The sequence below is a fragment of the Aquila chrysaetos genome, chromosome 4, assembly GCF_900496995.4.
Source record: "Aquila chrysaetos chrysaetos chromosome 4, bAquChr1.4, whole genome shotgun sequence".
Lineage (NCBI taxonomy): Eukaryota > Metazoa > Chordata > Aves > Accipitriformes > Accipitridae > Aquila > Aquila chrysaetos.
Window position 1 is genome coordinate 15256011 of NC_044007.1, and position 252977 is coordinate 15508987.

General features: G+C 44.5%; 1 protein-coding gene across 1 annotated transcript; it reads left to right on the forward strand.

The window, feature by feature from the left end:
• Nucleotides 1-4214: 4214 nt before the first annotated feature.
• On the forward strand, nt 4215-190946 carry EXT1 (exostosin glycosyltransferase 1). The gene is made up of 11 exons (XM_030011813.2): nt 4215-5469; nt 159674-159767; nt 162522-162629; nt 166389-166508; nt 172627-172759; nt 174099-174217; nt 174954-175049; nt 177668-177757; nt 181466-181626; nt 182629-182800; nt 185341-190946. Exons 1-11 carry the CDS (start codon nt 4508-4510, stop codon nt 185524-185526), a joined length of 2241 nt encoding a protein of 746 aa, XP_029867673.1. The 5' UTR covers nt 4215-4507; the 3' UTR covers nt 185527-190946.
• Nucleotides 190947-252977: the final 62031 nt, after the last annotated feature.

The window sequence follows — 252977 nt, forward strand, 5'->3', positions numbered from 1 at the left end:
AAACATCTTAGCTGCGCTGCATTTTTATGCTGCTTTTCTCCCTAGGATCATGACACACTTGACAATGGTGATAAATCAGCTCTCGTGCTGTCCTGTTAGCCAGGGAAGCACTATCAACCCCATTTAGCTGGAAATCTGAGGCCCACAGGCAACGTAATAGAGTGATTACCCCAGGTAGTTACCTGTAACAAGCCAGTCTCAGGAGGGGAGTCCCACTCCACCCACTTTGGGAGGATGCTCTCCTGGAAGGCACGAGGGCGATTCTAGGTCTCCTACTTGGGCAAACACTTTAAGCACAGAGCTACCGGATTAAAAACAAGGGGGTTAAGGACAGGTTAGAGTGTGACAACATTTTCTCTTATGTTTTGTTTGGATTTCAATCCAAGAAGCACGTTTTGAGGTCCAGGCTTGAACCCTGTAGGCAAAGTAGATGGAGGAACATCTAACACCCAGTGGGTCAGTCAAGGACATTACTCAACAGCATCAAAACTAAGGTGCATCCAAGTGTGCAAAGCAGTAGGAGATATTTCACGTAAAAAAACTGGAAGGTACCGTGGACTTCATGCTCCTCCAGAGTTAGGTGGCAGTTGAGCAGGGAACTCTGAGGAATTAAATTTTGGAGGCATCTAAAGCTACAGCTGGACACCAAGAGAAAGACTGAAAATGAGGAGTCCACATGAAGCCACCTCTTTAAGAATCTGGCCCCAAGTGACTCGCCACAGATTGGGCAGGTGTTAAGTTGCAAAGCCAGAAATAGAAAACTGATTCCCTCTCCTAGCCTTTCATTTGAGGGCTTGGACAGATTCCCAGACAACTGCCAGCCATATGAAGATATAAATTATTTGGCAGAGTGCAAAGGGTAATGGACCAGGGTCAAAAGCCACCTGCAAGCTTGCAGACCCTTAGCAGGCACCAGTGGCCAGAGCAAACCTGGGGGTTGCGACTTGCGTATCGGCCACGTGGATATGTTGAAATACCCTTTCACCACAGACTCTTCCTTTTCTCCAGGCAGGATTTCTATTATACACCTGCCTGGTAGCAGATGCAGGCAGATTTATTACCGCAGGGAAAGGTAGGCTTCCATTTGTGGAGCGCTCTGCCTCCAGTGCCTGCCCGGGCTGCGGATAACTCTCCGGCCGAAGAGCCAAAGGCAGGCTGCGTGATTCCTGTCGGCTGCCACGTTGCCCACAGGGCCTGAGCAGCAGCAATGACATGGGCTGGAGGCGGGCTGATTTCATTCCATTACGCAGGAAAATTACAAACAGTGGGTGATAGCTGGATTAGAAAGGCGGTCTTCAAAAAGGCAACTCATCACCATAGCCCCTCTCCCCACAGTTAGGGACACGCACACGTCTCCCTAAGTTAGACTTGCCCAGCACAACGGGATCCAGATCTGTCCGGAGCAATCGTACCGCAACTCAGGAATCCTATGGATAAAGGCTGGTAGCAGTGATATGCAGAGGTTTCTCTCTCTGTGCTCTAAAATGACACCCTAACTGCCTTTGTCCAGATCCAAATATTTTAAAACTTAAGTATTCACTACTGCTATGAAGCGGGCAACACCGTGGGTACCTCAAGCACAGGGCAGTTCAGCTGGAAACCCAACAGCTTTCATTTCCCTCCTACACTTCTCTATTGCGGTGAGCAGCACTTTCATGCCATGGGCTCAGCAGCACCCCATCCTCAAAATCTACTTGCAACAGTTACTGTCCTTGGCACTGGCAGCAAAGCTCGCAGCCTTCCTTTTCTGTTTGAAACCAGTCCCCAGAGGCTTAATTTGCAGACAGTAATGGGATTCCACCTTCCTGCGCCTGACAGAAGGTGCCTCTGTGAGCAGCCTTGGTTCACCTTTCAAGAAGCTGACCTCTTTTTTCTTGAACAGCATCCCAGTTTTGGTATGTGGGCTGTGACAAATGTTTCGGGGAAGGATTACAGGGTTAATTAACACATTAATATTTAATCCCGCTTCTCCGCTACCAGGTCGTTGGCCAAAATTTCTGCCCCCTGGACCCAAATCTACACCGGCCATAAATATGACTTTCTTCTCAGAATCTGACTTATTGTTATTCCCATCTCCTTTCTTCTGCCTGAAACCCTGGCCTCCTTCCTTCAACAGTCCTCCCTACAAATCAAATTATTTTGGAAGGGAATTGTCTTCTCTTGGCTCCAGCTACAAGATCGAACCTCATTTACTGTCAGTAATGTGCCCTTCCATGGCAGGCTCTCACCTCTTGCGCTGAGGAGGCACACCGTCTTCACACACGTTATCCTTACTTTTCTCCTCCTCAGCTCCGCAGAAGCGGAGGGAGAGGAGGAGAGGACACGACAAGAGCCCCAGCTCACTCGTGGGATGGGCACGGAACAGCACGGGGATGGGGAGGCTTTTGGCCAAGACAGGGTTTCTGTCCCTCAGCTGGTGCGAGACACCTCTGGATCTGGCAGCAGGAGAGTGGGAGGTGGGATCGCAGCCCGGGGAAGGCGAATCCGTTACAGCTTTAACGCTGGATACGAGCGGCAGGGAAACCACGCTGGCACAGGCTTTACCACAGGACAGTTTCTTGACTTTCAGGGTCTTCTGCAACCAGCTTGAAGCCTGTCCCATCCAATTTCCCCGCTATTATTTGCTGAGCTAGCAGGACTGGATCACGTACACCCGTCCGCGGTGCAATCGCCCCTTCCAGCGCCGTGTGCGCCGGAGCAAGCCGGGGCTCTCGGCTCCGTGCCCGCCAGCCGGGCCCTGCCCTGGGTTTGCCACACAGACCAGCCTGCCCCACGGACGAGGGCTCTCCCCAGTAACCCGGGCTGCCGGTGATGGAATTCAACGCCGAGGAGCGGATGAGACGAAGCACAAACGTGTAGCTGCAGGGATGGTTAGGTGCTTGGGCAGCTCCCCGCAGCCTACTCGTTTGATCAGCATTTTTTCGGTGTCTGCCAGCCCCGAGCATCCACCCCGGCGGCGCGCAGGGCCTGCTCCCGAGAGATGCCAACCCTGTCACGCCCTGGCCGGAGCCGGTGATGGTGGGGAGCGTTGGGTGCCCCCGGATTTAAGAGCAGCCCCACTCGGGCAGCAGAGCCACGTCCTTCCCTCTCTTCCGCCTTCCCCACCGGCGAGGCAGGAGGGCAGCCAGGGCGGCCACGGCCGCGGTTCCCGGCCCTGCCCGCGCCACGAAGGACGCTTGTTCCCGGGCGCCTCGTAACGGGGTTTTCCTGGGTCTCGCCCCCGTATTTGGGCAGTTGGGTCCGTTCCCCCCCGGGACGCTCCCAGCCCAGCCGTACCCCGGGGCGGCTCCAGCGGGGCGGCGCCGCGCTCGGCAGGGGGCAGCAGCACCGGCGGCACCGCTGCCAGAAACCGGGCGGAACCGGGCTGCCCCCGGCCGGGCACTGCACCGGCGGCGGGGGGCGGCGGGCCGGACAGGGCCGGGCCGGGGGCGGCGAAGGACCCCAGGCGCTGGGCCGGGCCTCGCTGGACCTCAGCGCTGCGGGGCGTGCCGGGGCCGGCCGGGCGGGCGGCAGGCAGGACCCCCCCGGTACCACCGCACCGCTCTCCCCGCCCGTCCCGCCGGCGGCGGCGGCAGCGGCGCCCCCCGCCCGTCAGGTTATGAATGGGTGCAGCGGAAGCCCCGCCCCCCCGGACGTGACGCCCCGCCAATGGGGGTGCGGGGCTGCGTGGCTGGATGAGGTCAGCGCGGCGGTGCCGGGGCGGGGGCGGCGCGCGGGGGGCCGGGTGAGGCGGGGGTCGCAGCCCGCGGGCGGGCAGGGCAGGGCGGGCAGCGCGGGGCTCTGCGGCTCGCCGCCCGCTGCTGCCGCGGCCCGGGGGAGGCGGGGAAGGGGGGAGGGGCGAGGAGGAGGAGGAGGAGAGGGAGGAGGAGGAGGAGGAGGAGGAGGAGGAGGAGGAGGAGAGGGAGGAGGGTCTTCGCCGCCGCCGCTCCGTCCCGGGGGCCATTCAGCGGCAGCGCGGCGAGGAGCGAGCGGCGCCGGGGCCGGGCGGGGGGCCGCCGGGCGATGCAGGGCTTCGTCAGGCTGCGGCGCGGCGGCCGCGGGCTGTGAGCCGGCGGGGCCGGGCCGAGCCGAGCCGGGCTGGGCTGGGCTGGGGTGGGCCGGGCTGGGCTGGGCTGGGCTGGCGGCGCGGGGAGGGGCGGGCGGGAGGGAGCGTGGCGGAGGAGAGGGCAGGCAGCGGCGGGAAGGCGGGAGCGGGGCTGCCCCGGTGCCCGCCCCGCGCGGGGGGGCCGGCCCCTGAGTGCATGCGGGGCGCCCCGCCGGGCCGCCGCCGGCCCGCCGCCGCCGCCGCCCGCCGCCCCTGAGAGACCGGCGGGGAGAAAGTTGCGGCGGTCGCCCACATGCGCGGCCGCGGCCGGCGGCTTGGGGAACGGCGCCGAGCGGAGGTGGGCGAAGAGAGTTTGAAGCGCTCGCCGGCGGGAAGATGGCGGAGCGGAGCTGAGAGCGGCGCCCGGCGAGCTCGGGCCGCCCCCGCCCTTCCTCCGCAGCCCCCCGGACCCCCGCCGGACACATGCAGGCCAAAAAACGCTACCTGACGCTGCTCTCCGCCGGCACCTGTCTCGCCCTGCTGCTCTACCTGGGAGGCGTGCGGCTGCGGGCGGCCCGGCACCCGCCGCCCGGTAGCCGGCATGGCCCGCCCCCGCGCCCCGGCGCCGAGCGGCCCTGGCCCCGCTTCCCCGACGCCCTGCGGCCCTTCGCGCCCGCCGAGCGGCCGGGCCCCGAGGGCGGCGGCGGCGGCGGCGGGCGCGTCTCCCCCCGGCAGCGGCGGGACGCCAGCGCCGGCCTCTACCGCGGGCGCCGCTGCCGCATGGAGTCCTGCTTCGACTTCGGCCAGTGCCGGAAAAACGGCTTCAAGGTCTACGTGTACCCGCAGCAGAAGGGGGAGAAGATCGCCGAGAGCTACCAGAACGTCCTGGCCGCCATCGAGGGCTCCCGCTTCTACACCTCCGACCCCGGGCAGGCCTGCCTCTTCGTCCTCAGCCTGGACACGCTGGACCGGGACCAGCTCTCCCCCCAGTACGTGCACAACCTCCGCTCCAAGGTGCAGAGCCTCCACCTGTGGAACAACGGCAGAAACCACCTGATTTTTAACTTGTACTCCGGCACCTGGCCCGACTACACCGAGGATGTGGGGTTCGACATCGGCCAGGCCATGCTGGCCAAAGCCAGCATCAGTACTGAAAACTTCAGACCCAACTTTGACGTTTCTATCCCGCTCTTTTCTAAGGATCATCCTAGGACAGGAGGGGAGAAGGGATTTTTGAGGTTTAACACCATCCCTCCTCTCAGGAAGTACATGTTGGTATTCAAGGGGAAAAGGTACCTGACGGGGATAGGGTCAGACACCAGGAATGCCTTATATCATGTCCATAACGGAGAGGATGTTGTCCTCCTGACCACCTGCAAGCATGGCAAAGACTGGCAAAAGCACAAGGATTCGCGCTGCGATCGAGACAACGCCGAATACGAAAAGTAAGTGAGCGGCATGCCCCTTCCCCGTGCGCGCGTCCCCGGGGCCGTGCCGGTGTGCCCAGCTCCGCAGGCGGCCCCGGCCGCCGGGCAGATGTGGGCAGATGTGCGACGGGGCGCCGGCGGCTGCTCGCGGGCCGGAGGAAAGTCGCGATCTCTCCTTCGGACGGGTCGCTCGCTCCTCCTGTCCCCTGCGAGGCTGCCGGCTGGCTCCCAGGCGCTGCCTCGGCCCGGGGAAGCCGGCGGGGAGGCGTCCGGCGGCGGCTGTGGCGTGGCTCGCCCCGGGGAGCGATGACCTGCAGCCGCAGCCCTTTGGCTTCGCAAACACGGCCGGCAGCAAAGATGTTGCTGGAGGATGCTCTGGCATCTAGCGCTGCCCTTCGTGTCGTCGTCACCCCCCCCCCCCCCCCCGGTGCCTCTTAGGGTCGATGCCCTGTGCTTTCCCTGGCCCGGGACAAAGTTTGTGCGAGTCCTCAGCCCTCTTCAACGCGCCCGTGAGCCTGGCCCCCACGGTGGGTTAGTTGCTGAGGGTGCTTGCCGGGATGCTCTCTCCAAAAAGCGGTGTGTGTCTGGCCGGCGTCTGTGTATCTCCACGGACGAGGCAGTAACTTGCCCTGCCGTCTTTTTCCTCTCTGTTCAAACCAGCGCAACATCGGTAAAGAAAGGAGGAAAAAAACGCTGACTGCGTTCGTGTCCTGTGCCTGAGTTTCTGATTTTTACGTGCGAGAGGATACGCCGGTGGCGCGAGCACGGCATGTGTTTTCTGTGAATGCTTGGTTTCTTGGCTTTCCCCGATTTTTATTTTTATTTGTTGGTAATGTCACTGTGTAGGCAAATTTTCTGTCGCTGTGGTGCTGCCCTTGTCTTCCAGTCTGCTTTTCAGGTTTGTATACATCGCTGCCGGGAAAATCGCTTCCTGGGAATTGCCTCCAGGACTGCGATGCTGACTAAGCCGTTTGCAACTGATTAGTTCATTTAAATGCCGATCACCGCTACGTTTGCTGCAGAGCAGGTGTCTATATATGAAGTTTTTCGCATGAGAATGTTTCCCGTGTAGCAGGAGTTAGACGCTGAATTAAAACAGACCAGCCGTATAGCACTGAGTAGCGTGCAGTGGAGCTGCACCGATAGCTGCCAACGGCTAGAGGGGTTTGCGATGCACAGAGGAACGTGGGTGGAAAAATACTCTTGGAGAGCAGTTGGGAAGAAACTACAGTGGCATTAATGGTGATCAAAATTTCCAGCTGGCTGCCTGTTTCTCCACCGAAACTATCCACAGGGGATTGGGAGAGACCGGGAAGGTCAGCACCGCAACGCTGGGAAGCCAGTGTGTGCCTGGGCGAACTCTGCTCGCCCTCTGGTTACTGTAAATCTGCTGCAGAGCGGGGGGGAATAGTAGTGCAAATACTTGGTGGACTTTTAATCCCATTCACTTTCAGAAAACTGATGGGTGAGCGGTGAAATGATGCACATGTGGAAGCAATACAGTGGTGGTACCAAGAGATCGGTAGAGATACTAAGCTAAGCTCGTGTTATTCGTGACCTGGGAGTCCCTTTGGCTTGTGATCTCCTTTAGGGAATATTTTTTGAGGGGGAAGAAGGGAGACCTGACAATTGTAGCCTTGCAGACTGTGCTGGTTTCTGGCATAGATAGATCTCAGCGACTGGAGCTAACTTACAGATAGGAAAAGTCCTGGTTATGTGCTGTGTTCTACAGCATGTGTGCTATCGACTTGTCATAAAACCGAACATACCTGCCTGTGGTTTGACCTGAGTAGGGGCGTATTAATTTTTTTTTTTTGTACAGCTATGCCATTTGTTCCAATAAAAAGATAGATTTCTCCCCACAAGTGTCCTAAAAAGTGTCTTTGCTGCTTATTTTGTATGTGTCAACCCTCAGGGGATATGGAAGCGTGAACCCAACTGGTACACTGTGCTGTGCGTACAAAGGACATACCTGCCACTAAGGTGTGGCCATGTCTGAGGTGGTGTATGGGGACTTCAACATTTGTTGCAATGCTGCTGTTAAAGGCAGGAAGTAAAAAAAGATTGCAAGGAAATAAGTTTACTCCAAGAATCGAGGCAGGCTGAATCTGTGGTCGGGCCACTGAGTTGAACGGGCTCGCTCTGGCGAACAACTGCAAATGCTGAAGCTCTTTAACCCGGCATCTTATCTGAGTGAGCGCACCTGCCAGAGCGTGCTGCTGCCCCTTCGCACGCCTGCTTCGGCGCCGATTCGCAGCAAAGTATGCCATCTGCTGATCTCCCAGCACCGCGTCCTGTGGTGGCCTGCGTTCTCTGTCTCTCCTGTGCGAATGCGGACCGTGCCTGGCGCTCCGCTCCCTTTATGAAATCCAGCAAGATCCCATCCCCAAGGTAGAGTAAGGGCGGTCAGCCAGTTGAAATGCTTCTGTGCCTATGTGTAACCCAGGTGTGGAAGCTGTAGGAGGGACTCCGCTATTCGCCCCACCTGAAGCAGCATCCGATCGTGAACAAAGCTGCAGTGCTTGGGAGAGAAATGTCTCTAAATACAACCGAGCCTTGAAAACTGCACACAGAGCTGCTCTCTTGGGGCTTTTCGGGCTTGGATTTAACAATGCATCCTCAAGGTTTTAATCTAAAAGAAGAAAAATGCATTCTCTAAGAGATGAGTCTTTGCATATCCATATAGAGTTGGGAAAGTTGCATATTGCGCTCTTCCGTGCCTGTTTTTCCCATCCTCTGCGTGACACTTACGCTGTTTCACTTTGTGTGGAAGGCAGGAACGTGGGTGCCCTGGCCATGGAGAGCTGGCCCCGAGATACCGGTCTTTGCCAGGGCGAAATATGAATGATTGGCTCCAGGTAGAGGCCTTACCGAGCCTTGTAAATTAGGTGACCAGATTTTAAAACATGGTAATCTTGTGTCAACAGGGTGGTAGTGTTATACTGTGTTACGCTTGGTGCCAGTGCACACTGTAAGATAGTTGTGATGGGGTTTCATCTATTCTGCAATGTCTGGTGTTGGGTTTGAACGACGTCCACCTGTCTGCAGGATGAGTTGTTTCCTCTCTAGGAGATTGAAAAAGCCAAGAAAGGTGACTTCTTGACCTATGGAAAATGGATAGAGTCTTATTTCATTTGGAAGAAGGAGGGAAGGGCATGTGTGTATTTGACTGTCTTCCTGAATTGTATTGAAAGATCCATCTGTATGTTACAGCTAATTAATTTGTATCCCAGTTATGCATCTCAGCAGATAAAGCTGATGCAGACTAAAATGAATTGCATTATCATGATTAAACTACTAGCAAACAGGATATAAAGGAAAACAAAGAAAAACTCTCGTTTCTTTACGGTGTCCTTGACTGTCAAAGTTGGCCTTTGTCACCCAGCGCTAGGGCAGCTGGGCTTTTTGAATTCCTCCACGGTAGGATTTCAGTGTCAAGCTTTTTGTTTCACAAAGGGTTAAGCAAATAAACAGTGCTGCTGCTGAAGTTTGAAGACAGCCTCTTAAATATTTAATGACAGTCTAAATATATACATATGTACAATGTGTTTTAAACAAAGGCAGAATTCATGTACAGGCTTAACTGGTTCCAAATAATTACTTTTTGGAAGGTAATATAAATGACTATGGATACCGAAAGAAATGGAGGAATGCGATGTTTTAGTAGAGCCAGATGCAGAGAAGAGATTTGCACCAAAATGGGGATCTTTCTAGGAACGTAAATGATGTTGTCTGTGGTGCATCCTCTGATTGGCAACAACCCTGCCCTTGGAAGACTGAGAGTGATGGTATCCAAAAACATAAAGTCTCGTCAAAAGCTCATTCGAGGAGGCTTTTTGCTCATATCTGCGCAGGATAGCTTAAGTTAATGCTGGTAGTGAAACAAAGGGGTAAAACAAATGATGAACAGGGTTGAAGAGAGTAGGATGGAGAAGGGGAAGCGAGGAAAAATGTGGTTTTGGAGAAACGTGAACTTAGGTGGAGGACAACTAGTGTAGCGAGGTGTTTTTCAGAGACTTAATAAGTTTTTCAACTCGTCAATTCTCAGAAAGCCTGCGTGATCAAGACTCAACTGAGAAAGGCAGGCAAAACACGCAGGACCTCACGAGGTGAGACTGGTTCTGCGAGAGGAGGTTGGAGGCGTGCGGTTGAGGAGGAGCCTATGGGAAGGACCTACCTGGAGCTGCTGGGCGCTGGCAGAAGAGGGAGAGAGCAACAGCACACCGCGTGCTTATGCCTGTGAGACATCTCTGCAGGGCACGTGACAGCACTGAGCAGGGTTGTGTATGTACTTTTACAGGTGAAAATATCCAGCCGAACGTTTTCATTGATCTCTGGTACCTGGTAGGTTTACCTGGTGTGCACTCTACTGGTGGAACGTGTGTCAATCACGGCTGAACCTCCTACCCATGTAAATGCTGTCCTGAGCAAAGGTTACAGTTGTGCAGTAAGCACAGAACGAGAACAAAAGCAACTTTTAGTTTCGCTTCCTTCCCACCAGGAATAAAATACACATATGAAAAAAGAAGTGGTAGATTTAGACGCTAGGGATGACTTTGCCACTCACAAGACTGGCATAAAAACGTGAAGTAAGGCTTAGGCATGCCCGTCCAACATGTGATGATAATCTAGACGCTGCATACGCATGTATGTGCATGTTTTGAGCAAAGGCAAAATTCTTGTATTTTCAACATACTGAGCTTCAGTGCATTGTATTAAAATATAAATGAAATGCCAAACTTAATCACTTACTGAATTCTTTTTGGAATTATTTAAAAGTCTTCACAAGTCAGCTCCTTTGCAGCTGTTTAGGACAGGGCCGAGAAATCACCCAGGTTGAGGGTGGCTGTTGTCTGGGACATCTGAACTGAGGTGGAAACCAGTCCATGCATCTTGTGTGTCACCAGGCTGCTTCAGGAGCTTGGATGAAACTCAAGAACTACTGAGAGATCTTGGGCATTTTCCCAGAGTATCTTGGCTCCTGCAGAGACCTATCCCCACCAGACTGCTTTTTTATTTTAATATCAATTTTTGAGAAACTGGAAATTTGCCTGTTTTACAGTGTGTTTATTCCAAAATGCAGTAAGCAAGTAAATAACAAACCCTTAACGTACGTCTGAGAAATATGGGATTTGTTCTATCATGTTCTTCCTCCTGCTCTCTGTATGTATTGCAAAGTGTCCTTATGTGCCTGTTGATGCTGATTTAATGCAAGTAGTGCCGGGGGGGGGGGGGGCTAGGAGCTTCCACCTGGGAGGCTCTGGGCTGATGGCCTGGCAGGAGCTGGGAGCAGGGGCAACAGGAGCATCCTTGAGCTCGTGACCAGCGGTGCAATCCTCAGCCTGGCCGTTTGCACCAGGCTCTTCCCTCTCGGAAAAGGGGTGGAAGAGGGTGGACACGTGTGTGTGAGTGTGTTTCCCTGTGCAAGCGGCGCCGAGCGCCGCAGCGTGTGTGGCCGGGTGTGTAGGGTCAGGTACCGGCAGAGGAGCCCACCCTGCCCGCGGGCCTTAAACCAGGCACCCTCCTAACCTCAAGTAATTAAGTTTTCGTGTGGGGCGAGTTATTATTATAATTGCTTGCCCCAGGCTTTTCTGCGTCTTTCTGTGAAGCATCTCATACGAGGCTCTGTGGTGACAAAGCATTACAGGAGATGGTTGATCTGGTCCAGAGCAGGCGTTTTCTGTATGCAGAAACGTACGTGAATGCTGCTTTCAAGGCCGGAGGGGCTCTGCTTTTATTTTTCCTGCCTAGCAAAATTGTTCTAGGATAATTTATTGGTAAATAATTATCACTGAAGAGACGCTTGGCGATAGAACAGAACTCAGACCAAACCATGATCTGAGTCGTCATTTTAATTTTAAGCAGAATTAATCCTGAAATGGGTAGTTTGAAGGGTTTATTGAACTCAGATCAGAACTGAGCTAAAATTAATGTTTCCAGCTACCTGTTTGGGCAAGATGAAGCCCTGCCGTGCCCCCAGCGAGGTGCCCTCAGCAAGAAGGTGCTGCAGAGCATCCCGCGGTGCCCCTGCCTTCTTGCCCTCCCTGGCCGGGTGTTTCACTTTGTGCAGGACTTTTTGTACCAGCCTAAGGGGAGCTTCACTGAAACTGTTCCTAAGGGAGAGGGGTGGCCGATTTGGGGTTCTCGGGGGGGGCTTGCGTGCTGCTGCCTGCCGCTCTCTGCTGCATTGAGGCTGTTCCCAGCCATAGACCTCTTTGCATCTGTGCAGCTCTGACGTGGTGTGTCTCTCTGGGAGGATGGGACTGAACAAGAGGAGTTTCAGCTCAAGACAGAGACTGGTTTGACTCTGCTGGAAATAATCCTTTTGCCCCACATACAGCCCTGGAACAGCCCACTGGAAAGTAAACCAGCAGCTGCTTGCGGGAGAGGGAGGTAAATGAAACTGGTTGGCATGAAGCACTTATTTACTCAACAGATGTGAGTGAAGAGCGTGTGCTATAATCTGATGATTTCTGCAGTATTATCTGTGATTGTTTTCCCTTTCTCTCTGCAGGGTTTCTTTCAGAAAATCCACAGAGTTTTGTGGTCTTGGGTAAACAAACCGTTTTGCTAACCAGAGAAAAATAATTGCTAGGTACGTAGATAACTGTCTGGCCTGTGAAGGGAGTTAAATGTCGTGTTCCGTGCTGCTAAGGTGACTGACTTCTCAAGGACTTGGCTATGCCTAGATGATGATGCAAGATATATACTCCTGTCCCATGCTGTATGGAGATTAGTTCAGCATGTGGGAATGTGTGAGTATAACTTCAGGTTATATTTAAGGTTCTGCAGCTTTCCGTGTTGCCAAGTATTTTGGGATGTATAGGTTTCAAAGCCTTCTCGTGGTTTACACTGAGCAGTGGATTTGTTCCTCCTTCTGTTCATCTGGCTATGCTGTGCTTTTACATAGAGTTTTCTGTGGCTCTTTTTTTAATCCAAATTTCAGGAGGAAACAGGATATCATCACTGTCTTGCCCTTAATTTAGGAGCCTCCTCAGTCAACTGGAGGAAACATCAATGCCACGTAATGCTGATGCAACTCATCCCCACATCTCCGGAGCAGGCAGGGAGGGAGCTGGCGCAGGAGGGGCCTGCGGCACCGGGCACGCACAGGGGCGATTAAAGATCCAGGCCAGAGGATGGTGGGAGTCATTATTTCTTCCACTTACGGACAAAATTATAACAGTTGACACCCGTGCATTGGAAGAAACAGAAGAGGGTTCTTGGAGCAGTCCCTGTGCTGGTATTGCAGCGTGGGCACCGCGGGGCCTGGGGGGTGGTTTGGAAGCAGAGATGGAGGTCAGCACGATGCGGTGGTGTGGGAGAAGCTAGTTTAAGGAATGAATTCCAAATGAGAACAAAAGAGAGGAGATTTGTTTCACATGAGAAGAGGGAAGTAATGCTTTAAGAAATAAAGGCCCTATCTCAGCAAAATGTTGTGCCTAAACTGCTTTGCTGGGAGAGAACTGGTGTGAGTGCTGCCAGGCTGATGGCTTTCCAAATGCAATCTGACTTCCTAAAACGTTACCGTTTCTTAGAATAAGAAAACAACTTGAAGCCGGTCAGGAGTGTTAGGCCTCCTCAATAATGAGAGAAAGAAGATGCCATTTTCTTTAACTATCTTGTGTTTTCCCCTCTCATCTCTCCTATCGCCTGTCACTGAGATTTAACCTCAGTTTTTCGGGTGGTGTAGTGCTGTCTTCTCGGCAGGGATGCAGATGGGGTGCTAAGCGGGTGTTCCCTGAAAGGTGGTAGAGTTGGGGCGTTTGCGTTGGCTAAATCGGGCTCCCATTTCATATTCCAGTAAGACGGAGTTCTCCTCGCTCCTGCAGTCCCTGGGTGCGGTGTGGTGCTGGCAGGGCTGTCGCAGGAGTTCCTGCCGACTTCTGCCTGTAGCATACATGGTCTCGGGACTGCAGTCCGACGGATGGGATTGCCACTGGCCACCGTGGTTACGTTTCCTTATGTCTTTAAAATGGGGAAGAACGCTTTGCTTTCCCTAAGCATTTTTGGGGGTTACTTTAGTGCTTCATAACGTTTTAGAGAAAGTGCGATGTAAAACTGAAATATTATTCATTAATGTTTTCAGTATCTGCTTCTCAGGAAGCAACAGTGAGTGTAGGTCTAAATTGTGACCTTTTCTGATAAAATGTGATAGTTGTCAGAAGCAGCATAAAGCAGCTGTTCGCTGCGTGTATCAGTGTGGAAATGCCCACAAAAGCTTTTTTGGGGTTTGACATTTGTCCGAGGTCAGGATACGTGGTCACGTTTGGTATATGAGCCTTTTAACTCTCATTGCTTCCCTCAGATGCTACCAAAGTCCACCACTTTTCCGGGTGCCGAAGCACTGCCATTTCTGATGACTCCTCCAAGGGTTCTTGTGGTGCAGTTAGCAAATTCAGTAAAGCTCTTCTGCCTTAAGTTGACTTTTTTCCCCATGATGGTTTCTAGTCCAGAAATACATGAAAACGAAATAATTCCTGGGTTCCTAAGTGAATTTCCCGTTTGTTCACTTTTTTCCCTCTAATATACTCTTTGTGTTTGTGAATGAAACAGAATTAGGGCTAATTTAGTTGATTGGCTGCAAAACAAAAGTATTCAATGCTAAGAATGGGAAATGAGAAGGCCTTTCTGAAATGTTACTTCTTTGCATAATTGTAATAGATTATAATTATGCAGTTGGGTGTTTAGCAGTGGATTTGCTGTAAACACAGTGATGGAAAATGTCTTGTTGCTCGCGTCGGTTCGAATCCCAGTGCAGTCCCATCGATGGCTGCACCAGCATCTCTAACGACATTTTCTCTTCAGGCAGGATGGCGTGTTACAGAAAATGCTATCTCCAGTTCCCCTTCCAGCTCCTCCCACAAAATTACCGCCGGTCGATATGGCCATGTCAGACCGTTGACACAAATCAATAAGATCAATCATTCTTCAGCTCCTAAACAAAATTGAGAGTGCGAGGCTGACGGGCTGCGCGTAGCAATACTGGCAGCGATTCCTAAATGGAAAATGCATACCATAATGTTTGCAAAGTGTACGTGGGGGACCCTGTCCTGTTAATAATTAGTTCTCCGAGGCTGTAAAAGGAGGGAGCACGGTATAAATCGTTTCCTACAACTGCAGTATGCGTTATGGCCCCTACAGCCGTCAGGCTGATGGAGAACATCACCTGCCCAACAGCGGTGCTGGAGAGGGGTGACTGTGGCAGAGTTTGGTTAGGAATCCTGATTTTCTTCATTCTCCTAGAAGATCTTGACTTCTGATACTGTGTTTTGCCCCACGAATAATTTCAGACATTTTATTGCAATCCTGGAATTAATTCCTGGTGCAGTCAGGTAGTTCAGTGTGTAACTGCCAGAAAGCCCATCAAAACTGTAGTTGCTGTAGTCTGCAAGAATAAAATCACAGGCTGCTTCTAAAAATCAGAACCTTTATCTGAAAGGAAGGACAAATCTTTGTTTATAACGTCTGAGTTTATATCTCTGAAGGCTTGTTTGGGTGTGTCTGCTCATAGACTCAATCAGCTGCCTCAGGAAGATAAACACATAAATGTTTCATCTCCTCGATTTGCCACCAACCATTGTGCTGGGTGCTAGCAGATTTTTCTTTTAATTAAATATAATTTATCTAATCCTAATGGGAAACATAATTATAGGATTTATTTTTTAATACTGTGATTTCAGAATTACTTTATAAAGAAGAGTAACATTTCCCCCGTAAGGCCTGTTTTAAAACGAGCAAACAAAATAAAAAACCAAAGTACACTTTGCTAAAAGTAATAAATCTCAGACAAGAAGAAGGAAAAAAAAAAAAGCATCTAATATGTTGGAGCTGCAATAAAGCTGAAAATTAATGATCAGTAAGTTAGTGCTGCAAGAGAGTGAATGCATTATGGATTTGAGGAGTTGCCTATAGCTTATTAAATGTCAGCAAATTTTAGCATAACCAGTAGAAAACCCTGATCAGAAAATGTAAAACAGTGCAACCTGCTGTTGGACTATCCAGTGCCACAAAGGATGTGGGAACCATGTGTATGGTTGAAACGTAAGAAAGTGCTTTGCAAGATCAGGGTCTGAAATTACACGCTAAACTCCTTTAGTTTCTGATCAGAGGGATTTTAACTTTTCGGTAAGGCACAACTGTAGTCTCAGGGAAGGATTTATTGTACTGTAAAACCTTTGCATGAGAAGGTATGTATGACTGTTTAAAATAATTTAAAACAAATAACATCCCCACACCCTCCCACTCTCTCTCACGCTTTTTTCCCTAAAACCAAAAGGTAAGGTTACTACTTGAATTGTAATGGAATAATATATCAAGTGAGTGATCACATCAGGCATGGACACTTACCAAATCACAGCGAGATAACTGTGAATAACTCTCTAGTTTCAACAATTTGCATGGCCATTAACAATTGATGGGTTTCCCTTAGAACCGCATTATCTATGGCAGCGGGATCTATTCCCATGCACCGCTCCTGCATACTAAGTGCCAGCGAAATTCTCAAAAGTGAGGGTAGTAAAAAATCTGATAGCAGCAAGGTGAATGAAGCAGGTAGGAATTTCAAGGCGACACTTTTTGAAGGTGGGGAGATATTTCAGGTGATCACACATTTTCATAACTGCTCTCCCCCCCCTTCCCTGCCTTCTTTTTTAACTACAGTTCTGCAAGTTTTTTTAATTCAAGCTGGCATTAGGTTTCCCTTCACTACTTGGCATCATCTCAGGCTTGATGGTTGGTCTGGCATGTGGATCAGTTTAAGCAAGATTTTAAAATAAGTTTTGTTTTAGTTTTGGATTCGACACGTGTCTTGAGGAGCTTTTATACATATTTGACAAAAGATAAAAACGGTGCTAAATTTAGCAGTCCTATATTGCTGGGTGGCTCTTTCATGGGAGTGATTTCGAGCAGGTATCAAAGATGTGCTTTCCTTATGAGAATCATGCCACCATTTTAATAAACACGCAACACATCCCATATTTCTAGCGCTTTCATCTCCGGCTGACGGCATGTCAGATCTTTCCAGATTCCTCCATCAAGTTGACTTTTCCAGCCCGGAATCTCATCTCTTCTCTCTCTTTTTATTTCTCTTTCTCGCCCTCTTCCCTCTCCCCCTTTCTCTTTCACGGTGCTGCTGTTGTGGCAAGATTAAAGCAACTGAGTGAAGCGGTGGCGGGGAAAGCTGGGATAATCAAAGTGTGCAAGCGGCTGGAGCTGTGTGAAGGCAGGTGGGTGACACATCAAAGCTGGTGGGTACCGGCTCTTGCTGCTCTCGCCTCGCCGGGTAAATGACCCCCCTGCCATAAACAGGGTTCCTGGGGTTGGTTTGTGAGCTCACACGTACACAAATGCGATTGCTTTTCTACGCCCTTCCCAAAATTTAATTGCAGAGAATGGTAATAAAGTCTTAGCTTTGTTCCTTGGAAGATGGCTTCTGTAGACGTGGCGCGTTGGGAAGCAGTACCGGAGTTGTTGATAGCGGGCGGTCGTTCGCTTTCAGCTGAGAACAACCCGGCACCTCATTGTCCCCTCTCCCCTTAAATGCCGTTTCTGGGTTGCTGGAGGTGGGCTGAGGAGAACTGGAAGATCGACCAGCGCCTGGTTGCCCCCGGCTGGGCCTCGCGTGGGCAGAGACCCAGCGTGTCCTGTCTTGGCCAGAGCACCCGTGGCCGGGGGGCCGGCCGCAGGCGGGTGCTGCTCCCTGAGCTCCGCATCCAGCGCGAGGGCTTCGGGGGAAGCCCGCGTCCCCGCTCGTCTCTAAACTCTCTGCGCGTGTCTCTCGGTGTGGAGCTGACCGCGGGGCTGGCGCTTTTCTCAGCTGCCGCCTCTGCCCGCGTTGCCTCTCCCCAAACCCTGCTCTGTCTTTGCTGTGGAGCTGGGAGGTTGAGCACCCCGTGGTCTGCACGGGCTCTTGCTCTGTGCTCCTGCACGGGGATCCTCGTCTCCGTCTTAACCGTTTGCTCTGAAGGTGTCAAAAAATCGTTGCACTTGTCCTGCGAAAGATGGCAGGTGCAGTCTTCACTGCCCCCAGCCTGCTGGGGTCCATTTCGGTTACTGCTGCTGAGAACCAAAATAACCAGCGGAGCCATCCGGACATGCGTCTCTGGGCTTTGTGCATTGAAACGTCAGTGAACTGCAGTGAAAACAGGTTTTCGGCTTTTGTTCCATTAGCTGTGTTTCTGGCGGCCTCTAATAACAGTCCTTTCTAGCAAAAAGGTTTTTTACTCTTCTTTAATTTTTAATGAAAAATCTTTCTGACACAGGTCATCATAAAATAATTAACAGTGATATCGTCTGTGTTGTTTGGGTATAAAACTGGAGATCTAAGGATTTAGAGATATTGGTGTGATCCCAGGTTGCCCTGTTGGTGTGGTTACTGGTTATAGCAATAGTTCTTATTTACTTTAACTTTAGTCTCAGGGTAACCGTGTTTCACAATAATCAATGCACTGATTACTATAATTGCATTTTGTGGTAACGTGGTCTTATAATTAACTGACTGAGCTAATAAAGCATGGAATCTAATGAATATTTGTAAACAAACTTCATTAGGAAGTAGGTTGAGAATATGCACTGGTGGAGGATAATAGAGGAGACCCATCCTCAATTTCAATAATTACAACAGATGGAAACCTGGAAATGAACAGCAAAGTGTGGAAACCATCCCACTGCTAGTTACCTTGTGTTTACTGCTGCACTATGTCTTTAAAAATCTCTCTTTTAAAAAAAATCTTTCTAGAAAAAGGCTCCCCACTGCAATGAGATCCTGCGTACACAATTTCAGTCTCTTGCAGAACATTAAAGCATTATCAGGCATGATGTTGAAAACAGGATTTACAATGTAGGGCTGGTATCGGCCTTGAGTAAGAAGTGTCTATTGTCAACCCGTGATTGAATCTTAATGCAATTAAAATGAAAAAGGAAACCACCATTGAAAATGGGAAATAGATTTCCTAGTGGTGCCTCTGGGGGGGTGGATGGCTGACATCTGGCTGTTGCTGGAAAGTTGGCTGTGTTTTACTGTCCTTGAGGAACTGCGTCCCATTTTTGCTGTTGTATTGGGCATGCTTTGCCTCCCTCTGGTTGTGTCCCCGTGTTTCAGATGCGTGTTCCTCATCTCAGGCGTGGGGTCCAGTCCTGTACACTCTGTGAGGCCATTTGGGAGCATGTTGTATGAGTCTGGCCAGTTAACAGTTGAAGGCTCTGGCCCATTTTGGATGGTTGCTTTATTTTAAAGTCACCAGAAATCCCTTTACACCTCCTTGCCTCCTCTCACGTCTTCCCCCATCTTTAAGCTACTTGACTCTTAAATACATGGTTTTCCTGGCTGAGTCTGTGTGTCGCTTTGACAGAAGTAGCATTAAATCCTGCTGTCCCCCCACACCCCCCAGCTTTTTTTAAGCTTTTAGTTATCTGCAAAGTTTGGTATTCTTTTTTCAGGAAACACATACGTAAGGAGCCTTGCTCAGAGAGCACCAGCCCTGAGCAATAGGCATGAGTGGCTGCTCTTGCAGCAGGAGCTCGGAGGGGAGAGGGTCTTTCAGCAGCTACAGTTCATGCATTTGCTTCCTACCTGCTGGTTTCAAACAGTATTAATTTTTATGCATTTATTGTGTTTAATTAAAAGCAGGGCTGGTTACAGCAGTGTTCGCAGAGATTCCTCCTCCCCCCCCCCCCCCCCCCCCAATGCAACAAATAGGCATCTGGTATTTGTTTTGTGTAACACAATCATCATAAAATGAAGAGTAATAAAACATAATTATCTGTAAAGGTTTGTTTTATAAGGCTAAGAAAGAGCTTGTTTCTGCCTTGTTTTGGTCTACTTGTAAGATAAAGGATGTCTTTGTATGGTTTTAGCCCCTCTCCAAATTAGTAGAGAATCAGTTATTACAGTGTTTTAAACCCTGGTGCGTAAGGGTGTAAGGTAGTGTGAGTGCATGCATGGGACTGCACCGGTGGATCTCTAGGGGTGGGGAAGAGGCCTTTTCTGTTCCTTTTGGAAAATTTTCCCATCCGAACAATGGGTTTTATTTGAAAGCTTTGGTAAAGTAAGAGGGAGGAAAATCTGTGGGCTACACGAACAAGGTCAGCGTCTCTGAGCTGTGGGCCTTAAAGTTGGGTTTGAGCCCTTTCTGCACACTCCTTATCCTTGGCAGTGTGAAGGACAGCGACGTATGTCCACGTTTGTGCTTGGGTATGTGTGAGGACTCTTTGATTTGGCCCTTGTTGCTTTTCGGACAGACCTTAACTTCTGCCATATCTATCATCTCTTCGGAGCATTGCTGGCTTGATCCACCTCTAGTCTGGTCATCAGGACTCCTAGAACAGGATTCAGCAGTTTTGAAGACCTAATTATACTCATTTCACCTTAGATTTACTGTTTGCTATTTGTTTGTAGGTAGTAGGCCTTTTTGTTTCCCTTCAGCTTGCTGTAACCCTGCAAAAGCCCTTCCTGCCACAACATGGTAGTATTTTTTTTTCCTGGGAAAAAGTGAAACTAGATAATTTAAAGCAAGTAGATATTAAAGTGAGACATGCGATTGGCTTATGGCTGTTGCAAAGGTAAAGTGTGAAAACCAAATCCTTTTAGAAGACTCACAGTCTAAGCCTATTGCTTGTTTGTTTTTCTTTAAGATAGTAATAAGCAAAAATCTACTTTTTCATAATGAAAACTAAAAGCTGTGGGGCTGCAAGGCACCTTCAACTCCAGCATGCTTTGGAATACGTTTGCTTCGACCCTGTTCTTTGCACAATTAATTAAAGTGATAGAAGAGAAAATACAGCTTCGCTCAGCTTTTATGTGAATTGTAGCCTTCTCAAAAGCAGATATGACTTAGGTATTGCTTTCTCTCTGCAAGGCAAGCCTTGTAATTTTGAATCTTGATTAGCAGCTGCTTTTGTTCTTCCACGAGTCTCAGAAACTGTGGGGTTGGGAGCACGTAACAAATTGCTAAATGATACCCTTGCTGAGAGAGAAATCTCCCCCTCTTGAAGCGTCTCCCTGCATCTTTCATTCTGCAAAGAGGCTGCGGTGAAGCAGCCCCGGGTGCAGCGACCCGCTGCTGGGGGGGGTTAGGAGATGCTCCCCCAGCAAGCTCTGCTTCCTGGGCCACAGTGGTGCCTGGCACAGCCATGTGCTGAGCTGCAGCTGCCCTGTGTTGGAGTCATTTCCTCGAAATACATTTTCCTTGAAATATGCTTTTCTTGTTGTCTTATCTGGGGGTGCTAGTGTAATCTGCACGTTGCTGGCTTTAGGTGTTTAAAAGCGCTGTTGTGGCTGCTCTGGGTGTTCAGCCAGCGGATGGCCAGCAGCAGCAGGTAGGGTGTTAGGAGGCACCCAGCTGCCTTATGCGAGCTTATGTTATTTTCCATGGCCAGAAGTCTTTGATCTATTCAAATAGAAGCCTGCCCTCCTCCAGAGAAGCAGAGGATGGGTGCGCGATTGCAGGCTGATGTGTAAATGTGTCCTTTTGCTGCAAAGTCTCATGTCACACGTGAGCTAATGTGCCACGTATGTCAGAGGCTGCAGAGTCGAGCTGGAAGTCAAATGGTCCAAGGTGTTTGACACCTCCCCACACTGTACAGTATTCCACTTACTTTTTTCATGCAAGGTCCAGAATGCATCTTTCTTTGTTATTAATTTTTTTTTTCTGGGATACTGCTTCTCTCGTGTAGAGTTGGGAGACATCTCCCTGGAAAGTCTACTGGTCCTTAATTAATTAAAGTCTGCAAAATGTTCTGAGACCAGAGCTGCTTTGCATTCACAATTACAGAATTGTATTTAAAAGTTTGGGTAGCTTCTGATTCAGACTCCTCTTTTCTCCGGAATAAGTGGATTTCACTTTACTGGTGTAAATGTGTGTGGGGGAAGCAACCCCCCCCCCCCCCCCCCCCAAGCCATTAGGTTCAGTCGTGCTACCAGTGTGACGTGGACTCATTATTTGTTCTCTTTCCCATTGTGTGCAGAGTGGTAGCATTGGGTGCATTTTCTTTTAAATGTGACATAAAGTGAAATCCTGTTATTTGCACACATTCTGTGGCACTCGTCTTCAAAGTATCTAGGCAGCCTTTATGTAGATGACACTTTTAACTCAAAATCTTCCATCATTATGAGTGTGGTCCTGTGAAGAGAAGTAAGGTAAAAAAGGGAGGGAAGAAAGAGCTGGCTTGAACTCACTTTGGGCAGCTTGAGTTGCTTGTGAGAGACTGACTCTTCGTAGGAAGTACAATACACTGAAGATGTCTGCTCCCATACACTTAAACCCTCTACTTAACTGTTCCATGTTTTTCCTTTCAGTTTGGGCAGGTAGGGGGACCTCCTGGCTCTGCTGGAGCTGGCAGTAGACCTGCCAGGAAGGGGGGACTTCAGGGCTTCTACAGTCCGGTGCCAAGTGGTGGACTTCTTGTGTGGTTCTTCTGCACTCCAGGCTCAGGAGGATGAGTGCTCCAGAATGCCTGCAGCTGCAGCCCTGCGTGGTGCCCCTGGTGCAGGGGGGACAGTTGCTGCCCGTCTTGCGTTGGTGCTGACACTACTCTGATCCCACTGCTGGGATCTTGTGCCCGCTCCACAGGCTCAGCTGGCTCCCTGGCATGGGACGATGTGTCTGGATGAACACCACCGAGTGCAAAGAAGAAGGTGGGAATGCTTGGATGGGGCAGTTGTGGAGGACAGGGGGCATCACCTGGGTATCTCCAATAGAGACCAGTTCAGGCTGTTGTGGGTCTGTCATCCAGGTGTAGTGGAGCTGGACCTTGGTCTCCAGCAGTAGAGGGAAAGTTTTAGGAATCTTTAGTGTTGATGAGCAGGTGCAGCCAGGATCAATTGCCTGCGTACCTTATGATCAATTAATTGCAATTCATTTAGCTTCACTTATAGCTTTTTACTTTAAATCTTTGGGCCAAACCCATTGCAAGGGAAAGAAAAGCTTCCCCCCCGCCCCGTCCCGTCCCGTCCCTCATTGCTTTTATACAGTAAAGCTTCTGCCTGTTACTGGAGTTCTCTCATAATGGCAGAGTTCAACATATGACCAGACATTCCCTGCTGCCTCGAAACACCCCACCTTGGTTGTGTGGTCTACGTGGACAGTGACTGATGTTTGTGTAACTCAGAACATCAAGTCCTGCATTTTGTTTAATAAGCCCATGGCTGTTTTAGGAAGACACAACAAAACAACCTCCCTGGCCCCTCAACACGCAGCATACACGAATCTCACTTTGGTCCCCTTCCCTGGCCCGGTGCTTTTCACTACATGATGTGTTCCCCATCCAACTCTAAAAGGATGGGACGTTTGGAGGACCGATGCCAGAAGACTGGGACTGTGGTTTGGGGAGATAAAACATTGGGTGTCTGTGACTTACGTTTGCTGGGAGGTGATTCCCTTGGGCTTTTGTTGCATTCATGGTGTCAGTCCAAATGTCCGTGACTGCGACAGCGTCTTCCCACATGCAGCTGGGCTGGCCCAAATGAGGATGCTGAGCTGGCGGCGGGAGGGACAGCAGGCACCATGCACCGTTGTCCACCAAGCACTGGGGTTTTTGAGATGGCAGCTGCAGGCAGCTCACTGAGGTTGCCTGGGGGGCCGGTGCAGAACAGAAAACGAAGCTCAGGTTTCTCAGACTCCTCTTGCCAGATCCCCTTCCCCATCCCCATGTCGCTCCTCTGGTCTTTATCAATAGCTGAGCCTGAGTGTCTAGCAATAGCCGGACAGGGAATGTGGCTGCTTCTTAGGGAATACTGAAAGGGAAAAGTTGGGAATGGCCAGGACAAATATTTAAAGTGCATGGAGGAAGAAAACGTATTTCTGTGTTTGAATGCTTTGGGCAGTAAATGAAAGCTTCCTGTTGCAAGGCAAGACAGCTATGTACCCAGAGATTGGTTTTTTTGGGTTTGGGTTTTTTTTTCCCTGCTGTTTGAAACAGTGTGATTCCTTATGCGACTTGTCGGGGTAGCAGGGAGGAATCACATGCACTGAACTGAAAATCATACTGTAATGGGATACAGTGCATGGTGTTGCTAGTAATGTATACATAAATAGAGACTCCAGCACTCAGATCTTTGGTAGAGGACAGGTCTTCTGTATTTATCAGGTTTTACTATTTTAGTAACATGCCATGTTACACTGTTGTTAAAAAAAAAATCCATGTTGGTTCCTAAGTATTATTGTTTCCTTATTCTGCAGTCAATTTTATCAGACCTTTCTCATTGACTCAGCTCATCGCGTTTAAATAGCTGGAAATGACAAGTATTTCTTGTCTACAGGAGCATAGAAACAGTGACATCTGAGTTTCTGTACATGGTCTCCTTTTCTGTAGGATAGCTTTCCTCTGCTTGGAGGAGGTTCTTCATTTCCTACCGAAGCCCAGGAGCAGCTGCCACTATGGATTCCCTATAGGACCAGGATGAGAGTCTGCAAGGAGGACTTGCTAGCAGAGGCAGCAGGCAGCTCCTCAGCTTGCCGTGCAGCTTGACTGATTGTGGTGAAGCTGGCATGGTCAATTAGCAGAATAATAAGTCTTTGGAGCATAAAGAAATAGGATTTATACTTTCAAAAATGCACTCTTTTAAAATAGTACCTACCTCGTAAAAGGGTGAAAATAGTTTTTACTATCTTAGACATAGCACCAAAGTAAAAAAAGAAAAACCAGTCTGCTGTGCCATGTAGTAAGCAGAGCTGAGGGTTTTATTTTCTCCAGCTCCGTTTCAGTTGAGCAATTTTGCTGTACATTAACTTCTTTGTCTGCAAGATGGGATTACTGAATTTTTAGAAGTGCTTCATGATCCTCAGATTAAAGGTATCACATAAAGCTACTTCTGTTCCTAAATGGGGGGTTTGGGTTAGCTTTTAGTAATACTCTACGTGTATATAAAGCTGTGCTCCTGGGTGCGGAAAAAATAGCACGGGATATTTCCGATTTCTTTTTTCAGATGAGGTTTTGTCTTTCTAAGGCTGTGTCCAGAGCCGTTCACAAGTAGCCTTCGTGGTTACTTAGCAAATGGTGAAAGTCTTGATTTTTTTCTATGGGTGTTACGCTTCCAGGCACACTGGTTACTTCAAGTTAAGGGACTTAATTAACAGTAAGACAGGGTTGATGAGACAGGAAGGGAGTGCTTGGTGAGTCTTACTATTGATAGGCCAGCTGTATATATAATCTTGACTTCATTTCTCTACTACAAAAAGCTAAAACCACCATCTTGGACCTCATGATTAATGAGGATGCTGCTGGTAAGTATCCCAGTACAGTGATATTTCTTTATTTGACCTCATGTCTGTGGGTTGGTCCTGAAAGCTGAGATGGATATTGACTACTCTAATCTTGACTATATGCTTAATTACAGGGCAGTAAGAGTCAAGTGGATAGCATTTCGGGTAGTTGGTGTGCAGAATAAAGTGACATGGTAAACTGAGCCCTGGTAGTTCACTTGGGACAGTGCGGTGGGTTGTTATTACATTATGGTGGGAGAAGCTGCCAAGCAAATACTACTGTACAATTAAGTGGGGCTGTTAACAGCATGACTGAGCCAATTCATTAATGACAGTAGTGTATTCTTGTATCTGCTTTCCCTTACAACTGCTGGGTGAAGATACTCAGGGGAAACAAGACCAGTGGGAGGACGTGAGGAGGAAAGGAGATTCAGAAGATCTGGTGCAGATGCAGTGACTTTCTGTAAGCCTTTGTTCCCTGAGTCATCTGAAATGCAGCCGTTTCCCGGATGGGTTTTATGGAAACCTGGCAGTTCGCTGTCAGAGCAATGTATTCCTGATGAAACACGTTCATGTAGATGTTGTTTCTGTGTATGTGCTTGTCCGGTGGGTTGGAAAGAAGTGGAGGGAAGGACAGAGTTACTTCTGTCAGGTGAAGGCTTCTGTGCAAAGGGACTGAATCAAGGCAACGGGTGTCCTTTGGCAGAGGGTATCCTCAGTTACTGGTGTTTTCACAGGCAAATAGCAGTAAACTGCAGGGGTGTGTGAGATAGAAAAATACATAGACAAAGGTGCCATCTCTGGGGTTTCAAAGGAAAGACAAAGTGAAGAGCTGGAGGCTGCAAGCAGTGCAATATTTCCTTAAGTATAGACGAAGCTGTTGTCTGCCCCATTTCTGTTTATGATTAGCAGCATCTTTGTTAGGAATTAGTCTGTTGCTGGACCTTGTAATTTTTGGAAGATAATAAAGAAGACCCTAAAACAACCTGCTGTTAGAAAGTAGTAGCAGGAGTGGCTTAGAAAAAAAAACAATGCACATTTTGGTTTAAACAGTAAAATACACCCCTGTAGTAGGGGGTATGTTAATGATCAAGGGCGTCAAGGTCTATGCTTCCTATTGTAAAAAAAAAAAAAAAAAAAAAAAAAAAAGGGGGGGGGGGGTCTCTGGTTGAGCTGTGCTGGTCTGTGTGGGATGGCCTCTGCTCTGGCAGGGTGGCTCAGCTCCAGGGCTGGATGTGTACTGGGTGGGACATCTGCTGGGCCTTGAGAGAAGCAGGGTGAGCTTCAAGGAGATATCAAGAAGATAAATGTGTGTGAAAGCCCAAGGTTGGAAGGAGGGGGAGAATTAAGAATTTGCAAAGCAGCACTGCATCTTCCAGTGCAACAGCGTTTTCTTCCCTCTCAGCTCTGTTTGTTTCTGTATTTTCTGAAAGTAGGGTTACACTGTTTTGGTTTGGGGAGCGAGAAGGTGAGAAGGTTACTCTCAATTTTTAATGTGAGATATAAACCGTAAACCACATGGGCAACCACATAGTTGAAACAAACACACCTGCAGCAGAGATGCTCACCATGGCTTGAAACACATCCACGTTGACCTGGAGGGCTTCTGATGTAAGGGCATTTGTGTCTGGCACCTCGATTCAAAAACAAACCAAATCTGAGAGCTGCCAGTGCCGGATGGTGCACCACAAGCATGTGATTTCAAAGCACAAACCTGATGTGAATTCACTCCACTGATCCAAATTTCCTTAGAAACCAAAACAAAACACCAAAGTGTGATGATTTGAGGCAGATCTGGCAGGGTTTGTGCTGAGCTAGCTATCCACTGGGGCATCCTAACTCAGATCAGGTGCTGTCTCACCTGAAATAGGTGTGAAACCAGGATGGAGGCAGAGGGCCGCAGCCGGTGGGGAGATGTCTTCCCCACCGCAGGCTCCCCAGGTGTTGCAGCTGGGCCTTGGGGAAAGCCCAGGGCTGACGGGGCCCTAAACTTTAGCAAATTACTCTGGTTTAAAGAGTGTGATTTTCTTTTAAACATGGTAAAAGTGGTGTGCGAGATGTGTTTTTAAGTAGAGTATGATTGTCTCGTGTCCCTTCGGCAGACAGTTTATGTCTGTGTAATCACTTAAGTTAAATTGTCTTATTTTCTGTCTCCTTCCATTATGCAAATTTTATATTATGTGCTTATGTGTTTTAAGTTTTGGTTTTTTTGTACAAAGAGTCAGGCACGGTTGCATTGGGAAGCAGGTGTTGTGGTGGTATTTGAGACGTTTTGCTGCTAAGGGGGATGGGAGACGCAGGCAGGGGGGTGGAGGCAGAGCTGGTGCAGGCAGGGAAGGGTGCCCAGGATGGGGGCTTTTGTAGCCGGTCTGGAAGAGGTCCTCAGTGCACCGCCCAACGCTGCTGCACCAAGAGTTTAACGGCGGTTGAAGGTTTGCCATAAATGATGTCTCGGAGGGAAGATGTGAAAGGTGAGGCGCCGCCTGCTTTCGGTCCCTGTGCAAGGCATCAAGTCAGGCAGCAGCCCGAGCCTCAGTCTGAAGACTGAAACATCCAAAGGATGTAATCTTCTGTGGTATTAAAATGCAATGCTTGAAAGTGTCTCACAACACCAAGGTTTGTTAAACGCCGCAGTTGGAGGACGCTGGGAAGTGCTGAGGTGACTCTGCATGTGCCTTTGGGTAACAGAGCACAAATAGGATGCTTTGCAAATGATTCCCCCCCCCCCCTTTTTCCTTTATGGGGCCTGTGTGTGTGCATCTAAGTACTTGTTATTGAAATAAACTCTGAAGTATCTTTTGGACACCACATCTGACAAACGGTGACTTTTTTCTTCCTAATCACAAATGCTGTTTGTGTTTTTACTCCACTTTTTTTGTAATATCACATGCAGTGCACATTTTCCCTGTTAAATTATGCCCTGGAAGTTTTGACCTCTGGCATTTCATAGTAGCTTGTAAATTATGTATGGAAATGTTCTGTATTGTTACCTCATGAACTCCAAGGAAATGGGGTGTCCGAGTTGCTCAGTTTGGTACCAAGCTTGGGAATGTTTTCCTGTTCCTCCCCAAACTCGCAGCATCACGCTATTTTACACTCACTTATTGTATTGAAGATAACTTTTGTCTGTGCATGCAGAAAACCTGGAGTTGCTCTTAGCCAGATTAAAATAATGGATCGCTTGAAAGAATATTGCCTAGTATTTATTGCTGCTCACCAGAGGATAATTTCAATAAGAATTTATCATATTTATTCAGCAGCAGACTAATAAATTCAGATTTGTTTAAACAAAGACTCGAGGAAGAACCTGCTAAATGCTTATGGTTATATTCATTGCAGGCATAAGCTACTCCATTTCACTCAATGTACTTATACCTGCTTATGTCACCAATTAATTTGGCTCTTAATATCTTATTTTCAGCACTTTACTTTCTTTCCTCTGGGTACTGCAAGTCACGTTCATCCCTGATGTAAGTCTATTGTGGATAATGGCATCTCTGATGCTTTCTGGCTTTGGATGGGTTTGATTTGTTGTTGTGGCAAAGTCTAGATAAAGAAAAACACTACTGCAGGAAAGAGTGATCTAATATGCTGAACTTGAATCCTGGAAGGTCTTGAATACGAATTCTCCTGTGCTGTGTTTTTGGCTTTGAGTAGTTTACCCGGTCTCTTTTCCCCCTTATTTAAAACCAGGCTTAATGCTTACCATGTGAAAGGTTCTGCTATTTAGTATCTATACAATGTTTGTGTACAGAAAGTACAACTACATTACTAGTTTAAGATTTTTTTGGGAGATAATCTAAAAATAAAGAAACCAGGAAGGAAATCGGTGGCCAAATGATGACCGGGAGCACATATGGAATGGGTGAGGGGTACATATTGACATAATAGGAGGATAAAGCTACATGGTCTTCTAGTATGCCATGTTCTACTTGTGTTGGGCATAAAATGGATGCTCTTAAAAATAAATGCTCTTAAAAATAAAAGCTTTCACCCAAACTGAAATTTCTTGCACCAAAGTTAAATTTGCAAAGCTGTGTCTTCTGTGGGAATGGGAATACTCTGAGTCGATCGAGTATGTTATATCTGGTGGTGTCCAAATTTTTTTCTGTTACAGGGGTGTCTGTGATTTGGGTGTCTCTGTGCATGTTCAGAACTGATGTATAGACCATGTTTTTCTCTTACATGTGTGCATACACACACACACACACGTTTTTAATGGAATTGAATACACTGTGACTTTCTCTGTTTTGCTGGTTGCCATCCCACCAACTTGCCCTCCTTTCTTTGCATTTAATCATCTTTACAGTTAGGCCACTGCAAACTCTCTGAAATAACACGTGTCTCGTGTTAGCTGTGAAAACCAAGCAAACCCACACAGAATGAAGAGTTGGTCTTAGCACAGGCACCACAAACAGAAAGCTCAGCCTGTGAAACACGGTGGGTTTTGCAGGCTTTATTCACGACCATTTCATAAATCTGTTTGTTAGACCCAGCCATAGCAGTGAGAAGACCGGCACAACTCAACCCAAGAATCCTGCTTCCCTTTCCCTGCTGGGCAGGGTTTAACCAGTGCTCGTGCTCCACAGGAGAGTTCAGGGTTCACAAAAGACCATAAGAACTTGCAGAGCTCTGCCACGGTAAAAGTCTGGTGTTTGGACCTGCAGAATATGGAGGGTTAATAATGTTCAGGAGGAAAATGCGATGGTGATGGTGACCTTTTCTATGTAAAATAAAGCCAAGGAATGCCATGGGTATTAACCTAAAAAGGTCCACTAACAGTTGTTGGCCTTCTAGGAAATGTTTGCATGTTTTGGTGGTTTCTGTTCCATCACAAATGGATTTTTCTGTGTCCTGGGAGTGAATAATTTTTTTTTTCTTCCCCCACTCGTGTTTTTAATTAAAAAGTAAAAGAGAGGAAACCTTTTTATACAAGTGGTTGGAAAGCTGAGCAAGCCATAGGAGATAAATAAACTGATACAGATCAATTGAACCAAGCAATGGAATTGACAGATTCCTGTGCCTTCAAATCCTTGACAAAAATTTATTAATATGACTAATATGTTGGTTTCTTAATATGATCTACTCTTGCATTGCAAACAATTTTACGTGGGCAGTATGCTTTCCAAAATCCAGAGTAAAACAAAGCGACTGGTGTCTTGATCTTTGCCATTAGAAGTAGTATTAGAAGTGCAGTGCTGATGCAGCAGGAGCTGCGTATGGATTAAAATTATCGGCCAACAGGGAGCAAGAAAGATCTGGCCAATTTTTTTATACTTTAAAGTCTTCCAATATACATTTAAAACAGCTGGGCATGCTTGTCTGTGCGATCTTTGGGCTGCAAGCGATTATGTGCCTGGTGACCTTCTGCAGGCAGCACTTACCTGGCAGCCTCAAAGTTGCCCATGCAGTTAGTATTCCTGATGCAGATGTTAGAGGTTTTAATTGCTTTTGTGTCTGGATTGGTGGCAGGGCTCTGTGATTTATCATTCTTATTATTTGCGTGGCGTTAGCGCTGGAAGACTGGCGTCAGAACTGAAATGCTGTTGTGCTGGGGCTCGTGGATATATAGATGGTACAAGATGGGGCTCTTGGCAGAGAGCTACTGTCGCTGGCTGCATCTGCGGCTCTGCTTGAAAAAAAGAGAGGCAAGAGTCAATGTGTGGTGTTCGAAACTAGTGCTTTTTATTCCGGCTGATGTGATCCTGCAGGACCTCTCTGTTAAAAAAGCTGGAGATGGTTTTAAATGGTGCTCTCCTGCATTTTCAACAGGGAGTGAACCACAACACCCAGAGCAGTTGTCTGGAAATACCCATTCCTGTGCTGCTGCTGGAGAGACGGGTGCGTGATGGGAGAAGCTGGAGCTTGGCTGGCACTGCTGCAGCTCCTGCTCTGTCCAGGAAACCCAAATCTTCCTCTGCATGGCCTGGAGTGGGGTAGGATGGGAAGTTGAGCTTCTTTGCTGTTTGGAATTAGTGACGGAAACTGCAAAAATCGGAGTTTGCAACAATCGATTTGGGGTAACTGGTTTATTTTGAAGATGCGGGCAAGGAATAGAACTGGGTGCTTTGGCAAATTGCAATTGTGCTGATGTGGCCTTGGAGCATCAGATGTTTTGCTCTCTCTCCTAAAACCACAGGGGTATTGAGGTCTGTATATGGCTTTGTTACAAAATTGAGATAGCGAAGACGAGTGGCCTGCGTGGTGTTTCTGTAGACATGTTTTCCTCACTCACCACGTCTGATCCTCACTGTAGGGTGGAGATTACTGGAGTATGTGGATTTTGGCCCTTACCTCTTAGAATGGGACAGGAGAAGGTGGCACAGAGTGTGCACCACTGTCCTTGGGTCTGGGAGCCTCCTTTCTGCTGACGACCAAAATCTGGTGTCAGCATCATAGGGGAGGGTTTAATGGCTGTGCAGCTGAGGGGCCAGCTACCAGGAATAGTGTTAATGAGTGTTTATGACCCCTCCTGGTGCCTTCAGTGGTTTTGGTGCAATAAATGGACACCTTTTTAGTGCTGGTTTGAAAAGGGACAAACTATTTTTGTTCGATTGTTCCCGATTTGCACCAAGTGTGCCGTGACCTCTGCCGGTCTCCATGCATTAACAAACTTCTTAAAGGTTTTACAGACACTTTCCATTAGCCACGCCGTAGCTGTTGCCATGAATATTTAATATCAAGAGCAGTACTTATTATTATTCTTTTTTTGGTCGCTCTGCTTAGACGAAAGTGGATATCACCCTCAGACCAGGCAGCGGCCGGCGTGCCCTGCACACCCCACTTGCACCTTCCTCTTCACCCCCTTCCTTCTTCAGCTGTAGCTGTGAGAAAGTTTACTCTAATGCTGTAGTGTCTCTGATTATTTTTTTTTTTTTAATAATTTTTTTTTTCCTCTCCTTTTTATCTGCAGTTTGGCAAGGGCCTAAACTTCTCCTCCTCCTCCCCCCGGCCCTCCTCTGCAGCCCCCGGGGAGTGGTGCCGTTTCTGACAGGATTTGCAGTTGAACTTCACTCGAGCACAATGGCTGTCCCGTGCCTCGCCTGGGCGCCGGGGGATGAATTCCCCACACTTCATGGGTCGCTGGCCCCTCTTTATCTGCAGCAGAAACGGCGGAAAGCCTGCAAGGCAGAGCTACTTCTGAGGGCGCATGCAGATCTGCCGTGTCTGAGGCACCCCCGAAGCACTTTATTTCTTTGCTGAAGAAAACGTGTTTTTCTGATTTGTAGCCCAAGTCCTCTTTGTTGGTAATTTATTTGATGAATGTTTTTTCCCTTGTCATCTTTTGGTATCTGTGTTGTCTCCTATTCTCCACTTCTTGTGCACATCCACAGTCTGTGTTCCACCTTTTGCTCTTAAGGAAGGCTCTTACTTCTTCCAGGAGGAAGAGGAAGGCATGCCGAGGATACTCAGCTGTACCAGGCAAAGGTGGTGGTGTTTTGGCATTAAAATAAGTTTTGCTAAATAGTGCGTGATGTCTGCTTGGGTACATTTGAACATTTCCTAATCACAAATGTAGAACGGCCCTGCTGTTGCTGTAGGGTTGGGATTTACATTCCCTGCTGGCCAGATGGAGTTGCAGGATGGATGATGGAATTTGTTTGAACTGCACAGCATCTCTGTGTCAGAACCAAGGGCAGGACGTGGGGTTCCTTGGCAGCCATCTGACGTGGGTGCTTTTCCCAGGTGTTGCTTGTGCTCTGAATGAGGCTTGTGGCCACCAGCAGGATGAGCTATGGACCAGGGGTTTCTGCTGGTGGCGCCCAGTCATGCCAAAAAAGTCATCAACTGGTTTTGGGAGTTTTCCACATGTCTGTGCTGAGTGCTTCAGAAAGCCACTGCTGTGTCCTCCTCTGGAGGGAGGAGCGGTAGCAATCTGTACACGTGGGAGGAGACCTGGTTTTTATTTGATGACATTCCTACCTGAAAAACAAAACCATACCAAAACATATATAAGCCAAATGAAAGTCAACGCCTGTTGTACCCTAAGTTATGAATGTTTCCTTTGCAGTGGTGGGATCATTGATCGTCTGTTCCCCTTTTAGTTTTCCCTGAATGGATCCACTTTCAGGTTTTTAGTTGCTCCCAGTACCGCTCATGGAGATTTTCCTGGTTTTAAATTGCCATCACCCAACAGGAAGAGTGTGGCCCCAGAGTTAAAATTGTTTTAGGAGGGATTTTTAGGTGGAACCTGTAAAAATAACAAAGTGGAAACTTACCAATACTGTGGTGAATACACCTCTCAGTTCTATCTCATTGTGTTAAGAGCTTGTTTTAAGTGATTTGTAGACCCAGGTACACCCCCCCCCCCAAAATCAGATGTCCTCGTTGTTTAGCATCTGTGCTGTCTAGAGTGCAAGAAGCCTGTAACAGAGCGCCCTGGAAACACATCAAAACCAGGAACTGCTATGTATGAAGGGCAAAACTGCCACTGTTTCTTTTGCCTCCTGGTGCATGTCTCCTTTAATGCAAGTTTGGGCGTGAAGCCCTTGAGTTCATTTTACGTAAACCGTGGTTGCTGATTAATTGATTTCCATGTGTGCATGTGCTGGTATGGGTTAATGTGTAGGTGGCCAAATCTGTCTGAAAGGCCCAGCGAGCCCTTTTTTGCAGAAGCAGGTTCACACCGCTGCTGTGCTGTGTTGATGTGCTTTAGGAGCCTGTGTCACGCATTTGGGTTTCTGAGGTTTGAGAGAAGCCACACTGCATGCTGTAACCCATAAGTACGTATGTAGCTACCTCCAACCATGGTCCGTGCTGGTGAGAGTGCAGGTAGGATGCTGTGCATCGACTGTTTGGAGGAGCCTCGTGCTGGTTGAAGGCATCATCCTGCTGTGGGTTGCATCAGTAGGTCTCTTTTTCTAATTGTTGATCTAGGTGTAACTTGGCCTCTGGTCAGCCAAGTTATAAACACATGTCCCAGATTGGTTTGTATGTCAGGTCTTAGTGTTAGGGTGAGATTGAGCGATTGAAGAATATTTGTCTGGTGGTAGGAGGAAGGCTTGGAGGCAAGAGGCTTTTCCTTCACTATCATCCCTGTGACTGGAGCAGCCGCACTGCTTTGTTCTCCAAAGCCTCCTGCAAACCCTCTTCCTTTGGTCCCTGTACTTCTGAAGCTGAGCTCAACCTGATCTGTGAAGAGTTTGAAAACTCTTGCTTTGCAAATTGGTTCCTGACGCCTGTGATCGCAGCCATGACATTATGGGTGTTGTAACTGTGGGGGCCCCATCTGCCCAACGTCTCTTCTGGGCTGCTTTTCTGGGATGTGAAAATTGAAATGTTCAGTTCTGGACACAGGTGCTAAGCGGTGGTTGGGGCTGGGGATGGAGGGCTAAGGCTTGAGAGGCCAAAGCTCTATCCGTCACAGCCTCCCTGGGGTGACGGTGGATCATGACGGCGGTGAGAGTGGGCTCTGGGAAACCTACTTAAAATTTCACAATTTGCTCCACACGTAAGTAATAGCTATGAGGCAGCAGATGCATTTGTTTTAACACCCTGGGATCCAAATTAGCTCCTGCCCATGCAGACCTACCAGGCCAGCAGCTGCTCATCGCAGCAGTTGCAGATGTGCATGCATACGGGTGAAGGAAAGGGGCTGCTGGTGTGCCGCTCTGCCCGGCCCCCTGTGCCTTTTGCTGGGGAGGGAGGGAAAGACAGCATCCGCAAGACCCTTTTGGGAGGGAAGGGAAATGCCGCTGGTGTCCTGCAGGCATGGAGAAGTGCACAGAAGGCAGGAGGAGTGTAAGTCATATTGTCAGTGAATATTTAACCATGGCTTCGGGTTTTTCTTTCTAAGAATAAAAAAGAAGATATTTTTTGTGTGGAGAACTGTTAAGACGTGTAAAGCATTACTGGAAAGCAAGTGGTGGTTGTATTGTAGAGCAAAAGCTTGCTTTCTTTCCCATGCAAAAAGCCTTTGTCTCCTCGCGGGTACCCCCCATCACCCCATCGAATGCTTCTGTGCCAGATTGAACTGATGTAAGTCATCTTATTTCCTTGGGATTTAGGGAGTGAGAGCCTGCAGTTGATCTCTTTGCCTCCCACTCTGTGCTGAGGAAGGGACTGGAGCTGGGCTGTGGTTTTCCTGGAGGTGAGCCGGGCTGCCTCCTTGCCAGCATAGGGCTTTTAACCTGCAGTCTCTGAATTGGACGTGCATAACAAAAATGCACTAACAAGCTCCTTTCTTTTTAATTACCTTGATATGACATGCACTGGAAACAGTGAGGCTTCCCCACTCTTCCTTGTCCTGTCCCTGGGGGAAAAATGTCTCTGCTTAAACTTGGTTTTCCCTAAATGAGAGTTTACAAGCAATTGGGACACTTCCATCATTGCTCTAGCCTTTTATTCAAGATAATATTAAGAGACACCATAACATCACAGTGTCAGAGCAAACAAAGCGCTATGTAATTTTATCCCATATTAATGCAGAGTGTCGCAGATGGTGCTATCATTAGACAGCAATCTATAAAAATGGCCCATGAGACAAAGCCCTGGCACAATTATTTATTCTTCAATTATTTATTCAGCCCTTTAGGATTTGTAATACTGACAGACAGCACAGAATGTACTGCCTACCAATTTGCAGATCTTGACTGACTGAGCCCCTCGTCATCGATGGAATAAAACATGTATGGGGGAGGGTGATGTAGCATGGCTTTTATTTTTTGCCTGTTTTCCTGTTTACTACGTGTCTTTAAGGCTACCTCTTTTAAGCAACCTCCTCCACTCCAATGTTCATCTTTTTATTTCAGTTAATTGCAAGGAAGACTTAGTGATCTCGACCCAAGCTTTTTAATCCCTTGTGTGTTTGGAGCCAGAGGTTGGTTTACCCGCAGGGCTAACATCAGCTGGCCAGCCTTGCAGGGCAGACTAATTGGGCAGGCGCCTGCTCTACTGCCAGCCCCGTCAATCTAGGGAGCTCTGCTCTCCTCGACAATTGACGGTGCTGTGGATTCTGCACAGACCCTGGGGAAAGCAGGATGGGACCCGCTGGTTTGCGGTCGGATTAATGGGTGAAGATGCAGGCTTGTTTGGTTAAGACTCTTCAGCCCAAGACATTGCCTGCTCCTGACAGCTATTACTGTTACAGCGGCATTTTCAGAGAGGAATTTATCGCCTGCCAAATTTTTACTGTTGCTTTGCCGTCAAAATGATGTCACTGCCATCAAAAGGAGCATATCTGCCTCTGACTGTACCTTTGCCTCCCTTGTGTTAAGACAAAATGTTTCTGCGATTGCCCAGTGAACCAGAATTGGGAACTGATCTGGTTTAAAGCAAACGCCTGGTTTAGGTTTAGGCTTCAGGTGACTGTGAAACTGCTTAAGTGTCATTGTCCAAAATGGCTCACATTCATCTGGAAAAATCCTTCTAAGTAGCTGTATTATATTAATGGTAACTTTAATTCTGTAGACTTTTAGAGTCCCAATAAAATGCACATTTATCTGTCACCAGTGTCTGCTTTCACTTTCCAGCGTATGTTGGATAGGTTCATCCCTTTGGCATCCATATTGTCAAAGCTCCTGCCCCTGTACTGAAGCACACCTGAAACTACTCCCCCAAAGGTATCCTTCTGTGTTGTTGGGTTTTTCTTTATAAGATAAATCCATAATGTTCCTTTGGAAAGCCTCTCTTGCCTTCCACGTAGCACTTCTCTTCATACCCATGATAAAAATGAACAATGGCCCTTTCACTCAGAAACACAATTTCAGTTATTTATAGATTATATTAACTACGTGTCTTTAAAACTGTAAAATCCAACCCTGCCCTTTTATTTGATGTTGAGTCATTCTGGCAAGTCCTTTGTATAAAGCTGGTAAATTGTGGGCCGGTGTAAGTAACCTCCCATTTTTTTAATTTACTGGTAAATCTATAACAAGTAGCTTGTAACTGACAAGATAAAGTCTCTAATTAGATTAGTTTGTAATTTCTGAAGTGCCTGCTTAGAGAGCTAACTTAGCTAGTCTTGTTCCTGATGAGATAGGATCTGTTGGTCATTCGCTGTCATTAGGTCGTTTCTTAAATTTGCAACCAGCCTTGGTCTGGATTTTAAAAGTGGATGGAGAAAATGTGGGTGTGGGCTGTACCGTACCCCTTCCATGATCTCAGCTCTTAAGGGCAGCTGTAGCTGCTGTTGCTCGACAGGGCATTTAAATCACGTGGAAAGGAGCAGGTTTTGGTTCAGAGTTGGGGGCTGCCGTGCTGTCACCTGTTTAACCCAGGCAGCCTCCACCAGCTCCCTGCTTCCACCCGGGTCCCCTTTTCCCTTTTCCAGCTGGCACGACCGAGACTTCGCCTGCTGCAGCGTTCCCGAGACAGCAGGTCCTGACCCAAGCCGCGTGTGCGTGGTGCCGGTGTCCCGTGCGCGGGACGTTTTGTGTGTGCCGGACCCCGGGGACCCACGGGGGCTGTAAGTCTGCGGTGGGAGACGCAGCGCAGCCAGGGAGGGGAACATCCCGACTCCCTCCCATTGCCCCCAGCGGCCTGTGCCCAGGCCAGCCCTCCCGCAGGAGTGGGCTCACCCCACCCGGTTCAAGCTGCCCCTGCCACGTTCTGTGGCCGCTAGTCACGCAAGCAGAAATGGGTGAAAACCTCACCTCCTTCTTGCTCTGTGGTTTCTTTTTCCCCTGCCCTGTGGTATTTTTAGATTAGAGAAGCCCCTTGAGGAGCTGGGACAGCAGGGGAGAGGGGAGGGCCGCAGCCATGGCTGTGCCCGCCTGCAGCCAGCCCAGGCCCAGCGCTGCCGTTGGGATGGAGATTTTCCCCCTTTCTGGGAAGTCACTTGCCAATAAACTCCCCCAAAGCTTCGTATCTTCGCTCTCCTGTTTAAAGAGCGACTAAATGCATTCAGTGGGGTGGCTGAAAGAGCCGAGACTCAGTTCCCCTTGGCTCAATTTTTGGCATCTCTCCCCCTGAGGAGAGCTATGCCATGGCTAATCCCCGTGGTCCCCCTCCCACCCACCTTTCTGGGTTCGGGGGGGAGCCAAAGCCGGATCCTTGGGATGTGACGCTGCTCTGAAATACCGATTGCTACGGTTACCCAGGTCTGTTTGTCAGTCCTATTCAGTGCTGCTTAATCCTCCTTTGTGTCCACTTTGGAACGACGGCTGGGATTTTGCAAGTTGGTTCATGCTGTATTCACAGCCCTTGGGGAGAATGAAGGTGAAACCACACATGGAAAGAGGCATGGGGTGTGGGTGTGTGTGCATGTGTGCTTCATCTTCAAGAGGTGTTCATATAATGTTAAGAATATATCTGAGTGATGCTAGCAGCTTGACTTAAGCAAAGAAATTTGTGGCGAAGCCTGAAAAATCTCTGCTGACATGCAGGCTTTAACCCAGGCAGTTGTGCCAAAAGATCCAGAAAAGGCTTAATGGCAGGAGATAATGCTGCTGTGTCAGCACACATTTTCAGCCCTAGCTGTGAATTTCCTGGCTTTTGTGTACTTGAGTTAAACCCTGATGTTAGTAGCCCATCACCCCCTCCAAATAAGTACCCTCAAACAAAGAGAGAATCAAATCCCAACAGTTTGCTACTTAGTGGGGGAGACTGGTGGGTAATAACGTGTTCGGAAGCATGAACCTGATGAACACGGACAGCGATGTTACAGTCCGTGAGTGACCTATTAAACCTCCAGTAGTTTGGGTCAGTATAGACATTCATGGCCAGACATTCCCAGAAAAATATATTTAGTTTGTGGGTCAATAGTTAGAGCTAACGAGTCCTTGGGACTCAGAGGCGCAATCACTGGTAATCTTTGTGCTGTTGCAGATAGCAAAACATATGTGCGTGCTAAAAAAACCCCAGAATCTTTCTTAAACAATTGTTTGGTTGTACTTCTTTTAATGAATGCAGGCTGCAACCAAACACTTTCATATTCATGACGACTGTATAATCTAATTACTGTAGCAACTTACCTATTGCTTTTTTTTATTTCACTGTTTAGTCCTTGCACCCTGGAAGTTCCTAGGCAGGAGTGTGTGCTGCAATAATCCCTGTTATGTCCTAGGCGCTGGAAATGCCGCATGAGCTCTTGGAGCATGGTAACAGTGGCACCCGGGGCATTCGCAGGCTAAGAAACACGATCGTTCTGACAGCACCAAAACAGGAAGACAGATACTGGCAAGAATAACAAAGATGCTTAGCAACATTTCAGCAACAGTGGGATTTGGTTTTGAGACCCTGATTCTGTGTTGGAATCCATTAGGCCTGATCCCCAGGTGTCCTACTCCCTCAATCTCCTCTAACAAGAAACACTCAGGAGAAAGGAAAGGGAAGTCTCTCTCTTAAACTTGGAGCTATAGCTGGTGCGTGAGTGAATCTCTCTAATACAGCAAAGTGGGGGCAGAGGGGAGGGTTTATCTTCTGCCCCAACCAAGCCCTTCTCAGTGTTTACAGTGAGGAAATGCGCAGAAGTGTAATGTTCTTGGTAATCCATCCTGTGTGCATGCCTTGAGGTAGCCCTGGGACAGCTGTGCATCGAGTGTGGCGTATTCACGCTGCCTGCAGCCCATCTGAGCTCAGCCATCCTGCCGGCCCCTTCCCTGACCACTGGGAGGGGGGGCACAGGACTGGTGTGTCCGAGGGACTGATCCCAACCAGGGGATGATGCCAGTTGTATCCTACCAATCATACCCTAGGTAGATACTTACTGTGACCGGTGTTAAGGCTTAGGGTGGTTGGAAGTACAGCCTTGAGTATCAGTTCTGCAGGCTAAATAAGCTGGGCACATGAAATGAAATGCAGATGTGTTTTGTGCAAGGTGGGCTGTCTGGATTCGTGCAATAGTTGCTGGAGAGAAATGTGCACTCCAGGGTGCAGTTCTCCTCTTCCTGACATGGCATTAAAAAATAGGTCAGATGGCTCAGGCCCTAAAGCTTGACCATGAACTCTGCAGAGAGACTAGATGACTAGCTCAGATTGTAGTTACTTGATGAAGATATGACCTGTACCTGGATTAGGTGAAGGTGGGCTTGGGCTTGTGCGTAAAACCAGTCTAAGCAGGGGTGGTGCTTTTGTGGAAGAACAAATATTTCTATTTCCACTCCCTGTGGAAAAGCTACATACTGAGTTTGTCTGGAAAATGAACAACTTTCCCTGTTGCTTGTGTTGGATGTTGTACTGGGGCAAAGTTCAGAGGTACTGTTCTACATTCTTTTGGCATCAGAAATTTCCCCTGGTGTTTTTCCCTTTGTCCGACCCTTGCAAGGCAGGCAAGCACACCCATGGCCGTGTAGGACCCCCTGTTTGCCCTCTGCCTTGGAATTGTCATGGTGCCCTTGCTACTAAATGGTTTTGTGGCAAGTGGGGCCATCAGTCGGTTATAAGTCACAGGTTCTGTGAGCATGTTGATTTGCAGAGCTGATCTCTAAAAATTGCTGATCACCATGGGTGTGTACTGCTTACTGTTATGAGTGATGCTTGCAGTCCACAGTGAGGAACACAGTACAGGACCCATGTGATTACAGCTTATGAAATGAATCTACCTTTTTTTAGTAAGGTTTGAATGATGTGTGGAAGATCTATGCTATGGTGATTGGAGATATAAGGAGGAAATCTTTTCAAAAGCCAGTTCTTTTAAATCACCTTCCCCCCCTGTATCCAGCTTGCTGAGCAGGGCCTTTGGTCCCACTTCCTTCCATCTTCCCAAGAAGAGGAAAGAATTTCACCTTCTGCTGTTGTACATGTCTTCAGGTAACACCAAAGTGTGCACCAGAGCTAGTTAGGATAACTATAAAGCAATTGCCCTGCTTTAATACTGAAAGTGCTTATTAAAAGCCCCTTTTCTATGCAAGGCAGCACCTGTGTGCTTTTGCATCGTAGCTGACTTTGGAGGCTGGTATTTTACGGGTGTCCATGTGCTCCTCATTCAGACGCGCAGTTTGGAGAGGGACTGATGGGGCTGACCCAGCTGTTCAGAGGCTGCTGCAGCTGCGTGCAGGGTTTTGGTCTGGAAAACTTCAGCTGCGTTTCACCCGAGGAGTTCAAAAGTCCATAAACTACCAGCACTGTCAAGTGGGAAGAAGAAAATGAAACATCTTTTTTTGTGAAATTGATACAAACCCAAACCTCCTCTTTCACCTTTCAGACAGAAATGAGTTAAAATAGAAATGAATAGTTAGTGCTGTCTCTGAGTCAAACAATCACCATCTACTTATTTTTTTCCAGTGGGTCTCCAACTTCTAAGTTATATGGACAGTATAGATATTGCAGATAGCTGCCATGTAGACATACAGATCGTGTTTCCAGTAAAACCAGAATACACTAAATTTGAAAGTGGAGTTTATTCCATGTTACTTACTCTGCTTATGCCAGTTTACTCTGAAAGTAGCATTTGGCCCATTCTTTCTTTGACTTTTTGAAGAAGTGGAATATCTATTACCCTTTTACTTCACCTCTCTAGTACTTCAAATATTACAAATAGATATAACAGCTGAAATAAGGGTGAAGTTTTGTCAGTGATTGGTTGGCGTGCAAGATTTATTTTTTACAGAAAAAAAAAGCAGACAAATTGGGTGAAACTCTGGTCTTTGAAGATTTTACTACAGCGTTGTGGTTTTCACTGTTGGCTTCTGTAGTGTATGGCTCATTCTTCTTCTCAAGGTGGTGGTGGACATAGGCTTTGCTGATTGCTCCGGATAATGGCCGGTGGCCTGCCTGGGAGCCAGCTCTAAACTACGCAGAGCAGAGGTTGTTCATCTAAATATGTAAGTAAATAAAGATAATTTAAAAAAAAAAAAGCGGGACAGCAAAATAATATGAAATCTTAAAGAGGGCATGGGAGGAGGCAGGAATGAGGATGCTCATTTTTCAGTTTCTCCTCTGCGAGGTTCCTTTGGATTGTGAAACCTGATGAAAAGGATGAATACAGGAACCTTGTAGTCGTCCGTAGTGCAGCTTTTCTCATTGGGCTACAGGTTTTAGAAAGTATCTTGCTGACAGACCCAGAGAAAATTGTAGCTTCTTGTGACTGCATAGGCTGCTTGGAAAAAAGTGCCATTTAATGGATATAATACTACAGAGCCTTAAGGATGAACCATGGTGTGTTGTTTAATAGCTGAGTTTTGTCAGACAGATAGAAGTCTTCATTTTGGAGAGCAATGCTTCCAGACCATGCAGAGAAACATCTAATAAAGGTTTTAATCTGTGGGAAGCTGAATTTCCCCCGTGTTGCGTGAGACCTAGATGTCACTTAAATCCCATGTATCTGCCAAAATACTTCATAGGTGGATTGAAGTAGCATCTGGGGAGGATTTCCTCCCTGGGGACATCACAAGGAAAACCTGAGGGAGCAAGAATGTTAAGTGTCTTTGTTTCACTTGGTCAGTCACTTGCCTTTCAGTAGCATCTTTTTTTCAGGCCTCTATGCTAAATCAGGAAAAAAAAAATCCATCTTCAGCTGGTGTCTCGCGGGCTGGCCCCTTGCAGAGCCTATGTGCTATAGGAATCGTAGAATCATAGAACAGGATGCCAGGTTGGAAGGGACCTCAAGGATCATCTGGTCCAACCTTTCTTTTCAAAAGCACAGTCTAGACAAGATGGCCCAGCACCCTGTCCAGCCGAATCTTAAAAGTGTCCAATGTTGGGGAATCCACCACTTCCCTGAGGAGATTATTCCAGTGGCTGATTGTTCTCGTTGTGAAAAATTTTCTTTTGTATCCAGTCGGAATCTCCCCTGGAGTAACTTATACCCATTACCCCTCGTCTTTTCTGTGTGAGAGCAGTTGAACCCCTTGGGGCAGGATGGTCTCCAGTAGCTGGGGGGCAGCGAGGCAACACGGGGTTTGAGCAGTTAAGTGTTGAACCAGGGTTTGCTCAGCAAATGTGGCTTGGAGCCTGCAGCTTGCTGCATGCACAGACCTCTGCCGAGGACAGGATGGCTCTCCTGGGTCTTGGTGGCGTAGCTGTTGTGTGGGCACATTGCAGCAACCCCAGGCACGCACCTCCTCTTGCCTGTGTGTTGGGAAAAAGGCTCAAGTTGCCCATCCGCTTGAAAGGGGTCTGCAGAAATGATTTGAAACCAGCTGCGAGAGTTTCATTGTGGGGAAAGTCTGGGTGTGGGAGAAGAGATGGCTGTGAACAGGGGGAGTGGGGTGGGAGAGGGAAACAGGCCAGCGTGTCTGTGTAGCCCCAGTTTGGGATCGAGTGGACTGTGAGTGCTGTGATGCTTGCGGGAGGATTAGAGCAACAAGGGCTTCAGTATCTCTGAAATGAGAAGAGAAAGAGTCTGTTGTATTGTGCTCACGTTCCTGAATGAAACTATTTTACAGTGGTTCTGCTAAAAGGTTTTAGCACCAGAGAGAAAATGGGAATGTTTCAATTCTCTTTACAAGGATAGTCTATTTGCATTAATTCTTTTGTGTTACATTGAAGGGAATGTCCTGGCAAAATATCATTTGAAAGGATTATTTTAGAGTTTAACTGTGCCAATCCCTTCTTTATTTTCTTCACCTCCAAGAAGAGCAGGGAAATGTATGCTAAAATAAATTTTGGCTTCCTAGCTATTTAGGGGCATATGAGTAAAAACTAATTCAGAAGAACTTAAGGCTTACAGAATGGAAGACATTTGCTCCTGCAGTTCATTGAAGCTGGAGACATTTGTTATATTTACATCTCCACTTTTCAGTTTTGGTTTGAAGTGCTAGGACACAGGTTTACAGCCTGAAAAGGGTAGAAGCTTGGCTTGGATGGTCATGTTTATCATACAGTCTTGCCCAGGTTTCCTCCTCTCCTTGTCTACAACCCTTGTGAAGTTGTTTCTGTTGAGATTTTGATGTATGTAAATTCTGCAAAGCAGTGATGAATTGAAAGTGAATAATAATTTAGCACTTGATTTTGAGTAGTACTCTTGACACAGTGAAATTAGACTTTTATTGCATTCTATTTTTAATATATTTAAAAAAGAAAGGAAGATAATTGACTGTTTCTCACTGAATTTTATAAATGGCTTTATGACTCTTAGTGGTTCCAAAAAGAAATAAACTTGAGTGAGGCATAACAGGATCTGCTCTATGACTTTTGGCAGAAGATAAGCAATACTGCAAGATGTACTTTTCACAGATGCTGCAGTCTGAACAAAAGTTTGTCATAGGCCACTCCTAATTTCTCATCCACTTGTGACCATATTGTGTTCTTGTGTTAATTGCTTATGAAGAGATGGAACAGTCAAGGATATTAGTATTTTCTACTGTGACTTAGCAGGTAAGCTTGGTGGGGTTTGAATACCACCTAACCTGCTCTGTAAACCTAAAGCTATAGTTTGAGAGCTGTATATTCACAGTAAACTGGGTTTCCATTTTCTCCTTTTACCCCTGCTGATCTTGCAAAGTTGATTGTTGGTTTTGCCACTGCCCTCTTTTGCTATATTCAGTAATTAAGGATTCAGGGCATGCTTGTGTAGCACATTTGGTTCGTAAAAAATATTTTAAGCTTGTTTCTGTACTGATGTTCACCTCTGATAACTTTTGACCTCACAGTGGAGATGCAGCAGGGGCCAACAGCAATTCTGATGAGACAAGCAATAGCAGAGATCCCTTGCACTAGTAAGGTCACAGGGTCCTTCAAACAGAGGTGAAGCTCCTGGCCTACCAAAAAAGGTCCCCTGATAGGTAAGCGTGCTGTTCTCAGGCAAACAAAACGTATACTCTGCTCTGTGTGTCCATGTTCATAAAAGGTTTTCCTTGTGGGAAACTGCCTGAGATTTTACATCTGGTCCTGTCATTCAGGTAAGGTGTCTCATGCAGCATGGCCAGGCCTCTACATTGCCAAAATAGATGACTTTGGGACTTTAAGGCAGTTGACAGAACAGTTATTTTGGATATTTTCTTTTTAAAAAAGTGGTTTCTTCTGATGCAATATATCATAATTTCCTCCCCAAAATAAGGACCTCAGCACAAACACAAAGATGCACTTTTTACTGACACAGACATGGGTCTATTGACTAATGTCCAGGAGATAGCATGCTGTCCATTTTGCTTGTGATGTTTAGGAAATATTTCCTCAGCATGAGGAAAGAGAGTTAAAAATGTAGCTTGGAGAGCCTGAAAACCACCCTGATGTGCTGCTGCTCCAGCAGCCACCTTGCCTAAGCACAAGGCCAAGATTTCTCTGCTCCTGGGTCAGGTCTGCGCAGAGTGGTGCTGGGATCCATAAATCAAGGTTATTCAGTAACATGGTTGTTAAACTCCATTTGCCTTTCATTATGCATTTATCAGAAAGAGCCATATAGAACAGAATAAACAAAAAAAAATCCTTAATTTTAGGAGCAATTATTCTAAAAAAAAAAAAAAGGCAATGCAAAGGAAACTGTGCAAAATACATTTTTGTTTCCAAGGGAAACAGTAATGAGAAAGAGTTAGGTCATTGTGGAACAAAAACCACGTAGAAAACCTTATTTAGCAAGGACGTGGAAACAGAGCTTATCTTTTTGGGCAGCTTTGCCTAATAGATAAGGCCCTGGACTGGAAGCGGGTTCAAATCCCAGCTCTGCTGGAGAATTTTTGTCAACTTAGACCTATCAGTTTGTGCCCTTGTAATTTCTTTTTGCAAGGGGAAGATAATGCAGTTTGTCCTCTGAGAAATGTTCAGAGTAAAAATGAGGTGCTTGTGTGGCCCCCTGGTATGGTACACTGCTAGTACCCACCTATGCAGGTACTTGGAGTTTGAGGGTTGCAGTTGTATGTGACAGGTTGTCCTGCTCACTTTTATGTCCTTGATGGGATACCGCTTTATTTTTCACCCTCCCTCAAGGATACTGTTGTTACCAATCAATGGCAGCACTCTCAGAGACCCTGTACAGTATTAAATGCCTTCCCTTCTCACCCTCAACTTCAGAGAAACCAAGTGAGTGTGTTGGTCACTTCAGTACCTTTGAGCCAAGGCCCAGATGCTAATTAAGTCTTGTAGCAGACTTTTGGAGTGTCTAAGCATTATCCCACCTTTTCAAGTGGTGAATGAAGCATGGGGAGGTTGACTAGCATGCTCAGGATTATATAGCTGTGTGCACAGCTGATGACAACCCCAAACCTAGTCTCTTTGGTATTCCTTCCTCTGAGGATGAGGTTTGATTTATTTCACACTACCAAACCCAAGCTGTAAGGGTTGGGTCAGCAGTAGAATAAGGGTTATCAAAGAGCTGGAGAACTGGAAGAGACGCTGAGGCTTTACTTTCTCAATCAGGTGTCTTGAAGACCACAGAAAATGAAATCCTGTGTGCTTGGTGTTACAAAACCTAGACTTGCTAACCCAGTGCTGAGCCAAACCCAAAGTGATGACTAGCAATGCTTGCTTGTTTTTAGTTTTCAGTATAATGCTGCAGTCTTTGTTTCCTGTTTTTCTGGTATGCAGTGTTTTCTGCAAGCTGCAGAGCAGCTATGGTGTTACGGCACAGCGATGGCAGAAATCCACACGCTGACAGTGTCATGGGTACAAGTCCCTGAAGTCCATGGCAATGTTGGGAGATGTAGTGGAGAACATGTTAGAAACAGGCCAGGCACACACTGGTGAACCAAACTTGTTACCACAACTGTAAACTGTGGGAGGATAAAAACAATTGAATGAGACTGTCTAAGCTTTTGTAAAGCCAATTTAAATTCAGCACCTAATGAATTTTCACAAGGAGTGAGCCCAAAGAAGTGGAACACCTCAAAGCCTTCAGTTAAAATGAAGGTGTCTTTAGGACTCACATTTCAGTATCCCATTGGGGAAAACCAGATTTCATGTATCTTGGAGCGATAAGGTAAAAATTAACTGAGAAACCCAGCGCTGCTCCCCTACCCACCCCAGTCTTCCAGGCCTACTTTAAATCTCCTGAAGGAGCAGAGAAATATAGGCAGTCTATTGGGATGGGGGGGGGGGGGGGGAACAAAACAAACCCAAACAATTGCTAGAAAAATAAACTTCCTTTCTAGATATCTTTAAGGTGGTCATTGGGTCTACCAGTATTTGTAATGTCAAAAGCGCCCGCCACAGGGTTATCCCTGACCCTACAGCCTCACATTCACTTCATGCATTTCTGCTTAACAAGCTGGAAACCTTTAAAGGGTACCCAGGTTCCTCCTGGAGTTCTAACTATTGGTAAAGTCAAGCAGAGGCTTTGCGAGCCTTCTATTTAAGCATCTTTTAATTTTCAAGTGGTGATGCTAGATTGTTGATAGTTACTTTTTGCTGATAGATTTTTTTTTTTTAAAGTGTAATCATTGTTTAATTAGTTTCTAAATAAGAGAAGTAGTTGAAATCTTTTCTGAAGAGGGAAAATATTGTGGGTTCAGTTGTCAGTGAAAACCAACAAAAATGGATGTAGTTCCATTTAAGAGCCTGTTAACTCCTTGGTTAACCAGCACAGTTCCAAACAAAATGTGACCACAACCTATGTGTTTATATTGGCCACAGCTTTTGGTATCATCAGAGTATAGAAAAAAAATATTTCATATTGACCCTTGTGCAAAAGCCAATGGTTAAGTTGCAGGCGACTTCAAAATGCAGTTACTCCCTACATAAAAAATGTACAGCAGAAAAAAGCAGCTTAACCACGTGAAGAAATAAAGCCAGAAGAGAGAGTATATTTTCAGTAGCAATTTAGTGCATGATTGATCTTACTGATAGCAGTAGTGTAGTGTTCATAGCTGAGTAAGCCCACCAGCAACAACTTGCTTGTAATGTGTGTGTTGAAAAAATGCATAGAAAATAAATTAAGTTTTAAGTAAAATTTACATTTGTATTAGAAAATCAACATGTTAGAGTTTAGCATGTTTAACGTTTTATGAGAGCTAATTCCCTTTCCAAAATTGCTCTGTTTATGTGTCTGTTTTGCTGTTTCCTCTGACACTCTTTCTGTGTATGTTTGTCTTGATATCTCTAGTATATTGGCTTTTTTTAAGATTAACACCTTAAAGGCAAAACCAACGATTTCAGATGCAGCTAACTTTGTCCCTGTCTGTTTGTTTTCTTATTAAATTCCCTGTAATGCTTCCTCCCTTCCCACCAACCTCTCTGATAAGACAGCTGATAAAGTCATGCATGATTTTTACCTGGGAGTGTCCCAAAGCAGTTGCCCCCTGCCTGGGTTATGTGGACAAGAAACCATTTAGAGGAGCAAAGGCAAAGCATGGAGTGGCGTGAAAGACTGGTCACACCTGTGGAGACATGGTGCCGCTGCGGCAGGAACAGCTCTGAAGGGAGGTGTTGGTTTAAAGGGCTGCAGCTGCACGATGTGGGCTGGGTACCTGGGGCATGGTTTTGCTCTAGTCATGCTTTGTGGTTGAGTTCTGACTTTGGTGTTTGTGAGCACAAGCTCATTCTCCCTGATGATGTGAAGGCAAGCTTTTAAGCCAAAGTCTTTCACCCTGTGGAAATTTGAATATGAAAGTTGTCAAAACCACCTGCAGTGGGTGAGAGAGAGTTCCCTTCTCGCCCTGACCTCCCTTTTACAAAAAATGCACTTGCACATATGCTTCTGAACAGCCACAGTTATTGTAAGGATGACATTCAGAAAGGCTCTGGCAGAGGTGGGCAGCCTCCATGGATGCCTTCTCTTTTCCAGCTCTCCCTTGAGTGCTTCCCTTTGTGGTGATGGTGCTTGGAGTAACAGGCATCATTGAGCATTGTAAAATCAGCATCTTTATATTGGTTTATCCTTTTTCCAGTGCACAGCTTTTTTTTTGCCATCCAAAACAAAGCAGCGGCTCTTATCTTTCTTCCCATCATCCCCTGCAAAAAGGAGATTTGAAAACAGTTCTGGTAATAGCAGAGTCCTGCACTGAGGCAGCAATGATCCACTGTTGTGGCCAGCAGTGACCCTATCCCTCAAGCTCCTCACGCTGCTTTGGCAGTTCTGTGCTCCTTGTCTACAGACCTTCAGAAATCAGGCCACTGAGCTAGATTTCAGGTCCGAGCTGTTGGCACCTGTATTCACAAACCTTAACGTGGTCTGGCAGGCTGATGTCTGCAAAATCTGGCTTTTCTTTTGGTTTATCAGAGGTTCTGTTTGGCTGAAGGCATGCTGGCATGTTATGATTTCCTCCCTCATTGGGCTTTTGTGCACCAGTGAGACTTGGTTCATCTAGAAAAGAGGAGGCTGAGAGGAGACCTTATCACTCTCTACAACTACCTGAAGGGGGATTGTAGTGAGGTGGGTGTTGGTCTCTTCTGTCAGGTGGCTGGAGATAGGACAAGAGGAAATGGCCTCAAGTTGAGGCAAGGGAGATTTAGGTAAGATATTAGGAAAAATTTCTTCACTGAGAGGGTTGTCAAACATTGGAATGGGCTACCCAGGGAAGTGATTGAGTCACCATCCCTGGAGATATTCAAAAAGCGAGTGGACAGGGTACTTAAGGACATGGTTTAGTGGGCATGGTTAATGGTTGGACTCGATGATCTTGAAGGTCTTTTCCAACCTAAATGATTCTATGATTCTATCTTGCTGCAGCCTTTTAAGATGCTATTGCTGTCAGCTGTTTATAGCTCTGCTGGAAGATTGGCTTGTGGTAGAGTTGGTGAACCCCTTATGTGCACCTGTATGTCAGCTGGGCTTCTGGGTTATTGTCCTAAATATTAGAGTTACCTGCTAGTAAAAATGGGTTTGCCCCCAAATCCGGATGGTAGGATGGAGAGGCTAAGGTGCAGCATGCCTTCCCTTCTGCTGGGAGTGCGCACGTTTTCAGGTGTGGAGTTAGGCTCAGCTCTCAAGCTCCTAAAAAAAGAGGTCCTGCTGCCTTGTAGGTCTTCATGGGATGTGGCAGAGTAAGACTGAGCAAGCTGCAGCCTTCATGAGCAGCTCAGATGGACTGAGCTCTTCCTAAGCAATGTGATTTGTACGAACCTGATCTGCAGCTGCAGTATGGCAGGCAATAAGGACAGAAACTGTTCAGGTCACTGGATGGAAGACATGCTTGAGCCTGATCCTTATTTGTAGGTACAAAAAATTCAAAGGCTGAAATAATAATGACAATATCTTGGAGCACAGAATGGACCTGGTGTTACCTAGATCCAGACAGCCTTAACTTTGAAACAACCTTCTGTATTTTCCCCGTTTGGTTATATCCAGATACTGTTTATTTTACTAAACATTAGTTTTGATCTGGTTTATGCCAGGGCTGGGTTTTTTTGGGTTTGGGTTTTTTTTTTTGAGTGCCTACAGTAGTTGTGTTGGGATCTCTAGATTAATAACACTGCTTCAGTATTTGCATAAGGGCCTCATATATTTCAGTTCCACTTGGGAGGACGTGGATATCTAGCTTTTGAGCATGTATTAAAATATCATTGTGGGTCATAAATTGTTGTTATAGGCTGTTCACGTAGTGCCTTAAGGTTTGCATGCCTTAGACTGATAAATAAAATGAGTGATTATGTTCTGAGTAAATTCAGGCTCTCTATCTTACTGCTGTTCTTTGCAGAAGGGCAGACCTGATGTTGCATGTTAGATTTTGCAGGCATGGTGTGCGCAGCTAATCTTGTTTCATAATAACTTACTTTAGAGCCATTTATTGTGAGGTGTTACCTTGTGGCCTGGAAACAGCAGGTTGTTTCAGCTTAGTTAGCCCAGTGGCAGTAGTTCTTCAAGACAGTGTTCTCGGGTTGAAAGTCCACAGTTTGCACAATGGGCTTTAGGTTGTGTTCAGTTCTTTTTGTGTTATTTCCTCTCCCTTTTACTCATTCATGACTGCCACATCATTTTTGCTCTGTGAAGATAAAGTGAGTTATTTCCTTTGGGAGGTATCTTTCTGTGTGTAAAGAAGTGGCTTTCAGTATTTCTGTTTCCTGCTGCTACACTTCCATCACTAGATCAGCTCCTGTTTTGCTTATAGTCTCGGTTTTCAGATGTGCCAAACAGGGAAGTTTGTATTCTGAGCTGTACAGAATATTGTAGGACATGCTCATATATATGCCTGTTCTGGTGTATAAAGTAGACTTAAAGCTGCTGCATCTGGCTGACAGACCTGGGTGAGTGGTGGTTGTGTGCCATTGGCATGTCACAAAAGTAGGGTGCCCTGGGGTGTCCTACTTCCATTAGTAATTTCTTCCAGTATCTGTATACAAGACATGCCAAGATCTGTACATGAAAGTGTATAACATCTCTGAGATGTATAAAGTACCTGCTATTAAAGAGGAGTTTGTATTGCTCTGAATTAGTCTTCTGAAATGTGAACACCTTGTCCAGGGTGGGCAACCAAGCTCCTGTTCAGGCAGTGAAAAGAGAGAGCAGCTCCAGGGGCTGGTTGTGCCCCCCTCAGGTTGGTATCCACGTGGTTTACACCCAGGTTGCTGTGGCCATGGACAGATGGAATAAACTGGGTTTGGGAGGAACACATCCCTTTCCCTTGACTCAGAGGGCCTGTATAGCTGACGTACAGTGCCTGGCTTTCAGATGGCTGAAGTTAGTTGTCAGGAGACCCATCCTAAATGTCTCATTCCAGTAGTGGATCCCTAATGAAGTTCCAGAACTTTACTTAACAACTTTGCCTCTCCTAAGATTATTTTCATGTATAAGCTGTGGATTGTGGTTGTGACTGTGTTTTATTTTGAGGCAATTTTAAGTACAATTCCTATAGCCTAGCCTAGTTGCGTCTACATGCGTTTGCCCTGTTCAGCGGAGCTTTTCTTAGAGAAGCACGTCTAGAACGTGTGGAGTTTCTCAGAAAATGAACAGGAGATTCCTGAAACATCAGTTGTGAAAGGAAAGAGGAGCATTTTCTGTGAAGAATGTAGCAAAAATTAACAGACCTAAAGCAAATTACCATCTGAAATGTGCTGCTTTTGGGAGGTTTCAAAAGACCAAAGGAGATCATGGAAAACAAATCATTCTGCTAATGTAGGGCACAACTTAGTCCATGAAAGTTATTAGTTTTTGGAAACTTTTTGTAATCATGTCAAACTCCTTACTAAACCATCTGGACCCTTTTTCCTTTCTTGGCTTGGTTAGTATGTGTAGCCTCTTTTATTTGGCATGAATAGCGTGGGGGCCGAAAGAAAAGACTTACTCCAGAGAAGGCAAAGGAGACCTTTTACGAAGGTCAATTTCATTAAGAGATCATGCAAGACAGAGTTTTGCCCCACTTTGGGAAATTGCAGAATCTCAAGGAGCTGATGTGGCAAGTAGTGAAGGAGCAAGGAACAGTCATGATAAATCAGATGCAGGTGCAAGGAGATAGCTGAACTTTGCCCAGAGAGTCATTTCTATGAGTCATGTGTATGGGTCTGCCTCCTAGCAGCCCGAATGAAAGAACTTTTAAAACTCTATTATCTAATTAAGATAACAAGGCATTTGAGGAAGGATCTTTCCCATCTGGATTATTTTATTGGATCAGCTAAATTGTATGGCTTTGTTAGCTGTAGTCTGCCTCGATTGAAAGCTACAGCTGGTAGAGGAAGATGGAAGAGGTGGCCTGGAGTGAGCTCCAAATTGCAAAATTCAAATCCAGATCTCTTGCACCTCTGAAATTGCAGGAGTCTGGGCACATGTCTGATCAAGGTGTTTTGCTTATTTGAAAGTGTCTTTCTTTTTCCTCCAATGTCATTGACTCGTTTGAGATTCATCTCACTTTGAAGTGGCTGGGCTCTCTTCTGCTGTTGTCAAATGTCAGGGTAAGAATAATGGGGGGGAAGTAATTGTGTCTTGAGCTTATATGGATCAAAGACCTGTGTATATATGTGAGTGTATATGTTCTTCATTTTCTGTGGAGGAGAAGTTAGATTTCACGTCACATGGCATGGGAGTGGGGAAGAGGTACTGCTCGGGGATGAGAGGCAGCAGGTATCAATATACCCAAATATATATTGACAAATGTATTCAATGTGCCTGTCAGAATAGAGTCTTCTCCCTGAGATAGAGGGCAGCTGTCTGCTGCTGACTTGAGAGGTGTTTATGAGCAAATAAATCTTTGTCATCTTTCCATCTGCTAATGTGGATGTGCTAAATTGGTGGAAAGAAGTAGGAGGAAGGCGCAGGAGCCTACCTGCCAATGACAGTGTTTCGCCCAGATCCTTTTCTCTTCAAAAAGCTACCATCAGAACTGTTTTTCTTACCACTTCTAAAACGTTGTTAAAGTACCCGGAAGGGGAAGAGTTGTATTTCTAGATACTGGATCAAAGTATGATCTGTGTAAAATATTTTTAAAGTAATAAACCTAGTATGGTCTCAGACACCAATGGAAAGGCAAACACACTTGCCAAGGAAGCTTTTCCCTTGTTTGTCCTGTGGTTTGTGGTGTGCTAATTAGGTCAGTTGGTTTATTTGAACTATACAGAGATTTGTTAAAGTGCATACACACAAAGGAAGGCATGGCCATCTTCCTGCAACAAGATGGCAGTTCTGAGTCAAGTATTGTTCTTTCCTGATTCCCGATTGTATTTTTACAAGGTGACGTGATGCATGCTGGTTCCCTTTGTAGAAACCTGTGTTAAATTTGATAAATGCCAGAAGTCAGGTACAGAAAACTGGAAATTAAAATATTCACAAGTTTGCAACTGTTTGTGAATGGAATGCAGATCGTTGCTTTCAGTCAGAGAGAGACTGGATATTTAATTTATAAGAGATTATTCCAATTAAAATGCTTATTGTTTTGCTTTTCCTTTTATACTGGAAAATGCAGAGCCTGTTCTGTAGAAGTTCCCCACGGCTACTTCAGCACAAATATATCTATAGTTTTTCCTTCTTCATAGCTCCTCACCACTAATTATAAATCCCTGGATCACCAGTTTCTGCCTCCATCTGCAGTTAAGAATTTATCTGCGTTATTCTGGAACTTCTTTTTTTCCCCAAGGTCTAACGTGGCCATGGCTTCATCAGATTAAATGTAGTCATTAGCTAGGTCTCTTTTTAAGTTGAGGACCAGGGGCCATGGTCTGGCTATGTTCTCTCACTCCTTTTTTACCCCTACAGCTAAACCAAAAATTGGTGCATTCTTGCCAACAGGCAAATTTAATTCCTTGGCATTCCATAAGGTTCCTTCCTCCCACTGCCAGCTGTTCAGAAAGTAGCCTGCTATTAAGGATGTTCATGCTATTAAAGATGTTCACGTTATATGGTCCTTAGCTGTGTTACTAATTTCCCATGATCTCTTAAGGACCAGTATTGTCTGATTTGGGATGCATTGCTTAAAACCTTAAGTAGCCGTTCCCTCCAGGGCTGCACAGGAGGGAAAGTGCCATGCCCAGTGGTTAGGGTTTATAGGGTTTGTACTTTGCTGTCAGTGCAAAGGTTTGAAAGTTTCTTTTGTGCATTTATTGCGCTTCATATTTTACTATTTGAATCCCTCTATTATTCTTAAAAACAAATGAAGAATTTCTCTTATGCTAATTAAAAACATATTCCATGGTTTTAGACCAAGCCAACTAATGCAAGCTTTCTTAAATTGAATATTTTAAAAATTATTTTCAGCTGTTTGCAGCAAAGAAAATGGGTAAAAAGGAACTATTCTTTTTTTGTTGCTTTTTTTCCCCCCTCATAACTTTGACTACAGACTTTTAAGTTGGGTTTTTTTAAGAAAAAAAATCTAGTTTTGTCTTGTTACAAAAGATTAGTCTATTGTAGCCAGAAGTTTGTACAGTGAAGATGTTAACCCATGAGATAATCTGTTGGGAGATGCTGGAAAGGAATTTGTCTTGTTCTACATCTTCTACAAAGTAAAGGCAGTAGTGAGGGTTGTTTGGTGCCTCTTAATTTGTTTTCATGGTCATTAATTTAACTAATTCTTTATCTTCTGTTGGTACCTTTAAGATCGATTTTAATGTACCATTTTAAAAAAGCCACCAAATTTTGTAGTATTGGCAGTAGATTGCAGGCTGTTACATAGGAATGCATAATGATTTTTTTGCTTTGTGGTTGGTTTGGTTTTCTGATTACAGTGGTGCCAAATGCTGAAGTTGATTGAATTTTAAAGTTCTTGTCACTCCTTAGCCCTTGATGAATTTGAATTTATACTAAAATGTGCTGTATATCCTAGTTTCAAATGAATTTCTGGAACACAAATTTTTCAAGGCCATCCATTTGAGTCTCTTCTGGCTTTCTGAGGGTTCAGCCCTGCATGAAGTGACTGTAACAAAATCCATCCTCTGGGGTCAGGGGCGGGAAGGAGCCTGGACTCCTTGTGCAATGAAAGGGAATTCAGTGAGAGGTTCTGATTTCTCTCCAAAGAGTTCATTACATTTCCAAGCAAAGGCCAGATACTTGTTCCTAAAAACTGTTAATTGGATTGAATATGCTTGCAAATAATCATGGGGATAGTAACAAAGAACTGGTGGAGCGGATGGACAATGCCTTGTTCTGAGCTTCAGGAAAAATGACAGTCCCGTGCTCATTATGAACTGATGGGGTGTTTCTCCATAGTTAAGGTTGCAACTAGTTCCCCATTGTATTTTGTTTCATCAGGTTATTTGTTTTGTTGTATGAGAAAACTTGGGTTTGAAGATGTCTTTTGTCAGCTAACTTTGTTTTTAACAAAGCTTTTCTTGTGTGTTTTCAGTGCTAATTGAGGTCCATCAGTGGCTATACGATTTAATGGTCTTAATAGGAATCTATGAGCACAAACAAAACAGAACGCTATAAATCACAGCATGTGCAGAGAAATGTAATTCTCTTTCTGTGGAGAGGTAAAGAGCAAAATTACTGAGCTGTATTATATTGCATACCCTGCAGGTCATCCAAAGAACTGGGATTTCAGATTTATCCACTTTTGTAGAATAATGTCACATAAACAGAGTAAAGTATAAATATCAGGGACTTCTTTGTTTCCTTTGTGTGGCCATAACCAGTGCTGCTGCTGTTGGAGAATTATAGCTGCTTACCATGCTTCCACATGCTCACACACAGGTATAGTGACAGTAATTTAGTTGAGCACATTTGGTGGCAAATACTGTTGTAAAATAATTGAAGGTAAGTTGTTTTTCAAATATCTACCTGCCTGTGATTCTGGTAACCACGGTAACTTCCCCATGATATTATAAGGAGATGCCTTACTTTTATTGGGACAACCTACTTTTTATTTCATTGTCAAGTAGGTGGCAACTGTGCAGAAATTTTTACACGAAGATGGTGAGAACTGCTATGCAATTACTGGTCGTGCTGGGGCATGAGGAATATTGTTCTATAATCTGTTTTTCAACATGCTATATTTTAGTGTATGGACTGTGAAATCGACCTTTTTCTCCTTTTGCTAGCAAGACAAGTTTTAAATTAAAAAAAAAATACAGCAAACCTATTCACATACATATGCCAGTAATGATTGCAGTTGAATAGGTGTTATTTCCCATCTTTTCTCTTTTGACCTTGTTAGCTAGAAAATCTAGGATGTCATCTCAGACTAATTGTACTGCTGGAGTTGTATGCATTTTACCTGGCTGAGGGATGTCTTTTGATGTACATAGAGATTTAATTATCAATATATCTCTTGACAGCATTTCAAGAATGGTAGAGAACAAGTGTGCTATTTTTTAAGCTATCGTTGACATCTTCAAAGTCCATAGCGTGTTGACAACGCATAATATTATATAAAGTTCCATGGTGGGATACTGAGAGCTACTATCAAGTCTCAGAATAAGAAAAAAAAAAAAATTGCAGAAGGAAGGAAAGAAGCTGTGGATGGCAGGTTATTTCTTCTTGGAATACTGTGTTAAGAAATGTGTATTTTATTGCTGCTCTTTGCATCCTTCTGTTCCCTTGTATGCCAAACTACCTGCTGTATCTTGTGTGTTACCCCTTCCCGAAGGGAAACGCATGCCTTGCATGAAGACCAGTTGCTGAAGCTGGTGAGCTGCTAACCCATCGTAGTCCACGTGTTGTTTCCTGCTCTACACTCGGGATTTATGAAAAAGGAAGGCAGTTAGTTGCTCTAATGGGAAGCATGCAGAGAGTACCCAGTGTGGGGTGGATGCAACCAAATGTCTAAAGAGCAGAGCAGTTCTGGCTGCTGACTACGATCGGCTCTGAAGAACGTATGGGAGGTGAGCAGGGCTTCCTTTAAAAAAAAAAGCAAGGAACACATTATCTTCAAGTACATTGCAAGTTGTTTCCCTGGGTTTGTATTTGTAGTAGGAAGAAGTGAAATTTCATATTAATGACATTATAAATTCATATTTGGAATATTTGGGATGGGAAAGTGGCAAAGAAACAAGTTTAAAAAACAACAACAAAATAAACTAGGACATTTCTGCTTACAAATGCAAAACCAGAACCTAAGCTTTGAAAACAAAAGAATCACAATTGCACTTGCTTAAGTGGTCTTAACTTTTGAAACATTGTAATGCCATGCATACTGTCCTTGAAAAAAAAAAATGCAATAAACCTTCTGCCTTGTTTCTTTTGTTCCAATAATGTCGTAAACCATTTAGGATTAACATTTGTAATCTGGTGCTACTTCCTGGATTGAAGTGTCACCACGTAAAGTGTACATGTGTGTTTACTGTCATTCCTCATTACTTGCATGCAAGTGGCAGTCCTGAGATGCTGGCATGCAGCTCTGCCTTGCTCATGCTGCCTTGGTGTGGACAGGAAGGTCCTCTGCTTCAGTTGCAAATATTTCAGTTTTAAACCACAAAAGCATAACCCATTTTTTTCACTGAAATGCTTTGATATGGTAATGATCAAAATATGGTGTGATTCCAAATGAGGTATACAAACTTTCTTGTTCTTGGCATGGAAATATTACTCTCTGGAAACACCTTCTGTGTCAAATGATGGATATGTTCCTGTGATTTATGTAAGTGATTGTCAGGAGGTTTTGTGGCTCATCCAATTTTAGCAGTCAAGTACTCTTTCCTTGTCACTTATGACATACTTGATGAATTTTCATGATTAGTGAACGTGCTTCATAATTGTCAAAACTTTGCAATGGTATTCCTTAGAAATATTGAGAAGGGGGAAGTCAGCTCTGCCTCCCAGTTTTTCTGTTCAGCCACTCATTTTTTTCAGTTTACTTTTATTTACTCTGTCTGGTAGCCTTTTGCAAACCTCTCAGTTTGCTTTGGTTAACTCTCTCTCAGATTCATGCTTTGTTTGTCTGTTCCGTAGTGAACAACTCTGCTATGCTTGACTTGGGTGCAGTAATACCTTAGTGCAGGAATGCTCCAGTTGTATTTAACGGGACGATTTTGGTAGTAAGACACTGTGCTGCTGAGAATGCGGCACTGATATTTTCCATCCTGTGTTTTATCACTTGGGTTTTCTAGAGAAATGCTGATAAAAGTGTTTTTTTCCCCTACATACAACCTTTTCAGATGCCCTTGGCCTCCATTTTGAGTCTGCGTGCTCCTCTGTGCCTTGCTGTCCCCATCGTTAGTGCGGACGCTCCAGAGACCTGTCGAGTACGTCCTTCCTGTCACCAGAGAGATGGAGTTGTTTATGGTGCCTTTTATAAATCTTTAAATCTGCGATTCAGTAACTTCTGGCTTCGTGACTGGTGAGGCCCGTAATGGCCAACCTCTGCCCCGCGCGGCGTGGCACCAGGGAAGGACCCCACCATTACAGGCAGCGAGGCCAGCACCTCCCTGCTGCTCTCTCTTCCCCCTGTCACTTATCTGTCTGCCGTGGCCGGTAATAATTACAGTGCAGGAAAACGGGAAGGAAGGGAAAATGCAAAGGAGCCTCGCGGCCCTGCTCCGGGTCTCCCGCGCTCTGGGGAAAGGCAGAGAGGACACAGCAGGGTTCGCCTGGCCGGCTCCAGAGCCAGCGCTGGCCGAGGGGGCGGGCGGCCATGCCGGTGCGTGATGAGCGCCAGTTGTTTTACGGCTTCGGGGAGAGGAGGGCCCCAGCTCGTGCCGGTGGCGCGAGGGCTGCTCCTGCCTCTGCTCTGAGCTCTGGAAACCTCTGTACCTACTCCTTAAGCTAAGCCCCCTCTGAGAGTGCAGGATTACTCCCCAAAAGGCAGAGGGATCCAGTTTATCTGCTGTGTCCGCGGGGCTGGCCGGGCGCGCCTGCCGGGTACCCCTGGACGGACGGACGTCCCTCCGCGGCGCTGGGTGAGGGCGGACCGTCGTGCCCCTCTGCCTGGCTCTGACGGCCGCTGCGCGTTAACCAGGCTGTCGCTCAGAGCTCCTACGGGCAGATATTTAGAGATCCCTGTTTGATACACGACTCGCGTTTGAGGGGAGAATACATAAACTGCACCCTGTAAGGCTCTGGGGGTATATTTTATCAGTCGTTTTCCCTCCTACCTTCCATTTCAAACCTTTCTATGAACTTGAATCCTCCCATTAATTTGCCTGAAGGAAATGCGTCCACTCTTCTTGTATCGCATTATTGACTCCTTGTTGCAGCAGGAGCCTTTTATCTTCTGGAGGCAGCGGCTCCCGGTGCCTGGGGGAGGATGCGACGCGGCGCAGGCAGCGCAGCATCCATCAGGAGCACTGTGGAAGTGAGACCAAGCAGTCAACGCCGCCGTCGTAACGTGTTTGACCTGGGCTCTTGTATGTGCCAGGGACACCAAGAAGTTACTGATGGTAGCAATTGGCGCAGCGTTGCTTGTCACTAAAATAGTGTTACGGGGTTTTCATCTCTTTTGCTTCTTCTTTCCCTGGGTGAAGTTTTGGAATTGAAGCCTTTGTCCTTGAAAAGTCCCCACAAAAATAAAATCTCTCTGAGATGAGAAACTGGTGGATGTGCTTTCTGAATTGCTTACATAAATAACTAGAAAACTCATTTTCTTGTCTCTTCAAAGTATCGCAGCTCAGTATATCTGATGTGGTGCAGTGTTCCAGGCTTTCCCCCTGGGCCGTGCAAAGGCCGGTGTGTAATTATGCCAGTCCGTTTGCAGGAAAGCTGTGATGGTGAGACCTATTAAAACCTTCTGTGAATGAGAGAAAATATTTCTTCTACTCGGCTCTCCATTACTTCTCCCTCTCTACAAAGTATAGCCTACTTCTCTGCATCTTCTTCCCAAAAACCACTGGATGTTGGCACCTTTGAAATCTAGACCCACCAAAGCCCATGAATCTCGTGGCGAAGTTGCTTGCTTTGTGGAGAAGGGGCACTAAAATGTTTTTAAAACTTTGAAAATGAATACTCAGAATGAAATTTGAAAATGAATATTCATTGTGGAAGTTCCTTGGCACTGCTGTTACTAGATGACCGCTGATGAAAGGCTTTGACATTTTTACTGTTGGTTTAAGCAGGGATGAATTTGTGCCAGAGCTGGCTCCTTCTGAAAACCAGACTCAGTTGTAGATATGACATTAGAGGAGACATAATGTAAAAGTGAAGGGCAATGAGGAGTATTTTAAAGAATGCAAAGCAAATACCAGTGAACAAATAGTAAAAGCTTTATAAAAACCCATAAACTGAACCTTGTTTTTGATGCACCTTACTGCAAATGCCATTTAAAAAGCTGTCATTTTAGCAAAGGAAGGAGCAAAGCCCCTTCCCTGTAGGTGAGTTCAGCATCAGAAGTGGTTTGAGAAGAGCTTGAAATTAAAAAAAAAAAAAAAGTTAAAGAGATTTTTCTCATTTTTTCTGTTTAAAGGCTTGCCTGCATTAACAAAGTGGTCTGACAGCTGTGTAGCACTCAGTAAACACCCCCTGACATGTATACCCATGGACTGCATCAAAGCCTTTCTGTTTTTCCCTGCCCATGAGCCCTGCCAAGGCCAGGAGGTGAGGACAGGCTGCCTTACGCAGGCATCCGTCACCTTGACACTTAGGCAGGTCACTCGCTGCAGTGGGACTTCAGAGGGAGCTTTCTGGTTGCCTGTGCATTCCTGGATAATTCCTAAAAAGCCCACTACCCTGAGCAATTGATCACAGAGCTGCTGTCAAGCAAATTCCAGGATGACACCCAGTGTCGGGTTCCCATCTGCGTTCCCTCTTCCTGCCCCTGCATGAAGGTGTCCAGGGCTGCTCGTGTGCAGGCACGAGCTCCATTGCAGCCGGTCCCTCCTGGCTGGGGAGAACGGGTCACCCGTGGCTGTCATGTGGCTTGTTGCTAACGCAGAGCTGACAGTAATATTGATGAGCAGTGGTTGTGTCGAGCTGTAATAGCCGAGACCGGTAATATTTACGGCTGCATTAAACCCCACAACCTGAAGCAGCCTGCCTGCTTTGCACTCTGTGCTGCATTTCCACCTGCTTCAGACGTGTTTCCAGCAGTGCATTTTCGATGCGTTAGTGCGTGTACGTACATGTGTGCATGTGCACATACTAATCTCCAAAGCAGTAATTTCCAGTGGAGTCTTAATCTCCAGTTTCCTTTGTAAGGAGCTGTGTGTCTGGAGAGTAAATTTGAGCCTTTTTTCCGGCGGGTCACATGCAGGGCAGCCAGCCAGCATGGATTTTCCTAGTCCTGCTATGCAGGTGACCTAAATCTTTTTACCTGACTGGGTTTTCCTTCTCAGCGGTGACACATCTGTGATCCTTCCCTGCTCAAGCCTAGATTTCTCTCTTGAACAGACATTACCAAATTTGTCTGTGTAGCTTTTGCATTTTTATGCCGGTACCTGTTCTGTGGCCTGGACCTTATAGCTCCTCAAGGACTGAGCTGAGATCAGCAGTTCTGTGTTTATTTATTGTTGTCCCTCCAGCAAAGCACTGTGGATAGTTTTTAATCTACAGCTGTTACTCCACTTGGCTGTGCCTGTTCTCCTCCCATTCCTTACTGAGTTTGATCTTGTATTACATGAATTGCAGTGTATATTAAAATATCTAAGTGCTTTACGCTGGGAAACACTGCATTATGGGCCATGACCATACGGGAAGCTGAAAGTTTCCCTGAATGTTCATAGTGGTGAAGTTGGCCCTGGAGTGTGGTTTTGCCCGTCATGACCACCACAGCAGCTGATAAAACTCTTGTGTAAAATTTCATGCAGATGATAGCATTGTGAACAGTAGGGCTGTTACAGGATATTCCTTTTCTCAATTGCATGATACAAAGTGAGATTAAAGCTAAGTGAAATTTCTGGCCAGTACAAGAAAAATGGTGATCACAGAAAGGTCAGTGACCAGCTTTTAGGAGCAAGGTTTGTTGCTGGAAAATCTGGATAAGCAAAGCCAGTTAGTGCTTATGAAAGAAAGAAATTAGATTTTTGTAATGTAGATGGAATTAATTTGATTTTTTCGTGCTTACAAAGTCAGCTTCCTAAATGATATTAATCGACATTGCATAGGAGAATCGCGTAGTTTTCCCAGTAACTAGAGCAGCTGTGACCTGGGCCACAGCACCAACGTCTCCAGTTAAGGGACATGATAAGAGATAGAATGTGAAGAAAGGTAAGAGCAGTGCTGTGCTGTGCTCTTCTAGGTGAGATTGTGGTGTTCTTTGTTGGGAGCTGAGCTTGAAGGGGTGAGGTACCTTCTTCTGAGAATACTTGTAAATAGTATCAGGCGTTTATCGATAATTGTAGTTCCTCTCCTTCCCTCACCTTCTGTTATCTCTGAGTTACTTACCTGTGTGCAGGTGTAGAGGGCTGATGTAAAAGCTATGATGCACACAACCCATTGTCCGTATTTCGAACAACTGTTGGATTCAGAAAGTAATATTTTTCTCTCCTGTTTATTGTTCAACTGGCTTGAAGGAATCTTTTGGATTTCTTTTCCTAAAGCATTTTTTTTTCCTGGATATGTTGATAAGGTCTGTTAAAGTGACATTGTCTTATCTTCAAAGGAAGTTTTGAATTCTGTCCTTCCATGCAATTTTCAACATCTCTGTCTTTTGATTCTCACTTGCAAACTCCTCCTGGCTAACTGGGTGATGTCACCTGGATTTGGCCTGGGGTTCCTTGCATGTGAAAGGGTTCTTGCTGGGTCTCTTGCTCAGCAGTGTTAATGTGCCTTAGGACTTCGCCAGGTGGAGCAGCCAGGAAAGTGGAGGCAAATCAACGTCCCTCAGTGAAGTCAAAGCACACTTTAAAATGTGAATGGTTTCATCTGGGTGTGAAATGGCCTTTAGAAGTGCTGGCATGGAAGGAAGTGGTGGGAATTTGGTTCTGCATTTTGTAGCACTGTTAGCTTGTGCCTTTTAGAAATCCTTTAGAACTTGTTTTACATGAAGACAGTTGAAATCTTACAGACAGCTGCTAACATCCATAAGCTTAATAAATACGTATTTACATCACCAAGCTAAATGTATGATCTGAAGAACACGCACTAGAGAAAAACCTGAATAATGGCAGAAGAGATCTTGGGTCTCTCTGCTAATGGTTATTCAGTGGTTTAGCTCTTAGCCACATCATCAGGTGCTGAAATGCTGAATTTCAGGCTGGGAGGTACAGTGATGGGCTGGGTCCCCTGGGTGGTGAAGGTGGTCTGTGCTGCTGAATCAGCTGCAGAGGGCTTGAGCCAGCTGGGGGGTCTCTGGCCCATCAGTGGGATTGCCGAGGCGGTACAGCAGAGCCAGATGATTCGGGCAGTCAGCGTGCCCATCCTGCTGCAAGTTAATGACCATCTGCTACAAAAAAGGCTCAAGAGGTGGTATCCAGAGTGACAGTTTACATTCAGGAAGTTCTCACCAATTAAGGGCTTTCTTTTTAATGAAAGTTTGCTTTTGCACAGTGAATGATTTATGGCAGGGTTTAAAATGTATTGCTTTGACTATGCCTACACACTTTGAACACTCTAAATAAAATCAGAAACCTTTGAAACAAACTCATAAATATTGTCTGAGCATTCAGAATATATTGCCTTCTGGAGGATGTGTAATGTAGTTTATCACCAAGCAGTTACAGGAAGATATTTAAACTATGTAGACATTGTTGCTTAAACCCCTAGTAATATAATTATTCCATTACTTACCGAATCCTGAAATAACCTCAAGCCCCTGAGATCTGAAGTAGTTAATGCCAGGGGGCATATGTTGTATTTTAAACAAAGCAAGCTATTTTAAACAAGGATTAGTTACTTGTCTTTTGTCTAACGCTTTGCAGTTGTATATTTGAAAAAAAGATTCACATTTTCTGTCTGCTCAGATAATACAGTGAAATTTTCTTACTGGATTTTGGAACCATAATATTTCCCAGTGAAACACAGATAAGGAGAAGCTTCCCCCCAAAGTCATTTGAAGTCTTCAGCCCTTCTATCACAGAGAGATATGTCACCCTAAAACATATCTGGCATGCAGTAGAGCAATCAGCCAGTGCTCTCTGGGGTAGAAAACCAGCACTGGTCACCTAACTGGTGGACCAGTAGATTGCAAGTCGTCAGGAGTGTCCACACAAACCAGATTTATGTATGTAAAATGGATTGCTGGGTTGGAGAATATGCGCCCTGCAAAGCCGGGTTCTCGGGTTGTAGAGGTAATTGTTTTTTTTTTTAAAACAGATAGGGAAGACAGGTAAGGTTATCGGTATAGGAGTAGGTGAATACTATGTTGCTGTAACTGCCAGTGGGTGTTTATTCTTAGCTTTCACAAATGTTTCCCGTGTGTTTTGTGCAATATGGAGCAGGGATCCGTAGCTGGGGAGCCTGTGCAGGTGTGTCTGTAGCATCAGTATTGTAGCATCAGTATCACAGCACTACTAGTGAATGTGACATCCATGGACATCCACATGGGTCCCCTGTGTGGTTTTGATAACTGAGCATTTAGGTGCTTAAATCCTCATTTGTGTCCCCGGGAGAGTTTGGGCACACAGCAGCTGGCTGGCTGGAACACATCAGACCAGCTGGCGGTTGCCGACCTGCTCTGGCCCCAGGATGGTTACGTGACCCCCCCAAATGATTTTTGATCCTGTTGGACTGTGTCTGTAGATGCTGCAGAATTGGGCCCTCCTGACTTGGCTCCTTCTCCTTTGACTATGCAGGAGCGTGCAATTGGGCCAGAAAACAGCCTGGAAATAGTAACTGGGTAATTTCCTTAGTTCCCCTTTGACCTGACCCCTCCATTTCTGTGCTGGTCCTTTTTGAAATTTTTTAAGCTGTATAACAGGAGTGAGGGTATAAATATGCTAGAGGATTTGATCAAAAGCTTGGGGCTGAACTATTTTCAGGCTTGTATTTAATAGGTACTCTTTATAGTGGGTAATGACAAAACAGTATCCCACATGGGAGTCCTTACATTGTTTTGTCCTCTAGTCCAAATTAATTATCGATGTGAAAGAAGGGGCAAGAGTAAGACAGGGCTTATTTGATACAAGAGTTATCTTCTTAAATATTCTCATTGTAGACTGTAATTTTCTTTTACTTTGAGCACTGTCTAAGTAACTTTATATCAAGCATTGATCCTATTTTGTTGAAACATTTGCATGGTCCATTGCTTTTGATTTGTTAAATAGCACATTTGAAGTCCTGTGAAGCACAGGCATTCAGGAAAGCTGTGCCAGCCAGCCATAATTTTATTTGATATTAAATTGTACATGATGGCTTTGAAAAAAAGCAGCTTGTAGGACTGTGTTCTTTGTGTTTCTTTTGAGTCTCTTCCAGAACTACAGTTTAAATGTATTTCTGGTCCTACCTGAAATTTTAACTCCGTGACATTTGTATTCAAAAGCCTTTTGGTGAGGAGAGGGTCCATGTGCTACCAAACATCCTGAAACTAAAGAGTTAATAGTACACCTCTGTTTCCCTCTAAACTTAAGTATCTTTGGGTATTTGGATACATTTTTCTTAATCAGTTCTGACAAGAGATTGAAAACTTCCCAGTAGCCTAGGAGTTAGCTTCAGTAATTAAAATTTCTGTGTGAATAACTAAACTGATTTTTTTTTTTTTAAACTTTTAAAGGGAAACAATCTGATAAGCAGAGTACAAACAAGTGCCCAGGTGGAAGACAGCTATTTTCTTGTGTTCTTGCATTCTTCTTGGGGATTGAGAGCAAAATTCAGATGCCTCCAATGTCAGGTATTAGAACATGTATGTGCAAGATATTTTAGGAGGAGACAAAGCAAATCAAGACTGGAAACTGTTGCATTGCCAATTAATTCTTCCTTTGATTCTTTTTTGTCTCTCACTATGTAGGCCGAGACATCACTGAATTAAGATCTTGGAGAGAAATATTTCTTTGGCAAGTTTAGAGAAATTAATTTTAAACTTACAACTGAAACCTTATTATACAAATTTCTCTTTATTCTTATTCCACGCGGTGGTCTGTGCCTGTCTTTTGAACAGCATGATTTTTGTTTTGGGGGTATTTTTATTTTGCAGTTAATGCAGCTACTGCAGCTGTGTAATACCAGTTTTGCATACAGCCAGAATCTGGCCTTAGTTAGCAAGTGCTTCACACTCAGTGGTGGTGATTTCCTTTCTACTAGCTCAGACTTTAAATGTACAATTGCCACATTTTCTGTGCAATCGGAAACCTTTTCTAGACTAAAGTGCTTGTGGGCGGAGGTTGTTTTATCCTGGACTTCTCTGGAATTGTGGAGTTGCTAAACACTTTCGTTTCCTTTAGGTGTAGAGGACTAAACCACGACAGAACCACAGTAGTGTAGGAATTAACAGATTTTTCCCCAAAGTGCTTCTTGTCTTGGTCTCAAAATTTAGAGCCTTTTTTTTTAGTGAGAGGAGTCTTTCCTTCCTCCTCCACCCCGTTCTGGGCACTGTCCTTTTTTTTTGGTTAACCTTGGTAAACGGTAATTACAGTATACTCTCCTGTCCTTAATAATGCATTTTTTCTTTCTTTCTGTAAAATATTTCTGCCTCTTGTAACAAAGCACACAGTGGCCTGATTTATTTATTTTTTTTTTTTAAGGTGAGAGAGAAATTCTGATTTCAAGGCTCAGAGCATCTGCCTGTACAAGGGAGCGGGCACTGCACTGCCTGATTTTCCAGGGCCTAAGATTTTGTGTGTGAATAATTAAGCACTTCACCAAATTCTGCTTTTGGGATTGCTGGCTACCTGTACTGCTTTGCCTGTTGTGTTGCAATACACAGTATATAGCCATAATCCTTGGTTTGAGAGGTAGTAATTATTGAGCACATGTAGCATACAATGATAGTGAGGCTTTTAAGCAGCTTACTGATACAGCAGTTTAAAGAATCTTTACCAGCTATAGTAACATTACTTCTGGTTGCCTGTCTTAATTCATTTCAGATTAATCTGTCTTATGGTCGGAAGGAAAATGAATCGAGTCAGTAACTTCAAGAGTTATGTAAAACCTGTACAGTGCTAAATAATTGTGTGGTTTTATGTATGCTGCCGAAATTGGAATGTCAATTTGACACAAATTTGCCAAAACAGAATGCTAGATGATCTGATCTCTTCCTCAAATAAAAGCCTTGAAAGCTCTCTTTATGTACTGCCCAGGAGTTTACCAATCTCCTGGTCTTCTTTCACAGGATGTCTTGGGCATATTTGTTTTTCCATATGGCAATTAACTAAATCTACCCATATTTGTGTGCGGGAGTGTGGGGGAGTCTGTGCATGTGTGTGTTTCAGAGAATGATGGTCAGAGGTGTATGTGAATGTGCACACAAACAGCATACCCTGTTCCCAAACACTCATGTTGAACAAATATCAAACTGAATCAGATAAAGATATGACAAACCAGAAATGTATAATTGTATCAAAAGCAAACAGACTAAAAGTCACTAAATATTTTGGCAGTGAGCCGTACTGAGGGAGGAAACTAGATTAAGTCTTTCTGTTAAATTACGTGGGAAGGAAAAGAAGGTCTGGATACTCCCCTGCTCCAAAACTCTTAAGCCCAAAATATGATTCTCTTTTATCGATTTTTCAACAGCTCTAAACAGTCAAAGGCAAGCCAGAACAGGATGAAGGATGCCAGTGCCAGCTATTAGAATTTGTCATCTGGAACCCGTGGCTAGATCCTTTTGTTTGTTGAACTTTCTGTAGTTTGTGACTGACTGTTAGTTAGTTTTTCCTATTTATTTTAGAAAAGGGCCAGTGGGAAAAGTCTGGGCTCCCCGCCCTAAACAAAATAAATTGTGATTTTGTCATGTTTTGGCCTTATCTCTGTTGTTCTTTATTCATCACAGGCATTCAAATCTGTCCTGACTGTTGGTTCTGCTCTTTCACTGCATCCAACTGGAGCTTTGCAAACGTGGCTTAGGGCTTATTTCAATGTATATTATCAGCTGCTCTGTATCAAAATTCATCCAATTTCTTTAGTTGCTTAGTTCCTCTTAAACTTCTGGCTTTGTAGGTTACTCTAGGCAAGAATCTCCTTTTTTTTATTTTCTCCCCCCCCCCCCTTTGTGGTTAGTGTAAGATGCTAGGAACAATAAATACAGACAATCTGAAATCAGAGGTGTGGTAATCTTTTGGGTCCACTACAGACATAGGGTTTTGTGTCCAGCACCTCACTGTAGAGAGTGGCTTCAGCATGGACAAAGGTTTGTGCCCGATTGCTGAATGCAAGACGAGTTACTTGATAAATTAATTTAGGTTTTGGTATGCACAGAATTGTGTTGCATATAATTATGACCCTTTTTTTTTTTAACATCAGTTTCTTAGATTCTTTTTTAGGAGAGCATGCATTTGAAGTCTATGTATCTATTAGTCTTCACTGCCATTTAGATAAAACTAAAAGGCGAGCTTTGGTGCAGTGCGTATAACCCAGTGTGTTATGTAGTATCATCAACGAAGAGTAAATGACCGTTTTGTCATTAATCTATTACCAGTGACAGTTCACGAGAAACATTCCTTTACCTCAAAGGCCAAATGTGTGACTTTATTCTGTGTGCCTTGGGACAACATTTTTCTGTGGTAACTGGATACACAGACACTATTTCAGTCTTAAGAGCTGCATAATTTTGGTGAATTATTGTTTTTCTCCATTGTCTGGTGTGTAGCTTACTGCCTTGACCGTAGTTTGTAAAATGAGATGAATGTGACAAAACGTGTTGTTACCTCAGTCTCTAGATGAGAGTCCTGCATCCACTGACATGAGCCCTGAGCTGCTTTCTGTGTGGCAGTGCAGAGCAAACAGGTGTGGAAGACCCAGCCATCAGGTTTAGGGGTACTCTGAGAGTAAGGGGGGGTGAAGTGGGGAGAGGAAGGAGCTGTCTGATTTTAATAGCAATCTTGGGATAGAGGAGATCAGAGAGCACGAAGAGGAAACCCGCTCCTTTGGGAACCCCAGCTCAGTGCAAATGGCTGTTTCAGCGTGAACCTGACTCTGTTCCCTCCTTGGTTTCTGATGAAACTTGCTGCTTCCACAGCTTCTTCTTCCGTGACCTTGACCTCTGCAAAGATCTTTGCAGAATGAAAAGAAATAACCATCATGCTGATTCTTGCCAAAGCTGGTTGTTTGCTTGCTTGCAAAAGAAAAAGTGTTGAATAACATGTGCCACCTGGAAAAGAACAGATAGGTTTTTCTCTCTCTAAGTATGTGCTTGTGAACACAAATAACACATTATGATAATAATACATCACCCAGAAAGCAACACTTCAGTGCTTCTCTGTATCTGCTAGGACATGAATTAAAGCGAAGCAACAAAGATTGGGGGGAGCATCCTGTGGGAGGAAAATACAGTGCTTTCTGCCTTTTCACAGGAGAATTGAGATTTACATTTGAAAACATTCAGTTCATCAGCTTTTGTGTCTTCATTTTGCCGTTGAAAAAGTAGGTGAAATGGGATAGGTTGGCTGTTAAAAAGCAGAACTACAGAAACGGAGCACAGCCAGCGTTTGTTTCTGGTTTGTTAAAACAGGCCATGCAGATGTCTGCGCAAGAATGCCAAAAGACTAACTCTCAGCAAAGTTAAAGATTTTCAAACTTTCTGACAAACCCTAGTACTGAGTTGATATTACCTTAAGAGGGAAAATTCACTTTAATGAAGCAGCACTGCTGTTTCCTGTAGCACTTTGTAACTTCTGTAAAAGCCTTTTCAGTCTGAAGGCTTGACCTATCCTGAACCTGTGGAGCTTGTGAGACCTAATGAGAATGGATGCACATGGGATGTTTGAACGTGGGAGTGATCAGACAAGCACGGGTAGGGAGTACGGGGGTGAGATTTGAGCTCCTCAAAGACACAGGTTTTTTGTGTTTCTCGGGGATTAGGTCATGAAGCTGCCATTAGCGCTAATGGGAACTTGTGTGGCTTAATCTTCATAAACAGCATTAACATGCACCCTGCAATACTTAATGTGTTAACGTATATGAAAACTGGCTTTCAGCTAGCACATTTGAACGAGGCAAGATGGGGTTTTGGAGGTCATTATTACCACACATTAAAATAAAATTTATGTTGCACAACTCAAAACTCTCAAACAGATGGAGCTGGAATTGCTCCCAGCATCTGGTCAGAACGCCAGAGCTTCCTCAGGAAGGGGGAGAAGCGGTGTAAGAATTCAAACCAGCCCTCCACTCCTTTTAAGTAAGCCCTAACCATGCGAAATGAGGAAGCTGTGGTACAAAAAAGCTTTCTTTGCTACCTGGCACATCCGATTTTGTCTTTCTTGGGGGATTTAAAATGAACGGGATGGGCTCCAGGCTGCTTGCTGCTGGGGTGAGGGTTTGCAGGAAAACCGGCGTGCGGTCTGCTCCTGTGGGGACGGGGAGACGAACCCTCCAGCCTTGCACTTGCTGTCTGCTGGCATCTCCCGCCTGCCGGAGGAGCAGTGCTGAAATGTAAGGAAATGCAAGGCTTGAGGTCTTTACTGAATAGCAGAAAAGCAGCGTCTTGGGCCGAGTTAAAGGTGGAGAGGCGCGAAAGGAGTGTAGCTTCAGCTGTAAATCTGAAATGGTGTCATTCCTTGCCTGACCCCGAAGGAAGAGGGCTTTGAGGCAAGGCGCTTGCACAGGTGTTCTCCAGGCTTTTTTCCATGACTTGAAAGATGTGCTGAGTACTGTAAGGGATGTGTAAACCACTGCTAACCCGGGAAGCTGTGAGTTTCTGCCATGGGTTGATACCGAAGGAGTCAGGCTGACTTTTCTTCAGACAGAGGATGGCAAGTCACCTTTCTACACAAACTCTTGCTTCTGTACTGTCTCCCTGTTGATACCTATGTATAGCTTTCATGTGGTAAACCCTCTGTGTGAAAATAAAAACACTGGGAGAATTATGCCCGTTGCATTTTTTAACATAGAGGTGAGATTACCTTAGCCTCTGCTACATGTGATTTAAAATCTTGCTTTTTATGTCGTGATGGACATTTTAATGCTGTTACATTCCCCTGCTTGTAGACAGGATCCTCACGAGGAAGGGCCGTAAACATTACCTACTAAACCAGGAATTTTCGTAGTCTGTAAACCACACCGTAAATTTTAACCTGACCATTTAAATAGAAAAAGGCCTGCTACCCATAATTAGCACTGTATTCGAAGCTTGCACTACTTGCATATTGTTTAAAGAATTTAAGAGAAATTAATTTCATCTGGGAGGCTTTCTTTGTAAGTAAAGGGTAAACCAAAAGGAATTTCCTGGGATTGTTGCATGTAGTAGATCTGAAGAGCATTTGGGGTGGTGGTGTGTTTAAAATACTGTGAAAAGTAAACCTTAGGCACAAAAATTGAGGTCATTAGGATTTCTTTGTACTGAGAAATGACTGCATATGGACTAAAGCATGGAATTTATCTGGATATCTGCCACTGCCTCCTACCTCACTCTTCATAGAAAACATTTTCTTCCAAACATAGCAGAATGGGAACTCATAGCTTGAAAGAGCTCGTGGTTTAGATGCCTTTACAATCACCATGCAGACAGGGGAAAAAAATGTTTAAAATTCTTAGTTTTTGACCAAGATCCTGTTACGTAATTCAGGGGCTCCTACATACAGAAAATGTGAAACAGAGTTTAAAAAAAAAATATCAGCTGCCAAAGACTGTGTTGTAGTTTAGTCAGGAATGGTACTCCATTCATGAGGGTGATGGCTAGGGAAGAAACTTCTGGATTAACACAGATTTAATTTGTGAAATTTTTTTTTGGTAAAGGAATTGTCTCAGACAAGTAGAAGAGAAGCCTGAACTAAGGCTGTACTCTTTCTATCATGATGCAGGACTTAATGTAACGACAGAAATGATGGCTCTTTTTGTTGAAGTGGCCCATTGCTCTTCCCACTTGTACAATTTTAATGGCATGGGAGGAACTGTGTGTACTAGTAGCCTTGGGCTCTTGTTAATTCTGATCTTTGGTGTACTATAAAATATACTTCCATGGGTTATAATTAGTGGAAGCTCTCCCCAATAATTAAATGGCATCTGCTTTTCATCAGAATCGTGGCTTAGTTAACCCCAGAGCCATCGTTTTCCACAGGCTCTCCATAGACTCCTAGGATGCTTGGACGTGACTATTTAAATTGCTTGCTGCAGCTCGTCGTTGCCCAAGAAGATTAACGGAAATAAAGAGTCCTGAGTTGTCCGGTTTGGCAGTCAAGATGTGGAAAGTGCCATCTGCATAGCAGCTGCTGTTTCTCTGGCCTCAATTAATTTATCTCATATTGCATAATAGCCAACATTTTTTTTCTTTGTGCAGTATTTGACCTTCTGGGGCCATCATTTTCCTCTGGCATGTGTGGGTGTTTTTTTTCCCTTATCTCTTCTTTAACAAGCCTCATTTCAGGCCGTGCTTTTAGGTCCTTTTGCAACATTCTGCCACCTTGATCTCATTTTGCGCAATCTGGGTGAGTGTGGGCTTGCAGGGAGAGAGGGCTCATGCAGTGCCCTCGTGCACACGCGTGTGCAGGTCCCCAGTGTCCTGCTCACCTTTTCTCACCTCTGTCGCCAGGAGCTTGTTAGACCCCAACCCTCTGATGGATTAAGAGAAGGTCTGCCAGAGGCTTCTTTTGAGACACATACTAGGGAGGGAAGTAGAAGGCAGCTGTTGATGAATTTATCTTGAAAGTGCAAGTGGTCAGTCTTGTTGCTTTCAGGCAGTCTTGCAAGTTAGTTCATCAAAACTCCTACAAATTTCACATGGCCCCAGTGGTTTTCCTCTTATCGGCTTTATTCCCTAATCAAACAAAAAAACCCAAACCAACCCATTTGGACAGAATTATAACGCAACATCTGTCTGAAAAGCAAATAGTGTTTGTGAATATTATGGTTATGAAATGGTTGCTCCGAAACAAAAAGCAAACACAGAATGAAAAAAAAAAACCCCAGCTTCTACAGTTTTGCTCCCTAAGTATAGTGTATTTTGGGGAAGAGGAGAAGGGGGTAAATCCAGAGGGAAAGGAATGCAGCTTGAAAGTAACGTACTTCTTCAGTTGAAGAGTTTTTCTCATTACTGTTGCCTAGCTGGAAATAGCTTTGAGGATTACGTTCACATGATCTACACCAGGTTCATTCGAACTACTTTTTCTAACCAGGTATTTCTTTTCCCTGGGAATGAAGTTTATCTTGCTGCTTTGTTGCAGCATGTAGCCATTTTACATAGGGAGTATTTGGCTGGAATGAGGAATGCTTTTGGCTTTCTTCCCTCCAGATATGAATGTAGGTCTGTCCCATTCCCCTGCTTCCATCTTTGGTTTTTTTTCTCTAGGTGGGGGGGAATTACTTAAATGATTTAAACTTTTATTGTACCATGGAACAGATTCTCCTTCACAGCTCACTCCCAAGACTGCTTGGAAGGCAGAGTGCCATGTGTGGAGCACTAGAAGCAGAAGGCAGATAAAAGCTTAATTTTTTGGCTTCTCCTGTATTTGGTGAAGAATTGTTGCAATTTTTGCCACAGTCGAAAACCTGGTCCAGCTCCAGAGCCCTCTGTCAGTCCTGATCTGTTGCATTAAAAAAAAGACTATATAGGTAGGGAGATTTTACTTCTGTTTCCTGGGGGTTTTTTGCATTTATAGGTTATAGGTATTTGTAGCTGGGTTTGAGATGTAAAAAAAAATATTTTTACTTTGGATCTGAAGAAAGATATACATCCTGTCATTTTAAATACACTAGGGAAATTACATTAAAGTAACATTTCCACACAGAAAAAAAAAATCCATGAGGTTATTGATGGATTCTTCAAACGTGCTGAATACTTTTACATGCTGCACTCCAGTGCTCTGCAGGTTTGGCAACTAATCCCATTTGTACTTTACCTTTAGCGCCAGTTTTGAAGTTTTTTGGCTTATTTGCATAATTTTAGCAAATAGCCCTGTTCTCCTATGAGGCACATGTGGAGGCCAAAGAAGGATGGCCCTGGAGAGCTCGGGCAGCTGAAGCTCATTTGGGCAGCTGCTTTGGGGTGCTCCTGCCCTGCAAGCAGCAAAAGGGTGTGCGGCTCCGAAAGGTGCAGAGCTTTGCAGGGCCAAGGAGTCCTGCTGGTGAGGGGGTGGGAAATACGCAGTAAAGACTTGCTCTGATTTAATGCGAAATGCCCATGTGATGCATCTCATTAGAGCAGGCTGATAGGAAACCTCCTTTTGTTAAGCCCCAGGATAAAGCATAGCACCGGTTTGCTTGCTTTGTTTCTCCTTGGAGGTTTTTGGAGGGGGTTCTGCCGTTCCAGCCACGGAGTGCAAGAGCCTTATGGCTCCCTCCCACAAGGGAGGGAGGAGAGGAGGTCAGAGTGCTTTCAGCGTTAGACAGGCTGTTCCTTTGGGGATGAAAAAATGTGATTTGGAAAGATTATTTTGTGCCGTGTGCTGCTGAAGAAGTGCAGGACAAGAGTTGGGGCCAAGCCCCACTTAAAACTCGCTCGAACCCAGCTGATGGTGATCCCTGTTCAGCTGCCTGGCCCCTGGAGGGACGAGTGGCTGGGCCATAGGGATCCCCTCTGCCCTCTGGTAGCCCTCGGAGGCCCTGGCATCTCCACACTCACTGCTTGCCTCTACCTCCAGCTGCTGCCTGACATCAGGTAAAAATGACTGAAAAAATTAGACAAAGCTCCTAGGATGCCGGCAGCAGTGTAGCAGGAGAAAAATTGGTACGTCCAGGGTGTCTGTCTCATCCCCCAGCCGGTAGCAAACAAATGGGGGGTGGTAGGATTAAACCCTAAAAAGTGAAGGTCCTCCCACCTGCAGCCTTCAGTTTAATCTCGGTATTTTAAATCCACTTTTGCTCGGTGGTTTTGAACCTAGACCTTTTGATAGGAAGGCAAGAGAATAAAAATAACTTGTGTGCAGGTTGTGTTTGCAAAATCAAACACTTCCTCTCCCACTATCTCTTAAACCAAACAGATCCCTCCCACGAGAAAACTGGCAAATCTCAGAGCTGATCCCAACCCTGTTAAAAGTGTCAGACCAAAATAAAAACTTGCAAAGCGAGTGATAGCGCGAAGAAGGGAGGGAGCAAGAAAACCCCCGACTTCCATATGAAGCTTTGCTTGCTTGGAGGGAAATAGATGTCAGCTTTCACTGGAGACCCAGTTTCTTTCCCTTGCTCTGACCGTGAATGTCTGTGCCCTTGATCAAGTGACTTAATTTTTTGCCTGCATTTTTTCTCATTTGCAGTAAAGTATTTCTTCATATGAACTCCAATGCTTTGGTATTAAACACTGGTTTTAGTGCCATGGAAAACTACAAGTAATGAAGAATTAAGTGGGGGATGGTTTTTGTTGTTGTTGTTCTATCAGCTATTCTAGGAGAAACAGGTCGAAGAGAAGGGAAGTACTACTTCATATAAACTAAGTCCAACCAGCCAATTTGTATCAGAGTCTATCTAAATTGGTGTAATCAGTGAATTATCCTGAAACTGTTATTTTCAGGTGTGGAGATCATCACCTCCTCTTTCCCTTTGATCAGTAAGGAAAATGGAGACAATTTCTTAAAGCTAATGTAAAATATAATGTAATTGCTACTGCATTACTTTTTCCCAATGTTTTGTATTTGGGGGTCAGGGGAAGATCAAATCAAAGGGGAGAGGGAGAAATGAATGATGCCAACAGGAATGAGTCAGAAATTAAGCACGATTGCTGGGAGTTTGGGCTTTCCACATTAGCAACCAATGCCTCTGTTCTGCTGGGAGAACAAGTTAGTTTTGGAGCTATCTCAGATGCTGGTTAGTCATGTTTTCCGGCAGTGGAGGAAAATTTTCCCAGTCTGCTCCCCGTGACTCTATATGCAACTGTGTGGAGCAGTTTTCCATCCTGGAAAACTTGAAATCAGTGTGGAGAGTGTGTATGTATTGAGGAAGGAGGAGGGGAGGGTGGATGGGAGACTGAGCTGCTCCATCATTTTGTAGGTGGCATTGGCACCTAGGAGGACAATGCTCCCTTCTGACCAAAGGGCTAGAAGGAAACCATGTGTTTACAAAATGTTATCCAAATGCAAAACAAATATTGGGGATTTGATCTAATGTGGGTCAGAAGGCTTAAATATGTTTCAGATGGGAACAAATTGTCGACCTTAATTATTTCTATTGGGCAGCCGTCAAAAAAACCCAACCCCAACCCTCTGTGAACTTTCAAAAAAATAAACCAGCTTTCTGAGTATTTCAGTGGATGGGGGAAAAACCTGATTTGCAAGACGAAGAGATCTTCTCTGCTGTGCTACTGGCACAGGCTTGCACTTTGTGTAGGTGCTTCTATTTATTTTTTCCTTTATTTGTCTTCTGTCATGTAGCATATTTCTAGACAGCCTCTTTTTCTCTCTGAGCCCTGCACAAAAACATCTAATTGAAAATGAATGTAGAAACATCTGATGTTCAGTGGTGTTCAAATTTTGGATTCAGCTTGTCTGCTGAGCTCTGTGTTACGCCAGTGGAAAAATGCTGGCTGTGTTTCATCACATCTGACTGTTGACTAAGTTAGATGCATTTTAGCCGTTGCCAGATGTACAAGATACAGTAAAATGAGCATTTCCTGTAGCAAATTAAGACTTTTTGGCTCTGTGACAATATTGGCTAAAACTGCTTGTTTGCACTGGGGATTTGGCCAGATTGTGCCGGTCAATACAGACAATAAACTGAGTTAGCAGAGATCTCCTGATACAGCCTGAATTTGTCGTATTCTTTTAATTACTTAAGTTTGGGAATTGCAGGCTTCTATTGTCATTGCTGTCTGTGATATGGGTTCTAGATACACCCACTGTTATGCAAAGCCAAACTCCTTGCAGCATTTCTTAGCCAGACTGAACCAGTGAAGATAAGCCTCTCTGGAAGTGGGAGATGCTGGATGAAATGACTGAATGAGCCTGTTTCCTGGGCCAAATCCCGAGCTGTCATGAACTGAGACGCTGTGGAGTCGGGAATACGTCGTATGACTTTGGCAAAGGGTCTGCCTCATCACCTGAAGGCTTGCTGGTTTGCAGATAAACTGCCCATCGGTACTGGGACGCAGGAGATCGGTGAACGACTGCCTCTCACCCCTAAACTGCTGAAGTTTGGGGTGCCTACTGGGTTGTATTTTAGGGTCATATATAATTCTTCATAGTGCTCGTTGATTCCCAGGAGTGGGAACTACGCACGTATCTGGACTGTAGGATGTTGTCCTGCAGCTGCTGCTGTTGTGCATTGGCAGACCTGGGGTCTCACAGAAAGTTGGGGTGTGCCCTTCTGCATCCCTGCAATTGCTTGCCAAAGAGATGCTACCTGTCCTAAGCAGCAGATGAGCGGCTCTGGTGGATACAAGAAGTAAACCGGGAAAATTGCTGTGTTAACATGAGGTTACTGATGGGAAGAGTAAGCAGGGATCCCAGGGAGAGCAGAGGAGCTGGGTTAAGGCAATTCTGTCTCTTGTCCTGTAGCTGACTTGGAATTTACTGCTTAAAAAGCTTTTAAGTGCTGTTACGGCAGGCAAACTACAAAAAAAGAAAAAGCTTCTGGTGTACAAGCCCTGGTTGTGGTTGAGTATCTGTATCAGAGAGGCCTTAGAAACCTGAGAGGAGCAATGACACTGTAAATACCTGACATTTGCTGAGCTTTAAAGGGGAAGGTTATCTGCCTCTGGAAAAAAAAAATACTCATGGAGCCACTGAGCTATGAGAGCTGGAGCAAAGGGAATTTTTTTGAGCTGGTGCAACATTTAGGACATTTAATAATGTTGCCAGTCTGGAAATGGTTAAAAAAAATCCCACCCATTCTGTTGAATGCAGTAGGTTGACCTCAGTGGTGTCTGAGAGTGAATAAGGCAGAAAGTACCATACTCCTGGCTGACGGAGAGGATGGGTGACAGCAAGACCAGGCTAATCTCACGTCAGTTTAGATATCCAAGAGAGAAACATCGATGTTAATATCCATGAGTCTACTACAGTCAGTGTAGAAACACAGTGGTCTTTGAGGCAACAGTTTAATGCGTGACACCTTTTTTGAGATGCAAGAGCCCTAGAGCTGTGCTGGACCTGTGAGACCTTGGGCAGTGGGAGACCCATCCAGGGATGAAAGATTTTGCCACTGAGACAGCAAGTGCACATATATATGTATGTAAGAGAAAAGCAAGGATCCAACAAGCTGTGGTTCGTGTGCCCCCCCCCAGCCAATGCAGCAGTTGCTGAAAGATGAAGCTGCTGTAGATGTGAAGGTTTGAGCTTCACAGCGTCACAGGAGAGGTGCTGAATCCCCTTTTCCCTCTCTGTCAGCACTGGTGCTGTCCTGTAACGGGGGAATTCCAGAAAGCTGAAATTCAGAAATTGGAGGTCTACAGCTGTCTCTCCTCATGTCATCTTTGGTCTTGTTGCTGTTGAAGGTAGACTACCCTGCGCTAGAGCCACCTTAGCCGCCACATGGAAGGAAGTTATCTGCCTCACACTGATTATCTTGTCATAAGACAAAGGGGCTACAAAGTAGGTGCATGCGGAGTGTCAACAGTGACTCTGCAGGGAGCTGAGAGCTTGGAAAGCCTGGGGAGAAAATGCTGCGCTAATAATGTATGAGGCATATAAACTATGCCTTGTTTAAAAAAGATGCATGGGTCCCTGAGCAGTGGAGTAAACGGGGCAAAGGGAGGGTTTGGGCCAAGTTGTAGTATTGCTTTATCTATCTCCTTCAAAAATGCAAAGTGGTCTAAAAGAACGTAGTCCCTTTGGGAATACCTTAAAAAAAAAAAAAAAATTACAGTTATCTACTATTGCCAGATCCCTTGGCTATTCAAAGCAAAGCTTAAGATTCATAATAGTAAACCAACCATGTTATTTAAAAGAAAAGAAAAAAAAAAGGTTGTATTCTGTAGGGCTGGTGGACGGAGGATCTCCCTCTATCGCATTTGGTGACTTGCATTAACACAATGTAAAAGACACTCAAAATTCATCCAGCTGGGGACTTCATCGATATCTCACCCAAAAGCCCCAAATCCTTAGGGCCAGTCTATATCCCGTTTACCCCTGTAAATAATCCCATGCAAATCAATTTACTTTCATGAGTAGACTAAACAGGATTTGTCTGTAATTAGCATGAAGTGGAACAGATTGCAGGCATGCTTATCTTCTAATATGGAGGTGCAGCCAGCGGAGGTTGGACACTGCCGCTTCATCTGCAGAGTGGGGATGGCAGGAGTGGTGGCCACTGGGAAGCTTTGGCCGAATGGAGGACCTTGGCCCCTTCTCGTCATTCTCTAATAAATGCTGTGAAAACAAGCAAACCTCAAAGTAAGTTTGCCACATCAAAACAGTGCAAGATAAAAACCTCATGTGGGATTCCATTTTATTTTTCCCCGTCACAGCGCTGAATTCAGAGATTAATGCCATCTCGGTTGTTCTTAGTTATGTTGCCTTTTTTCAGATTAAAGCCAGTGGTACTTCTGACTCAGATTGTAAAGCACGTTTCATCTTTAATTTATTAGCTCTAATACATTATTATTTAATATTTGATCTCCCAATTGGCTTTAAGTATCTTCCTTCTAATACTTGAATCCCCCAAGTGGTAACAGTTTACTTATTGGATTATTCTTCATTTGTGTTTCTCATGCTGTTAAGATGAAGACAACTTTATTTCATTTGTGCAACAGGCCCTCTTTCAAAGTTTTCTTTAGATGGGGCTATTCTTCTGCCTGTTGTGTAAGTGTTAAGCAATGATGGCCCCACATATGTATCATCACACCGAGTGGATTACTTTTAACATACTGGTGTGCGTCAGCTCCAGTTGATGGCCCCAGATGTGTTTGGATGGGTCTCTGTGCCTGTGGTGTAACTTGTTTGTGTCCATAGGATCTGAGAAGACATGTGGGCACCTTGCAGCCACAGCTCATGTGTAAATGCAGTCTTTGTCCTTAAGTTGGCTTCCTAATGTTGTGTGTTGCATCTGAAGTATATTTGGTTACACTCCCTCAAAATGAATGTTTCGTTTTCCTTTGTAGGTTAGATTAGATTGGTTCTTCTGGTTCGTTAAGCATCTCTTAGTTTCATGCTTGCTTTGGCAGGGATGATAGCTCCCATGTACAGGGCGGGATTTCCCTCTCATCTGGTACAGGTTGGAGGTGTGTTGTGACCCTTTATGCTGAAGGTAATAAAATGCTTTATTAATTATTTTTTTTTATGTTTATAATGCTTTAATCAAGCCTCTTACATGGTGGATTCCAGCACCTACTCTGATAAGGCCAATGTTTGCAAAAAGTAAATCCTGTGTGTCTGAAGATACTGTGTTCTTGTCCACACAACTCGAACATGCCTAAGCCACGTTACAATAGAAAAATAGGAGTGATGTCAGTAGAACAGCATTAAATTTACTCATGCAAAACTAACAGGAAAAGTTGGCCTTTACAAAGGTTAGTTTTTGCTAGCAAATGCACGGGGAGTAGATGGATAATGAGAGCATTTCTATGGTGCTTTTCACTTCCAATGTTTGGTGAAAGCTATAGTTTTACTATTTAACTTGGGCCATAGAAAGCCTTGGACTTTCTCTTGCCCTAAATGAAATTAGTAGCAAAATAACATTGAATTTAGCAGGAGTTAGATTTGTTCAGGGATGAGTAAACCTATTTTTTCATTTCTGATTTGGGAGCTGCTAGCTCTAAAGCTGGCAGTTTAAACAAACAAAAAAAAAATGGAATGGCAATATTATGAGATTTATTTACACAGTATATGCACTGAGCTGTTAACTGGGTTGGTTGAAGAAAATAAAATTGGATATGTTTGATATATTGATATAAATAAATAAAACCGAATCTGTTTGATAAGTTGAGCGCTGGTATTTACATTTACTGCATGCATGTAAATAGGGGTCTGGCCGTTTATAACCTGCACAGGGTTCCCTGCGGGGCAGAAGTCCACCTCATGCTAACCGATGAAATAAGCTCTTGATAACCTCTGGTACAGAAAGAAAAAAATCTAATTGATTTGATGTGATAGCAAGCATTTTGGGAAGATCTGTCACTGAGGCAGGAAATGACCCAGCACTTAATATCCGGGTTTGACCTTGGGATAGGTTGTTGGTTTTTCAGTTTTAGTAATAATTAGCACTTAATATTCACAGCTAAACCTGCAAACAACAGAAAGGAAATTACAGGCAGGTTTCAAATCCATGTGCAGAAATGAGCAAAACAGAAATTTTTCATGCCTCATACTGGATAACATAAATATTTTATTTAGCTTTAAGGAGTAACCTTTGAAGTGAAAAGTGACAGCTAGCTGAAAAATGGCCTGGAGCATGGAACTGAAAGGCTTCTACTTGCAGTAGATTTTTAGGGATTTTTTATTTTTTTGGAGTTGGGTCACTTCATATTTTCCAAATACAAACCCTCCTGGGTATATTTGTAGTCTCCCAAATAACCCGTACATCTGTATCTGTACCACGTTGGGAGTAGCGCCGGCCAACAGTGCAGCCTCCGGCTCTTTTTAATGGTTAGGAAGTACCTGAGCAACAGGGCCGGCGTTGTGTGGGCTGCGCCCTTCCCTCCCGAAACCCCAGAGCGCCCAGGAGACGCTTGTCCAGCTTGGGGCCGGCTGCCGCCTCCTGCTTCGATTATTCCCTGGGCCGCTCAGCCTGACAGAGGCAATTTGAAGAAAAGTCTGGTGCTACAATGGAGCCATCTGACACGAACGCAGGACCGTGGCCGCCGGGCGAGGGGAAGGCCAGAAGGCCCCTTGCTGCGGGCGGCGATCCCCCCCAGCCCCCGGCACCCCTCCAGCCCCGCACACTGAGCCCGGCTGCGGGAGCGGGGGAGCGGGGGAGCCTGAACCGAGGGGTGTCTCGGGCGTCCTTTGCCTAGCTCTTGGTTTTTTACAGCTTCTTGTTGACAATCGATGACACGGATCTGTCATGGAGGGCCACTGGAGTCCGCCGTTTCCAGCGTGGAGATCCTGGCCCCGCCAAGGTGAGCAGCTGGCTGCCGGGCTGGGCTGCGCGCCCCGGGGCACGGCCTGCAGACCCCTGCCCAAAGCCAGTGAGGAGCGGGCATGGCGGAGCAGCGGCTGCAAGGCGAGATGGCCTCTGTGTGTGCGTCTAAAGAAAGGGGGGAGAAAGGAAGCCAATGTTTCTTTCTCCGCCATCAGATGGAAAGAGCAGCCAGCATGTAAGACTGGAGAATCCCCAGGATTGCTTTTAAAACGCACGTGGCTTTCGCCGGTGGTCACCAGCTCGTGTGTGGAGCGGTTTTCGGGCAAATGGCCCCTTGCGATGAGCGTTGCCAGTTGAGAGGCACCGGGTCGCTGCCTGCACCCACGGGGATAGCCTGCCCGTGTCACTGCCCACGTCCCTGCCTGCGTGCCAGCCACAGGAGCGCAGGGCCCATCAGCAAAATCAGCAGCCATGCTGAGTACCTCCCTTGTCTTAGGCATTAGCAATCCACACTTTTATTCCAATTATTAATCCGTCTTCACTGCAATACAAACCTCAGGGCTGTTGTGCTCAGCAGCAGCTGACTGACAGGCCTGCTCTAACATTTGATCCACGGATCAAGAAATCATGCTTGTCCTGGTGCATGTTTTGGCATATCTGTCAGGTCTAGATTAATTTTATAATTGTTACTGCAGGGTTCAAAACTGCTGCTTCTTTTTAATTGTACTGAGACAGCTGTAAACTTCATAAAGACAGCTGTAGAAGTGTAGCTAAGGCTAGCACTGCTTGGTCTAACAAAAGGAATGGGTTTATTTACCAGTGTATCCGTTTCTGTTCACAGTGCTTGCCAAATTTGTCATGTTTTGCCCAAATCCAAAACTAAAGAGCAAATGAGAAAATCTACACTTCCACTGTTCCTCTTGGCGTGTTTCTTGTAGCGCATAGATATGAACACCACAGTTTGCTGTTGCAGCTGGCGACCAAAGTCAGTTTGCATGAGAGCGGAGGTGAGAGGTCGGAGGGGACTGGGCTCAGGGAGCCAGCACCCTGGATCCATAAGTGTCCATTGACAGGGGACCACATATTGCTGCATAAGCAGGGCTCGGCATGTGGTGATTCAATCCGTAATGAATTTTCCCATCCAGGTTTACAAACCCTTGGAACAGGGCTTAAAAATGGAATTTCTAAACAGCCCCAGCACTGTATGAACGGCAGCTCTGTTATAATAAGAAACTAGCAGACAACTGCTCCTTCTGCTGTTGTGCGCCTCTCTGCATGGGGCTGCCCTCGCAGCAGGACCATGTGTCTGTGCAGGCTATAATGAGATGGAGCTCTGACTGGTTTTGTTTATGAGTGAAGGGCAGGGCTTGGAAAAAAAAAAGTCCGCTTGCTAGCGGTGAGTAAAGCTACGTTGTTTGACCAGAGAGGGAGATTAAGGCATAAATTCAGCCTGCTTTTTTTTGTTTTAAGTTTTAATTAAAAAGAGGAAGGTCTGGCCTTTCTGTGCCAAGACAGCCTTTCAAATTAATTTAAAAGGCATTAGTGAGTTCTGCTGAAGTCTACAAGTAGGTGACTCTTCTGTCACCACTGCTACTCATTCTTTTCCCAAGAAGCAAGAAAGCTAAACTTCTAAAACTGTGCCATCTGATATAGCTTTGAAACCTAGAATTGAACAGGACATTGGGCAAGCAAAAAAAAAAACCCCAAAATAAGAAGTCTTGTTAAAACAACAAGATAAACAGCAATCTGAAATGTGTGTAGGAACTGTGTGAAGGGTCGTGGGCATAGGAGGGTTGCAGCTCAAACTGGGTTTCCACAGTGGTCAACCAGAAGTGGAAGACCAGCAATGCAATTCTGGCCTTGATTTATGTCTCATTTTTAAAAAGCTAATCTAGCTGAAGTGAATAAAGCGATTTCCATGCCATGGGAGTAGCTCCCAGATCTCTCTTTCTTCCCAGCAGCTGGATAAAGAGTCATTTTACAAAGACCTTTTCCCTAATAAATAGCAAAGCAATCTCATAAAGAAAGTAATGTGCTTTTTAGGCTCAGTAACCATATTGAATTAAATGTTATGCACACTGTAATTACATTTTCCTGTCAGTTGTATTAATGGGAATTTCCTTGATTAATTTTTCAAGTTAGTTGGTATTAAGTAGGTAGGAAGTTTAAGATCCCCCTAGACCTCCCCTGTCAGCCCGGCTCAGTTTGTGGAGGGAGGGTGAAGCTCAGCACAATCAGTGTTATTTCATTAACTCGACCACTCTAATGAGCACCTTGGATCTTTAGCTTTCCAGACTATACAATAGTTGCCCCATACAATACGGTACAGTGTGAATCCCTGAGGTGCAAAGAGCAGTCCTGTCGGGTGTGGGGCACAACACTTAGAAGCAGCGTGAATGCCCAAATCCATGTGTGTTGTAGAGTTTTTACACCCCAGTGTTGGCAGGGATGCGAGTCTGTGGGGCGCAGCTTTGGCCACGTTGCCTGTGCCGTGTTCAGAGCGGCACAGTGAGTGTGCAGGTTCAGTCATCTCCCTGAAATTGTGTGAAGTATGTGATTCCCAAGGATATGGAGCAGCAGTTTGAGAGCAGGGGTAACAGAAGACTTACTGAGGCAAGCTAACGCACTGCTCGCATACTCTTCCTAGCTTAAAGCTGATCTCTTCCAGTCATCACCCTAAATGTCAGCTCGCTGCCTTTACCAAAAGCTTTCAGTTCATTGTGTGGTGCAGGCTCAGTTTACCTTTCGAGGAATTGAATCTGGTCTCAGCCACGTGGAGGGTATTCATTCCTCAGATGGATACCTGGATAGCTGGTTACTGTACCTGCAGATCTCACAACATGCAGCACAGACCGTCTTGAAACCAGTGGATGTTGATATGTAAGTCTGACCTTCTCTGAATTAATAAAATACTTGAAGCTATTTTAGAGAGGAAGCTGGAGTAATTTGCACAGTGGGGGGCTGTGCATTACAGCTGTGCTTCTTTTTGCCTGGTGTCTGCAAACTTTGTATTAAGTCTCTGTTCCTGATTCATCTCTCAAACCTGTGTGTTAATTCACACAGGAATTAATTAATTCACACAGGACTCGGGGAGTCCCAGTGTAAGTGTGAAGTAGTATTTAACTGGAACAAGTTCACTTAAATAGGGACCCTTCTTCTTGTATAAATCAGTCTGGATTATAGTGATCCAAATAAACAATCATGTGGATGCATACATCTTGCAGCACTCTTGTTTCTATTACACAGCTCTTGGGAGATGAAAAAAGTCTGTTTAGTGTCTACTCAGAAGGAAGAAATGGGAGCAAGGCTGTGGAAAAATTTTTCAAGACTTGGAGTCTGTTTCATGTTACAGTGCCTTGCCAAATTTGATACAAAATTTCTTAAATATTGGTTCCCATACACAACTGATTAGCAGTTAACAACTAAAGCCATGGGATGCACTGTACTTTTATTTCCAATGCGTGTAGCTTTTGCTCTTTAATCCTGTTCTTAAAGAACAGTATTTTAAAGCAGTTTGGAAAAACACACAAAACCAAATACATACGGTCAAGTAAGAAAAGATTTGGGAGCAATTGGAAGCCCTGTATAGGAAGGTCCAACATATACAAGCTTATTGCCAGGAGGACTTTTTTGCTCTTACCCTCTTGTTCCCCTTCTGGTTTTAGTACGCTATGGAGCACATTCTGTAGCAAACCATATGCTGCAGGCAAAGTTGGAAGTACCCCTGCTGGGCTGCAAGGCAATATGGACAGGAATGGGTTCTCTGTGCTTTGTGTTCGTCTTGCACTTCCAAGTAGTTGGCACATTTGCCAATTTTTAGTTTATTCTTATTTAAAACCAAAAAAAAAAGAAACCCCCAACTAACAGTAATTGGAAGATACAAGATCACCACCAGTCAGGCGCTTGTCTTCCCTCTGCTTTTAGAGCAAGCAAGAAGAACACACTGCTTCAGCTGCATTTCAATTTCAGCTCCCTCCTAGCTGGACTGAGTCCTTGCTGTGCTGTACACTAGCTGTTTGGTTTGTTGTGACCAAGTGCTTCTTTTTCCCCACGACCAGTGGCTTATCAAGGAAGAGAAAGTGAGATCCTGGCTTGATTAAGTAATGCTGTGAAAGTTGCTGGTGACTTCAGTGGAGCCATGTTTGTACCTGGAGTTAAAGATCACAGAGAATGATCATGGGTAGGGGAACCTGAACCATTGCACTTAGTTGTTGTGTGCCTCCAGGGTACAAGAAATAAAAATTAGCAGACCCCAAATTTCTTACCTGGTCTGTTGTTGACCTGTAGCAAATGAGGCAGTACACTTTGTCTTTGTAAAGAAGTCTTTTCTTCTGTAAAGTGGGAGTGTTCATAAATGTTGCATGAGTACTGTGAGGATAAATTAATTCATTATTGCCTGAACGTTGACCAAACTTGTATATTCTTGGTTCAGTCATGTTGGTGCCTAACAATGTGAGCAAAAGTTTCAGTAACCACAGTGTTGAATGTGATGCTAAGGAAGAGCAAGGGCTAAGCCAGCAGATACACAGAAAGCCTGGATAATCAGGGGAGCGGTTACATATTTAAAGTTACAACAGGCTTATTTTCACATTTCTAAATAGCCTGCATCTCTTCTGTTCTTTGGATCAGCTTCTGTCTTTTCTCTATAGGGCAGAAAAGATACTGGCCCCGTTCCACTTTGAAGGGGAAGAAACAGTTTTGTGGGGAAATCCATTTGCTCTAGGGCTCTAATGAGTTGAAAATATTTTGAAATATTTGTGATTTAGATCATAATGAATAATACTAATGTTTCAAGTTAAAACTTCTTTTAACGCTTTAAGGAGGTTAGGGGTATTGGTATGTGTTGCAGGTAGTGGTAAGTCGTGTTTGGCAGTCTTCACAGATATTTTTGGTGTTCCCAGAGTGCCTAAATGCTCCTTACTGAATGGTAGAGAATAGGCTGGGATTGCTGCAAGGAACTGAAACACTGGCACTGTCTCAGCAGTCGCACAGGACCGGGGCAGGGACTGAAGCAGCATGCTGTGAAAGACCTCTCGGTTTTCTGTGGGTGTTGTCTGGATGGCACTTGATAACGTTCTCCAGGTCAGACCCAGAACATACCTCTTGTGTTCTCTTCATGTAAATAAAGGCTATTAAAGCAGGCCCACTGTAGGAAAACCTGAGTTACTCAGGCAGCAATGTGCCTTAGGAAAAGAGCTGCAGCATTTTCTTGAGGAAAGTCTGATTCATCACTTGTCTGCATGCCTGGACAAGAAAAGGGTCATATTTCTGCTAGACACCAAAGCGAGGGGGGGAGGGTGTTTCTGACTTGATTTATCAACTAGTAGAGATGAATTAGAACCCTCAGGGGAGGGAAAACTTCACAGAAACCGAAATATTTTTACATTGCAGATGATTGTGGCCTCCAGACTTTTTCTTGTATGGCATTTATGCAAGCACACATTCCAAAACAAAATTAAACAAACAGTCCCTTGAAGACTCCTAATTAGCCACTTTGCTCAATACTCAATTAGAATAACCATGTAGGTAAAATATGACTGCAGTGCAGAGAATTTCATTTGAAGTTGCAGTCCATAGTAATGTTTAGGAACAAGTAATAGAGTTCATCAATGAATGCGTTTTGCTCGGAGCAAATTCGGCACTGCAAACGATTGGTAGGAGGGGAGGGTGAGATGCTATAAACCTGATGAAGTCTTGTAATTTAAAGCAGAGGCCTAGAGTTCAGAAGATTTGGAAAGATCGTGCCTCTGCCAGAAACCTTGATGTGACCTCAGGCAAGTCACTTCATCTTTCTGTGCCTTATCTGAATAAATATCTGTTTCCTATCTGTAAAATGAAGATAATGCCTCATACATGTTCTGAATCTCGAGTGTTAATAAAGTACACAAAAATCATCAGATAGGAAGTCCTCCAGAAGAACAAATGCTGAGTTGTATATGTTTGTACAGCACTCGATAGCTAATTTTTTTTTTTCTTAGGCCACTTGCAAATATGTACTCTATAGAGACTTACTTGGCTTATCCTCCTTGTGAGGAGGATGGACCTGAACAAGACATTTGGATTAAACCCTCTGAATACTTGAGGGACAAAGCGCAGCTGGTCTCTCTATCCAAACTTAGATCTAAAGTGGAATTTTGGATGTAGTTGTCAGCTGCAAAGTGAGTAAAACTTTTGTGTGGAGCCTGACACCAGAGCCCAGATAGGACATGAGATTTTGTGGCTAGAATCTGTTTCTATCAAAGCATGATAGCTATCAAAGCATGATAAAGAGCATTAAACAAATTCCACTACTCAGAAATTACCGTCTGTGCACGTCTCTCAGTTTTGTTTCCGCAAAAGGGCACAACTCTCACAACTAGTAAATTATATACTTTCTGTTGATAGCATCTATACTGTGCTAGTAGCTAGTGGTTTTAGCTGACTATTCTGGTTTTCGTAGTACAGAGAGAATTACCTAGAAGTGCTAGCACCGCAGGTTTGTCTTCTCCCCACTCCACATCTCCAGCCCATCTTATGGTCACATTAAAGTGTCTGCTTCATACTTGCTCACACTTTGCTGTTAAAAACACTTAAGACCTTACCAAGGGACGCCTCCTCAGAAAGACATTTTGTCAAGACATAATCATGCTTCTGAAATGTTATGTCCCAGGTGAGGTAAAATGCAGAACATTCAAGAAAAGGTTAGAGAGGAAAGACTGAACACTTTTGGAAAAAGGAGGCAAATTTGATGCGCTTTCAATGATAGGTGTTAAAGTCATGGCTTAGCTTTGGTACTAAAGTATTAATACCATAGTATTGAAACAGCTATCATTTAAAGAAATGCTTTGCCTAAACCAAAAAAAGTGATGTATTGATTAATTAGAAATGCAAAGGTTTGAAAAAACTTTTTTTAAAAGCCTGGGAAAACTTCAAATCTAGCTCAGGTGCTCACTTCAGTTAGTTAGGGGCCACATCTTTTAGCTGTATTCCTAGGCAATTGTAATTCACAGGAGACTGTGAAGACTAAGATCCTTCCTGAAAACAACTTGCAGTTCATTCAGCTCGTGACTTGGATCATGCATTTCTGCATGTGAACTGACCAACCAAAATCAAAGGCTGCAGAAGCAGCTGCAGAACTGAAGCCACAAAGACTGGAAACGCGGATTTGCATGGGAGGATGTCCACAGCAGCACAGCCTGCATGAATGAACACTTTCAGATTTTTGTGTTGTACGCAGTGTAAGAACTTTTGATAGTTCCTAAAATCCTTTTGCTTAAATTCAAAAGCAGTGTTATGATTCTTGAAGACTACTTTGGGAAGTTTTAAAAGATTTTGCTTTTCCAAGGTTGTATGTGCAGGGTTTGGGAAACTGAGTTGCTTTATAGTTCCTGCGATTGGGACAACCAAAAATTAAAGAAGGGCGGTCGTGAAGTATGTGAAAATGTAGCCCTTTATCCATTCTTTATGGTAGACAGGAAAGGAGAGGTCACAATTAGTAACAGTTTGAAGTAAAACTATTTAAATATTTTGTACTTTTCTTGCCTCTATTCATAAAATTCAAATCAGGTATTCTACCTGCAGGGACCTTCAAACAAGTCATTAAAAACAACCCAGCAGTTATGAATCAATTTATTCTAAATTTTAATTTAAAATTGCACTTGCATAATTTTCCAAAAGGGTTGGAGCCTTTGTAAAACTTACTTCAATCATTTTTATTTTTATTTTTCAAAAGAAGTCAGGTGCTATATCTTTACTTATCTTCCTGATTAAATCTTTCCATACTGGAGAGAATTATCATTTCCTTCCCAACCTTTTCTTGTCTTTTGAAAATACCAATAGGTAATTTTACCAACTTAGATAAGGAATTCCATTATAACTGGGAAGCCAATTATCTGTCAAGACGTTATTGCAATATTATTAGAAAACTGGATACTTAAGCAGCAGGTAATTTTTTTTTTTATTTCCTGCATAACTATCATGCACTCTGTTTTGATTAGATCCTAATGATACCAAGAACATTTTAAACAAATACTCAGCCTGTGCAAATGAAAAACATTTTGCTTCTTCAGTTGCACTTGTGCGGCAATGGTAATTAATACATCTTGGGATATTCAAACTATATCTGATTAAATCACAGTGCACCAAAGAGGGCTTTATAAATAATCTTTCCATGAACGCTGCTGAGAGACCTGGGAGAAAAAAGGAAATGTGTTAAACCAGTATCATTGTGCCTAAAGGTGTCTACCAACAGTGGAGTCAGAACTATAGATTCCCTTGCCCATAACCCAGCTCCTGCCCTGGACCACCCATGGTGAGTGGGACCAACTTGATTTTTCACCATTTTTATGATGATAACAGGCTTTGCAGTCATGGGCCCAGCAGACTGGCTGATTCCTATCAAACAGTAACTCTGTTAGTTGCTTCACCCCACAGTGATTTACCTTGTCCTGGTAGAGGACAACCTCTCCGAAAGAGCAGTCCCAACACCAAAGCACATGCAGTCTAAGCCATCTCTCCCCAGTATGATCCTCACTGCCTCGTACTAGTCCTGGACTCTGGCACAAGTTTGTTTTATAACAGTCAGCATAAAGGGTGTGCCAAGGAGCGTCTGCTTGGAATAAGCTACCATGAGTTGTCCCTTGAGGACCATCACCAAAGTTCACATGCAAGTAGCCTCCAGGATTAAAGAACCTTAAATGCACTAGTTTATTAATAATATTGCCAGTCCCTTACCTCAGTGATGTAATATTTGCAAGCCAGAAGGAGAAGTTTGTTTTGGTTTTGAATTAAACATGTTTTAACTTCTCAAGTGCCCTTTCTGAAGGCTGAGATTAAGGCCCCTATCAAGGAAGGGATACATTTTTCAAGGAGCACTGCCAACCTAACAGCAGCAAAAAAAAGAGCCCTTGTATTATTTTGCATGAGATATGTTTTTCTCCCTTCCTTTTATAGGAATTTGTTGTAACTACATGAATTTAGAGGAAAGAGATTGCTGTTTTTGAGATGATTTATTTCATGTTTGTTAGGCAACTTCACTCTTTCCGCTGTGTTGTCAGCTTCCCTTTGTTGTTTGCATGGCTCTTTGCTATAGCTGCAGGAAGCAGGTTCGTAAAAATAGGAAAATGTGGTGTTAAAACATCAAAAAATAGGCAGGATAGGTAATAGGCAGGGGACACTAGTCAGATTTTAAGTTTTCCAGTGTCTCTGTATTTGTTGAGCCATCTTCTGGTGCTCTCCGTATTAGTTCTTGACTGGATGGTAAGCAGGCACTAGCCTTCAATGCTGTGTCATTTGCAAAACCTCATTTTCTGTGTGTGTTTGGGCATGTCAGCAGGCCTTTGAAGATTATTAATAACAGATTATACTCTGTTTAAGAGGTGTTTTCAAGTTCCTGGCTTAGATGAGGGAGTGGCCCATTTACCTCTGCAACCACCCATATCTAACTGTCTAAACCAAATCACTCCAAACTCCTTTTATAACATAACCACTAAAAACTGGCACAAAATCCCTCCTCAGTGAAAGATGGTACAGAAGAGCATCCATCATGCTCCCCAGGATGGCTCAGTGGTCTCCGCGTCAGGTTGCACACGAGCTGATGCATGCAGCCTGGGAGGACCCGCAAACCTGACTGTTGGCTGCTTGCTGCAGAGCTGAAGCTCAGCCATGTGAAAAGGCTTTCAGGTTGGAGATGTTGGGAGGCAATGCCCTGCTGTTTTGGCATTGCTAGACTTTGCTACCTGCCCGTCTGGAGCACCAGAATGAACGCCTTGTGTTTGTGCATTTCTTTTCCCCCTTTGAAAACATTTTATAAGGGCAAAGTGTTACAGTAAGTCAACATGAGTTGCAGCAGAAGGTCTCCCAGTAGGCAGGGAAAGGAAGAGACTTGATTCAATTTAGTAGATTCAGTTTAGATGTAGTTTGCTAATTTATTGTTCAAGTTAACCATGTAGGATCAGTACTCCTGAATACTCGTCCTTCATGAAAAACAGAGGGAAAAGGAGAAACAGAGTAAGGATGAGAGGTGCTGAAATACTACAGAAGTACTGGAGAACCAGCCTCCATTTTGCTCTTCCGAAGTTGTACCTTCTAAGTGCTGGTGCCTGTGTTAATGTTTGCCACAGAGCATGCAAATCTTGGATCTCTCTGTGCATTTTCTGTGGGAAAATACTTGGGACCTCAGACATTGACAATTTTTTAAATTATATCCTGTGGCAATTCCAGCTTTATGGAAGGAATTTCATGGGGAGGTTTGGCTGGAACTGGCATTTCTGTCCGTCAGTGTACTTCATTTACATTTTTTAAAATACTTTGATTGTAGTTAAATAACAGGTAATCATGTGCAGGTGGTAGATTTTAAGTATGATCTTCATTACTTCTGGCAGGGAAGGAGAAAGCTATCTTTATGAATAAATACTTCTTTCCTGAACTTAAATACTGAGATTCCATCTTTGTGGGAAAAGAGAGTTTCTTTTCTCAGCCCATGGTTCAGATCTATGACTTGCCCTTTTTGGGACACACATCCTAAATACACTTTTAATCTCACAATATGCCCAGGTGTTCATTTTCTTCTTTCAGCTCTGGAGCTGTAAGTAATTCTGGACTCATTCCATCCACCTGGTTGAGTGCTTTTTTCTATTCTTGATTTCTATTTTTCTCCTTCTCTCTCCCCATCTCTCTTGTGTTTCATTTCCTAAGCTTTTCTGCCAGAACAGCTTTTTATTTCAATCACCTCCGGGAATGGAGTGGACATAATGAATTGGGTATTTTATATGGGCTCCATGGGGGAATCAGGTGTGGCAAGAAGTGATATTGGGGACCGCTGAAGCAGTGCTCCGAGCCCCTGCCAGTGGGCACAGGGCAGCTGGCTGGCAGCGTGGTGCAGCCAAGGGGTGGGAACCTCTGACTTTTTTGCAATTGCTTCTGGTCCATAAAGCAAGCACGGGCCCATCTCACAACTCCCCTGCAGTGGGGTTGGGGAATATTTTCGGGAACAGAAACATAACTGCAGTGGAGATCTGTACTCTTCCATCCTTGCTAATCAAGGTTGCTGATGAAACATTTATTTGTCAGGGTTGGATGTTTAGCTAAATATAGGAATACATTTCTGCAGCGTGAGGATGAACATCAAGGATCTTGGCACAGGATAATATCAGTGAAATGCAGATGCAATGAATGTCTCTTGTCAAACCGTTATCCTCTCCATGATCTAGAGAGGTGCCGGATGGGTGTGATTCGTTTCTCTTTGTTTGTTTGTTTGTTCTTCCCTAGGTTGTTGCTACCTGTATTATCGTTCCATCCTCAGCCTCAGGCATGGAGCAGGACTCCATAAGAATCCTGAAGCAATGACACACATTTGCGAGAAATGATCTAGTTTCTGGCTCTAGGACAAGAAAAAGTCTTGCCCTGATCTCATTTGTCTAAGCTGCTGTTGAAAACTTCCATGAAGTTAATATCACAGCAGGTTTAGGAAGCCCTTGTTCTAGTGTTTCACTACCCTTAATATTGAATCATTTTTCCCTTGGTACCCAACTAAAATGCATTTTGTTGCGATTGGAGATTTTTATGTCCATCCACCATTGGACATAGTCATCTTCAACTTTATATTTTGAATTATTTTTTTATTCAGCCTTACTATTTACATTTTTACCTTGTAATCCTCTTTTATTTTAGACTTTGTATATCTAATTCTATTATCCCTTAGTCATTGGTTAAATTTCTTAAATCTCTTCTGACTTTTGTTCTTCTATTCAGGGGCTGGGCTGTTTTAAATTTGTCTGCTGCTGTATCTGTCTTAAAATGCATTGTCTGAGCCTCGACACAGGAATGTGGCTGAGGTCTCTCAGGGCTGAATAAACAGAGCAATTATCTCCCATTTCTTATGTATGCCACTCCTCTTCCTAAAAATCAAGATTTTGGGTTTTTTGTAACAGCATTACTTCATTGACTCATGTTTATGTTGTGATTTGCCATGACCCTCAGATTCTCATTCCATGTTTTGCATTTGTGCATGAGTGTTTGCTTCCAAAGTATATTATTTAGTTTGTTAATTAGCTCTTCTGAGTGTACTAAGTTCTTTGGAGTTGAGAGTAGCTCATATTTTCCCATGTGAAGGGTTTTTTTGTTCCCCTTTATCCTTGCTCTTTTTTCTGTTGCTATGTGAAAGACAACACACAGAAAACAAAGAAACTGCCAGATATTCAGAAGAAATGGAGAAGCTGAGAATATACAAAATAAATAGGGTGAAAAAGAGAAAATTATTTTTCTTTTTCAGCAGTGGTAATTTTAACTGCATTCTTAGGAATAGCAGGGGAAACAGATATCAAACATACAATTTTAAAGAAATGAAGAGTAAATTGAGAGAGCAGATTTTAAAAAAGAAAAGTAAAAAACAAGCCACAACAAGATGGAAGGAACTATTAGATATATTGCTTAGTATTTCTAGGGACGATGTTATGATTTAGCCAGCTAGAAATGGCCATAGCAGCTTTTGTAAATATGATGTATAGTGGAGTAATTCATGGTTGACTTTCATTTTTCAATTCAAATATGTTTGCACATGAATTACCATTTGTCCTGGGTATATTAAAACATCATCTTACTGGATAAATAGATAGATCAATGCATTCGATGTTAATCATGTCTTCAAATTTATTTTAACTGGGAATCATGAAGCTGAGCCTTCTAAACATATGCAATTCTCAGTAATTTTGGTTTTTAATTCAGTCGGGAAATGGGGAGTTAAAGTGGATTGCTAATACCATTTTACTGGGACGGAAAAAATTGGGGTGGGATGAGCTGATTCCAGTCCAAATGTTTTGAAATTCACCAAATGGATGGTGAGCCTTCAGTTTGCACTGTCTGATACCACAGCGTCAGTGTTATTGGCCAATACAAGCTCTTCAAATGTCCTGTAATGCAAATAAATTCCTTTTACTGGGAATATTTTAGGAAAGAATAGCTCAAGCTTTCATGCCAAGGTAAATGTTTCACTTTTATCCTATATTTGTAATGAGAACATTTGTGCTGCTCGTAGGTGCTGCTCTCAAACCGCTGAACTTTCCTCTCAAATGACAAACCTCGTATGGCCGTCAGGCAGGGTGGAGTGCTTGCGTTTCAGGAGCGATTATCTTTCTGAGGTCCCACCATATAGGGTCCTGCAGAAAGAATTCTGCATAGCAGAATGCACCTGACGCCTCCCCGACACCCGGCAGGAGGAGAGCAGGAGATCTTCTTGAGTTTGGGCTTTTACTTACCTAGTCTTCAAACTTTTTTCTCTATGCGCCTGAGGCAGTGGGGTAAGCCCAAGGATTAGGAAGATGTAAGAGGGTACACAGCGACACACAACTGTTGGTGGATGGTGGAGTCCTTCATGGGCTTGGTGGAGCCTTTGCTGGAGGTGGGCTATGGTGTGAAAGGTTTGCAAGCATGGCACGTGGGGCCGGTGGGCCTCAGGGTGGAAGGGATGGGGCAGGAGCCAGCTGTTGGGTATCTGGTACTTAGTTCCTGTACCTTCAACCAATCCTTCCCTTTTTATGCTGGTGGTGGAGGGCTACCAAACAAAGCTTGCGTTTTGACCCTCAGCTGCCATTGTGATTCACCCTTTTGTTACCCTTCATCCTTTTCCTTTGCACCAAGGAAAGAATTTATGGGTACTCATGGGCTGCAACAGCAAGCATCAGGAAGAGAGGTCATCCAAAGTTTGGAGGGTTGCTAATTAGCTTTTTTCTTCATGAATTAGTCAAAGCTAATTAGTGTCTGTCTTTGCAGAGGTTCTGATGCAAACACAAGAAGGGAGTAGTTAAGTCAGGAATTTTAAAGCACCCTTGTGTTATTAACAGCACGAGCAGATGTTAACCGCCCCCCCCTCCTTTTCAGTTTTTCGGACTTTCCCATGGTGGGTGAGATTTACCTGTAGCCAGACAATGCTGTTGCAATGCTCTGAAGTCAAATAGCACGTCCAAATCACCAGCCAAGCCAGACACGATAGCAATTCCTTCTGTTTACATCTTGGAGGCAACTTTGCATCTGGAGGAGGGAGTTTGAGGCTCACTGGGGAGTTGCTTTGAACGCTGCCCCTTCTCCCCCTGCCCTTTTGCCTCCTGGGCTGACCTAGCTGTAAAAGTGTCAGCCTGGCTGGAGATCCACAACCAGCCAGACATGATGCATAGCTCCTCGGGCTCTCCGTTGTGTGCTGGTGGCCGCTGGGCTCAGGGAAGCTTTTCGCTGGATTGCTGATGCAGAAGAGAGGCGTTGCGCTCCTGCTGCCAGCCCCCATGCTTATTTTGGTGGGACGTGGACAGAAAATAAATTGATTTCCAGACACTCCTGTTCCATAGAGCAAGGCTCTGTCGTTGTTCATCAGTGTAAAAGGAAATGAGGATTTATAGCATTACCTGTTAAATTTACAGGGGATAAAGGATTGCTGGAATTTAAAATTACCCTGTCGGGACTATTTTTCCGTTTTTAATTATAAATTAGTATGCAAATAGTCCAAAGTCGCTTTGGCTGCTGTTGTAAACTGCAGTGCATGGAAAAAGCTCTCTATGATAGCTTAAGTGATGAAAGCAGCATGTAGAAAAAGCTTGGTAACTGCTAAAAGAGAAGGAGAAGGGGAAGAGGGCAAAGGATTGAGCTTGTTCACAACTCGGAGGTCTTACGACACAGCAGATGTCCTCTGTATTTGATTGTCTGGGCCCTTGGGGGAGTCTGCTGCTCAGCATGGTCGGCATCAGTTTGCCGCGCTGCCACCACTGGTCTTGCCTGGGGAAACCTCGCGTACAGTCAGAGTCCAGATGTGGTTCACCAGTGAGGATGCCGGCATCCTTCGTGGGGGGCAGTTGGAAATATTTCCATCCCCGCACTGGTTAACTTCCAGGTACCCAACGAGAGACTTGCCATCTGAATCGGAAAACGACTCTGTGCTGCTCTGTGAAGCAGGGGCACAGTGTGATCTAATGTACTAAATATTGGAGCCAGAAACTCCCAGTTCAGGATCCCTGTGCGTCCTTGTGCAGACCTCTGGGTGTGTTATCACATTTCTGCTGTGAACTGGGCCTGACTTGACCGAAATCTCCAGAAGTGATCTTGGTTTACCTCAGTGTAGCTGAGATCAGTCAGATCTCTGACCTCTTTGTTTAGCACATGGGTATAACAACCCTCCCTTCTCTTCCAGGATTAATTATTGATCACAAAAAGCTTTTTTTTTACACAGAGAGCATTATATAATTACTATTACTTTCATATACTGCTCTCCTCTGTCTTGCTCTTGGCTGCTGGACTGTTGCTGTCACAGAGGTTGTCACATCAGGAAGGTGGCTGTCTACAGCTGTCAGCTGAGAGAGATCATTTTAATTAAATTTTTTTCATTTCAAATTCAAGTCACAGTTTTAGCCATGCTGAGATTGGCTTCTCAGCACGTGAACTTGGAGATGGCTTCTGCTGAGCCCAGTGGGGAGCCCCGTCCCTTCTGTGGAGGTTCCTCTTTGTTTCCCTCCTCACTAGTGCTGCGTAAGGAGTGGGTATTATCTTTTTGATATGCTTGATATTAAAAACTAGCTTTGAGTCTTCAATACCCTATACTCCCAAAACTTTCTAATGTACTCTTTACTGCCTGGCATTTGTGGCGTTTGAATTGTACCTATCTACAAAAGGTCTTTTTGTTGGGAACAGCCAATTTTTAATGAGCAAAAAGTTTGGGAACGTTAACCTAAGCACCAGACGATCAGGAATATTAGCCTTTCAAGTTCGTCTGCTGCTCTGACTGAATATGCATGACAGTCTCTTAGAAACTTCTTTCAGGTTATTTAATTAATTGAATGGTTTAGTTTCGTGTTGGACATTTACCGACTGGGAGGAGGATTGGACTGCATCTGAAATGTTCGTTGTGCCATACTTAAAATTTATCACATATGGGAGCTGATAATTCAGGTGCAGCAGAGTACAGGCATCAGGAGAAAAGGCGGTGGTGGGAACCGCAAGCTCGGCCATTTCCACATTGTGCTTGGCTCTGCGGTAGCTGTGCTGCTCTGTGTCCTGTCCGCCTACAGCTGCACTGCTGGCTTACGACTCGGTCCCCCTGGGACTGGAGCTTCCCCCTTTCTTTTTCACGTGTTTTGCTCACATATCGGGTTGGAGGTAAAAGGGCAGGTGCTAATCGCTGAGCCCAGTGTAAATCTGGAGTGGTGTTCCCTTTGAAGTCAGCAGTGTTTCCTCTACATTTGCATCTATGCAACTGAGATCCGGATCCGGTACAAGGTGATGGGAGCTTATTTTGCCCTTTTTTGTGGTTTTTGTTACTGGAGTGCTACTACTTAGAGAACATGTTCAGTTTCACTGATACCTAAATCAACACAGATGTTTTCCTGAACAGAAATTTCCATTATAGGCTGAAGCTAACATGATTTCGTAAATCAGGTATCTCTGAATCATTCTGAGTTTTTCTGTTTACAAGGGATTCTTGTAAAATCATAAAAAATCCCCAGCCACCGCTCCAAGAGGCTTTAATACAGCCGCTTTGTAATATGCTGCCGAGCTTCCCCAACCCTCCTCCTCGCCTGCTGCTTCCTGGATCTTAAAACAAGCTTGAGAGCTGTTAATAACTATTGAAAAAGTTACTGGTAAGATTTTATAGTAAGGGCTTTTCTTTACGTGTGTGCTTTTCTTCTTTCTGCCCTGATGAGCTCTCACCGTTCAGTCTGCCGTGCTGGAAGGGGACAAGCTTCTGCAGGAAAATAGACATTTTGGGGCTAGTGCTGTGGATGGTGAAGTCTGATGAAGAAGTTGCTCTGCCCTGGGCTGGCCTGGCTGCTTTCTGGCTGTGCCTTTAGTACAGCTATTGCTAATAGCTGGTTAAATGGATAAGATCGCTTTGGTAATCTAATCCCAATAGCCTTATCTTACTGAGACCAGTTTGCAATTATAATGAAACACGTTTCAATAGAAACGTGGTTAAGCATGTTAAACGGCTCAGATGCTTTAGGCCCTGAGCGGGAATCTTCTTGGGGTCAGCGTGGAAATGGCCAGCGTATCCCTGGCCCTGGCCCTACTCCCAGCACATCCCCCTGTGGGTTAGGGGAGCCATTTAAGCTGGAGAAGAAGCCAACAACTCGGAAGGTTACATGGAAGCGGGGGGAATTTGCCCTGATCAAGTGAGATGCATGGACCCTGCCAGGAGAGATGGCTGGCTTGCTTCTCTTAATGCCAGTTTTGACATTTTCTGTACCAAAGCAGCACTGCTATAGTTTCATCCCGAGGAAGGAGTTACAGTGGTGGGGAAAGAACGCCTACTGGGTGTCCTCCGAGAGCAGACGCGGAGCCACACAGCACCACTCGCTGTTCTAAACAGGGCTCTTGCCCCTGCGGGGACCATACAGCTGCGGGCCCTGCATCCCCCTCCACCATCGGCATCGCTTGGCTGGCCGGGATGGTTCACAGCTTGGGCAAAAGGAGCTGATTAATCCCTTCAGCTGCCTAAGTCTAGACAGGAGCAGAAGCATTTTAGGCATGTTCTGTTTTGTTTTGTTTTGTTTTGTTTTTTTTTTCCTGAGGAGTGTAAGATGAGGCTGCATTCTTTGGTATAAAATTATTGCTGGCTCGCTCTGTCCAAGCAGAGCAGGACATGAATTCCTTCCTGCAGTTAGCTGTGAGAGCCTGGGAGTCACTTTATAAGGCTTGCGGTTTCATGTCCCTTCAGACCCACGTGTCTTTCAGAAACATGCACCTGACATCATTTTTCACATTGTTGTTTGTTTTTGTTTTTTTTTTTTAATCGAGCTTTTTGTGTGTTCCAGAGTTTTTTTCTGTTCTGGGTTTTTTTAACTTTTTCTCTTTGTTTAATGCTTGCATGCCAGACTAATAGAGAAGACTTAAGAGCACTTCACATCCAACCTTCCTGAGAAGTAGACACTTCTGGGCTGGAACACCATAAACTAATAGGACAGAAGAAGGGAATCTTAGGCCAAATCCAAGGACCCAAAAATAAATGGCAACGTTCACTGTCGCAGTATGGAAGCACGTCATGCCCCTAAACATTTGTTTAGCTGGGACTTCTGGAGGACATTGTCAAGCTTCAAAATAGACTAGAGGATAAATTGTTGGGAACGTCATTACCAAAATATCTAGAGAATCCAAGATTTTCAGCTAGGTTTCTATTTCTCGAGCTAAAGAGGAATCTCTGGGAGGTCCCTGGCAGTGGATTGGGCTCTGCCGCTGGAGGACAATGGTGCCTGTAGGCATTAACCATTGGTTTGAATACAGGCTGCAATACTTGCATCAGACAGCTCTCAAGTGCTGTTTCAGCGGATGCAATGAAGGGGAACAGCAGCGGAGCTGGAGGGAGGCAGCACCAGCAGTGGCGGCTCTAAGTTCAGCTCCTGAATTTTCCTGGTTTCTTCCTCTCCCCTCTTCTGTCCCCTTACCATGGGTCTTGGGTGCATAAGTGGCCTTTGTGCTTTTGAAATTATCCCTCTTGATCTTTTCCAGTGCAGATCTCCGCATTTAAAGCGCCTTGCCTTCTTATTTGAAAAGCAAATAAGGACCAAATAATGGAGGGCCTTTTTTTTTAAATTAAAAAAATAAAGAAGCCGGGGCTTGTGTGCATGAAAGAAATTACAATGCAGCCTGCCCTGTGCTGTTTATACAACCTGGGTTTAGATCTAAACACTACCCGAGAAGTGTCAGTGACTATAAATGGGGAGGGCTAACGCACAGCTGGTTTATATGGGTAGGTTAAAGCAGAGATCACTGAAGCGAGTCTCATAATCCTTAAAGAATTGAATGACTAGCAGCTGCTTAAGGCGTTACTCCTATTCATAATGCCTGTGCAAGTGCACTTGAAGTTGGTTACTCTTTTTGAAGACACGAGGCAGAAAATGCATAAACAACTGAGCCAGGGAGAAAATCGGGGAACTTGTTCCCAGTCTCTTGGTCTAAGTTCAAGTCTGATCGCTGCAAAACCAAGCAAGTTTAAATCTAATTTGTGGAGGGCGGTTAAACCACGACAGGCGCCTGCCCCTCGCGTGAAGCCAATGTTGGGGGCCACGTGGCAGCACTGCTCAGTAGCTGTCTTCTGAGAGGTCAGGTCAAATTTGTAGGTGAAATGAGCACCCGGTCTTCCAGAGACTGAATGCACGTTTTTCTGAATACTTGGCAGTCTTTAGTATTTTAATCCTCCCTGCGTAAGAAGAGCTGTGCTACGGAGGGACTGGAGGCACAGAGTCCCTGCTGGGCCAGCTTCAGACGTAGGTCATGCTGCTGGGTCTGCAGAGCCTGCCGGCTTGGTGTGTGCTCAGCTGGCCCCTTCCCAGGGAAATCTGGGATGGGGAATGGCACTTAGGGAAGGGTCCTGCCTGGCTAGGGAGGACATTACTGCGGGGTGTGTGCAGAGATGTCATGGAGCATCTCTGCCTGCTAGTGCTGTTGCGGCATTCCTGCTGCTCTCCCTTACGCTGCAGAAAAGTCAATGCTTTCTTTTAAATTCTTTTTTTTTTTTTTTTTTTTTGGTAGTGTTTTTTTTAAAGAGAGTTAAATACAAGAAGGAGAAAAGCAAATTTGTGTGAACCCTGGGTTAAAAACAAAGGGGAATGGGATATTTAAGGACACATTTTACCATAAAAAGCACAGAAGAGTTTGAAATTGCACTGGTTCTGTAGGTGTGGAAATGCAGGCTTTTCCGCATGTATGTAGTTGATTTCTCACATGGATTTGTGCATGTCTTTCTTGTGCAGTGTTGGTAGTGTTCATATTGCAGAGAACATCCTATAAATGTCTTTAATCAACCTGTTTCTTTCCCTATAATAAAAAAAAATCTTTGTGTTAGCTTTCCTTATGTCTAGGTTTCTAACAGAGAAACTGTGCTGAACGCAATTTAGGCAAATTAAAAAATAAGCTTTGCTTAGGAATGAGGAACTGATGGAGGGCTCAACTCTTTTCTTGCTGGGGGTGATGTAAATCATGAGTAAGTTTATTGGAGTTGATTAAATTATAGTGGTGTAAGGAAACAGTGTATAATGAGATGTGAGTCAGGCCCCGAAAGTCCCATGCAGAGATGCCAAATGGCAGCAAGGGATCATCAGAAAATCCCACAGAGCAACTTGAAAGTTAATTATTAGGGACATTTTCTCTTCTGGAGCAAAGTCTGTTGTTTACTGAAGCAGGTTATGAACCTGCACAAATCCTGCTATGCTTATTTGGCCAAGATCACACCACACCGTGGAAAAAGTGTGTTTTCTTTCTCCCATTTTTTAGTCTTATGTGCTATCCTGTTTTATGCCTTGTGTCGCCCTTGTGTTTTCCCATCTGGCAACTTCTACTCTGTGTATCTTCTCAAATAAGGGAGAAGGTGGAAAAGGAAGGTTTTCCCTGGGGATATGGGGGGCAATGGGAACATCCCCCGAGTCCTTTCTCCTTGCAAGTAGATAAATAGTTTAGTCCATAAGCACCTTCACTGAGCATCTTCAGAGTATGCAGTGTATATGTGCTGCTGTGCATGGGAAAAGGCTCCCTTGGCTCGCATCTTTACGTCAGTTCCTACCAAGAGAAGCAGAAGAGGGTGATACCATCTTATCTGACTTCAGCAATAGCTTCAGCCATCAGCCAGCAGAGGATTTCCCGTTACAGGATGGGGGGGGATGTTTCAGTTGAACCTCATTGGTGCTATTTCTAATCCTAAACTAATTAATAAGCAAAAATATACCCCAGAGAGACATTCTGGTATGTTCTTTATAAATTCATACTTCCTCATGAGTAAGAAATCATTGTGGTTAAAATTGATAGGAGGAAACTCTTACAAGGACTGCAGGATGCTCGCATGGTAGAGATTGTAGGTGTCCTTCAGCTTGCGTGTGAGTAATGCTAGAGGAGTAGGAAGGAGAAAGAAAAGATCATTAAGGGCCAGTGCTATCCCAAGAAGGAAACAGTAAAATTTGGAGGAGAATCGTGTGACTGCTGTACACAAGAGCCTATTTCAGGGCTTCCTGCAGAAGACGAGCATTCAGGGGTCAGTGGGTGTGGGAAGGATTACTGTCACCAGAATAAATGTGTGTTGCTCCAAGGCTGGAAGCTCTGATTGCAAGAGCATTGCCATGGAAATGTTCTGGAACAGGGGAAATAAAAAGTTTCTGTAGAGGGACAATGAACCACTAGTCTCATCAGCTAGCGTGTCCGGAGGGCTAAGGGGGTTTGGGTGAGGATGTACACCCTGGAGGGAAGCAAGCACCGTGATGCTGAAACTCAAAGTACAGAGAAAAACTGATGGGGAGGGTGATGCCTGATAGACCAGACCCCCAAAAAGAGGGGAAAGAGATGCACGGACCATGGGAGACTGCTGGCGTGAGCTGCCCTCTCTGGTATGCACTGAGAAGATGTTACTCTGCCCCGTTTGCTCCCTTCCTCCGTGTTTGATGGTCAAAGAAGCGTGTGCCGTTTCCTCCCCACAGCTTCTCCGGGGAATGGGAAGTTTGGGGAGTTTTCTTCTTGGCGCGATGGCTGACATCCTTTGCTGTCCAGAAGGGACCTCCCTGGACCGTGTGAGCAGCTCTGCGCTCCCAGCCAGATGCAATATTGCACATGGGGCTGTGGCCCAAGGGAGGGTGGGCGTCAGCCGATTCCTGCGGCATGAGGGGGCAGGAAGCCGAGTCGCCAGGCAAGCCTGCCCTTGAGCTTCGCTCCTTTTTAATACTAAAAAGTGGGGAGAAGGCTCTTGCAAACACAACGGTTGCACTCCCTGTGTCTGGACTGTTGAAACCAGGCTGGAGGAGAGCTGTGAATTAATTGTGTGCTAGGGGAGGATGGATAAAATGGGCTGTCGTAGGCAGTGGATGAGACCAGCCCTGCCTGCATACGCAGCCTCCCTGGGCAAGCCCTGCCTGAGGAGCGTGACGGAGCTGGGTGGATTAGGGGCTGGGGCTGGGGCAGGAGCTGGGCTATCGGATGCCTTGTCTTGTGCCAGGTTTACTGCTTGTGCTAGAAGGTACTATAGCTTTGCAGAAAAAACAGAATGGAGGGAAGAGGAACAGATATTAAAAATATCATTAATACCTAAAAAAATAAAAGTTTTATGAAAACCTTGCTTTGAAGAAAATACAAAATCTTTGAATTGTGTGAATGCAAGTACCAAGAAAAGTGTTCACAGGGACTGTAGCAACTAATCTCTGTGTTGTGTTGGGTGCAGCGTCCTTGGAGCTGGCTCTGGGAGAGACGAGCATTTTTCAGAGGGGTTAGGAAGGCTGCTGTCTGAGTTGGACTGAATGTTTTTCAAGTAAAAAAAAGTCACGCAATTCCCATGAACTTGTAAACTAGCTGCTCATAGTTTTGGCATTACCTCTTTAGGAGCAATCTGAGCCATCTCTGGCTGTGGATACTGTAGTCATCACAGAGTGACTTCAGAAATGTGAGTCAGATCATGACACCGGCTTCCTGCTTGCTGAGTAATCAGTCTGTATCCGACTTGTGGTATGCGCTGCTTTGCTAGCACACCCTGGCCTGTTCCCGCTTCGCTGCGTGTTACATATACGGGGTTTTGCTTTAGTTTTTTTGTTGTATTTATTTATGGGTTGGTTTGTTGAGTGGTTGGCTTGAAGCAAAGCACACCGATGCATGTTGCATCCCAAGGTGGATTATTTTATTAATTTTTCTTTTCCAACTATTATTACTAGTGTTCGTGAGTGCCTCACAGGGGGAAGGGTTTGAGAAGCCTCTGCTTTGTGCTCCAGTGCCTGGCAGTGGTCCAGGGTATCCGCTCGCTCAGGCTTTACATGGGCAGGCAGCGCTGAAAACCGAGCGGGGGTATAGGGGGAAAGCATGGCGGTCAGACTCAATAAATCAGGAAGATTCAGGGAGATGCCACTCGAATTGACTCCCCGCCAGATGAACACAATACATCATGCATCTGGTCTGAGGCTGACATTTTAATGGTTTGATTAGTTTAAGAAGAATACTTTTATTGTGTGTCTTCGATTATATTAAGTACTATGTGAAGTTGTTACATTGAGATGAGCTTATATTGCCTTCCCGCATACAGTACAGTCTGCACTGTCTATCCAGGATCCTACCAGTAAGCTGATGGAATCCTCTTAAGTAAGGAGCTGTTAAATTAATAAAGCTGTTAATCACATGAAAAAAAAAGAAAAGAGAGATAGAGAGGAGGAGAAAATCTTATGTAGAAATGCCAAATCATAGCTTGAAGGTTTCCAATCGGGATGGTCTTGCAGGGCCAGGTAGAACGGCCCCTCTGTTACAGAGCTGCTTTTCATATGGTGATTTTTATACATCCTCATTTTCTTAGATATTCTCCATGTCAGAGTTTGAGCCTTGCTCCTAATCAAACATAACACTTAGATCGCGCTGTGCTTCTTAAATGTTAATCCCAACAGAACCCCTTTATACTCAATAAAACCCTGTTATTATTATCCTCTGCACACAGGCAAAAATTACAGGCAGAGAAGTGAAGTGAATTGCTAAAGCCCTTCTGCAGAGTTGCCATCAGGGCCAGTTCAGGACTGTCAGCCTGTGTTCAGACCATGGGACTGTGGTTCCACTTTAAGTACAGTTTTAGGACTATGTAAAAGGTTTTTTACGTGTATTTAGATGTGATGGAATTTACTTTGGTCTTATCGAAGTCAATGGGATTGAGGTGGCTTGCCAGACATTTCAGTGCTTTCAAAATTTCTCTTTGCATCCATTACTTATCAAAGTTGCATGGAAGAAAAGGCACTGGAATGGAGCGTGATAAATAATTTGCATGCAAAATAATTGAAAATTGACTTTTTCTGTATGATTAGCTATATGCGGCCATTATCTATGCCGATAATGACCTGGTTTTGATTGCTCTTTATTCGCCAAGCGTGGCTGTAACATGGTGTGCAGCTTTGGTAGGCACGAATGCACGTGTGTCTGATTGTTCGTGTGTTGGAACAAACAGGGGTCCTTAGACAGTGCGATGTCAGAGTGGTTTTAATCTTCGCTGCTTTTCTTCAGGGAGGAAGCGATTGCAGCAGGCATGATGGTTCCTCCTTGGTCTAGAAAGGTTCTTGTATCTCAGATGTCCAGCATATGCTGGGAAATGAAAGCAATTAAATAAAAAAAAACACAGAAGGAAAAAAAAAAAGTTTATGGAGCATTGGAAGAGTGACACAAGGGAGTGCAGAGCAGAGCTGCAATGCTGACTCGTGTGCGGGAGCCAGGTCCATACAGGGATGTGAGTGGTATGTGTCAGTGGCAAACCTACAGGCAATCTTAAACCATAATCTGCCAGTGTTTTTGCATTTCTCTTTGAAGTCAGGGGAGTTGTGTTCTCCTAACATGACCTTTGTATCCTCCTTTGGATCTTATTGTATTGACTGGAGGCCAGCGTGTCATTAACAAAGCAGCAGAAAAGCAGAGCTGTCTGGGGTTTTTTTGTTGGTTTAAGACCCTTTCTGTTACAAACAGGCATGCCAGCACTTTGCCTGAAGAGGCAGGGAGGGAAAGGGAAGCGGCAGTGCTGGCATACTGCTGCCGTCCCCCAGCAGGACCTACACGAGTGCCCCAGCTTCAGCCGCGCTGCCCGCCTCGGGGTGTGCCATGGCTCTCTGTGGGGCTGCCACTGCCTGGTTTTGTGCCACCAAACTGCTCCTAACTGCTGTGGCTGCACATCCAGATCCACTCATGTGGGCTGATGAGCCTCAGCTCTTGTCCTGTGAACGGCTGGCAACAGCACCTAATACCAGTAGCTGATGGGTTTTGGCATGAAAGGCAGGGTATTTGGCCTCATCTCCCCTGAATCCCCACTCTTGGCCTTCTTTCAGAGACAGGCATTCAGAGCAGATCCAGTTGACTGAGAAAATCTCTTTTTTAGATGATGAGCTGTGTCAGAGGGATAAGGCTTTCGAGGAACAGGACTCCCAAGCCTAACTTTAGCACTTTGGCTCAATCCACCGTGGTGTGTATGAGATGCAGGATTAGTAAGGTCAATCAATAGAAGCACTTTCCTGGCAGACATGGGGCTTGACAGTGACCCAGAGCTGCTGCCAGCTGTTGGCTACTGGATGGCTCCAGGCCATTTTGTGGTGTCTCGCTCCATCACCACCTACAGCGGGGCTGGCACATGCGCTGGCAGCCTCTCAGCGTTTCACAGGCGGCTGTGAGCAAGCACCACATGTGCTCTTAGAGACGAGAGCCCCATCTACGTTGAGACCATGAAGTCACATCATGGAGGTCCCGGGTCTGAAGAGCATGTCCCGCCGCCCCTTGAGCACTGCTGACCGGTGTAGTCCCTCTGCACGGGCCCTGGGACGCACAGCCCTGCCCCAGGCTCCTCAGCAAGCTTCTCCCTCCAGACCTTGCATTTCCCAGCAGGAGGACACTTGAGCATCATAGCTGTCTGATATTTGGCTTGCGTTGGATCCAAGCCAAAAGAAATCCAAACACACCCACCACCAGACCAAGGGGCCTGTGTTATCTCCTGCAGCTGAAGTCAACCAAAAAGCCTTGGAGGGCCCTTAGTGTACAGTCATGAGAGATGCTTTTGTGTCTCAGAAGGAGCGAGTGATGTTGACCTCAGACCCCGGGCAGAAGCAATATCTTTAATCTCATGTTGTACTGGATTCTTAATCTCCCTTACATTGCTGTATCTCATTTGCACATATTTTCCTGTGTACGTAGAGATAGGGGCTTTATTCAAATATTAATCAGCCTGACTGATGGTGGAGATTTGTGCATCTGACAACTTGACATCAGTACTGTGCAAGCCTGGTTGTTTGCAGGGTATTGCAGAGCACCTCCTTGAAATGAGTGTTTCATGGGACAAGTTTGGGGGTTTTAAATGTTAGCTTTCCAACTTTTATTTACTTAAAGAAAAGGAGAAGGGACGTGATTCTTTTGGCACATTAATACCCTTATATGTTGCCATCTCAAATTTTGTTAGATGCTCGTTGAGGTTTTAAAATCCATTTGTATCAGATTGCCAAAAGCTGTTAAGATTGCCTTGGGGATAAGTGGCATTGTTGTTGTCTTGCTTTCTCTCCCTCTCCTTCCCTCCCTCCCTCTCTCTCTTACACAGTATGTTATCTACAGAGGTAAATTTATGAGCAGCCAAAGCAGGGCTTGATTGATCATCATGCAGGACTGGCGATAAATGGCACCCCGCACTGTTGTTTGGGAAATGTGGGGCGTGCAGCTGCCTCTCTGTTTCCGCCAGCATATAGATAATCCGCCTTCGGTTACAGGGCGAGGAAGGCGAAATTGGGGTTTGTTTCTTGTTTGTGGAGAGATACCACTTTTCTTTCTTTTTTTTTTTTTAATCCGAAGCAGCGGACAGAAGCCACTTGCTCCTGCCAGTGGGGCTGGGCTGGGCTGGGCTCCAGCAGGGCCAGCACAGGGTGGTGGTGGGTCGGGGGCAGGATCCGGCCCCTGCCCGGGCTGTGTGCTGGGCGGCTCAGGGCTGCCTCTGGAGGTCCTGCTGGTGGGGGACCGGCGAGGGGCCGGTGGGATGAGAGGGCGTCCGGCTCCTGGAGTCCTTCGCTTGTGAAGCAGCCCCGGTTTAGCCAACAGCTCTGCAACAGCTCACCATCCGGGAGGCGCAAGAACGTTCTTAAAATGACCTTTTTTGTTTCCTTTTTTTTTTCCTTCCAGCCCTTTCTTCGCGAAAGCTATCGCGGCCTGGCTGTCAGTTTAAGAGTTCGTTAAACCATTCCAGACGTGTGCATAGGATATCTGCTGCGAGTGTAATCTACACCGTGCTCCCTGGACCCCTCCGCTCTGTCACAGAAAAATAATCTTAATAGAGTTAAAAGCTAAAATACAATATTCACTGAACTATGAGAATTGACTGCATAAGCCTCCTATGTAAACAGAAAGCACCAATTTGTACAGCTCTGCGGTTAAATACTGCAGATTAATTTTTTACAAATGTCAAATGTCTGTATTTAAATTTAATATACATGTTAAGCCTTTTCCCTCCTTCCTCAGCCTTTCATTTGTAACAGGAATCATTTCCATGGAGTCGGCTAGAATTACTCCTTTCCCAAAAAAAAGGGCCTAATTTCTGAGCCCCGTGCTAGACGTGGAAAAGATTGCTTCCCTAAACAGGATTTACCCACTCACCCCCCACACCCCCCCCGGGCTTCGCAGAGCCTTTCACCCCTCAGGGCTGTGCTCAGCTGAGTCAGACAGCTGCCTGTGTGCTGCCCTTACCCTGCCTGCCTGTGCCTGCCTGTGCCGAGCCAGCGGGGCTTGCCAGCAGCACCGCTTCTTCCCCCCTCGTTTTTGTAGTTCAGCAGCTCTTCACGTTATTTTGGGAGTGATGGGTGGAAGAAGGAAAACCTCTCCCCCGTCTCTCTTTGCAGTGTCTCCTCGCATCCATGCATGTTTTAAAAACACAATAAATATGTTTTCTGGCCCAGATTCTGTTGCAGGGCTCTAGGCGCTGGGGAGCAATTGCTTGAAATGCTGGCATGCCTGTCAAGCGACGTGGGTTGTCTGCTGACACAGGTCTCCAGTTATGTCTTGCCGGGGATTAGGCGTTTGGAGGGGAGCGGTGCTGGCCGCCCCATCTCCTCGACCTCTGCAGCATCCGCGCTCCCACCCCGCATACACGTGCAGCCTCTCCATCGCCTGGTCCTGGGTTTGCTTGTGTAGCACATTGCTTCCAGAATGAAATTACTCTTTCTCATGGGGAAAATAAGTCTCCTTGGCTTTATAGGCAAATTAGTCTCAAGGTGTTTGAGGAGGACTCGCAGGGCAGTAGCTTTGTGGATGACATTGGAGGCAAAATATGAACACCATCTCCTCGGGGTTTTTTTAGATTTTTTTTTGTGTGCCACTCATTTATTTCATTAACTTACTCCCTTAATTAAGTCAGGTAAGTAACAGTAAGAAATAAAACATCATGCAGCATCATACTTCATGAATAATCTCAAGAATATGTCTGACACTATCTTTTAACATGTATTTATTTTTGAAAGAATATTGAACAGGATACATCTTTTGTTATTTGCTATTATCCTGTTTGCTGTTACCTTTCTGCTTGTCTTTTTATATATTTGAATAATGCCCTTGAATCAACATGATTGGCACACACAAATATCTCTGTGCATAACCATCTGCAGATCAGGTAATGGGTGGGAATTAATGCTGAAATTCTTGTTGATGTAGTTCAGGGAAAAGGTGGCAAAGTAGGAATAACCCTTTAACAAAAGCCATGAAATGTAAAAATGGCCCATGTTGCAGCATCCGAATAACAGGACTGTACAAAAGAGAAATGACAGTGACATTGAACTCGGCGGTAAACACTTCGCAGCTTTCCTTTGGCATCGCAAACCCTTTGAGCTCCGTTCTCCTAGTTTATGCGATGCTGGCTGGACCCCACAATGTGTTTTACAGCCTTGTAATTCTCCTCCCCAGCATATATTCTCTGTATACATTGGTGCGGCATGACCCTGCTCCCTGGCCTGCTGAAGACAAATGCCCAACCAAACTCAAACCCGTCATCCGTGCCCTGTCTGCATAGCACTTAGTCTGGGGAAGGGTCCCCTCATAATTTTTCTTCTTGGTTGTATCGCTGTAACTCAGGAGAGCTGAGCCCATCCATAGAGGCAGCAATGCTTTATCCTCGTGAATGAACAATCTGAATAAAAGGTAGCATCTCACCAGCTCTCATTATTTATTTATGTTTGTCCCTGGCTCTTACAGAACAAATAAAAGTGCACTGGGCAGTGTGTGATGTGCACCAGCTGAGGAGCCTGGCTTGGCTTTCTCCTGATGGTATCCACAGTGGCTTCAAAGCTTTGTTACCTCTTCATCGAGCGTCAGGCAGCGTGCGGGAGCAGGGTTGGAGGCAGCAGCCACATCGGTGGGTAGCGAGGGCAGCCCTCAGCTCAGCTCCCTGGTTGAGACAACCGGAGGTGTCCACGGTTTTTGTTCCTCATGTAATGGAAGATCAGCCAAGGAGAGGCTAGTGCCAGCTGTGTCTGAGCATATGCTAGTTTTGGTTAGCTACCAGCTACACCTTGGCTGCTCATCTCTGAACACAAGCGTATAACTGGGCACAGCAACTTTGTGCGGCATCGCCTTTTGAGGCAGTAGGGTCACAAATGGGGGCATGCAATTTTTAGTAGGTCATGAGAGGTGGTTATTGTACTGTTGCTGAGTTATAACATCTTCATACAAGATATGCTTGTGGCAGTGGAGATTCAATTTAGGGGTGACTGATTTATGAGATTGCACCAGTGATGTATGCAGCAATCTATGCACAGGCTGCTCAAAATGGATGCATGGGGAGTACTTCTCTGGGTATAAATGTGCCATATATTATAAATACATAATGCTTATATAGACCAGTTTATGCCTTCCAGTAGTATGTGGAAGGAGTAGGGAATGGAGAGATACCTGCCTCCACTCAAATATGGAGCATATTACTGGAGGTGGCAATATCTTGAGGATCAGAAGGGGCTTCTTAAGTGCATCCATTATACATAAATCTCGCATGTGTGTGCAAAGATATATATGTAAATGAGTACTGGGAGATTGAGTTTTGTATTCTGTCTGTGTATGTAAATGCCTACTCATGCACTTAAAAGTATAGCGTTAGCTCTAGGTTGCAAGTATAACGAAACCATATGGCTTAAAAAAATAACTTCAGCTCTGTGCTGTGAAATGGATGAGAAATGCAGTGTAATGTGCGGAGCTGCAGTCACTGCTTTTACCTCTGGGATTTTGACACATCCATTAACAAGGAGACCTTGGTAGTGCAGTTGTTTTCAATCACTCTGAGTCTCATGGAAAATTCAGGGGGAAAAAATCCACAAATAACTGGTAATATTGTTTAAGTAATAGAACTGAAACTCATTCATTTCATTTGAGATCTATATGCCCACATAAATAATGTATTTATATATAAGTATATATGTACACATACTGTTCTCACATGTGTGAGTAAATGTTCATATGGTACCTTCCATTCTAAAGTGTTAGGTTATATAACCTAACATATAGGACCTTAAAATTTGGAAAAAAATTAAACTTCTATACAAACATGTTTTATTTCTTTTTGCTCGTTAGTGAAATGACACAGCCTTTAAGAAACAGGTTATCTGCTTAACAATGTATAGAAAGGCATCGGTCAACTTAGAAAACCCAAGTGGAGTGTAATGCAGTATCCAATTCAATTGATGACTTGAAAACTGGGTAGGCATTATACCCAGAGTGGGGCTGGAGGTGACTGGGGACAGTAATTTGATTTTAGATCGAAAAAGATTTTATTGGCTGCAAGATTGTCTGGGAACCCGAGTATACATAATGGTATATGCATAAGGAAAACTCAATAATAGATATGCAAAAATAATAAAGAGATTGAAATAAGTAAGATGGAGATAAGTCTCAGCAGCAAAATCCAGATGTGGGTTTCATAGCAGATACTTTTTTAATGAAAAATTTTGGGAAATGTTTTCCCTTTTTCCTTCCAGCTGGCTCTTGCTTGGGCCCCTCTCTAATATAAGGCACATAAGAGAAATGCCAGTCATAATCTAATATTGCACTTGGTGAATACGAAGTATTAAGAAAGAATGGGGAAATGAGAAAAAGAGACTGTAGGAGAACTAGTCTCCAGACCTGGCCTCTTTTTCACGGGTTTATCCATTCTAGGAAAGAGGATATATAATATTTTTCAGTCATGTTTTCCACAGTTACTCATTTGCAGCTTTGTTTTTAACCTGGTTCTTGAGTCTCTGATTTTTTTCTTTCTTCATATTTGCAATGTGAGTCTGATATCCACCATCATCACCAATAACCTGAGAACAAATTACTTTCATAACGTGGGTGAGTTAAACCTCTGACTGTCCCTAGCCTCCACTGCCATTAATGGCCTTTTTGTTCATGCCCCCAGACGCCGGTCTTAAAAAACCCTTGTGCCTAGACATGACTCAGAGGATAGATGTTCAAGCATGAATGACAAATTGGTTTATCGCAAATATATGAAAAAGAAATGAGGTGCGACGATCTCGAAGCTAGATAGGCTTCTGAAAAGCCAGCGTGACCTTGTGCAACGTGTGTGCCGAGTCGCTAAATTTAACTGGGCCCAGTCTTGTTAAGAAAGTGCTAATGCTTCTTGTCCGGGAGGAAAATGGGCTTTTTGGTTCCCTGGGCACCCGACCTCTTTCGGTGCAAATATTGAATAGCTTGCACGTCCTGACCCGCTTCTATTTACAACCCTTCCAGCTGAGCCCAAGGAAATACTGCTGAGAGCAGGGGCGGGAGGAGACCGAAGCACGGACTGAGTTGGAGAAGGGAGGAGGAGAGGGAACCACATCTTCTCTTCACTGCTGCATACAGCAGGTCTGCTGGAAGTGGAGGAAGGTGTTTTGACCCGGAGTGTTTTACCTGCAGAGCCTTAAAGGCCGCTCTGTTAACTTGCCGGAGATGGGATCCGTGCTAAGGCCAAGCAGGGGATGTGGAGGGGTAGGAGAGAGCTCAAGCTCACAGCCTTGCCTTTCACGGTTCCTTCTTCTTGGCGTCGCAGCTGCTGTGGTGCCCAGCAGGAGCGTGCCATCCCGGGCACACAGCTTAATTTCCAGAGCCATGGTGGCTGTCTTGGGTGGGCTGACACCTGTAGCTTCAGGTGCTTCCCTGGCTGTTCACCGCTGGGGCTGCCAAATGTCCTCCGTATCAGTCGTGCGGCAGTACTGGGCTGGCTAGTCCCAGCCGCGTCCTCTTGGTCACCTCAGTGGTACGACGCCCAGCCAGCCTGGCAGCGTGAAACAGCAGCGCTCTCCGGTTCAAGGACTTTCCCTGTTCCCCTGGTGTACAACGTGGCCTCACTTGGGCTTTCTCTAGAAACTCGATTGCCCTACATATTTCTGGAGGCGCGTCACCTCTGTGCTGTCAGCTGGGGCCACGCGAGCTGTTGACAGCAGTGGAAAGATGACTTCATGCGTCTTGCAGCTTGTGCTCCTGTCTCTGCTTTCCAGGCTGGGCGGCGTTTGGGTTTTTTCTTTTTGTTGTTTTTTTTTTTTTTTTTTTTTCAACAGGAGGATATATCCTGGCTTACACTCCATTTATGATTCACTGTAATCACCAGGTCCTTCTCTGAAAGGCTGTAATCTAATTAGTCGCTCCCCACCCCACACAGAGTGTATTAATAACAACAGGAACATTTCGTTTCAGAAAATCCTTTGTAAACTACGCATGTGTCACATATGCATGGCATAGTAAAACTTACTGGATACTTTTTAGTCATAAATCTCAAAGAGTTTTACAAAGGAGATGGATAGTCCTCTTTCCATTTTATGGATGTGGAAGATAGCCCATGGAGAGGACAACCGATGGGCTTTTCACCACCCCAAAGTAAGCTGGAAGGGCAGAGCTGGAAAGGAGCCAAGTGGTCTGGAGCTCCTGCCCTGTCCTGTGCCTACCCTGCCTATGTGAAATGTGTGCTGTGCTCTGCTTATCTCTTATCTGACCCACATCTTTGCATTATTTCCCTGTTAAATTCTTGTCTCTCAAGCACTTCAGTGCTGTGGGGTTGGGGTTCCCATCTCTGTGGCCATATATGCATCAGAAAGATAAGTATTAAATCCCAGTATTCTTGTAGGCTTCCCACCACAATTTTTGCTTTGGAGAGCCAGCTCTTTTGAGAAGTCCCTGTCGCAATACCTCGCGAACGGTGTAAATCAGCAAAATAGGAAGATGTGTGGTTTGCAGCTAGTCTACTGGCTAGAGGTTTTTGCTTCTTGAATTGCTCATTGTCACTCTGCTTTGCATACGAAATGTCGTGTATCAAATTACCTCTGTGCGTTTTTGTCCTCTTTTTCTATGCCTTCAAGGTACAGCGGTAACAATTACTCTGTTTTCATAAACCTGCTGGACAGCACTGCAGCCGCTTGATCAGATCTCCTATTTATTCGACTTGTTTGGGCTTGCGGTGATAATTATTTTTTCTCTGAAGCGTATGATATAACCCATGAGGCCAAGATGAGGTTGCCATGAGCCATGCAACGCAGCAATCACTGGCAAATGCTGATTACCTTTGTGCTCAGATGATTTGAGAGGATGTTGCATGAAGGTGTAAATAGATAATTTTCTTTTAGCTTCTGTTAGCAGTGCAACCAAAGGGATTCCCCCTCATTTAGCATTATTCCAGTTCACTTTGCAGGAGCCTTACCAGCCAAGAAATACCCCAGTGAGCTTCTGGTCAAGAGTGGCTTCCTAAGTACCACTAGAAAAGCAGCCAGCCCTCCTGGGGAAAATTATTCCTTTTTCTTGTCCACGTTCATTGCTAGTAGCTGGCCTTAGCATTTACACCACCTGGTCACAGTTCGAAGAAATAAAAAAGTGTAAAATAATTTTTCTGATTTCTTTTATGCTCATTCACAGAAAATCAAAATTAATAGTTCTTTTTGAACTGACGGAGGTTTCTTTTCACTCTGCTATTTCCCTCTCCTTTTTCTTCATGTTAAGGAAGACTCCTGGGTCCTGCAACAAAGAAGAAGGGTAGCAGCCTTGTTGCTAAAACTTTGGAGTTTTGAGAATGCAGTGGAAGTCTCTCAAGGAGATTTCTGTTTTCTCTCCAAGAACGGTTACAGTTGTTCCTAAACGGATTATCTTCTTCAGCAGGACAGCCCCGCTGAGCGTTAGGGAGCATTTTCCTTTCTTATAGGGATTTAAGGGACCTTTTTAATTGCCAATGTAGCAGCAAACTATTTTTTGTATTAAATAGGGGGAAGGGTTGGAAACTGAAGAGTTTACGTGGATGGTTAGGGAGGCACTGTGGGCTTTATTTCCACAGATTAGAGAAAATTCTTCTTTTGGTTTTATCCTCCTTGTTTTGCTGCTGGATGGGCGGTCTTTGCCCAGGCGGGGGCTGCTGGCCGAGCACCAGGGTGGCCACAGATGCCGCAGCCTCCAAGAAACCCTAAAAGGGCTGCCGCCATCGGAGCAGATCCCATGCCGTGGGATGGATCCGGGCTCCCCCTGATCCGTGTCTCTCTGTGCTAGGTGGGGTAGAGCGTTGGCAAGGGGGTGACCTAGGCTGGGCAGGTGTGAGGCTGGTCCGCAAGTGCACGATCGGGTTATTGTCATCCTTCGGCCAAGTTTTGCTCTGTGTCAAGGTCCAGCTGGAGAAAACTCAGTACTTTGACTAAATGCTGTTACTTGGTCGCAGTACTTCCCCATCAGGTATTTTAATTAAGCAAATCTGAGTTCCAGCTTAGCATAAATGCAGACTTCACACCAGCTCCTGTCGTTTTGGCTGAGTTTGTAGCCTTCACCAAGGGCCAGCACACTGCCACGTTGAAAATTTTAGGCTCACACAGGATGACTGCGGCTTTGAAATTGAGATAAATATCTTTTTACTGCCTCATAACCAGGAAAAAAAAGCAGAAGGACCAAGGTTGCGTTCGTGCAGATTCATGTCTGAATGGAAGCTGGGTCTGAAAAGGAAGGCCGGAGTGGTTTTGCAGGGGTGGAAGGAAAGGTGCCTACTGGAGAGCCCCTCTTGGGCCTGGAGCTGCGGTTGTACCTCTGAATCGTAGCCGAGCTGTGCCCTGCGCTGGGGACTTCTCGCCGTCCCTCCCCTTGCTTTGCTTGGGGGCTGCCACCATGGAGAGCCTGGTGGTGGCCAGAGCAAACCTGGTGGGAGAGAGCCCGCGGGTCTCGACCGATCTAGAGGGCAGATAAAAAAGCACCTTGTTCATTAAAGCAAATGCCCTAACGAGGCTAATTCTTCATGTGTTTATTATGAAAGAATTCGCGTCAGCCGCGTTTTAATTTTCCTGTTCAGCTTTCAGCATTAAACCCGGTCTCCCTCGTTTTAATTACTCATGTATTGATGCCGTTTCCTCCGAGCCGGTTGCTAGGCGAGGGCAGGCATCCTCCGGCTGCGACCGCTCCAGCGGCCGCCGGGTCGGGGGCCGATGCAGGCGCGTGGGGCAGCCTCCCTGGGCTGGGGGCGGCCGGCGGGACCCCCCGACCTGCAAAGGGCTTGCCACCACCTCTGGCGGGGGAAGCGCTCGCGGTGCGGGAATTACCGGTCCCATTACCACTCCGGTGTCAGGGAAATGAAGCTTTTCCATTACAAGATCACGGTAAATCACGGGGGGGATGACAGGCTCGTTAGCATGGGCGAAGTTACTGTAATTTATGTATAAATAACTCCTTTGTGTCAAGATAATTCAGCTACCTTGAAATGCCTTCTCGCAGTCTATAGAGATACCTGTGATTTACACACCGTAGTTCACAGCATTTTCCTAATTATAGGTAGACATTTTAAAGGATTTGGGGGGCGTTCGTGCTTACAGGTCAGCCCTTAGCGGTAACCCCCTTCTGCAGGAGGTCCTGGAGGACAAGGGCGGGTTGGCTCCTTCCTCCTCTGCTTTCCCGGCTGGGCTGGGGCAGTGGAGCCAGTGTGTGCTCCGCCGCTGGGGCTTTGCTCGGCAAGTTCACGCAGGATCCAAGGGCCGCTGGCCTCAAACCGCCTGAGGAGCAGAGGCACCAGGCAAAGCACACGATGCCACCTGGGGTGACAGGCCGTCTCATTGGTTTCCATCCGTTCTCAATGGGAAGGATTTTTGCTTACAATTAAGCTTGGCCTTACAAATGGGGGACCATTTCGCTGCTTCCCTTTGGTCATATTGTTTGCTTGCTGAGGAGCAGTACGGCTGTCAGGTTTAATTTTGCGTCTACGTGAACTTGTTTAGATTTGCCTGCCTCCTGGTGGCTAACGCCAAATATCTGAAGGCAGTTTTTCTTTTTTTAGCGTGTGAGAGGAGGTATTTTTTAAGTAAGGGCTTAAAAGTGTTTGGCGTTACTGGACCTCCAAACCCTATCCTCCTTCTCCGTCGGAGCATTTTGGCAGCCTTAGTTGTTTTCCAGCACATCAACACATTATTGGCATGTTCAATAGCATCAGTATTTTTTGTGTTAGCAGTGTAGTGCTGTGCAACCTTTTACCGACCATAGTCTTCAGCCAGGTGAAACACTCCATCCAGTCTTTGGGGTAAAACATGAGCTGCTCATGTGGACGCCTTTAGCCGGGAAGCCCACGTCCCTGCTGCCCCAGGCAGGTGTGCCTGCAGCTCTGATGTTTCTTCCAGGTACTTTGCAGGGAAGTAAGAGTCAGCCTTTTTGGATAGACCAGGCATGAAGCAGGCTGGAAGGCGGTGGCTGCAGGGCGACAGGCTCCTCTCTGCATTTCTAGGTCTCTCTCCCTGCCATGCCGATTTTGTCCTGGCACCCCGTGCAAGGCCTACTGGAATTACAGACTCAAAAAGCCAGAGCACCAGTCTCTACGTTACAGTAGCTCCTGGTGTGGGTTGATGATTTTACCTTTGTTATAGAAATTTCCACTCCACAGAAGAGCCAAGTAGGGAAATGGCTTTTGAGTCGTTTGGCTTTCAGTTAACGAGCAGCTAATGAAAGCACTGCGTTCCTCCAGAAATTCATCACATGTTGCAAACAGCAGCTGAATTGCATCATGGCCCAGTAAGGTGCGGACAGGCTCCTCTGCCCAATTTAGAGACAGGAAAAAGAGAGGTGGTTCAGGTACCGTATATGGACACTGAGCATATAAAGAAAGGATTCCAGACTTACGGTGCACACACACCAACAATAACTCTAAAAGAGCTGAGACAGCAGCCTTGGCTGGTCTGATGCCTTTGTCTTGATGGACAAAAGGTGTGTTTTTCATTTTCATTAAGCTTGATATGATTGAACTAACAAGATTGAAAACTCTCTGTTCATTGCTGCTGAGATGTGCTCCTGTCTGTGGCTGCCTTCATAGCGTTGGAGCCTGTTGAGGACCATTGGCAGCATGTCCTTCATCACACCGTCTGACACTGAGCTTGAGGGTATGCTCTGCAATACCTGACAGAGGAGGCGTGACATTTTGATGACAGAGTTGTACCATGCAAGCAATATTTGGGTTGTTTTTTCAATTAGCCTCTGTCCAGCTCGGAGCACAACAGGAGGAATAAAAAAAAGAAAAAGCTAATGATGAGCTGCAGGCAGGCCAGGCTGGAGGTGAAGCGCCCTACGAGGCTCTTTGGGGAAAAAACAAGGCCTTAGATATTGAACAATTTTGGAGAGTTCACCCTTGGGTTATTTTATGGGGGGGAAACACAGGCCTCAAAGCTCCAGTGGTGGAGCAGGATCTTTTGCTGGGTGCTCTGCAGTGGTGGCTGCAAGGAGAAAGGACGGTTGGTGGGGCTGGCAGTGCTCCAGCAGGTTTTTACTTGATAGCTGGGCAGCATGGTGTTCAATCCTACGTTCAGATTGGTCCAGCACACCTTGAGCACTGTCTTCAGGTCAGGAGCTATTACAGAGAGGGACTTCAGTGTATGGGTCTAAGTATTTTTTGGTATCTTTTTATGGCAGAGTAGTAGTATTAACCTCCACTGCTGTATCTGCAAAGCCAGGCTCTCCGCAGTCTTCTTTTCTGATAGGGGATTTTTGCCCTAAATACAGAACTTGATAAAAATAATGATTCATCTGCTGTTCTCACGCCTAAAAACAGTTGTTCGCCAAATAGTTTAATGTCTGAGCCTTTAAAAAAAAGTGGAATAACTTAGACACTTTATAGGTTTTTTTAGCTTTAGCTTCAGAGACGGCAAGCAGGGGATTCAGCTTGAAGAGAAAAACACATGTGCACTAAGGGAGTTGTGGATTTGGGTTTTTTTTTTCCAAGCTGTGCTTGGCTTTTGCGGGCTGCAGCCCCATGCTCCCCCCCGGCCGCACTTCCCAGACGTGTTTGTACTGCAGGGCTCGGGGGGAGCGAAGGTTGTGGTGTCCTTCAGAAAATCCAGCCTTCTGAAGGCTTGAAATAAAGACTTTGCAACTGAGCTGCAGAGTTTTTAAGGGGAATTCTTTGGGGATGGAAACAAATAGCTCGTCACAGCATTTCACAGGATTTCACGAAAGGCAGTGCTGCAGCAAGGGACGGTTTGGTTTTTTTTTTAAATAATGGCATGGGGGATTTCTTCTTCCTTTTGTCTCACAGTGAATAGAGTGTGTGCAACTGACTTCTGAACTGAATACGTTCCTTTTAGAAATTGGAACTGGTGTTAAACTGTGATTTGACCCACTGATAAATTAATGAAATGCTGAAGCACTACAAGTTTTACATAACTCGCCCAGTCCCAGAGGAAATTCAGAGCAGACCCAGGACCAGAGCCCATGTCTGTTGCTGTTGGAGCAGGCTTCCCCAGAGACTGATTAGGGCGTGAAGTCCCTGGCAGTTCCTCATCACCATCTATCTGGTAGAAGCTGCGGCTGAAGTGAGCCTTCCTGCTGGGAGTCTGATATTTTGGTTAATCACTTTTTTTCCCCATGGTCCTTTTTTTTCCCCCTATTTCCATTTTTTAAATTTTTGGGGATTTCCAAGGAGCTAAAAAGGCGCAGGATGCACGTGCCTAGATGCTTCTGTAGGTCTCGCTGTACCTTCTCTGGAAATGACGAAGCAAATTCCAAAACATGGTGCCAAGAGGACCATTTGCAAGGGAATGAATTTGCTGTAAGCTGTAGCGTTGCCATGGGTAAACAGGCATGCTCGAAGGGCTTTAAAATACTTAAAGGGTCTTGCACAGCTCCGGAGATACAGAGGAAAAATGAGTTTAAAATTGCAAGCTTACTGCCACATTGGGGAAAGGCTGCTGCAGCAAGACATTGTTCAAGGGCTCTGTTTTCAGGATGCTCCTGAAAATGTGCTCTCGGAAACAGGGATTTGTGTCTAAATGGGAATCCAGACATACAAAACACTTCATTTATTCATGTAAATGTCTGCATAAAAATGCAAATGTGGTACCTATGGCTATTGCCTCCGTATTGGACTACAGTATAGCATATAAAAGGCATACTGATGAGTTTTCAGCAAATTTTCTGAAAATACTTGAACAGTCACGGGCTCTGATGTATAAAGTTACCTTTTAAAGTCATTTAAAGAAATAGATACTTGGTTTTGCATCCCAGTGGCTCAGCTTCTTCACAACTTTGAAAATACTTCCAATTTAAAAGAAATCTGAATCTAGAGATCAGCTTTATTTCTAATTCTGCTGCTTGTTAACTTCACTCTGGGGTATAGTTCCTAGATACTTCAACCTCAGCTTATGCATTTATTTACTTAAATCAGGGTTTTGTAATTTTTTGAAAAGCATGTTTTGATCTTCAGGCAGATGCAATGCAGCTGAATCCAAAACACAGTATTTAAAAAGGACGGCTGAGGAATGAAGCTGCCTGTGCCTGGGAGAAATGGCAGTGGGCAGCAACATTTTGTTTACCAAGGAGTCAATTTAAAATTGGTGATGAATTTTAATTTTTAAACTTTCCTCAATTTGATGTGATGTGTTACCATGTTGCAAGTATCATTTGATATTCTCCTGTTAGGAATTGCAAATAAGAATGTTTCGGCTGACACTTAAATGAAATACCGGATGATTTGGAAAGATGTGGATATTGTCAGTGAGTTGTGCGTAACCTGTGCCAGCGCTAATGCTATGCTGCCATTCTTTAATCTGTTTTTAAGAGGAAGAGTTAAAATACCGTGCTGCCTGCACTGCCATTCATCCAGCACTGCTTTTGACAAGAACAAGGAGGTTTATCTCCTGGTAAGGCCAGGCACTGTCTGAGCTGTCTTCCCAAGAGAACAAGAAATGAAAAATGAGAAGAAGAAATGAAAAAAGAGGAAACTCTGGTGCGTGAGCCTGTGCGTGGGGACGGACACGCACCTCCCCACAGCTTGTCCTGGGGGAAGCAGCCTTCCTTATGTGCAGCGTATTGTAGCTAAAGGATACATAGTGATGCCTTCGCAGGCACTGTATGTTCTTTCTCTTCTCAGTCACATCTGGAGATGTTCAGCTGACTTCCCAGGATTTGGGGATGATCTGAAGGGGTTAGGTTTTCAATGGTGGGAGTCTGTTTTGCAATAAGGAAAAAAAAATAATCAAGTTTGGTGACTCCTGGTGCTATATATTTCAAGACATGCCTGCCCCACGAGGTTCATTTCCACAGCCTAAGCTATTTTTAATCTTCAAATTGAGACCTTGTGCTCTGGCATATCAGACATAGTAGGGTTATATTTAAATATATGAATCTGTAATACCCACTCTCACTCTCTTTTTTTCTCCCTTTACTTGCTTTCCTGATGATTTTCCCTGCCTGCCTTCCCTGGCACTCTCTCCCTCCTTGACTGTTTAAAAAAAAGACAGCTTGGCTGAAATGGACAGGATTTGTTGCTGCAGGCTCAGATTTCAGGAGCTTTGTCAGACAACCAAAGCCAGCAATGCGCTAGGATCGCCTTTATTCAGCCTGAGAACCACTGTTGATCAAACTTGCCATGTCCTGGTTGAAGAAGCTTTCCTGGGAGCAATCAGCTTTCTCCACGACAGCCTTGTCACAGGGTGCCTGCTGCCTCCCTTGGCTCTCTGCTTAGCCAAGCCAAAATGCCTGGAGATGCCCTAATGAGGGACAAGCCAGGATGCTTTGTGCTCTAATTAATAAAAAAATTAACCTCTGGTCATTCGTTGTTTGCAGCACTCCCAGCAGCACTTGTTCGCAGGGAAGCAGCTATTATTGCATGTCTCGTTCTTTTGGACTGGCACAAGTAAGAGACAAGGGAAGCACCCTTTGCCAAGAGTTTTTCTGAAGTCTTCTTGGAAAGCATCTTGTGTCGACACATATATGCTTTAAATCATCCCAGGATTAAGTGTACCAACCATAATATTTAATACTGTTTTTGGGGAGGGGTTTTTTCCCCCACTTTTGCTTGTCATGGTGACCTTGCAGGGAGGAGTTTGTCATCAGAAATTGTCCAAAATATGTATTTTTTTGTTTTTCTCAGGGGGGGAATGTGATACGACTCTTTGGCTTTGGGAGAGCAGCCTTTCTAGCCTTGTGTGTGCTCACCAGAGTAGGTGAACCCACTGTTGACTCGGAGTGGGGAGAGGTTTGGGTTCCACCAGCCGGTTCCTGACCAGCTGCTGACTCTCCGTGACCTTGGAGGAGTTACTAAACCTGCCAACTTTGTTTTCTCTAGCTATAAATCGACCGTTATTTCCATAACAGGGAAGGAAATTTTGTTTTGAATTGATGGCAGAGGTTTAGGGTCTGACTTCTCAGCTCCATGCAGCGTGGCAGACTGTAGAGCGGTTAAATTGGTTGGGCTCAATCTTTACATTTCTCCTGTTCCATTGTTATGACTGTTAATGGAGATAATTCTTCCTGGGATGACTAACAATGTTTTCAGGCTCGTACAGGATGCTGGGAACCTTAATTTTGTGTTTTTATGCAGAGGCAAGATGATATTCATACAGGTTAGACTATACTCTGAGAGGGTCATGTGTGCAAGCAGTTTTGGAGTGATGAGCGGGTCTGTGGTAGTCAGCGTTTGGCACTAAACACCATCTTGGTATGATTCTGAATTGCTTCCACAGTGCATAATCGTAAGCCTGGAGGAAGGATACAGCACTGTCCCACAAGTGCTGCTTTTTCACTCATTTGTTTTTGTATGTGCTCACCAGATGAGCAACTTTTGTGAAAATACCACTTCTGTCCTTCCTGAATTTCCTTTTGTTTTGGCTGCTGATAAAGGTTTTATTTGATGAATAGCAGAATAAACCTGAGCTGGTCAGCCTTGATTTCTGCGGCATGCTGGCTCTTCAAGGAAGGAGAAGGAAGGAGAGAAGGGAGGTCAAATTTATCATCTTGAGATGTCAGACCACCATGGAAAGAAGCAGATGTTATCATCCTTTGCACAGAATACCGCTGCCAGATTTCAACAAGACAGTGTATTAAATAGCTGATAGTGGCACAACAACGTGGTCGATCTTAAATACCTTCTACCCATGTTAGTGGCTGAGTAGTAGAAGTGCTCGGGAGATAGCTGTTGCAAGCTCATAGGCAGCCTATCTGAAGGGTGATGCTGCAGTGGTATGGTCCCGGGGCTGTAAAAGCAGCCCCAGCAGTCGTACTCCAACACATCACGCTTCCAGCCCTGGGCCACCATCACCAGGCACGGTAGGTTTCATCTTCTCCCGTAGTAATGGTCTCCTTTCCTTTTACATTGCTTTCAAGAGTTACAGTCCACCAACTATTACTGGAGGTCAGCATTGGTTCCTTGCTGAAGATGAAGGTAGAGTTTCATGTGGGCTGGAAAGAGCAGCATGCTGTTTGCAAGTAGGAAATTTTGTGGGAGTGATCAGCTTTTATTGCAAGTCAGGAGGAGGCTATTCTTATTCTTTAATTACTTTGATTCTTTTCTGCCTTGAGAGGAAAGGAAAAAAAAAAAAAACCACAACCCTTTATGGAATATTCATCGAGGTAAATCAAATCTGGCCAAGAAAGAGTGTTTGGGGAATCATTTTTTTAGAGCTAAAGGGAGCTATCTGATGAGAATGCTGTGCTGTATTCTTGCTTGAGAGATATATATATATAAAAATATACACATGCATAGGCATAGAAACATATACTAGCTTGGTCTTTTTGTTTATTACTGTTGGTTTTGGCACTGAAGTGATGTAGTTCTTAAAGTGACACAGGAGAATATCTTCAATGGATTCAGAAATCAGAGGAAAAGAATAAAACCATCTCAGTGAACTAAGATGCTGGTGACCTAGCATACTGATTTTTTACACTTTTTGAAATAATTTCTAGCCAAAAAATGTAGCAATTTAAAATTAAACTGCTCTTTGCTTGTTGGGCCTCTGCAAATGTGATGGTAATCTCCCCAAATTATCTATTTCAAGTCTAAATGTTTAATGAGTAACTGCCTACAAGTGGCAAAAATTAATCAAAACGAGAATGCTTTTAAGTCACATGTTTTAGCTTCTTCTTTTCAATAATAGATAATTATTGACATTTCTAGGAAGCAAATGTAGTCCTAGAACAGGTAGCAGTACTACAGCAAACTCCTTCAGTCTTTCTTTCGACTTGAGCATGGGGTTCCTCCTCTTGGACGAAGCAAAATCTTGGGTCCATCGATGGCAACAGCAGTGCTCCCTGTGATTGAAAATAGGCTGTTTCCAGCATTTAGTCATTTCTGTTTTGAGGCATATTCAGTCTTTGAGGTCTCTGCTGAGAATTGCCAGCAAGGGGAACAATAACTGAGGTTATAATTTTTGTGGTGCAGAAATATTAGCTCACTGGCAACTGGAATAAACATACCAGACTCATTTCTCATAGGACACCGGAAAAGGTTCAGCGCAGACTGTAACTCAGACAAATTGTTGATTATTTCAGAGCACAGACCAGGAAGGATTAATTTGTCCAATAACTCTCTTCATGTGGTCAGGAATTTTGAGTTGCAACAACCCACTTGGCAAATGACTTTGCTAATATCGTCTGCAAAATCCAACTTCACTCACTGAACTTGAGAGTGTATTTTTTTTTGTTGATGACTGCTGCTGTTGGTATAAATTTCCCCTCTATCCGAAATGAGAAAGTAACCCTCATCTCAGATGCCGTGCACTGAAGGAGAGAGGAGCAGAGCTGTTAATGCATTAAATCGTTTAGGGCTGTTGGTTTATCAGGCTTCGCAGGGTTTGGTTCTAGTTCAAAGTGCAGATTCTTGAAACAGCAGAGATGGCTGCTGAGCCTTACTGGAATTGGTTTATTTTTTGGTCTTTTGTGTTAAGAGAAAACTGTGGTTCGTAGAACTTGGGAACTCTTTTTCCTGCAATCTCAGGAATTTCTTGCATGTGTGTCCCCTGTGTATAACGTGCATACATTTCTAATGTAAAAGTGCAAGCTCACATATATGACATATATTTTTACTGGATTGAGACCTACATAAATACAGCAAAGGTGTTTTGTGCATGCTGATGTGTGTGTATATATATATATATATATATATATAAAAAAGTGCATATAAAGGTCCTGAGTCAGGGGTGTGGCTAAGTGTGCAGTTCAGTCTATGAACCTCTCTCTCATTTAACTTATATTCTGAATTAATTTTGATTTTTTTTTTAATTTCGGAGCCATCAACACATTTCTTTAAAAACAGTAAATCAGCCCCTTTGTGGATTTTCTAGCTCTGTCAGGTTCAGGAGTAGTAAAGCCTATTTCAGAAAGTGCTTTTTGCAGCATTTCTAAATGTGAGCATGGCTTCTGCAGTTGTTCTTCATGAAAAGCACTTTTTGACAATCTCAGAAAATGTAAATTTAATCTTGGTAAGTGCTTTCCCTGAATGCAACCTTTCCTCTGTAGTGGGAGAGTGCATATTACATCAGCATAAATGCATTCAGATAGCTCTATATACAGGCAAGTGACCTTTCATTCAAAAGATGTTTTAGGATCATTTTGAAGACCCTATTATCCATCGTAAAGTTTTGTGTAGATTAGGGAAAACGTAATAGAGTTTTAGGGTTTTGGTGGTTTTTTTCCCTGTGTAACAAAGCGAATCAGGACTTTCCCTAGGAGTCATTTCCCACACTGTCTTCTGAGCTGATCGCTGTCATTATCTTAGGTCTAGAAAGTGCTATTCATTCATTTTTTTCTGCTGTGTGATACAGGCAGAGTTAGCAGGTAATGCAGAGCTTTCTATTGTAAATAAATAGCACAGGTGAAATGGAAAAACGGGAGTCTATTTTTTACTCGTCATTGCTTCTTTTCAGTTTACAAATTAAATTTTAAGTTTTTCAACAGCATTTTCAAGAAGCCTCACATCCTACCTTATCAGAAGAGTCGCAGGGAAAGATACAGCAAGATTGTTTAAAAACAAACAGTAATTTTTTAGAGATCTTGTTGTGTGTAGGTAGTGTAAGTGTGAATGAACTACCTGGTTTGTAAACCCTGAGACAGTGGTGGGGTGTTGTGGCTTGAAAACAATCCCAAATTTATATTTTCTTCAGGCGTTCAGCATCCCAACATCATTCTGGTTTCCACAAATATAATAGAAAGGGAAGATTTCTCAGAGCCCCCGTGCTGTTTTTATGAGGGTATCGTGTCAATCACAGCTGAGCGGTTACCCTCCAGACAGCCCAAGCACAGCACCAGTGGGGTTTGAAGGTTCCTGCTCAGTCTTGCTTCCTCATCAACACCGTGAGTACCCAAGGAGCGGGATGCAGGCATCCCAAACACCTGAGATGCATCCAAGGCATCTGCCCGGGCCTGGCAGATGTGGTTCAGGACACGATGGACATCTGCACCCTTTTGGAGAGGCAGCTGGAGGCTGGGCAGAAGACCCTGGGACACCTGAAAAGCTAGCAGACATCTGCATTTGGACGTATGAGTTACTCTTCCGGTGTCAGTGCCAAAGTTAGCCTGTTAGGAATTTTTTGAGCAAATCTGATTGTACACTGGGTGAGACCTTTGTGGTGCGTGGACGTGGTGTGTGGGTTAGGGTACTAGGAAACCTTATGCCAGATTTTATCGTATAGTACAACTTTGCATCTTGTGCCTTGATTTTCCCATATATGCCAGTTGAAAGGGCTTTCCCTCAAATGGATTGTGCTAGCCCCTAAATCTCTTACTTTCATGTTATTATTCCAGTTGTTTTACATTCCTGTAGAGGCCTTGGAAAATACTTTGCTTCTTTGTTTTCAAGTTTTCTTAATGACTGTTTAGCTTGTCCAGGCAGTGCCTGTGCCTCAGCAGAAGGCACCCTTGGCTTCTAATCTTCTGACTCTCAAATAAGCTCAATTTCAAAGTTTGTGGAAACCAAGCTTTTTAATCTGATGATTGGATGGGAGCGTAAAGCTAAGAACTTGGCAGCAGAGAGAAAAACGAGAGGATTCATCTTCTTTAGCTTAACACTTAGGAGGTTTCAGCTTTTGCCGTTGCTTTGAATTCTGCAATGATTCATGCATGTGGATGTGCGGAGGAGTTCCTGGGTAAAGCATGTGTGGGCATATAGATGTGCTGTAGTGAATACCGCGGTTGACGGTGATTTGGTTGAATTGCAGGTTTCTATAGACAATAAGAACAAGAGAGTGAGCTATGGCAAACGCGAGCATGATTAGCATTTCCAGCGTGAAACCCTTCGGTCAGCAGGAAAGAGGAAAAGCAAAGCAGTTTGACACATGAGAACAAGAACATTTCTTATTGCCTAGGCTGCTCCCCGAGACTTTGAAATGCCCCTCTTTGTCGAGGAAGCATGCAAATGTTCTCATTATTTTCGTAATTTGCATTATTAAAGAAAAGTTATTGCCAAGGCTCAAACTTTCTTAGAGCAGTGAGTCAAAGATACTGTTTTGCTTGCTGACACTGCATGCTCAAATGGACCTAATGGTGTACCGTTCAGGAGTATTTTATCTTTAAGGACCCTTAATTGCTTTAACATGCCGTGCTGTAAACAGACTGAATCACGGATAAACAGCAGTCCCTTACAGCTCTGTCATTAGGTAGGGTTAAAGGCGCTGGCTCAAATTAAGAGTTAATCCTTACTCTTAAATCAAGGGAACTAAGTCCTTAAAAAGAAAAAAAAAAAAACCTTTAGTAGTTCCTAATCCTGATTTTTAGCCCTGGGTGCTTCCAAAGCAATCCCATCTCTGATTCTGGAATCCTATTTCTGGCTGGTTTTTTCTGTCATCCGGGTTTGTCTCTCTCCTTGTTGATCATGGACCCACGTTGCTGCTTTGAGACTTGCCATGCCTTTTGCCTTTTTCTGAAAGTCCATCCCTGCGCAGACCCTGCATCTTTCTCTCTTTGATGGGCTGGGATGCCCTGACGGAGCAGGGCGCTCCTCTTCTCCGGCAGTGCTGGAAAACATGCTCTGCCTGAAGGAGCTGGAGCAAGCTGGATGCTCTCCATGGAGAAATGATGCTCTCAGTTGCAGCGGGAGCCCTGTGGCTGATGAGGGCAAGGGGTGGGAGGCAGTGGAGGTCTGTGAGACTGATTCCCAAAACTGGCAGCAGTGCCTCAGATTTTAAAAACAAATCACTGTGAAATGACCGGAGAGTTTTCCGTTGTGGTTTTCTTACACAGGCTAAGGATGATCAAAGCGACGTGGGTTCAGGGTGAAATGAAGCGGTGGCAGTGGCCACCCCGCAGCGCTGCGCTGGCTGCCGGCCGGGGAGCCCTGCTGTGGAAGTGCAGCAGAGCAGCCCCACTGCTCCTTTTTATTCCCAATAAGGAAGAGGAGGAACGAGTTGTTGATGTCCGAGAAAGGCAAAAGGCAGGGGAAAAAGCAATAAAGCACTTGTCTGGGACACAGGCTGGAGCAGCAGGGAGGGAAGCCGTGGGAGATGGAGGGCTGGCACCGATTCCAGCCTTCCCTCCTGCACCCAGCTGCATTGAGGAGCACATTTGACTGCAGAAGTGCAGATGCTGATCCACCCTGGAGGTCAGTTTGCTTATTCATTTCTCATCACTGGCTTTCCATTTACACCAGGGAGCAGTTCAGCTCTCTGAAAGACTTTGCTGGTGTTGCTCTGGTGGCCATGTGGCCATATCACATCAGCTTATCTTGCCCCGGGGTTTTGTCTCTAAGGATTTGAGTGCTGATGAGGATGTTTCCCGTGGTCCAGCTCTCCTGCTTGTGTACACACACATAGTAGGAGGTCTGCGTATGAGCTTTGACTCCAGCCGTAGGACAACTACGGAATGGTTTGGAGTGCTGTGATAACAAAAAGGCAATTTCTGTAATCCAGATTGGCCTCTGCTCTGCTTGGAAAATGCCTTGTTCGCTCTTAGCCCCTCAAATATTCTTCTGTAAACAGCACTGAAGAGTGGATCTTCCTAATGTGCCCCAGTCATTGATACACCATGTCCTAGCTCACCAGGACCATTTTCACACAGCGATGATCTGCTTGCTGAAATCGGTATGAGGTTGCTCCCCAGTAGCCCTTGCGTGCGACAGGATAGCTGGTGGTGCTCTGGTCCCAAAGTCAGGTGAAGGTGGCCTCTGGGGGGTAAAAGGGCATTTCCCCAAGTTGTGGCACAGCCGGGCTGCACAAGCTTGGGGTCTCTCACTGAGCTCTTCGGCCCAAGAGGGGGCTTGCACAGCCAAGGGCAGGGGAGGATGCTGGGGACTCTCTGGAACAAGGGCATTGCTTGGACATTTGTCACCCTGCAGGACAGACCAGGATGGCATCCCATTTTATACTGAGTAATCCAGAAGTCCAGATGAGCATTTAAATATGTTGAATCAAGGGAGATGATTGTGATCAGGCCACTTCGTCTTCTTGACTTGGAGTATTTTCTCCTCAAGGGCATTCAAAACAACGGAGTCAAGCCTTCAGATTCTAGCTGCCACCTTATTATCCTATTAGTCAATTATGGCTGCTGAGGAGCAGGAGTAAGTGACAGTATGGCAGATTACAGCAATTTATTTGCAGTTCTCATAGTCTGGTACCGCATATCATCAGGCTGTTTAAATTTAATGATAGGGTTTTTGCATGTGTTTTAGTGCAGTTAAAGTTGTAATCAAAATGTTTAGGAAAACCCCCACTGACCTGCATAAATACTCCCATCTTCAGCACTGCTTTCATGCCCTGTTGTAATCTTTATTAGCAGAGCTGACTCACTAATTAGGGGAAGCAACCTGCCTTGGAAATAATAGATTTTTTTTTTTTCTTTTTTTACCACTTCACAAAGCTTTGAGGAATAGAAGTTGCCGGTTACTCTGTGTCTTGGCTCTGCTTCTGAGCTGTTCTTTCACCGCCCACCCAACTGAAATTAAAACCTAGGAACAGGTACATGTTAGCTTTTTTTCTGAAAGCTGGGCACGGTATGTTCCACACAGGGGAAGGCAGTGGCCTGCTGGGCTTTAAGCATCAGACGGGTGGTGTTGCTCTTGAGGAGGTGTCTGTGGTCAAGCAGCGCAGCCTCCAGCATGACAGGTCCATCTCCTGTCATACTTGCTCTTCAGACATCACCATTAGAGAAGAATGGAGAAACTACCAAGATTTTGCCTCATCGTGTTTCATGGGTTTGTAGCTGATGAGGTGACGACTGCGAGGTCTGAAAGCAGGCCGGGGGATCCTCAGCAGCATCTATGTCCTTTCAGTGGAGGTTTCACAGGGTTTACGAGCTAGCTGGTGCTGACCACCTGCTCTCTGAGGACATTCAGCCTGTGGTGGGATGTGGGCTGAGATGCCTTGCTGCTGTTGGCCTGACATGCAGCCATTTGGTGGAGCATCCAAAAGCTCAGCAGCTCTCCTGGCCAGGGTACATAAACACCTGGCTTCTGAAGAATTTAGGAGATTTTTCTCAAGGATTTGGGGTCCAACTGGGATATTCAGTCACTTTATCCTTCACTAAAATAAAGGTGTGATCATCAAACCCATGAGCATGTTCAGCCAGCATGCTCCGAGCCCAGGTGGGGGAGATGGATGAGGTTGCAGCTGCCTGCCACTGCGTGCTTTGATGCAAAGTAACAACCTAAATGAAGCAGGGATATGCAGGATGAAATTTAGGGATAAAGTGTTTCATGACATATGGGGAGCTCTACAAATAGCTGCTAAGCGCTGAGTCCATAAACCATGTTGCTTACACAGAGCAGTATGGGTGGCTGGGAGACAAATGGCTCTGGGAAAAAATTTGTGAAGAATGTGTTTCTGCTATAATGCTCTGAAATGGAGTGGAGGATGATGAGAAGGCCTGGACTGAGGTTTTAGCCACAGGTGGACAGACCTTTCTCCTCTTCGGCCCTGGAGAGGGGCTGTCAGGGCAGGATCTTCTTCACTTTGGTTTTTCTCCTCTGCAGCTCAGGTTTTTGGTTGACTTGGGGCAGGATTTTTTACTTGCCTTTCCATTCATCACCCGCATTTATTTAGTTACTACAGGCATGAGATGCCTGGATCTCACTGCAGCCCTTCAGCAGCAGTGCTGTGGGTTTTCCGCCCTGTTTTACCAAACCACCATCAACTATCTGTCCCCAGAGGGTGAACCTCACCACCCTCCTCCTGCCCACCTCTTCACCCCGTGCTGGAACTTTCCCAGCAGGAAACCAGCCAAGACCCCGTGACTCCCGTTCGCGGGAGCCTCACGCATGTCGGTCGGCAATCCCGGGGCTGTCGGTACAGGGATCACAAAGGGACCACCTTCCCCGGGACTTTCGTGGGACTGGGATAATCCTGGCTTTGCTTTGGAGGGAAGAATATTCTCTGAGAGGAGGAGTGGTGTCCAATTGGGATTTAGAAGTTGTTAATTAGTGAGTAATGGTATGTAAAGCTGAGCTGGGCTTCCAGGAATATACCAGTCGTGCGTACGAGTTAGGCAATGGTTTACAGACAACGGGTGGTTAGGTTCTGCAAGGGCAGGGACAATTAAATGGATTTTCTTTGAGCTGTTAACCAAGAGGCATAATACCATTTATTATATCCATATTGGGAATATGTCACATAAATATATAATTGATGAAAGTATTATCTTGCTTAATTGGGAAATCGAAAAAGCCACTTTCCCTTTATTTACAGGTTATTAGTAGCAGTATCTCCTGTTTGGTCCATGATGGCTTGCACATAAGTCACCAGTTTTGCGCATTATATTCAGCATATAATTCTCTTAAAGGACTCTGGCCCCTCAGTTTCAGAAATGACAACTTCTAGGGACATGCAGTTGAAGCCTCACGGTATTTCACAAAGGTGCAATACAACAGACACCTAGGATAACTGAAAGATTAGGAGGAAAAGTAGCAAAAATATTTTTTCTATTTTATTAAGTAGGTGAATTCTCTAAATCGTGCGTTGGACCTCTTCATAGGAAGGAGTTTCACCTTGACTCTGTATGACAGTGCCTTGCGTAGTCAGGATAATTATTTTTCCAGTCGTGTTTGGCAGTAAGTTGCTCTCTCGTGATTTTGAGGATGTTCTTCCAGTAACAAGAAACTTATTTTTAATGGGAAAATATGGTTATGAAATCATGAAAAATATGGGAAGAGTCTGAGGCAGAGATAAAATTCAAACGGAAGAAAACAGGAAATGAAAGAAGGAGAATTGGCCCCATTGGATTTTAAGCTCTTGCTTTTCTTTTAAACTTCAATTAGTTTTTAAATCAAAAGCCTTTTTAAACAGAAATCCAGACTTTTTCCACCACTTAAAATATTAAAACCAAATATAATGGCAATTTGATTTTGCATCAAAATACGTTAAATCAAATGTTTTTACTAAAAATGTTGATTTCAGTGAGTGGGCAGTGCCTGCTGAAAAGAAATTGATCAGTGAAGGGTTTTGTTTTTTCCATAATCATTTTTAACGAAGACGTTCTCTGCAATTTAAAGCACTTTTTCTTTCGACTGCAGAACACGTTTTTAGTGAATATAAGACAGATTTCCTTCTCGTCAGCCCAAGGACGTTCATCTCCATAACCACCATCCAGAGCACAGCGGGAGAAGGCGGGTGGCCGTGCCAGCAGCGGGTGGCAGGGGTGGGACAAGGCGCCTGGAGTGCTCTGGTGTCCTTCTGCGGTGGAAACACGCCTGCTGCCCCGAGGGCTTCACTCAAAGTGAACCTGCACCCATGGTCGGGTTTGGGTGCTTATTTGGTGTCTGAGAGGTGTTGCCATGGGGGGAGAAAAAAGTTGAAAAACAGTTGGTTTTTATCCTGTCAGTGTGAAAACAGATTTTAAAGAAACTTCTGAGCAGAAGCTCACTGTCTGAAACATATGGGCATTTTTCAAGCAGAGTAATTTATTAACCTCTATTCGAGTAAGCAGAAGCCTACTGAGATGCTGTTTTCAAGCTTGATACAAAATGAGAGAAAAGCGTATTTCTGAAAGAAAAATTACTTCCTTTGGAGTCTCTGCTCCCCGTTGCACATTTTTGCCCTCCTGACCTGAGTGGTTCGGGTGCTGCCATCGCAGAAGTGACGGGAAGGAAAGCGGTTTAGGCAGTGAGCCAAAACCTGCCCATGTGAAACCTGGGGAACGTTTCTGGGCTGCAGCCCATCACCTAAAACTGGTCAAAAGCTCTTGGTTGACTTGGGGCCATGGTTGACTTGGGGCTATCATTGACTTGTGTCTCCAGTGGATGCTTAGTCCCTAAAGGGACGTGTTATTACACCTCCCTCGTGTTCGGTCTCCCCTCCCTGCACTGCAGGAACCAAATCCTGCTCTGTTGCCCTGATGCTTTGGATGAGCACTCGTGGTTCAGCTGGCCTTCAGGGGGATGGTGCAATGCAGCGCGGGTCGTTGGCTAACGGGGTGCCAAACCAGGTAGATATTCATCCAGCCCCTAACAGGGCTTGGCCAAGGAGCATGGCTTCTGTTCGCACAACCTGCCTTCCCCCTTGCTTTCTGTTTTCCAGCGACCTGCTTGAAATACAGGTTTATTTTCTGGCAGTGTTTGAAAATCCGTGTCATAATGAGTGGTAATGGGCAATGGCTTAAAGCACAGAAAGTTCAAAAGCGGAGTTCATTAGCATGGTAGAATAAAGCCCAGGTCCTGAACACACAGCAAACCCTGCCAAATAACCTTTCAAAAATTGGCTGGTTCAAAAACTAGCTTGGACCAGGATTTGTTTTGGTCCGTCAGACATTCATTACTTATGCTCTTGAGTTGCACGATGTCCTCATCTTTATAGGGAAAACTGCTCGAATCATCGGGACCCGCTTAAAATGACTGGTGACATGACAGAGCCTCTTATTTACTCCTAGAATAACCATAAGCATTGCACGAATGCAACGACATGCTTCATGTCTGCTGCTGGTTATTGCCTGGAGCCTGGAGCCAGACAGTTGGCTGGGCGCTTGCGAGGCAGCTCCCTGAGATCTCAGTGGGACTGGTCTTGCAGACAGAGCTGCTGGCGTGGAGCAGTGACTGCATGCTCCTATGTTAATCTGGAAGCTCTGGAACCTAAAAACTAGCAGCACTCAGTCTGAAATTGGACAATATGCGACGTCCTGACCAGACGATGTCAGAAATTTATTATTTGTATCTCTTTATTATAAGGGATGGTGTTAAATTTTTATTTAAAGGGTTTCAGGCTTTATGTTTCCTTTCTGAGAGGAAGGGCAGTGTGGAAGCTCTGGCTGGGTTTGTGCCATGTCCTTCTCCAGTGCTGCCCCGGACCAAAGGGCTGCAGGAGATGCATGGACCGCCTCTCACCCAGGCAGACACTTGTCCAAAAGGTCTCCCTGGACCAGCTCAAGGTGACGATTTTGGCTGCTGTCTGTCCCATCTACCTCTCTAGTGACATGAAATGGCCATGGCTAGGGGCGCATAAGACTCCTGCACATGGAGTCAGGTGCCATCAGACGAGCTAATTTGGGGGTGCCTGCCTAAAACAGGACATGTGATTCACCTTCCATGGCACCCTTGGTGTCCAATTTACTTATCTCCCAAATATCTCTGAATAAATAAAAAGTTTCCCCGTTACTTGCAGCAGACCATGTCAGCATGAAATAAATTGCTGCTTCGGCTCTTTTCTCAGCATCGTGTTCACTCGCACCCTCTCTCCCGCACCCCTTTGTGTGGTAAAATACCTGAATTCTGGGTTTGAGGCAGACATGGCACTGAGGTGAGCGACAGCACAGGGTGGGAGACAGCTTGGGGCCATACTGCGAATGCTCACGGTGGCTTTGTTATCCCTGGGGATCTAGAGGGATCCAATGCCTTTCCAGTGCTCTAGGTGACCGTGTCCCAGAGCTGAGCAAACACTCCAGGCCAGATACACAGGAGCGCATAGGCACCATTCACGTATTTATTTTAACAGGAATTAAGCGAACATACAGCTTTCGACCTTGCTCGTGCTCTCCCTGATCTTTAGCGTAATTGGAAACACTGACTTCGGTAAGTATTGCAAGTGGTTCTCAGGATTAGGCCTTTAAATCCCATTGTGTAAAGCAAACAGACGAACATAGATGATATTCTGGCATTCCCTGGCTGGGTGCGTGGAAGCATCTCATGCCTGGATTTGCATGACACTGGGAGGCGTGGTGTCTCAGTAGTTATCATGGGAGTTCATCACCCCCCAACCTGGATGAAGGGATGCTGCGCAGTTCAACACTGCTGCCTGCTGCTCAGCATCTTGCCAAGGAGGGAGAGGCCCGAGACGGCCTTTCCATCACTAAAATTTTCCTTCCCGGTATTCTTAATTCTTTTTAATTGGTGCTGAGCAAAAAGGCAAGAAGTTGTTGTTCAAGCAGCCTTTTTTGGGCAATTCTTTTCTTTCCAACAGCATGAAATGTCACGTGTCTCCAAAGAGCCATCCAGTCGCAAGCGATGCGCAGTCGGCTGGGCACTGAAGAGCACATCTTTGAGGGGGGAATTTTCTGCCCGTTGGTGTGTGGGAACGTGCAGGATGTGAAGCTGAAGGGTTAAAGACATGTTTTTGTGTGGGTTGGAAGGAATTAGGATGAGATTTTCCCTCTGTGTGAAAGGGGAAACATGCGGCGGATGATGCAGAAGCTGCTTCTGGTGCAGACAGATAATTTCCTCCCAAAGATATGTGCAGTGGATGTGCAAGGCTGGACTCAGGGGGATTCACAAAACACGCTTGTAAGAAACAAAAACCTCAGAGTTCTGGGCATTGGCCTGAGAACTGAATCCAGGGCACCGAGGCTCTGCTGGAACTTGACCTTGCAGTCTGTTCAAAAGCAATTTGAAAAAAAATAAAATCAAGCATCTGCTACCAAGGGACTGATGCAGAAAATCCTTCCGCTAGCTTCACAAAGCAGTGGAGCGGCTCCTGCCTTGTTTTTAATCTCAAAGGCAAAAAAAGCCCTCCTTGTCCCTTTCACCACTCAAGCCTCCTCACTCTCTGCAGCTTTGTCCTCTTCTCCTCACCCTCTGCTCTCCCCTCCTTGCAGTGCTGGAGGGACGTGAGCATCCTCTCCCATGTGTGAGGACATCCCTGACCCTGCTCTGGACTTTGGCTTGAAAGTATGATGCTTGTCTTAATGAAGCCGGGTCAAAAGGATTGGTGCTGGGACTTACTCTGTGTGAATGAAACTGATAAGCAGTACTTTGGGTAGTTTATTATCCCAAAATACATGAAATTATTCTGCAAGTAATCATAAGGCGCAAATGAGCTGTGGCTAATGAGGGTGCACCCTGGCTGCTGGAGTGACCAAGTCTAGTGTGCCCCTCGCTGCCCCTGCACTGGCTCCAGCTGTACATTTGTATTTCCAGGGATGACGGTCTTCACTCATTCCCCTCTTCTGTCACCTTTCTCCTGGTTCGAAGTATCCTTACTGTAAAAACTTCCCATCGAGAAACTGAAACATGAAGGCTGTTTCTGATCTCTTTAATAAAAAATACCTAAAAACAGACCGTGTGGGAACAGTGTTCCACTTGAAGAGCAAAATCGTTTTAATGCAGATTTGGGACCTAATTATTTTTTCTCACTCACAACCATAGTTTTGCCACACTGTGAACAGCAAGTCTGGAACACTTGGGCTTCATCCACTTAGAACGTGGTGTTTTCCTTCCCCTCCTTAAGGGCTTTACTGAGAGAGCAGAGAAATGGACTAGTGAATGCCATCCCAAAAGTCACAGAGTTGATCCCCCCATTAATTCTACATCCTTCAGTTCACCAGGAAACGTCAGCTGGTTCAGCTGGATGGCCCCAGGTTAGTACAATGAGTCAAAATATCTATACTGGACAAAGGTAAAGTGTCCTTGATTGAAAAAATGGCAAGAGAAATGCTATAGTTAAAATATGGTGTTTCAAAGCATTCATTAGATCAGCATTGGGGAGTGTCCAGTATGTGATCAGATCATTTTAGAGTTGGCTAAAGTGCACAGAAGTGTACAGATAGTGTTGTCAAAGGCTCTTAAAAGCTTGCTGTTAGTGGCAGGACTTATCTAGGCTATTCTGCCTAAAGCCAGTGTCACTCCCATCTTCTTTCCTACCCAACCGTGCAGTGCATCTGCCGTGCCGGGAGAGGATGGGGCTGCTCAGCCACGATCAGACCCAAGACCAGTTTGAGTCAAAGGGAGTAGGTTGGATCCGAGTGTGTTTGTGGGTGGGTGTATGTATGTATGTTAATTCTCCCAACCTACTACTCTAGTTGGTACAAGAGGAGATCTTCTTGTCCCTCCTAACACCTTCATGCAGTTAGCTCACTGGTAGGGCAAACAGGACGGACAACGGGGTGTCCTTAAAAGCCCATGTGGCAAAGCATGCGAAAGCCATTCCAGTAGATTTGCAGAAGCATTTCTGTATGTCTGCAGTTCTGCGTGTAAGTGTTGTAGAAATATCCAAAGTATCAGGCTGCATGCTCGCTGGGAAAAATGTGCGGTAACCATTGTGTTTCTCTTATTCTGTGACTCCTGAGAAGCAGAGACCTTAGCTGGCAGATGCTGATGATTAATACATTGTGGTGGTGCGGATTAACAGACTGTGCTAGCTCCTCAATGTTAAATGCGTTGGTGGCCTCAGACCTTTATTTCCTATTTTTCCATGGACAGATGTCCAAATTGTTCTTGATGGCCCTGACGGAGAGGCTGGGGTCAAGGCTGGATCATCAGCTCCCTGCAGCGAAGGCGTTAGCAGTCCTTCGCTTCCACCACGTGCATTCATTCATGCCCTTGGGTTTGGAGGCTGTTGCAAACAGGACTGTACTGCTGAGAGCCTGGGCTGGCACGAATGCCGCAGCCTTGTGCAGTTCTGCGCTGAGACAGTGGGATGGGTGCATCTGGATGCTTTATCACGGCTATTTGTTTTTAATCTGGCAATACCTCTAAATGCTAAAGACGAAGCTGTGCCTGCTTCCAAAAGGCCATCTGGAGACCCACACGAGACAGGCCCAGGAGAAAAGGAGTGTATGGAGGTGAGGGCTTGGGAAATATCTCTGCCCTCTCAGCCTGGTGAAGCCTTCATCTAGAGATACTTAAGCAGTTTTCTGTGAGGAACTGTGTCCTCTCCTCAGGTGGGAAGTCCCAAGTCGATGGGTACATCTTCCGCTCTGATTGACATGGCAATATTTTGCTGCTGCTCCACTGAAGCTGATGTAAAAGCCACAACACATGTAGGGGGTTCCTCAATACCAGAGGCACCTGGAGTGCCAGGGCCCCCCTCCTGCTTTCCCTATGAATAAGTAAAGACCTGCACTCTTTTGACCCCCCCCCCCCAGTATGTCTGAATTCAGTAAATAAACCGTAGGCAGCCTCAGACAATTCAATTATAGACTGTCACTTGGCTTTAAATCACGGCTGCGTGATTATAGGCAATGCCCTTTGGTGGTGTGACAGTTTCAGACTTTTGCCCACCTTATTTTCCTCTCCCAACAGTTGAAATGAAAATATTGAGCAAGGCTTAAATAAGCTAAAGCTTGTTGGGAAGATCTGAGAGCATATACTGCCATTTCAGAGGTGAGCCAAAAGCGGTATGCGTATGAAATGTATTGTCAGTGGCAGACCTTGCTCGAGCGAGGTAAAAAGTGTCATCTGCTTTATATGAAAAATGTAGAAGAAATTGTGCTCTGCTCCTGCAGTCCTCTGTGTTGGGATAGTAATTTACTGTGGTTGACATTAAGGCAGATGGTACTGAGTATATTTTAATAGCTTAAGCTGTTGCTAAAACAGGAGCTGGTTTTGATCAACCTTTTTCATGTTTCACAACCTTTGCATCTTTGGTCAGTGGTGGATGCATCTGTAGTTTATTAATAACTAAACCAGAGGAGTGTTGTCTAGATTGCACAGTTTTGAAGTGGTACATTATAGCCAGTTATGTGAATATGTACAGCTTACAGGACAAGAAAGTTTCAAAGTGGGGGAAAGGAGGCAATCTCCTGTTGTTATTCAAGGGTTTGAAGGTCTTCAACCACAGGTTGAGGTTGGAAGAAGGGTCAGGAGCAGCATGAGCGGGAAAGATTCTCAGGCATTTAAGAAATCAATTAATCCATTTAATTGATGTCATCAATTTTCCATAAGGGAACAAGATTGCACCTGTGTACATTGACAACCACATTGAGCCACAAGGCAACCAACATGAACCCAATGCTCCCCCCCCACTCATCAAGCCGCTGGTGTGTGACAGTGTGCATTTCATAGTTTGGTCAGCAGGAGTTTCGAACGGGCAGGGTTTCAAGTCAAAGGCTAGAAATAATTGAGAGCATTTATGAGGAGATTTTTGTGGTTTATGTGTGAAGTTGCAAGAGCTTCATTTTCAGACCTCAGTGGTTGTAGGTAGCTCTGTCGGTGACCACTGCAGCAAGCAAATAAATAGCTGCACTGCTTAATTCTTCAGTTTGGATATGAGCAAAAATAAATGAATTTGAAAGCTTTTTGGAGGAATAATCGGCCATGTCAAGCCATGCGGACAGGTCCTCCTGACGTAATGGGCTGTGATAGGAAACTCAAACAGTTCACCGCACTGCCAAAGCTGCCCCTTGTGCTCCTGGCCCTGTACCTGGGTGTTTGCTTTCCGCACGCTTCACCTACAGTTGTAAAGGAAACATACATTAAAAGGATTTAAAACTAGTTTCAGACCCTGTCTCTGCTCCTCAGTCCCCCCCAACTTGTTTTCCTTCTGTTCTCCTCTGTATCCCTCCTTCTCCTGCGGGCATGGGAGAGAGTCTCTGCTTCTCGTGAAGCTGTTCTCCTGAAGGGGCTTCTCCCTTGCCAGCTGGCATCTGTGGGCAGTTGCCTCCAGCCTCTGGCTGTGGTCGGTACTGATGTGTGAGGAAGATGTTACAGTCCCTGAGGGATGATTATAAAATAACTCCCCCAAGGTTCAGCTTTTCCCTCACCTCTGGTCCAAGGTACACCACAGACATGCAGAGTTTAAGCATCCATCGTTCATTTTATGTGGAATATAACATAGCCATGATAGTCACGTTATCCATTGCTTGTCCTTTCTCTGATCTCCCAGAAGTTCCTGGCCTCAATTATATTTAAAGACAATTAGTTCCACATCTTAATTATAAACTGTGGCTTAAAAAAAATTAAAATCTTGTAGTGCTTTAAATCCATCTTCTTTTTATTGGCTGTTCTTATTGTACAGCTAAAAACAAATGGGAGTGCCAAGTCTCCCTGCTTAGTATTACTCGTTGTTTTGCATTCCCCATCGGACTGGCTCCGGTCTTCTCCCTGAACTTAAACACTTGCTTTCTTTTTGGGAAACTGCTTCTGCTCCCTCTCATTAGCCATCTTTGGACCCAGACCAGATTGTCTCATGGGAGCATTCAGGGCTGCCTGAGTAGTGCCATTCATATCCTACCACTGAGCTCTTAATGGTCCTTTCCTCCTCCTTCATCCCATTGCTTTCATATTTTTCTTGCCCATCTGATAGTTGCTATACATCTAGTTATACATCCAGTCACCTGCAGAGTTGGTCACTTTGCAGGTCATCCCCTCTTCCAGGTCAGTGTATGCTCAAAGTAAACACTTTAAAAATTAAATGTAAGGAGGTGGGGGCAGGTAGGGCACTTCTGCCTCTTTATGTACTTGCCTTAAATATTGCTGCTAAAAATAAGTGGAGAAAATTGTGAAAAGTGTAATTTTAAAATTGGTAGTGTGTCTCGAGAGGTAGGGGTTTCACTCTCCCCCAGCTTTACTGGTCCTCCAACCTAATTCACCCACCCCCAGAATAGCTGGCTGGTGCTACTCCTTTTCTTTAAGAGTGCTGCCAGCACTCTCGATTCCCGCTGAGACCATCCCACGCAGCTGTCCAACCTCACGGGAGGTGCTGTGCCGCCCGCGGCCCCCAGCCCCTTTCCCAGGGGCTCGGTGCTGCCGCTGATGGATTCCGGCCGCTCCGGCACCGGTGGCCACGAGCAGTGCTTGATTTATGGAGCCTGCCGTGAGCACGTAGCCCTGGTGGCATGAAAACAGGCTTGGGTGCATCTCGACAGCCCAGGGGTTTGCAGCGCCAAGAGATCTGGCTGCTGTTCCTAGCTCAGCCACTGATCCATTGTGCGATGTGGGTGAAGCCCCTTATTTTGTAATGCATCACAGATACAGTTAGAGCGCCTTTTAGTGTAGGAGCAGTCCCTTATGCGTACATACACCTAGAAGAACTTGGTCTTAGTAGACCATGGTGCAACTGGAATGTAATGAACTGTAGTAAATACACTAAGTTGCTTGTCAAACGAAGAAAACAGCTGTTTGGTATTAATGTCTCCAAGAAGTAATTCTGTGCCCAGTGTATACAGACAAAGTATTTTTGTTTGTGCTAACACTGTATAATAGAATACTTGGAGAGTTAGTAACTAGGCAAGGGGGTTTATTGTGTTTGTTGTGGTTGTTGGGTGTTTTTTACTGAGCATAACAGCACATCTCCTGTGCTTTCGGGAAGGTCGAGTGAAGCTGTGACTGATGCCACGCGATGGTGAATGATACAATCTCTCCAGTAGCTGGCAGAATTGAAACCAGCTGTCGTATTTTGTACCCACACAGCTATTGAGTTGGGGGGCGGGGGGGGGGAAGGCAAGCAGTTCAATGCAGCAATCAAGAACAAGGCATCAGCTTTTTGCTTTAGACTGGCTTTGCACAAGTGCCGTCAATTAGGACTTGAGATTTCCCAGCCAAGTGTGCTACCTGTGGAGGGAGGTGGGAGGAGCGGGGCTGGCCGGGGACACAGATGTAATTCTCAGTAACAAATGAGCTGTGGCATCACTTGGGCTGAGAGAAGAGTTTTACCAGCACTGATGATGGATTATTTGTATATTTAAATTCTGTTGCAAGTTAAATGGATGTGGAAACCTTTCAGGATATTCATGTTTCCATACTAGGTGTAGTAGTTTGGTGTTGCAAACGTATTAACCGCAGGTTTACACCAAACATGCAAAAACAAATTAGAAATAGGGAAATACAAACACATTTTCTCATTAGGGGATATAAGTATGTGCTGACTGTAGTACAAATATAATTTTTATTCCATTTGTGTAACCTTTGGTATTTTAATGAAGTCCTGTTCCTGTGTACAGCGTATGGTTCACTGTCAGATAGTTTAACACTAAGAAAATCTGCCTTGAATAAATTAGAATATATTTGCAAATTAATTGGTTAATTAGATTTTAGACATCTCTTGAGGACAGGAGAGAAACAGATGTGTGCAAAAGCCACACAGATAGTTTAGGGATGAGTGTTTCTTGTAGGGTTTTATCACTCAGTTTTGTGAAAAACAGCCTTTCACGGGTGCCAAAGATTAAAAAACCCTCGGCTTTAAATGCGGAACATTAAATTCCAGTTTCTGTGGTGCTGCTGATATTTTTTCTGGGGCACGAGCAGAGCCATTTGGACCTGTTAGCCGAATGACTGCACTCAGAATAGGCGAGCTACCTCTTGAGCTGCTTTTTTTTCTGACAACTAAAAGTATCCGTGAAGCTGTCTGGAAATCCTCTGAGCTAAACACTGGCAGATCAGCAGAGAGATGCCAGCTGGCATTGTGGTGAAGTCAGGCAACTCATAAGAAGAAGCAGATCTAAGATGGAGCCCAAGATTTAGAAGAATGGTCACTGAAGAAGGAAAACTGACAGGGCAGGTTTTTTTCTCAGCTACATCGGTGTAAATCCAGAGCAACTCCGCTGAGATTCACACCAGAGTAACTGAGAGCAGAATCTGGCCAACATCATCCACCTGACCTCAGGAGAGGGCTCGGATGGGGAATAGCTTGCTTACCTTCCTCTTTCAAGCCTTTAGCACGTTGTTTTCAGAGGGGCGTGAATTCAGTTTTGCTCGGTTTGGGGACATGGTACAATTATACAGTAACTGCCAATTTACTTGTACTGATTGGTAAAAGTAATTAGAGATTCTGCTACCAAAACCTGCACTTGTGTATTCATTATTAACTTGGACTCCTTCAGAAACAAGCTCTGATTAAATCTTGTTTGGAAATTGAGGGAATTCAAATTTTAAGGACTAGAGTTGCTCCAGAATCTGAGTGGGAAAAGATTTTCAGCTTAAAAGCAGTGTAACGGCTCCCTCCTATCCGGGCGGATCCTAAGAGCAGCAGAGGTGGGTAGGTGACATTACTTGCATCTGTTTTTCACCTCTGGCGAACCAGTCCTGAAGGCTAAGCCCGAATCAGAAGACATCGATCAGTCCCTCTTGGAAGACAGCCGGTGATCACATTACTTTGCTTTTGCAGTTTTATCTCCAGGATACAATTTTGGGTGTGTTCAGAACCACTTGGCAAAAACCTCATCGTTAAAAGCAATATTTGCAGTGCGCAGTAAGACAAACAAGAGCCCATTTACGTGCGTCATCGATCATTTTACAAACAGTCCTCGGGCTAAGCACAAAACTCACCCGGTACTGGCTGTTTGGGGTCACGATACAGACGTCAGAGGCAGAAGCGTTTTTCCTGCTGGCATAACCTCTGTTAGACACCGAGACCCTGATGCTGCTGGGAAGAGCCTTCAAGTCATGTTCTTTCTTTGACCTTGGTGTGTTTTTCTAAGCAGCGGACAGAGCAAAGTAAAAGCCTTGTTGCTGGCGATGTGTGAAAACTACAGCCAGATTTTTCAAACTCCGCAGGCTGAAGCTCAGGGGCTGAAGTTACAGAGGACGCCCGCTGCTGCACCGTGTCCCTGGGCAGAAGGCACCGAAGCAGCCCACGTGTGTGCCTGTGTGCTGGGCCCAGGACTGCTGTCAGCAGCCGCACGCCTTCGGGAAGAGAGCACAGCTTTTAGCCGGGCTGTTGCAGACTGGGACGTGCAAAAACCTGGCTGTGGTGACCTCGATGCACTAATTTACAAGAGCGTCTGGGCTGGCCCCTGAGGGCAGCGTGCCTCGGCAGTATGTGGGTAAGAGCCTCGCGCGGCAGGATTGTGCCTGCAGGCTGCCGTCCTGTCCTTTGGGGACCCAGCCACTGCCGGGTCCCAGCCAGCCCGCGGGGATGTCTCTGCTGGGCGCTTGGCCTTTCAGTCCCGGTTAACCCCAGAGCCCAGCTCTCCCTTCGCAGGCAGGGAGCTCCTGTTCCCACGCAGCATCTGGCGGTCTCCTGAGCCTGCTCCCTTCTGACCTTGGCACTTCTTTCCTCTTCCGTGCAGCAGGGGCTACCGACTACTCTGTTGCTTGGGAATTAAATTGGATGAGACAGGTACCAGCTTTTAGTGGGATCTGGTTTGTATTACTGGGGAAGCAGCACTGCACCACCGCACCTGGGATGCTGTGGAGCAGCGTATCCTCTGGTCCAGCCGAAGCTGCCCTTCCCTCCACACGTAGCACGTGCAGATTAGTTATGTTCCTGCAAATGAGTAAGAGCATAGGTGCATTAAGACCCGAGGCTAAGAGACTGCTGGTTTGCAGCTGTGATGAATATAAACAGCTACAGAAGATGTACATGGACATTTCCCTGCAGCATTCGTCCAAACGCACAGTGATTCAGTAACTGTGTGCTGGTGTCCTTGGGCAAAATGAGTTTGCACATTTGTCAGGAGTCTGGGGGTTGAGGAGAGACCAAAAAATGACTGGCTACAATGAAATTCAGAGAGTGACGGGTTAACATCATCTGCCATAACTTCTCTATGGGGCTTTTGTCAAATCTCCCATTCAAGCAGTGTTTGCTGAGGCTTTTGACATTTGTGGCAGCGCTGGGACAGACAGTAAGGTCGTGTGTCACTTTAAAGGCTTAATTTTTTCCAAATTCCTCACAAAACCGGAGCTGAAAGCTCTCTCATGAATTTCTTGGGGAATCTGCTGAGGCAGCATTTATATTATCCTTCAAAACTCCACGGAAAAGGTCGCCGCAGAACCACGCCGAACCTGTCAGGCCAAAAGGGGAGACGGGGGTGAGAGGTGCTGTGGGCGAGGTGAGGGCCGAGACTGCTCTCGGTGCCGGCTGAGCAGAGCTGGGAGACACCTCTGGAAACCGCAGCCAGCTCGAGATGCTGAGGTGTGGGCAAGGCACAAACCACGCGTCTCCTTGACTGGTCGGGTTTCTGCCGAAGATGTATTTACTCAGCAGAGCGAGAAAACCCGAAGCAGAGGAAGGTATAAACCAAGAAAACTGCATTTGTGAGATGCGACTGCAGTGCTCAGACTTGCCTCCCCTCTGAACGCAGACTAACCTGGGGGACGATAAAACAGGCAAGGAGCTGCCTTCAAATTTATTTCTCGTTCTTTCTCTGTTTCTGCAAACCTCCCATACCAGAATATTAATGCGTGATGAGAAACTACTTTTAGGCAGGACTGCTCAGAGCAAAAGATTATAAACACCGATGTTCCCAACGAAATTATAGAGGACTTGGTACGTTTCTTGGAAAAACTGGCTGCATTACTAGGCAGAGATCATAAACCTTTGAAAGGTGGAGGGAGGAGGAAGCAAAATATTCCACTGAAGGAAAATGCGATTGTGGTAATGACTTTGGAATCCCTAGGCTTCCAGTTTTATCCATTCATGTTTCCAGTATCTGGAGGGGGTTTCAGTAATCCATGAAAAAAGACCGTTTTAAAATTTCCACCTAGGCATAATCATTTGTTGGTTTGGGTTTTTTTCCTCCTTCTTCCCTACTAATTTATGGACGCCTCTATTAAGTTTACCAAAATGGTAATCAAAGAGTGAACCTTTTCACTTAGTACTTTGATTGGAAAGTCTTCATATGAAGAGTTTTATAGGAGCGAAACCAACTGAGATCTATAGAAATGTAATACTGATCTCTGTACAACAATAGAGACTTTTTAAACTGTCCCATTCATCAGATAAATAGTTCTTGAGTAAGTTGAATGTGTTGGTCTGAAGTAGCAAAAATCCTCAAGGTTATTTGTTATCAAGTGTAGTCTGTTATTGTTTAGTCTTACAGAATTTATTGTAACTCTAGTAAAGCGATCTAAGTAGTGCCGTGGATTGCTTATCAGAAGATACTGTCCCTTTGCATGTCCCCATGCATTTCAGTACTAATATAATTGGATTAAGTTTGCATGATGGAATATTGGAGGTAGAGGTTTTGTGCTCAGGATGATCAGAAAGCACCAGATACTAGTAGCTTTTACAGAAAATGGAAGGCCAGATGGACCAGGAGATTACTCTGTCTGATCTCCTGTGCACTACAGCCCGTTCTGTAACACCCGCTTTACCCCTGTGCTGCATCCAGTAAAGCAGGATGAGTTATAGCATATCCTCCAGCAAAGCACTCGCTTCCGATTTCAAGAGATCGCTTAATGGAGGAGCCACCATCTTTCATGGCAATTTGGTTCAGTGGTTAAAATACCTTCGGTGCTGGGGCATTAGTACAGATTTCTGTTGATGTTTGTTTCACTTTTAACTTCCACCTCTTGATTCTTGTTACACCCTTTTTCAGCAGGTTGAAGAACTCTCGGTTCCTTTTCTTTTTCTCCCTGTAGTGCCACTTACATGCTGTGATCAAGCTGCTTCTTCCTGTTCTCTCTGATAAGCTGAACAAGCTGAGGTCTTTAAGTCTCTCTCAGAAGGGTATTTACTACAGTCCCTTTAATAACTTTTCTGTCCCTTTTCTCTGTCTTCAGTTATTCAGCATCTTTCTAAAATGTGGGGGTATTAGCACTGGATGTTTTGTGGTATCTGGCCTCACCAGCTCCAGGTACATAGGGACAATTTCTTCCCTGTGAGTACAGTGTGGTTGATGTATCTAAGGATTCATTTGCTTTTCTGTAACAGCCTTGAGCTGCTTGTCCACAGTGACCCTCTAATCCTTTACAGAATTGCTCCTTTCTAAGGTAAAAAGTCTTGTTTCAGATGCCAAGCATTACAAAGAATTTTGGTTTACTACATTTTATAGTCTCTTAAACAGTATGTAAAAGATGTCTATGCTGCATGAGGATGTTCCAAAAAACCTGCTCCAGGTCTGCACCTTTTTAGCCTCCGATGTCAGCAGAAATTGCTGACGCGTCTAACACATGATTTGAGGCACTGCTGTAGGAAAATGCCTGTATCACAGTCCATCTGGAGTCTGAGAGAGGGAGCTGGGGGAGAACAGCTGCTCGGAAGTTTGCAGAGAGAGCTCACGGTCTCATTTTTACCCCTTGGGTACACCGCACACAAAACCCAGACTCAGGTGGGAACTGTGCAGCCTGTTCTCCCACCAGTGCAGGGTGCTGCAGTTATGGTTTATAAGAGGTAGGAAGCTGAAGTTACCCTGATACAGAAGCCTCCTTTATGGATGTCTTTGTACCTACTCTGTGCTTATGACTGGACAGTTCAAAAAAAAAATTAAGTATTTTAAAACTTATATCAAAATTAACACACTTGTATAAAAAAGCAGCCCAGTTGCATGTTGCACTGCGTTATCGCATGGCCTGTCTTACAGTCAACATCATTCCACTCCATCTGTTGGCTGTTAGCATTTGGCCAAAGAGCTGTTGTTCCTCCAACTAATCTGATCACTGCTGGCATCCCCTTGTAAACCCTTTTGTCTGGACAGTCATGTTTTCCTTGGCAATCTGCAAAGCACACCAGATCACAGGTCTCTCTCTGATCTGAGCACTTGCATGCCGATGCCTTTCCCTTTCCATTTGTCCTTGCGCCTGAATTGCTGGAGGAGGTATAAAAAGGCAGTGCAGGGCAGGGAGCAGGCAGAGAGCAAAGCGCTTTTTTGCCAGGCTGGCCCTGCACACTTTCCAGCAGGGTTGGAGGAGATGCCTGGCTGTATCCCACCAGGGCTGGGGCTGGTAGAGCTGCTCCCGGCTCTAAGCGTGGCGTAGGTGTGCTCCAGCTACTGACAGTGGAGCAGAATTGCAAATACACTTGGAAGTTCCCTGCCCTGCCACCCCACAGTTCATTTGGGGTGTTTCAGTGTCTGGCAGACCGCAGGAGAAGGTGCTACCATACGCCTAACCTGACCTGTGCTTCTCATTAGGGTTCTGGCTACGAAACCTGTGAGCTTGAGGTTTCCTTGCTGAGGTATAAAATTTCTCATGGTTAAAGCTTTATTTGGAGTGGAGACTCCTCCCTCCAAAAGACAGTCCTTTCAAGCCTGCGCAACCTAATAAATAATTCTGAGACAACTGAATTTGTTGGTTTCTTTAAAGAAACATAATTATTTTAAAATGACAAACTGGTCCCTTTGTTGATAAATGTTTTATATCCTTGCTGCTATGCCTGAATAGCTTGTGTAAATAATGTATTAGCTCGCAAACAGACGTAGCACATTCAGGCAGACACTGCCCAGTGGGGCAGAAATGCTAAAAAAGCGAAACAGATGATTCTGTGTGGTGCTGAGCGCCAGGAGCAGGATTGGGTGTCAATAGGGACCAAGAAACACCTTCTGCATCTCTTAGGATTGGTTCTGATGTAGCTCAGATGCCTGACACTGTGGTGATGCATTAGAGCTACAAATGCGAGCAGTCAGGCATTCACCATCGGCAGGTATGTGGTTTCCCTGTGACTCTTAGGAGCAAACTGAAAAGCGGTGCTCAGAATTGTGATATGGTCTGGTTTAGATAGTGTTTGGCACTTACGTTTGCAGACTAGTTTTCAAAAGACTCGCTTTGCATGCTTGAGAAGAGCTCTCCTTCTAAACGAGTTTTTCAGTTTGCTTTGGTTGGTTATTCCTCTAACTTTGTTCTCAAAATGGGCCTTGATTTTTGAAGAAGTAACTTTGCAAAAATCACACGTGAGGTTCTTTGTGTGTCAGGGCAGGGTCAGGCAAGAGAAGAAGGATATGCACATGCATCAGTGGTTTCCAGATGAAAGTCCTTTGTAAGTAGTGCGGAAGTGTGTACATGTAAGTATGCATGGATGCAAACGTGCTTGTGGGGTTTTGTAGACAGCAATTTTGCATGCTCAGGCTGAGACCTAAAAGTCCCATGTGCCGCCATGGGCAATCGTAGAACCATAGAAAGGTTTGGGTTGGAAAGGACCTTCAAAGATCATCTAGTCCAACTCCCCTGCTGCGGACAGGGACATCTTTAAATAGATCAGGTTGCACAAAGGCCCAACCAACCTGACCTTGAACACTTTGAACGATGGGCATCCACAACTTCTCTGGGCAACCTGTTCCAGTGTCTCACCACCCTCAATGTAAAAAATTCCTTCCTTATATCCAGTTGAAACCTACCCTCTTTCAGTTTGAAACCACTACCCCTTGTCTCGTTGAAAGTGGGTAAGACTCTCTCCAGCCCTACTGAATGGAATAGTCACCTTGATCTCATGTAACGTCAACTGAAGACCACTGGAGTTGCCTAAACAACCCTATAAAAGGTAAAAACCACCTAACAAAAGCCAGCTGCAATTCTAAACTTACACTTAATGGCATGCGGCTCACGTTTTCCGCTGGCTCAGGAGGAGGGGAGAGTCTGGCTTCGAAGGGAACTGGGTGATGCAGAGATGCAGAGGAGCCATGTTCTTGTTCTAGCTGCCTTTTTTGCTAAGAAGAGCAAATAATAGAAAACTTTGATTTTACTGTAGTCAGCAGAAGTGAGCAAGCACAGAGAAGGAGCAGATCTGCGGAGTGGCAGATCCCATTTTACCTGACCACTCTGTGAAGCACAGTCCTAGTTCTCAAACTGCACATGGGGTGGCCTGACTTAGCTTTATGTTAACAAAACTGAGGACAGGAATGGGAGGCATCTCTGAAAAACAATTATCAGTGCATTTTTATATTTCTTCCTGCTATCTCCTCTTTTCTGTCTCTTAGAAAATGAAAATTATTTTAATACTCACTGTTGACTGCAATAGGGAAAAATTTTGCACAGTCCCTGCCCTACCACAGTTCACACTTCTGCACTGCTTTATTGCAAAAGTCAGTCCTCATTAAGTCCAGAAGATCAGCACCCGCTGTCAGTCAGTGGAAACCCACCCTGGACTGTAACAGTGCTGGGATTTCACCCTAAAGTTCAGTGCTACAAAATCAAAATACACGGAATTAGGCTTCTTTTTCTTTTTCCCCCTACTTTGTGTCTTACTAGTATTTTTGAGGTAGCTTTGTCTCATAGAAAGGAGGAAGAAAATAATTTGAGATCCTGAGATGAAGGCAAATATGAGAACTAATAAATAACCAAAATATTGAAGTATCTAGATATGTTGTTGTGTTACCACTCCTGGGGACTAAGCTGCAGCTGACTTCTTATGAGTAAAAATAAATCACTTCCCTATTTCATTCAAAGTCGTTCCATGGGTTTGCTGAACTAATTTTTCCTCCAAGCATGATCACATTTTGGGTCAGCATGCCTAGACAACATGGGGCTCTGCCAGCAGTTCCTGTGTAAAGTCCCTCTTTTTTTTTTTTTTTTTGGAAACAAATCCAGTCATTCATAGAAATGAACTCCTGCATAATTAGAGCCAGTATTGCACATCATCTTTGCTTTCCATTTTTAGATGTTGTGTCTGGAGGACTATAACTTTTAAAGATGCCAACAAGCCACTTAGGAGCTCGATAGCCGTAATGGGAAAATCTGTGGAGCTGAATAGAAAATGATAAGCTTCATAAGGACTATTCTAAATCGTTTGGTAAAGAGCTCAGCCAGACATTCAAAGCAAGAATAGAAGTGATAACCCCTTCTAATTCAATCTTCAGGGGTTTGTACTTTCTCTACTATCCTGCTGAAGTCCCAGTCCTGCAGGCAGCTTAATGGAGAGGACAGTGTTCTTTACGCCAGAGTCCTGTGGACTCTGCTGGGTCCAGTTATTGGACTGTGGCATAAATGGGTGCAGAGCACTATTTTATTCACACTTTACCATCCAGGGCTTGTAATCAACCACTTCTCTTTCTAGGTTAGTTAAAACATTCAGTAGCCCCAGATACTGAAGCATGAAACTCTAGAAAACTGATCCTCTTAAGCATTTTTTAACCTCAAGTTTTCAATAAAGAGCTATTTAAAAATAATTAAGAAAGATTTGGAGGCCTTATTTTTTTGACAGGCAGGAGGGAATCATCTGCTTCAGAGACAGCAAGTGTTGACAGGTGAGAGATCTCACAATAAGTCTTTTATTTCTCCGCACTCTGAGACTTTCAGGTATGTCCTGTAATCTCAAAATTAGAGTGGGTGGCAGATGAGCTAAAATTTGCTGCTTTGTTCAGAAAATGCAGTATGGATTTTTCTTTGTTTGGGTCTTTAATCCAAACTGATGCTTTAATAACTGAAATTCCAGTCGTGGGCTCTTTTTTTTTAAAGTTAGAGAATAAATGAGTAAGAAAACTGTCTTTGCAATGGGAAATTACCCCAAAGATGTTCACAGCTGGACTGTCACAGCATGTGAGGTTGGTTAATGGGACCAGATGGGGCTATTTAGGACAAGTGTTTGACACTGCTTCACTACTAGGAGAAGGCTAAAGTCCGAACAGTCACTCTGTGAAGGACAGAATATAATATCCCCATTTTAAAAACTAAAATCATAGAGTCATAGAATGGTTTGGGTTGGAAAGAACCTTAATGATCACCTAGTTCCAAACCCCCCTGCCATGGGCAGGGACACCTTCCACTAGACCAGGTTGCTCAAACCATCCAACCTGGTTGCCATCCAACCTGGCCTTGAACACTTCCAGGGATGGGGCATCCACAGCCTCTCTGGGCAACCTGTTCAGTGCCTCACCACCCTCATTGTAAAAAAATTCTTTCTTATGTCCAACCTAAATCTACCCTCTTTTAGTTTAGAAGCGTTACCCTTGTCCTGTCACTACAGGCCCTGGTGTAAAGTGTCTTTCCATCTTTCTTACAAGCCCCCTTTAAGTACTGGAAGGCTGCAATAAGATCCCCCCAGAGCCTTCTCTTCTTCAGGCTGAAAAACCCCAACTCTCTCAGCCTTTCCTTATAGGAGAGGTGTTCCATGCCTCTGATCATTTTCATGGCCCTTCTCTGGACCTGCTCCAACAAGTCCACGTCCTTCTTATGTTGGGGGCCCCAGAGCTGGAGGCAGTACTCCAGGTGGGGTCTCACCAGAGTGGAGTAGAGGGACAGAATCGCCTCCCTCGACCTGCTGGCCACAATTCTTTTGATGCAGCCCAGGGTATTACTTCTCTGTTGAAACACTGAGCACACTGAAACAAAGCACACTGTCAAGAGTTAGATATTACTTTCAACTTACTCCTGCATTTTTCTATGCAGAGTACTGGGGAACAAGGCTGAGTAGATGAAGCCCAAGTTCAGGCTGCGTGGCGGTTTCCCCACCAGTGAAATGGAGATGCTGCTTTGTTCTCCTGCTAGCACGCTGAGGTTCTTTATATTAAAATATTCAAAAAGGAGTTTGTGATCTCCAGAAAATGGCAAGGTAGAGGTACCATAATGATGCAAAGTGTTGGTGTAATTTATTGTTGGAAGAATCCTGTTGGAAAGAGCCTGCCTGAACCACTGGATCATCTTAACAGGTTGGTCTTATCTTTACCTTGTAAGGGTCCAGCAGCTTGATGGGCAGTAAGTGCCAGACGGGCACAACATTTATGTCAATTCAGAGAGCGTGGCAGGGGAGGTCGGTCCATGTAAAATCTTACCCTGTGGCTGTGTGCGTGTGTGTTCCTGTGTGTGCATCCGCGCGTGCAAGCATCAGCATTTTCAATGCTTTCCCACCGACCTAGAGGGTATTGAATTCACAATATGTGGTGCTGCATTTACATTCCTCGGAAGATACAAGCGAGTGGTACATTTGCTTCCTCATTGGCTTTTCTTATTCAGGCATGTTGTGAGTTTTCTTGCTGCCAGCACAGCGAGGTGCTGCTGTGAAAACAGGCGCTCTAAGAGGACTTCAAAGCCCAGGAGCCGGCACTTGGTTTTAGAAGAAGCATTACATGATGCTATTAGCAGGTTGCTGGTAACCGGGGTGTAACGCTGTCTAGAGAGGCACCTTGGCAAGGTTTGCCTCTGACACGCTACTTACGAACCCTCTCTGGCACACTTGCTAAATAAGCAATTATCTTTAAACTTCAAATGATGTTGGTGAGACCACATTTGCTACTGTATAAGACTACTTGTTCTAGGTGGTGTAACCGCCACACGGGGAGCCAGTTGGATAGTATTTGGCAGTCCAAATGTTGTGTGTGCTTTGCAAGCACCGTATAGATTCACAGGGCATCCGTGTAAATATTTAGGCAAAAATCATTAGAGCATTTTTATTTGTTAGAGTATACACTGACTTTAATGGCTTGTGTATCCAAATGTTTCTGTGCATAATATTGAAGTGAACTGAATCCAACTATGATGTCACTGAAGAGTTTAAAGATGATTAAAATTTCAATGGTTACTGTCCATCTTAACTGTAACAAAGTTCCTTTAGCAGTATATTAAAGTGAAAACTCTACTTCCCTGTTCTTCTTTGTTAACCCAACCTTCTGAACTAAAAGAAGATGCTGGCAAAGGAGAAAACAGTTGTACCGTGACATTACTTGCTGAATGTTTGCAGAGTTCCATATCCATTGCCAGGCCTAGAAGAATCATGCAGGATTTTCATTAATTTAGCAGCATTTTCAGATTGGGCACATGCTCATACCCGTACTCGGCCATTACCTGTGTGCTGAAATCACTGTTCACACACGCTGCTGCTGTACTTAGACCGTAGCATCCCTTGGAATCCTGCAGCCAGGGCAGCATGGCGGTGGCAGCTGCAGTAATGAACCAGGCTGAAAGAAATACTCCAATGGCTGCCTTTCAGCACTTGGCAAGAAAATCCTTTTTATGTTAGTTTCAAGGTCGTCAGATATCATTATAGCCAAGTATTAAAAATTTCAAAGAAAGGAGGCAGTGTGTTTGATTTATAGAATAATTATCTAGCTTTAGCTCTAACTTGGCTTTGGCAATGGTTTTGCAAGCACTCGAAAATTAAATCCATTTTTTATGGCACTACAAGGTATTATCTCACAGCAAATGATAATTAAACACCTGTGAAATCAATTAGCCCTTTAAGCAGGGGAAAAAAAAAAAAGTTTTCCAATTATGTTTTTGCACCTCAAAACTTTCTAATTCTAGAACCAGCACTTGCGGAGAGGGAGATGAACTGCCAGCCAGTAGCCTGTTAACCGGCATTAAGATCACCCCAAAGCATTGCGCAGCCGTAAATCCAAAAGCAAGCAGTTCATGGCGACGGCACCCTTCCAAGTAGGATGCGTTAGCCTTTCGAGCTCAGTCTTGGGCAGCTATCTATCTAACGCACAGCTGAGCTGTCAGCTTTTCTACAAAGACAGTTACTCACTTGGTGTTTTCAATGCCAAGTTTTATTTGACAGTTTATTTAAAAGCCAACATACCTTAATGGAAACCAAGCAACAAGATGCTCTGTGTGACCCAGTGGGTTTCTTTTCGGGCTCTCCAGCCAGTAGTTCAGAGCCATCAGCATTAAGCATTCACACACAGAAAACTGGCCAATTGGTTAATAGCTGAAACTGAACATACTGGAAAACTGGGAAACGCTCTGCCATTTAGCCTTGCGTTGTAGGTGTTTAATATCTGTCTTTGTTGTAGCACTTGAACTGATGCAGGGACTTTTAGCAGATGCAGCATGTGTTCGTGAGCTTGCAGATTCAGGGAGGGAGCCCTGGACATAGTTGGTTAAGTGCCATCTCAATTTTTGGCTCGGGAAAGAAAAAAATAGCTCTAGTCCCATCTGACATCTACGGTGGTATGTGCTGATACTCCCTGCCAAAGATGAGCTCCAGCATCTTTCAGAAGATGAATTATGTGTGGCACTGTTAAAATATGTACTGCTGGGTTACATTCATTGTATTTGGTTTGGTTTCTGCTCCTGTATTTCCATCTGAATTTTGATAGCTATAACATACGGCTGGTTTTCAGCTGTATCACCAGAGAGGAGGGAGGCAGGTGAGGACGCTGGGGTTAGCATTCCCAAGGTCTGGCTAGCTGCTGGAGAAGCCACCAGTCGTCTGTATCTCAGGTTTTCCATCTATGAAATGGGAATGGTGATGTATCCCGTATCAGTATTCAGAGCATTAGATAAGAAAATATGTACACTACTTTGTGATTCCTACATGACAGGTGACATATAGCTGCATAAAGTATGATAATCATTACATCTGGGTAGCTGGACATATCTGCTGGTCTAAACAGCCAATGTCTTTTTAGACCTCTCTTCAATCAATGGTCATGATGATGTGGCTTTGGAAAAAAATAGTTTATATTAAAATTCATAGTGAAAATGTTTCCCAGGCTAGTGTATAATCTTTTAAGTGTAGTGACATGGGGAAATGCTTAAGCTGTGAGAAGGAATGTATGGCATGGCTGATTAGTCACTGCAGAGCCTCTGCAGCCTGCCTGGGCTCCTTGGGATAATGGTGAACCAGGAATCCCAAGCAGCCCTCTAATCCACGTGCTGATTGACAAGGTCAGCACATCAGAAGAAAAAAAGGGGGGGGGGGGGGGGGGGAAAGACAGAAGCAATGTGTTGGATCAAGAAGTTAAAATGGTAAAAGCATTTGGCTGAGCAGCGTTTTTGCTTCGGATAATTGCCCACACGGCGTTGCAGTGTTCACACCTGCATGATAGATGGGGCCGAACATGTTTTCTCAGCTATGGGTGGTAGCAGGGAGGGGATATTTCAATTAAAGTGTGAATAAATTAGCATTGATTACAAATAGAGCTATTTTTTTATGTTGCCTAAAAAGGTATTAGCTATGAACAAGGTGCACTTAATCATTACGGAAGGAAGCCTGAAAGTTAATAAAACACACTGTTGATCCTTACGGAGGGATGCCAGCTTTGGGTTAAATCTGTAGCTATTTTAGTTTTAAAGCCCCAACTGTCATTTTAAAGGCATATGCATTTTGGATTTTAACATGTTTGAATGATGCAGCTGAGGCCCAGGCCAAGCCAACCCTAAAATTGGCAGTAAAATGTTACCTCCGTGCAAGCGTGCAGAATGAAGCAATGCAGGAATATAAGCAATAAGCGTGTGCCCCGTCTCCCCAGCAGTCTTCTAACATGGAAACCAGGAGCTTTCTGGAAATAAATACCGTCTGAGCAAAGCAGAGAACTCCTCTCAAAGCTTTCCTGCGGTAAAATGCTTGGGAAGATTAACTGCCAGCAGTAAAGGAAAGGAAAGGAAAGCGCCAGAAGGAGCGTGACACCGAAGCAGCACAAGTAAGGAAGAAGTGCCCGGCCGGCCACCCGCTCGGTGACAGTCTTTGCTCCGATTCCTCAGCTGCAAGTGGAGCCTGAAAAACCTCCATAGCTGAGTAAAACCAGGGTGTCTGGATAGGCAGGTAGTGCAGAACTGTCCCCACAAGCTGGCAGCTCCAGGTTTGCAGAAACCACAGCAATGCAAGCTGGAAGACCATAACAAATCTCCCTGCCATCTTCAGACGTTAACGGCTAATGGAAATAAGTAGTTCTGAAAACAGTTATAACCCCCATTGCCAGGGGAGAAGAAGAAGAGGCGGCTCTGGAAGAACCTCTTCTGAACACTTTATTTTCTCTGTAACTTAAGGCCCCTCCTCCAGTTGTGAGCAGGGTTATAATGCTTCATTGCCTCCCTGAGGTCTTGTTGAGATTAGTCAGTGAAGATGGTGGGGAAATCAAGCCCGTTGTTGATGCGATACTGGTATTTGCAATAGTTGCCAGGTCAGTACTTAAATGTACAAGTGTCCTCCTGTAGCTGAGAGGGTGTTCCTGGATGTTTGCACCAGCTCCGATTTCTCTCCTGGACAAGTGAAGGAGAAATTTTAAGTCCAGCAAAGATTTAACTCGGATACCTACCTTTAATCATAGACATTATCTCACTGACTTCACTGAAAGCATTTCAAGTCGGAGTTAAGGGAAGTGCAGAGATGCTTTCAGGTGAGATGTGTATGCTTCCTATGTGGAAAAAAATGCCAACTGTTGATAAGAAATATTCCCTCCCCGCCAAAACACCAGCAAAGCTCAAACCTCCTGCTGCGTGGGTGGTTCCTACGGGGCTGAATGGGAAGGAATCTGAAACTGAGTTTCCCTGACACCTATTGTACCCCCCATGGCCTGTGGGCTGGAGCTTCATTCACCAGGTGATGTGTTTGTGGCCAAGGTCTCCTCCGAATGCGGCCTGGCAGTCTGAGAAAAACATGAAATGATCCCTGCTGCAGACTCGCCCCTGAACATGTAAACGATTTCCTCCGCAAGCGGTGCTTCAAATTACAAGGCTGTGCTTGCAGCTTGACAGAGATGTTTATGTATTTGTGGCTGGCTGCATGTGTTGTGTGAAAGGCGTTTCTGAATTCGTATTTAAACCTACTGGGCTATCTTCTGTCTTTCAGCTATGGCAGGGCGTCCCCATTGCTTTGCGTGCTACCCATGAACTAGTAGGAGTAAAATTAACACATTAGTGTTTAAGGTTTTCAAATAGATGCTTGATCCTGGGGTGGTCGCTGAGGGGGATTAAACTGGAAATCAGTCCCTTAGCACTGTGCTCAAAGATTATGTCGAGTCACCTTAAAACATTTGGGTTGAAATTGCAGAGAAATTGTTCATGAGAAGAATCTCTGGTGCAGTTCATTCGCTGCAGCAGCTCTCGGTGGATATTGCTTTACTGTGGGTCTGCTCCTGTTGTATTTGCGCGTTCTCCCTGAAGTGAGTGGAAATTTTGTGCCCATACATCAAGGTTAGGATGAGGCTCTCTGTGTACGTGTGATGTAGATAAATTGCTTGATGACCATGAACCGTGCTATGCCAGAGCTCAGCAATAAATCACACGTTAGGCTTTAAAACGCACAAATGGGAGCAAGACGCTAACTGGTTTCCAGGTGGGAAATGGTCAACAAAATCCTTTTCTTTTTATTTCCTTTGTAAATCTATACTAATATCAGCAAATTAGATATGAAAGAAAAGGTGCCCAATGTAAGATGTCAGTGGCATATGGAGGACTCACTTGTGCTGGCCTTGTTCTCTGCTTTTCTTTGTGTTCTGGTTCTGTCATTGACGTTTCATGGATATTGTTGCATGCCAGGGTATTAACAGGATTTTACATTTTTTAGCTAGCTAATGATGGGAGACTTCTGACTGGCGTATTCTAGCCCTACGGGGTATTCTATTTTTGGTATTTATTAACATTTTCTGTCATGCAATATACAGTGAAAGCAATGAGCCTCAGACCTCTCGGTGTGTAAAAAAGGAATGCTTTAAAATGGCAACTTTTTTTATTATTTTGGTATTCCACTTTCCTAATATTTTCCCCCGTGTGCTGTGTCACTGCCGGCTGGTGAGCTGGGACATGGCTGCCAATCAATATCCCACACAGCGAAAAAGAAATTGCTGCTACTCAGATGGAATGTGTGTATATGTATTTTAACCAAAGTTGAGATACGATTAAAAAAAAAAAAAAAGTACTTTGAAGTCTGTTTTGTAGTTTTAATTAATGCAACGAGGGTTTTTATTTTACTCTCAGTGCAGATAATCTTAATCCATTCACAGTGACCTTTTCTTGTGCAAATTAGCTATACACGCTTGTTTAAGCAAATGGGCCTTTGCAAGATGTCTCTTCCTAAAGACGGAGCTTATAATTGAAAATTGGCTTACTCCCATCTGTCTGGCCTGTGTGAGAATACAAACGCAGATCTGGAGTTTTTTATATATAAAATATAATCATGTACATATGTATATACATACACATATACATGCATACAAAAAAAATGGCTCTGCCTGCAGGCTATGGTTAAATTAGATTATTAGTGTTAGAAAATTTCAGTGCCACAAGTTACTGTCAAAATAACATCTGTCTGCAGAGTCCAGGACACTCTGGAGAATGGAGGGTGTTTAATCTGGCTCCTTTTGTCTCAGGTCGATGCCATTCACAGTTCCATGGGTTTGCCAGAAGTACAATTAGCTAATAACAGGCTGGAAACTGTTAGGATTTGATGTGTGGTTTTGGTGAATGGTTTTGAGGTGATTGATGGAATCGGAAAAAAACCCAGGAGTGTCTATAAGCACTTAAAATTTTAATTCAGAGGAGCAGGGGTCATTGCAGCTATGTGGTTAATTGCCAAAATTTGGCAGTTTATCCTTCTCGCCACACTTGACAATAACCCCCAAGCCATTGTAACCCCTTGTCCTTTTTTAGTGCCTGCTTGATAAGGGAAGGTTTCTTTGGCATAGTTTGAATATTTTTTGCTTCGTACAAACCTCTTGTGCAGAAATGAATGCATTTGTGCATGACTTTGACTAAATCTGAATAGAAATCAGGGTCACAGAATTGCTGCAACAATGCTTTGGGTATCAAAATATTTAGTATAAGTTTGTTGTTAGAACTCATGCACACCTGTTTTTGTAAAAATGGCTGATTATTGTAAAGGCAAAATTATTTCCTTCCCTCTCAGTTGCATTACCACTCTTCCCAGCTCTCTCCCATGGTGGTTGCTCCTGAGGATGAACAAAAAGGAGCTGGGGAGATGGCTGACACATGTGTGCACGGAGGGAGCTAGTTAACCTGGTGGTGAGCAGTCTTGGTTGGGGATAATTTTATCCAGATGTGTCTCAACAGCTGTTTGCATTTTCACGCCCAGTTACTCTAGCACTCACCGCTAATTGAATTTTCTCTTTTCTCCCCTGTTCTTGTTAGGTATGATTACCGTGAAATGCTGCACAATGCCACTTTCTGTCTGGTTCCCCGTGGCCGCAGGCTTGGCTCTTTCAGGTTTCTGGAAGCCTTGCAGGTAAGAGCTGCAGCTTAAAGCATCAGCTACATTGGCCGCAAGTCAGCGTGCAATAGCAAGGAGGTGGGGAGGAGGGAAATGTGTTTCATTTCCCTAGTGGACAGTAATCCACTTTGCAAAAGCCTCTATTCATACTTCTGGAGCAATTGGCAGCTTCTTCCCAGGAGGAGCTGAACACTGAGCTCATCTGAAGGTTGAATTGCGTTACCTCCAGGAAAAGGGTTTCCCTGGATGTGGTGAGGCCGAGAGGTTGGACCGGTTTAGAGCAGTATTTTATCAAGCTGTGAGACTTCCCGTGGGAGACACTGGCCTCTACACGTAAGCCCCGGGGCAGAAAAAATAGCTTGTTTTCACGTAGCTAGAACAGACCTGCTTATGCATTGCCTGTCTTGAGATGATGCTTGCTGAACATGCAGAAGGTGGCCTGGAGGTTGTAAAGCCCCAGATGGAACCTTCACTTGAAGGTGGATATAGGGTGATCTCAGGAAGCTCACAGTGTGTCTCGGACAGCACCTGAATCCCCTTCACTTTTTAAAAACATTTTGGTTAATGGTCTCCCTTTTTTTGCTGTTGGCTAGCAGCAGAGGGCAATACAAAGGAACTCCTGAGTCACTGTGGCAGCAGGACTTGGCAACGTAGTGATCAAGCCTGACACTGACCTACTCCAGCTGCAGCCAGCATGACCTTTTTTTTTGGCAAGCATCAGCTCAGCCCTGAAGTCCTGGATCTTCAGTCAGCCATACAGAGCATTTTGGGAGATGCTGCAGTCCCTTCTAGGACTGGCATCTGTATTTCTATGGGGGCTGGAGTGGAGGGAAGGGGAGGCTGAGGCACTTCTTGGTGTCAGTGAGATGGCAAATGAGGACACCTTACAGGGTCCTGCCTCGGGGTGTCCTTTTGCCGTTCGGAAAGTGTCCCAGCATTGGCAGTAAAGCTGTTAATGAATAGCATCACATCACTTTTCTTCATCAACCACAAAATGTCCCAGCCTCTATTAAAGAGTATTGTTTACTGCAGTGCAGAGTAGCATTCAGGTACCTAAGTGTAGGTGTATAATGTCATTTTAGAAGCCCAGCGGTACCCTTCTGGCTTTCTGCTGCTTCTCCAGAAGGCTTCCAGTAGAACCTGTGTCGTGTCTGCCAGCCTTTGATGGGTTTCTTGGATACCCTAGAGCATCCCAAATGCGCTGGACACTTAGGTTTAACCACTGAACCCCATACCTACTGTCACATGTGAGATCCAAGTTCTGGACTGTCACTTACCTCTTTGCTCCTACTCAGGAGAAGATTAATAGCCTGCAAAGTGCTGTTCCCTCTCCAGCCTCTTCGGAGGAAGAAGTGGGACTGGCTTATTTGGGATGAAGAGTCACTTCAGATCCTCCTGAAGAGCACTGCTCAGCTCTTCTCTCATCTGGGCCACAAGTCATGCAGCTTCTGTTAGATACATCATCTCAGGAGAAGAAAGCAGGGAGCGTACCTCGCTGTACAGAACTTGGAGGCTCCTGGTCGATGATGATAAAATGCAGGCACTGAGGATTTTCCTAGCAGGCTAGCAGCAGTATTCACTGATTATGATGAATTCCCAGTTTTTGTCTGGCTCCAGGGCATGTTGAAAGATGTAATCCACATTAGTGGAATGTTTTAAACATGAAAACACATTGCTAAGTGTTTTCTGGTTGGCTTTTTTCATGCACTAATGTGATTTCCTTACAGAAGATCACAGTTCTTTACACATTACAAGCATTGCTGTAAAGCAGAGACTGGACCGGTCTAAGATCCTATGTGTAGTACATGTTGCCAAGGAAGGTACAGCGGTCTGAAAGGTTCCCTTTTATACCATCTTTTCGGAGGTATGGAGAGGTCTGAAGCCCAGACCAGACCAAATTCAGAGCACTTAAGCTTGGCTTGATCCAAAAGAAACTGAACCAGAGCACAGGCTCAATGGAGATCCTCTGGTAATAGGTTCTTTCATCACATCAGGAGGTTTTTGGTTTGGATCTGATGTTGTGATCCAGCTGACCAGAACGTAGTGGCGATCATTTGTTTACAGAAATAACTGCCCTATTTACTAAATATTCGCAAACCTGCTGTCTGTGCAGAGGACCTTGCGTAACTCATAGAAGATTAAATAATTTAGACAGATCATGCTGGTATGAAATAGATACTAAATGTGTATGCTTTTTGTTTGTTTTAAGACAGAAAGCAATTCTTATTTTTGTAGACAGGTGGTGACAGATGAGTTGTGGTTGTGCAGTTCCCCTCTGTTTGGAGAGTTGATATCAAACAGGATAGGGAATTCATTCCTCCTCTGTAGAAAAAGTGCTCTGGAATTAAATATGATCTATATTTTCTGTGGGGTTGTCTTGCAACATATTATAAAAATTGAGGGAGTTAGCTCCCTGCTGAATAGTTCACAAAGCAGCAAGGGAGGCCATCATTTTGTACGAAATTCTCTGATGTTACCTCTGTAGCATTTTAACAGTTCTGCCCTCATCTGGCAGCGTAAGCACCAGATTTCAAATGCCACTCTCCATGCAAACCCCACCTTTCAGTGAATATGTATAAGCACAAAATGGAGAACCATAAACATTTGGGCTGCCCTCCTGCGGCCTCTAGCTTCTGGTATTCTTTGCCGTGTTGCCTCTCCTTCTGAGCTCGTGCAGAAAACAATGGTCACGGTGTTGGTGCAAACCTGAAAGCTTGCCCTAATCACGGGGTACCCGCTAACGACTGCAATGCCTCTGTGTGCGCACAGGCTGCCTGTGTCCCAGTTATGCTCAGCAACGGATGGGAGTTGCCATTCTCGGAAGTGATTGATTGGAACCAAGCTGCCGTCATAGGCGATGAGAGATTGTTATTACAGGTAAGAAAAAGACTGCGGCCTTCAGCAGATCAGTTGATTATTGCTGCTGTCATCTAAATGGACGGGGAAGATGAATCCAAAAGGTCAGGGCTGTAAAAGAATTTTTATCATGAAGGGATTGTCTGTGTCACACTTGCTATGAACACATTTAATATGACATCATTCATTTTTTGACCTGAAGGTCATTGCAGCCACCAGGCCAGATTCTTAAATGCAGGAGACTCTTATTTTTCCTAGGAGCATGAAATTTCTTCTGGTGTGGAGCACCTGGATGACTCTGAGGCAGAGCTGTCCTGTGATGAGAGAGAAAATATTTGAAGGCAGGTTCTGCTCTAGTCCTTCAGAAATAGTTTATCCTCAGGGGTCCCACCAGCGCTGTGTGTCTGGCTGGCAGGTACTGAACAGACTCCTCAGGAAAGCAGGTATTTTCTCAGGCAGGAGTTACCACCTAACAGTTTTGTGGGAAGCAGAATCTGTCCCTTTTCTGGTGTCTGGACTATGTAACATTGCTTTCTGAAGCAGTGTTCATGTCACTAATTGTTAATCTCCTTGAGATCATAGAACAAAAGCAGGTTGAGATGTTAGAAATTCCCTGCTACCTTCAGCATCTACTTTGGTTTTAGATTCACTAGTTTATTTTTTTTTCTGTTTCCCTAGTGGGTTGTATGGTCTAAATACATTCTGTAAAATATGTGGAGAACTTGATGTTAGGAAAAGTTCTTGAAAAATTGATTTCCCCAAAGTAGCATTTGATAAAATGCCATTGCCCAGCATGAAGCTGAGATCCATGAGATCTGGAATAGCAACTAAGTAGCCACTGGGGGGGGGGGGGGGGGGGAAGGGGGTTATGGTTGAATTTAACTCATTGTCAGAGTGGCAAGCTCTTGTCATCCATGGAGAGAAGCCTTCAAGGTACAGGTGTCTTGGCACCCCAAAAATGAAGTACCTTTGAAAATCTCATTAGATGCCTCTTCACTTGTCTGAAGAAGTAAATATTCATGAAGAGCTGGCCTAGCAAGCCTTGCACAGTGCTGCCTATTCTCCTTAATGTGATACAAGCTGTAAATATAAAAGGGCCATTTGATTTTTGCTTCTGTGGACAGCACATTTTTCTGAGCAAAATTATTTCTCTCTTTAAATAATAATAATTTGCTGATCTTCCTGCTTTCCGGTAACATGCCATTCGTTCTCTTCACAGCTGCTTCCATATTGAACAGCTACTGCACCGTTATTAACAGTGTTTTTAAAGAGCTGGCAGAGGGCCTGAATGTCTGCTCTGGGAAATGTTTTTGTTATGTTACAGTTTTTCATTTCCTGTTTGAGAGCAGCTCGGATGTTTTTATTTGCATATTCTCCTCATCATAGCGCTGGGAGAGCTTAACCCAGCCTTTCAGCATTTATTTGTGCAGGGTGGTTTTTCCCTTCCCCCTACTTATTACTGAAATGACCTTTTATTAAGATGTCATCCCGTTCTAAGAATTCCAGTGTAATCCTGCCAGATTAGTATTAATACATCATTTTCCCCACCTGTCTTTCTGGACAAGTAGATTAATAACTAATAGGCAAATGCAGTTAAAATGGGAGCTCTGATTTTTCTTTCCAGCTGTTGTAACAGAGCAGGCACCAAGGCTTCTTTTTAACCTTGACACTGTGTTTGCAGGCACTCGCAAGCATGGTGTGGTCTGTAAAACCATAACTTCTTGCAGTAACCTTCACAGTCAGAGCAGCCTTCCCTTTCAAAAGGCGTAGCTGAGAATGACTATTGATTTTATTTGTTGCTCACACACGTACACACATACACGCAAGGTTGCACATAATGCAGTGCAATGTTTTAAGTTTATAGAAAAAATGCCGTATCACCACTGTGAAGTGACTTTGATCCTGTGTTTGGTGCTGGTAATGATCCCGGGTGTGATTAATACACACATGTGTGCAGCCAGTATAGGTAATGTTCATTATCCCTCTACTTATTGGAACTTACTGGAAAAGTACTGAAAAGAAAGAATATTTACCCCAAAAGATGAAATTTGATGCAGTTATTTACTGCATCATGTCATGAATAGTGACATGATCAGTTAGAAAAACATGTACTAATACATGTTTTTAGCGTCTATCTTTCATACTATTTTTGCAGGGAATATTGTACATGAAGACCTACATTTTACCTAAAGGGCCTATAGCGAAGGAATGTAAAGTACCATCTTTGACAGTCTGACCATTTTCTTCTGTTCCAGCTTGCTGTAGTGCTAACTCTCTCATGAGCTCAAATTCTGTATGATACTTAGCAGTGTCTCTGAGATGAAGATCTTGAGAGACGAAAGGCTTAGAGAGTAGAGATTGTCCCATCTGACAGTGCACCCTGTGGAGCCATGGTCCTTTTGGACACAGTGTCCAGACCTGGATGCAAACTATGCAGTAAAGAATTTAATGATTCTTGTGGAAATTTTTTATACATAGATTCTTAAAGTCTCAAATTTTCTTCAGGAAAATGTTTTGTGTGAAATCATTTCATTCAGGAGCATGTGAAAGCAAATAATGATCACTGCCACCTCTCAGAATATTTGAGGAATAAGCAAAGTGTGTTCTGGTCAGGAAAGGGCAAGATGTGGTGGGGTGCAGATGATAAACTTCAGAATAAGCTGGGATGTGCAAAAACAACACACAGCCCAGGTATATGCTTTTACAACTAACGACTTAGGTGAAAGATTTGTGAGAAATGAGTGTCTGAGAACGAGGTGGCCTAATCCGAAATCACAAAAAAGTAGGCACAAAAGCACAACTCTTCATTCCCAGAAAAAATGAACACAAATCAGCAACAATTCGGAGATGCCTTTGTGGTACTGTGAGTAGCTCTTGTAATTGAAGCAAATTGCAGTTAAATTCCCTTGATAATGTCAGTTTGCATTGTCAAAGTGGTGTACTGGAGGCCTTGGTCAATGTCCCAAGTTAAAGAATGACACGTACGTACGTTAGTTCCTCTCCAGTGTGGAAGAGGGTCATGGGGATGGGGCAAGATGTAGAAACAAAGCCATCCCCTTCTGATCCACTGAGCAGTTACATTTTTTAATGGCAAAGCATTGCAGCAGGACAATTTGGGTTTTATTTGTAAGGCAACTTATACCAGAATTAATGTGTTGATTTAATGGAAAGGGGAAAAAAGAAGCAGTGGTTTCCCTTGTGAATAACAGGTGTTGTGGGAGACGTTATTCTTTCCACCCACAGTAATTAGTAAAATGGAATTTGATCCACAGGCTCCCAAAAAGTGGAGTCTTACTTAAGATGTTGCTGTGTTTTCCTTAGGGCACTTAGTGTTGCCACGCTGCGGTAAATGCAATTCCAGATCCCTTTAATATACTTTGAGAGTGGGGTTTATTGTTGGACTCTCAAGACCTGCAAGTACTAGTTTGTTAAAATACTAGTCCATGAAAAGTTTTGTGCATGAGGGGTGTATGGAGGAGCTGCTTACTGTGCCATGCCACAGTGCTGGGTAGAGGGAGCTTTTGTTACCATAAACCAAGCAAAAACTAAAAGAAAGCAGGTTAAAAAAAATTCATATATTCAGTACCAAAGGTTATAAAGGGTTGTGTCTCATTCGTTTTACATCAAGGCTTTAACTGTTGACACACGCATCTCTGTTGGACAGGAGCACTGAAGCTGTGCAGCTTGCTAATAGAGGAGAGGGCTTGTCAGCAGCATATTAATTTAATGAGATTGCGTTGTTTTCTGAAGCTTCTGACTATATTACATCTTGTATTACAGATTCCTTCTACAATCAGGTCTATCCATCAGGATAAAATCCTAGCACTTAGACAGCAGACACAGTTCTTGTGGGAGGCTTATTTTTCTTCAGTTGAGAAGATTGTATTGACTACACTAGAGGTGAGTAAAAATTGTCTGGGACCTTGCCGAGCAGTGAAGTTTCCGTCCCTGTCCAGCTGCTCCTGTCCTCAGCTGGCGTTGGACCTTGGTTTTCATGACATGCAGTTGGTCACTGGGAAAAAAGCTTAGAGCATCTTGATAAGTTTTCTCCCCTAAGGAAATACTTTCTTCATTATCAGAATCTACATTAGAAAACTGACACGGTGAAAAATGGGAGCTACCCAACACATGGGAGAGTTGTCATGTGTGATCTTGCCTTCGCAAGGCTTTATGGCTTATGAATCACTATCCTTGTCATTTGTAGTCAATGTGTTTCTTTAAGAAACCTTTCTGGAATTCATTTTGGAAAAAATATTACTGTAGAGCTCCTCCTTGACCATACCTTAACATTTTGATGCCTTGGGGCTATTGGTCTGGCTCAAGGAAAAGGGGGGGGGGGGGCTTGTAAATCACTCTGTGTTATCTCCACACACAGGATAAGGGGAAGGCCTGATCATCCTTATAAAATATTAATGAATAATCATAATTAGACTGCTATTAAACAGGGAGACAGATGATCTCAAATGTGGAGAGAATCCTTTCTGGATTCAGAGGCAGAGGAGAGATGAAAGGCTCTTTAGAAGTAGGGCCCAGGCTACAATTTCAAAAGCAGGTTTCTCTTCTAATTGTTTCGCAATTTTGCACATAAATTTTTGACACTCTTTTACCGCTGAAAGTGGCTCACTTTGTAGGTGCAAATGCATTCGTCTTATGCTAATGCTTCTGCAATTGCATCCATCTTTGTGCACAGTTGTAAAGCTCCACATTTCCCGCTGTGCTTGCTTTCCCCTGAAAACTGCAAATGAGTGCTGCTGTCTGCAGTACAGGTTGCCCGTGGCTGATCTACCTCCAGCTGCTGCAAGACAGTCCCTTAGGTTTTTCTGTGCCATTGAAGAAAACCAGCCAGGGAACATTTTCAGAGCCCCTGGCATAGCTATCCTCGCAACGCTCTTCTCGCCCTCGGAAGAGCATGTCTTCATCTGTGCTGCCTGTTGGGAACTCCTCTGCATCCTTAAACCCCCATAAGCACTGATGAGGTAGTGATAATTATCACAGCCCACGCCAGGATCAGACTCACAAGGCTGGAAGACCATGTGCCAGTTTTTGCAGTCTAATTTACCCTTATAGAATCATAGAGTGGTTTGGGTTGGAAGGGACCTTAAGGATCATCTAGTTCCAACCCCCCCTGCCATGGGCAGGGACGCCTTCCACTAGACCAGGTTGCTCAAAGCCCCATCCAACCTGGCCTTGAACACTGCCAGGGAGGGGGCATCCACAGCCTCTCTGGGCAACCTGTTCCAGTGCCTCACCACCCTCACAGTGAAGAACTTCTTCCTTACATCTAACCTAAATCTACCTCCTAGGGACAATGAGGGTGCCTCATGTATCATCTGCCCCTTCCCTGCATGCAGCCCGTTATCATCAGGGATTGCTAAAAGGAGAGTGTCGATCTGCTCTCCTCACTGCCCCTCTCCTGCCTGCGAGGGGGCTGGTCTTGAGGGGTCGTAACCTGCAGCCCCCATGGCCTTGGTGTCCATCGCATCAAGCTCCAACACTCACAGATATATCTTTAGCGCTGCCCTGGGACACGTTGGCCCCTGTGGCCGCAGGTGCTCAGGGGACAGCAAAACCTGTAATAAAGCTGAAGCAGCTGGGCAACCAGCAAGCTGGAGTTTCCGCTCTGAGGGGAAGAACTAAAGTGAAAACAAAAATCTTCCTGGAAGGTTTAATTTAATGAAACCCAGTAATGTATGCCTGGTGTTGAAGTTACGTTCTGGGTTTTTTCATTTGTTTCCGAGGGTGGTTTTGGTTTGAGGGGTTTTTTGTTTATTTTTTAATTCAGGACTCTCAGAAATTTTTGAGACAGCTAAGAGGGATTCTGTTCTTACGAACAGATACTTGTTTCACATTTCAACTTGCCTAAGTAAAAGTCCTGAGTTAACTTTCCATAGGAAAGGAATAAAAAGGTTGAGGAGTGATTTTGGTGTCCGAAATGGGCAAGCAGTATATCCTCTTCTTAAAATCTGATGCCTGGAAGTAAATTCCTAGCAGGATTATTTCTTTCTGGTGGACGTTATCCATCTTTAGTTGTAACACTGTTGTGTCAGAGTGCTGTGATGATGCTAGATAACATCAGAATAATCACTTGCCTGCTGACTGCAGTGCTGGTACATGTCCACATATGAGGGTATCAGTATAGAAGGTCTTCACCAACTCAGGTGTCTTCAAGGACATCACAGGTCTCTACTGCCCTTTATCCTGGAGACCTCTGAAAACGTTAAGTCACATTTTAAGGTCCTTGATCTTCTCACAGCATTTGGTGGCCTAAGCCAAACAGCTTATAGCCCAAAATAAGAGGTTTGAATCATTTGGCCAGCAACGCCATATTGCAGGCACAGAGGAACTGCCCAGTGCTGTGGACATGGTGTCGGTTAGGAAACGATGTTCATGAGTGTCTGCTGCAGGCTGGTGAATGGGAGCGCTGGCAGCGCAGCAGTGGACTGCTGCAAACAACATTCAGACGCATGCTCCAGTGTTATCTGCACTTTTTGAGCTTGGTCTTCTCTGAAAACAACCCCAAAACATCTCTAAATCCCTGTGTGGCATGCTCAGTCCTCCGCTTGGGAAGAGGAGGGGAGAAGGACAGCACAAAGTACAGACAAGAAATGTTTGATGCTTGGCCGGGGCATGTTGAGAAGCAGCAGTGATTAAGGCAATATGTGAACTTTTTGAAGTGTGAGGATGAGGGAGACAAAAATATTGGACTATTAATGAATTCCAAAAAGAAAAGGGAGATCTTGCCAGAGATCCTAACCCCTTCCTTCTCTTATTAAACTTCCTGTCATGCCTCATCATTGGAGAGACCGTGTAGCTGCTGTCTGTCTCTGCAGTATGTGCAACACTATACACTCTGCATTTTAATTGATTGGTCCTCCATGTTATCTTTTTTTATACTTTTCTGTTCTCTTTCTGCCAAGTTGTCTTTCCTCCTCCCTATCATGACAGACAGCTAGGTTTCATATGTAGACCAGGAGTGTGATAAATTAATCTTCTGTTTGTTAACCGTGATAAATCACCGAGGCCAGCTCCCCAGCCTGGTGCGGAACCACGCTGGTGAGATTTGTGTGCCTGACGTGCACCGAAGGCTGCGTGTGCTGCGTGGCACCAGGGACCTGCTCTGTGTTAGAGCTGTGCTCGCTCCGGGTGCGCTGAGGCAGCATTGAATGCGAGCCATGTGTTTCCCCTGCAGCCTTGTTGGCTGCCAGCGCGGTGGAAAACTCCACCGTCTGTGAAAACCTCCTGACCATGTAAATTTGCAGACTTCTCCTTATCTGATTGTGCCCCAGTTCTGAGAAAGCAGGAGGAAGGAGCTGTGATATTTAGGCTTTGTGGTAAACACTTGAAAATATGTACTTTCTAGGTTCTGTCTTTGTCTAGTGGCATAACTTGCAGATGGAGAAACAGCAGTCATCGTCTTTTTTTTCCTCTCCCCACTACCATGCAGGAGGTCTGACACTGATACACCTAACTTTCCAAACAGAAAGATTCAGATATGCTCTTGTCAGTGATGGAAATACAGTCCTAACTTCGTTATTCTGAGACCAAAAAAATAAGTTAAATTAACTTACTCGTGTGAGCAAATTACTGCGTATTAGCTATGGTAATTGGCTGTAGGCAAAATTCAGGCAAACATGCAAACACCTAACATTTGCCCAGTTTAGCAGTACGTATATCACCACCAGCAGTGGATTGTCTAGCACAATGTAACTGGTGGTTTTTGTCATGGCAATCAAAAATTCCAGGAAAACCACTGCTTGTGTGTTGTGGTTTAACCCCAGCCAGCAACTAAGCACCACGCAGCTGCTCACTCACTGCCCCCCCACCCAGTGGGATGGGGGAGAAGATCGGGGAAAAGAAGTAAAACTCGTGGGTTGAGATAAGAACGGTTTAATAGAACAGAAAAGAAGAAACTAATAATGATAACACTAATAAAATGACAACAGCAGTAATGAAAGGATTGGAATGTACAAATGATGCGCAGTGCAATTGCTCACCACCCACCGATCGACACCCAGCAGCTAGTCCCCGAGCGGCGATCCCCCTCCCCCCCCCCCCCCCCCCCCCCCTTTCCTATACTAGATGTGACGTCCCATGGTATGGAATACACCGTTGGCCAGTTTGGGTCAGCTGCCCTGGCTCTGTCCTGTGCCAACTTCTTGTGCCCCTCCAGCTTTCTGGCTGGCTGGGCATGAGAAGCTGAAAAATCCTTGACTTTAGTCTAAACACTACTTAGCAACAACTGAAAACATCAGTGTGTTATCAACATTTTTCACATACTGAACTCAAAACATAGCACCGTACCAGCTACTAGGAAGACAGTTAACTCTATCCCAGTTGAAACCAGGACATTGTGGCAACACTTATTCATGTGGTGCAGAGGGAAGGGATGCCATCCAGAGGGACCTTGACAGGCTTGAGAGGTGAGCCTGTGTGAACCTCATGAAGTTGAACAAGGCCAAGTGCAAGGTCCTGCACATGGGTCGGGGCAATCCCAAGCACAAATACGGGCTGGGTGATGAGTGGATTGAGAGCAGCCCTGAAGAGAAGGACTTGGGGGTGTTGGTTGACAAGAAGCTCAACATGACCCAGCAAGGTGCACTTGCAGCCCAGAAAGCCAATCATATGCTGGGCTGCATCAAAAGAAGCATGGCCAACAGGTCAAGGGAGGTGATTCTGCCCCTCTACTCTGCTCTTGTGAGATCCCACCTGGAGTACTGCATCCATCTCTAGGGCCCCAACATAAGAAGGACATGGACCTGTTGGAGCGAGTCCAGAGGAAGGCCACAAAGATGATCAGAGGGCTGGGGCACCTCTCCTATGAGGACAGTCTGAGACAGTTGGGGTTGTTCAGCCTGGAGAAGAGAAGGCTCCAGGAAGACTTTATAGCAGCCTTCCAGTACCTAAAGGGGGCCTACAAGAAAGCCAGAGAGGGACTTTTTACAAGGTAGGGATAGGACCAGGGGTAATGGCTTTAAGCTGGAAGAGGGTAGATTGAGATTAGATGTAAGGAAGAAGTTCTTCACTGTGAGCACTGGAACAGGTTGCCCAGAGAAGTTGTGGATGCCCCATCCCTGGAAGTGTTCAAGGCCAGGTTGGATGGGGCTTTGAGCAACCTGGTCTAGTGGAAGGTGTCCCTGCCTGGGGTGTCCCAGCCCTGGAGGCTGAATTTGTCCAGTTACAGCTTCCAGCCACTGAATCTTGTTATGCCTTTCCAGCAAGTTTGAAAAAGCTCCCATTGGTGTAAGAACCACTACGGTTCTTGCATACAGGCATCTGATGTGAAGTAACTGTAATTAGTTTTATAAATAAATATTAATTGTACAGCCTTGTTTCTTTTTTTGTGGCTTGTGGTATACTAGACAATAAAGTAGATGACCTAGCAATCTGTTCTGACCTTAAAAATCTAGGAATCTATGTGGCCATCTACAGAGACAGACAGTAGTTTCCAGAAGATCTTTTTCTGTTTCATCCAACAAGGAACTGTTAGAGAACTGAGACGTGGAATCCGTGATGTATCTGAATGCTAATATCCCTTTATAATTAAGCAAAAAAGAATAATCAGTACAGCATGATTTGCTGAAAGTCTTTGTGGTTTTGAATGCTCTCATTATCTCAAAATAATACCTAGCTTTGTAATGCCATCCTCAAATAATTATCTTCTGTGAGTTCTGGATAGTAAAACTGACAATGAACTAATCGGGCTTACAACTGCTAAGATACTCTAATAGACAAAATATTTGAATTGAAATACAAAATGCAATGAATTGCAAGGTCCCCATGTCCAGAGAGACTAATGAGGTGCTCTGAAACCTATTGCACAAAGCCTGAGCTGCTGAAGTGGTGTCAAAATGTGCAGGTTCTGTGTCATTTTAAAAGAGATTAAGCAGGAATGTCTACTGATTTGTGTGCCTCAGCTTTTTGCAAAATGGGTGATGATTCCAGTCAGCTGGAGTCTCTGAAGCTTCTACCAGTGACTATTACCGTCTATTTAAAAATCATCACCTCTCTTGTTTTCCAGATTATTCAGGACAGAATATTTAAGCACATATCACGTAACAGCTTAATATGGAACAAACATCCTGGAGGGTTATTTGTACTGCCACAGTATTCCTCATATCTGGGAGATTTTCCTTACTACTATGCTAATCTTGGTGAGTAAATCCTTGCTATAATCTAGTGGTATTTGGAATTTCTAGTGGAAATTTGGAATTTGATCTTTGAGTAGCATGTGCCAAGTGACTTACCATTCATTTCTAGTTAATGATGCGTTTTGTTTATCCTGTCTCAATCTTCTCTGCCCACTGTAGACTGGAATGTCTCTGACTCATCAACATGCATCATGTGCCTCTTGCTTGCAAAGATTGTTTTAAAAAAATATATGTCCCTTCTTACTTCTTAGTTACCAGTAATTAATGCCTGAGTTGCTGACCCATTCATGGCCCCAGGGGACATAAGAGGAATAGCTTTTTGTTTTCTTTGTTTATTTCTGCTTGGCAAATCAGAAAAGTGGTAATTTACCCATGACACTTGTTATTGGAGTGCATAGTTGGTATGGATTTATTCTCCATACTATGTGTCTTCATATGGATCCTACTAGAAGGAATGAATAGAGCTTAGGTTCATGGCTGTTTCCTGAAGCGGGGCTTAAACGATGAGTTCTGCAGGGGAATGTGCCTGCAGGCTGAAGTGATCCTGCTTTCCAGACTGCTGCTACTTTTGGCTCAGCCTGTGCCATCCCACTTGTGTGGATCTGTACTGCTCACCTGCTAAAAATTCACAGTTACCATGTTAAAAAGGGAGAAGAAGGTTTCTGTGGGAATTTTGATGAAAAATGACTATGACCCCACACAGATGAATTTAGATGAGATTGAGAGCAGTAATGAAGGGTAGACACCAGTAGGTTCTGTTATTTCAGGCAGAAAAGGAAATCATAGCGAGACAAAAATATCAGAATGGAAGGCAAGGATGCAAGCAGAATTATCAGCTCAGGAGGTAATTGAAGATGCATGTGGATGGGGATTGACCCAGAAAGAGGAAAAATCTGACAGAGGCCGTAATGGAACTGAGGAAACTGAACAAGCTTCTGGAAGTTGTGTAGATAATCTGTAGAAAACACCAAGCATCCAGAGCCAGGCAGCAAAACAGAGCTCGTGTCAAGAAAGACACTTGATTGAACAAACTAGATGTCAATATTATCTGTGGGACAAACTGGATGAAAGAAAGAGATTGCAGGACATCTGTGGAAATAGTGAGTAAGAAAAGGCAGTAATTGTGTTGAAGTCAGGGATTTCAGAGGGTGTGGGAGTTAAAGGGAAGTATGATCTTCTCTGAAGCATCTGGTATCCTAGTATCTGAGACGAAAGGAGATGGCCTAAAAAAACATGGCAAGGTTTGCATTAAGCGCAGATTATTTTTCCATCTCCAGAGTCCTTTAATCTGTACTAACCGGGGCAATATTGTCTTTACTGAACACATATCTCTTCACTTCAGGTCTGAAGCCTCTTTCCACATTCACTGCCGTTATCCACGCAGTAACTCCCCTGGTTTCCCAGTCTCAGCCTGTGCTGAAACTCCTGGTTGCTGTAGCGAAGTCCCAGTACTGTGCACAGGTAAGCAGCGCTATTTGACTCTCAGTCACAATGGAGACAAAACTATTATCCCAGGAGTGAAGAGCCTACTGACTTCAGATCTTCTCAGTCCTGTTTCATCCCCCTGTTTCAATTCTGGTGTTTCTTTTCTCTGTGATTTCTACTGTCTGTGACCTGCGTGCATGGGAAACAAAAATTCTGAGTACAGTGGGAGTGGAATAGAGACAGTAATTAAACACTTTTGTTTCATGAGGCAGGTAAAATAATGACTGCACTTTAAAGATCAGGATTGCGTGTGCTGCAAACTGCAAAAGGAAGTCTGTGCCTCAAGAGCCCCTACGTGATCTTCCTTCCTCCTGCTGTGGCTCTTAGACTCAGCAGTGCCAGGATTTTGGCTTCTCTGAAAGAAACCCGGGGGAGTTCAGTAGGAGCACCCACTTGCAGTGGAGTGTCACAAGTGGTTTAGCCTTTAATGAGAGCCAAAGTAAATCAGTGACATCCGTATGACCTGGCCGAGATGATAGAGACTTCCTGAGTTCCCGTCCAGCCTATATTTGCCTCAGAGGATGTATATTGTAAATAGTCAGGATGGGTGAAATTACTGTAGGAAGTGTTATTTTTATACAGATTTGTATCATTGTTGTTGATTTTGAAATTCCTAACTGAATTTAACATTTCTGTCTGGAGATCTGAGTCCTTAGGGTTTGGACTGCATTGCCACAAATGTCTCTGATCATGGTCCAATATTCTCTTTTAGATTATTGTTTTATGGAATTGTGATAAGCCCCTCCCAGCCAAACACCGCTGGCCTGCCACTTCTGTGCCTGTCATAGTCATTGAAGGAGAGAGCAAGGTAGGTGGAGAGAAGCACGGTAAAAGATTGCCTATATCCTTCAGTGTGACCAGAATTTATTTTTCCAGCTGCTTTGGTGAAAGCTTTGTAGTTCCCAATGGTGTGACAGCTCCTTTCTGTTCCTTGGCCTTTTGTACCAGCTTGGTCACAGATTCGTGTTTCATGCATGAGGCCCGTGCTCTCAGAAATCATCAGCATGGCAATTAATGCCATGAATCTGAGATTCACAGGTGGGACCCGGTTTTGAAATGTGGCCCTGAGAGTAGGTAGTGCTGACCCCATCTTTGGAGATTTCTGTCTCTCTGCAGGTGCATGAAAGTAGTGATGCAGCGGGATTCGTTGAGTCTGAGCAATCAGATGCAAGACTTTGGGGTCAGCTGTGGACTCAAAGGCAGAGGAAGAGATGAAAATGAATGGTGTTAACTCACCTTTGAAAAGTACCTTCTCTCATGGCCTTGTAGGGTACTGCTGCCAGTGATGTGATCCCACCACCAAAAAAAAGGAAGGGACAAGGGACACTTGCGTGGGAACAAAACCACCGTGTCATCTCTTGCTGTACAAAACACTTGTTTGTTTGCACTTCCACAAAGTCAAAACAGACACTGCCTAGATGAGAAAAGAGGAATCCACAGTGAAGTGGATGATTCCTTTCCAAATGCAGGCCTGAGAGAAGCAAGACTTCGTGCTTCTAGACTCTTAACTGAGACAGATTTGGGCTGGTCCCCTCTGCAATCTCTGTCAGCTGGCTCTTGAGCTCTGTGTTTGCAAAGGGAACTTGTAGTTGCTTTGGCTCTACAATCCTATTTTGAATTTATAGTCCTGTCTTTGGTCTTTTCCCCCAGTCACCTTAACAAGGGGAAAGCGAGAGCTCTGCGAGGTTGGCAAGCTAACGGCTCTTGCTGTAGCTAGCCATGTAAACAGTATCAGGAGAGTTGCTGCAGGGCCGAGAAAGGCTGTAGTGATTTCTGAGCCTTTTGAACATTGTGGGTTTTTTCTTTCTTTTTGGAAAACTTGCAGAGGTGAGATAGAGGAGAAAATCTCTGACCAGTTCTACAGTGTTTGTAGAAATTGGCCCCAGGCACTGTTTAGATTACAAATGAGTCTCCTGAGTACACAAAGGTGTGTTTATAGTGGACAGTCTCTTCCCTCTAATATCCTAACGTATGCCAAATGGCTTCTTGCGTGGAAAAGCTGTTTGTTTGGACAAAGCTTGCAGAGCCAGAGCAGTGCAATTCAAAGGTTGCACAAAGGAACTGTTTTTAATCTTCAGACTTAACTGAAGCATACTGGCAGGCACAGTTACTCTTTACAGGTGATCACAGAGGTCTGCCTTTACCTAACCTTCACTCTTCCAAACAGGTTGCAGGGGACGCAGAAGTGACCGTGTCCCTGTTTCCATACAGTGATTTCCTCTTACTGGGCCTGATTTTTGTAGTGTTTTCTTGGCATAATAAATTGGAAGAGAAGTCTATTAACTAGCCAGGCTATTTTTCCTAGCAAATGAGGGAAACAAATAGTGTTGTGTCCTTGTTACTATTCATCAGTTCTCAAAAGGTGCTAATTAGTCTGCTAAAGAAACCATAAGGATTCTCATTTCTTGCTGTTATCTTTTTGATCCTGCTTTCCCATCTATTTCCTATTACTTTGAGAACTGTCCTGCCACAGTTTTTGAAAGCTTATTCTGCATATAGATTTTATATATATAGTTATGTCACATAAGAATGTGACTTTTTAAAATGCTACAGTACCAGTATAATTCTTGATGCAGGTGAAGCTTGACTGATAGACATGTTCTTGTAGGGTACGGTGTTCGGAAGATCTCGCGATGTCACGGAAAGGTAGAAGGCTAGTCGTCGCCTCCCTATGACGTATCAGTGATTCCACCTACCGTTGTTAGTATAAAAGGAATTAACTGCTCAGTAAAAGAGGAAGTTGATGCTCACACCGTGTGTGTTATCTGTCTCTTCCCTGGTCCGGGTCGACCAGTGATCTAATTGTGGCACCTTGATATGTAGCAACGCTACAGTTCTTTATGATATTCTCCTTTTCTGATGGAAAATGTTGCACCATTTGGAAGCACCTGCCTGTGGATACAACAGTAATGCACAGAGATGGAGCTGTTCCACTTTACAGGGGAACCATCCTGGTAGCATAATGTCCTTCACACACAGCCTGGACTGCTTGGCTTCCCAGCTGCGTAACCTTATGAATGCTGCAAAGTCCTTCTCAGCTTTCATTATCTTTGATCCTCACACCCTGTAGGAGAGGAGAGGGACAGTCCTAGCTACCAGGGAAAATGTCCTCCCTAAAGAAGCTGTAGGTACATGTAATTCTCAGTGCAGACCATTGCAGTTTGTAACAAAAGGAAAGCAGCTTGCTCCAAAGAGGGAGATCTCTTCAGAAATTAATCCTTGGGTAGAAGGTGTAGGTTGACTGCTGGGGTGACAAAAATTACAGTCTTTCACTCTTGAGCTGAAGGGTCCTTTCCATCAGACAGAGATTTGTGATGTACCTCAGACAAGAGGAAATAAGAGTGAGGAATAAAATGGAGTATTTCCCTTGGTAATGAGTCCTTCAAGTGATTTTTTTCCTCCCCTTCCTGCCTTGGATACCCACAGGTTATGAGCAGTCGCTTCCTACCCTACGACAACATAGTGACAGATGCAGTGCTAAGCCTGGATGAGGACACCGTGCTTTCAACCACTGAGGTAAGGATCTCTGTTGTCTTGGGAGTCTGCTTGGCTCCTCAGCTCAGCATGATCACAGCAGATAGGCTCTTCTCTTGGCTTTGCCAGTGAGCAAATGTTACAAGATTTCCTGCTACACTCTTCAGATTTAACGTGTTGCACTTGTTTCAGCAACCCTGCCACTGCCTGCCATCAGTGGAGCTTTTCGCCCTGGTTAATTGGCTCATCATTAGCATATGGTTCTTCCGTTCTTTATTATTTTAGTAACATAGCTGCAGGCGGGTGTAGGCAGCCAAGAGCAGTCAGTTTTAATACTCTGTTCTCACTTTTCTGATTGGGGTAGCTTTTTTTCCCCCCACGTTATCAGCAGGGTGTAGGTGGAGAAAGAAGGGGTGTCAGGAGCAGGGGACTGCTGTCGCTCCAAAATACAGCATTGCCACCCTAATGCAGGATTTCACTGAGGAATGCTCTCTCACCATTGTGTCGCCCCATAAAATTGAAGATCTTTGCTAGTTTAGGTGTTGCAGTGTTTGTGCCAAGAGCAAGATAGCGCTAAGAAAAGAAAAATACTGTAGAAAACCAATTTTTACAACTGGGATGAGTATTGATTTCTGGAACCTCTTCCTGAGAACCACAGGGGAAACTGATGACAGTTTATATAGAGTGCAATATTTGGGAAATACATTATTAATGATGGCCAGGGAATAGCTTGAAAAACTCAATTTTCTTTTGTTTCCCCCCTTTTTTCCCCATGTTCATGGCCATTCCCTTCTCCCCACTTCACCTTCATAGAAATGCTTTTTTGTCAGTGATGGGGAACTTTCAATGATGCTACCACTGCTTATATGTCAGTGAAGAAATGCCTAACATTAGTCATCAGTCACTGCTATATTCCCTAAGATGTCGCTGAATTTGTTCTAAATGGATGAGATTGCAACTGCTCTTCTCCCCAGTACAGATTTGTTGTGCTGTGGTTAGACTGCTCCAGAAGGAGCCATGGTAGCCCTCTTCTGCTGCACAGGTGGAAGAAGTAGTTGGCATTGAACCTATTTGATACCAAGATTACACCTTGGTAGTTTCTGCTAGATGAGGAAGAATACAGCGGCTGCCAAAGCACTTGTGTGCAAAGCCCTGCACAGCCAAAAAACCCCAAAACCAATAAAAGGCTTTTATCCCAGGGCTGGAGTTCCTAAGCAGGTTGTTGCTCAGGATGAAGGGTCCTGTCTCAGCTGCCCTGGGGGCATGGTAAGACCTCTCAGGGACTTCATTGCACTGAGGTGGTATTTACAGCAATCCAGCCTGTGGAGTCTGTGAGGATTTGGGGCTTTGTTTTGTTTTGACTGGTATTTAGTCATCATCCAAATTTTGGAGTCATTCAGGCTTCTGGAATGCATATGAAATAGTGTTTCTCATTCGGCTTGGCCATGTTTTACCCTAAACATTCTGAAACACAAATATTTGTTGTTGTGTGAGACAACATACACATTTCTTTGTGGCTTCTTCCCTCCTGTGAGCAGCTGTAGCCGATATTGCATGTTTGCACGGTGGGTATTGGCTCTACGAGCCCTGTGGCCCCTGTGCTGCAGAGAGAACCAGCTGGCCAGCTCTTGCTAGCGCTGGCCTTGCAGCTTCGCCATGTCTCTTCCAGGGTCAACAGCTCTTTTTGGTGGCTCTCTCTGAAGAACTGGGGCCTTTCTATTGCTTCGCTTCCCCCATCATACAGCATATGCAAAGAAACAGCGTGTTGAAACACTGACATGAGACGTGTGGTGTGAAACTTCCCTTGAAACTAGCTGCTCATGGGTGGTCGTTGTGGCAAAGCTTCAGGGCCCAGAAAAGGCAATTTAGAAACGTGGTCAAACACGATCATATTCCTGTTGAGAGGAGCAGTCACCAGGCACATCCTCTGCTCTGTCCGGCTCCAGCATAGTAAAGGTTTTCTGTTCACAAAAGAACAGTGCATAATTGCTCTTGTGAGAGGAGCTGTTTCACATGCGCAGAGGGATGTTTGCATGGGAAGTAATTAGAGATCAGCACGGGTCAGAAGTGATACAGGGGTTTAAGAGACTGGCAGCCTGGTTGGCTTTTCCTCCTGATCAGCTGAGTGGTAATGCTGCTGGAAATTATATAGGATGAGAACTGTTGTTTTTTTTTTTTTAATAAATGGAGTTTTCTCTGAGGGTGGTTGCTTTAGTGCATCTCCCTGGTACAAGGACAGATACTTGAAAGCACAAGTGAGGGCACTCAGTGCAGCTGCTTTATTATTTATCTAAGTTTGAGATTCTCAGACTTCTCTAAAGAAAACAGATGTCACGTTTTATGGGAAAGGTCTTTACAGGGAAAAAAAACCCTTTAGTTCTTTCATGTGGTATTGATTTGGATGAGATCAGAACTATCACAACGGTAACTGGTTTGTGCACATTGTCTTTCTAGTTGGCCTCAGATTCCTTGAAACAACTTGAAAGAAAATAACCAGTCCCTAACTTTGTGTTCCAGTACATGTGTGACTCTTCTGTTTCATAAAAACACTTGTAAATGTGAGAAGTCTGACAGTAATCATACAAAATGTGACTGCTCTCAGAGCAGCTATTCTTTATCTAACCTCTACACCCTTGACTTTGGCTGGGTTCTTGGAAGGTTTTTCAAGCATTTTTGAGCAAAGTTTTATGTACTGGAAGGAACTTGGTGTGCAGTACAGAAACAAAGCCCTCATTTTCTTGTGTTTGACTGGTACAATTAGAATTGTCTTTAACTTTTTAAAATTTAGGTCTAGCTTGAGCTGCAAAATCTAAGTTGAAGTGGAGGGACTGCCAACCAACTTTACAGTGATAAAAATCTTTCCATATGTATTTTTACCAAAACTCCTCTCAAATACAGTGCTGATAAGCCTTCTGCAAATTACCTTAATCATCCCTTTCCTAGTGTCACTAGGAATTGTTTGGTGACATCCTGGGGTAGCAATGTCCTGTCACCTTTTCAATTCTCAGAGATTTGAGTTATTAAAATAGTTAGAGTGAGACAATAAAATAAAAAACCACTATTGGCAGCATTTGACATCTTGTGGCTCATGCACTATCAAGGATTTTTCTTAAAGTATAGGCTTGTAAAACCATTTAACTACATGGGAATCTTATCTTCCTCTTTATTAAGCTATATGTTTAACCATCTTGGTCATATAGACAGTCTTAAAAGTATGACTTACATGGTCCTCAAAGGCTGAAAATGGATGGAAAATGTAAAAGGACTCTGCATTGATTGCCTGTTTTAATCTTACTGAGCCACCCTTATAATTTAAGGTGTTTGACTTCTGATTTTCCAAGCTTTGTGTTAACAGGACTGAAATGGTAGGTGAGATGCACAAAGATGTGCAAAAGGTGCAGTTTACCACATAGCTATTACCACTCTGTATTGCATCTAAGTATAAATACATGCACCTACACCCATTCTTTCTGTAACTTGAAAAGGTTTGATATGTAAAGGGCAAGCTTGAAAATGTTAATGTAATGCTGTGATGCTCTAGACTCCCTTTAACAGGAACCATTAAAATGTGCATAATTATAGGGCAAAATGTCAAGCAGTCAGTTTAATTTACTGATGAATACATAGAATTAATGTTTTGCAACAGTTCGAAGATTTTGAATTATGAATTAGTGGCAAGGTAATATTTTGTTTTGTTGACATTTGTTGAAACAGTTTCAGTATTCGTTTGGCCTGTGCCTTTGTCTGCAGGTGGATTTTGCCTTTACAGTTTGGCAGAGTTTTCCAGAGAGGATTGTAGGATACCCTGCTCGCAGTCACTTCTGGGACAACACTAAGGAGAGGTGGGGGTATACCTCCAAATGGACTAATGACTATTCCATGGTATTGACAGGAGCTGCTATTTACCACAAGTAAGGACTCAAAGCATCTGCTGTCCTCCTTCTGTATGAAACAAAATAGTAAGCAGGGGGGAGGGGGGAATGAAGAACATTCTTCCGGGGAGGGGAAAAACTGGAAAGATAATAAATGGGTCTGCTTTTTATGGGGTAATAATTTAAGTTCTTGGTTTAGCTCTGGGGATCTGGTAATCATTATTGCGCTTGTTGGGTCTCTTTGAAGTCACTTGTATTTTGAGGCAGTCGGACTGCTCTTTTTAACATCAGGAATTACACACTTCAAAGAGTTCCCGAATTCATTAAGCTGTTCGGCTGAATGGCCTGTAGCACAGCAGAAAGGAGGTTACTTCCAGACCAGCTCTGGGTATGTGTTAGCTGACAGCTGCGGACTGCAAAGTCTTCTGGCTACTCTAGAAATGTAGTACAGTGGACATGTCACAGATCAGCATATTGCAGCATGTTGAAGAAAACCTCTGTTGTTAGGACTTCAGCAGGCCAAAGACCTCTCTCAATTTTAGGAGAAGGTCAGCAAATTCTGGAGTATCTAATCCACATCCCTGCAAAGGAGAAGACAGGCCATAGGGGATGATATAAGCCCAAAGGAGAATAATTTCAACAATACGGACAGTAGTGGGCCGGTTTAATAGAGTTCTCTCCAACTGAACAGTTTTGAAAGAGAAGGTGGAGGATGAATTCATCAATGTTGTCTATCACATCATAGCAATGTGGTGCTCTTTTTACTACTCCTCCATTATCTTGACACTCAGGTCTGCATTATTTCTTTCAACCCAGTTACAAAAAAGGCATACGTTTTGTTTCTCCATTAGCATTATTTACTGTCTTGATGAGATACTGATTTGTTCTCCCTTCTTGTTGGAGGATGAGACCAAAGAAAGGAAGTGGTATATCCAGAGTTGAGTACAAAACTTGTGTCTCAACTGAGCTAGAAATTTCCTGGAGTTTGTAGTCCCTGAAAGCCCAGTGACTTGTATTAATAACGCTGCTGTTGGTTTCCAGATATTATCACTACCTGTACACTCATTACCTGCCTGCCAGCTTAAAGAATATGGTGGACCAACTGGCCAATTGTGAGGACATTCTAATGAATTTTTTGGTGTCAGCTGTGACAAAATTGCCTCCAATCAAAGTAACACAGAAAAAACAGTATAAGGAGACCATGATGGGACAGGTATGTATCCACAGCATGTTTTAGCAGTTGGGATATATTGACAATATAACAGTTTGACTTCTAGGTTAGGCTTACAGAGTGATACAACTCTATTTTTTTGCAGTTTTTAGTTTAGCGGAACTGTAAATAGACTTTAGATATGCTTATTATAATGAAGGAAAATCCAAAAGAAGAAATGGGAAACATCTACTGTAGGTGACAGCATCTCTTCATAGTTTTCTCACACAGTGTTATTCACGGTGATCCCAAACTCATGGAACTGATGATTGTGGTGACCGAATTTCAGTTAAACTCCAGTTTTCTCATTAAATATTCTAGACCTAAGACCTAGTCATGGAATGCTAGAAGCAGAAGTAAATTCTAGAAGGGTTTTCTATTTTTAATTATTATTAATGAATATAATGTACCAGGCCATCCTCGTGCTATTTTAAAGTATATAGTGTGAACACTGACATCAGACTGTCACAGCAGAGGTAATTTGTGATATTCAAGCGTTTTTTCCCATGAGGAACATTTCATCCAATGGTGACACCATCACTCACTAGCAGCCATGAAATGCTTGCTTTAGAGCCTCTTCCAGCTACTGGGTAAGCACTCTGTCATTGCAGAAATGGATATACCTTCTAGTAACAGGGATACATGGTAACCTGGGGGCACTTTTCCTTCTGCCCTGTGTGAGTGATGGGAGGAATACCATGTCCTGCAAGACCTGCGTGTCCTAAACAACCTGCCATCTGTGCTGCCACGGTGTCTGTAATCTGCACTACAAACAGTACCAGGATTACTAGGGAGCAGGAGAAAGAAGGGGCCCTCTATTTTACCTCCGTATTTTCTTCTATTAGCATTACTTGGATTTTTGACTGGGGAGTGGCTGTGCCAGTTTGTAGACTCCCTTATGTGTAATAGTAATTCAGCAGTTCTGACTCATCTGGGTACCCAGGAGACCTTCTATGAACAAGAAGGTACCATCCAGAAAGTACCTATTGCTTCGAGCTTGAGCTTCACCTCTCCACAGGGCCGTGCTCTGGCTGTTTGGCAAAGTCTGAACATTCATTTTTCTTCTTATAGCGCAGGTGACTTGAGTCAGCCATGAGCTATAACTCTGTCCTAGAGACAAGTTGTTCCTGCAGCTTTGGGAAATGTAATGGACCATGTTCATAATTCCTTGAAAGACAAATAAAAAATTAACACAACCTCAATGTTGTGACAGAGATAAACAGTCGTATGGAAATTCACTGTTAATGGCCAGAATGTCTGCTATAATCCTCTAGCAACAAGCTTTTGCTTGCTCTTTAGTGTTTCGATAGAATCAAGACTCTGTAATCAATGCACATTATAACCTACCACTTGAGCTAAACTGGACAGGCCTTGGACAAAGATCAAGTCTGATACCACATTCATTTGGCAAGTTCCTGACTTTATCAGTTTCTTCATGTTTTAGTTAACATACTTTGAGTTTATGAATTTGTATTTGTTTTTAAAGTATAGTGGAAACATGAGTGCTATAGAGAGATTCGTGAGAAGCAGCACAAAAAAAACTTAGGTTCTCAGCATTCATACTTTATCTTAAATAATAGTTTTATTATGTTTATACATGTAGTTTAGGTACGGATAGAGAAAAATAACTGCTTCCAAGCTGTTAGGGCCTTATTTTTCCAGAGGTGCTGAGTTTCAGTGGACTTTCATAGGAATTACAGCTGCCCTGAACTTTGGAAAATCAGGCCACGGTATTTTGCATGTATGCATGCAAAGACTGTGGTCTTTTCCTCGGATCAGAGTTTAACGTGATGTAACGTGGAACTTCAGTTAGTTTTCTTGATCCGAAAGACAGTACTGTCTTATGCGCTGGCCTTAGCCGGTGGGATTCCTGGAAGCACCCTGCTTTTCCCTGCAGGACATCTACATGCCCGAGTAATGCCAAGCACATAAGGGCTTCTGCTGAGCTCAGTTACAAGCTAGTTGAAATCACTTGTGTATAAATTTCTGCAGAACTGGACTGCAAAAGTGCGTTTTTGACCCGAGAAACTGTAATAATTGCAGCGTGTTTTCCTCCTGTGGCTGAAGGCTGTGGGCAGCAGCTGGCCTGTGCACCTCTGGTGGAAAGCAGTGGCCTTCTTGTCTTCCCTGGTGGTTTTTAAGGACTTGTTCTATCTCTGGAATAGCTTGAGGGTTTGAAAAAAAAGAGTGAGAGATGGGGTGAAGTAGTGTGCTGGCAGGCTTTGGGAGGCCTGCTCGCGGGTGTCATGCTGCGAGTCAGGCTGGCTCATGGTCGAACTCGGGTCACCACACTGCACTGCCCTCAGCGCTGTTTTGAAAGTCAGGGGTGGCCGGCTCGCCATCCCTGGCTCCCGCTGCGGGCAGAGTGTCCTTCCCCTTGTTTGAAACCCCCCGCCCAGCAGATTTCAGCTACCTCAGAGCCACGCACTCACGCCTCGGCCCTGCTCTGCAGCACGGCGTTAGCCCAGCCGCGGCGGCCGCCCTTTCCCGCCATTTTGTCGCGTCGCGGCCGACGTCTGACTTCTGCTCTCCTCTCCACACAGACGTCCCGGGCCTCGCGCTGGGCCGACCCCGACCACTTCGCCCAGCGGCAGAGCTGCATGAACACTTTCGCCAGCTGGTTTGGCTATATGCCGCTGATCCACTCTCAGATGAGGCTCGACCCCGTCCTCTTTAAAGACCAGGTCTCCATCCTGAGGAAGAAGTACCGAGACATTGAACGACTCTGAGGAGCGCTGCCGAGGGGGCCGAGCCGCCCCTGCCCCGCGCGGCCGCCGGCGCGTGGAGCCAGACTGTGCCGCCGACGGCGAGCGCCCAACCCCGGCGAGCGGCGTCCCGGCGCCGGGGCTGCGCTGCTCCGGACTGCGTCGGACCGCCCGGCAGGCTTCTGTCGCTCAAGACTAGGTCGTGTACAGTTTCATTATGGAACATTAAATAATTATTTTTGAAATGATTGCTATGCAGGTTTAAACTTTTTTAATGATCAAAAAAAAAACCTATTAAAAACAGAGTTCTTTCTTTAATCAAAATTGTGTTGGTTGTGAATATTTCAAAGCTGCCGTTTCTTTCTTCCATGCATTTGATTGTCAATGCAATTTTCATTCATTTTCCCCTGCGAAGTTAAATGCTTGAATCTCACGGGGAGAAAATGCAGCAGGTTCAGAAACAAACTGAGCAGAAGCAGGACAGAGCCGAAGTATTAACGTTTCTCATTTACTGCTGACTTTTTAATTTTTTTTCTCAGTTTTCCCCAAGCCGGTAGCGGCCACTCCTTTGGACGGATGGAAAACTGGAGAAGCCCCAACGAGCCAGACAACGAGCGTAGATTTTTCTGGTTGGGGACCCCATTTTTAAAGGCAATCAGCCTTGCCTTGAAGGGAGAGAGGAACATTACTGCCGAGGAGCAAACCGGTGACGTGGAGCACAGGGAAGGCTTCGCACGCAGCAAAGGTGCGGTGCCCGTTGTGTATTCTGGTAGGAGAGACGCATCCCGAACGGCCCAGCCCGTGGCTGAGCACCTCGGGGGCGGTCAGCGTGGCCAGTGTGGCGGCCACCTGGGACACACGCAGCCTGCGTGAGTCCCTGATGCCCGGGGGCAGTGGTGCCGCTTGGCCACGGCAGCTGTATTTCTAGAAATAGCTTTGTTCTGAGGGCAAAAAAGGTGTTGGTGCAAAAAAGAAAGCATGCTAGTGCTTGCAGTGTAGGAATTTGGCCTGTAACAAATTGGTTTATTTGAAATCAAAGCATGGGCTTCTCTTTTTTCCTTTACTTTTCTTTTTTTCTTTTTTTTCTTTTTTTTTTTTTTTTTTTTTGGAAGTGCAAATAGGTGGAGAAATTCCCTCCTGGAGGTCTGACACCTGAAGTAAAGCCTATGGTCAGACGCTGGGTACTGGCGGCAGTGGGTGTTCCCATGCGTACTTGGGGCAGGGTAACTCGGACAAAAAATCCTGCCCCTCAAATACCGGTGTTGCTCACACTCCAAAATGGTTTTAGCATTTCAAGTGGAAGTATTTTTAAATTGAAATTTTTCAGTTGTTTATTTCTGTGTAGTGCTTTGGCAATTTATGTGTTTCTTTACATTGAAGAATGAAAACAAAAGCAGTGATTTGGGTCAGGAAAATGCCATTCCAATTTGCTAAGAAAATAAGCACTTTAAAAATGTTTTGAACTCTCACATTTTGATGAGGTGCATTTGGGGTGCTCTGTAATAATCTCCACCCCCAAGAGCTCTGTTAAAGTCACAGCGAGAGGGTTTAGTGCTGATGCCCAGAAGACCAGCAAGCCTTTCTATACCTCATTCCTTGTAAACAGGTGGTCTGATAGCAGGGGTGAAGAGTAGCTGGAGTGCTAGGAAGGGTGGACCAGAATTATCACCAGTTTCATTCAGGTTCAGGCACCGATTTATTATGCAGCTTTAAGCAACTCCCATAACCGAGGCATGCCTCAGTTTCCTCATTTGTAAAAGTAATAGTTACTGGTTGTAGAGGGAATGCTGTGAAGCCTGAATAATTTCTTTTGCTGGTAAGATCAGAATCCCTAAATGGAAAGTTTCTTTAGAAGTGCAAAGTACATATTGCTAAATGTTTGTATGCAACCTGACATGTAAAGACTTGCGAAGAATGCTTTGCGTTGCATATGTATTGCAATATTTGAACAGAGCACAGCGAGTTACAGCAGGAACATCAGGGTCCTGACATTTTGTGTTAGAATCATAGAATGGTTTGGGTTGGAGGGGACCTTAAAGATCATCTACTTCCAATCCCCCTGCCATGGGCAGGGACACCTTCTACTAGACCATCCGAAGCCCCATCTAACCTGGCCTTGAACACTGCCAGGGATGGGGCATCCACAACTTCTCTGGGCAACCTGTTCCAGTGCCTCGCCACCCTCACAGTGAAAAACTGCTTCCTTACATCTAATCTCAATCTACACTCTTTCAGTTTAAAGCCATTACCCCTGGTCCTATCTCTACATGCCCTTGTAGATCTGAACCAAATCTTTAAAGGAATCTGCCAAAACATGTGTGAGACTACAGCTAGTGACTTATGCTGCTGAAGAGCAGAGTTTTTCCCCCCACTCCCATTGCTCTCCCAGCCCCTGGCCATGCAGTCTTCCCTGAGACCTTCTGCCATGCTGGTGCCCACCAGATGCTTCTGTGAGCCCATTCAACTCTCTAAAATTGTGGAAAACTGTCCAATGAATTATTGGATTTTTTTAATGCCATTCTAGAGAGTCAAATCAGCATGTGGAGACATGTAAAGAGGCAAGAGTAGGTAGGCAGGGCCAGGGAGGGAAGGGGAGCAGATTGCGCTCCCGTCTTTGTAGGATGAGCTGCTAATTTAGCTCCCCACATCCCATAAAAACCTGAACCTCACTTCCCTGTGCTCTGGGGTCTGCGCTTGCTGATCTGTGGGGGAAGGTGAAGTCCAGTGGTCTGATTTTCCAGAGTGAATGGCTCAGCAGCTCCCATGCTGCTTTTTCCTCTTGGAGATCAGGCAGCTCTTTCAGGGACTGGAATAGGCCTTCTCCTTAGGCTCGGTTTTTGGAGAATGTGTCAAACACTGGATGAGGATGGCAGGGCTCACGCTTTGCTCGTGTCCTGGTTTGCAGGCGGGCAGGCGGATCTGTCCATCTGCAGCTCTGGGAAGCAGTTAATGGTCTGTAGCCAGCAAGAGGGGCCAGGGAGAGGGAGAGGGAAAGAGAACCCTACAAAAACAAGAATTACAATTCTGCTTGGGTTTTAGTTAATGCCATTTTGGGGCACGTGGGTTGGGTTTTTAGTATAAAAGGGAGTAGCTAACCATTTTTGGAGAGCAGCGAGTCAGGACAAGCTTTTAAGCTGTTTGACATTCTGTTACCGTCACTTTTTGGGGTGGCTGAAAGAGACTGTGCTAAAGCTCGCTCGCAATGTGATTCGAGGCCCTTTCTGTTTACAGATCGCTAATTAAACCAGTAACAATGAAAGGCTTAGCTCCAGAAGGGATGTGGATAGGTAGGAGCATTTCTCTTTGCAGCAGGTTACCCGGGCATAGCCGTCTCTCTAGGAAAGAATGTGCCTCCAGGCCAGTCTCGAGAATGGCCGTTGGTCTCCGTGTCCACGGCCCGGGGACCCAGGGAAAGAGCTGGACGCAGATCCAGCTTAGAGACTCGGTGTGTTACGCTCAATGCGGACTTTATCGGCCAACACTCCTAAGAACAGTAGGCATGCTTCTGAGCCTCCCGTGTGTATCTGTGTTGGATAGAGCTGTGTTGTTTCCTTAGTGAATGAAATCACCCTTTTGTCATGTCCTACGTGCGAGTTAATGGTTCTTTATTCTTTTTTTTCTCCCCCCCTTAATTCAGATGGTGCTGAAACAAGGTTCACTCCTTGTTGCTCCTTTTGTAGTTTTATTTTATTTTATTTTTCATTAACAGCAGGCTATGTTAGCCTTTACTTTACAGGTACTTGAATGCCTGATGACTTGACTGAGTGTAACGCATGTGGCCTTTTGTAAAGGTTACTGACCTTAATTTAATCAGGGGTGAGATGGATGAATGTGAATAGATCCATGCCATTAAAACAGAATAAAAGTAGGGATTAGAGTTTGGGAGAACTGATAAATTTTTAATTGAATTTATTAAAGAAAAAAAAAAAAGAGAAAGAAACCCTTCCCAGTTATAATTTGAATGAGATCTATTGCTGGAGGAGGGTTTCATGAGAAAAACAGGGGCAAACTTCCAAGGTAGAAAGTGCCTGGCTCTCCTTGCAGTCCCTCGGGCATGTTCAAGATTCTCTTTGCCCTCTTTCTATTTTGTGAAAAACTCTGATTATTACCATAACTTTTTCTAGATGTGAATGTTTAAGCTTTGTAACAATTTCATAGTGAACACACTGGTGTGCTAATGCATGGCTGTCGAGCGCTTTGATCTTTTCCATTGGAAAACATCATGGATTTGATCAATTTCAGATTGCAATTTCTTTTTTAGAGCCAACTTTGACAAAGAAATTAATCTTTCACCAATGAGCGCCTTTTAAAATAGCTCATTTACCAAAAGATGTCATTTGGAGAGTGGAAGTCATCATTTGACACTGAAGCAATGAAAGAAACAGCTAGACATAGACTAGGATTTTTTCAAATCTTTACATTCCCAGTGTAAAATGCTGTGTCCTCCTCACTCCTCCCCATACTGAAACTAAAAGATTACTCAGTGTTTGTCATGACATCTGTATTGATTGACAACAATTTTATTAATTCCTCCAGTTAAACATCCTCTTACAGCATGAGGTGGATTGGTGGTCTGCTCTTAGGCTGGCTCTGCTGTCTGTCACAGAAATGTGGCCTTCAAGGGCATCAGCCTGATAGACCCATTTTCCTGGGCTTTAGCGGGATTTCACGGGGAGGGGCCTGGGGTCTTCCAAGAAGGGACTTGCCCCACGCAGAGTCTTAGCCGATATCTGCTGGAAATAAAACCACATCTTCCAAAATTTTGTACATCTCACCCTTGTTTAAAACTAAGTCAAGCTGGCCTTTATACCACTGTTTTAACCGTCTTCACACACGTTTTTTAAGTTGGAGTTAAATTAGGGGGAGTTAAATTAGAGGGGGTTGTGGGACTCATCAGATGCTTTGGGATGCTCCCTCCCACTCTTTCATGGTGTTTTTAGTGACTGTTTCACAGTGGATTAGTGATGATCCAATAGGCCTTGCGACCTTGTACATAATCCTGTATATTTATTTTGAGAGAAAATATGTATAGTGTTTGGATGATGAGAATGGAAACCTGAAATGGGAATTCTTAGGTGGGCAAATGTAAAGCAAAAAAGCAAACAGAAAATACAGTCTTATTTTGTATAAAATGTACATTTTTGAGAAAAATTTTCTAATGCATTACCAATGTTTTCATAGTGCTGCCACATCTTTTTTAAAGTGTTTCTCCTTCTTTGTTTGACTATTGACAACATGGTGCAATTAAACCTAAAGCAAGTGTGTGAGTGAGAGAAAAAGAGAGAATGAGAAATTAAAAAGCCATATAATTTGGTTTACTTCATTAACCTGTATAACATCATAGGTTTACCATCTAAGATAGGTTGTTTTTATAGATAGTGTCACCAAAGACTTTTTTTCTTCAGATTTATTTTGAAAAGTTGTTAATAAAGGACGTACATTTCTGTTGCAGTGTGGTTTTATTTTTAAGGTAGAATAACACATCTTGCTTGTGCTCTTGAGAATGCAAATTTGGGAGCATGATTGCCATGTGTCTCAAGTTCAGGGTAGTTGAATGGCTCTCTATCTGCTCCATTCTCAACTTGAACTGAGCAATGGCTATATGTATATCCTGTGTCTCTGTTACATGCATTATATACGTGGTATAGCTTCTATACACGGTGGTAACTAGTCCAGCAACATTGACAGGTGTTTACTGTCTTACCTGAAGGCAGAAAAACATTCAGTCTGTGTCCCTTGTGCGTGGCAGGACAGTTTTCCTGTGTCGTTACACAGCTATTGGTAGGTAACGGTGACTTTTAGAAGGAGTCACTGTAAATGGGTATGTGCAAAAATGATCGCTCCACCAGCCTGAAGGCCTTTGAAGGCTGATCCCTGGGGAAGGAGAATATATTCATTTATTGACCCATATTTTTTGTTAGGGGGTTATGGGAAGCCTGTCACAGTCACGGGGAGTTGCATTCATCCCACCTAACTCTAGATGCCTACAAAGCACTCCTCTCTGTCAGAGCTGGACCTCACTGCCTCCCTGCGTAGTCAATGGACAGAACGAAGTATTGCTTATGGGATTATCCTCCTCACCTGTTTCAGACATGGGCTTTAGCATGAGATAAGTTGCATCTCACATGTGCTGGTTTCTCTCTGCTGACAGTACAAGCACACCGATTGCAGGTCCTACAGCATAGATGCCAACATCTGGTCTGATGAATCCCATGCTGGGAGTTCCTGGTAACACTAGTGGACTCAGGATCATGGCCTGTAAATTTGAGGAATTAGTCACCGGTTTGTTCCCATCAGAGATGTCCAGGCTGGCCTCATCCCTTCTGGGGTTCAGACTACCAGAGTATGGAGAGGTCCTTACATTGTCATCCCATCTAATCTGCCAGTCATAGAAGACTGATATATTTTGGGAAGAGGCTGAAAGATGTGGGTGAGTCTGCTCTGCTCCTGGTTTTCTGAGTCACTACGGGTTCCTCCAAAACAGAGCGTTCCAACAGCCATTGCTGTTTGATATTGGCTATGGGCTTCTCCCTGCCAGAAAACGAGCAAAAAATGTTACCCTGAAAACGATCCGAGAACGGTGTTCCTACTCATCAAATCTTGAATTCTTTGGTTATCGCCATGTTATTTATACAAAACAACTTAGAGTGGGATTCATTTGATTAAATGCAGATAGCTACATCTGCAGGAGCTACCAGAAAGCTGTTGTCTACATTAGCAATTAGCATGGGCTAACTGGTGTAGAGCTGTAGTCTGAAACCTGACTTTCATGCTATACACATCTTGGAGGGTGTGATTTAGATGTGAGGATGGAGTGCGTCAGATCTACGTCTGCACCATCCAGCTTAGTTTCATCTGAAAAGGATCCAGTTTGTGTGCTCCAACGCTGCCCTGTGATGTGAACCAAAATGAGGTAAGTGGGGAAAATTGGGATAGTCACCTCAGAAGTACAATGCTGAGCTGAATCGAACCTCTGCTATAGCCGTGCATCCCTCGCGGCCTGTGTAGTCAGTGGAGATCAAATCCAAAATAAATCAGATGAATGAGGTGCTTGGAGACTTCTGCCTACTTCATCTCTTGTATAGAAAAGCGGTCTGTAAAGGAAGAACAAGCTCCATTGGAGATACCTGTGTTGTACTTGTTAGGTGAGGGGAATACCACGCTGAGTGTCAGTTTTGCTTGCTAACCTGCCACACTGGGAATAAAAACTGATTCTTAGCTGGAATAAACCAAAGCCAGGTCTGTGAAGTCCCTAGGACCTTGCTTGCTTACATGAACTGAGGATCCGGCCCAAAATATTTAACACATGATCAGTTCAAATTTAAATGCACTTTTGAGGGCTTTTTTGAACAATCTCACTGAAACTCATTGTGCTATCACTTGAATGGAGATAGATAAGAGAGTGGGCACTGATCAATGCCTTATTTTATTTTCTTTTTTAAATGATTAGCAGAGAGAAAAGAAACAAGTCTCCACTTTCCCTTTCTAAAGCTATTAGCTAATTGTATCCACAATGTTATCAGAGAGAAACAGATTTTGCTCAAGATTTTGAGCAGTGTGACGGTGACATTCTAGTAGCTGCATGATGTGCTTTATTCCACACTTTTGTTTCTCTACATGGCATTCAGGACTGTATGCGGATTTTATGAGCTGCCTGCTCCAGGTACTGCTAGTGCCGGGGAGCTCGTTTTGCACATTACCTGCATTTCTATTGCACATTAAGGATGGATGTGTTCTCCATGCTGCAGTGGCTCCTCTGTGCAGCTTGGGCTCCTCCCTGTTTCCTTTCTGTAATTAACTATTGTTTTGCTGGTGATGGAGAAGTGTATTAAGGAACAGCTCTTTTTCTTTCCAGAGAACATAAAATAAAGCCATTTCTGGGATTTCACAAGAAGAATGTAATGTTAACAACTGCTGAGATAGTGACTGCAAAAAACCGACACAATACACTATTGAAGTGGCAGCAGAAATGAGAATTTTGAGGCTATAAAATATTTTCCCTCAAATTTCTCCCTTCCTCTCTACATAGAAGCAGCTCCCATTCACAATCACAAAACAACCACAAGGCAGACCAGTTGCTGGCAACTGAGGGATACATTTTGGGTTTTCCTTGTTTCTAAAAGGGATCCATATTCAGTTCCTGCTTGTATTAAGCATCCTGAGGTCTGTGGCAGCCCTAGTGGGGTTTGCATTTGGTAGCCCTGTAGAAGACTGAAAAGGTCCCAAATTTTTAGGAGGAGTTCAGGACCTTTTATGGCATCTTGACTTGGAGATGGAGAAACAGAGGCATCTGCAGGAGCTCTGCTCTTTTGAAAATACAAGTCTGAAATGGACTAGTCAGATATTAAAAAATGTTCGGTTTTTAGTTCTACCATGATTTGCTATGTGGGTACTAGGGTTTTTCTGAAAATCTGTCCCATTTCACTGTCCCATCACCTAAATCTGATGTGGAGCTGTACGATGCAGTAGACAACGTACCAGTGGCCTGATTGCCATATACACACTATTGCTACCACTGATGGAGCATCAGGGTGCTGGGAAGACAGCATGGGTAAGTTAAGAGTATCTGAAATTGGGTTTGAAAACCAAGAATTTAAAACACAATAATGAAGGGCAATACAGCAAGAGGAAATGGATTTTCCTCTTGCTTCAATTGGTATAAATCCCTCTTGTCTGCGTTGAAGACAATGGATTGTTTTGAGCCTGAAAAAGGGTGGAATTAGACTTTCAAAGCATGAATTACAATACCTTTTTATTCAGTGATGTCTTGATCCTGCTAGGTAACAAAGCACATTTACAATGTGAGCAGCTCCTTGTGAGAGGCTGCCGAGAAAACGCACAATCCTCTGCTTTCCCTGAAACAGGCAGTCAGAGTACTATGTTAATGCCAACCAGTGACTACATTAAGATTATTTTTAATATCCAGCAAATACTCAAGAGAAGCTGAAATAAAACATTTGTCACTTTATAATTTTTAAGGAAAACGTATACCAGTTCATTGCAATTCCATTTCCCTCGCAGCAGTAATAGAATTGTTGCTATTAGAACTAAAACTGAGTCTGGCTCAGGAAGATCTAAAAATTGGGAATTGCTTGTGATACCAAGCAATAATGTTGTTTTCAAAATCCACAGATGATTTAAATGCAATCCCCTTAAGTATTGAAATCTGTCTAGTTCACTCCAAAGGCAAATAAATTCAGTGTGTATTTTTCTCTCCCTCTCTTAGAGCAGGGCCAAATTCTGCTCTCAGCAACACTGGAGTAAATCCAAAATTATTGCAGTCTTCCTCATATTTCCCTTGAGCCCCAAGCCATGGTCCCACAGGAGATCAGAGAGCTTCCTTAGCTGTGTGGCATTGGGGTAAGCATGGCTCGAGGTCACCTCAGGACTGAATCTTCTCCTCAAAGTCAGTTGAGAGAGTGCGGTAGCTTTGCTGTGCAGGTTGTGCTGCTGTGCAATACAAATCTAAAAGTGGGACATGATGAACAGGGTGGGGATGGGGCTTAGCCTCCCCGAATTGCTTTTCATGGCCCTAGTAACCAAAGTCAAGCCTGATACATTTGGAGGAATAATGTCAGTACTAAGTAAAGTGCCGAGGAAGACAGTTTTCATGTAATGAGACTGAGGACTGGTTGATAGGATTCTCGGTCCTATTCCCAACTCTTCTAATGATTTATTCTGAGGTAAAAACCCATTTAACTTCCCTGCACCTCACTGTTCCTAAACAACAAGTGGATATTCATAAATATCCTCATATTGCAAGGGAGACTGTGAGCTTTAGGGGTTCATGCCAGATCTTTCTGGTCCTCAGGTGAAGCATTCAGTTTAAGAGTAAATTTTTATTACACCATGTGGAAGAAACTCTGGAACTGGTATGAGTAGGTGGGAGCGCTGGAGGTGGCTGCTTCTAACCCCTTATTTTGTTGCATATGTAATGGGTTGCAGTCTCCACTCATTCATTCTATTTAACATCTAAGCGAAGAGAAGACTTGGAAAAGCATAATGATTTATGGTGACACACGGCAATAACAATATCACAGTCACAACCACTTACAAAAATGGTTCAAACTCAATATCCCTGTATAACAGAGGGGCAGACTTTTGAGGTCCAGTCTTGTAAGGCATGGCCATCCCAGCCTGTTGAGTCATTACAGTTCATTACAATTATGGATATACACTGTCTGCAGCTCCAGCTGTTCTGGAGGTTACCTGTGTCCTCAGCATCAATTTAGGAGATGTCTGGGTTCAGTGTGCTATTTCTCCATCCACTTGCAGGCTCTCAGCATGCTGCCCCAAAGGAGAATCACCGTGGGGGTGGAAGATGCAGTGGTCAAGTCCACGGCAGGTGCCGTCATGCACAGAGCTTGTGGATCCCTGCAGACCTCCTGACTAAAGCACCCATGGGGGTTCTTCCCAGCCCAGCTCATTCACAGTAAGCCAGGTTAGAGAAGCTCACAACTTCAGCTTTTGGGCTGGGTGGAAAGTAGCAGAGAAATGTCCCTGCTGCCTGGTTCGTGGGACAGGAATTTGCAGAGCTGGGCAAGGGGAAGCTTGGAGTGCCCAATGTTGTCTTTCAAGGAGTTTCAGAGGGTCTCTAAAGGGTCTTCAGCATCTTCCCTGACTATGGTGGCAAGGCGGGGGGGGGGGGGGGCAAAGACAAATCAATGCTAGGACAAGGAGAAAAAAACAGCTTTCCCAACAACTAGCGTCTTTCTAGGACTGTGTTGCCTTTCTTACATCTCCACTGCTCTGGCATTGGCTATTCCCCAGGGTGTCATGTAAACGAAGAAATCTGAGCCTTCACGTAGCCCTCAGACTTGAACTTTCTGAGGACAGCCTGCCTGGTTTGTGTGTATGGACTGATGCCATGCAAATGAGTGAAGTCCCACTGTATTCTGCAGCTGGCAAACTTGACCACTTATTTAGTTTTCCAAGATTTTACCAAGTTTTCTTGGATTTTTGGTCTGGAAAAAAAGCATCTGTGCTGTTTCAATCAAACCAAACCAAGGAAACTGTCCAAAGAATTTATGCAGGGCTGGAACCCTGACTGCTGATCCTAACAAGGCAAACTCAGTGGGAATGTGAAGTCAGTGCCAAGGTGACCTCTGAAAGGTGCTATCAAATCCAGCATGCCTCACAGTAAAGTGTGCATGTGTGTGTGTGCGTGCAGAAATGCTGAAAACCTGAGGTGCCCAGACAGTTTGTTTTGCATCCTGAGATTTTCCAGCAATGGCCTCTAGTGCTTTTCATGTGTTATGCATCAAATGTAATCAGCCACATGGCACAGTATGATGAAGTAAATGCATTGGGTCGCTAAAGTGCATTAAGTGCCATTTACTGCATCGATTTAATTCTGTCCCCAGTCAAACTTATAATAACTGCCTCTATCCCTTATTGCTGCTTCCCTTTTCTGAAGCAGGCAATAGCATCCATTTTCTTACCCGACAGAGTAACTCAGTCTAGCTGATAACCCAAGCCCACTGTCATCAGTCCTGCCTTGAGCAATGCAGTAGATCAGAGGGCTGTAGATATTCCAGGCTGGCAACCTGCACGGGCTCAGCGTGGGTGAGGTGAGCCTGCAAAGCCAAAGGCTTTTCTCACTGCCTTTCCCACTGCCAAAGCATGGTAGCTCTGGGGCTTGAGAAATTCAAACCTGCCCGCATTGATATTTTTTTCTCTTGTAGGCTACACTTCGTGCGGGAAGTTTTCCATTAGCAGAGCAGGAGTTGTGCGCTGTGCAAGAGGCAAGTGTATTAGCACTTGTAGTGGGTTTGAGTCCGGAGAATGGATGTCTCCATCAGAAGAGTTTCCTCTGCAGGAATTTGTTTATGTCATTTGCACTATGTCCGCATTTCCCCTTGTACCACTGTGTAAGTGCCAGAGCAGGTTGAAGGTCAGTGTGCGATTAATTCTCCGTGTAGAAAAAAGCTTTTTCTTTCTTCCTTTTTTTCTCTCAAGCGCTTACACAACCTCCTTCTTTACTAAAGAGTGCTGAGTCATTCTTTTTTTACTTTAAATTTCCAAAACACTGGTTTAAGTATGCTCTGTCTTGCACTCTTTTGTGGTTACCCCTTTTATCTGGTTGCAAAATCACACTACTTCAAATTTAAATCACATCGTATTAGGGGGTTTTGCAAACCTAGTGTGAACAATGAACTTTCCACATGTAACTCCAAGCTAGAAGAATCTCTTTGACTCTGTGGTAGAAAGTTAGTGTATGAATACTTAGAAGTAAGGAACACATCAGCTTTTTTTCACCCCACAGCATAATTAATTTCAATGTTCAAACATGGGTTGGGGAGCAAGGAAGATGTTGCTGGATAAGATCATTGCAGCACTGCTGGTCCTGAGAGCCTCAGTTCTTTCCTCTGTGCTCCAAAGCAGCCAACTTTGAAGGGTTTCCCATAAAATACTTGCTATGGTGTAATTTTACACAGAGTGCATCATTGTCTTTAACTGATTTAATTGTATTTCCGTTCATGATCTACAGTTCCCACCCTTGCCATCTGAAGTGTTCTGATAAAATGAGGTCTGATGTGGCCCCAGAAATATTGTAGGGGCCAGTTCTACTGGTAAACTCCAGCTGCTTTGTGCCAGTTTACTAACACAAAGCAGCTGTAAACCAAGTTTAACTGGGTTTATGCTTACTCTGCTGCATCAGAGTGGCTCTTGGCAGCTGGAGCATAGCAGAAAATGGGGTCCTCAATGTTTAATATCTAGTATATGTCCTCTATCTGGAGTATACATCTTGCCCTTGCAAGGAGCTGTATAGCACAGGTTTTTCATCTACAGATGTTGTGATCATATATTCAATGAAGGCATCTGGAAACATCCCATTAGGGGCAGCAGTATGCTGTTGCTTTGCTGTTAACAGGAGTGCAGGGGTGGGATTTGCCTGCTCCTCACTAGGTGTCTAGTAGATTTAAAAATACTTAAGGGAAAGAAAGGGACAACCTGATTATGCTGAAGGTACTAATAAAAACATAAAACTGCTATTGGACCAGCTGAAGAGTGAGGAACACCCCAGAGCTGGCTGGGGAGGGAGTCTGGGACATGAGAAAAGCCCGATCTGAACCGTCCCCTTGGCAGTGGAGTATGGCAGGGCAGCGGCACTCTTGCAGGGCTGTTGTGCGTTTTGGGAAGTCAGACCTGCTTCCCAATGATTTCAGAGGGGCTTTCTGTGCAGCCATTTCCACAGAGGAGGAGGAAAGGGGAGGGACAAGGGCTCTTCCTCTTCCAGGAAAGCTGTCAGTAGCTGGGACATTTCAGGAGGTAAGGTCTAAGGGAAAGGAGGCTTCCAAGCTTTGGGCTCCCATGACCACCCTCCCTGCTCTCCTGCAGAGCCTATTTCTTTGTCTGCTTCTTCCTCTTCACTCTTTTTTTTTCTGTTTCTTTTGGAAAGGTTCACTTTTTATGACTAATTAACAATTAATTTGGCTAGAGAGCAAGCAAACAGAAAGATGTGGTAGAACATATGGAGGAACACACTGTGCCTGGTCCCTGAAGATCTGAACTGAGAAGCAAGGTCCAGGAACAATGAGTTTATGAGCAGAATAGGCTGGGAATAAGCTTTGGAAAGGGAAGAGAAGTGAAATGGGAGCAGAGATCCACATAATTTCTCCCTGGAAGTTGGAGAGAAGGTGAAGAAAAGCCCTGAGGAGTCATTAAAAAGATGAGATCACCCAAGGCAAGTGGCAAAGATTTCCAGACTGAGAGGGAAGGGAAAGACAAATTGGGCCAGACTTTTTGTAAAGAGCAAAAGCATCAAAATTGTGTTTGTATAGCCATGAGAGAACAGAGAATGTTCTGTCCTGGGGGACTCTGGGGATCAGAGGGAGAAACAAACCTGTGACCTGCTGGTGGAGGGGAGAGGGAGGTGAGAATGAAGTGAGCAGAGGGAGGAGGTCATGTGTTATTTGCCTGGTTTCTTTTGCAAGAAATCCCTGGAGACAAAAGTTAGACGGGACAAGCTGAGGATTTGAAGAGTGGGAGAAAAATGTCTGGCTGGGAGTTTGGGTTGGGTTGTATCAGAAACTGTTCAGCAAAGACAGCAGAAATAGAAGATGAGAGCTGTCTCTGAGGCATAGAAATTTGACTGGCTCATGTGATTTCCACTGTCAATATTCTGTAATGTGCTAATGAAGGCATCAAGTCCCACTGCTGGAGTAAGGCATGCTAGACCCAGACCTGTGACTTCGGTGTTTGGTGCAAAGAAAGGGAACAGAGGGTACAGAGGAGAGCAGGGGAGAGCTTGCTGACACCCATGGACTGGAAATGGGGAAAGGCTGGAAAATGGCTCCAACTACGCAGCTAAAACAGTGCAGGGTCTGTTCTCCAGCCCTGAGGCTGAGTGTCACAGCCTGCCTTGCATCCACTCACCTCAAGTTTTTCCCTTCCCTTTCTTTCCACCCTCAAAACCAATATGAATGCGGTCAGGTGCTGGTAGGGACAGTCCACAGCCTGTGCCACCCCCAAAATGGTGCGTGGGTGATGTCTGGGAGACAAGGAGCTGGCATAGGCCAAAACTATGCCAGGAAGCATGTTGATGGGGAACAGCACAGGCAGCTGGGTGCTCTGGCCCTGCTTTATTTACTGGCACAAATACTGCCAAGCTGTTCATGGACCAAGAATGTGGATCTACAATACAAAGCCAATGCTTGGTGATGCCTGGGTTGCTCGGAACAGCCAGAAGAACCACCAGAGCAGAGTAAATGTTGTACAGGCAGCTTAGTGCAGCGTTTTTTTTTTTTAATTTGATAGATCTTGCTTCTGCTTTGTGTGTGTGTTAGAATTGGCCAAGGTCAAGAAGTGTATGTGTGCCTGCAGGAGGAGGAGTGCTGCCTGGGGTACTGTGGCTGTTGGGTTCTTGTCCTTCTTTCTCCTCCCGCTTGTCTTTGGCTGCCTGCATTGTCTCACCTCCTGGGCTGGGGAGTGTTCCACAAGGTTAGCCTGCTCTCACTGCTCCTGCCTTCATCCAGACTGGATCATATCCATGCTCTCCTGACAAGGGAATAGCTCCCTGCCATCCTTACTGCCACTTACTGGGCTATTCAGAGGCATCATTTTTCCCCAGGGCTCAGCTCCCATTTAAGCACCTGCAGATAAGGGCCAAATTTCCTGAAGTGCTCATCAGGCAGCTGCCTCCCCTGGGACACTTAATCATAGATTTTTCAAAAAAAAAAAAAAAAAAAAAAAAAAAGCCATGCTGAACTGTTCGGAAAGATCCAGCCATTTGTAAGCCCTTGGGAGCAATGACTATTGTTTATTTTATGCTTTTGCCTAGTACCACGGGGCTTGGCGTTGGGCACATGTCCTGGTGATTTATATAAAATTAACTCCTTAGTCCCCACCTTGGAGGAATTGATAGCAATTTGCTTAGTGTTTTCTTTAGAACCTGAAGATGCTGATGGAAGATGAAGGCTTCAGATTTCTGCTCTGTCCTTGTGCATGAAGAGGCTGTTTGCTCGGTTGACAGCACCAGGTAGAAATAAAATTCCCGTTTTGCTCTCTGTTAACAGATGGTTGCTGGAGTAAGAAGTGTTGATTTTTAAATGTATCCGAAGAAGACAGAAGTCCACCTAGGACAGACTCATTCTACGTTTTAAAGGCAGGTTAAAATATTCTTCTAGGCAGTTTCCTATCAGGGTGAGAAAGAAGCAGTTCCAAGAGCTGGGCTGCTGAGAACAGATGCTCCAGTTCAGCTGGCCGATGGCCAGCTGGGAAGACCTCTGGAAGAGAAGGGCAGCCTTGCTGCACCCTCAACGTGTGCTCTGCCCTGAGACCTGCTTTGGCAACGGTGCTGGCTGTGCAGGGACAAACTGACAGCTGGGCACCTGTGGGCAAGGGCCCATGGTTCCTCAGCAACCTGATGCTTTAAAACCTCTTCCTACTAATGGTTACGACACCAGTTCTGAAATCCTGGCTTGCAGACTGAGGGTTTGTTTCTTTCCCTTTTTTGTGTTTGAGTGGAGAAGTGTGGCTGCTGGAAGCAGTATTCCCTTGGTCAGAGCAGGGCAATGGGGAGGAGGCTGAGGTCTGGAAGCAGTCAGCCCTGGTGCCCTGCTCTCAGCCACAAAATGACAAGTCTTTCTGTCTTGGAAAGTAACATTCAGTGACTAAAGCGATGACTAAATGGCCTAAAGCAGTTGTGTCCCATCTTTCAACTGAGATATCACATAGCATAACACAGAGACACTTGAGCTCTGCTTGCCTTCCTATAACAAGATTAGATGAGTCCACATTTCTTGAGCAAAAATGTTGATCCCCTTGATCACAAAACGGAGAAGGTTGTTACAACCTTCAGAGCTGTAAGCAGGGAGTTGGCTATGGTAAAAATGGACCATTCAATCTGACTGTATCTGGTTTGTAGTAGTAGATATATGCTGGACTGTCAGGACTGTTCTCCTGCTGGGCACAGCTTGAGAGGACACAGGGAAGGGATATGATGCAGCAGGGCCACGTTCCCTTGTTTGATCTATTACTGGGATGTTGCAAGAATTTGGCCAAATCACTTCTCAATTTATGGGCATCAGTTTCACTGCCAGTAAAACAGGAACGATGCCATCAGCTTCCTCTGCAAAGCACTCCAAGATGGAGGTTAGAAAGCACTAATGAAGAGCTGGCTATAATTACATCCAAATTTAGAAAGAAAAAGGGCTCTTGTTCCCTTGGACCTAATATAATAAATAAATAAATGTAGTAGTCCTGGCTTTATTGCCAATTCCATCTGATTAGATGAAACTTAATTTCCGACATTTTTTCTGCTGGTGGCCATATTATAAAGGCACCCCACAGAACCAGCTTGACCTCTGGGTGCCTCATAATTTTCCTGGGTATGAAGTTACTCTCTTACAGAATTAGTTTCCTCAGCATGCCTTTGTGGGGCTGGTGCTTTAAATCAGGCAGACCCAAGCAGCTGTAACCCCGACATGGTCATTTTACAGCTGGCTGCTGTTTGTCGCCTCTCCCTCTTTCCCAGCTGGTAAGTACTGTTTTACCTTTCTTATTGCTGTGGAGATGACATTATCTTACACTGGAGAATTTCCCTGCCATACAGTTGCTCTGGATAATGTTTGTGTACAGATGATGTTTATGAAAGCCAGGGGGCAATTTACTTACTGCAGTGGGCACCATTGCAACATGTAAAATCATCGTACACAAATACCATTGACTAAACAGCTCCCTTCCTTCTCATAATTCGTTATCGGAACAGGTTACTCGGGGCTGGGAGGGAATCTCCATCACTTGGAGCCTGTAAATCAGGCCTGGCTGTCTTTCCAAGGAACATGCTCTTGCCAAACTGCACGGCATTGGGCTGGATGGGGGCATTGCCAGGGAAAACTGACAGACTCCCTTACACAAGCAGGCAGATGAGACGACCATAACAATCCTATTGGCCTTAAAGCCTGCAAATCTACTGCTGCAACTCTGGTTGTGCCAATGCAGAAATCAGGAGACTGATGGATAAAATATGTCCCTCTGCCTTCCTGAAATCTGTCCAAAGGCCAGGCCTGTGATATGCATTGAGCACACCAGTCTGCTCCAGAAATGGTAGATCCATCTTGCATGGAAAACTTAATTACTTTCCCTGCATGGGCCCCTTGACTTGTTGCCATCTGTGGAAACCTGAGTAAAGACTGCCCGGATCCATGACAGTCAATGGAAAAGGGCTCTCTCCAGCCAAGAAGGAAAGGGAGGGCCGAGCCAAAGCCCTTGCTCTGGATGCATTGTTCTCCCAAATTCTGCTGCTGCTGATGGCCTGAGGAGAGGACGAAGTGCCTTACCACTTAATCTATGAAGCCTCTGCTTTAAAATAGTTTCCCAGGCTCCTTTACCATGTTGATCATGGGGCTTGCCTATCCCAACAGCCAGCTCTGACCACCTGGGATCACCCCTCATTTGCTCCTCGGATGGGGAGCATGCCTGGGAAGGCAGCATTAGCACCAAGGTGAATAGGTGGACGTTTCCATGCAGCCTGGTGCTGCGCGCAGGATGGCAGGAGGCTTCTTAGACTCCAGTGCTTGTGGTGTGGCTCTGAAGTTCAAGACTAGAAATGAACAGTACCACTCAGCTTTTAAACACACAAACAACCCGAAATTATTATGAGGGGTGTCTCCTTTTAGTTCATCTTGAACTTTAACTGGGACCATAAAAGTGCCTGCTTGTGATAAGAAATTGCTTTTATTATTGATCAATTATTGATCTGTGCAAAGAGTAGGTTTATACTATTTTATTAATGTTGTGCAAAGAACAAGAATAAAGTTATTATTTATGGTTGGGAATACTTGTTTTATGCTCTCCGTGATGTCAGTAGCCACCCGCTCTTCTTTGGTGCTGCCCTGTCTGTAAGTTCATCAGGGCAGGGGAATTCCTGGTTGGCACCTACCACAGTGAGACTCTGACCTCCTGGCTCCCAGTGATGGATACTCTCCTTATCTCAGGGTATAAAGTTTCTTCACCTCTAGGCTGTGATAAAGAGGGTGTGTAAGAACTGAGATAAACAGATTTCTGCTGGATTTTGGTTCAGCTTCTGCTGACAGCGGTTCCATCGCATGTGGTGCAGGCGGTCAGCAGCTGTGGATCTGCTCCAGGCCTGCCTCAGCCCCGGAGCCTGGGGATGGCAGAAGCTGGTCTGGTGCCTTGTCCCATCACTCCTAACAGCCTTCCCTGCTGGTGGGTGTTAGGGACACTGCTGCTCACCCTGGTGCTCACTCCCGTGAGATGGACCGTCCGCAGCCCCAGCCTCCAGAGAGCTTGAACAGAGAACCACTCCGTGTGCAGCAGCTCACTCCAGGCCCTCTGAAATGTCCCTGTGTTCACTAATTTCAAAAATACAGGCCAGTAGCAGCAAAACTGCGTCCCCCACCATAGCAGAATAAGTTCTATGCCTGTGGCTGCTAAAGACTGTGCAAGCATCAGCCCGTTGGACCCTAGGAAGCTCCTGGGATGTGAGAAGCAATATTACCCCTCTTTTTCATCCAGGAGTGAGGAATTTGCCTGTGCCTGTGCCTGTGCCCGTGCCCAACTGGGAACTGAAGCCACATGTCCATAAGACCAGCTCCATCATATTTTTGGGTCTGCCAGTATTTTCCTGTGTTGGGTCTGTGCAGACCATTAATAGCTGTGTCGTTGCCTTCCTGTGCAGCTAATATAAAGCAGCATATTCCATTTTCACTTAATACTAAATAATCATCATGTAGTTGGAGTTTGCTGTTTATGTTAAGGGTTGTTTATGTTCTGCATGAGGCAAAGGTCATAGGGAAAGGTGGTTTTTTTATCAGACCAATTCATATATCTGGAAGAAAGCAGACAAGTTCTCAGGCATTCAAGCCCTCTGGTCTGAAACAGAAGCAACAACCTTCTTGCTAAGCTCGGGCTGAGAAAGATTGCCTAGCAGCCATGGTGTGACATCCCTTTTCATCAGCATTACCCTCCCTCAAGCAGCTCTGCTGATATCTGGCGCCGGTCATGCCGCTGCCCGTCGCAGGCTCAGCTATTTACGTGGCCACAAAAGCAGACCAGAATGCTGGTGCAGCTGAAGAACAGCCCTTTCCATGGGTGGCATTGGCCATGTTCCCCGCCAAGCCGCCACACGGTCATGGGCACACTGGTGCCTGCCAAAGGCAGGTATGTGGGAGGGAATAAGTGGCAGCAGGGCACCGGGGCTGGCGCTGGAGGGAACTCACCCAGTGCAAGCAGCACTGCTGCTGCATGGGAGAGCGTGGTCGGACCTCAGCTATATCATCTGGCTAGGAGGTAACACGGGGAGACCCATCCTAGGCTGTTTCCAGGCTTCTTGTCAGTCTGTAATCAATAGTAACTTTGAAGGTTAGCACTTAATTAACTGCAATGTCAGCGCCACAGAGGCTATTTCAAGCAAGCAGCTCCCAAGTCTTTTCACCCTCACTGTAAGTCCCACTTGTGCTGCACAGGGGTCTGGCCAGCTGTACAGACACAGCATGCCGAATCACCGGGCACTGCTGAACGCAGTCCAGTAACGCTCACCCATAAAATGTGATTTTTGGCTGCAATGACTAGGCGAGAGCAGCAGTACTTTCAGCCTTAATGCTGTCAAATCTGGGTTCACTGTCTTTTGTCCTCCTCTCCATTTAGTAAGAAGTTTAGTACCTGAGTTCTCTAAGCACTGAGAGAAAGAACTGAGCATGACTGCTTAATTTATTCCACACAGGCCATGGTAGGTACATGAAAACTTGGATTCCTTTCTGAAAAACAGAGCCGCTTTAAGTGTTTGAAATGAAATTTTCTTTCACCTATATTTTTAGCCCTCAGAAGGAAGAGATTTCAGCAGTCGTGTTTGTTATCCTCCCTTCAGCAAAAATGGTAAAATCAAGCTTGGAAAGCTCTGCTGAGATGAATCTGATTGAAAAATCACCCCTCTGGAACTCAGCATGGTGGTTACAACATAAAAATTGTCAGGTTGGGTCAGCTCCTTGCCCAGTGCAGGTGGATCATCTGGTTTCTGGTAGCTGTCCCAGTTCACCCACCCCATGTGGTTAGACCAGGCAACTGCTAGTTTTCCTCTAGGACGATAGGAACAAATAACCACGTACTTAGCAATTTCTGGCCTAGTTTGCACATCCCATATTTCAGCTGCTTCATTTTGCTCCTCGACACCATCCATTGCAATGTGCTGTTAGTTAAATGGCCTGTGGTGTCAGATGGGATAGCATGGGTTGGACAAGCAGCCCCTTCTCAACTATTGATGAAGGCACATCCCAAGTAACATTGGACTGAGACTATGTAGCTCTTATGGTGACTGCCTCTATCTTACGAATTTTGCCAACTGCTTGCATGATACCATGTTTTTTAATGTCCTTGACCATCTACCTCTGCACTCCTAACTTTCAGACCATCTGTGTGTATAGCAGTAATTTTCCCTCTCTGCTGCTGTATACCAGCAAGAAATGAAGAAAATACAAAGCTTTCAGTGGTAACCCTGGGGCTAGAGGAAAGAGTGTCCTGATAACAAATAGTTCTATTAGCTCCATGCAGGACTTTATCTTGTAATTAATAATATTAATCTCCCCCATTCGTAGAACAGATTTTGGGTCCAAAGCATTGAACAAAGACTTGTGTAATTATCCTTTCAGCACCTATCCTGCAGCATGTGTAGTTATCACTCCTGTATGACTGGGAGAAAGGATATGCAAGAAAGAGGCCAGAGAGGCCACAGGTCTTGCTCAAGAACTCAGTGGTCCTGTAGCAGATCTGTGTGAGTCTCCATCTGCCTTTGCTTTTCTCTTCTATTTTGTCCCTAGGTGAAACAAGTGAAGTTGCTTTCCATAAGAAAATATGTGGGTTCGAACGGCTGTGTCTGGTCTCCCCATGACCTACCTCAAACTTGTTTCTTTTGGAGCTTGGCATTCACAAGCACCTCCCAAACTCATCCCCCCTCTCTGCCACTGGGCAGTTAATGCCTTTTGTTCTCTGAGGATTTCCAAGGAGTTTCCAGCAAAAGCGATATGCAAACCCCACTGCAATCAATTAGGGGGATCCAGCTGACTTAGAGAGCATTTTGTCAGGCCCAACAGATGATGAGGATCACATGCAGCAGGATTAGGGAGTTGGGATCAGGGGACTCCCCAACAAATGTCTCCTGTTATGAGATGTGTTGCAGGATTTCTTTTGTTGAGGGACAGCTCTAGGGCCCTCATTTTCCAGGGATGTTCTGAAGAACAAGACTGCAGGGTATTATGGAAAGGGGCTTTTTTTGTTTGTTTGCTTGTTTTTAAACTACGGAAGGAAGCTGAACTGTTCTGACCCTGCCAGGAGCTGAACACATGTTGCTGAGATAGTTTTGCAGTATTGATTGGGTGTTTGGAAGTACTAAATCATCTCCTGCTTGCACATAAACCTTCTCACCCTGTTTTTGTGTCTTCATCCAAAACCCCGACTCTGCTCTAAGATTGCTAACTCTTTCCACCTAACTTGGTGTGGTCCAAACAGTAATGGAGTCTGGACTTTATAAAACAAAGCTTTATTGAGGCAGTAGGGAAGATGAGCAACAACGTGCCCATACGGTGACTTAATCAATCACTGACAGCAAACACAGGATCATAAGTGATGCCATGGCTCCTGTGCACTGCGAGGGACACTTGGTGTCCCATCATCTGGCAGCAACAGCCAATGATGCAAACGCCTTTTGAATGCGGTAAGAGTTGCACCACCCCTCGGCTCCACCAGTGGTAGTGAGGCTTGAGAGAAGCATACTTACATGAATAATGTGAGCAGAATCCTGCCTACACTACTGATGTCAAGCAGGGGGCAGGGTGTTGGCAGTCTGTCTATACGGCGGATACTGGTCAAAGGCAGAGTGTCAGGAGGTTGGGTGTCACTTGGCCACTGTCCTGTGGCTACAAAGACATTGCAAAATGGCCTGTTACTATATTTTGGGCAGATGTGTATGTTTGAGTCCTTTGTTCTCAGCTCATCTGGAAGAATCATCAGCACCAATAATATCAACAGAAATAGCTCATCTCTACTTTGAAGCCAAACCCCTCCCCTTCCATCCCCTGTGCAAACAGAGGAAGAAAGGTCAAATGCTCTTTACTCTTACTGACCTGGCTGTCACTTACATTTACCCAGTGCTTTACACCGCATCGTCTCAGAGCCCTTCATGTCACCATAGTAAGCAGGTTTTTTTTCCTCTGCTGTGCAGATGAGGAGAACGGGGATGACAGGGACAGCCCCAGGCAGTAGTGGGGCCAGAGAGCTGATTGTGGCTCCTTTCTGAGCGCGTGGGAAGACAAAAGCACCATCGGGTGCGAGTGGTCTGGTTGGCCTCTGTGACATCTGCAGTGCAACATGCCACGGACAGAGGTGGGACTCCATTGCCACGTCTTGTCTGAAACCTCATCCAACCCTTTCCCCTGCAGTGCTCCACAGCACTGCGCGCTCCCCTAATTTTGTCACTCAGGATTTGGGGAAGGTGGTGGAATATGCCTTCAGGCAGCAAGTCAAGCATGGTTTGTAAACCATGCTGTGGTTGTTGACATCTCTTGTGTCATGCTGTGTAGCAGGAAACCCTTCCTCACTGTTGGAATTGCCTGCCCAATAAACAACACATGTGCTTAGTCATGGCCTCATTTTACTTCATCATATTCTTTTACTATTTACAGTGGTTTTCTGGTGCTAGCATTCATATCCCCTCAGAAGAAGAGCTGTCTTTACCAGTGTACTGTACTAACATTCCTATACTGAATCCTTCAAAAGTATTGACTTTTCAGAATAAAGTGGAAGAGGTTCAGAATTGCATGAATCAATGATCTAGGCATATTTACTGAAATTCTCTTGGGCAAGGGCTGACACATCTAAAGATTCACTTAAAAAATCTCTGACTGTACAAGGCACATTATGATCTTATTGAATAAAAATGAGTCTATCCAGGAAAACAGTACAATTCTGTTAAGTACTTTCAGATCCTATGGGACAAAGGTGTTCTACAAACATGAGATGATGTTTATTACGACTGAACTAGATTAAGATCATGTAGCGTGAATAGCTCACTAAATAGTTATATGTGTTAAAAAGAGACAGAGAAATAGCAGCCACAGTTTATGCTCTACAGTATCAACCAGTAAGAGAAAATAGCTGTGCTGGCTTGATATTACACTGAGAATAAACAGTCTTTCAGTAGAGACTAACTCATTAAAGGTGTGTGCGGTGCATATGACAAACTGTAATTAAGAGTGATGCTTTGAAGGTGTAGGACTGCAACTGTCGGGTGCATTCAGTCCTTCCACCATTTCAGAGAATCCTTTGCTCATAGGTCAGAGGTGCTTAGCATATGCAAGGTGCCCTGCCTTAGCCTTCAGTATTCTGAAAGTACCCAAGAAGTGTCCTATTGGTCGGACTATGGACCCATTTGATATGGGGGTTTAAAGGGATAGGGGAGATGTTGGAGACACCCCGAGGAGCTGATGTAATATGAGGGTGAGGAAGAAAGAGGAAAGCACTGACAAGCGCAGGAGGATCAGGACTATTCGGTACCTTGACGGTGGCTGGAGGAAGATCCTCCAAGGAAGAGGCTGCTGCTGGCAGAGGGAGACAGCCCTGCTCTCTCTGTGCTGAGGCAGCTGGGTGGACTGCAGAAGTCCCAATGGCACGTTAGCGCCTGTGATGTTTTTAGAGAGCAATCTGAGCAAAACCTTTTGGTGCAGAGGCCAGAAAATATTTTTCTTCTCCTTTCCATTCTGCTTTCATGCAGGTTGGTTCTGGATCCAGCTGCTGGTTCAGAAGCATATGGAGTGAGATGCCTGGATCCACACCACCCCCTCCTGCCCTAAGCACAAAGGTGTGCCCAGGTTGATGGGAAGGCATTTGGCTGTCAGGGGAGCAGGTGTAGTTTGAAGAGCCATTTTCTGTCTTCTCTGCCCTTTGTACAATTTACTTTATGAGCTTCCAGCCAGACCATGCAGATGGATTAACATACACGAACAACCACAAAGGCATTTACTCCTTAAAAACAGCATCATTCTCTCCTCACTTGAGGAGGGAAATTCTACTGACTCTGTTGGTGTCCCTCCTGACTTGTGCAGGTCTCTCTGAGCTGAGACTCAGTCTCTACTTTCTTTTCATCCTTCAAAACCTTCACACTGCAATTCACTGTATTCCTGACTCAAAAGCAATAGCCACTATGCAAATTATTGGCAGAAAGAGATCATTTTGTATCCAAGGTCAGCACAAATTTACACTGAATTCATTATACTGCAATTGGCTTGGAAAGGCTTTTGAATGCTAAGATTGTTTATACAGTTTTTATTTCTTTATCTTATGCATAGCTGGTCTTACACCTAGAAAGATATTTTGATGTTTTAATGGAAATCTCTAGTCATTTTGCACAGAGAATTGGAAAGAAATAGGAGTGCTGAAAAGGACTCTCTGTCCCTTGCTATTGCTCTCTGAATCTGTAAACAAACCAAGAGAAGCTGGCTGCACGTGCAACCTCAGCTTTTGCATACATACAGTAGGTAGGTGTAAATGAAAAACAGTGATTTACCAGCCCCATTATACTAATGGCTGCCAGTCACATGCCCTGGGCAACTGTGATTCACTGTGTCAGGCAGGATCTGTCATGGCAAATAATGTGAGTGATGCTGGTTGGCATGTTGTGTCATCCAAGTAATCTGGAAAATGAACAATGTGATAAAATTCCTTCTTTTCTTATCAGCCTCTCTTTTAAGGAGATCTTCCTGATAGTCATGTCTCCTGAGCAATTTCTGTCTTTCTTTCTTTTCTTCCTTTTTAGGGGAAAGAATTTCCATCGTATCAAAATGGAAAGTCTCAATAGCATCCCACTGAAAATTAAAAAATTATAAATAATCATTCCTGAAAACCATTCAGTTTGAATGTATTCAGCAATTTCTGCCAGAAAACTCTTCCACAGGAAATTTTTTTACTAGCTTTACATAAAACTTAGCTGAGCAAAAAGTTTCTTCAGACTGAGGGATTACATATCAGACTATGTAAGAAAAATGACTTCCTGATCACACTTTTACACAATTGTTTCATGGAGTTTGACTGCCCTGTAGCAGTCTATCTTTAGCAGGATCATTATGAGCTATTGGATATTGAATTAACAAAATGCCAGCTGGATTCTGACGGTAGAAGGGTGTAAATCAATAGTAGCTGGAAATAAAGAGTGTTGTCCAATAGCTAGATGATGAAAATCAGAGCTCACATGTTTGTACACTTCACTCAACCTGAGATACTGATTCTCATTGTGACCTTGGGCAATCTTTAGACCTCCTTGTGTTTGGTACAGTTTTACTGCATAATTGAGAAGCAGCAAGACTTTACCAAACCCAGATTTATGCATCAAAATCTTGTATATTTGGGGAAATCGATTTCCAGAAATATTTCTTACTTCTACAGTGTTCCTAAGCAATCAATCCTTTGGAGTGCTATTCAGTGTCTGAAATGGGAGTGGAATGTAAAAAAAAAGAAAGCTATCAAGAACTATATGAGGGAAGAGGAGCATATAAATACCAGGAACGGTAACCGTAAGCTGCCATACTAAGAGTTCATTCCTTTCCTGGGAGGATGTCTTCCTGACTGGGTGCAGCCATGTGGAGTTGCATTAACTCCATCTGGTTTGGAATCTGCTTAATAAGTCAGCCATTTATTGCCCATATTCTTTACATGAAACCCCGAGGGATAAAATATATTAATACAGGCCCAGACATGAGCAAAAGGGACTTGACTTGCTTGTCTTGCCTGCACAGGCTTACTCAGAGCAGCAGGTTAATTTCTAGATGCTTCAGAAAAGTAACATCCCTTTCTGATGTCCTCTTGCCAGGATGTTTCCTGCAGCAAGTTATAAATGAACAAGAGCTGGAGCAGTGTAAATGTAGAACAGGACATTTTCCACTGAAAAAGAGCAGGTCAGAGAAGGGGAAAGAAACTGAAATGACGTATTGTTTGTCCTGGCTACAATACACAGACACTATGAAAAAACAATACCAGGAAACCTTAGGATACGTAGTTCTAAGGGTTGGGTTTATGCTTAAATTTTGTATTTCTAATTTCTGAAAAGATCCTTGGACAATACTGTCCAAGACTCCAGATCCCTTGCTCAATTGAGTAACAAAGTTAATAATTTATTCATTTATTTCTTAGCTTCTTTTTAACCAAGAAGCGTGTTACAGCTAATATGAGGCAATGGTTTAGGGGAGGCTTGGGACCAGAAGTGACATTTTCAATATGAAAATAAGATAGATATGATCAGTCTGTAGCGTCTAAAGGAGTTCAGTTACCTGAAACCTCTTTTGAAAAAGAAGTGGGGGACCTGGGTGCTCTTTCTGACACTGACTTACTTCTTTGAATGTGGAAGACGCCAACTCAGCCATGACAATAGTTAGTGATATATATTAAGCTGGATAACGGAGTCTTCACGCCCAGACATTCCAGGTGTTCTTGTGCTGCGGTGCAAGGCAGGCAACGCATGCGTTCCTTTTCACACTGTAAAGTGGGGCTTTGGTGGCTGCATTACAGGCCCCACTGTGTGTCTCTGAGAAAAAAGCAAAAATACTTGTTCTGCCTTAGAGTCTCAGGTGCATTGCATGGCACCCGAAGGAGACGTGGGTCCTGCTGGTGTGCAACTGGAACGGGAGGTGGACCTGGCTGGCATGCTCCAGGGGGTGGACATAGTGAACTGTGGGCCTGCAACAGCTTTGCACTGCTGGATCAGGGAGTCAGCAGCCATGTTGGAGGCTGCTAAAGCAGCGCGATGTATCCCAAATGTCCTGCCTGCCTTTGGTGCAGTCGACTGCCCCGTTTCCCACCTGTGGACAGTCTGCATGGAGGGCTCAGAGCACACTGCTCTGCCCAGATGGACGGAGCCTCTTGATCACTTTGTTGTGGGAGGTGAATGTGAATTTGAGGAGCTGCTGGGTCTTCCTTTCATTGGCATAGCCATGTGTTTTTCACTTACCTGACTGAGGCAAAAAGGTATTTCCTCAATCTCCCAATATTTTTAGAGAAACACATCTAAGAAAGGTCTTTCAGATGAAAAAGTAAGACCTTCAAGGAGGAGAAAATGAGCAAATTTTCCCCAACAAGTTCACGTAACGGGAGATCACAGACAGTCATGTGGAAAAAAGCCAAAACTCTTCTATTTAAATGGTACCAGTAGCAGTGAGGATAGTGCCTTCAGACAGCAGAGGAGGATAGTGGAGTTCTGCAGAAGGAAGCTTCTTGGTTTTAATATCTTACAGCAAACAAGAAAGAGCCATTCCACATCAACAACAAGCAAAGCAACATCAGCAATACAAGCAAAGGACCTTCAGTTGCTCAACAAGTCAAACTGACTTGCAGGTGGTTAGAGACCATGACTGTTCAAGCACTTCTCTATCCTGTAACACCTGGCTGTGGTGTCTACTCAGGATAGCTGTATATGGAAAAAAAGGTTTAGAAATATTTTATGTTTATTACAGTCCAGATTCACTCTTGTCTCCAAAGTACCATCAGAACAGTGAATAAAAAGAATTTACCACCTTGGGAATAATATAGATTTCATAGTTGGATGGCAGTTTCAGGTTAAATTAATCTAGTCAACTGTATTACTTTTAGAAGTGCTAAGAGAAGGGAGCACTGAAATGGAAGCTATGACAGCACCGAAAGCAGGGAATAGGCTTTAAACATGGAAGCAGAGGGCCCTGTAGAGACAACATCATTTCCAGTTCAGTTTTCTGAAATTTCTGGATTTCTAAGGCACATAATGCCTTACCACTTTTTTGTACAAGTGAGAATTTGACTGTAGGAAAAGGGTCATGTGTGTCTTTCCTCAACTCTTGTCCCATACAGTGACCTGCATGTCTGTGTCCAAGTTGACACTTTCTCTTCCATCAAATAGGATCTCCTCAAATTATTTTATGCCATTTTTAATTTTCAAAACTAGATTTTAAAGCTGGGGTTTTTTTTAAGCAAGAGGAAAACAAATCATCTTATTTCAGTTTCTACCCTCTCCCTTTTCTCCCTTTTGACAGGAAAGCAGATGTAAGTAAACAGTGTTGAGTGTTTACCTAAGAGGACCACTTCTAATTTTGACTTTTTTTTTTTTTTTTTTCACTTGTTCACCTCTTTAAAAGACAGAAGATCATCTCTGTGTTACACAAAGTCAAATTTAGACCAAAGCTTCTTTCTTTAAGAAAAAATGCTCACTCTCCTTCTCAACTTTTTCACCCCTCCTTATTTTACTCTTTCAAAAGAGAGAATTTACTAAATAAAAACTGTGGGCTATTTTTGGATCCAGTTCTCAATTAAAAATAGTTCTTCACTCAGTAAAGAGTTTTTCCTTTTTTTTTTTTCCCAGTATTTTTTCAGTTATTAAAAAGTACAAAATAGCTTCACCTTCAATATCTGATTTGTTTTTCCTTTCAAAATTCTGCCCATGCTGATATTTTCTCTAATTTAATTCCATGCAACCTTTTCAGATTGAAATTCCTTACTTAAACTTAAAAAAAAAAAAATGTTCCTGGCATATTTAAATTTATTCTGCATGTAAGAATAAAATATATTTCCATGATACTAAAGCCAAGCGTATACAGTGGACCCAAGTGTGTGCTTTGAGAGATTGTAGGCAAAGGGTAAGTGAGCTTGCCTTAGACTGAAGTTAAGCTCTCAGCATATTACAGTGCCAGTTCTCCTTCAGCTTCCCCTCTTGTGTTGACTTTTGTACCCTTTTGGGGGGTTACAACCCAAAAGCTGAGCAGTGCCAATTCAACCTACTTGTTCTTTCTTGATTAGTTCTGCTACATCTTTTTTGAAATGAGGTGACCCAAGTTAATGCCATTTTCAGGACACTTTTTTTCTCTTATTCACCTTTTTACTCTTTGTATCTCACCTCTAACTGGAAACTTTTAGAATACATTAATGGTGTTTCTCATTGTAAAACATTTCAGTGACTTTTCTGCAGTGTAGTCTGTTGGTACGTCACTGCAAAGCTGAGTTTGACTCCCCCATGTACTAATGCCTGACTCTATGAATTTGTGGATGATCTTTAACTCCTCTCTTCTTATTTTCTTCATCTGTATGATGGGGATAGAGATTCCTTTCCACCTTTAAAAGTGTGAATGTGAACCACTCCAGTAGGGTTCAGCATCATTACTTTGCCTTTGACTTCATTCATCTGAGTTTTAGCTACTTTTTCCTAAATTTCTTAAAGCCTCCTTAAATTAGGCTTTCCATTAGTTTTACTGTTAGTTATCTCAGTAGTATCCTTGCATTCTTTTCCTCCTTTTCAGTCTGCAAATCTACCCTATTACTATCACTGTAAAACTGCATACATATGACATGGCCTTGACAGATCAGATGTTCAGCTATCTTGCTCTGAGCCTGTCAGCATTGTTCTGCATATTTGCTTCACAGTTAATAAACTGTGTTTTTCCCATTCTGCACAAATATACAGAAAACATAAAGAAATAGTTTGTAACCTACAAAATATATAGCCAAAGGGGAAAAAAACCAGACAAAAACAGTGATGTGAAAAATGGGTGCAGAAAGTTGAAACAGCTGACTCTGAACCTTGGCTGCCTCACTTGAGGTCCAACCCTGCAACCACTGAACCAGTGACTATGATTCCCCTGGGGCTAACCTCTGATAATCCATTACATATAGATTGTTTTGCTGTGTATGGGAATGTCTACCCACAAAAAACCCTAGACATCTACTTACGCTACTTCCCATTCAGCAGTCAGAGAGGCCTTTATTTTTCTTTGCTTTCTTGCTCTTCTGCTGCTCTGTCTCTTGTCTTCTCTAGGCAGAAATTCTCATCGTCAAGGACTGCAGCCCTCATCCAGACTTCATTTCAACCCTTTGCTCTTTACTCATTTTGTGAACAGAGAATCAAATTTATCTCCCCTTGTTATTATTTAACTCTGCAATTAGGTTGCTTTAGTTTGCAAGGCACTTTGAGCTGTGGATTTCAGGAGAGGTGGCATACAAAATAAATGTCTATTGACTTGGCAAGGCTGAGGACGTCTCATTGATTCCAATGTTCTCTTTATTATTCTCTATCTGTTCCATCCTCAATATCCCCTAGCTTTTTATTCTTTTTTTTTTTTTTTGATTGCTGCTGCATGTTGAATACATGTCTTCATTGAGCTGGCCACAATAATGCCTTTATCTTTTTCTGTGGAGGTTACAATTAATTCAGAGCCCATAAATGTGTACAAGTAGTTTTAAACTGTTTCCCGCAAACCACATGTCTAGGCCGAGTTTCATCTAGTATGCTACTGTCCAACTACCTAGTTTGGTTTAGTCCATTTGGAGCTCCTTACAATCTCCTGTCTTGGCTGGGCTGTCTTATTTTTGTTTCATCAGCATATTTCATCCCTTCCCATTTCCTTTCTGCAGGTTAATGAATGTGTATTTTTTATTACACTTTTGTGACGAGTTGCAGTGTGATATATGGCTGTTTCTTTGAAAGGGAAATGAGACAGCTATCTATTGAGAATGACCCCAGTCTTGGGTTGTAATCTTTGGACAATGCTATTTGCTGATCTCCTGGGAATGGGTTTATTGACTTCTTTTTATGGTACTTTAAATTGTAATTATTTACAAGCATAAGAACACATGGTTTTTCGTGATCTGCATTTATCTGAAGATCTAACAGCCCCTCATTATTGTGAATATAGTCGGACAAAGTCCCTGCATTGCTGGAATAAAGGTTTTCTCCCCCATTTTATGGACAGAAATCAAAATCACTTGAGAAAAAAGATTACAAAATATAACAGGAAAAAGGTCTACCCAGCCCAGTCCCTCATAGGAATAGGACAGAAAAGCAGTAATACCTTTAGGATACTTCTCCAGCCTTCAGCAACCTGGGTTTCTCAGGGATTTCCACAGGCAGAGTTGGTATGTTTGCATTTACTAGCCCTCCGTGGCAAACAGGCATTTAACCCTGGATAAAGAAAAGTCTGGTAAAAATGGTGGAAGTTTTCTGAGTGGTGGCTGCTCGGTTGATGAGGTTCTCTGGGTGGTTTCTCCAGAGGTAGGAAAATTGTTCTCAGACACATCCAGGTTTAGACCACAGGTCTCTGCTGGAGAGAACGTGCCTGTGGACATGTCTGTGTATCTTCAACACACTCATCATCATCATCATGCCCTTGGGTCCAGAAAAGCTGCCCCTGCTTTGGCAGGCACTCCTGTGGCTGGGTTGTTGGTTGTCCATATTTTTACATCTGTTGGTTGTCCATATTTTTACATCAGCCAGGCAGGAAATAGCATGGCTTTAACCACTGGGGAGAACTTTCCCTGAGACTTCTCCAAACCTGCACAGAAAGGCAAGGACAGTGCTGGTGGAAGAAACTTTTCTGCCTTGAACTGTAGACTCTACCCTTGCTCCTCTATGCTCCTTTTTTCCTCTCTTGCTGGTTCACCTCTGTTCCTAATCTTGTCTTTAATTGGCATTGCTGCTATTTCTCTTGCCAGAGACTCTCAAGGGGTTTATTCTTTAGCATGTCTAAGTTTCCAAGGTCTAATGGGGCCTTCCATTGCTCTCTTCTCAGCTGGCTCCTCTTTGAACTCCACAGATCATAGGATTGCAGGATAATTCAGGCTGAAAGAGACGTCAGGAGGTCTCTGGTCCAAACTCAGCTCAAAGAAAGGCCAGATGTGAGATCAGATCAAGTTGCTCAGAGCTTTGCCCAATTTAGTCTTGAAAACTTCCCAGGAGGGAGACTACACAAGTTCTCCCGGTAACCTGCTCCAATACCTGACTGTCCTCACAGGGAAAAAGTTTTTCTTGATACCCAGTTTGAACCTTTCTTGTTCCAATTTATGCCCAGTGTCTCATCCTCCCACCATGCATCACTGTGAAGAGCTTGGTCATCTTCTTGATGACTTCCTCATAGGTCCTGGCAGGCTGCTATCAGGTCCACCTGAAGCCACCTCTTCTCCAGGCTGAACAAATCTAGCGCTCCAGCTCCTAACATTTTTCTCTCCATTTTTTTGCTGTCTTTCTTGTACTGGGGGTCTCAAAAGGACACGGTGTCTAGATGTGGTCTAACAGGTGCTGAGCAGGAGGATAATCCCTTCCCTCGAGCTCCTGGCTGTGCTCCCTCTAGCACAGTCTGGATGCTGTTAGCCGCCTTTGCTGCCAGGGCACACTCCTGACGCACAGGCAGCGTGCTGTCTGCCAGGACTCCCCAGGGCCTTCTCAGTAAAGCCAGTCAGCCCCAGAATGACTCTGTGTGGAGTACAACCCATTAACCACTCTCCTCTGAGCCCAACCCTCCAACCAATTTTTTGGTTGTCCACCCATCCAGACCATAGCGTCTGAACTCAGATACAAGAATGTTGTTGGAGACACTGTCAAAAGCCTTGCTAAAGTTGACATAAGTGATGTCCACTGATCTCGCCTTGTCCACAAATCCAGTTATTTTATCATAGAAAGCAATCAGTTTGATCAGGAATGATTTACCTTCAGTAAATCCAAGCTGACTCAGTTTAAGAGGCTCCTTGCTGTGCTCTTCCCAATGAGTGGGATGGGACCTGTTCAGCCCCAGAGTCTCAGAAACATTCTCAGAATCTAATTGCTTTCTCGCTTTTTATTCTTTGACCTTGGGTTCTTTCTTGTGTTTTCATTTTTCTCACTCGGGAAAGTGCATTTCTCCCTTTGGCAACAGTTCATCCTGCTCCCTCATGAACAGTGAAGCAAAAAGTTCATTTAATTTTTCTGTAATGCCTACCTCTTCTAGCACCTGGTCTCTGCTCTTCTGTCTCTGGGAGACGCTAATGATTCCTTTGTTGATCTCTTCTTCCTTCTATATTTGAAAAAATTCTTCTATTATTTACCTCAAGTTCTTGTGTAGTCTTCATTTCACCCTTTCCTTAGCTTTTCCTGTTTGTTCGGTGTGGGATTTTTTTGTTACAGCCATCACCCCATGCTGCAAGATCTCTCTGTCTTCCTTAGTACAGTACCTGCTGTTTTTTATGACTTATATTCTTATCTTTGATTACTTTTTGTTAAATCTGAATTTGCTGCACTTCATCTAGCAGGAGCACAAGAGCATTTGACCTTTTTATTATTTTTGGTATCACTCTTTTTTTTTCCCTTTTCTAAGTTATTTTCTAATATTGCTGTTCTCTAAAATGCTGACTACTGGAAGTCTGATGCCCATATTAGGAAACCTGCAAATACCCAAGACTCCATTTTCTTTTTAATCCTGCTCCTCTCTTCTGTTTGGGGAATATAGCAGCAATGGAGCAACCCAGGAGTCCTTCTGCCACAAGGGCTGCATTGACAACTTCCCCGCTGTACAGCACTGCTAGCTGTTTTACATGCATATGATATCTATATCATATCTCAGTTACCAAAAGGCATGGGTGTGGTACTATCTGTTCACTGTCTTTCTCGCACAAAAGCCCTTTGAGGAGGATAGCATCATTACATCCATTTCACAAGCAAGGGTCTGAGGAAAGGAAGACTATATAACATATCTAGGCCAAGGGAGACACAGAATCATGGAATTATACTGACTGGCTCCTTTGGGGGTTGCACAGTGTCCCTGAATCCAGTGGTTTCTTCCTGTAACAAAATCTTAGGTAATATACAATGAGGTACCCAAATGTGCTTGCCAGAATTGAGCAACTCGCAAAACAAAGGCCAGGTGTCACTCCCAGATTATAGATGTCCAGAAGGTCTGGTGTGCATTTCTGAAAAGGTGGGACTAGTCTTGTTTTCTTGAGTTTTATATGGGATTTACAAGTATAAAGTACAGTGTCCCCCCTAGAGAAAAATCACAGACAGATTTGCTCTTGGGTTTGTTTGTTGTTTGGTGTTTTTTAAAGAAATCTCTGGTATGCTTTTGACTTCCTTAGTACTTGCACTTAGGTTATTTAGGGTCTCAGCTCTGTGTGATGTTTATTTCGGTCAGGATTTTCATTCTTAGAAGTTCTGGTTACAGTGTAGAAGGCTGCTCCTTTGCTTCAGCACAGAATTTTTTCCCTATCTGAATATCTCACAACATTTGATAAATCCCCCTGTAATTAATTCATGGAATATTTTTCTGAATACCTGTGGACTGGTAGGTCTCTTTAAAAAAAAAATCAGGATAATTGGACAAAGAGTGTTAAAAAAAAAGTAACTAGTGATAAATTAGAGACATAGCTGTAACCTGCTCCCTCTCCTAGTCTAATCAGAAACCCATCATGCTCTTGGATATCTAGTTTCCTTTTTGTTCTCTTTCAGGCCTGCCCCCCCAGTTTGTTTTTCGCTAGGGAAGAAGAGTGATTAAAAAATAAGGCACAACAGGTTTAATTTATAGAGATCCAGTTTTCTAAAAGCAGGCTGATGACATTAGCCTCAGTCCCTTACTCCTGTAGACAATTACTTGATGTGACTTCTGGACATGCCAAGTGTCAGTAGCTCCTTCTTCACTGCTTCGAAGAGCTCATTGCTTGAAAAAAGGGCAGTTGCTGCTCTCACCCACGTGGCCCATCCTAACGAGGGAAGAAAATCTGAGGATTTGAGGGACTGCTGGAAGCCCCCCTTGAAACCTCATAGCAAAATAGGAGATGGCATCTTGCCAGACCAGCAGCCCCCTGATCTAGTCATCTAGCTTGTGTTTAGGGATTGTTGATACATGCCTTTCTCATTTCATAAAGGAAGGCATTAATAATTCCTGGCGGGGGACAAGTATTTCCCCCTCTAGCTCTTTACCACCCATGAAAATCACAGAATAAAGCCTCCAGTGAAGGACATTGTCTGACACTCAAACAGTGGAGATTTTTGTCTGTGGCTCTACAGCAGTCAATGGGCGGCTGTGAGAAGATGCCCAGGCCTGGCACTTCTCATGCCTGCCCATGCTGTGACTCTGGCTGCCTCACTGTGCATAGCTTGTAGTGTAAATTAGGTGGCCGTACGAGGTGACACAGCAACCGTGTAGGTATTGGTGTCCACCCAGGGGCCGAAGGCCAGCACGTGCTGGTGATCTTTGCCGGCAGAGCAGCTGGTGTATGGGCCACACAGCTGATGAGCTCAGTCTCCCAGGTGGGTGGCCTCTCCAGCAGCATGTGGTAGGCAGGACGATTGTCCCCTTCCTCACCCCAGGTGGAGGCATTTTTGCTTCCAAACTCATGCTCGTGGGATTTTTGAGAGTAGCTCGTCTCCTGCCTCTAACCAGGTGTACTGGTCTAGGCTGGGATGGAGCCTCCGCTTTTGCATTGAGCAATGCAAATGGGTGCTGGTGGGTTTTAGGGAGGGAGTTATCCTGTCCCCCCAGCCTACGATGGGCAGAGACATCCCTTGCACATACCTAGCGTGCATGTTACCAGATGTGGAACAAAACTCAGAATTTACCCTTATCCTACCACTACAAATGCTGCCTCCGTGGTCCTTTGGCCAAAAGCTTTGGATGACCACCTGTATTCTGTTGCTGCATTGTATGTGACATAACTGTTATTCCATCCTGTATTTCTTTATCTTATAAACCTTAACTCTTTTTATATGAAGAATCATTGTGACTAACAACTCAGTAAACATTGTTTTAATTTCTGAAGCAGAAAAAAAAGGGTGAATAGTGAACTTGAAATGATTCAGTTAAGTTTCCAATGTGAAGCAGAAATCCCAAGTGCTCATGGTGTTGAGGCTGCCTGTGGGGAAAGAAAAATAAAATGTGTTTTGTTGTTTATGGATTTAAAATAAAGATGTTGCTCACCAACACAATAGGAAAATCATCAGACAACTCTTTTGAAATTGTTTCATGACCTTTCTAGCCTGTCAAAAGTTAGTGAAGACATTTTAAAACAAAACAAAAAAATTATCAAATGTTATGAGAATTGGTATGAAAACTAAAAGGACATTTTTTCAACATCAGGATGAATTGCTTGGCATGAGAAAAGAAGACTTAAAATGAATTTAGCCCATCCAACGTGATGCATGCACTTAGACTGACATAACAGGGAAAGATAGACTCCCACCAGTCACACAGTCTGCATCTTGCAGGAAGTGTTTTATATATATATATATACATACTGGCTACACCACTTCTTTTCCCTTGGTCTATGCTCTATTCGTGAAATTATATGTGTCATTCTGGTTTACATAAAAATATTTTATTGTAACAGAAACACAGACCCGCTATGTAGCCTGTGGTTCTCTCTATGAAATTTTAGATCATTAGTTTCAATGTTTTAGAGCTTCAGGCACTGCTTTGCAGTGATGGTCTACTGAGCTATGTTACCCATAGCAGTTAAAACATGTAAGACTGCTTTAAAAATGCAGTATTTGTGAGAAATAAAGCAGTCATTCAAATCTGCTGGGAAAATTTGCCAACATAGCTACAATATCTTCTCATCTGCTCTCTGCTTCCATTATTGATCGTAATGGGGAAAATGTATTCAATGGAAATTACTCACACTGGATGACTGTAATTTTGTAAGGGAAGGTCACAGAATAAATGAAAATTAGTTTTATATGATTTTGTTTTGTAATTTGAGACAGATCCTTAAGTGGTGTAAAACGGCAAGTTTTGTTGAGATCAAGAGTGGTAAACAAATTTACTCTGGCTGAGCAACTCTGGAGTACGAGACTCAATCACAAATGTGACACTTAATCAATCTGAAATTTGCTGTTGATCAGCTTTATTCAGCTATCTTTAAAAATGATATTTTTTTTCAAGATCAGTTAGGTTTCATGGAAGAAATCTCATCCTTATTGAAGTCAACGGAGAAAAAGACATCCTGCTGTCTTCACCGAAGCATATGCAGAATTAGAGCCTTCGTATGCTGCTAACAAAAATGAAGAGAATGGAGGGAGAAAAACAGTCAGTGGCTACACTACAGTTCTTAAGTCAGAAAATAACTGTGCTGCACTTAGTATTTGTGCTTTCATAACATGTAGGTGTCCTGATCTCATTCACATGAACACTTGATGCCCACTGAATATAAAGAGGAGTTTTAATAGTCTCAAAAGCAAAGGTCTTACACTTCAGTAGTATATCATGAAACTACAGGGATGAGCAAAGAACTACATCTACTGAGGATGTGGTGTTTTTAAAAGAAGACTGGATAAGTGGCCAAAAAGATATAAAGAAATGCTGCATCCAAGTATGACTGCTGCATGCTTGGAGAGTTGAATGAAAGGCAAAAATTGGTGGAGAGAGAATCAGTAGTCAAGTCTGTCTGCATTTAGCATCAGTGCATGAAGCCATTGCAAGGTCTTGTGCGCTACACAAGCTATGTGAGTGCTCATACAAACACTGTTATACAAGCTCCTTGTGATGGGATGAGTTTTGGTGTTTTGAAAGAGTTTATGCTCTTTGAAAAATAATTTTGTTTTGCTAATATATACAAGATATTGCTTTCTGGAGCCCTGATTTCTAGAATAACACAATCATTTTTCTAAGATGGCCTTGCAGATGGCCTTGGCCATAAATCTGTGCATAGGATGTGCAAGGATGTCATGTAAACCTTGCAGCCTGGGAAGCTGTGGTTATTCTACTGAGGGGAACTGCAGCTGCTGATATCTGTGAGTCAAATAAACCTCTGCCTTATTATCGCATTGCTATTTAAAAATATGGAACAAACATCTCTCTTCGAATAATAACAGAAAAGTTGATTGTTCCATGCCTTGGGGGCATGAGTTTCTGAGGTCAGTAGGGACAGCAAAAAGTATTGAAATAAAATGAAAATGTTGGAGCTTTGTGGATCTCTCTGAAAAATAATTCAGCTTCAGTTTCGTTCCAGTGGGGCCTGGGGATCTGGAAAATATTCTTGATCTACCAGACACTTGCAGAGTTAGTGCTCTTTAAAAAAAAAGAAATGTTTTCATATGATTCCTAATTATATTCTTTTCTAATGAATGGAGACAATTTCAGATGATTTGTGGCAGGAGATAGACAGAAATGATGAAAAATCAAATGGGAACAATGTACGCTGATGACTTTCCTTGAGTCTCTGTAGGGCGATTATTATTGCCTTTTACCAGACATAGTGAGGAAAGTGTATACATGAATTGGTAAAAGGTCGTTCTACATTTCTTTCTCATTTCCCTAAGAATACAAAGATTAATCTTTATTTAACTCCCTTCTCTCTAAAGTAGATCCATCAGCAAGGCAAGAATCTAGCTATCGTGACAGACATCCTCAGTGGTGTCACACACTGATGCTTTCCTTCCCCTCCGCCCACGGTCTATAGAGACCTGGTGGCATCCAGCACTGACTCTTGCTATGCGGAGTCAATATTCCATCTTTCCTGCCAGCATCTCACGGACGAGTCTCACTGATATTGAGGTATTAATGTTTAACCTGGCTCTGTGGTGAAGTACATGAGGCCGCCAGATACATGTGACAGGAGGGATCAGCTACTCTAGCCTCCTGTTCAAAGCAGGGCTAACTTACTCCAGGTTGCTCAGAGCCTTGTCCAGGCTGGTTTTCAATATGTCCAAAGACAGAGTTGGCACAGCCTCTCTGGGCTCCTGCTCCCTCTGTGAAGTCTTTCCTGGTGCTGGGTTGGATTTTCCCTCGCTGCAACCTGTAACCGTTGCACTGTGGCCCTGAGCGGAGAGACTCTGGGGACCATCGTGGGGCTGCAGCCCAGCGGGGCTGGAATCAGCCCAAGATGCAGAACAGTGGGCCAGCTCTGATGCTACATCTGAAAGTGTCCCATCCTTCTCCTTTTAAAGGAAGGTGCCAGAAACCCTCCATTGATAACAGCTACTGCTTTAGGCATCCTCTTCATGCTACTCATTACAGATTGGCTCCCGCAATGAAGTAAGGCTTCAAAGTAAGCATAAGAAAGATTATTACTCTTTCTAGTAAGAGTCAAAACTGTAGTAATTTTCACTTACACCACCCTTAGGAAAGCAGTGTTCACACCCAGTTCTTTCACCTTCTCACCTTCAGTAGTGCCCCGCAGCATTGAGGTCCACTTGTCAGGAAGGCATTTTGTCTTGTATTTGAGTTGGTTCAGTGTTTAATTTCATTGCTATTCCCTCCCTACCACCTCCATTCCTGTCTCCAGCTCGTGCCTTGAGACAGGAAGAGCACAAACGTCCCTTCTGCCTTCTCTAAGGTCTTCACTTCACAGCCCAGAAGGAAGCTGGCCCTGGTAGTCCCCCCCTCCAGCTGACCTGCACCATGGGGCCCAGCAGTAGCTCTACAAACATCTCTGATGATAGCACTGCTGCACATATGCGATCTTGCAAGAGGGCAGAGCCAACATCTGGAGGTCAGAAACCGCTTCAGCCATCCTAAGCCAACTGGTTCCTATTCATGAACTGGGACTTGCAGGTAAATAACTCCGATCATTGCAATTTCTTCTCCTAGGAGAATGTTTCCAAGACTTTTATTGTGTCTATTGACCTGCCTTGCTTTCCTGTAGCCCTGCAGCTCTGCAATATTCTCTCTGAAATAAGGGGACCCATAATTCACATAGTGTTTATTTGACAGCCTTTGTGTAGTCAGGGTAAGGGAAGACAATGCTGGGGAGGCACGTTTTCCCTGTTCTACTTGCTGTGATCCCAGTATGTTTTGTCTCTTCTGCCTGAGTTGATGGGGGTCATGTAGTCGTCACAGACTGAAAATGTCCTGTGGTTGTTATGTTCAGCATTTTAGCTTCTGACTGTTTGCTGAGCCTGACTCACGAACAAGTTTAACAATCAAGCCAGGGTGAATATTTTGTCAATGCGACATTTTTAGAATAATAGACCAGTAATTTATTTAAAATATGTTCTCATTTCATAAATATTTCCATAAAAGCTTGAGGAAGCTTAATTATATGGCAATTCTTCACCCTATTGTAGAGGAGCAGAATTATAACTAGCTTCACTTTCCCTGCTCAGCAGCTCTGTGACTTCTGATCATACCTCTAATTGCTCAGAAGCAGAACCTGCTCTTCTTTAAATGATTGTTAAATGATTCAGGAATCATATTTATCTGGAGCAATTGTTCCACTGATCTTCACAAAAACCCATGATGGGAAAAGCATCACTCATTTTGTAAATGGCAGTTCTTAAATCTCTTGTATTTCTTCCTGTCACCAAATGTGCATCTTCTATAATATAGCATTGGTCATTTTTTTATTTTTCTCTGAAGAAAACCTTGCTAATTACAGCTTGATTAGATAAGTAGTTAGTGAGAAATACAGTTGCCTGCATAGCCTGGAAGATCTGCTAGGAAAGGTTTAGCAATTGAAGCTCATGGGAATATACAGCTTAAACATTTCAGAATGAGACCAGGCATCCAATCAATATTTAAGCCTATTTCACGACCTTTTCTCCCTGTGATTTTTTACTTGCTGCTCAGCTAACCAAGAGCCTGTGATATGACCCTTTCTATTTTAGTATGTCTTTTTTTGCAAAGATTGATAGAGGAATTCTTCTTAATGCTGAAAATCATTAGAACTATTTCACCTCACAACTTCTTTGTTAGACTACAAACAGAATTATAGATGGATACAGGAATATGGAGTCTGAATACTTCATATTGACAACAGGACAGACTCCACTCTCAGCTACACCAGTGCAAATCAGGAGAATTTTTTAAAAAATCAGTGCACTTACTTACTTTAGTTTTTAGCTGGTATAACTCATAATAAGATTATTTTCAGGAAGAAAGTTCTTACAAAGCCAAAAAAATGTACATATATAAATTGCTATTCTTTCTATTTATCAATTTACACTCTTGTTTTCCACTGAATAATCCTTTGCTGGTGGAATTTAGGGATTCAGATAGACATTTGGTAGCTCAACAAAGGGAAAATGTAAAATGCAATGAAGACTCCCTCTAATTTCCTTTAATCTCATGCTGAGTTACTACTAGCATGACCCTGAGAGAAGTATTACTTCCTGAATACATAGCCTTGATGAACAATAAATTTTTCTTTCATGACAGGTTTATTCCTTTGTTGACGAATTGCTTGAGAGCTATTTCATTGTATATAGTGAAGGTGTAATTGGACTACAGCAGGCTTATTCCTTTAATAGGTTAGGCAATAATTTCACGTCACCTTTTAGTACACAGGACTTTCATTCTGTTAAACTGATTGATTACTTTATCAGGATTCATTTGCCAGCATTTGTATAAAGCAGTGTCTTGCGGAGGGAAGAAGCATACAACTTTACTCCTTTGCCAAGAGGGCAGGATCAGTATGAGAGGAGATGACAGCAAAGCAGCCTATGCTGCACAGAGAGGTCTGCAGGGGATTTCAGACCAAGTTGTCCAGTCTCCCTCTCTGTTCAAGCCAGAACCAATTAAACTATTTGCCTTCCCTGCCAGGCATTTGTCTAAATTGTTCTTAAAGTCCTGCTCATCCTTTGTGGCCTGAATCTGCAGCCGTGCAAACCTCTCCCTTATGCCTCTTTCCACCGACGTTGGGGAAAACAATGTTGATCCCCACAGAAGCAAAGATGTACTTTTGGAAATTGCACCTCATCATGACCAAGTGGTGCCTCCCCATCTGTGAAAAAGAAATTGTCCCTAAGTTCTGAAAAATATTTGTCATTGGCTTTTCAAAAGCACCTGCTGTTTTTCTGACAATCACCTAAATTGGATTGTGCTGAGGAAAAGCTGACCTTCTCCTTTCTCCAGTAAGGTCTTCTATTGGAATTCAATAAATAAAATCAGTCAAAAACCACTTAAAATTCCTCTTAGAATATTTCCCTAGATAGAAGCCAGTGTGAGGAATATTAGGCTAAATTCTCTCTTGACATAAATCCATTGAATCTAAATTAATCTACCTCTTGGAGCAACCTGATTGTGGCATCAGGTGAAGTATCCTTTTGGCATAGCACCCAGGACCTAAACTAAGTTTCATCAGCAGAGAATTTGTTTTGCTATCACTGCAGTCAGAGCACCAGCTCTGATTTTAGTACCACGCTAATAAATCTTCCTCGCAATGTTGCATGATGAAGAGTCAGCAATAAAAGCTTACTTGGGTTTCCTTACAATTTTCATTTACAAAATTGATCCAGACAGAAAACTGGAAGATTTTCTTTCAGAACCAAGAAGGATGTTCCTGTGAAGTTTTGAAGAAAATCTATTAAGCTGTTTGAATCTCACTTCATTAAGCATTAGGATGACTTGCTGTTTTGATATTTGTTATAATGGCTTTTGTATCTCACTTAACAACTTGTTGCATTGTTGCCCTCATTACAGAATTTCCAGAAAGCTACAACTTTTTGGAAATCAGAGCGTTAGTTATGTGTGAAGAAGCAGTCATCAAACAAAAACACTGAAGTAGTAATATCTGCTTGGATATTTTCGCCTAATGTTGTCATGAGAAGCCCAAAGCACGGTCTGGAGTAGTGAGGGTTCCCAGCCATTATCAGCCCTAAATTCCCCCAGACGAAGCAAGATAGACTCTTGCCTCTGTATTGTCTCTCTCTTGTCTCTATATTTGGCTGTGTAAGATCTTCTTATTGCGGTACAGTTTTCATGCACATTAGTCACCTTGAGCAGTCTATGCAAAGTTGATCCTGGTCTACACTGTGCCATTGCTTGCCAGCAGGCTTCACTGCTAATCTACCGTGAAGGATGCTTCATTTGCTGCCAGGTGGGTTGCACAGAGGGGTTGTGTTGTCCCACTTTTCTTGCCCCCGTCCAGAAAATTGCAATCATGCTTTAAAATGGGTAAGTGGAAAAAGGCAGCCTCACATACCATACACACATTCTGCCTCATTTAGCACCTACATGCAAAAAAAAAAAAAAAGTTAATAGAGCTGCCAAACCAATTACATTAGATTAAATTAGATTAGTGAGCCAAAAAATTAAGACATCATGGCAGACAGGTCTAGGAATGCTGTGGCAAAAGGGAGTATGGGATACTCGGCTCTAGAAGAAATGAATTTACTCAGTGAGCTACCACTGAAATAAAAATATTTTAAAAATGTCAGATGGAACTAAAACATTTTAGACATATGGTGCATTAACCAAATGTTTAAACATTTGCCTTTAGCTGCATAAATGTAAAACTGATGGAATGTGTTTAGCAAGTGATACAGATTATCTGTAACTGCATTAAACTGCACATGTTCATTGTAATGCAGGCCAGTTATAAATGCAATACAGACCACATCTCTCTAATCTCATCTGTTGATGCTATCTACACTTTTCTATTGCTTTGAAAATTGTTGGTCATCTCTATCTCAGCGTATTATTTCTGCTGACTGAAAAGATGAACATTGAACATTAGTAATCAATGCTCCCCCAACACCCAAACCAAGAAATGCTTTGATTTCTCTAATTAGGGTACTGGGCTGGGTGTCAGAAGGAGCTTTTGCTATACGTACTATAAATGATCTTGGGAAATCACTGCAATTCTCTGGGTTTAGGTAGCTTGCCAGATTGCAGAGATAGCCAACTGATAAATCAGAAGAAACCTTCTCTGGCAGCCCCTATCTGGTTTATATAGATGCACTGGGAGTTGTAGGGAGCTTGGACAATTCAAACAATAAATGCAGAAAATATACACTCTATACACTCAGGGGGTGTTCTCAGATGGATAGTCATCACTCCCACAATGTATAAAACTTCTGGGGTTTTCATAAATATCCACTGATTGAATAGGAAACAAGGTGACAGAAAACAAAGCTCCCTATCGTTGTGAGTAAATCCGTGAAGAAGAGAGTCCACTTTCTCTGTTGTACAACAGTTATAGTCTTTCTAAAAATTATATTCTTTAAAAAGTGCCAAACAAAACAATTTTCTGGACTTTGAAAGTAGATGTCTTGACAATCCTTACTTAAAGTGACCATGGAAGCTTCTCAGCAAAGCAACTGAGAGCTGTACAAATTGCATGGCTTGAGATGATGTTTAGGGCTGGTTAGGATTCCTACATCCTATTATTGAAACCTTCAGACAGGCACACAAATCTATTAGGTGGGAAAGGACAGGGGCTGATAAGTCAAAGGGGAAAACATGTAATTGGTGAGATACGAGTTAGAAAGCAAATGAACTGACTGCAGAGAGGGACAGAGAGCATCTGAATTAGCCTGTGGCTAAATAGTGGCTACAGTATCTCAAAACCATCTGCAGGTGCTGCAGAAATGTTTGAGGAAGGCTACTGAGCAGAGCATGGTAATAATTAATGGTCGGAGTCAGAAGTGCTTTAAGTCTTGTTTTAAAATCAGGCAACATGAGAAAGCTGGTGATACTGTGTGGCAGTGATGGATTAACCCTTTTGCTTGGCCCATGATGAGACTGAATACAATGCTTCCTCAGCCTCTCTACCCAGGGACAAGAAGTAGAAATCTCAGCACATTGGCATAGCTGTGCCAGGAGCGCAAGCTCTGAGCAGGGCAGGTGAGCACAGCCCAGCCCCGGAGGGGTGCCACGAGCTGCTGTGGGGCTTCAGGGCTCTTTGCTGCCTGTTCCAGCACAGGTCTCCTCCTCTGCCTTCTCCTCTTCCTCCTCCTCTCTGCTCTCCTGTAGCGTTTTTCTCTGTTGTCAAGACCACAAGAGGGACATTTTGGATTTATTGCTAGCTATCCCTTTATCTTCTGGGCTTGCTAGGAAAGAGCAGAGCAGGAGCGTTTCCTTCCCATTTATCTCACACCATAACTTCTAACGCCATACAGGGGACCTACTTGCTCCAACGAGCATATGCAGGTACACTGTTTTGGCACATGTCTGAGCTTCATGAAGGATGGTTCGATTCAACATGATTTCCAAACCAGAGGAGAACACAGCATGCTCAAGACAAGTTAAAAACCGTTGGCAGTTGTTCTGCTAGTCGTTGCGTTCCAGCCGCAGTCCCTGAAGCACGTCGAAGCTGGGGAGCCAGCAGGCTTGCTGGCTAGCGGAGATGTCTGCTCTGCGTGCTGACGGCAGCCTGGTTCTCGTGCAGGCAGTGCGTCTGCGAGCACGGGCTGAGGCAGAGCTGGGGTCTCTCCCCGGGGCACTTGGAGAGACACCTTCCTCCAGATGCCCACAGTTGGGATTGGGAGGGCTGGGGCGGGCGGCGGAGGCCAAGCCCAGCGAGCTCCCGGCTGCTCGGCACGCTGCTCTTTCCAAGTGACAGAAACATGCCCAAAGCGATTACTCACCTGCCTGAAGCAGAAGAAGCCCATATGTAACAGGACAATTTGGCCTCTAGTTGGTTCAGCAGGTTTCTGTATCACACTAAGAAGTGTTCAACAATATCAAAACTGACATTTTTCTACATTCGTATTTGGTTCAGTCAAGGTCAACCCCAAAAGTAAACGCAAAAGCAAGCTGGCAGTACCGCTTGGGTTACCTTCAAGAGAGCTAGGAGAAAGGGATAGGCAAATGGGGACTGCCAGAGTCAGTTTGCCATATTAAACTCTTGTCTAGACGAGTACCTCCAGAAGTTGAGCCTGGGCTGTGCCTCTTCAGATGGGCTGTGAGTCACGACAGCTCTGGACCCACAGGACGTGTCTGGTGGCACCTTGGGAGAGAGTGGCCAGCTGGAGGGTCACTAGCTAAATAGCTGCAATACTGAAAGACAGCTCTTACTCTTATAAGCTTAATCTTCAGTCTTTGATCCCCTATTTCTCCTTCTCACATAATTTTTCAGGCATTTGGACCAAAGCAGACATGGACCATACCCAAACAATGTGCAAGAGCTTAGACTGTGCTGGGAGAGGCTACTGCCCAGAGGAATTTAGCAGCCCTGTTTACCGTGATATTGAATTGCCATTTGGGTTTTTTTCCATCTCTGATCACCAAGTTGTATCCTGAGATCTCAAAGCAGGTGCAAAGGTGGATAAATGCTGTTGGCTGATAAAGGCATGGCACAAGACCAGTGGCACAAAAGGGCAATAACCTGCCCAGTTTATGTAGCAATTGAACCTCCCGTACAAGTAGGCATTTATTTAGCTCTTGAGAGTAAATCTCTCCAGCAAAATTCAGCATCTCCCAGACACAGGAATACTGAGCCTCAAACATATTACCGTCTTAATACTGAGCTTCAGCGAGAAGTATTTCTTTGTGAATTGGCCTTGTTACTCCAGATGTTTATAGTGCCTCTCCCAAAGAGCAAAACTGCACTAAAGAATCCCATATAAATTAGAAAGAGATGACTAGAAGCCAGTTCCGTGAAAGGAATGAGTTTTATGTGCAGATAATAAATTTGGGTGTGACGGACATACTGAAGGAAAACTGCTTTAAAATAATACATGTGTGCCTCAGAAGTTGTGGCTATCTGCCCATCCTTTCCTGCTCACACTAACTTACCCAGATGTATGTGTACCTCCTTGCTTGGAAAATACTTTCTAACTCTCCTGCCTTTACGACTGATTGGCCTAAGTCCAAAGTCTCAGTAGTATCATATTTCTGTCTGCATGCCTTAGTGTTCACAGCTAAACTAATCATGGCAACTAGAGTCAATTAAGTACCTTAGTGTCTGGATGGATGGAAGAACACTGCTGGAGATTAATTTCTCTGCTTTAAGACTAAAATCCATGTAAGAAGGCTGGGTCAAACTGTCCTCAGCACTTACTATGAGGCTATGCCAATGGACATTATCACGTCTCCTATACTGAGCATTGAGGGGGATCAACTGGCAGCCAGCAACTAATGATTGACCCTTTTGTGGTCAAATTGTGTGCATGGCAGCTGGTATGTGATATTGGGCAATGCAGCAGATTGCACTTACTGGACACAAGTGGCTGCTGTCCAACAAATATGATCTTTCCATGAGATATGGTAAGAGAAGCATCTTTTTTTATGAATGTGGACCTTGCTTGAATGATCTTCTGGCTGCCTCAAAACTGTACCTCTCAGGTGGTTCCTTGGCATTACCCTCAACATATTTCAGAAGTTGAAGCAAGTCTGTGGTGCAGAATACCACTTGCTACGGTGATTGTTACACTTGCAGCATGGACAAAAGTTGCACTGCCTGCCCATGAGCTTGTAGATTGAATTCAAAAGCTTGGATGACAGTACCAGAGAGATGACTTCTTTTCTTGAAACACAGTTGTCATTTTTTTATAATACTTAACCAAAAATATGGGGTCTTCTGTTTCACGTGTTGGCAGCCACAAGCAGCTCCCAGCACAACAGTCTATAAATATCATTTGATTTCTCACCCCAAACCTGAAGAAATCTGTGACGCTCACTAGTCTGTGTGGCTGTGGCAGATGGATGCCATTCTTACTAATCCCTGTTCAGGTTTTAAAGTGTACCGTGGTACAGTGATGAACAAACACGTTCATCTTCCCCTTACCACTTGATCCCACATTTAAAAATAGAAAACATTTTTTGAGAGTAACAAATCAGGAAGTGTATGTTTTGCTGCCATCTTTGATGTGAAGCTAGTGTGTGATGGTAAAACAGCTAAATTAGACCAAACTGTGGAAATAGAAATAAACAAGATAAATGAACTCATATCAGAGAAGGAGGTGGACTAGCAGTGATCATTTTGAAAGTACTGGTCTTACCCCCATGAAGGTGAAGGTGTCTCTGTTTCCACAACTAAAAAACCAAGATAAAAGGGCCTGCCTATCTTTACAGGGGTAGTGCTACATTTGTGTGCAAAAAAAAATTATCTGCTTACTTATTATGATAGAAATGACCCTATGGCAAGCAAAACTAGGATAAGAATGGTTTTGCTAAAGCAAAAAAGTCCAATTGACAAAGAACACTTGGGATACCTGTAAAACAGATACCTTTCTTCATAAGGGAAACCTTTCTCTATTAGAGAAGCCTTCTTTTCAGAAGGTGTGTTTTCTGAGACACTCTGACTATGTAACAAAAATAATTTATTGAGATGGATCACAGCATCTTATTTGTATCATAGCACGTCACTGTATTGCTTACTTGGGTCTTTGGAGCTTTTGACACATCAGCCTTGATATGCATAAGTTTATTACTTCCTTTGTTATGTTGATGGTCATGAATTCCTAACTCCTTTGAACTAGATTTTTGAAAAGACCAAGTGGAAAAAAGTGCTCTCAGTAAACATCTGTTAAGAATGTGAGACACAAGAAAGGAAACTTTGCTGTCACTGCAGCCTTCTTTGTTCAGAGTAATCTAACTAGTCATCTCCTGTACTCGGAGCTATCTTGTCAGCTAGGTATTGTTTCTCTTCTGCTGAGCAAAATCAGACTGACTTTTGTATTACTAATTCCCTGAAGAAACCAGAACCTTTAGACTTCTGGACCATTTCTCAAAGTCATTACCATTTGGGGGTTTTATTTCACATTCCATGTCGAATTTGGGATTTCCATTTCTTATCCAGCTCCTCAGTGTACGGCCCCCGTCCCCTCTTTCCCACCTCCCTCCACATGATGTGAACACAGCTAGGATATCCTCTCCGTGCACAGCACATACAACAAGGGCTTTTCCTCCACAGCGGCCTCTCCCCCAGCACTCCAGCCAGCATTCGCCTGGAGAAGAGCCAGCTGCTTCTGAAATCACTGAGAGAAAAACAGCGGTATCAAAAGACACTGCCAAATAATGCAGGAGGGAGCTGAAAGAGATGCTCTGAGGGAGCTGAAAGAGATGCTCTGAGATAATATTTCGAGCCAGCCCAAGCTTCCTGCAACATTTTCTTTTGGATCAGACCGTAAACTAGGTGAGGTTCAGATTTCAGGTTGCAGACCCAGGTTTCTAAGGCTTTTTCCCTCCCACCTCGATATACTGCAGTCTTCAGGTGGCCATTCTTAACCTGGTTGAGCGACGTCTTTCAGGGCAGTAGCTAGCGCTCTGCAGATTGCTTCAGAAGTGAGGCAGATCGGTGCACTGTCTCCTTTTTCACTTTTTTCTGATAAAACCATTAATGCTCTTCATGAGCAAGCTGTGGCAGTCTGTGAACCATTAACCTTAATCCATTTGACATTCTCCTATCCATGTTTTAATTATATTTACAGCTTTCCAGGAGGTTCTTAGCCTTTCTCTTTTTATCACGGGCTTTTCTCAGTGGACCCCGGCTTCACTTCAGTTTTCCCTGCACACACTTAGTAACCTATGCAATGTACCTTTCTTGTGGTCACAAGATTCGGCTTGTAAAAAGTGATTTGAAAAATAGGAACATAAGTACATTTTTATATTTGTATTGCCAGGGCACTTATCTACTAGTGATTTTCTGAGCCCTTTACATAAAAACACAATAAATCAGGTAAAAATAGAAAAAAATCTAATCGATGCTGAAGGATGTCCAACAGAAATGGCTCTTGCACTCTTTGCAGCTTGACATTGATTCTCCCTTGGTTTCTGGAACCTGCTCCTTGAAACACAGCTGCATCTCATGGTTGCTGTAGCCCAAAGTAGAGCCATGTATGTTGTTATTTTTTCACATAGGCACTAGGCTTGAGATAAAAGGCATCTGATCTACAGTGTAGAAAACTAGCTCACAGCGCAGTTTTGAAAAGAAAAGATCATCAGCTCCGTGAAGCTGAAGGGCCTTGTCAGCGGGCAGTGATTCACAGCTACCAGAAGAGCTCTCTTCTTGTCACTGCAGAGGCCAAAGGTCCTATCCGTGCTGACCGGTAGGGCAGGGCTCTCCTGTCATTCTGGTCCTCAGGGGTCAAAACCCAAAGCAGCTCAATCTAACTTGAATCACTCTGTGGCTGTAAAAAACTGAGAGCAGTTCCTTGTGCCACCGCAGATGCCCTTGGTACCTCTTTCTCTGCAGCCGACCCTCCGAAAGGGCTGGGTCCCCTGGGAACTCAGAGCCTCATCTGGCAGCCTCACATGGTTGTCCTGGGTACCCAAAAGCATCTCAAAAGACAGTAGAAGCCTATTTGCAGCTAAATGAATTGGGGCAGGTTTTGTCTACCTTATGCTGCTGAAGAAAACTGTTTAAAGCCTGCTAACAGAGATAGTCCTTAAACTAGACCAGAGCTCACATGGGTTCAGCTTCCCTGCAGATCTCTCTCAAATAACTTTTTGAAGGGCTCTATTTTTTTCCTTCCAGGCTGCTAATGCTAATAGTGGCATGATAGAAGCCGTATCAAGTCATGACTGGGTTTCTCTGACAGCCTGGAAATTGTAACCCAGGGCTTTCTTCCATTACTTCACAGGAACACGGCTTACAGGGCTATGTCAGCAGAACCGCAGATGACCGTATTAAAAGAAAGAGATTCATTGTCACTGTGTTATTGCGCACCGCTATGTTTCCAGGTAGCATTTTTTTACCCTGCTTTCAACCTGGGAGTCATTAAAGCATTCTGCTGAAGTGAATTCTGTTCTTTATCTTTCATAAAACCAAGGACAGACCATGTCTGTATTCCTACAACACATTTTTTCCTGCCTTCTCTGTAAATAGGGTGTCTACCGTCCCTCATTACTGCAAAGTCAAGGCACCTCTCAGTCTTTCACATCACGTCAGTAAGGTAGGGAAGTAGAGCACTGCCATTTAATGAGGAGGGATTAAAGTCCAGTGGGAAGAAAATTGAGAGAAGAGAGATTCAAACTCATTTCCAACCAAATTCCAAACTTTGTTTCTTACTCTGATGATGATTCCTTATTGCCAATTAATGAAAGGTGCTGAAATGATCAATAGCTGGATAAAACGGCAAACGGTCAGATCAAAGGCTTATGTAGTTTGATATCGTTTTGTGTGTAGGGAAGAGTGAAGATGTTTGTGTAATGAAGACTATAAGAACAAGACAAACATACATGATACTGGGATCAGCTTTCAACCGTTTTGAGCTCAGGGGTTTTCTGTACAATAAATTATTGTTACTTCCTCTCCCATTAACTTGTTGGGTGTTCACTGAAACCAGGCAAAAAGAATTTAATGCACAAAACCCTTTGGCAAAGAAGCAACACGTATCGACTGGATCCCCTTTACCCACATGTTTATCGGCTCCTTCAAAGGCATGTCATAGAATTCTAAGGCAGGACTTACCTTTATAAAAGCTGTGCTGTCTTCCAAAAATACATCATATGTATTCAGGCATCCCTTATTTCTATTTTTACTACAATTACTACTAATTTGTCTGGTAGCTGTGTCCGTCTCAGACATCAGTCTCCCCTGCGGAAAGGGAGGACATTGCAGCTTTCCAGTTCCAAAGCGGTTTTAAGGAAGAAGTTAAAGTATCACAGCTGACCATTCAACAAATTGGCTGAATAGCTCAGTATTCAGATTTTTAATCTGCATAGTATTTGAAATATGAGAGATCTCTATTCAGGATCAGAATGCCTCGCACTGATGCCTTAAGTGATGTGATTAATATCTATCATGTGATGTTTACTCTTCTCCCCTCCTCTGGAGAGAAGTGTGTGCCCTGGAACGTCTTATTTTGGTACAGCTTTATCAGTTTTGGCTTTGTTTGGCTTTGTTTTCTTTGAAAAATGCAATTCTTGCTCTATTTATTTTAGAGAAGGCAAGGTTAGAGAAACAAGGACCTTAAGTCTTGAGGGAGCTCATTCCACAGTTGCAGGCTGACCAGTTCTGTCTCCTCCACAGATAAAATTTGCCCTAGTTTTAGAGACGTCTGGTTCCAGCAGAAGAGCAAAGTTACCGAGTACAGATTTTATTGAGGGCTTTAAACAGTCTTTAAGATATTTTGGGCCAAAAATGTGAATCATTTGAATGGTTCATCACATCATGAACTCCATTTGGTAGTCTTTGGGAAGCCAATGCCAGTCCTGGAGGAAAAGTCTGATTTCTTGTGGTCAGGTCTATTATTTGAAGGGCTGTGTGAACATCTGGGGTACAAGCTGGATGCCTTAAGCCAGATATATCACACTAGTGATGCAGGAGTAAATAACTGAAGTGGGTCACTGCTAGGCATGCAACACATCCCAGCCAACTGCAGAAGCCATGTGCAAGCCTTCATGCAACAAGTTAGCATTGACAGGGAACGACTGCTCCAGAAGCAAAGACCAAGGAGACCCTCCCAGAGGGGCTCGGTTTGGGCTCCGAGCTTCTCAGCCCTGTGACATGCCAGACTCCCTCTTCACATGAGCTCCATGCATGGTTTCAGGCTCACAGAACATGGATTGGCTAAGAAATTAATGCCGAAGAGAAGTTCAGCAGAGGGAGCTTTCTCATTAATATTAATCTGTATTCTGGTGTGTCGTGGGATGCCTAAACAATTGCATTCCTGGTGTTCAGGAGCCAACCTCACATTCCTGCTAGCGCTTTCTGTGCTGCTCTGAGCAGCCACCAAAAGGGTTGTTACAGAATGGCTTGAAGTGCTGTGGTTGTTTTAAATCCTCTCGGGATGAAGCTGAGCAACAGAAAACAATAAAAAACAACAAAGGACTCACTAGGAATTTGGTAAGAAGGGAGGGCATCTAAGCTTGCTGGTGCACTCATAGATTTTTTCAGGCATGCATCCAGTATTAGACTCAGACTCTTAATTTCCTTTAGGCTATGGTTTCATGTGGCTCAGTTTATTCATAGGTACCCAAAGAGTTTAAAAGTCTCATACAATCCAGAAACTTCCTAATGACCCCAGACAGCTCCATAAAGCAAGCAAGCACCGGAAAAGTAACAGCAACTGTAATAGCTGCAGATTACTTCCTAGTCCTTTAAGTTCTCCCTTCAGAGCATGCAGCCAGGCAGGGTTAGCTGGGTCATCTGCTGCGTAGGATGCACCCAGGCAGCAGCTACATCAGGCCCTTTAGCAAACAGCAGAGCTAACTCCAAGGTATTGCTCTTTACTCCCACCCGAGCCCGTTATAAGGGGGCCGTGCAGTTTAATATGAAATAAACTAGGTTGTAGTTCCTTCAGATCCCTGGAACAGTGCAGCCACTATTGTGCTGCTGACAGCAGTCCCCCCGGCTTCTTGGCCCGATTACAGCTCGGGTAGCTGCAATCTGCCTACTTACAGTCTCCCTTGAGTTCCTGTTGGCAGCATTATTCCTTTTCCACTTCTTGTCCCAATTTAGTTGGGTTATCTTGCTGTGCACTGTTAAATGCTACCACAATCCATATCAGAGGTAGCTACATGTCAGGTTTGGGTGAAGCGATCTCTCATTAGGGGAGCCTGATCTTCCAGGCTTCACTCCTGTGAATAATCGAGAGGCATGTAATTAGGCTTCCAGAGGTCCAGCACTACTACTGGGCAATGTATTCAGAAGATTAACATCACTCGAGTGGCCTAGAGTTTTATATGCCCATCTACACAACGTCCTTGCTGCAAATGTGAAGTCTTTGTTTAACTTTGCCGTTCCAAACCAATTTGAAAATAAACAATATTTTGGGAAAAAAAGTGAGAAACAAGGGATTTACCTTGCTTGCTCTGAAACCATTAAAAAGCTTGGGGCTTTCAATACTCTTGTATACTGAACAATGATATCCACAGCCTTTCAGCTCAGTTTGAGCTCAGTGGAAGCCAGAATTAAAAATGCAGCCCACTGGGCTCGAGTGTAAATGGACTAAAACCAGTGGAGCAAAGACTCCACTGTTCTTGAGAGTTTTCATAGAATCATAGAACCACAGAATAGTTTCAGTTTGAAGGGACGTTTAAAGGTCATCTAGTCCAACCCCCCTGCAATAAGCACTGACACCTTCAACTAGATCAGGCTGCTCAGAGCCCCATCCAACCTGACCTTGAATGTTTCCAGGGATGGGGCATCTACCACCTCTCTGGGCAACCTGTTCCAGTGTTTCACCACCCTCACCATAAAAAAATGTCTTCCTCGTATCTAGTCTGAATCTACCCTCTTGTAGTTTAAAATCATTACCCCTTGTCTTATCGCCACAGGCCCTACCAAAAAGTCTGTCCCCATCTTTCCTATGAGCCCCCTTCAGGTACTGGAAGGCGGCAATAAGGTCCCCCCAGAGCCTTCTCTTCTCCAGGCTGAACAACCCCAACTCTCTCAGCCTTTCCTCATAGGAGAGGCGTTCCATGCCTCTGATCATTTTCATGGCCCTTCTCTGGACCTGCTCCAACAGGTCCATGTCTTTCCTGTGCTGAGGACCCCAGAGCTGGTTGCAGTACTGCAGGTGGGGTCTCACCAGAGTGGAGTAGAGGGGCAGAATCACCTCCCTCGACCTGCTGGCCACGATTCTTTTGATGCAGCCCAGTATACAGGATACACACAGGTCTACAAGCTATGAGGATGCTGATCAATAACTTTGAGAAAATATTTTTTAATAAATGCAAAATACTGATGTATCTATTTTGCCAGTAGACATTCATTTTTCTTCCTTTCTATGGTCGCTGGGCTCATCTGTGACATGTGGCTACAGGTGGGCACCTCCAGAGACCAACTCCTCCCATCTGAAGACAAGATCTAAGATAGGGAGGATGAATTATCCCGAGGCTACCTTTTGGTCTGCTCTGACTATGGAGGAAGCTTTTATTCCTCGGTTGGCAGGATGGAGTACAGCCACCCTGCCTAAGTAAATAATGGGAAAGGCATCTAAATTTCCTGCATGTGATGTAAATTAGAACCTAGATTTTTTCCTTCTCGAGCAACAAAACATATCAGCTGTGAGTGTCACCCAACAGAAGATACATACAATATATATGCACATATTTAAAAATCACACAACTTTAAGGTAAGTTATACATGGTGAGTTATACATGCATTTGTTTTCAGATGTAGTCAATATCTATACTGGCAGGAGATTTTTAGCTTTTGATATACTGCTCTGATGATTGCCTATGTAGGGTGAAATGCATCCTTAAACACTGCACTGTCAAAGTAATATCCACAAATCATTCAGCACCCATCACTGGCAGATAGTAAATATTTTATACCTTATTGAAAAATAATATTTCTTCTTCTCAAGTATTGCTCATGTCTTCCCTTTGGGCAACTCTCAGAATAGCCTTTTGGGATTCATAAAAACTAATAGTTCCCTTTATGCTTTTAAAGCTTTCGTCACATGGGCTCCCCAAAGCACTTCCATGGCAGAAATCCTAGTCACTTAGTCTGAAAGATGAATATACATTAAGGAGAACGTAGGGAGAGTAAAAATTCTTTCCTCTGTTCCAGCATGAAGATGTCACCTATGCTGTGTGCAGGACTGCCACTAGCATGGGTGGTCTCTCTACAGGGGTGCCATGGAGGAACGGCCCTGCTCTGGGAAGATGTTTCGAAGCAACGTGCAAAGAAAATGCACTGTGTGCCTGGGGAAGGCTACTAGGCTCACTAGAAAGATTGTGAAAGAAAGGTGTTATATTTCCTTTTTTTTTTTTAATCCATGCTATTGTTATTTCCCACATCCTGATCCATCTTTTTATTGCTGTGTTTGCAGCTGGATTGAAATTGTTGGGTTTGCTGATGATTTTTTCTTTAGAAGACAGATGTCCCTTTACATCATACCAGATAAGACTGACACTGAGCAGGATTTCTGCAGTGACATTCAGGCTGGCCCATGGGCACCTCTGCTTTGCCTATTTTCAGGCTGCAGGTTAGCATGGCATTGCTCAGTTTGGCATTGGTTTCTGCAGCGGAATTAGACAGTAAATTGAATTCTGCCACTCCTCGTGACCTGTGCGCTTAGCAAGGCTGTTAAAACCTGCAGATGGCTTGCCCTCACATTATCCACATCACCACTAGGTCCCAAAAACTAAGCTGGGGATACCTTCTGGAAAGCAAACTTTTAGACTTGTCCATGGACAGCCTGACCAAACACTATGTGATGGTAGGGTTGCACAAAGGTATGTCACGCTGTGGGGATCTCCTTCTTAACAAGTACCAGAGCTCTGCTCAAGTCCATGCCCGAGACGACACCAGCTGGGAGTTGGCCCTTAGCTGGGCACTAGGTATGGACCCGTGTGTCCCCGCTCCGCGGGCAGCACATAAGCTGTGGGGATGCACTGCCAAGGCAGGTACTAAATATCACTGTAGAAATTGAATAGGGTTCTGCAGATGGAGAAGATCACGCTGCCCACAAATAATTCCTTCCCCCACCATCTGTTGCTGAAATGCTTTCCCTCCAGCGGTGGAGCAGGCTGACATTGCCTGGGCAGTCCCTGCTCTTTGTGGTCTGGAGAGGACAGAGCAAGCTGAGCCATCCATATGCTATGGCCCTCATAAAGCTAAAAAATGGCACCAGTACTGTGTGCTTTTAGCTGCTACTGTTGATGATGCTGGCCCAAGTTTCATTTGCCATGCTTATAGTTTTGAGAAACAGCAGTGTGTCATTATGTCCCTGGAAGTTGGAGATTATAAAAGGGAGAAGAGAAATAATAATAATAATTATTATTATTATTAATAATAATAATGATAATGTGGCTTTCAGAATGCTGCTTGTGAAAGCAGTCTAACATTCTGCCCTTGAGCTATTCCTCCAAACAAAATTTCCAGCATGTATTCTTCCCTTTCAAACGTCTAATGGAGTGTTGAGCCAGCAAGACAGCTGGGAAGTTCGAGTTTCTGCCTGCACAATGGCAGCAGTGTCTGTGCTGTCAAAATTAACTCTGCATTTTTTCCTGCTCGTGCTGGAAAAAAGATCTTTCTAACCTTTGAAAAATATACTGTGTGCTCACAGATCTTATGTTCCTCCTCTGGTTTAGTTCAAACAAAGCTGATCAAAAAACTAAATTCTAGCGTCATTCAGGTAGCCAGTGATATTCAAATATTGGTATCATGAAGGTCTATTTTAAACACATGATCTCAGGGTGTGTGGAAGGATAAGCACAGTGGATCACTGCTTGGCTAATGAGGGGATGGGCACTGCATAAAAACCTGAAAAGAAGCATCAGTCCAGCTCTATATGTATTTCCTGACTAGGTTGACACAATACATGCCAATACTGGTATTTGCCAGGTAAATCCTGCTCTGGGTTGCACTTACCCAAAGAATTTCATCATGCTCTGTGGGGTTTTGCAGCTGAAAGGGAGGACGGGATCCAGCCCATTTTGTTACACACCTAATTGCTGTTGAATGGTGGATTTTGTGATTCATTTATCAGCCAATGCACAAACTGCATCAAAACAACAGACAGAGGAATTGGCACTTTTTGACCCGAGCTGCTAGACAAAGAAGGTTTGTACAGTTTTGTAATATCCATTTTGACCTCTCTGCCTTTGATGGTAATAGCACATGTTTAGTGTGAGCCCAGTTTTTAAAATATAAGTGACCCCCCTGAGGATCTGTTCTAAAAACCTCAGGCTTCTCAATGATAGAAAGTGATGTTTTTCTCTTTAAGGGAAGGAGGGAGGTAGGTAAGGAGGAGTGAGTACTCTGCTTCTTGGATATGGAAGGCACATGTAAATGCAAGATGCCATTTATCATTATTTGATATATAGCAAAATACAGTAATTTCATTTAGCAGCAGGTTTTAAGAAGATTAAACATGCTAGGAAAATTGTTTTAAAATAACAATGTAACAGGATATTGTAAATTATTTTGCAGTAGGCTGTCATGCCATGTCACCATAATTCTTCAATATTTAATTAAAACCCACAACAACTTAATATTCAGGTCCTGTCAAGAAAACTAATTGGATACAGGGACCAGCTGCTGGAGAAGTTTGGATGTCAACTTCAAATGGTAATGTGAGTGGTTCACGCTAGCTTGTAGGTACACATTTAAAACACTCGATCACCATGGACTTACGGAAAAGGCTGGTTTTGTTTATAATAAAGTCTTGGCATTTTAGCCAGAAAGATTCATCTTTAATGACAAGATATACTAATCCTATTTAATTAGAGACTGTTTTTTTTAAAGCAACTCTCAGTTTAATGCTCTGTGATAGAAAGTTCTCTCTTGGGAAAGGCGATACCCACTGGTGTCCACGGTGTTCGGCACCTCTGCTTCTGCATACCCGATGGACCTTCTGTTTCTCCCCCTATCTCTGAGATTAAGCTCTTTTAAGGTAAGGATGGTTATTTCAAATCACTAGTCCCCTTTTTAGCATTCTAATCATTGCACTGGGCTGAGCGACCACTAGATCAGGCTACAGGATTATGGGGGGGTGAGTTTGGGAACTGTGGTACCCATTGGAGTGGGGCCAGCCACACTGGCCAGGTTTCATGCTAAATAATGAAAGGCCTGACATTAAATGCATTGCAATGAATCACACGCCTGTTCAGGGTGATATTTTATAGCTCTGCAGTCTCAGAGCTGTGTACGTTTTTTAAAAAATAAGTTTTAAATTACAAGTGCTTTGTACAGCTCATTTGTAAACTCACAAGTACTTGGTATTGCAAGGTATCTGTATTTCAGTGTTTATCAGAACACAGAACACTGTTTGCAAATTGCTCAGGAATAGAAAAAAAGAGTTTTAAATGATGGAAACTGGCATAATAGGGATTTATAAATATTATGTTAGCAGAGCAAGTAGGCTGTGTAATTCTCCTACCTTTGCAGCATTATAAAATACCCACAGTAAAAGGTACTCTCTTTTCTAGTAAATTGTTATGATTTTTTTCCATCATTGATTTATATTGAAGTGCTGAACTCCAACACTTTTGTTGCCAGCTAGCAATTAAGATGAAAGCACTGTCCTTTCTGAGAACCACATTCTTTCAGGTGATATGGAGATCTGACACAGTTTTGCTCTTTTACTCAGCAGTTGTTTGCAAAACAATAGAGAGGAACTGTACTAGATTTCATTGCTTTAAAAATGAAGAAAAAGAAAAAAAAAAGAAAAGAAAAAAGGATGGAAATATTTAGCTTACAAAGAGATGAGAAATGGGTTTTGCAGGGAGCCAATGTCATGCTGTATGGAAGCTAATACAGCAAATTCAGAGTAAATGCAAATTCTGTATGTTAGGCAAATTAGAGATGGTTGAATTAATCATGAATAAGTGACCAACATTGTGCTGCTTCTGTCTGGGTTCTCCAGCTGATGCTGATTTCTGATTATGCTCTCTTTGCTGTTTAAGAAGATTCTTCTGTGGCTTAATCCTGTGAGTACCTGAACTGCTTGCAGACACCAAGGACACCAAGACATCGCGTGACACAGAGTGAGGAAATGCCTCTCCTGAGTGGGGAGATGCGCCGACCTGCAGCAGGAGTCCCAGCCCTGGGACTTTCTCCCAGCTCCTCTGAGACAGTTAAGCACCTCACCCTGGGCTCTGGGTAGTCTGGGTCTGGATCTGGCCCTGGGGAGCTCTGCGTGCCCTGCTGAGCCTCGTGCTCACGTTTCACTGTGCTGGCCTTGTGGCTCTCCTCCAGCAGCTGGGAGACACATACACCCACACAACGTCAAGGGGGCAGAAGCCGTGTGTCTTGCCTGGCTGAGAGCTCTTCAGCAGCCTCATCTAGAGAGCGACGCTGGGCGAGCTGCTACGCCAAGTGAGTGACGCACTCGGTGCTAGTCCTGCTCATATCATATTTTCTGTCTTGACAGTGCTTAGGCAGGGTCTCTCTGCAGCCCAGCGACACGACTGCCATGGGGAAGGCAGAGCAGCTGTCCTTGTCCCCTGTGATGCAGAATGAGCATCTACGGGACTGGGCAATGAGTCTCCTCCGAGATTTTATCACATACTAAATTCACTGGAGGAACGACGACAGCCTTCTAGGCTTTGGTTTGACATCAGGTGGTAAATACCTCATTCTTGTAAGGCTTGTTCTGCCATAGAGAACAGTGTTCCTCTGCGTTAGATTAGTGTACATCTTCCACGTGCAACTTCTGTTAATTTAATGAATTATTTAGCAGTGCCGTGCTCACAGGCTTGTGCCAACACAGTAATGGAATTCTGTACCGGCTACGGGTATAGCCAGATGTTCACAATTTTTCTCCCTCTTTCTGCACAGATTTTATGCAAATTGCAGGAAGAACAGCACTGCCATCACCACCTTCTCCGTTAATAAATCCCGTAATAGACTCCACGCCTGTACAACCCAACCCACAAGGGACAAGCTGCCGGGTGTGATCCTTAGTCTTTGTGAGTTAAAGATGCTCAGTGGTGGGAAGGTAAGGGCCACCGGAGCCATTTCTTCACTTGCCCGCTCCTGCTGGTGTAAATCGTGTGTAACCACAGTCGGTGCATTTACACTCAAGTGTTGTCAGGGGAGAACCGGGCTCGGCAAACTCAGGAATAATTAGATAAGCTACAAAGTTAAAGGGTGATCGGAAGGTGATGACAGAAGCACAGTAGGAAATTCTGAGCTGTTGTGCGTGACAGTTTTACAGAAACCTTTTTCCTTTTTATTTTTTTTTCCTAGGGATTGTTTTTCCAGCGCTGGTGCAATTTTACGGCGTACCTACAGAGAGAAGAGCTGGCCTCATTCTCTCCCCGTTTCCACTATTCAGTCCCCTCCTCAGAGGATTTACTTGTGATTTACACTTGCAGAAGTGAGAAGAGATTCAAGCTGTGCTCATGCAATTATACCGAATGGGGGAGAAAGGCCAGCAGAACTGAAGTCGGTGGATTTTGGGGCTGGGGTTGTTTCTGCACAGCTGTGCTCCCTGCTCGGCCGTTTGAACCGCTCCAGAGTGAGACAAAGCGGATGCAGCCGCTCTGGAGTCAGAGCAGTTTAAGTCCAGGGCTGCTTTTCGACTCATAATGACACCCCTGCTTTGCAAAGTATTTAAATACGAACTTTACTCCCAACAGCTTCATTGCAGCACTTAAGCTTAAGCACATGCTTAAATGTTTTTCTGAAGTGGGTCCTTGGTTTGATAGCATTTTATACATGAGGTCAAAGTTAATAAGCATCAGGCCCACTACACGACAGTGTGAGAATTACCCATTTATAGAGATCTAGAAATGTCATTTATAATTCAAGTCTTTCAAGGGAAGGATAATTGTCCAATTTTGCACTGCTGCATGGGAGAAAACAAAACTGGGTTATGCGTTTGCGTGCTCTGCGCTTTTTGGTTTAATGTCGTTTTGCTTTATAAATTGCTCCAGGTTTTGGGGGAATTGAAATCCACCTGATGCTGTAAAATGCTTCCTATAAAGCAAAGTCTTGCACCCTGCCATAGCTGTGGGCTTTTGCAGAAGTGTTCTGTTTGCTCCAGACTCCATCTCTGGTCCTGCTCACCCTGGGTGCCTATTAATTACATGCTAACTTCATACCCTGGCATGGGGACTGATGATGGATGATCTCTGGCCAGAGCGATCTCTGCTTTCCGGTCACTTGAGTCGCCTTGCCAATGAGACTGTATTTCTGTTTACTCAGTTAATGAGGATCAGTGTTACGAAATGCATGGCAGGGATTCAGTATACATTACCAGTTAATAGAGATAATTGAGTGGAAGGAAAACTAGTTTCTGATGTCACAAAATGTCTCTTGTGATAAAGCATTCGGAATATAATGGTTAACATTTCATTTAGCACTTACGGAGATTTGTGTACTGGTTAATATGTATTGTTTGTGAAATTATAATGACATAATAATTGCTTGCAGATACATTCCTATTATATTGGGTGAAGCCTTCCTCTCCATTTTTCTTGTCTATCCAGTCTTATTAATTCTCCAAACACACCATCAGACATCTGGTGCCAGGATCTGAGTATCTATTTTTCTGTCTCCACATCTAGACTCCTGAAAAGACAGCCAAATCTTTTTCTTGTTTTGTTTTGTGGGTTTTTTTTCCTCAGAAACATAAACACTGAGATCTGTGGGAGTTGAAGTCTGAGTAATATTTCAAATTAGGCAACTTCTTAACTATGCTATAGCACATGTGTATGTAGAAGATCAATAGGTAAGTGCCAGGAAAGGACACTCGGAGCATGTAGCATAATTTCTAGACTTGATAGGACCACTAAAACTTCCTGTTGTGCATTGTACAGACTTTCTTCGGCGCCTATTGACACTCATCTTTGGCACTATTAAAAATCTTGGCTCTGGTTTGGGAAAACAGCTAGCAAACTAACACTGTTTACCTGGTTGTTTGACCATCCATCTTCTGATTTAACAAGTATTGATCAATATGGATTTTTATTTTGAAAAAATCAGACTCAACTGAGACATGAGCATTTTACCTTTTTTTTTTTTCGTTAAGTCCTCATATCAGTTTCAACTAAAAAGATGTGTTTAACTCACAGGTATATTTACTTTTCCAGCGTGCAGAACCTTGAATAAGAGGAGAATAGGAATACATTGGGGGAAAGAAACAGTACTTTCCTCCTTATATATAGAAATAAATAATGTCTAAAATTTTTTTTTTCCTCCTGCTTGAGTCGACTAAAATCCTAGAAGCTTCTTATATGTGCTGGCTGACTAAAAATAGAGAGCATATATCACATTATCATTCATAAAAAAACTGCCTGCACTGCCTGTGTAGTCCCCAGGCTGCTGGAGGCAGGGAGGATATTTCATGGCAGTACCAGTATATGTAGCTGTGCTCTTCCCTTGCTTTTTCTCAGAAATAGGATATTGGACAACATGCCCCTTCAGGCTGATGCGTTATGACCAACGTTAGCTTCTTAAGCTCGAAAACGCAAGCTGCTAGTCAAGATACTGGCAATTAATTCAGTACTGGTAGTGGCTTTTGAAGTATTAATCAAAATAAGAAAGAAAGAGACTAGAAAATAAAGGAGTTAAAGTTTAGGCTTCGCATGCTGCATGGAGTATACTTTGCTTCATTTTGTGCAGTGGCATGAGAGTGCTCTCCATGGACTTGTTGCAGGAGCCAAGCACATGTTGCTGCAAGCATCTCTGTGAGTCTCCAGACTGCTAGTGTACGTTAATTTGGCTAAGAAGGGACTAAGGGGGCCTGTGGATGGAAAGAAGAAGGTGATTTGTTCTACCAGGTAGAAAGGTAGCAAGGAAGTAGCTTTCTGGTGAGGGAGGACGCAGTGTATGGGCTGAGGTACCCTTCGGGAGTCACCCTTTGTATAGCCCAGCCTGAGAAGACAACGTGAGCTGGACTTTCGGATGTTACATCTAATTTCTTGATGTACTGCAGGAAGAGGCGGGGAGTTCCTGAGCCGATGCTGGCTGGGCTTTGCCTCAGATGGATCGGCAATTGCCCCTGCTGGCGTACAGAGAAAGCTGACTTTTCCGAGATCACTTGGATGGAAAGGTGACCAGGGACAGGAACAATTCACAGAAAAGGACGAAGGCATCCACCACGCTCTGCTTTTGGTGCTGGTGCAGTGCCCTGCTTTACGCAGGGTGGCATGGTCACAAACCAGAGCAACAGACGAGTGAGTCCAGCACATTACCAATAGCTCTCAGACCACGGACGTCAGTCAGTGTGAAATAACCTATGAAGCATCCAGAGGGAAACGTCTGTTAAAAGAGCAGTCAGGGCTGCTGCAGCGTCCTGAAGTATCCACCACAGCTGTCCGTGAGTTGTCCAGCCTTTGCTGATACTACCTGCTTACGAGGAACTTGCAGAGTTGTAAAAGATGAAAAGGAGGCCACCACAAAGAGCTAACCATATAAAACCTCCGTTCGCCTAACATTCACATGTGTGTGAAAGCATTGGATCTCCATTCACCTAAGCAGACCTCACTGATTCACTCTGGTAACTCAGTGAACCATCAGTTCCCCTGATATCTTTTTAGTCTGAATGAAGATGGCTAACACCTCAGAACTGGATGGACATACAACCCATTTTATCTGACTATGATCTACAAAGGCTTCCTGCTCACTTGATATAGGAAAATTGTTCTGTAACACCAGCCCATGCTGTCACAGCCAGGCCTGCCATACCTTGGGGAACATTAACCTAAATATACTTTTCGAAATATGTGCGAGAGGCTCAGGGGAAATCTCTGTCTCAGACAAATTTCCAGACAGTGTTAGTGCTTTCATTTTCCTTCGTTCCAACTTGGAAGTTTTGTCAGACCCGGAGCCTGTTCATGGTCCAGGGATGACCAAGGTGATCAGGGTGCAAAGGTAGAAAGTTAAAAATAAAAGCTAGGGTAAAAACCAAGAAGTAGGATGGAAGCTATTGGTTGTGTGATCCAGCCCATGCTGTGGCTCATTATTATTACTTGCAACAGCAAATGTTGATGTAAGTGCTGCAGAGTGCCAGTAATTAGTAGGCATGCCTCTCCAACTGCTGCAGCATGTGGTCAATGAGTTCCTGCCTTCAAGAGATGTTCTGCACTGTAAGAAATGAGATTTATGTTACTGATAAACATAAAGGGAGACTGAAATACAGCCTATATGCCACATTCGGAATAAAATTTCTCCTACACCTACACATTGGGAGAAACGATCTCAGGCTGGAGAGTTGGTGGAAGGTGAGGCTCAGCATCTAGGGTGCAAGTCAGAATATAATTCTTTCTGTTTTCTTCCCCTCAGACTCCTACCAATCTGTTCAGCACTATCTGGGAAAAAGAAATCAAACCCACGTAACACGGAATGCTGTTGGGTGGCTTAGTAACATTCAATTATGCATGTCCAACAGCATTGTCATTATGGCTGACGTCTTCCACAGTTTCCATGTCTGCGTTGTACAGAATTCTCTTAATTATATTTTTACTCAAACTCTTTCTGCCACTTGTAGGCTAAACCCATTTTACAAGCCCAGTAAATAGAGCTTTTTCATGGAAAATGATAAAGTAATGAAACAGAATAGAGCACTGTGCTTCTTGCTAATGGGATAGCCTTTAAGCAGGAGTTGACATGGTGCCAGGCTAAGTGGGGGCTGCAAGCACATCACCTGGAGGCTTCCATGGTATGCCACTTGGTGTGGTGCGTAGGGGAAGGAGCCTAATTTCCCGTTTATTCCTGGGTAGATCCCAATCCTCCTTCAATGCCCAATGTGGCTTTGCACTGCAGACCTACCCTATGGCACATTGTTTTTCCAGCACAGTGTAAAGATCAACTCCAAATTTCCAGCCTCTGAACTGCTGAATGAAGTCCTTTAGAACCTCATGAGGATGGAGAAAATCTTGGGTTGCAGAGTCCAAGTTCTTCTGGTCACATACTGCTGTGTCAAACACTCCCCAGCAATCTTTTATTAAGCTACATCTTAACATAAGTTTGTAATGTACTTCTACTTCTGTTAAAATGCAGATCCAGGAATTAACTCCTCTGTTCACTAGGTAGCTTCTTTTGACTTTTGGTCTAATTTTAGAAGATTATCTTCCAACCGTGAGCTCTTCTGCTAGCAATAATCTCTACATTTAACCAGTACTTCTACCTTGCTCGTACTTGCGCCTCTGATATTTTTATAGAGAATGACCATATTCTCTCTCAACCTCCATTTTGCTAAGCTAAACAAGTCAACCTTTCCTAGTCTCCCCTCAAAAAATAAATGCTAAAATCCCTGAACATCCTACAAGGCCTGCTCTACCCCATTCCAGGTTGAATTCTTCTTCATTACCACACAGCAGTAGAACCAGGTATGGGACTCCAGCTATAGTCTTACCAAAGTCTTACTCAGCTTATGGCACTAATTGTGCCTTGTGCATGTGGGAATTACCTTGCCTGTACATTGTTTGGCATGAGTGATATAGGACACGGGACTACATGAGTGTAATTGTCCTCCAGCTTTCAAATCTATGAACAGTTACTCATGTGCCTCTTGTTCAGCTCTTGAGAGGGGCACCTCTTTTTTTTGTCCTATAGAAAGAATCAGATTTTAAATTAAGAACACACTGACAAATATTTTAATAAACTACATTCTGCTGTTTGCTTCACACTGGGAATGAGCAGCTTAGACATCAGAGAGCTTTTTACATATTCTTCTTAGCTTGGCTTCCTGTGAGCCCATGCTTCTGCAAGCACGCACTGCACGTGTGTGTGCGTATATATATATGCATATGTGTTACTAATAAATTTTCAACCTCTTGACTAATTTCAACCATATTTGACAATCTCAGAGGTACTGTATCCCTATAGATTTAATGAAAGTCAGCAGCCAAGTAGAGGAAAGATCTGTGCTGTCATCTCCACTGAAGGAAAGGTTGCAGCACAAGCTTTGTCTAACCCTTTCTTAGATGCTAGCAAACCCTGTCAGGTTCCCAGACATGCGAAATAGTCATTTGGAGCTTACATGTTATTATATGCTGTATCATCAAGCCAGGACACAAATCCATGGGAAACGAGCCTGCATCAGTTCTGCTGCTCTGAGCTATCTGCTACATTTATGTATTTTCTCTTGCTTAGAGAACTGGATATGTCTGAAAATGCTTACCCACCCTTCTCTTTCTGCTGCCTTGTAACATGTCTGGAAATTGTGTATCTGCAGACTTATATTTGAATACATCTCATGAATGAAGTTCTGTCTTTCACTCACACACACACGCAATATCTATCTCTGCATCTCTGTATATTCCAGCTGTTTGAATGCTCCATATTTACATCCTTTTCTCAATCTATAGATTTTAATTACAACCATACAGACAACTACATTACCACCATCCACGTCTTCTCTCTCCTCACCACCAGGTATTGGTCCTATAGATGGATATGCTGTGGCCATATACAGGACGCAGAAACAATGACATAAACAGGAGGTAATATGTTCTCCGGGAAAGGGGGTGATGTTGTGTTGGTGGTGTACAGCCATGGCATTGCACAGTTTATAGCCACCCCACAGATTCTGACTAGAATCAAGATTTGGCCATTCAAGTGATAGATCAAAAAATATGCTATTAGTAATACATATCTGTTAACAAAACATTGGTCCAAGTTACTTAGTCCAATAGTTCACTAACTGCAATACTGCATGTGGTGCTGGGAAGCTGTTCCAAGAGGTTTTAAAGAGAAAATAACAGTCCTTCTTGGGTGCTCTGTGTTTTCACAATAAACAACCATAAATAAGATGCTGCTAGTAGACTCCATTTTCTCTGATTACACAGCTACCTGCCTTTCTGTCTATCAGTCACACAGTAAATCTCTCTCTTTCCATCAAGTATCTTACATTGTGCAAAAATCAGTATGCTGTCAGAGTACTTTGCTACCTTACTGGTGACACCAGCATAGCATGTCCCCTAGTGAGTGTGACTTTGTGCAGGAGAAAAAAAAATTCACCCTGTCTTAGGGCTGGCTTTAGTAGAGGTCTGAGAGGTCGGATCCCCATGGGAACTTTGGCACTTTTTTGGCTCCAGTTCAGGATCCCTCCACCTGGCCCCTTTGGTTTGCAGCCCTGGGGGCCTCCAACATCCCATGCCTCAGCAAACTTGGCCAGACCGCAGCTACGGCAGCAGCAGCGGCGAGCTTCTGCCAGTTCCCAGCTCAGCATTATCAGTGTTAAAACATTTACTGCATGTGCAATTCTCAACAGCTCTTAACTCTGGCAAATCAAAACCAATTTTAACCGGAACACTCCAAGACAC

What these genes read in the sequence shown, in the direction of transcription:
- EXT1 (XM_030011813.2), top strand. Translation starts at nt 4,508, where the DNA reads ATGCAGGCCAAAAAACGCTACCTGACGCTGCTCTCCGCCGGCACCTGT. An exon ending in AGTCCCAGTACTGTGCACAG is followed by an intron (nt 174,218 to 174,953) that starts GTAAGCAGCGCT and finishes ATTCTCTTTTAG; the next exon opens with ATTATTGTTTTATGGAATTG. An exon ending in AGGAGACCATGATGGGACAG is followed by an intron (nt 182,801 to 185,340) that starts GTATGTATCCAC and finishes CTCTCCACACAG; the next exon opens with ACGTCCCGGGCCTCGCGCTG.